The 273,314-nt window shown below is 37.9% G+C and overlaps 5 protein-coding genes and 2 long non-coding RNA genes across 15 annotated transcripts; 4 read left to right on the plus strand and 3 right to left on the minus strand.

The window, feature by feature from the left end:
• Positions 1 to 16,450: 16,450 nt before the first annotated feature.
• Positions 16,451 to 162,732, plus strand: PLCE1 (phospholipase C epsilon 1). Of its 5 annotated transcripts, none has more exons than XM_032694213.1 (35): positions 16,451 to 16,591; positions 38,457 to 40,044; positions 80,307 to 80,598; positions 109,640 to 109,956; positions 120,425 to 120,570; positions 122,388 to 122,646; positions 123,107 to 123,315; positions 125,856 to 125,897; positions 127,483 to 128,149; positions 128,651 to 128,833; positions 129,706 to 129,823; positions 130,197 to 130,356; positions 135,552 to 135,674; positions 135,760 to 135,896; positions 136,781 to 137,019; positions 137,987 to 138,048; positions 138,200 to 138,365; positions 140,146 to 140,253; positions 140,670 to 140,786; positions 140,869 to 141,027; positions 142,005 to 142,128; positions 144,765 to 144,806; positions 145,560 to 145,684; positions 146,398 to 146,515; positions 150,706 to 150,837; positions 151,971 to 152,261; positions 153,054 to 153,217; positions 154,181 to 154,442; positions 155,333 to 155,451; positions 156,573 to 156,701; positions 157,427 to 157,636; positions 159,367 to 159,528; positions 159,688 to 159,906; positions 160,672 to 160,878; positions 161,893 to 162,732. In XM_032694213.1, exons 2-34 carry the CDS (start codon positions 38,857 to 38,859, stop codon positions 160,849 to 160,851), a joined length of 6,969 nt encoding a protein of 2,322 aa, XP_032550104.1. In that variant the 5' UTR covers positions 16,451 to 16,591; positions 38,457 to 38,856; the 3' UTR covers positions 160,852 to 160,878; positions 161,893 to 162,732. The 5 variants fall into 5 exon arrangements, with proteins under 5 accessions (XP_032550104.1, XP_032550106.1, XP_032550107.1 ...); XM_032694214.1 differs by lacking the exon at positions 16,451 to 16,591 and adding an exon at positions 27,182 to 27,202; XM_032694215.1 differs by lacking the exon at positions 144,765 to 144,806 and having other exon boundaries at positions 16,452 to 16,591.
• LOC116789917 lies at positions 162,685 to 166,710 on the minus strand. Its single transcript, XR_004358194.1, has 2 exons — positions 166,512 to 166,710; positions 162,685 to 163,062 (listed from the first exon to the last, which is right to left on the minus strand). It is a non-coding gene; the product is annotated as an uncharacterized LOC116789917 (long non-coding RNA).
• A 419-nt stretch (positions 166,711 to 167,129) lies between these two features.
• On the minus strand, positions 167,130 to 182,438 carry NOC3L (NOC3 like DNA replication regulator). 2 transcript variants are annotated; one of them, XM_032694221.1, is made up of 21 exons: positions 182,378 to 182,438; positions 181,063 to 181,270; positions 180,546 to 180,669; positions 179,100 to 179,257; positions 178,936 to 178,992; positions 177,814 to 177,944; positions 177,047 to 177,208; positions 176,201 to 176,294; positions 175,816 to 175,991; positions 175,466 to 175,594; positions 174,881 to 175,012; positions 174,417 to 174,497; positions 173,743 to 173,843; positions 173,202 to 173,274; positions 173,061 to 173,124; positions 172,902 to 172,973; positions 171,723 to 171,904; positions 171,389 to 171,517; positions 170,695 to 170,792; positions 168,638 to 168,722; positions 167,130 to 167,283 (listed from the first exon to the last, which is right to left on the minus strand). In XM_032694221.1, exons 4-21 carry the CDS (start codon positions 179,185 to 179,187, stop codon positions 167,152 to 167,154), a joined length of 1,986 nt encoding a protein of 661 aa, XP_032550112.1. In that variant the 5' UTR covers positions 179,188 to 179,257; positions 180,546 to 180,669; positions 181,063 to 181,270; positions 182,378 to 182,438; the 3' UTR covers positions 167,130 to 167,151. The 2 variants fall into 2 exon arrangements, with proteins under 2 accessions (XP_032550112.1, XP_032550114.1); XM_032694223.1 differs by lacking the exon at positions 182,378 to 182,438 and adding an exon at positions 182,221 to 182,300.
• Positions 182,439 to 182,492: 54 nt separating this feature from the next.
• LOC116789918 lies at positions 182,493 to 187,047 on the plus strand. The gene is made up of 3 exons (XR_004358195.1): positions 182,493 to 182,616; positions 185,034 to 185,186; positions 186,725 to 187,047. It is a non-coding gene; the product is annotated as an uncharacterized LOC116789918 (long non-coding RNA).
• TBC1D12 (TBC1 domain family member 12) lies at positions 182,684 to 226,751 on the minus strand. Of its 3 annotated transcripts, XM_032694219.1 has the most exons (15): positions 226,122 to 226,720; positions 225,855 to 226,079; positions 209,767 to 209,890; positions 202,887 to 202,943; positions 196,773 to 196,888; positions 194,702 to 194,784; positions 193,012 to 193,129; positions 192,551 to 192,657; positions 191,833 to 191,913; positions 189,533 to 189,627; positions 188,820 to 188,891; positions 186,808 to 186,936; positions 186,373 to 186,482; positions 184,623 to 184,881; positions 182,687 to 184,377 (listed from the first exon to the last, which is right to left on the minus strand). In XM_032694219.1, exons 1-15 carry the CDS (start codon positions 226,679 to 226,681, stop codon positions 184,309 to 184,311), a joined length of 2,205 nt encoding a protein of 734 aa, XP_032550110.1. In that variant the 5' UTR covers positions 226,682 to 226,720; the 3' UTR covers positions 182,687 to 184,308. The 3 variants fall into 3 exon arrangements, with proteins under 3 accessions (XP_032550109.1, XP_032550110.1, XP_032550111.1); XM_032694218.1 differs by having other exon boundaries at positions 182,684 to 184,377; positions 225,855 to 226,751; XM_032694220.1 differs by lacking the exon at positions 202,887 to 202,943 and having other exon boundaries at positions 225,855 to 226,751.
• A 14,090-nt stretch (positions 226,752 to 240,841) lies between these two features.
• On the plus strand, positions 240,842 to 242,680 carry LOC116790247 (D(1)-like dopamine receptor). The gene has a single exon (XM_032695030.1). It carries the CDS (start codon positions 241,007 to 241,009, stop codon positions 242,378 to 242,380), a length of 1,374 nt encoding a protein of 457 aa, XP_032550921.1. The 5' UTR covers positions 240,842 to 241,006; the 3' UTR covers positions 242,381 to 242,680.
• Positions 242,681 to 260,823: 18,143 nt separating this feature from the next.
• Positions 260,824 to 261,976, plus strand: FGFBP3 (fibroblast growth factor binding protein 3). 2 transcript variants are annotated; one of them, XM_032695313.1, is made up of 2 exons: positions 260,824 to 260,867; positions 261,301 to 261,976. In XM_032695313.1, exon 2 carries the CDS (start codon positions 261,386 to 261,388, stop codon positions 261,884 to 261,886), a length of 501 nt encoding a protein of 166 aa, XP_032551204.1. In that variant the 5' UTR covers positions 260,824 to 260,867; positions 261,301 to 261,385; the 3' UTR covers positions 261,887 to 261,976. The 2 variants fall into 2 exon arrangements, with proteins under 2 accessions (XP_032551204.1, XP_032551203.1); XM_032695312.1 differs by having other exon boundaries at positions 260,844 to 260,901.
• Positions 261,977 to 273,314: the final 11,338 nt, after the last annotated feature.

A 273,314-nucleotide genomic window follows, 5' to 3' on the forward strand; every position in this document is an offset into this window, starting at 1 on the left:
GTCTCCCAGGCTTATTTAATACTATTCTGTGCTTGATTACCGGAGGGATTGCAGTAAAAAGTTAGAAAGGAATGAAGAGTTAGTAATCTTTAAGCAACCAACTTTTATAGAACAGATAAAGGTTGCACATTTACAAGCTATTTTTTTTGCACAAAACAGATGTCAAATGAGGATTTGTTTTTAATTTGGATTTTAAAAGAACAAAAGATATTTCATCTTTCCAAGTAATATAAAGAGAAAATTAACTTACAAAAATTATCTATCAGCTTTGCTTTCTTTTAAAAAGAATGTTAAGTGTGTGCATTTGCTTTACAGACACAGTGAAAGAACCTAATCCCTTTTTTTTTTCCCAAATGTGATTTTCTCAATAAACGTGTCTTTAGTTGCTGCACTCTCAATGATGAAAGACAATGTTTAATCGTATACCACTTGTAAATTAGCCATTTCTTGTGGTATGGAATGTTACTTTGTAGCTGCACTTTTCTTTATTCTATGCAAAAGATTATATTTTTTAGGTATTTAATAGAGGTTATTTTTGATGCTGCTTACGACCCTTTTGTTTCGATTCTTCTGTACGAAAGTTCTTTATGAGACCAAGTTTAAGTCTCCTTGGCCTTCATAAAGTTAGGAGCATTTACACTAAAGCTTTTGCCTACTTCCTAAGAATGTACAAGAGTGCAGGTAGTTGCAGTTTCACAGAAAATGCAGGTTGGCCAAGGCCATACAGAGGTTCTACAGAAGAGGTTTGAGGAGAGCTTGGTGGAAGGGTAAAGCTATGCATACACATATCACATTCAAGCATCCACACTACATCAGGCAGTGCTAGTGGGCAACTTCAGCCCCATTTCTCCAGCTGGCGCTTTTAAATCTACCTTTATCACTTTTCTTGCACATCTTCTCACTTTTATAGGCTTTATCTTGATAGCAACACTAAGAAAAATACTTGTGGTACTGATCTTGGTGTCCTTCACGTTTGAGGAGGACTAAATGTTTAGTGTCAGGAAGTGGGATTTTCCCAAATTGAGTCTTATGTACTTTCAGGTCTTGTCTCAGTAGAGTTTAAAGAAAATTTTAAGTTGATCTTTGTTTGGACATTTGTATCATGAGGAAGTTTTCAGTTATTTACTCACTGTAGTGTTTTTCTAAAGGAAAACGCAGTGTTCTATACACTTGATACACATTTGTTTCAAAATCTCTGAAAGTGGTGGGTGTTATTTTGATTTGTAGATGTCTAGTCACATGTCTTTTCCTTTGTCAATAAGCATTACATCCTGTCAGGGCAGATCTAGGGACTTCAGTCCCGAAGGACTGGAATGCATATAGTACTTTGGGATGTATCTGGTGTGAGGAGCCTCTTTGTGCGAGTTTCTGTACGTAAACCAGCACCCTGAATCCGTATGTGTTTATGGGTATGAGCAGATTCTGCTTGAGTGAAAGAGTCAGTTCCTGCTCATAGTTGTGTGTTTTCTGCTTCTCCTGAAGGCTGAAGTTCAGCTACTCCTGAAGGGGTCAAGAGTAGCATGAAACTGCTTTCCTATCTCTTTAAAGCCTCGTAGTAATAAAATTCCAGTTTGGCACCTATTTTGCTTAATACTTGGAACTGTGAACTGGAATTGTTTTTCTGCTGCTCAGCCATCGCTGCCATTAAGCAATAACTTTCAGGGAAGGGAAAGAAAACCGACTGCATTTTTTACTGCTTCACTTCATGTTTAATATGCATATGTTTGAATTGCCACTTATAAAGGTGTGGTTCCCGAGCAGTTCAGATTGATCTAAACTTGGATTGTCAGCTAGCCTTGCTCCCTCCTGTTGGCTCAATGCTTGTGCTTATGTGGTTATGTGATGAGTTAGACCATGTGATGAGCTGATCCAGCTACGTATCTTTTTAGTAAGGTTGTTGGAAAGAGCAAAACCAGGGTAGCCTGAACTCGATGACAGTATAAAAACAGTAGTTTTTATAGTAAAATACTATAATCTAATTATCTAATACTAAAAATAGTATTAGATAATACTTCAAATTACAGCATATGAATGCTGCTTTGTCAGTACAGAATAAAAATAATGTGGAAGCTTACATCAAGAACTCTTTAGCTCTTATGATTTCAGTGAATCTTGTTTACACTTGGTAGAGAAGAACAGGCTACTGAAGAAAGGATTGTTTTCTTGCCCTTAACATATAAATAAATCTAGAAAATAAGCTGATCTGAAATCAGCATCCAAATATAGTGACTGGTAATTTTTATCTCGAGTTTTTGCAGAAACTCTTTTGATATATTTTCATACCTGTGGTGCCAAAAAACCCCAGATGACTATTTTTTTTTTCTTTGTTCAAACCTATAGGGTCTCCTTATGGCTCCATCTGCTTATTTCCTCTTGCTGTTCCCAAACCTTCCTAAATATTTAAGTTGTTAAAATAATTATCTAAACAAGATCCTATGTTGGAGAACACTGTATGTGTTGGAACATTATTTTGATTTTGGTCCGTCTTTTAGAGAATTATTTAACTGGTAGGAGAATGAAGGATTTGACTAGGGCTTCTCTAGTCATAAAGCATAACAAGCTAGTTTCTGTAATTAGCTTTTCTAGATGATATTGGGCATGGAAGACATTTAAGCTTTAAGTTTTTCAACTGCCTCAATTTTATATTTTTAATTCCTCTCAAAGATAGGTTGAAAACCTAAATATTAGTTGTAACCCTTGAAGATAATGAAATTGCAAAAGTATGGGTACTGTGAAATGATAGGTTTTTTTAATGGAAAATATTTCTAAAATTTCTGTTAAGATGGTAAAACTTTTCTTCAAAGCTTAACAGTTTGAGAATCTGAAAGGAAACTGGCTGAGCCTTGATTCTTTCAGATTCTGATCTTTTTTAGCTTTTAAAGTTTTAATACAGCAAGTTTCTCAGGGTCAAAAGTTATTTTTCTGAGCTTTGAGTCAGAAGTATATTAATGTCCTGTTGTGATCTGTACTTTAAAGTTTGATAAACATACTTTTCTAATAGAAACTTCTTCCTTTATAATACAAAGGAATATTGTTGCATTGCAATTGCTGTGTTATAAAGTTAAGTTTCTCTTGAATGTCAATATATTCATTCAATGTACTGATTTCAGTGGATTCTGAGTAGAAAGAGTAATAATTATTGATTGTTTTGCACATAAACATAGGGAGGGTCAAAAGATTTAGTTGTTATTGATGCATCACATGCATGGTTCTTATGTTCTTCACTATGCAAGACACTGTAATTGTCTGTAGTCTTCAGTGGGACTTTATAGCCTTAAAGCCTTATGTACCCAACTCTTCTATAGAAAGCTGATGGCAGAAAAAGCTATATACTGTCACTGTGCAGCAGCCAGTTTCTTTCAGGTTAAGTTGATTGTCAAAAGTATGATCTAAAAACCCTTTAAATACATCCACACCAAGAATTTGACAAGCTCATTGTGTAGACAAGGGCAATCTGCCTAATTAAAATGGATTTCCTGCATTTGTCTAACACTAGGCATGAAGTAGCCTCACCTTATCAGCATTGGTAAAATAACTAGTTCAATGTGTCATTTTTATTCTGAAACCTGAAACTAGGCTCTTTCCCAATTCCAAAATACCAAGATGGAGCCTCCTGTAATTGGCAATGACAAGATGGATACTACTACCCTTGCTCATCATTTAGAATAAACACTCCCATGGTATTTTCTCTTCCTTGAGCTTTTGTTCAAGCTATCTGTTGGAAGAAGGTTTATTTCTATAGAGGTAGCCTCTTTAGAAGTTATTTTCTTGCTAACTAGCAGTAGTTAACCAGGAAGAGTCTGTTTCCTATGTAGCCATGGTAGGCTCATCTGTGGCATCAGTCCCACGAAGGCAGTAGAAACATGATCTCTGTCCCTGCAGGGGTTCAGGGTTGGCAGTGCTGACAGCAGATGTGCAACACTGACTTCAGCAGGACATTGCAGCTACCAGCAGAATGTTTTTGTGGTCCTAACTGCCTGTCCATCCAAAGAAAAGTTTGGCTTTATATTCCTGCAGATGCAGGTGACTTCAGGGTGGAACATACGTAGACTTCTATGGTGATAACACTTCTGTATATCAGAATGAGTAGTTTCCTATGTTATATGAGTTACTGTATGACAAAAGGGGGTAAAAATACCCTCAGCATTAATTAAAGGATTTTTACTGTATCCTATGTATTGTTAAATATATGTTGAGTTATATGTTTTGTAGAAGGTATTGGCTTTGTTATGTAGTAGTATATTTTTATAGACAATTCTTATATATTGAAATGTTAAGAATATTTTCATAAGAGATTTATATTCATCATTGCTAATAAAATGATCCTGAAGAATTAGTCTCTGGTTTTGCATTGATTAATGGAATATAACTGAATGTAGTGATTGTAAAAGCTTTTTGAAAGAACTGTTAATCAAACAGTCTCTGTTAAACACGAGCATATGCCTTAAATTCTGCTAATACTATCATGCTATGTCATTTTTTGTGCCTTGCAACTAGCTAGAAAAAAAAGAAGCTCCATCAGCTTCCATACAGCAGTTTCTTGACTGGAAACACTGTGGCATCGACAGATCAGTAAAGTTAAATTTTCCTGTGTGCAAGTGGTGATTTGTTTCTGTGTATTTTTTTGTTTTGTTTTATTTCTGTACATCATGATTTGAATTCAAGTCTTATCTCTCTTGTCACAAGGTGATACTTAATTCATCCTGGTGCTTCCCATTATTTAGTGTGTCAATAATTAACTTTTCACCAAAGAGGAAAAAGCAGGGAAAAAAATCTCATGTGTAAAACCATCATTATTGATAAATATTACAAAAATACTGGAGTACTTTTTTTTATTATTCTTGTAAGTGCTTCTTCCTACAGTGTTGGCGGACTTCTGAAGCTTACACTTGAGAGCTTTATGCAGGTAACAAATTTTATTTCTGGGTGCGACTTGAAACGTTAGAGAGGGAAAAATGATGAGTTACATAGTGGGAAATAACTAGCAGTGTTAGCCTGTCTATCCAGCACCCCCTTCTTCACTTAGTAGGCTCAAAAATTAACTTATTGTAGGACAACTTGGTGCCATCTGTTTCACAGGTGTCAGTAAAGGAAAAAGCAAGGTACTTTAAGAGAACTTACTGTGCCAGGCATAGGCAAGGGAAGATTAATTGTCAAAGAAACTTTGCCACTTTCTCTTGGCAGTTCTGTGGGTTCTCCAGTCAGCTAAAAATATGTAATAGATAGAAATTTAAGCTTTAAGGGAAGGGGAAAGAGATTTTTGGATAGATAATATTGAAATCTTCCTTATTTACAAATGGTAGGTGACATAGCATGAGAGATGAGAGCTATTATCTATTGCTAGATAATAAATATCCTGAAACAAAATTTTAGAATTATGTCTATTCACTAAAAAAAAAACCCAAAAACCCAAAAAAACCCCCAAAAACCCACAAACCCAAAAAAGAGCACTGTGAGTTATCCCCTTACTGATTCAGTAAAGCGTTTTTACAGTCCTGAGCACAGGAAGCAGTACATGAGATATGATATGCAGATGAATTGTTCAGATAGGTTTCAGTTGATACTTTGTACTCTTCAATTAGCTTCTATTGAACTGAATGAAGTTCGTATGTTATCCTGTCGAGGAGCAGTGAATTCTGGAAAGGATAATGAGAAACTAATTTGTCATCTGAATTTACATACTGAGCAAAGGAAAAAGGAGAGATTTGAGTTTTGGCTCTGCTGAAATGAGGTGATTCTGAGTCTCTGTGAAAGAGATGGAAAGAAGACCCATATTTTCTGGTTGGCGAGTATGAAGTTCTTAAACTTTCACTCTGTACTGTGGCTGTTCTGTCGGCAGGTGGGGCTGTTTTTCTTAATTTATTCCTTAGTGCATAAGCTTAAACCCTCTTAAAAATCCCAGTCTGCAGCTCTGGACAATAAAAGTTTCAATGCAGTGTGATGTACACACTGTAAATATTACATTTAAATAGGAGTCCAAGTACCACTAAAGCATTTAAATGACTATACAGAATGCTGCTCAGCAGATCCTTGAATAATCTCTTTGATGTTTTAAAAGGTATCATCTACCCCCTTTCAGAGCAAAAGATACTAGAGGGTACAGGAGGACTTTGGCAACAGTCTCTGAAGTTCTGGGGAGCAAGGAGAGAGTGGGCCTGGTCCCTTCATGTGAATGTCAATGAATTAGCAGGTAATGAAATTGGACATCTCATTGGTAATGATGTTGCTGGGTATGAAGCAATCTGTATATGTAGCTTATGTCCTAAGCATTCTTTTTATTAAAAGAAAAAGAAAAAAGGGAGGGATAACAAGTACATTCTTGCTATTAAATTCTTTGGGGCAAGAATCAAAGTGATGAGCTAGAATGAATTTAGGTTACTAGTTCTAATTTTGCACAGATATAGGGCATGTGTGTTGTCTGAGCAGTTATCAGCAGGTTGTAATTGTTGCCTGCTGTTTTTCTCCTATTTGGTTGGGGTATTTAAATAATATTTCTGTTCCACTCTAGATTTTTATTTTGGGGCTGGGGTGTGACCCTACATAGTTCTTGAGCAGGTTCTTGGTGCAAGTGCTGAGGCAGGGAGGCCCTATATATTATCTCGTACCTCATCTCCAGGGCCCTGCTGCCCAATATTTCCAATGCCAGAGTTTCCCAGTAACTCTCTTGCTCTGGTCACCACAGCACAGGGCTATGGACAGGAGCAGGTGTGCTGGAAGAGCCTCTTCAGTCAGAACAGTTGATTAAATGGGGAAGTCATGCAAGCTTTTGAGCATAGATGCACTGTGCTGTGCCTAAAGCCTGGTAGAGTTGAGAAGGGTGGTTCCAACTTAATTTAAGGGAGAAGAATGTTAGAAAGGGAGGAGGTGACACAGTTAAGTACTACAGTAAGCTAGAAAAAATACTTGTCAAAATGTTTTCCATTGGAAGGTTGGCTGGAGGATTTTTTGCTGGTGTTAACTGGCAGTGATAGGTGTTGTTCTACTTAATAGGAAGTACTGGACAGTTTTTGGGAAGCTAAGTAATGCTAGAGAAAAACCTTTTTAATATTATTTGGAAAGGCTACGTGGCAGATCTATTTTATTTCATAAAAAACCCTCACAGTGCACTGTGAATCAGATATTAATATTTACTTTCTACTTTCCCATTTGCACTTTATTTCTTAAAACAAATATTCCTTTGTATTACTATAAAAAGTTAAGTTTTGATCAGGAAGCGAAGGAAAAAGCTGTTCACTTCTAAAAAGTAACCCTGATTTTGTTGGGTTTTTTCACTTTACCAGAAATACTTCATGCCAACCAAAGCCTTGTAATAGTTGTGTATTCTATTTCTTCATTAAACATCATTTTTATGTAATATGAACAAGATCCTATGTATCTACCGTTTGTAGTAATATATGTAGGGGGTCCATACAAAAACACTTAGCTGATGTTCTTTATCCTTGCCATATGACAAAACATTTTCTTCATTATTAAAAGTCTGAAATCTCCCATGGGAGCACTGCAAGTAGCCAGATAGCCTTTTCTACCCTGGAAGCCTCGTTTGCTCATGTGATTCATCTCCCTTTCCTGCTTTGTCTGCCAGAACCATGTAGCTTATTTCCTTTGCAGTTCATTAGTTCTTAATTTGCAGTAAAGGTGGCTGATTTCAATTTGTGATATTATCAGTACACTTAGGCTATGTTGTTTTTTCAAGGAAGGGAGGAAGGTGTGAAACATCTATATACCCATATCTATATATACGTATATAGATATAAAGACTGTAAACTTTACAGATTAACCATATTTTCTGCATCAATAGGACTTGTACATTTTAATGTCAATGTCTATCATGAATCATCTTGACCCAGCTTTAGAGAACAGCCCCTTGTATCTGCCATTCTATAGGAGGGAGGGGAGAGAAAACAGAAAGGGAAAGTCTGGGGGATAATCTTTGTTCTCTTACTGGCAAGTACTCTGCAGCAAAGCTGTCCCAATGAACCCTGTTTGTGTGATTGGGTACAGATTTAAGGAAGAGAAGGAACGGTTTGTTCTCTGCTGATTATATAAGAATACCCTTGAGAGCATGTTCCTTGCTTCAGATTACAGCCTGTGTCCCATGATTAGCATGGAAAACTAGAGTTATACCCACATTTCTGTTTCTTTAGTATGCCTTTATTGAAACCTGGAAACCTTGACCTTGAGGTAGTGGATGATACTTTATGTTAGTTAGCTTGTAGCTCTCTTGATGTCAGTTTTGATCAACAAACTTATATGCTGTTTTCCTTGAGAGAAATATACTTGCCAATTTGATCTGCTCTTTTAAATTTTCTGGAGGACTCTGGTCTTTCCAGGTTCTGTGATGCCCTCAGACATTTTTGTAGCATATTTTTCTATTTTGCCTTTTGTATAATTTTCTTGGATATTTAGAACTTCATTTCAGGATTAAAAGCTTTATTTTTGCATTCTTTACTGATAATTTTTTGTGACAAAACAGATTTCCTCAGATATTGGGTGTGCAATGACAGTGCACAGAAAAGGGAATACAGCAGTACAGATCAATCAGGACAATGCAAAACTCCTAATCCTGCATATAGTGAAGATTAATGTGGTTTGAGGTTGTCCATGTTATGCTTTCTGTCCTCTCAAATGCTCACATTGATGGGCTGTTTGCTGGAAAGCCAATGGCATTTACAATACACTGGCAACTGAGAAACTTGAAATTGGGAGATACCAATACTGTACTGCCTTCAGAAATCCTAGGAATTTATGTTTTGGACAAATGGTTTATGAAGATCTTCCCATACCAGCCTCTTTCCCAAACCATTTGGTTCTTAAGGGACAGTTTTTCTGTTATAATCTGGTTGGCAAATTTTCTGCACATGATCTTAGGTCATTTATTTAGAATCTGGTGGTACTTGTGTTTAGTTTTATTATTTACTTTTTCTTTAACTCTCAATTTTATTTTTATAATGTCTGTTATAATTTCATGTGTACTTTTATTGGTATGTTATCACACTTGAAGAATTTTTGACTAGGTTGTTTGGGATTTTCAGTATTCAATTCTTCATGACCACACATATTTATTTTCTTAGCCTTAGCATATATATGACTCCAAGTTGCAATTAGTGACTCAGTGTTAAACTCTACCAACATGTCTATAAAGCACAGCATTAGGATATTTTGATGAAAGGAAATTGGGAGATACTGCTTTTATAAATCTGAAAGCTGCAGAGCAGATGTGGAAGGAATTACTGCAAAGAATCTCAACTGGCATATAAAACAGAAGCTGAAGTTTATTTTGGTTTTATTATAAAAGAAAAAAACATTTTACTAAGGTTCTGTTGTATTTAAAGTTACATAAAATTGAGTTGTTCAGGACTAGCTGTGAAACTATGCACTGATGTGACAATGGAACAAGGCAATTTTTTTTCTCTTTATTTAATACTAGAATTTTACACGATTGTAAAATACGTATTTTTAGAATTTACAGTAAATTTAATAATGTTCCTTTTTGGGGGAGAGGCTGTAATAGATATTGCAAAGTTAATATCCTTTTTATAATTTCTTGAGCAAAAAGCAAAGTAATTATTACCTTTTTTGCAGTCTGATTGTCTGGCTTCTCCCATGGAAAGTCCTGGTCATATATGCTCATTCCTGAATAACTATTAACCACAAGCATTCCCGTGCTCTCACATTTTCAACACCTAATCAGCCAGCCTGACTTTGTAGAAAACACTAGATTATTATTTACTTTATTATTATTATTATTATTATTAATTATTTACCTTTTACAGATTTCAGCAATGCATTGAAGTCCTCACCAGGCTAAAACATGGGTGCTGTTACAGTGCTAAAAGATTTTCCTCACTTTATTTTCCTTTTCAATGAGTCTGTTAGTGTAATACTACATTAGAATTACACTACACTTGGAAAACACTACCAGATTTTGAGTTAAACTTTTTACAAAGAGGGTACTAGGAATCATCCAACATAAAGTATCTTAACATTAAGAAGAGCAAAAATATGAACATATTGGGTACTTACATGTTTTCTAATATCATTGCCCACTGTGTTAGCACCCAAATTTTTCAGCTATTAAAAATAAACAGTTAAAATATCTTATGGCTTTAACCATTCTGGTTGGTTACCTAAACAAATTCTTGTGTTGGTTCTTGGATTTGGTCAAATATATGCTATGGCAGGTTGACAGTAAAGGAACTGAATGGAGTTAATATTAAATTAACCTGTTGAGTCGTTGTTTAGATATGAGCATTAAGACAATACAGATTTTATAATTTATTAAATTAATAACTCATTGTCCTGGCTGCTTGTTTAAAGGGATGATGGAGCACAGGCAAGTCAGCTCATTTGTTGTTTTACAGATGAAGTGAATCCGTGAGTACAATAATAATTAGATATTCAAACTAAAGGCACAATTATGAGGCAATAAAAAACTACCTTTTGGTGAAGCTTCCTTGAAAATGTCACTCAGAAGAAACAAGCCTAGAAATACTGTTCAACAGGATTAATTAAGTGAACTGGAACAGTTAATGGCCTTATACAGGGACAGATACATGTAATAGATTACATAAATCAGACTTTATTGTTTAGGTGCTCAGGACAATACTCCATCCTGGTTGGACCATGTAATTTCATATAAGCAACAATACATATTATTATTATGAATATATTAAAGACTTTACTGTGTACTGAGGAACTGTATATGAGGAAAGTAATAAAGCAGGCTTCTCAATACATTTTCATGACTGTATAATATGATCTGCGATGTGTTTATTACTTGCCACTTTAATGTCACTAATATTTATGTATTATTAATGACACATAAACTCTCATAGTTTAATTAATAGCTATGTACTTTCCATCTTCTGGGGTTTTATTGGTTTTTTCTAGAGAGAATTAACAGAAAATTATGGTATAGTGTTCAGTTTTATTACATTTATTAACTTTATTCAATTACTGGTATTAATAATTTGACTTCCATTGTCCCTGAACTGTAATATGAAGTAAACAAGAGTTATTGCTCCAATGTTTTGAAGACCTGCATTCTAATATAGTCTCTAACTTTTAAAAAACTGTCATATTTTATGATGCCATAAAATAATGGCATACTAAAAATATAGCTAAGTTATACAATGGGAGTACACCTAAACTGTCAGTTTACAGTTAAGGTGTAAAAGGCTTTCTTTAATTTGATCTATATTAGAAGTTACTCCACTGATATATGAAATTTCTCAGAGTAAAACTTGAATAGCCAAAAAAGTGATAATGCAATTATTCCATATGTATAATTAATTATCCTTATCTTAGAGATATTTGAAAATAACGTATGAGTTTTTTCATGTTTACTACAAAACCTTTTGTATCTCTTCCAAAGACTAATTGGAGGATGACTTTACTAATGATTTGAAAGTCAAACAGCTGATGTCAATTCCAAAGGTCATTGTTTCAGTCTTTTTTAAGAGTTATTTGTTTTATCTTGTTAAATTTTTTTATTCCTAATTGAAATGTCAGAAAGTCATTGAGCAAGTTCATTAAACTTTCAGAATTGCCTCCATGACTGGTGATGGTTTTAGTGGTCAGATAGGCAAAACACATTACATCACGTAAAGTAACAATAAGTGTGTAATGTGGTTACAAAGCTGTAACATTCATAGAATAGCAGGCTTCATAAGAAACCTCCAGTCCAGAGTTAATAATTTAAAAACAATTTCTGAAATTCAAGTAGTTAGTATTATTTATTTATTATTTTGAGAATCAGTATAGAACTTGTACTTTGTCATTATTTATTTAGCAATAATAAATAGCCTCAAAATCTAGCTCTTACTAAAATAATGGTTGTCTCAACTGAAACTCTTTCTGTAAAAAAACTCTTTCTGGAATCACCTTATGACTTAAGTAGATTGTGCTTTATAGAGAGAGCTGAGCTGCCCTGCCTCCGTGGGCTGTAATTCTGTAGGAATTAATTGCAAATAAGGCCTGTGTGTTACTTCACAAGAAAAATTCTATCCATTAGTAAATCAATGAAAATTTTGCTGTATTGAAACCAGAGTGCAGTTAAGAAAACATTCTCAATCCTTATTTTCATATGTTTCTAATTTTCTTTTAGAATTTCTGTTTGCATGTGTGCAAGTGTGCGTGCTTTTCTTTAGTCCTAGCTGAAGGGTGAATTTTGGAGCAAAGCCCGAGGAAAAACCTTTTGGCTGTTTTTTTTAAATTAAAAGCATATTTTAAGTGTTTTATGTAATTTGTTAAATAAATTGTTTGAAAATTTTGCTATATAATATCATGATTGAAAACAAAATATTCCTTTATAGATTATACTGCAGGGTTTAGGCAAGTGATGTGCCGTTCAGAGTGAGTGCAGAAAAAAGGCAGGTATTCTTGACTACTGTTGCTACCACTGTAGTTACTTTTTTTTCCATGATGGGAAAATTGCCCAAGTAAACTCACATTGCTTTAGTTTCCCCATCTGTATAATGTTAATAATACTTACCATCTCACAGGAATGTGTGGAATTTAATATTTATGCATCACTTTGAAGTTCATCTCTAAATCAGTTTTGTAACCCAGACTCCAAAATACATGTTCAGTAGAAGACTGTTAGCTGATAAAAGAGCTAAAAGACACATCGAAGTTTTCTGCAAGTCCTGTATTTTTCTCTGCCTTTAAGTACTGTATTTGAGCTGGATGTGTTGTCTTTCTATATTGTCAAGCCTGATGGAGTAGCAGTACAGTGTGATGATTAACAGTGAGTTCTCATGAAAACAGGGTAGACACTGATGGACAGTGAGAGAGAAAACTGAAGCATTCTTAAGGCAGTCTCTGCTTGGCTGAGAATGTTAAAAAGAAACTGTGACCCATGAGTCAAGTTCAGCAAAAAAATATTTTCTTCATCTGTATAGCACTGAGATTGCCAGGCAGCTCAAAATTCACTTCTGTAAAGCTCGGGCATGGGAGTCCCCAGAGAAAGTGGAGGTCTGGGTGCCTGCAGAGTTCTTCCACCTTGGGAACAAAGTAATTTTGAAAAAAGATCAGTGACTTTGGTTGAGGGGAATTATTTCTGTTGTGTGTACAATGAGGGAGAGAGGTCCAAACCCAGTGAATCTTACCATAATGGAGACAAACAGAATACTTGGGTTAACTATCCTAACAGGCAGCTTTCTAACCTGTCACCAAGGAAATGCACTTCTTCCAAAGTAAATCTGCTTGCAGTATCGCAGAGGATCATGTACTTCTGTTGGAATGGAAAGAAGATGCTTTGTCTCAACTGCAAATGTGTAGCTGGGATGCAATTTCATCTTTCTCATCAGCTGCGTGTAATTTTTGACTTGTTTTTAAAGAAGGAAATCACATTAAAAGTAGCAACTTTATTAGATATTTCTAGGCATCGTTATTACTTCATATTCAAATTTTTCTCATCCTCCAATGCTTTACAGGGATGCAATTTTTGAACTGTTAATTGCATAAATACATTTTAGAAAGAGAGCAGTGCTGAAGCTTTGTTATACGGGTAATTTCTTCTTTCCTACAGTATTCACAGAAGCATCCTGGAGGGAATGAGCGTCTAATTATTCTGTACATATCACCTGCCACTGTTGTATCCGACTTGTCTCTTTCACAGTGTTCAAAAATCTTACTGTTAAATAATCTTCCAGTGTCTCAGTGAAACAAGGAAGTCTTCAATTTCCAGGTCAGGAGCTGGATCTTAGGAATGAAATCCTTAATACAACAAAGTGCTCGAGCATGTTATTGATCCCTGGTATGCCAAGTTGGCCCATTGATGTGCGCCTGAAGTTTGACAGATGCCCTAATTTTTTGGCAAGTCAAGGATATGGTGATTTCTCCAAATTTTCCATTCTGTAAAAAGTATCACTTTCTTTTCAGGATGGGATATCTTTTATTGTTGGAGTTTTGCAAATTGAAAAAAATAAAGTGTGAACACATTGCAAAGGAGAAATTATATATATTTTCCCCTGGAATAATGCAGTAGTAACTTTCCTGCACTCTTGAAAAAACATGGAAAAGCAGAGAGAAACTGGAAAAAGCTTCCATGGAAAGGTTCTTGTTGCCTGTGTGTTTAGAGGATAGTTTATTGTCAATATTGTAGAGTTGAAAACCTATTGCAAGATTTGTTATGAAGCAACTAACACTAAGAAATTGTAGAGTACACTAGAGTATTATGTAATGTATTTTGGGCCAGTATTCAGTATCTGAATATATGAAAGTACCGAAAAATATACAGATCACACAGAACATGAATTGGAAAAGATTCACTACTCGAATTTTACTTTTTGCAAAATATTGTATTATGGCATTTTTTGGGTCCTATATGCCGTGAATGAAATCCAGGCCATGCTGGAGGCAAAGGGAATATTAAATTTTCCGTAGGACCTGGATTTTATCCAGTCTATACTGTATTTCAGTGTAGAATGCTCAATATTATGAGTTAATTACCTGAATTAGTTCAGACTGGCCATGTCTCATGTTTCTTAATAAAAGATTTAGATGTTTCACTGCTAAAAATATCAACGTGTTTTACTATAGTGGATGCATTTTTTTCTCCCTATTCTGGAAAGAGTCAGAATAGATAATAAATGTAAAGCCAGGAAAATATATATATATATATATATATATATGCACACACACACGTATATATATACATAGATATATATACACGTGTAAATATATATATATATATAACGCTGCTGCTTCTTTTGAGAACACATGCAGAATCATTCTTGAGGAGAAAAGACAGTGCAGAAAGAACCATGTCTTGCCAATACTGCCTAAGGAGACTTTCCACTGTGCCTTTTGCAGCCGGACTTGTCTATCTCGCATTGGCCTTTTTAGCCTCCAGCGCACTCGTAGCAAGCGTGGATAGAATCCTTCTCAAATCTTTGTTCACGAAGCCTAGCCATGATGATGATATATATAACACACTATATCTGTCCTAATTTGTTTAAAAATCCAAATAACAACATATAAAGTTTTTGAAAATACATAACTCACCACTGGGTAATTTCACTGGCTTTTTTTATGTATCTGTTGAACAGACTATGTGCTAATAGACTTTCTCTGCTATCATCAGTATCTACAGGGCATCAGTAATCATGTATTATGGTCACAAGATTATTGCAATGAGGTGCTGAGTGTTTACTGAGGTAACAGAGTAGAATATGTAGGGATAAATCTGACTTTCAAGTGGTCGTATAGAAAATAGTATGATGAGTTCCTTGCATTGGAAGAGAATGAAGTAAATGAACTGTAAGTTTTATAGCCCCTCACTGGGACACAATCCCCACATACCTTTGTTATGACAATCGTTGCCCTTCACGTAAAAATGTCCTAAATAAACCCGTGTTACCTATGGACAACTCTCGCCAGTTTAAAAAATGAGAATGCTTTCTTTAAACTAGAAGTTTACGGGACTCTTTTCCTTCTTGTACTCCTTATGGACAAGCTCGTAAGCAAAAATGCACTGCTGAGTTCTCCCAAACCGCGTTTTTTCCGCACCGCCGATGGAAACCACGCCGCGTTCCCCTCCCCTTCCCCAGGCTCCGCGCTCTCCCCGGAGATGATGTTCCTCGAGCCCGGCCGCGGTTCCCGCGCTCCGCTCCGCGCCCGGGACGCTGCGGGGGATGAGCAGCGCGGGGGACGGGGGGCGCGGGCCGACATTCCGATGCGGTGACACAGCCCCGGCCCGGCCCGCCCCCGCGCCGGCCCCGCTCGGGGGGCGCGCACGGCGATGGCTCTGGAGCGCGTCCAGGCGCACAGGGTCGCGGGGCTGCGGCGCTCGCTTGCGGGCGGTAGGAGGAAGCTCTTCCGCGGACTCCAGCTGGCGAGTGCCCAGCGGCGGGACGGGACCCGGGGCACTCCCAGGCTTCGAGGATCCCCCTCGGCGGGCGCCGCCTGGTACTTTATGAGCAGTGGCGCGCACTGGGAGCCGGAGGGAGCGGTTCAGTTCCCTGCTGCTGGCGGGGTGACCCGCCGCACTTGCCGGACGTGGAGTGCGGAGCTGCCCCGGACCGCGCACCCCCGAGGCACGGGAGCGGCGGCGCTGCCGCGGGGCCGCAGAGCCGCCCGCCTCGCCGCGGTGCCTGTGGGAGCGCGGGGCTGCACAGGGCAGGACGAGGAGGAGCTGCCGCACCCCGCCTGCCGCGTGTGCGGGGTATGATCCCAGCGACCCGGCCCGGGGGCAGCTGCCCGGCGGGAGAACCCTGCTCCCCACTACCCAGGAGGGGCGGTCCCGGGGCAACCCTCGCGGGCGGCCCCGCGCCCTCTGAGCGCGACTGACTCAGCCGGCGGCGCTGCCCCCGGCCCCTCCCCGGCTCCCCCTGTCCCCGCCGGGCCCGGCGGGGCGGTCCGCGCCCGCAGCCCCCGCCCCTGGCCCGCCGGGGAAGGCGCCTTGCTCCCTCCGCCGCCCCGGGCAGCGGCGGCCGTGGAGCCTCGGCGAGGCGGGGGCGGCTCCGTCCCGCAGACCGCTCCGCCACCGAGGCACTGCCGCCACTGGAGTCACGGCCGACCCGAGGAGGAGGAGGAGGAGAAGAAGAAGAAGAAGAAGGAGGAGAAGATGCCGGGGGGACGCTGAAAGGTGCGTCCCCTGCTCGCCCCCGCCCGCTTTCCCGGGCTCTTTCCCCGACTCCCGAGTGAGGCTGGCTCTCCTCCGGGAGCTCCGCGGGGCAGGGTCCCGGCCCCTCCGGCCCCGCTGGCCCCGGCGGGGGTTTGCGAAGGGCTGCCCGGTGCGGCCGAGCCCGGGGGCGGGCGGGGGCTCCGCTTTCGGCCATGTTCGGCAGCGCCGGCAGGACCCGCTGCCCGCGCCCTCCTGCGCCCTCCTCGCCTGACCTTCGGCTGCAGGGCTCCCCGCTTTCCTCCGGGAGGGTTCAAGAAAATCCCAAACGCAAAAGCGAAATGGGGTGATTGCCCTTATCCCACATGCTCTCTTCCACTGCGATTCTACAAACAATGTTTTACCTTAAAGTCTGGCAAATTGTAATCCAAAAGTGGTGCAGCTCATCGGAGATGTGGTGTTGGAAGGACCCTGTGGCTATAAGTGACAAGGGTGCCCTCAGTGGGTCTCAGCAAGCTCCTCTTGCGGGCTCTAGGCGCTCCTTGCAGGTGCTGCAGGCCCTGGCGCCCAGGCACGAAGGTGCGAATGCATTCCTTCCAGCTCCAGACTTCTCTTTGCCTCACTTGGTGAAGTGTTGTTGAGTTACAATGACTCAAAGTCTACAAACACTTAGAGAAGTAGTTTCATTGAAGTGTTAGTAAAATCAGGACCAAGGTGTCTGAGTGCGATGCTTGTCCATTCCGCTGCACGCTCTTGGGACGCCACCAGCACAGGTGATACAGAGGAGAGCCTAGAGAGGTGACTGCAAACTGGGCTTCTGATAGAGAAAGTTTAAGAGCTAAGAGTGCTAGAGAAATGCCTGAAGGATCGGCTGTACTTCAAGGAATAGTAAAATGTTTTGTTTCATAGTGAGGCATTTGTGTGAGAAGCAGAATTGGCCTTACTGTTGTATTTAGTTTGCTACAAGTTTGACAAAAAGTTTGCTAAATACTTCAATCCTCTATGTATGACAAGTGTTTGCTAAATATTTCATTCCTTTACGTTTGTATATTTGAAAGGAGATCAGAGAACCTGCCAATTATGAAGAAGCCACTTAATAATCATTGCAAAGCGGCGACCATTATGTAGTTTGAGAAGGCATGTGTTTCCATCTACAAACAATCTTTGATCTGTGGTATCTCATCCCCTGAAAAGTCAATAGCAAACAACCGATGTTTGTGATCATTACAAAAACACCTAAACAAATCTGTGGGCAGTCTGACGAGAAACAGACACAACATTTTGTGTATGAGGAAGTGCTTGATGGAGAAATTCCCAAGATTGAAAGAGCATGTCCAATCTACATAAATTAGCAGAGGATTACTAAAAATCTTACTTTTTTAGTAATCTAAATAGATTTCATTCTTGTTCTGCCATACTGAGGTATTAATCTCAGATTCTGTAGTGTGTTCATTCCTGTTTTCATATGTGGTAAGAAATTTTTTATTAAGGCTTCGTGATTGCAGACCAGGCAGTGCAGTCCTGCCCTCTCAGTTAACACAGATTTCATGTGATACATCTTGTACAGTGAAAGTGTGGTGTTCAAACCAGAGTTCCAAGACATTAAGAAGGAAGAAATAATTCCCCATGAAGTAAAACGTTTAGATCAAGAAACATGAAAGCCCAACTGCAGAATAAAAAATTTCTGAAAACTCTGTTTACTGGAGATCATAGAACAAGTTCATGAAAGAGATGATAAGATAATTTGAAAATTGGGAGGTTTTAATAAATAGAGAAAAATAAATTCTCTATATTTAGGTTATCCAAAAAAATGTAATGGAAAAATCTGAGCTCTATTTGTAAGTACCCATAGAAAAGAATATTTCTTCTATCAAAAGGGCTGTTTTGGTTAAGAGAAATATGCAGGTTAAGATCCACCAGTGACTAGAACCTGCACCAAAATCCAAGGCACATGTTAGAAAGTGATGGTTGTGACTGTTCATGAAAGGTTGTAGATTTACAACCACTGGAAACATCTTATTCAACTTACCAGCCCTTTTTTTTTTTTTGGAGAAGAGCAGGTGTAATTTATCAGTAGTTTTTGGATTTGAAATGAGAATTAGTTAAAAAAGTCTTCAGTTATAAAGGAGGCAAAAAGTAATTAATCTATTGTTTCATTAGAAGTCCATGAATTGCATAGGGATTTTTTTCATAAAGTGTTAAAATTAGGGTTTTTTTAGTGATCAGTTTAATTTACATGCACGTTTACAAAAGTATTTCTTGAAGAATGTCTTCCTTTAAAGCACTGAAGACTACGCTCCAGAACAAGGGTTGTCATTTTGTTTAATGTTTTTACAGCACTTACCACGAAATGGATTTTGGGTCATGACTATGACTCTTAAACTTTATAAATTACAATGGTAAGTGTTATTAGTAATAATTTACATCTTTTTTTATTTTGTGTACTTCTTGAAAATATCAGTAACTGAAACACTGGAACAAGTCATACAGCTCCAGCATGGGCAGACTTACTGTCATGCCTGTTCACAATGCAGCCATTGATGATTCCATTTGAGCGGTGACTGTCATTTGATTGTGCGGACAGCAGGTTAATGGCTGTCTGTACCTTTAATATGAAATCTGATTAATTTGTAAATAATACTTTTCATCACATCTTTCTTTTAGAAAGCTATTAGCATGCTAACGTGAAATCCATGTTTTTCCTTAGATTAACTCTGTCCCTTCTTGAGCCTTCTTAATCATTTAGAAGAGAGTTGTTGCACGTGTACTTGAGGACCTACATGACTGAGTACATATTATGTGAGAGCAGTCCAGCTTACTCTGCACATTGCTTTATTTGTCTTGGCAAACCTATACATATATCTGCTTGTGGGTGGGGTTTTCCGTAGTCCTGGTTCTGCCAGATATTGGTCATATTTCACTCTGATTTTTTTGAGCAAAACATTCATCTGCTGAAGTGAAACTTGTGTTTAAGACCTGAGGATAAACTGGTGACATTTTTTTCTATGAATTTCCTGTATTGGGAGGTCTCTAATATTTTCCCTCTCTTTTGAGGCACAGAATTTTGGTTTTATTTGAAACAACAAAGTTAATTTGTAAATATGTTGCTGTGAGATTGAAGTCTGGTCCTCTGGTTTTGTCATGCTGACATCTCTATGCAAGACATAATTAATGTCACTGATTTTAAAGTAGGCCATCCACAATACTCTTTTCTTGATTGCCCAGTCATTCATAAATAATCCAGCATGTTCAAACAAGAGCTATATGTGCCATCACTTACTGAAAACAGTAAACTACAAAAGCTAGAAGGAATGAGCTCAACTGTCCACCAGAATTATCCTTCTGTCAGAGCCCACTACGTTGCTCCAGTTTATCAAGTGTCAATGATGGTGCCGCAGGTAATCCCAGCTCTTTCAGTAAATAATTTAAAGCAGCAGGGACACACACCTTATGGCCTATGTGAGGTGCTCCATGGAGCTGTCTTATGCATTCTTTACATCCAAAACTGGTATGTATTTGGTGTAACTTTTGAGTAGGGAGAGTATTGAGCAGGCTTAGTCTTGTACAAGGAAGTATATTCTATGGGCCAGTATATTTACTGTAATGTTTATTCACAGTAGTCTGAGGCACATCATAGTAGTTTAAATAGGCTATCAACTCTGGCCTACTTTTTATTCTACATTGCTATCAGTAAGTAATGTTTAATAATTTGTTACAACATTTTCAGTGGAGCCTCTTTATTAAATTGAATATATTATTGTATTTGTCAGTTGTAACATTTCATAAGTAATTAAAAAATTAAATGCTCGGGTATTTTCAGTATTCTTTATGTTGCTCACTTCAATGTTTTAAATGAGACACAAAAAGTAGAAACGCTTAGAGCAAATTTGAAGCTACCATTTGAAAACATTTATTTTTGGGGTAATGGTTTTATTCTATCAGTATGCACAAGTGCTGCATAACTTGCATCTAATAATAGTGTGTTTTCTTAAACAGATGACTCTCCAGTTGCATTGACCTTGCCTTGTGTAGTAGGACCTTGCTGTCTGCTGTTTCAGACAATGCTCTGATGTGAGACCTCTCCTCCCACAGTATTTTTCTCTGTCTGTGCTACAGCATACGGCAAGAATGCTGCTGCAGTGATCTTTGGTATTTGAGGTTTTTGTTACACTGCATCTTCTCTCAAACATTTTCATGATGCATTCCTTTACTCCAAATACAAAACTTAGTTGCTTGGATTAGGTTAATTTCTTTCTGTAGTGATACAAATACCTTTCAACAGTGTTTTAGGGAAAACCAACTTGGTTTCCCTTTGGAATTTAGCAAGATAAAAAGGGGTCATAGCAGAGCAGCTACTGTTTTGTGCACTACCAACAGTTCACATCAAAGAACAACCTGTAGATTTCTTCTTGAGGAACTTTCTTGGCATGAATGCCTCCTTTTTAGTTCCTTCAGGGTTGCTACAATTGTTTTGGATTTCAGCTATGTACCAAATTGCAAGGGAAAAAGAAAACTCAATGTTTTAGTAGCCAGGCTGAATTGTGTTTTGAAGATTGTATTCTGCTTCTGTTCTAATTTTAGTTAATTTTCATACTCTGACATTTTTCAGAGATAGATTTTCAACCAATTAGTTACTGTTAAGTTTGGATGAGTATGGTAAAATGCATTTATAATCAGGTGCTTGCATTGGTGGGCAGAGATTTCTAATAATTCGTTAGTATTTTTCTAACTTTTTCTAGAAAAAGCAAACTTTTGGTGACTTTCGAGCGTATCAGATGTTCCCTCTGAGTACCTGCATTGTTTCTGCTGAAAGCTGTGGGAAAATAATCTGCAGTTATTTCTTGTGAAAGCTCTAAGTTTCTGATCAATGTGCACGTGTTTTTGTTCAAGGAGCTTATGAGGAGCAGTAAATGTAGAGGAATATCTATGCAAGGCTGGAACCCCCTAGATTTCTGCTTGCAGGAGAGGCTGACAACAGGCTGCCTCCCCGTTTGGTTCTGTAATTTACGTTTTCTCTTCAGCTACACTGCAGGCTGCTTTCCCATAACATATTGAGTGGCAAAGGTGTCAAACAGTACCAGGCAGATAATGCTTCTTGAAGTCTTTTGTTTTATGGTACTTCTGCATTATTGCAGTACTTCTTGCATTTTTTAGATGAAGAATATTTCTTAATATGGCTCCTTCAGAACTCTTGAAGTTTTTCAGTGTAGCATGAATAGTCTGTTGTTTGCATTTTTTTCCCCCAGAAGAACAAAGTGGACATACAGAAAGGGGTGCATCTTGCACAATTACCTTTGTTTTGTTGTGATTGCACCTTCTTGTTTGTTTTGTTTTTGCTTTTCTTAATAGTCAATTGATGGAATAGACAACAAAAATAGAAACGATAAAATCAGTTGGACACCTGCTTATGTTGACAATATTTTTGTCTTAATAGCCACTCAAAATGTCGCTGTTATAATAAATTTGAATATACATCTGCTCTTATTCTGTGCTTTAATTCAGCAAAATATAAGCAAGAAGTTCCACTTCAGTGGTGGTTTTCACTCAGTAGACATAGAAATGAAATATAGAGAAACGTTATAAAAATGGATGATTTCACATGTGTGTCATTTACTAAACCTCTGTGACAATCCGATTGAGCAGCATTCCTAATATCATTAGTCTGGGTAATTTAAATATTTAAGTACAATTATAGCTTTTTTAACTTTTATTTTTGTAGAAAAATTTAGAAGATAACTATCACTGTTTCAGAACCTCATGAAATTATATTAGCTTAGCCTAAACCCATGTGACATTGGGTACTGTTGTTTTCATTGTGATGCTTATACCTTTTAGCCCCCTAATTAAAACAGATTTCAGAGACTGTAATAGCAAGATTCCACTACATGGTTGCAGCATGAAACAGAATTGTTTATTTTTTTTTTGATTATTTGTTTTTTTTTTTTAATAAGTTGAAGAGGATCATTAAAAATCTAGCTTTAGCAGCCACTTTTGCTGTAGAGAAAGAATATAATGTTATTACTGTCCTTTCTTGTTTATGTTAAGCAGATATTGTCAACTGCCAATTCATGGAAATGTTTTGGAGTTGCTATAAGGAAAGAATATGCTTTTAGAATGGTAGTTTAGGCCAACAAGCAAGAGGGGTTTTATGACTCTCTTGAATTATTCATAGTGGTCAGCAGAAATTTTTTCTCGTTCCAGCAAATTCTGAGCTATGGCAAATGTATTACCTAGATTCCTCTGTCACTCAATTATGAACACTTTTTGGAAGAATGTTTTACTTGCTGTGATTATGTGAAGCAAATTCTGGAACTCCATCTTAAAACTTCTTATTTCTTTATTATAAGAGATATAATTACTTGAGATCAGGGAAAATACGAACGCTTGTTTAAAATTTTGTAGATTCATTTGTATAAAGGAATAGGAATAACTTGGAAATCAGCAACATTTTGGGTTGTAAATGGTCCTTCTACTTTACCAAGATAAGGAAATACTAAAACTTTAGGTTATCTTTCGTAGAATTGGAAAAAAAGAATGGGTAATATGTTGCATTAATAAGTGGATAATATTTACAACTGAAATGTATTTTCACTGGTTTTTTTCTAGTCATTCAGATCCATGGGGCACCCCAACAACCTGATTTTATTATGAAAACTGTGTTGTCAGCACCAACTGTTCAGAGCATCAAGTACCAAATCCTTATTATCCTTCCCCTTCTATGATTGGTATGGCTTAAAATTAATAAATGTGGAACCTTCCTTTTTCTCTTAAAATTCTTAAACCTTAATTGTTCCCATTTTCATCTTGTTTTTGTAACTAGAGGATATGGTTTTAGGGCTGAGATTATGAGTAATTACATAATAGTACGACTAGGGGCTTCTAGAAAAACAGAGCTTAGATTCTGAGTACATGACTGTAAGAATTAGCAATACTGTGAGGGCTCTTTAGAAATTAATTCTCCATACTATTCAAACTGTGATTTTAGATTTGCACGCCAGGTTCAGTAGTGGTTTGTAGAAATAGACAGTTCCCTAGACAGCAGGCTATAAAACAGGTCAGTGTTAAAATATGCAGTAACATCTTTCAAATGTCTGTGTATTAGACTACTATGCCTGCCTCAATTCTCTTTCAGGATTCAGATCATAACATCTATTTGGAGTTTCATTACCTGATATGCACAGTAATGGTAGAGATGCATAGACAGCATAGGGTTTTCTGAAGGTCTTCACTTTCACCCATTCAGAAGTGGCAAGTTTATGTATTCTCTTAAAATTTGCAAATGTCATTCTACATGGCCAGAACTTGCCTCCATGTTTGTGTCATCCCTGATTTTGTTCCATATCCTCTTTATTCTGTTATGCAAGTTGATAACAAAAATGTTTATCGTTAACAATCAGTTGTCCTGTTGGCTGAGTACATAAAGCTGGTTTTGAGGCTAAAATTTCTGAGGACAAAAGATAACATACCACAGATACAATGGTACAGCACAGTATTATCCTGAACAGCAGCTTCAGTGCACCCCTGAACTTTATTTCAGCTGTGGTGCTTTGTAGAAAGCTGCATAGAGTTGACTTATGATTTAGTGGGAGAGCTGTAAAAATATTTGAGGAAGGTGTGTGCACAGATTTAAAGCAGGGAAAATTGTTTGGTATGACAGCATTAGTGCTCTGAGGATGCTGTTTAGAAAAGTGGAAAGTTCGGAACAAAAAAAATTTACACTTAGCAAAACTCTCTCATGCATTTTACGTGCATTTGACTCAAAGAAATCAATGGATAATTAAAAAAAAAAAGATAGCTTTTGTCTCCTGGTTTTTCTGCCTTACCCATCTTGCTTACAAAGCTCTGTTCTGCGAGCAACCATATGCATCCCAATAAAGGTCTTAAAGTTTGAATTGAGACAGAGACTGTCTCAGTTTTTGGCCAGCAAATGCAAAGAAAGTTGGCCATGTTCCCTCTACTTGCCAGAAAAGCATGAAAGCTGGGGCCTCTCCTCTGTCAAAGAAAAAGGGAAGCTCTGATCTTTCTGCATACAGATTTTTGCAAGTATTGAGTCCCTGATACATTCTTGGTAGGACTTGTCTGTCTCTTGCTTGCTAGATGTGGCCCAAAGCCCCTAGGAAAAGATCTCTAATTTACAGTGAATTTACATAGGTCAACCTCAGCTTTTTCCTCTGATTATCAGTTTGATGGTAATTTTTTTTCTCCATTTGCAGTTTTAAATATCAACAAGAAATCCCATCTCTACAGAATTACAGTTTTCATACATGTGGCTTGTCTTTCATTCTACTAAATCTAAAGACCTTATTTTTTTAAAATACTTGATATACAAATGAATGTGCAATTAAAAAAGCATAGAGGCTGTTATCATACCGTTTAGTGTGTGTTTGGGTGTAGGCACTTCCAGTACTTGCTTCTCTGCTATACAGGGCTTTAAAACTTTCAGTGTTCAGATAATCTGACAATCTGTTGAATGGTGTGTGACTAGGTAAAATAAGAATATTATGAAGGAGATTATCTATAAAATTTAGGCTTATTTTTAATATGTTCTGTTATGATCCAAAAATATTTAATTTATTTTTGTCAAATATTTGAACTTAAAGTATTAAAAATCAGAATGTAGAGTTTAGAAGTAGTACAGTAATAATACCTCTTACACATTCTTTCTGCCATAACTGTACCTAAGACTATGTAGAGGTTGCTATGTAATTTTTTCTGGTGAGTGAATCATTAAAACTAAGCAAGAGTTTTGGTTTTTGTGGTTATTACAGGCAATAATTATGCACACCTAGGTTATGCACAACTGTTATGCAGTTGTATCAATAATATGCACTTCACTGTTGGCTTTTTCTCTATACTTATAGCCTATTTTCTGTAGTGGATATTTTCTTTATTTTTCAGAGAGATCCCATGTAAAATCAGAAGTGATGAAATGCATATACTGTAATTTCAAAAATATGTTGAAATGTTGTAGTACTATTAGCATTATTCCTTCTGTAGCTGTTTCTGCTTTTATAAATGCATTAAAATGCTTAAATAAAACCAGCCAGCATTAATGAACAGGTAATAAGCCAGAAAGCTATCTGTGAAGACTTAGTGTGAGGACTGTGCTGTCTGGTTCCAATTTAACCTGTTCTCAGATTACTCTCATGAACTAAGTTTGTGAAACACTTTGAGAGGGTAGATTTTGAAGTTAGAGCTTGTCTTTCCTATTCTGCTGATTTTATTTTTCTTGAAGGTAGGTAAAAAGGGAAGGCAGATAGTTTTGGAAATCAATAAAAAAGTGTCTTGAATATATAGTGGGTCTGAGTGTGACATGGTCCCCTCTAGATTAGCAGGAACAGGTCTAAGGAGACGCTTTGTAGCTTGCAAGATAAGCTCATAATAAAATAAGAGGACTACTGATTAAAAAAAAAATTAAAATAAGGGAAAAAAAATCCCTAGAACTTAAGGGATGCCAATTGATTTGGAAAAGATGGAAAAGAAATAGGTCTGCAGGAGCAGGTAACTGTTTTGAGGTGTGGCAGTAGCATGCCTACAAAGACAGATGAACAATATTTAATTTGAAATCTCAAAGGACAGGTTAGTCTGCATTCATTTACGTATGCTGGTTTTATATATTCTTTTTTCATAGGTCATCTACTGTTATCCATAAACTTCATTCTAGATGTACAGGCACTGTATTTCTTTTCCTCCTTACCACATTCCTCACATGACCTTATTTTTCCTTCTTGACTACCAAAGAGGAAAGTAATACCATCCACATTGTAAACTGTTATTATTTAAACAAAGAACCACATATAGAATGCAAAATATTAACTGTGAAAAGGGAGAGCTTTGGTCTACCCATTGCACCTTGTGAGTGCTGGTGCTCTGAGTTACCTTTTGTGAACACTTTCTCTTCATATCATCAATGAACTTGAGCAGTTGTGGCAAGCCCCTGATACGCTTCACCTTGCAAACTGTCTTGAAACCGTTTTTTGTTTTTACACTGTTTTGAAACATTGCATAGGTTTTTGTTGCATGCAGAGCACTGTTGCCAGCATAGGCCCTTGTTTTGTTTGAAACTGTGTAGACTGCACAGATCATTAGTTTTCATTGCTGCTTTGCCTCCCCTCAGGGATCTTTTCTCCTGCCAGTTATTACTTCATAACACACTCAGCTGCCTGGTAGGGTCATCACTTGTTTGAACAGTCTGTCCTGCAGGTGAGCCTCCTCATGCACTGGTCTGCAGGGTTTTCCCCTCAGTGGGATGAAGTCATTGTTGTCATCTTGCCCAAGAGAAGCCTGATTACAGGGCCTTGGGCTGCTCCTTATCTTTCAGTTTGCTGCCTCAGTACTGGCTTGATAGTGTTTGATTCAGCGTTTCAGAGTAACCTCCCCATCCGTGCTCTTGGCAACATAGAGAAGTTATTCATTGTGCTGTTTGAGAGTTACTTGATCGTTAATTTTCCTCAACTTCTTTTTATCATTTTTGGTGAGCACATGGTTGTGCCTGATGGTGAGGCCAATGACCTCCATTGCTGGGGAGCTGCAGGAGATGTTAGTGGAAGGATGAGCCGCAGGCTGAGGCTCTACTTCAGTCCACCTGTATCAAGACAGGCACCAGCAGGTGAACTGGGTCCTGATGTTGATCTGGTAAGTCTGGTCAAAGGTCAGGAGCAGCAGAGAGCAAGGTCTGAGCCCAGAGATGCCAACAGCAGAGCTCAACCCAGAACTGGGGGACAGTCTTGAGCTGAAATGGCTCCTGGGCCTATTGTGGGGCATCACAGGTGGGGCCGGTTATGGCATTTAAGGACTTGGTGTTCTTGCAACCTTGACAGTCCCTCTGATAGACATCTGCCTTGATCACATCCTCGGTTAACGTCGCACGGTGTTGTGCTGGTTGCAGCACTGGTGTGTTGTTATTGTGCCCAAGTACGTTACAGAAAATAGAGTAATTTCATCTTCTTTAGCTGTTACAGCAGAAATAACCTTGAGTGTTCCAGCATGCGTTCGCTGGTTCGTTATCTTTTACAGTCCTGTCGTGGTTGTGTTCTTTGGCTTGTTTAGCTGCAGCACTGTCCGTTTCCTCTCTGGTGCTTTCCCTTCTCTGCTCAGGCTTAGGGCATACCTCAGGGATATGTACGTGCCTCCTCCCTTCCAGGACCTTCTTGACCTAAATGTTAAGTAATGTGTTAGCAGCAGGGATTCACAGTCAAAGGGTTGCAAACAAATCTTTTTGCTTGACTGAGAAAGTATATATGTAACACTCATTTTTACATAATATGTTATTACTGAGGCGTATGAATATTGGAATGTATGTCTAGGGTTAAAAAACCCAGCAAGATTTCCTAGTAGCATTTTCAGATTTTAATGAAGCAGTTTTGTTTGGATACTATCAGAGTCTCTGGGGACATATTTCAAGTTAAGTCAAGTGAAAAAGGGTGTTCCAGTGAAGGAAGTGTAACTTTCCGAATTATAACTGCAGTTTTTAGACTAGTTTCTTATGGAAACGACTTTGCAAAGTCACACTGTGTGTCTGTATATATTTCCTTCCAACTTTTAACTAGCCTGTAACAGTTGGGCTTATTACAAAGTGCAGATCTCAGAAACGTGGGAGACTTAATGAATTTCATGCAAATGTTACTCAGATGCAAAACAGAAGTTTTGCAGAGCACTCTGGCTGTGAAGAAGTTGCTCTGAGAGTTCACAGATTAGTGGAGGGTTCATATAGGAGAAAGTCTTTAGTTATACCACAGCTGTAAGAAAAGCTTCAGTTGCAAGTGGCATTTCCTTAGACATCGTGATTATTCTGTATTCATTACTTCTAGAAGCAACTAAGGTATATAATGCTTGGTTATTGTGTGTTCTTTTGTTTTAGATTTTACCTTTAGCTACTCTACATGAACATTAAATATCCTCTGAAATACTTGCCCGTTAATTTTACCAACAACTTCACTGTGTTAAAATTCCCTCTATTCATCTGGAAGTACAAGAACTTTTAAGAAATGTAAGAAACTTTGAACAAGTGATTGTTTGCATTAGATAAGTATAGAATTAGCTTTTGCCACACATTCTTATCCCAATTAACTATATTGTGAAGACTGAAGTAGACTAAAAATCTGGCATAAAGTCCCATCTTATCAAGGGAGCAGATTTTCATATTTAGAATTCCAGATTCTTACTATTCTTGAAGCAAGGAGCTCAGGATTGAGCTGTTTTATGATGACTGAACTTAATTTGAATACTTGCTGAAGGTTATCTTTTTATCCCAAAATAACGGGTGAAGTACAAATGCACATTTTTAAACCAGAGGTTGTAAATACAGATCTCACAAGTAGTCAGAAATACTTAGTGGACTATTTTCGTAGACAGTCTGAAAGATAACCAGGAAAAGCAAATAAATCTCTTATTTCTTTAGCAAGGATGTAGACATTCATTGCAATAAAGATCCTCAAATAAAGGATCACCTGAATGTGTCACAATCATATATGAAGACATGCTGTGTTGATCAGGCATGATTCTCCTTCAGATAGGTCAAGCTGTTAAAAAAATGCAAGTGGAGCTTGAGGAACATGGAATTTGCTGTGTATATTCTCTGTGTCTGGTTAATACTGTGACAGTATTTTCTAAAAGAAACCTCCTAACTTTGATCCTGGTTGTCTTCCTGTCCTATTTATTTATTGACTAAGATTGGATAAGTAGTATTTATAATGTGAATTACAATGATGCCTGCAGGAGTTTTAAAATATTAAAACATTTTATTTAGAATGATCACTAATGACCTCTAGGTCATTAGCAACATAATCAGTTTTATGTTAGTATAATAAACATCTTGCAACATCCTGAAAAAATAATTTGCAGTTATGTGCTGACCTGCTGCTTGCACAGTTAATTTTGGCAAGAGCCAATATCTTAGAGATTACTTGGCTTGATTTAGTCAGATGTCAGGGTGGGCTTTCTCCCAGAGAATGATGTGATTGATAAAGCCATCATAGGCAAAAAACAAATCTAGTGTTGACTTGCTGAGCAAATATTGTTTGCTATATTTGAGTAGTTCAAAACTGAAAACCATTGTTCTCAGTAGTTCACTTCAGTACTCAATATCTAGCAATATTAGAACAGTAACAGTAGTATAGAAATTGTTTCATGTATTTTCAGGGATGCTGAATCAATAGTCTCCTGAAAATTACATCTTTCTAAAGCAGGTAATTAATTCCCCTCTAAGCAGACAGTTTGTTTGCTCTTGCCTTGTTTTGCTCTTGCCCTGTTTTTACTCTTATATTCTCTATTAGGCATGATAATAATAGGCAGATGAAATAGCAGATGTTCAAAAGAGAAAGAGTAAGAGACTAAATATTGTGATTCCTGAATAAATGACATGAATAGGTCAGGAATGATATACAAAGAAAATGCATTTTGAGAAAATGGAAGAGTAGTGCAGTAATTTAATAATGTTAGTTTTCAGCATTTGAAATATTTTTCTTTTCTAGAACTATAGTGTAAGTGCATAAGTTGACAAATGACTGAACTTTTTTCCACGTACAGATTAGTGTTTAGTTTTCATTTGAAACATATACTGAGGTTTCAGACTCACTCTTGTTGCAGTTATGACAGCTGAGCAATAACATATAGATTATTATTCAAGTAATGTTTTAAGTAGGGCTACTGTGGCTTAGCATACTGTGAGTAAAAGTGTTAGCTTGGGTTTACAGAAGATAAATTGTAGTGATATATGTGCCTTTAACATACCCTCAGACATTTTAGTACTCAGAAATATTTTTATTACAGGTTTGTTCTGTTCTCACCAGAGTGGCTAGAATTACAGCTAATATGGGACAGTGAGAGAGAGGGAAATGAGAGAAGACTTGAGTGTTCACATGAGAAAAATGCTGTAAGGAAGAATGAACAAGACAAGTTCTTTTTGCTTATTCTGTCCCCAGGATTGGAGTAGTTTTAAAACTTTGACAGGGTGACAGTTTCTTATGGCAAGGTGCAGTTGCTGTTTATTGAAATATATGTCAGTGTGCCATTTTAAGTACCTTAAAGGCATGATTTCACGTTGGGTAAAAATGCTAATGAGCTCAGATAGGAAGACTACTATCAATGGCACTTTGTTGTTAACTAGAACTAGATAAGAAAGAGGATCGCCAGGGTTGAAGATTCCTGTTGGAGGAGCATGGGTTTTTGCTTTGTGATGCAGACCTCTCTGGTACTGCTTTGAGAAAAGGGAAGATGAGAGGTAATGGTGTTAGGATATTTGGTAGATGGTTCTTCACCTCAAGGCTGAATTGTCACTCTGTTACCAGTGTCCAGGCAAATAAACCTACTGCTGTACAAAGTAGTGTGCTGGAGTTGGATCCCAGTGCAGGGAGAGCAGCTTTGCTGGGCGGCACAGGTGGTGCTCCAGGCAGGACATGGAGTTTGGTTGGTATGCTGTGATATCTGAAACCTACTCCATCACTACTCTGAAAGGGTCAGCCCACTGCAGGGCTTGGCTGATGGCTGGCTGACCAAGGCATTAACCTCTCTGAAGGCTTGAAGCAACTGACTTAGACAAACAGTATCCTTTGGTCAAGGTAGCATCTCCCAAAGCATCTTTCCCAGGTGTAGTAGGAAAAGAATGGGATCAGAGCATGAAACACCCAATTCTGTCACTGGTGTGCCATTGTGAATCTGTGGTTGGATGTTTTTTCGCAAGTGAAGGCCTGCAATCAATTTGCTACTTACTCTCCCTTTGCATTCAGGAAGTCATCTGGCTTTCAAATTATGTAATTTTTCCTGCTCACATACTGAGTTCGTATGTGCTAATGACTCTTCAGAGAAAGAGTTTGATAAAAACTAGAATGGAGGAAGTATACCATGTTTACAAGTAACATTAGTATGTAGTCCCAGGTTACTGTTGACTTTTTAGAGCTGTAAATGGTTTGTATTTCCAAGTGGCAGATTTTGAATGTGATAACCAAGTTCTCAGAACAGTAATGCTTGTGTGTAAGCATTCCATTTTGTTTTAAGGCCATAGAAGTGTTTGGCAAATGATAGGAAGTGCATACAATCATTTCCCCCATATTTATTAATTGTATTTTGATGACAACAATTGTTTTCATTCATAATTTAACAGAAACACCATTTGCAATATTTTAAAAGTAATTTGTAATTGAGATTCATTGTACACAAAACACCTCCACTTCTGCTTCTTTGCTTTTGTTTGATGGACTTTACTTAGAGCTCCAATCAGTAGAAGAGCTTCCTTTTATTTTCCAGCATATTTAATACCAGCTGGCCTTAATGAAGGAACTTACTGTGCTTTATCAACTGAGGAGAAATGGCATAATTTGACTAAAGAGAAACCACGTAAAAGAAGGGTGTCTGTAGAAGTTAAAGGATAAAATGAAGATATGAATGTTGGCATTGAATTCAGAGGAACCATAAAGCCTTCAAAGGTGGACAAAGCCTTGAAATGGGATGATGGCTGAATTATTTCCCAGTCTGATGTTACAGGTGTTTTAAGGGATCTGAATGCCTGGTTGCTGGTACTCAAATATACACAGAGCATGTGGGCAGTGCTGTGAATGTGTTACTTGCTGTTCACTGCAGATTATGTGAGTAATTCCAGTGAAGCAGAGGATAACATCTGAATTCTGAACGCTTCAGCTGGTACTAATCTTACTGTTTCTTATTATATTCGAGTAGTGGAACTTGCCTTTGTTTTGTTGTGGTCTATCTAATTTGTTAGTTATAATTGTGTTGCCTGAACCTCTCAGATTTTTGTACTTACATGTCTCTCTTCCTATAGATTGATTTTTAGGATGTATTTTGGTGACTTAATAAAGCTGTCTCAATGTGAGATGCTGCAGATACATTTCCACTCTGGTCTTGGATTCTCCCTGTCTCCACCCTGCTTTATGCTTATGCTGTCTCTGTCAATTGACACGATTGAGTTGTGAGGGACATCAGATAATTCTGCCTGAAGACTCTCTTCCATTCTTCCTGGGTTAATTTTCCTCTGGATTAGTTGATTCTCTTTCCTGCAGGAGTTCCTGTTCAGGAGATGGTGAAAATACCTCACTGAAAGTGACAGGGAATGAGGGATCAGCTGCTTTGGCTAGAGCTTGCCAGTAGGTTGGCTTAAACCTTAAACCTGATTTTTAATCATGTTTATTTTTTTTGCATTGTTTGTATAATTACTTTTTAAATTCCCAGATCTTAAAATAAATCCTGATACACTAGTCCATTTATCTTTTACCTGCTTTTTCTAAAAATTTTTATTTTATTTCTCACTATATTTCATATTTTTCTTCTGCATAATCATTATTTATCCTTGTCTTTCATATATTTTATTAATGTCAGTTCTTTTGTTTTCTATTATAGTTTATCTAATCTTTCTAAGAAATCTACTTACTAGTGACAAGTTTATTGAATTTTTTGTTTTGAAGATTTTTTTTTAAATTCTGCTGCACTCCCGTTTCCTATGAATTTGAGACTCGGTGCTCAAAAATCTTTTTTGTGCATTTAAGACTGTTTTCACAGTTCCTCAAAACATTAACAAATTTATTCCAGAAGCACTTGTTCAAAGAGAGAAGAATAATCCTGCTTTCTATCTTATACATCTCAGATAGAAGGACTTGTTCATCCAAGCGTCGATGATGAAATTACAGCTTTCAGATAAGGTCACTTATGAGGAAATTCAAGTAACCACTGAACAGAAAGTTTATTTAAACAGCTTATTGCAGATCAGATCTAAAAAGAAATACAGAACTGACCCTGACAGTAAAATAAATGCAGTTTTGGGTTCTCTCAGTGCATCTCCTCATGCAGAAAAGGAATTTCTGTAAAGAAATGAAGAGTGAAGCTGTTATCTGGCAGAAGCTTCAGATTCTGCCTGATGCAGTGATGAATGATGAAGCAATTGAGAGGGTTCACCATCTGGCAGACATTTGCATAGTTTGAGACATCTAATACTTGATCATGTTTAGATAAGTATTCTAGAAATTAGAAAAAAGGCTGTAATGACAAGATATATAAATACTGTAGTTCTTTCTTGTTGTTGAAACGCAGACGCTGGTTGTAAATCTGAGGTTCCACATGATGCTGTATGCCAAATAAAATGTTGTTATAACTTGCTTCCAACTGTTCAAATAGGATCTGTGCACATCTTGAGTGATTCTTAAGAGTCTAGCTATTTCCTGCTTGCTGTTTCCCCCTGATTCCCTGGGCAGAAGAGGGGTTTAGAAAAATGGTGATGACACATTGGTGCCCTGTTCTTGTACTGGTATCTCCTGCTCGTTTCCGAGATAAAACACTGTAATGAAATGTTTTGCCTAGACTGTTGTAGACTTTAATTCCAGATGTCTGGGGAATAAGAAATCATTAAATATTATTATTAATTATTATTAATTCTATCTAGAACCAGTTTGTACTTTAAGTTTTAAAGTGTATGCAGTCAGTGTAAATGAAAAAAAAAGAGTAGACAAATTAGTTTTTTGTCAGATGTTTTCAGACTTAATAAATTTTGTGAATGTGTGTGCGCTGAATGGTTGCCAGACAGTTTATTTTAATTGTTCATTTGTCTTTGTTGGCTGACCTCTGCATCCACAATGATTCACTAATGCTGGATCTAGTTGCTTATATTTTTACTTCCCTTTGCTGATAGAAGGAGCATACTACATTTCTGACATAACTTAGGCCTTGTAAAATGAACCAGTGTAGTTATTAATGGATTTTATCAGCTAATCTAGTGGCTTTAGAAAATGCCAGCACATATTGAATACATTGCAGGCTTTGCTGTCTACTTTGTGTGCTTTTATATTCAGATTTAACTGTAATCAGTGTGTTTTGAGTTGAATGTACACCAGGAAGAATATAGTTATGAATAATTTCAGCACTGTTTTTATATGCAAGTGCATGTATGTGTTTGTATGAGGATTTTATATGAAGATCTAGGCTTTGGCCACCCATATGGAGATAGGCAAGTAAGGGAAGGCACAGGGAGTGACAAGTCTGCGATTTTACAGTAAAATACAAAATACAGTTTTATTGATTGAGCTTGTGAGTTTTACACTTGATAGCATTTATAAAACTGTGTTAACACACTTCATAACATGTCTAATGAATTCCATCAGTTTCAGGAATTTACTGGGCACAGTAAATTGAAATCTGTTGATTGCAGTGGAAAGCAGAGACTGAGAAGTGTATAATGTGGGACACATGAAACCCTTGTCATCTGTTCAGCGGAGCTGCAGCTTCAGATATTTTTACAGTTGTCTGTAGATCAGCAGCTCTACCATCATGGTTTTCACTTGCTATTTCATAAGGTTTTACATACTTGTACACTAGACATAATAGACTAAAAGAAAAGTTCAGGGTGCATTTAGACATCCTAGCAAACATGATCTAAACTGAAGCTTCTAATGAGTGGTCCTTACCAGGCATTCCTAATATTTTCTTTTCGTGGAATATAGTGATCATGTGACCACGAGGTGAGTCAGTTTGTTTGGATGAGAAGAATAGTTTTGTGACAAATCAGCCAGCTGAATTAACTCTGTGGACTCATGATCTCTAGATGAGTGAGATGGGGAGAATGGGAACAAAAGGTGAAGAGTGAGGGAAGGAGCAGGTCTGCCAGCTTTGGTGGCAGCTACCTGCTAGATTGACATAGCTGAAATACCAAATTACATTTGCAAATTGCAGAATCTTGTAAATCACCTTAAGCGGCATTTTCCTCCCTTCCCCATGCTGGTCGTTTTCTCCCTTGTGCTGTTGTAGCACATGTTAGTACAACCATACTATGAACTGGATTGGGAAGATGTTCTGGCTGTGAAGTAACTTGAGTAAAAGATTCTTGAGATGGATCAGTTCCCTATCACGTTGCAGTGGTCGCAACAGGATGGGAACAGCTGGACATGCGGTGGGAGCTTCTTAAGCAGATATTATTCTTGATGAGTTGGATTTCAAACAGGCACGGACAGATAGAGAAGACAGAAATGGGCAGGCATATAGCCTCAGGGGTTGAGGAGAGAGGTGACCAATGCTGGGGAAGATTTGAGATAGTTTCTAGAGAAAAGAACAAGGTCTGAGAGAAGCTGTTTGGGGAGGACACGTGTGGAAGAGCTTTGGCATAAGAGAGAGATGAGAAAATTATGTGGAGGGAAGGAGGACTGTGAAAGACCACTTCTAGCCTCTGAAGGAGCTTTGTGGGCACTGTATGATGTAAATGGACTTCTGGTTTTAGCAAAAAAAATTTTTACTAAAAAAATTCAAATTAACATGCATGGTCAGTTTTGTGATCTCATAATCATCGTATGATGTTAAAGTTGCGTAATAATGTTGTCTTTCTGCCTAGTAGTGTGATGTTTTGTAAGAATTTCATTTGGCAAACAGCATAATTAGAGATATAATATTTTCAGTAACAATGCAATCCATTAATTTTTATTCTGGCTTAGCAATATTACAGGGAGTACATTTATGACTATATTTAGGTGGCTTTTATTTTCATTTGTCTGGAAATCTTTGTTCTGAAACAGGAAAAATAAATCAGTAGATTGAGACATTTTGATAGACAGATTGAGACATTTTGATAGATCACAGAATTCCTTAAAAACTCAGTACTGAAGAGCATTACTAACACATATACGTATTTTATACCTTTTACAAAGAATTATTGTTATTGATATAGAAAGAAAGAAACTTCAGAGATCAAGAGAAAAAACAGCAGCTTCTCCTTCCTAGATCTTTCTTCTTTGATCAGCATCATCATATGTAGATTTGGACTGAAAGGCATGGAAGGTTGCCAGAAGAAATAAGATGGGATCATTTCTAGATGGATTGCTTGCAGTTTTCGTCAAGTGTGTAGTGGCAAAAAGTTATGTAAGCTGTTGTCTGGGAATTTGAAGAGGAAGGAGGACAGGGAAGAGGGATAGGAAAATAGGAAATGGTAGAAGAAAATTGCTTAAGTACTTTCCTTTTTCGTGTGCATGTGTGGTGGTGGTGTTGTTGGTTTGTTGGGTTTTTTTAAAATGAAACAGGTAAGATTGAAGAAAGTGGATTAAAATGAATTTAAGGGTACAGTTTAAAGATATAGGGACTACCAGGGAATGTAGATGCAAAGAATTGCTTGAGTGTTGCTTTTCATTGCACATCCTCTACGGTTGTGCTGTTACAGTATTTCGTAGGGTGGTCTGTGAACTGTGTTGGTAACATGACTCTAGTTTTAGAGTCCCATCCCCATCACTCTATCCAACTACTGCTATCTCCCTCTACACAACTTTTCTATGAACTGTAGCTGTTATTTTCCTTTCTGGTGCTAAATCTCTCTCGTACAGGATCTGAGTTTCTCATCCTGACTCTCCTCTGGCTGATCTGGCGTTTTGTAATGGGTGGAGAATGTGAAACTTGTGGCTCTTTGTTCTATCTCCGTCACTTTCCTTTGCAACCCTCCCAGTTGTTAAACCAGTAAAGTTGAAATCTTGATTGAAGTGTTAAATTGCAATTTTTACCCTTGCTAGCTACTCTCTGAAGAAACAGTGTTGTTCTCTGCCTAGTAAACTTTGAAGCCAGAGATTTGTAGCAAAATGTAACTTTTTGTAAATTTGTCTTTCCCTTTTTGTGACCCCTACCCTGCACCAGCAAAGTGATACATTTAGTTACACTTTCACAAGTAATTGTGTGAGAATACAGCATCTCAAATGTCCTGTTAGCTAATTAGTGTGTTTCACCATTTGATTTGTGCCAGACTGCTTTTGGATGAAGGTTAGTAATCGATAAAAATTAAACCCAACAGTCTAAAATGCATTAAAATAAAATACTTAGTTACTCAAGAAGAGTATCAAAATAGATTTTACACTTGAAATTAGTTTTATTGAGCTTTCCTGATTTTTATCCCTTCCATCATTCCTAGGTGTTTTATTAACTATAGATGACTTAATTATTATATTTAGCTGAACCAGTGATTTTATCATTTACCTCAGTTTTGTGCTATTTTTTGCTGCTGAAGTTTCAAAGTTGGGGGTTTTTTTGCTTGTTTATATTGAATTTAGACTGTTCCGGTAAATTTAGGTCTTAATATAACTTTCTGCATTTTCCATATTTTTAATAATACACTTCAGATTTTTCAATGGTAAATATGATAAATTGAAATTTTAAGAGCATATTTTTTTAATTCACTGTGATTTATCTAAGTGTGTTTCTTTTATTCTTCTGATTCCTTAGTTGAGCTATCTGTAACCTCATATATTCTGACTCCAAGTTTTACTTCTACCATGCTGTTTGCAGGAAAGAAGCTGAGAATTAATGGCAGTGTAGAAGGGCAGGTTGATATTTTAGCTTAAAGCATACAAGTAGGGGGAGTCAAAAATATTATTTCTAATATTTCAGTCTTTTACCCTAATCTGTCTTCATGCTTTTTCAGTCGTAAACTTGAGGCAAAAATACTGTGTCTTCATGATTTTGTGGTATCAACAGAAAGTGTAATGAAAGCAAAAACCATGTAACACCAAAACAATTGTAGTTGTAGTTCTGAATAGGAAAATAATAATTTAAGAAGATAGTGTAGGTTTAAAAATTATTTTAACTTATCTCGGCTATGAAAAAATATTGAAAAGACATTTTCTTTTTTCCCTTTATATTTATCTTGTATGTTCAATTTCAGTGTTACAGCTTCAGTAAAATTAGTTCTCTGCAGTCATGTGGCTTTCCACAGTGAAGTGAGAACAGCTATTAAAGTGTGTAAAATGAGACTATAATTTTCCAAAATTGTTAAGTGAGATTTTAAGATGGATTTAAATGTGTATTTTGGAATTCTCTTGGTTTTAGTATAATTAACTTAGTTTGTGTGGTCATCCTTTTTACACAAAAGAAATTTCTTTGTATATATTTCAATATAAAATATGTATATATATTTCTTTCATTACAGAAAACGAACTTTTTGGATGCCCCATGGGGAGATGCGTCTTTGACATGGAGCATATGTTTGGTCATCTTCAATCTGAGGCAACAGTATGTGTGCTACATATAACAGAAGAATTAATTGTGGAAAGAGACCAGCTGAATGGCTACATCACAATAAGAAATGGGTCTAAAAATGTTAGTGTTTCATACCACTAATGTAAGGTTGGGAAAGCCTAGTAACCCAACAGTCAAAAGAACTACTTTTTTGTAAAAGAACAAGCAGTCAATATATATTTTACTATGTGTTCCCTGCTTATTTAGCACTGAGTCTTTTATTACACTGAAATCATGGTGTGAGGATTGGTGGACAGTGTCCCCCGCCTACCATCCCCAGCATACATCTGGCAACTAAAGACCGTGTCAAGATGACCTCTGAGGAGATGAGAGCGTCTGTTCTCCTCTCTGTGGTACGGGGTAAAGTGATACCTGCTCAGTCAGCTGGAGATGAAAATACTGAAAATGCTTTGGACACCAGTGTTATAAAAAGACATACTGCCAGTTCAGGAAGGCAAACCACACATACTCTGTCATACTTACACAGACTGGAAGAAGAAAGTCTTCAGGGCTCAGTGCCCAAAATATTCTCTCTGGCAAAAGAACAACTGACTAATGACAAGAGTAATGAAAACTTCTGGGACAGGAGCAGCTCCATCCCCGATCCAGTGGAATTTCTTAACATCAACTGTAACATTGTACAGAAAAACTACAAGAGCAATATCCCCTGCAGCCAGTTGTATCAATCTTGTGATCCTTTAGCAGGGGGAGAGGCATGCCTGGAAACTGGAATTCCTGTTTCACTGGAAAGAGCCATGCTTGCTGAAATTCAGTTGAAAATGAATGGACCTTCATTAAGAAGCCAGACAGCAGTAAATAAGAATGACAGCGGTGATCCTGACAAAGTGGCCTTTTTTCACTTACATTGTGCTGGTGAAAGGAATATATCAAAGGCTTTGTGCAGTTTACACAACAGCTTCATTTTGGATGACTGCTTGCAGCCCGTGAGCGTTGGTGATGGTAACACCTCCGGTTCCTCAGGCTGCACTTGCAGCATAATGGAGTTGACAAATAATTCTGAGAATGCAAATGGGCAGCAGTTGTATGAAGATGCTTTAAGGGATAAGTATTTATGTCTGGAAAGAGCACCACGAAAGGTTAAAGTGGCGTGCTCAGGTCACAACTTCTATGGAAATAACTTTACTGGAAGAATGCCCTCAAAGCCCTTTCTGAGCCATTTTGAAGACTGCAATGATAACTGTGAAGATGAGTTGGAAGAGGATTTTTTTCGAAACAAAAAGGAACGTTCTACTCTATTAATAAGACGTTTCTGTAAAAATGATAAGGAGGTTAAAAAATCAGTTTATACTGGAACGAGAGCAATTGTTAGGACTTCACCTTCAGGGCACATAGGAACTGTTGCTTGGAATTATGTTGAGCAAAGGAGAAACAATGGTGGCTTGAAGCTTTCTAGGATTACAACAGAACAGCTAACTATAATTCAGTCCTTAATAAAATGGAAGTTTAATTCCTGCCTTGAAAAGTCTTTATGGTATAAGGTAAGCTTTTCATAGTGTTTTTTTGTTTGTTTTGTTTGGGGTTTTTGTTTGGTTTTGCTTCTTTGGTTTTTTTAAGTTTTCATAACCTGATGACCTGTCCATTAAAAAAGCACCTTCAACTAGTAAATACTTAGTAACACTGAACAGGATATTCCACTTAACCACATTGAGCAATCTTATGCTGAACACTGTTTTTTAGAAAAATGTATTGTCATCTTTCAAAATTCTTTAGGTTTAAAACGATATGGGATAAAAAGAATGATTTTATATGTGTATAAACTGTATATGTATATATGTACATACATATATAGCTATATAAAATGTGTATAGGTACATATTTATACGTAGATGTATGTATAAATTTAAATCTTGCTAAATATTACTTGTATATAAGAATATAACACACCTATATACAGATTAGAATGTATACGCATTTTTATATTTATATTTTAAATTGAAAAAGTATATGATATATATTTATATTTTTGCATATCTATAAAATAGATGTATTAATATGTATTATAGATCTACACCACCTACGTGTTAAAATGAACAAGCTCTAGGGAGGGGGAAAGAATCAAGATAAAGGAGAGTGTGGTCAGATAAGCTGTTCTTATGAACTGGTCCTGAATAAATGTAAATCCCTTCTGTTGGAAGAAATTTCTAGCAGTTAGTGCTCAAACTCTTCAACAACTTTCACTAGAACTGAAATGGAGGAAAACTTACTTGTATAGATTCATAGAATCATTTAGATTGGAAAAGTTCTAAGATCACTGAATCCTACTGTAAAACTAATCAAATGGATTATATGAAATTTTGTCAGTGGTAAGGGAGGAGGGGACTTGGTTGTTCAGGAACTCCGTGACAGTTGTTCCCTCCTCTAATATCCTCATGTCCTTCTAGAAACTAGTATTTTTTCACTTAAACAGTTGATTGGAGAGTTCTAAAAGCATGTTTATGACATGTTTTTGTACCAGGCTGCAAGACTTTGTGGTACTGTTCATTCCTGTGAAGTTTGCTATACTAGTCAGTGGAGATCCAGACTTGCTGGTGGAGCAGATGTACTGCACGGTGCCTGGTCATGCTCCCACGAAGGGATGAATGTGATTCTGTGTGCCTTACATAACATGGTGTATGCTTGGGACATTTGTATCATTATAAGTTTTTGAGGGGGACAGAAGGGAAAATGTTTTGTAGCTGAGGTTGCTGAGGGATGTGTTTAGGTTTCTTCATTGGACATTTCCAATTTGACATGAGTTTTTTAGCTTCTATCATGTGTGCTTGTTTCCCCACTTTCCAGTGCTACTGTATAATGCTGAACATAACAGCATTTTAGGGTGTGAGGGCTTTAATTTGAACATTTTTTTATAGTGCATATATACGTAAACTCAGAAATAAATGTGATAAGTACTCACTGAATAATTATTTAAATAGGAAAAGGTCTGTCTGCAAATGAGCAAAGATAAACAGACACTGTAAAGCACTCTGCATAATTATAATGCTCAGAATATTTTCACGTTGTCAGAAAAAGCTTAAAACTACTTTTCTTTCTTCTTCCAGATGGACACCAAAACTATCTTTTTCGTTATCAATCTCTGTATTTAATCTCTTTATGTATAACATACATCAAGTACTCTCTCAACAGTTTTTCTGTTATTTTAGTGCCAAATATTGCTTCTGTAATAATATTTCTATGTGTTTATGGCTTATATTATGAGCATTATAGATGGATTTACACAAACATAGAAATTAACTTAGAGGATGTGACAAATATATGGACCTGTTGAACATATGCACTGGGTTAAAATAATTTAATGAATTATGAACATTGGTAGGAAGCTTTCATGCTAATAATCAAAGGAAGAAGGAAAAAGTAGTAAATGAATGTGGTAATTTGTTCTTCCTTTCCCCTTATCTCACCCTTTGAGCATGCATTCTGTTTGGAACAGCTAAGTGAACAGTAGTTCTGTTCTTCAAGAGGAAAAAAAAAGTTGGAGAAATTAAGTTTTCATAGCAGTACTGGTGTAACATGGAACAATAGAGACCTTTATGTTTTAAGTAGGAAAATGTGGGTCTCATTTGTGCATATCCCTTACATAAAAATTCTAACACTAATAAAGGAAAGGCACTGAACTGTTGTCTTGCTGAATGATTTTTTCTTTTTTCTTCCCCCACATAGGGAGATGGGAGTGAGGTTTTGCACTATATAGAAAATACATGAAGTTATAACTTTTTCCATGTAGCATATTATTAGTGTGTAGATATTCTGTATGAGATTTAGACTGCTCTACTCTGCTCTGAATGTGTTGCATGAAGAGAGAAGATTTTTGTGTTGAAGTTTTTTTCCTATTTTGCACATAGTTTTTGTAGCTATATACAGTGCAGCACTTATCAGATGGGTATGTGTAATATGGCTGCTCATGAGACATTTGTTTGCCTGTGTTGGAACAGTGCAAGCTCCTCACATTAATACATATTAAAGAAGGGGCAGGTGCAATGAATCTGCCATACAAACAGTTAAGGAGAGGGTGAGCTTTGGTGTTGGCTTTGCTTGGGCCATGACTTGGGTTCAGCTCAGCTGCATCATGTCAGCAATCTGACTAATTGCCAAAGTCAGAGTTTCAGGAATCTGTGAGACCTTAGGTTCACAGTGTTGAAGTACACCTTTTCCTGATGTGTGGGTGTTTCTGCCATAGAGGTAATGTAATATGACAAAAGGAACCAGGTCCGCTGTTGACTAAGAGATTAAATTTGAGCAGCTCACTAGACTATCGCAGGGTGATTCTCTCAAGCCAGGTAAGTGACTTTGAGATGTCCAGATGGCAGCTGCAACAACATAGTTGCAGTGCATAATAGCTGAATTCTTTAGTTAAGCTTATTTTGTAGGCGTCAGTACTATCTTCGCTGTGTCATTACATTCCTGGTGCCAATAGTTTGAGCTTTAGGAAGCAAGAACTCTGCTGGCTTGCTTCGTTCTGCTCAGATAGAAGTTAGCACTTGAATACATCTGCCACTCTTCATAGTTGCTAAGGCACTACTGAAATGCCAAATTTCAAATGCCACAATGCTAATAAGGCAACAATTAAAAAAGCATTAAATGCCCCACATCTGTTTCCAGACTAATGATTGTATTATAGAGTTTTCTTGTAGGAGTGTTTCATAGTTAATGTAGTGATTTGGTGTAGTACTTCAACATTTGTTAGCATCAGGTTGTTTGCTTTTTTTCCATGTGATGTCCATGGTGTTTTTATGATTCCTGTGTAAAATCAATGTAATGCAAGGATTTTTGGTTATGCATGGCTAATGTAAGGAGTCCTGTATTAGGAGTTCTTTATTTCCCTAATGTTGAGGTATAGTAAGTTGGTGGTATCTATTAACAAGAAGTTAAGGGGAGAAAAAAGATTTGCAGGTAAACAGTTTTTACTATTCCATTTTATTAGTGTGATATCTAAAATAGTCATCTTGGATAATATTTTTAAATAAATAGAGCCAAGCACAAGTTGTTTTCTGTTTAATAGATAGTATTTGAGTATTCTTTTCTGTTTAAAATTGATTATTAATTCTGAATAAATTCAGAATTAAAATAGATATTTTTAATTAATAAAAGCACTAATTTTAATTCTGAACCTACAGAGAGCTCAGTTTCCTCCCCCTGCCATCCCCCTCCCTGCTAGAGTTGTATGAGCAACTCAAGTCAGTGTATCTTTGCTGCATGTTTTTCTGGCATTTCTGAAAGTATAGATAGATTGGCTATTTTACTGTCAATCATGGAAATAATGTCTGCTTAGACTGCTTCAAGGAACACGTTACGTCAAATGCTAACATGTTTTTGAACAAAGGAAGGGTTAGTAAAGCTGTATGTCCAGAAGAACATTTTTTGGTTGTTTTTCTTAGGTGTTAATTGTAACCTTAATTTTCAATATTTTGTTAGAATGAATAGTATAACCATCTTTTTTATCTAGTAATATCTTGGAAGATGCGCTTTTCCAGTGTATTCAAAGCATAATTTATATAATGAAGAGGCCTATGTTGATTCTTAGGAAATGAAACAAAAGCTTGAAAGCATCCAACTCTCTTTGCTAGTAATAATAAGTAGCATAAGAGTCCTTGTTTATATGCTGTGTTTCACTCAGATGACTGATCTGATTTAGTAGACACAAATCTTGTGGAGTGTCCACATGAAATCACCTGGCCATAGGAGTCTTATTAGTGAAGTTATTCTGCCAAACTGTGAGATTCACAACCCACAAGCCGCCTAAAAAATTAAATTGTTACTGGCTTTCACTTCTTGGTTCTTTTTAATTGTTTCTGTAGGAATTTCAGATCTGGGTGTGTTGTCATACCATCTTTTTGTTAGGATTATGTGCTTTTCTCACAGTTTTTCCTTCTCACTACATATTTTAAAAGATGGAATCCTTTAAATGGAGTTTTCCTCTCTTCCCTTAGAGTTTTGCGTGTTTACCTAAAATGTAACACTGCTCTTTATGCTAAAGTTTATGCTGTACTTGTACTTTTATTTAACAAAAAAAAGGCTAGTTTGTGATTCTATATTGTAGATTACAGGCAGATTTGGGGTTTGAGATTTTTTGGTTTTCCATTCTGAAATAAAATTTCTAGTCCAACATGCTGAAAGGAAAAAAATGACATAAAGCAAATAATTTGCAAGTGGTTGGCATGTTCCTTCACTCTAACAGGTTTTTTTATCTGACTGTGCATGAGTATTTTGCCAATTACTAGTGTTACTGTGTTTTTTAGACATAAAGGTTTATGTTCTTATGTTAAAGTAGTTGGTAGGTATGGACAAGCTGGTTTTTATTCTACCTGGACCCTGTGTTTGTTGTTTCTTTGTTTAAAGTAAATAGTTCATGAACAAAATTGACTATTTGGAAAAAAAATCAGGGAAGCAAGAGAGAAGCCAAATAGGCATGAAATTATGTTTCCCCTTCAGTAAGTGCTGTAAAAATAAATTGAACTTTTTTAAAATGAAGCTCTATACTTATATTTGCTTTGGGTTGAGTTACTCCAGTTTTTAATGCTAGCTTTAAAAATAGAAAATTTACTTTTTGTCTGTAGAAGAAATCAGTTTTACTACCATATTGTGTGAGAGACTTTGAGTAAATTTCCTAATACTTTGTATTATTTTGTACTTGCCTTATACCTTTAACAATATTGGGCCAAATTATGAACAATAAGTTTTAGCTGTGAGCACACTTAGGTATTTAGAGCCAATAGTGTGGGAGTCTTGGCAAGAGCAATATATTATGCCTTCAGTTTTTCCACATTTTCTGACTTTCCTTCTAGTGACTGTTCATTAACTGTAAAGAAGCATGAAGGTCTGGTTTAGAAAATCTCCCTGCAGCACATTAAAGAGTTCATTTTAGAGTGTTAGAGTTGGACACTTTTCTAAATTCTTTCTCAGTTGAAACTAAGTTATCTCCATTACCTATATGACCTGTTGAAAAGTTGGGTTGTTTACTCTGGTATAAGTGAGTAAAAACTGTGCCATATAAAGATCACCTTGTAGGTGAGTGAATAACTCAAATGTGAATTTGTGAGATTTCATGTACATTTTAATTTATCTTGCTTTTCTATGATCTTTCAGGATCTTTTAAAAAGAAAGTTTTCTAAAATGGAATAAGCTTGGCTGGACAGTAATTGGTAGGCAGATATCTTACCGGTATGAAATTTCAAGGACCTAGAGGAAAAATCTCTACTGTAAAATTATACTTGCCACAATATCTAAGGCATCCTCCCTGAGATATGAGGCTATTTGGTTTCTCTATTTGTGAAAAGTCGTTTGATACAGTATGGTTATGAGTCCTCTGGTCATGAAATTTTCTTGAAAATACAGACTGGTGGCAGCTTAAAAAAAGGAATAACAATTGAACATAACACAGCCGTTAGGTACTGTCCAAGTACATCTGAGCTGGAGTATCAAGTGACAGGGGAGCTCTTAGGTACTCCCACACCAACCAAAGCTAATTACATCAGTGCAGCAGTTGGAACCAGCGTGACTCAGGGCAGTGTGACAGCATACAGCTTTCATCAGGAATGTCGGAAGTGGAGCAGTGCTGGAAACATAAACATTTAACTCTGGCATTTCTAACTATTTTCTTTCTCTTTTTTTTCATTTTTATTTTTCTAATAATTTTACTAGAAAATTATATATTTCGTTTAAAGTAAACAGTTCATGAGCAAAATTAACAATTTGGAAAAAAAAATCAGGGAAGCAAGAGAGAAGCCAAATAGGCATGAAATTATGTTTTCTCTTCAGTAAGTGCTGTAAAAATAAATTGAATGTTTTTAAATGAAGCTTTGTAACCAGATACAAAAATTTTTGAACTGAGATTGAAGACTCACTTTTGAGCTGCATTCATCAATCCCCCACATGAGTATGAGGGAGAAAAAAATGTTGGATTGACTTGTGGTCATTCTTACTTACAGATAATATTCTTGTCTTCCCATTTGTTTGAAGTTCGAAAGAGTCTTTTCATCTCTGAAATTATAACACTTATAATACATAAAAACTTAAAATTTCCTTAATATAGCAAATACTCAAAGGTGGAGACCTACAAAGAAGTGTGCTGTCATAGCATGGAAACAAGCAACGGTAATAAAAAATTTAATTTTATCTTACAATCAGTACATGCAGTTGTTGCAGGACTCTGAATACTTTAATTGACTCTTGTGAAAGTAGGTTGGGGTTTTTTCCCTTAGCTTTTCCAGTAACTGTAATGCCTGTTGAGTGTTGCTACCATTTGGACTTTGAATCCACAGCAAAATAATGGGAACTTCTTTTAAGGTGATTAGAAGTGGTTCTTATGTACTGGTTATTTTTTATGCTCTTCTCCTAACACTGTAAAAATTGCTTTCAAACAATCACAACAGATACAGACCTTCATTAGTAAATTGTGGGCAAAACAAAGGATGTATTATTGGCTGCTCTGGTTTCATGTTACATCATGTTACATTAGTTCTTAAAGTGTTTAGGAATTCCCTTCAAGTATTAGAGAATGGGTGAAATCCTGGTCATAGTGTAATCTGTTTAAAATCTCCTATTGGGATAATGTTACTTGGAGGGAGAAAAAGAAGCATGTGCAGAATGGAGCTATTGGCTTTATGGGAACCATAATTTTACGTCAGACATTTTAAGAGACAGACATATGCCGAATTTGTATTAAGCAGTTTTAAAACTATAGTTTTAAACTAAAAATATTTATACTAAATATGCATAATGCATTGTAATATAACTTGGGTGGGATCATTAATAAATAAAACTTCCCTCAGTACCTTTCAGCTGCATGTGCTGTTATTTACTGTTTGTGTTACCACACTGCTTGGAAGCCCTGCTTCTGAATCCTAGCTGTATTCTAGCTGTTTTACACACAAGGGATGATCTCATCTGTTCTCTAGACATAGAGGCAGTTAGTTGTTAGTGAGATCACTCAGAGTTTGGAGAAGATAAACTTCTCCCAAACACTCTCCATATGCTGTGGCTAGATTTTCTTTTATCTCAGCACACTTAGTAGTTGTGTGCTGCACTGTAGTCTGCAGAAGAGACATATCCTAAGTTTCCAGTGGGGAAAAAAAAAACAAACAGCAAACTTACCAACAGTTATAAATGTTATTATTAGGGAATTTTAGAGTTATGTGCATAAGAGCAAAGAAAACCCAAGTGTTTAAGAAAATGTATATCAGCCAATCAACACTGAAATACTTCTAGCCTGAATACAAGGCTTGAATGATAATTCTGAACAGTTCATCTTTCAGCAAAAACATAAGAATGTGTCTAAACCATGGAGAGTTGTTCTAAATGTGATTGTGAATCTGATCAAGAAAAGACTCCTGAGAGAAAATTGTCCTCAGTATTCTCCATTTTAAATTAGGAATTTATCTTGAGTAACTTTGCAAACTTAGAGCATCCTGCAGCATGCTCGAGGCCATTATAGTTCTGACCCTGTGCATAAGATTTTTTGCTTTATAAAAGCACATTACCCTGCCATGGGAACCGTAACATTGGACTTCTTATCTGTTGTTTACAATCTTGGGACTGCACACAGTGGCTTGTGTATGTAAATGTATATATTTTAAAGGGAAAAAATATTATTTCATGAGCATTCAGAATATTTTTCTTTTAGGAAATTAACTTGTATTCTGGCTTACCTGTGTGTCCTTTTGACACTTGCCTTACTTAAAATACAGTCAGGGAGAACTACAAGAGTGCAAAACCTTTTGCTATGTGAACATTTCATTGAGATGTAGTGATTTGCCACCAGGATAAAGAGGCTTTGGTCTATTTGCACCAAGTCACTCAACAGGGTGGAGGCTGTTGAAGAGATAGGTAGAGGTTATCAACGAGCGTGAAGTATAACATAGTTCATATTTAAAAGAGCAGTGTATTAGTTTTCTTATTCTCTGGTAGTCCAGAAATAGAGGGGGGTTTGTTTCTTTATTTTTTGTTTTCTTCTAACCAACAGATTGTGGATGGGCTTTTATAATAATTTGAATACTTCTTTTGAGCAATAAAGTTCTTTCATCTTTAGCAGGCATTTGTGAATCATCGCATATGTAATTTAGCTTGCACAGTGTTTCTTTGCCCTTAGTTTGTAAAAACTGCAAATTCAGCCGTTGTAAATGATGATCAGTTTTGAGTCATATTTTTTTTAGTTTTGAATACGTTTGTCATCACACTTTAGCTTTGACCAGCTGTTTCCTGTTTTCCCACCCAGTGGTTCAGCTGCTGAGGAGATAAATGCATCAATGGTTTGTTTCAGAATTAAAATTACCTTTATAAAATGATGAAAGAATAAACCAGATAAGTTAGACACCATTACAAGTAAAGTTATGCTGGAATTCAAAAGATGAAGTATTGTTTGCTGTACCTAGATGTGTCATATATTATGAAGCTTTTGCTACACAGGGAGCTCACTTAATATAGAAAAATTAATCCAGCATCGGAAACATCAGGGTGAAGCTTTGTGTGGGGAATTTGGGTGTGTGTGATGGAATTTTTCAAGCAGTTCCAAGTTTTTGTGTTCATGTGAGAATATTTTGATTTATTTGATACAGGATCTGTAAAAAGACTTGACCATGACATCATATTTGTCCTGCTCTGTTCCCCCCAGTTTTTGGACTGCTGTGGTTAGAGGATATGTTCATTTTTGTAATCATACAAACTATTTTGAAATTTTAGAACTGAGTTTGTATATGTATTCTTTCAGAATAAAGCAGGACAGGTGTGTCAGGCAAGACAGGGAAGAGTTGGTATATTACCTGTCTATTAGGACTGGCTTGTGCAGTACACTTCGTTTCTTTTTTATTCATGGTGAACTTCATATCCACACAGACAGCAGCTGTGTTTTGTCCTGGTTTCAGATATCTTTCTTCAAAACCTTTAAATGAGTTAGTTACTAACCCAAAGGGTGTTTATATAGATAGTAAGTAAAGTAATGCCCCCTATCTTCAGATTTGAGGTCATTACTGTGTAGGATTGTGGAAGGATCTCCTGTTACCCCTTCTTATTTTTGTTGCAAGCTGTTCTGTGGCATCCAGCCTCACCTGTCCATTGCTCTGCTTTAGTCCTCTCTGTGACTTAAGTGGTCAGATTTTATTTAGTCTGCACCCTATGGCATGACAGAAAAGCACACAAAGATAGTTGATAGCATGCCAGCTCCTGTGGCCAGTGATTCCCCCTGGATTGAGGGCTTTAAATATTCCTTACCTGTTAGATCACTGAGTTTCTTACCAGTGAGTGGCAGAGGAAGAGCTGAGACTTTGTCTACAGTGAAGGTCCTAGCTCCAGAACCTCAGAGCATGCATTTGCTCCCGTGGACAAAGTACTGTATCCCTCACCATTTTTATTTTTTTTTTTTAATAGGCCTTATCCCATACCATTTTTAAGGGAGGGCTCTGCAATCTTCTACAAATGCCAGCCTTAACAGCATTTACCTCAGGATATGATCCAGCTGTTGCCATTTGAAAAGACTCACTCCTGCCTCTTGCACTCACTTCATTTCCCTATGGCTTTTCTAGGCTCCTTCTCCCCAGGTCCCTTTTTATGGATGACTCCAAGATCTGCTCTCTATTTCTAGTCTTCCTGACCTTGGAAGTCTCCACGGGGATTCTCATTAAAATTAGTGATGGGAAGGGGAAAGCATTCTCCTCTCTCCCTTGAAAAGGCTAATTATTTGTAACTCCTCCTAACTGGTTTTGCTCTTTTTACTTTAGGCCTACCAAGTAGCTGTTTGTTCTTGTCCCCTAATGCCATTCTTGAACGTACCCTGAGCTTGCTTGCTATTGCCTAGGCTAGTGGTCTTTATGGAGTCTCCTTTATCCTTCAATCTTTTATATAGAGAAAAAACTTCTGAATATATTTCCTATTAGCCCTCTACTACTAGATACTATTTTTTCACAGTATTCATAATCTACTCTTCAGCTGAGTCTAATAGTTAAGGCTGAAATTCCAATTGTGTGGTCTTAATCAGCATTCCTGCTTCTATGACTTTAAGTCCAGCACCGTTGAGCTCATATAAATTCATGTGTGGCATCTATACCATTTATAGCTATTATATTTCAGTTTTAATTTTTTTTTGTCCTCTTTCTTTCCACATTCTTTTTGTGGATCCTTTTTTTCCTGTGAAGATTAGTAAACAGCCTTCAAACTTTACATTGGGTAATTGATATGCAAATGGTTGTACTATTACACTTTTAGGCTGCGGTTGGCTTTCCAAAAGAGCTGGTATTTTTGGCTGAACTTTAATGTCCATTTCATCAAAGTATCATGGAGGGTAGTACATTTGTAAGTTTTTTTCCTACTGCACTCATCAGGATAAAAAAAGAAGTATTTGCTAATTAGTATTTATATTAGGCATTAATGACCAGATTCCTCTGATCCTTGCTGAATTTAAATTTCTCCAGTCTGCAGTAAACCACAAGGAAAACAACAGCCAAGATGAAAGTAGATTCACAGGACGTACCCATGTGGTTGTGACTCAGTGGATCTGAGAGAACAAAAACTGAAAAAACCCTTTTTCGTTAAGTAAAAGACGTGGAAATTGATTTAACAGTAGTGGGCAGAATTTGCTAATGAGATATGAAAGGTAGTTAACTGAAAGAACTAATGAAAAGGAGCCAGTGTTCTATGAAAAACTTGGAAGGAAAATAAAAGAGATAGTTGACAAAGAGTCCTTTGAGTTTTGGGACTTGAAAAATATAGAGAGGAAAAACCAACAAAATCTGATTTCCAAACCTAACCAGAACCTAACAGTTTTGCTGTTTTTCTGTGGAACCAAGACATATGTAAACCAGTGTTAGTGCTGTCATGATGGTTATATACAAAGGTTGCACTTTCAAGTAGAAATATAAACAAAATTAATAGAATTTGGAGAGAGATTATGAGTCATCATTTGATTTCTAAATCGTTGTGAACTGAGACTCTCTGGCAAGGCTTGGTGTGACAAGGTCAAGCATGTGTGACATGGCTGAGTAGTTGGGCAGCTTTACTAGCTTCTTCGGGTTTTATTTAGATGATATTTTATAGTTGTTTTTTTCCTCAACAATGTTTTCTGCTATGGAAAGTATCTGATGAAAATAACATGCTGCCTTTTTTTTTTTTTAATGGTTGTTAGTTAAAAAAATTCAGACTTGCAAGCAGAGTTACTGAATCTCAAGTTTGATTAAAAATCCATTTCAAATTCTTACCTGGTCAACAAATGAGATTAAATAATGAAATAAAATGAAACTTAATTTTGGAAAGCTTAGAATAATGAAGTTCCTTACAAGACTAAGATGAGGCATATCAGAAAATTCAGCATTGCTGCTGATACCTTGAGTCTCTGTGCTTTCCAGAGACTTAGACTTTCACCTTTTTCCTCAGAGGAGGAGCAGAGGTCCCAGATTTTTCTTGTTCATTACCATTATCATGGTAGCAGCAGTATTTAACATGCACATACAAGAAAAGTTTTTGGTTGCTTAGGTGACATTTGTGTATCAGTAATAATATATGCACCACAGCTTGGAAATCCATGACTGGATCCACCACTTGGCTGGATCAAATTTTGTAGTTTTTGACTGAGATGAGATTATTTGTTTTGTGTTCTGCTGACAAATAATGTGTTGGCCCCCATGAAGACAACCTAGACCATAAATTGTTTTCATTTTTGGAGAATAAAAATGAACAGTAATTTTTAAAAGAAATTAAAATGAAAAACCCCATAAGCATTGCATCATCATTCTGTAGCCTAACTTATGCCTCTGCTCCAGCCATGTCCGTATCACCCTTTTTCATTGCCTCCCTCTCCTCTGCCCAATGATGTGCAGCACAGGTTCCTTTTGGTTTCAGGTTTGTAACTGCTGCTGCCTTCACTCTGGTCCTTTTGTCAGGCATTGTGACTTCCCACACTGTGAGTGGCCTGAGGCCATTGAAGCCCGGGGGTCCAATGTCACTAAAGCTATGGTTTGCTGAAACCTTGCTGACCTGGGCAGAGTTATTGCAGAGTTTTCCTTGCACACCCTCCCTATCCACCATTTAATTTAAAGGGTGGAAAGACACTGTTCTTCCTATTACCATACCTTATCTCCTAGGCTTGTCCTGAATTACATGATAGAGCTCTTCTTTGTGCCTGTGTCAGCTTCAGCTGCTTAGGAGGGAATCCCACAGCTGTACCAGGGACCTGGAGCACCTGCAGCTGCTAGGTGAGCAGGGGCTGGATGGCGTAGCATGCCTGCAGGATAGTAAAGCAAGTTCAAGGTTTCCAGCTATTTATTTTTTAAAAAATCCCTTGCCATGTTTTTAGGCTAAATGTTATTAAGGTCTTCAAGACCCCTTAGGACTGGGAAAAAGCTTACTGACTTGTCAAGGTTACTGTTGTGGGATAATAAATAGTTTGGGGTATATCTGTCTAGATTCATCATTATTGTGTAAGATGGAAAACCATATTGCTTTTTCTTCTAGATACTTGCCTCATTGTAATTTTTTTTTCTCAAGAAGAAAGGTCCGTAAAATTGATTGAACACTGACAAGATATTAACTGGAAATTTGAAACCACATTGTTTTTGAAAGAAGGCAGTGTTGTTGCCACGGAACATTCTGCAGTTTAAATTTTTGTACTTTTTTAATTTTTAACTTATATAAGCAAGCAAGCGCTACAAGCAAGTCACTAATACCTGTTTTTCTCTAGGAAAAAAAGTACCTTATTGAACTACCTTACCTGATTGTCTCTTTCATCTGGTCTTCTGTAGTTAGAGGATCTCCTTATTAATATGTCTGTCTACGCATGTGGTCCAGCTGTTGATCCTCTGTATTTATTAACACAAGATTTCGGTAAGAATGAAGGGCATACAATAAGTTATATTTTGTATGTTCTGCCCAAGTCAAATTTGATGATAGGATTTGCTTGTATCAGCTGGCTCTAGGACCATGAGGCTTTGCACATCCCTGGTTCAGAGGCTGGCTCTTTGCTAATTGATGCAAGTTGCTACTGTCCAGGCAGCTGTTGTCATACGGTCCAGTATGGTGCCTTTGACTTAGTGGAATACCATGGACAGATACAATTGATCTGACTGACATCTGTCAAAGCATGAAGAATTGAATTACTCTTTGTCAGAGTTGATCCCCCAAAACAGGAGGGAGATGATCTGAGAAAGCTTTGTTTATATGGTAATTCTCATTATACTTTTCTGAAGGTAGAATTCATGCTTTAGTACTATTCAAAAAAGTTGCAGCCAAAATTTTTAAATGCAGGTATTTAAATTAGACACCAAAACCTCATAATTTGGATAAGACTATCATGATTTCCAAGATGCTGAATGCCTTGTGTTTCTCATAATCAGACCAGCAACATTTAGAAGTCTTAGGGATTTACAGGTTTGATTTTGGGGGTCCAATTTGAAAATTTGGGCTAAGGGTCCACTGAAACACTCTCTGGAAGGGTTTGACAGGGCTTCTGTGTAACTGTCATGACTGATTTCCACTTAGACCTGTTTTGTATACACACATACGTGCACAAACAAACTTCAAAATCCTAAGTAACTGTGGTACGATACCCATAATGATAAAATCGTTGTCTTGCTAGAGTTCTTTTGACAATAAAACTTAATTAAAGAAAATCACCCTGCTATGTTTATGCTGACTCAGATATTTGCAAGGACAGTTTTACAGGTATAACTCTCCTGGTAGCATCTCCTTGCTAGGAGAGCAAAGGCTAAGGTTTCAAAACAGCTCATAGGTGGCTATATGTATTTTAAGTGTGGAAATAAACTAATTTTTCCATACCATGGTTGCAGCACATATATTTTCATATGCTGGAACTGTATACATTCTAAACTATTACTGAAATTTGTACATTAGAAGAAAAACAAACAGGAAAGTCTGATATTCATGCCTGTCACTGAAATTTGAATAGATTTGAAGTAAAATGTGAGGCACATGCCATCTGGTGGATAACACTGTTCATACAGTTTTGTTGGTAATCTTGATATATTTAACAAGAGGCTTCTATTAACGTTTGACATCCTCTTCTATTCTTTGCTGCATTGTCACTTTTAATTGGCATTGGCAGATATTTCTTTAGTCAGAAGCAAAGGGAAAAGAATCCAAAAACTGAATTCAAGGCAAAACTTAGCTTTGGTGTTTGGTTAGACAACTGAATGCTTGGTTAAACAACCCCAAAACCCAAATGGAAAAGTAACCATTTTTCCTCACTTCATATATTAATTCTGGAGATTTAAAATTGTGTACCAGTTAGTCAGAGATCTTATCTTGGATAGAGATCTCTCAAGCCTCAGCCTCGTTGCAAATTATGATCTGTTTGACATGTTGGATATCACTCTACGACAGGTTGGGTAGGTTGGATATTGCTCTATGTCTGCACCGGCGTGGCGGGTGAGGCTGGAGCAGCCTCTCAGAGCCCAAGGGCTGGTGCCATATGGCAGCGCTCAGGTGTCTTTGTCTTGCATTTTGCCGGCCATTTGGAGCACAGTTTCATGAAGTACCATTTTGTACAGAAACCTGTGCTTTTAAAAATGTTAGACTGCTAGTAGATGCAAGTGGAGATGTGACTTACAAACTAGATTAGGCAGATACAGTAAGGAGTGTGGCCAGTGTTACATATCTTCCTTTTCACACAGTGCTGCATGGGTGCATGGCTTCATGATATACATTTCAGGACAGTTTACGAAGTAGACAGAGCATGGGATAACAAGTGGAGCAGATTCTGATAGAGAATTTTTGTTATATTGGTGAATAGTTTTTATTCTTTGCTCTGTTGTGGACATGAAGGAATTGAAGATCCTGTTATATACTGGAAGACTGATGGTACAACTGCCTTGTTTTTAATTTGAACTGATCAACCCAAATATACAGAACTATTTTTTTCTAAGCTTATTCTTAGCATGTTAGAAAATAATTGAAAAAGTACTTCATAATGTCTTTCATACTGTGATTTACTACAGATTGGATCAAATAAAAGACAGTTTGTGCTTATATTCTCAAAAGGAAGAAATTATTCAAATGCATTGTAGTCCGTGCATGTGTGAAATGGAATTGTCATCACCACATTATGTCATTGTTTCTTCCATTAACTAAAGAAAAGGCAAGGAAAGAGCTGAAATACAACAAAATGGAAAAAAACAGGTAATACTATTGCTTCCACATGCTCCTGATTTCACAGAGCTAGTTCAGGTCTCTGCACTGTGCTGCACCACATTCCCAGTTCTGAAGGTTTATTAGTTCTGTCATGGTGCACAAACAAGAGGGATATTTAATTGCACATGGAAGCATTCATGGTTTGTTTTATTACTGGAAGCAACTGACTACTTTAGAAATATTTTAAAAGATTCTTCTTGACAGTAAATTTCCTTACAGTAGACTCAACAGACTTATTATATGTGACTGCATACTTCATGGCTCTGTTATTCTTCTTGTAACTAATTTATTTCTCAGCAGTCAAAGATAGATAATGTTTAAAAATGCAGAAGAACAAGCATTCACATTATTTGCAAAAATTAGAGTTGAAATGTTTTTGCAGCATGGTATAACAGAGCTTTTTCTGAACTAAGCTGCTTTGGCACTTTTTTGTGTCAAATATTATATGAAGGAAGAGAGTTTCATCCTCCTTTTAACTTTTTCACTGGCCAGGAAATGTATGTTCAGTAGAACATTGCCAGAATGTCCACAGGTTTGTGCTTCTTCACATGGTCCTGCATTCTTGCAGAAACGTATTTATGCTACATTGGGAGTAAATTCTCAGGTTTGTGCTATGTATCTTATTGTTTGATATGATTAAAATAAATGATAAAATGTTTGATATGATTATTTACCCTTAGAAAGCCCACAGCACTTCAAAAGGTTCAACAAACAGTGGTGTTTAAAGTTGCTTTAAAAAGATCCTTTCTCATAAATTTTTTAAGCATTTTCCACATGCCGCTGTTTTCTTCCTGTGAGATGCTGAATGACTCTTATCGTATTATATTAGGAAAAAAAAATATTTTTCCCAAAACTGATTGAATTATGGTCAGCCAAAGGAGAAACATAAGTGAATTCTGGCCCAAAACAGGCCATTCAATTAAGAGATTAAAAAAAAAAAAAAAGAAGGGCGCGTTCGTAGATATGTTTTCCTAATGTTTGCTGGGGAGAGTGTTTTCATGGTATTTAAAAGGCATTCAAAGATTACTTCAGGCAATTTGTGGTGAAGTCCTCCTCCACTTTAACTGTAGAACTGGACAGAAATTTTCTTAAGAGCACAGTTAGGGAGGCAGATCTTTTTTCACCCTATGGGACCAAGCAGAAGAGTTAGGTCTTTTCACAGACTTTGTGATGTCATATCGGTCAATTGGCCTAGAACCCACATTTTATTTAGGAGAATAAGGTCTGTGATGTATATGACATGCCTTAGTTTTCTAGGATCCAACCCCTCACCAGCTTGGGAATCCTTCCAAACTGCTTTAAAGTTTGGTTTTGGTGTTTTACTGACTTTCTTCTGCAAGCCAGACAAAATAATCTTTTCCTGAGGTGAATTTGCCCAACATGGAGCCAACCTCCCTTGCTTTTTGTTCTAATATGGCTTGAACAGAGATGATATTTTCTCTTGGATCTTCTTGTTTAATGACAGTTATGTTTATATGAATATAAACAAAAAGAAGTTTTGTTCTGAGCAAATTATCTGAATATAAAAGATTTATTCAATTTGCTTTGTGTTGTGATTAAAATGTCCTCTGTGTTCACATATATGTTTGAAAAACAGTTAAAAATCTCTGCTCATTAAAATGTTCCTCTATGCAAAATGATGAAAAGAAACATTTTTTCATGTAAAGAACAGTGCAAACACTAAATAGATTGTATTAAAGAACAATATAAAATGAAATTCACTTTTTTTCCAGTCTTCACTGCTATGCATTTCAAGCAAGTTTAGACTTTAAAGTTAGTCAAGCCTCAATACAGACTGTGAATTTAAAAGGAAATTGGAATATCTTTCCTTAAAGTCTACACTAGTGCATTTTTTAATCAGATTACTTGTTGTAAAAGCCTAATTGCCCATTTTACTTTCCACTGGTTGAATAAGATTGTGGGCAGAGCTTTTTTGCTTGTTTATACCATTGTCATGGCTATAGAAAAGAATTTTCTTACCAGTAGGTGGAATCAGATGAAAATCTTAACTATTAAACACAGCATGTAGCTGTATTTTCTGATCCAACCGAAGGAAATCGTCTGAGTGGCTCCAGTTTTGAAGTTCACAAATAATAGCAGCTTTCTAAAAACCATTTAGCTCATAAAAATACAAATTAGATCAACAGAAAGTCAGTGTGTAAGAGTAGTATGACTCTGACACTGGTTCTTTATATGAACTTCTGAAGAGTATTCCTGGGTAGGTTAGAAGTGTTCTGTTCTTGCATGATGTTTACCTCTCTCAAACTAAATCTTTCTCCTGGATGTCTTCTTACAGTCATATTGTGTTTTTTGCATTGCCTGAGTGGAGGAAAATTCTGTTATTTGTTAATACCCATAGCTGTTCATAGGTAGTTTCTTCTGCATTACTTTTTCATAGAAATTTAGAATTAGAATCTTCAAACTACAAATACTGATCTATCTGGTACAAAAAAATTTATGGTGTCAAAAACTTAGGGACAACTGGGCTTTGTAAACATTATTTTAGAAAATTATTTTAGAAAATAATTCTCATACTATTTCTAAATTTTTAGTATTAGATTTTTTCTCAGATCTCTTATGGAGAAAGTTGGCACTACAATTTCTTTTACATGTCTTGGAAGGATTCATAATTAAAAAGAGAATAACGTGTGTTACGTGTATGAAGTTTTGTCAGTGCTAACTCTTTGTTAATTTTTTGTATAATTAAGGTAGCAGGATTGTCACAGATTTGTGTCTCCTCTGAAAAATCTCAGTCTAAGAGTGGCTGTTTCATACGCCAGTTCATCTTAACTCACTGAAAAAGGTAGGTAATCCCTTGGAATGGTCAGGCAGCAGACAAAAGTTCAGTCCAGCCTTGTAATTGTGAAGGAAGTTGGAGGAGAATTGTTCAGCGAAGAGCAAGACACTGAAGTTAGAAGTTACAGATTTTCCTTCAGACTCTTCCTCTGAATAGTTTTCATTTTGGAGATGTTATTTACATGCCTATTTTCTCCATGTCTGCTGTATTGGTAAAACTGTAGTGGTATTATGCACTGATTTTGGGGTATAGTTTGTTCTCCTCCTGGGCATTTTGGAAAATAAGAGAAAAAAATTACCCATCTAGTACTTGTAAAACTTTTCAATAAGCTTTAGAAATTAGGAAATATACAGGAAAGAAAACGTTAAGGTCTTTACTGATGGACAGTACAGATTTTCCGGTTGGTCTTTGTCGTCTTCAAAAAGTGTAAGCTAGACTTCAGTTTGTTTTTCTGAATTCTGCTAAAATGGCCTCCTGAATTTTTGTCTTCCTTCCTTCTTTACTGGTGTAATTTTAGGAGCTGGAGAGTTCCCATTTGTGTTCTTAGAGGAAATAATTTTTCATGGGAATGTTTTTCTCCTTTCACCAAGGAGAAGCTTTCCAGGGATGGTTTGGATCAAATCATACAGAATATTTGTGAGGAAAAGCATAACTTACTGGAGCTCAAAATGCAGCTCACACTTTCTCAGTGAAAGCACTGGAGCATTTAATGTATTGCAAATGCATGTCTTGGTACAGGCACAAGTTCCAAAATGTCTGAGAAACTAGAGCCCTTTGAGACAAACCTACACAGACAAATTTCATGAAAGGTATGTGGGAGAACTTGTAACACCAGAGTTCTGCATCTGGGTTTTTCTACTTTGAGACAGACTTGGCAAGTTGACCAAAGGGGATATGTTGGATGTTGTCTTCATTTTTTTTTTTTTTTTTTTTTAACCCAGGCTGTATTCTGTAATACAATTCCTTGCAGATATGTGCTCTCTCCAGTTCTGTTCAGACGGAGGAATAGAAAGCTAATGAGATCTGTATTTAAGGATTAGTAAGAAATACGGAGTTTGCTTCTGTACCGTAGCACAAAGTTTCTGCTCTTTGCAGTGTCAAAGAAGGTCACTGTGAAATTAAAGCTATTTTAGAATTGACAGACTCTTAATTAAAAGGTCATATAGTCAGTCTTCTGCAGAGATGGTTTGTTCTTTTTGGAAGCAAAACAAAGCTGAATCATAGTACACTGTCACCTTTTTGTCAAGAAAATTCTGCAGCTGGGGACAATGTCACCTTCTACAAGAGCGGGTTGCACCATTTATGCCTTGTGCTGGCACAATAAACTCTAAACTCTCATCCCTTAGGCATTTTGCAGTGGTTTGTTTACCTAAAATTCCTTGACATTATTGGGAAAACAGCTTTTCTTCCTTGGACTGGAAGAACAACAAACAACAAAAAAGCTGTTGATGTGGGTTGGAGAGAACAGTGTTGTTCATCTGCTGGATTCCACAGATAAATGGAATCTCTTGCAAATCTTCTCATGCTATTAAGTCCATGTGTTATTGCACTGAAAAATACATGAAAAATGTATTTGATAGGAAAAGCATTTGGTTTTCTTGATGACCCTGTGCTAAGATGAAGGGAGCAAGGATGCCTGACTCCTGACTGATTTAAGCATGTCAATACTTACTTCATATCCTGCATGTGATACCAGAATTTCTGATGAGATCTTAGAAATGACTCAGGCCTGACAACTTAAATGAACATAGATTTGTCAGCTGCCTCCTCTTAGTCTTTCCTTTTTTTTTTTTTTTGTGTGTACGTGTTTGTAGGGAGGCACTTTAAGGGTGCTGTCAATTAGTTAGTTTGACAAGCCTGTTTGTGTAGAAAAGAATATATTCAGGACCATGGGGACATGATGATCTTAAATACAACTGATAGAGAGCATTACCAAACTATACATAGAATTTAGATAGTGTTTTGTTCTTCTACACAAACCCTAAGTCCCCAAAGAGGAAAGAGAATTTCATTGTTTATCTGCCAGAAGTGCACTTAAATTGTATTTGAATAAATCTGTTAGATTGTTGTTTTGTTGGGACTGCCAAGAACAGATTGGCTGTCTTGAAGTATTTCTTTGCATAGTGGATCATGCTGCACATGAAAGAAGCTTAAAAGAGTAAAGCAGTTTCTGTGCTAGATGGTATCAGGGTTCACACTATTTGGATAATGATGTGGTCATAGGCACTTAGAGTGAAGATTTTATTATGGATGCCAGGAGTTAGGAATTTTCAGTTCAAGTTATATCTTTCGTTCAGGTGCTTTGTTCTAGATTCTCAAAGAAAGCTTTTGCAACATTTTTAGAGTAGTAGCTATGAAAGAATGTAAACCTTAGCAGCATGCAGGATATAGGTAAAGCTACAGATCTTAGGGCTGCTTAGCTAAAATGTTTTTAAACCTTTTTTTTTAACTTGTGTTTCTTATCAGTTGCCTTCATTCAAAACCATTTTGCTGAGAAACCATTAATGTGACCTTTAAAATGTCCACAGAATTGAAAATGTTAATACTTTATTAACTAAATGCCCATAGATGCTTGCCGGTAAACTTCAAGTTTATCTTGGAATAATATCAAGGCAATACCAGAAAATCAGTGATTAGCCAAATTATTTTTTCTGAAGAAAAGTTCTTCACGTGTAGTTGTTGTATGGTGTTTCATTATTTTTAGTGAAAGGAAGGATTCTGGAGAAAAATAGATACAACGTATTCCAGAAGATCTTATTCAACAAAAGCGTGCATATGAAATTGTCCTTACTTCAGTTTTGGAACAGTGAGAAATCTGTACTGTAATGCCAGAGCCTACAGTACTTAAAATGGCTCTAATGTTCTTTAGGGTGTTTAATGACAAGGTGTTGTGAAGTTTTGTAAAATGTTTTTATAGACCTCAACTGTTTCCTGCTATTTTTGCATTACTTGCCTAGATGGCATGTTATATTTAATATTGATAGTCCTGATAAGTACAATAATATTAAAACACTTGTTATAGTTTTTTTCAGAAATCATTGTGTCTGTTTTCTGTGAGCATGAGCAATACTCTCAGCCATGTACCCTTTTTCTGTACTTGTTGCTGTCTGTTAATTATTGTAAGAGAACACAGAGGAGGCTATCAGGTTTTACTGATAGCTGGATGTTTTGCATGTTGCTTACTTTCCCAGCATTCTAGCATGCGACTATAGCATATCTCTTCAGAGTTTTTCTTCTGTGTTAGCATTTCCATAACTGTAAAGGAAGGTGTCTTAAAGTCAGTAAGTGGTGTGTCATGTTGTTTAAAATGTTTTCAGAAGATATACAACTGTCACTTCAAAGCTTCTGCTAGTCAGTGGCTTTCCTACTTTTACCTTTGCTATCCATCACCATTATCACACGTTTCTTTTTTTTTTCCCTTGCATGACTTGTTATTCTCATCTGTTGTCACTTTTCAATCAGTGTCCACAGATGAAGTTACTGAAAAGCATTATTTGAGGGTAAACTAAATAGTAACAAGGCCTGCTTCTGAGATAAAGTTACCCAGGTTACCAGATATGGATTTATTCATGTTTATTTGAAGTGTGACCCACTTTAAGGACCCTTTTGAGAAGTATAAGACCGTGAAGCCACAAAATACCCAGTACACTGCAGTACTTTCATATTGGCTTCCTCATATATACTTTCATCACCAAGAAAACAGATTTGTAAAACTGCTTATTTCAGTTCCTGCGGTAGGAAAAATTATCTTTCATCTACTTGGTGTTCTTCTGTGACCCTCTTAATGTAGCATACAGTTGCCCTTGGAATTTTACTTTTGCAGAAATAACTTGGGAAGCAGGCCTTTCCTTTCTAAATTGTGCCCCCTTGTGAAGAAATATGGTGGGTCGATAGGAAAGGACATTGCAGCATTACTGCAGAGCAGTGTGGCAGCCTCAGCAGTGAGCTTGGGAACTGATTCAAGAGAACTGTAATTAGAAATAATCCTCTTGTGTTTATATAATTTGTCTCAAAGTTTTTTTCCTATTAATCTGTATATTTTCTGCAGTAATATAATTGTATTAGTAGCTTAGAGATGAGAAGTCTAATGTGGGAAGAATTTTTGTGCTTTTACTTACGGTGAGTTTACATTATGCCAGTGACATTATTTTCTGTATTTATAAATACATTTTAGGAATTGCTTAATTGCTGGCACTGTAAAGTAGTTTTTTGCTATAAATTCATACAATAATAAGAGACTAAGATGGTGCTTTCAGATAAATTTAGCATTGCATCATTTCATTTGCAGTAATGTAAACACAAGCTCCAGTAGGTCAGCAAAATTAAATATTAAATGTTTCAGATTTTATTATCTGCGTGTCTGTGATTAAACTGAAACGCTTATGGAGTTTTTACAAGGAACAGATTTCCACTGACTTTTGGGAAAGTACACTTGTAGGAGCTGCAGAGGTGAGGCAGCACCATGTGAAATGCAGCAACGGGATTAAGATTTGGCAACGCACTTCTTTTCTCTCCAGGCTCTTAGGCAGTCTCTGTAGACAAGAACAGACTGTCATCTTGTATTGCTGGAAGCTAACTTGCAGTTTCTACTTGTCTGCTTGTTTCAATTTCTGTACAATTCTGTCATTTTTCCTACAAGTTGATATCATGTGGACATGGTGAAGCACAAGGGGAAAAGGTATGGTTCATGTAATATAAAGTATAAAATAGTTTTTCTTACTAGAGGAATAACAGGAGAACTTTCCTTCATCAGAAAGAAGAATGTAGTGCTGGAGAAAAATATATTCTTGATTTAATAAGCAAGATATTTCTTTCTGGAACATTTCTCTTTCAGTCAATACTTACCCTGCAGGTGTAACCAATTAGTAATTATGAAAAGTCTGGTTTTTTCTTTTTTATTTAAAATAGGCATACTGCATGTGAATGTTTACTACCTTATTGTGTTTAATTGATTGTAAAGCCACTTACAGAATTTTAGTACTTGAAGTTATAAAAGTCTACTTGGTTGCTTAGTATTGGATTCTAACTCTATAAATTAAGTAATATAATTATAGGCTTTTCTTTTTCTTATCTTGTTGTTTTGGTAAAATACTTAGATACAGTTAAAGAAGTTGGCATTAAACACCCCCAGTGAATACCTGATTCTTACTGGGACTTGATGAAGAAATATTGCATGCACAGCAAGGATTTATAGAAAACATTTGCTATTTTTTAGTAAAGTACATTGAAATCATAAAGGGAATATATATAAGATTTGGTTTTTTGAATATTCAGTAGAATATAAATGAAAGCAAATTCTATACCTAGTGTAATCAATTGAAAAATGTTCATTAGAAATGCGATCAGGAGGACATTTGATTAGTATGTATGTTTTTATAAATGCTAAAAGTACTGTTGTGTCTTATTTTCCCATCATGTGCATGTGAAGCTAAAATTATAGGCAACTCACTACACAATAGTGATGATAGTGACATAATTGTTTCCTTTACTTAAACATATGTTGTACTTTTAAATAGTCTAAAAAACTTGGAAATTGTCTAATGTTTAAATGTACTGGATTAATCTTCCAGTAAAGTACTATGTTTCAGGAATTTAAACTATGAACAGTGCTTTTGACTTAGTGCAAGCACTTTATTCTGTAGGTTGGTTAATGAAGTGCCAACTACTAACTTAAGAAGTACCTACTTCTAAAATTAACACAATAATGTTTGGGGTTTTTTGTGCATAAGCTCTGATAATTAGTAAGAGTAAGTTGTGATGGTTACACTTAATGAACACAAACTCTGTATCTCAATGACAACTTGTCTTATTTTCACTTAAGTAGCAAGAGGAGTTTTTTCTCTCTGGTACCTTTGTAGTTTAGTGTTGTAGCTTTATTATGTTAAAAGCTAATAACCTGGGAACATTATGACAAAGCTTTGAGGTCTTGAGTAAAGAGTCAAAATATCTATTGTTTCTTTGTGCTGCTACGCAGTGATAAAACAAAGGGGAACTGAAGGTTGATACATTATAAATAATGCTAAAAATCACATATACTGTGATAATGTCTGACAGCATTAAGCTGTGGGACTTATCTTCCAAGGAGCATAATAAATGCATAGGAAGATAAAGTTACCGTTTTAAAGTGTGTAAACAGTGATAAAAAAGGTGAACTGTGGGATATACAGATACGACAGTTTATTAAATGACCATATTGATAAGTAGCAGGTATGTGAATATGGGCTTTAGCTGATGTCTTAGTAAGTCCAGAGGAGTAACGCCCTGTGAATAAAGTAAATTAATAAAGTAAATACGTAGTTAGCCAGTCAGAAGATTAAAAGAAAAAAAAGTGACTAGACTAAAATGTTGAATTACAGTCACACATTTGTCAAGGACATATTCAGTTATCAAAACCATCCTAACTTAGTTTATGGAATTGTATTTGTTGCCATCTTTACTTGTTCTTACTGCTCTATTAATTTAGAGAGAGGTCATGGCTCTCAGCAAGTGTGTTTTTTGTATCAGTTATTTTACTAAAACTAAACTAATGCCCAAGCTTTACATTTTAAATTTTCATAAGCAGCTAAGCCTCCATCATTGCTTCATTTTCTGTTTTCATGTGGTCTTTGATAGATAAATCTTCAAAGGCAGATTTCATTGTAGAAGAATGTATTAGTACAATTGGTAAAATAATTTTTGGAATATAAAGATTCAGTTTTAAATAGGTTTTAGAATTATGTGTCTCAGATGGAAATTACTTTTTTTCACCACGGGATTGCCCTTTTCTATGCTAGTATTATAATAGGTTTACATATTTAATGTAGATTTGGGGTTTGATGAGACCTCTGTTATAAAAAATGTATGTAAACTTTACCCTCAATGGAATAGTTGTTCTGGATGTGACTGAGAAAATAAGGGTTCAGAAATTATCTCTGCTTATTTCTTCTCTACTACAGTAAATATAACCTTTATAACAGTATTTTTTCTGGGGTTTTTTTATCCCCTCCAGTTCTTATAGTAGCATTATTTGAACAAAAATTCTTCCTGCTTATTCTCAGAACGATGATACTGTGACAAAAATGCTCTCTAAAGACCTTTAGAGTGTACTTGTCAAGTTGTAGGTATTTGGGACTTCAGTAAAATGTTATGCTACTACTAGGCTTTCATGGAAACATACAATACTTCCAACATTTTTCCTTTCTTCTATGATAATTATTTAAAATGAGAGCAAACAACGGTTTTTGCTTACTTAATAAAGTACATGAATACTTTATTATGTACGTGAAAACTTGCTGCAGTTTAATTCAAAACAAATCTGTACTCAGTTCTTCCAAAGCTGTTATTTCTCACTAAGGTGAAAAACTTTTGTAAAAGTTTAAAGAATCCCAAATTGGGCATGTGTACTTACAGATAAATGAGACAAAGTTTTCTCAAAACTGGTGTGATAGTATGAAAGAGAAGCTTATAATAGGAATTTAAGTTTTATCCTTCATTTTGAGAGGTTGAGCGTACACACAGGTCACTTACGCATGTAATTCAGTGTAATATAATTGCAATTTATAAAAATGATTACAGTGAGCAGAGTGGCTATGAATTTTCGTAAGGAAGCTCTTGTATATACAAAGTTTAGTTGAAGCTAATGCTAAAGCAAAATAAATCTCATGGATGACTAAACTGTAGTCCCTGGGTCTGTAACAATCCCCAGAGAATAAGGAAAGTTAATTTAAAATATTTTTGTTCTTCTGGTCTTAAGCCAGATGCCTTAAATTCTGAAAATGAAGCCTCCAGTGGCATTCCATTCCAGTGGGAAAAGAAAGGAGAGCATATACTCTGATCCTGCAGAAACTTACTTCATCAACAATTAAAAGTGTAATTCTGTATTTAAATACGGAAGGAATGCGCTCTCATTCCCTCTCCCTTGTTCCATCACTTGCTCTTTCTCTCTCATACTCGTTCTCTTCTCTTAGAACAAGCATATTTACTTTAAAAAGCATGTTTAAATGTGATGAAGGAATTAGAACTTTTGAAAATTGCAGAACATTAGATTATTTATTTTGTGATTTTCAGGCAACTAGAACTGAACTGGAAATACAAATCAATGTCCTGTGTATAGATCTTGGAATTGGCTTCCAAAACTCTATTTGCAGACACCATCAATTTTAACTTAGTCATAGTGTTACCATCCTTTCATCTTTTTAGCAGAGTCTGATGATACTCAGAAACATTTATTTTGGTAGGTACAGTTTTATTCTATACTTAATTAATGTAAGTATGGCTATTGGTGTATATTAGGTATGTATTATCAAAATTGTATCATAAAATAAAAATATGATATGAAAATTGAATGTACTGCATTCTGCAGAACAGTTATTAAGTTTAAGGCAGTGGTTGAACACACCATCTGGAAACAAGGAAAACAGGAAGTTATTTCTTTAGCTTACTGCACTGTGTATTAGTTGTTCACACTGTCTTAATATTTTCAGCTTTCTTAAACTTTAGAAACTTTCTGTAGATACAGCACAGTCTTCCTTAGCAGCTAATGACTAAGCAAGATGAATAGTGTTGAAGGTACTATGTTCCTGATTCAGGGTACCAACGTACTTCATTGTACTGTGATGTATTATTGTGATTGCTTAGTTTTAACAAAAATTTTATTCAAAGCATTTACAAGGTAGCCCTTTTTTATTTTTTGGGGGGTTGTCATTAGGTGTCATTCATTGTGAGCAGTGATGAATGAAGGCTCACTTTATATCAGTGAAGTAAAATTAGACATGTTATTTAAAAATTAAGTTCAAAGTATCAATATTATGTTGTTACTTTAGGCAAGCAATGATGCCTTTTCTATTTCTGGGTAATTTAAAAAAACCTTAAAGTGGAAAATGCCTCTTTATAGAACAAAGTTATTTTGTTTCATGAAATCATGTTCTGTAGCCTGACCTAAAAGTCTATTAAACAATTCAGTCATGAAAACTCTGAGAATTTCCTGGCCCCTAACTACTATCCAAAATAATCTTATAATTATTCATGTGACCCTATGAACCCAGCAGCTGAAGTACAAGCAAACAAATAGGCATGGATTCAGTGTCTGCAAAATTAGAAAATGAGAACCAAGTTTCCTGTGCTAAGGAAAAGTTGCTCTTTTATTAGCTATATGCCATGGATAGGATGCATAAATTTTACAACTGTAGTAATTCACCTACCAATCTTTTACAACAATATCATTTACAATTGGTTATAAATGAAAATATTTAGAGATACAGTAAGGTTCTGTTGCACTTCACGTTTATGGAATACTTAGATTTCTGACTATAGAACTGTGGACTGTTTCTGATAGATTTGAAAACATCCACCTTTCAATGTAAATCCAAAATGTATAGTACAATAAAATCCCAATATGAGCCTTTTTTGGTAGAAATAATAACTACAAAGATGGTTTTATTACATGTACTTTGTGTTGGAGCTTTGGCACGTTTACTCTGAGCTGGAGACCTTCATAAGCAATTCTAAGCAGTTGCTTTAGTCACCGGGGTGCAACATTGCACTGTGTAAAAACTGAATTAGCAGTGCTGTGAACTTTACCCCTTACCATTGATTATCTTACGAATTTTAATATGAGAGATACAGGAATGGAACAGACTATATGCTTTCTGAATCAGTTATTTAGGTATACGTATTAAAGTATTTTTAAAGAACAGGTAAAGCCAGAGTTTTGCAGAAGTAGCTATAGTGAACTTTGACAAATAGATGAGATTCTAGAAAGAGGATGAGAAACCAAACATGTAAGGGATGGTGAGATATGGTCTTCAACAGCTAGAATTTTTAGGTTGTCTTTTTGGTTCTTTGTTTTTAAGATGGTCACATTGACAGGAGATCTCTTAAGTGGTTTTTTTTTTTTTCTGTCCTGTGTGTTACCCCTCATGCTTATTGTCAGTTTGTGATTCAGGAAGCTCATCTTTCGAAGTTGTTTAAATAATCACTTCACATGAGTGGGAATGCAGCTATTTTTAAATGTGTGAGTTCTGTGGAAGCCTTTCCTCTAATGGGAAGTTGTTACTAAGGTACAAAACCATACAGATTTCTGCCTGTACCTGATGTGTGCAGGGCTTTTTTGTCCATTTCTTAGAGAAAATCTAGACTTGTTATCACTCCACATATAAAATAATAGTTAAAAAAAAATAAGGTGGCTGTTGGGTTCCTCTACTTTGATTGCTCAGTGTTCACCTGTCTTGAATGCACCTATCACACCGTCAGTATTTTAGAAATGAAAAATATGAACATGGTGCCTGTTTGAAATGTTTAATGACCTAATTGAAATAATTTTTTTCTACCTTTGAAGAAGTAAGCCTTCAAGGGTGTATTAAATAGAGTTTTTCGTGGCTTCTGTTAGAATTTCATAGTATTTTTTGCTGGCATTTAGAAAGCTCAGTGACCCACTGTCATAGTAGCATCCCATTACAGTTTGAAGTACCAAAGATGTATGGAATTTACAATGGAAATTTGCATCTCTCTTAAGTTGAAATTATTGAATCATGACACATTTAATATACTAATGTCTGTGTGGTTGGACTATGAATTATTTTTTTATCAGTAAGACATCTCAAAAGTTATTATTAAAATATATTTTTAAAAAGTAGTAATGTGTCGGGCATATACTTTTATGGTAAACACACAATAGGCAATTTTGAAAGCTGAAACTCAAGAAATTCCAATCCATGTGATCAGATGTTCAAAGATGTGACCCACATCAGACTAGTAAAACTATCAGCTTTTCATTAAAAATCCCATTGTGTGCATTAGTTATGTGGAAATAACATAGATTCAAACATAGGTTTGAATAGATTAATTTCAATTATTTAGTTACTAAGACAGCGTATTGTTTGTAAGTGAATTTGTTGACAGAAGTTTGGAGGAAGTAAATAAACACTCAGGAAATAAAAGAGAATACTGGCTGTATGAAGAATTGATAAGGATAGAACAGTAAACAGATGTTTAACTCAATATGTTGAGAAGTGCTACAAAATATAAATATTATGATTTAAAATGAAAAAGTTAGCAAGTGAACTTAGTAATAAAATAATTAATAACTATTAAAAGATATATTTTTTCACATACACTTTTGTACCAACAGAAGTATAAATAGCTGACCTGTCTGACCAGAAAGTGATATTTTTGTCCTTTTCTGGGTAAGATTACAGAGGTCTCTCTCACTGTTTCACATTGCTGGAAAGTGATGTGAAGAGCTCTTATGTTGTGTTTGGTCTCATCCTTTCATTTGCTTCTTAATCAAATTGAAATTTCAAGTATTGATGGAAAATCTTTCAACTGACAGTTAATGCCTGTCTCAGCCTCTGTTTTATATCTTAAGTTGATTCTTCTTAGTAGTTATTTGGATCCAAAGTAAAGAATCTGCCATGATTCTTTAAAAGCAGGACTCTCTGGGCTTGGTGATGCTGTGTTAAATATGTGTTCCAATTAGACCAAACTGCTTTTTTTCTCTTTCAAATCCGTGAAGTCCATCTTTCCTTTGGTAAGGTTTATTAAAATTAGTAACATTACCTTACAGAAATAGAAAATTAATAAGTAATAGCAACCAAGTTTTATCAAAAGTGAAGATGATGATTTGCTGGAAGTTTGGACCTGCCGTTTTAGTTTCTGGTCATAAATAAATCCAGCTCTCAAATGCATTTTTAAAAACTGCATCATCATTTTCATATGATAACAAATGAAAAAAATTCCCTACTGAAGACAGTGGTCGTGTACCAGAGCTGAGTAGGGGTGGCTATTCTGAAGAATGATGAGCTGTGCTTAAGGATTGCCTGTGCAAGACGGTTTCATCCAAATTAAATTCAGTTTCTGCTCCTTGAAATTATCTCATCCTTAACAGGATGCAATTCATACAAAATATTGGCTGGTGATGTAATGCATGTTCTGTAATTGCAATTGAAGCTGTACAAAGTTCAAATAACATCAGTAAATTAATATTAGTATTTGGACTCTTTTGGCAGCCTTCCAACTGCCATCGACACGACTCTCCATGCTACCAGGGTCAACTCATCTGTTTTCCTGTGTGTCCTCTGCTGCTCTGGGCCATTTTGCCCAGTTACAACTTACTGTCTAGAATTTAATACACAGCAAAAATTGCTGATGAGTATTATTGCTCTGTAGCACAGTACTGTTGTCTTGCACTCGGTCCTGACATTGTAAAGATCTTTGTCTCCCTCACCCTTGAAGAGAGCACAAAAGTTTGAAAAGCCTTTGAGAACAGACAGTGCAACAAGGATATTGACAAGACAGCTGCTGGAAGGGTATTCAGGGAGGACAGAAAAGCAAAGGAATATATCTGGGTCTCATGCAGTGAAAGTCCTTCTGTAACACTGGACATTACTGGAAAAGCCATGAGTGAATTAGAGTTTGTTATGAGTGTGCTGGGACAAGCATCGACCCCTATGATGAAGAGGTGCCTGAAGACCATTATTCCTTTTCTGTAATGTGTTCTTTCCTTCAGATGTGTAAGGGGACTGGACAGACTCTAATACATGAACCTCCTCTGCCAGTTGTACACACCCTGCCCCAAAGAGAGCAACTTCTTTGGACCTGATAGGTTTATTCCTATTGTAAGCAGAAAGTGATAGTATATGCTAGACTGTGTCTTGGCATCATGTCCACTCCTATTCCCCTCACCAGTTCCTGAGAAGTGAGGGCATAAAATACAGAGTTTGCTTTTATTCAGTGCCCACAACTGCAAATTATGCAAAGACAGATCTTTTTGTAAAATCACAGTCTTGAAAAAAAAGAACATAATGCAAAAAAAGAAAAGTCCCCAAACCCAACAAAAAACTAAAGGAAAACCCCAGTGTAGTTAATTTAACTGTATTTCCTTTCTTTCCTCTTTTACTGACTCCTGTTGACTGCATTCAAAGCATCAAATTGTAGAATATCCTGAGTTGGAAGGGACCCACAAGGATCATCAAAGTCCAACTCCTGGCCCTCCACAGGACCATCCCTAAGAATCACACCAAGTGACTTAGAGCGTTGTCTAGACAGTTCTGGAGCTCTGTCAGGCTTGGTGCTGTGACCACTTCCCCTGGGAGCCTGTTCCAATGCCCAACCACCCTCTGGGTGAAGAACCTTTTCCTAATATCAAACCTAAACTTCCCCTGGCAGCTTCCTGCCATTCCCTCAGGTCCTGTCACTGGTCACCAGAGAGAAGAGGTAGTGTTTACCCCTCCTCTTCCCCTCACAAGGAAGTTGTAGACTGTGATGAAATCTCCCCTCAATCTCCTCTTCTCCTTGGCTGAGCGAGCCAGGTGACCTCAGCTGCTCCTCGTATGGCTTTTTCTCTAGGTCCTTCACTATCTTCAGCATCCTTAATGCAGCAATGCTTAAGTTACAGCTATCTACTCAGAAATCTCTTCCTTTGTCTTTCCTGATGCTTCCATGCTAGTGTGCTGCTGCAGTGAACAAATCTTTCCATTTCTTGCATTCTCAAAGCAGTTCCTGCTTTTCTTCCTTATAGTGTCCCAGGCAAAAGATGAACAACACTTGTGAACCACACCACCCCGAACATGCCTGAACCACCTTATAGTAAATACTGCATTTGTCAAGTACTGGGCAAAATTGTAGTGGTATTGATTACTGTGTGTCTATATTTCGAGGAAGGCTTTCTCCTTGCCTCTGCCCCCATCCCCCAAGACAACACAGTATTTCTAGTATCTGAGGTACACTTCAGATTGTACCATGGCACTGTATTCTCTTGTTTTCTAGGCAGTTTTTTCAAATACAGAACAACATTTCAGCAGACTGGGGATATTTTAAGGAATTTTTCCATTACAAAAAGTGGCATCTCAGCAGTCGAGAAATTCTGTTTAAGCACCATGTGAAAATACATAGATCAAGAAATGAGCAAGTTAAGATGAAGAGAACACTGTTAACCCCTGATATTCTGAACAGTGTTTACTGAATTGCATGTATTTCGCTGTAAATGTGTGTTTATAGCTCCATCTTTCTTGCTGATCAGTTGTCAAAACAGCCTTTTACTTCTGTTTCTCGAACACAAATGCAAACCTGCACCAAATGACTGTGTTTTGGCAAGAGTTGCTTCAGGTGACAGTTCTTTTTCTCCTGTTGGTAAAGCTGCAGGCAGGCTAGATGGCAAGTGCCATTGCTGAAACTGCTGTCAGTTCTGCTTTGTGGGGCAGTTGTTGGCTTGCAAAGCCACTTGAAGGGTGACATTCAGATACATCTCCAAATACCGTTGAGTATGAAGAACATGTGTATGTACAAGTATATATAATATTTTATTTTATTTTATGGTTGTTCATACTTTAAGAATGTTGCCCGTTAGCCAAAAAAGTTGGATCACGAGATGCTGGGAGAGAAACCATGGGAATTTTTGAGTTTGACGCCAACTTGCAAAACTGCAGTTGTTTCCAGATAACTGTTTCAGTATTTACTGCAGTGCACCTAGAGATACATGCTGCATTAGAGTGTCATGACAAACAAGAAATCAGAGAAGCTCGAGATAGGTAGTGAATCTCTTGCAAATTTCAGTGATGGTACAATTTAGTAAAGCTTGTGGATGACTTTGTCATCATCTACTTCATCTTGAATAGTAAGTTAGGAATGGAATTTGATTGACCACAGATTTTATCTGTAACCCTACTTGTTCTTATAAAATACCAGAACTCAGTGAGACACATAGCCAAAAATTTGATCAGATCTCTTGGCTTGTGCTTATTTGGTCACAGACGACTAAATACCGTGAAGAAGATAATGTTCTAAGAGTCTGAATGTCTAGCTTTTGTACTCCAAACACTGAAAAATACTTACCAAAATGTTCAGTTTCTTGAAAGGACTTCTGAAGGCCTCACCTATTGGATTGCTAAAGTGAACAAGGCTTTTCAGTGAACAGAGCTAAGAAACAGTGCTGACAGAGCAGACCTTTCTGCTGTAACATCGGCTTTGTCAAACACAGTAATATCCCTTGGCTTTGAAGAACTTGCACAACCATTTTAGATATGGGGCTCTGGCATGTCTTGGTGATAATAGAAACATAATAGAAAGAAAAACAAGTGTATACATTATTCTAGGCATAACAGGAAATGCATTCAGTGTTTATATTTCAGTTCTTGTAATTGATACATAATCAGAAATTGTCACAAGAGATTCATATATTAGAAAGCCCAGGAATTAAAGATTTCTTTCTTCCTGAAAATCAGAGAAGTATACACACTAAAATTGCGATACCTCTTTCTTTGTCTTCCATGAAAGTCATGTAGGAATCGTCAATCTTTGATCTTTTTGAGTGCAGAACATTTGTAGTGAGACACAATTGAACCCTATACTTGGTCACATCCAGTCTCTCCTGCTGTTACTTTCTTTATTTGTTTTAAATGTAATTTTGTGGCTGGAAGCTTTTGAACCCGTGCTTAATGTGTGATAACATTCAACTTCTGTCCTGGAACAGGTTAACTGTCCTGAAACCAACAAATGTTGTAAAATTGCCAAAAAAAAAAAAGGTACATTTACCAATTTTTTTTTATTTTATTTTTTTTTTTTTTTTTTTAGAAAAGGTGTTTTTATATATTTGTAATTTTGCCAAAGGGTTGACTTTTTGCAGGGAAAGTCTGAGTTGGATTGACATTACTTAGAGATGTTTGTTAACTTACTGTTTAATATAAAATATTTTTCCTTTTAGGCAGTCTTTCACCTATATTTTGTTGCAATTAAAGTAAAATATTTTTCAAAGTTTTAGTTGGTGGCTTTAGCAGTAGCAATAGAAGATAGGATACAACCATTTTTGCTGTAGATCTTAAAGTGTTCTTTTATTAAGAGATCTTTTTTTTCCCTTAACATTGCAAATACCCTTCTGTACTGAATCTGGTCTCTTTCTGTCTTCTGAACTAAATTTTATTGTGAATTTCTCTGCAGAGATCTCTGAGCTTTGTGAGTGCAGAAGGGAAGCTGATGAAGGAAGCACTGTAACTGGCTTCAGTAGTGCTGTAAGCAATAAGCAAGTAAACCTTCTCAGTAATGGGATCTCTGGCTTAGGCAGTGCTGTGAAATGGGAAATTTGTTTGGAGCTAGTTTAAGTTGGAAAGCTGCAGTGCTTTTCCAGGATGTCCAAGTGTCTTTGCACCTGGAATGATTACTCAGACTAGATAACTGTAAATGAAAAGTGGAGTATTGGCTGTACTAAATAGTGTGATTCACTTCTATTTTTGCACAGGAAGACTTATTTTTGAAACTATTGAACTAGATTAGAAACAAGGTCAGTAATTATTCTGTTTTGGCCTAGAAATCTGTATGGGTTCTCAAGACTTGCCTTTAAATCCCAGATCAGTGGCAGACCTTTTTTCCTAGATTTCATCATTTCTGCAGATCCCAATAGACGTTTGTTGCAGCATCTTTGAAAGTCAAGCGGTTAACAACATTATTCAGGGAGTATTTAAATGAGTGGTTCTTTCATGATGAATTAGGTCAAAGATAAATGTTGAAAATATTCATGTCCAAAGTGGCTTTTGTATTTGTAACTAAAAGAAATGTTCCTTGGACTACTGGCCTCTCTCTTGTTTAAGCAGAATAATGTTGGGTGGTGCTTTTAGATTACTTAGATGAACAATTTTTCAGGTAAGAATGTTGGGGAAAGTAATTTATTAATAGAAAAGTCATTACAAAATTTGTTTATTTCTACTTCTAATACCATTTTTTCCAAAAGGTGATAATAGTAGGGAGTAATAGGGGACTATTGTTTCATTTTTTTAAAAAAAACCTCAGTCCCACAATATCCGAATATCCTTAGAAGGAACTGGCCACTGACAAGTGCTGGCTCTAGGTAGGCAACATCATTACAAAAAAGCATTTCGTAGTCTATGAGTTTGTACTTCAGCAGTGATCTTGAAATGTCATGTGCTAATCATTGTGGCTGTTGTCATAACCTGAAGGAGATAAAGCTGAGAAAACCCAAAACTTTGGAAATTTGACTGTCGCTATCACCTCTTTTTTAAATTTTATGAGTAAATGCTCCAAGGTGTGATGCTGAAGTGCCATTTTTTAAGACATAAAACTGAAGTATTGATCAGCTGTGCATTAATGCCTCATTCTTCTGTTCTGAGCAAATTCTTATTCTGGTATGTGTGTTTCTCCTTTCAGCCCTCTCCCCTCCATGCAAGTTCACCTGACATATTAGTTTCTTTCTGCCAAAGGTGCTTTCTTCATAACAGACTATATGCTGTTATGGACCATTCCATGCTATAGTTGTTTGAATTACATAGTAGAATAAATACATGTAAAAGCAATTGGAATGGTCCTTGGTCACGTCTTCCAAGGGATCATTGTTAGCTTCATTTGGTCAATATTAGTAAGAGTTTTCTTCTAAAAAAATGTGCAGAGCCTAAATGAAAAATCACCATCAGAATTTCCTCATTTTAATGTAATTTTTCTTGGAACAGAACAAATTTGGAAAGAGCAGCATTTCCTGTGATGCTAATTGTGTTTAGACTTGTATGTTCTGTAAAACCTTTGTGTTTTCAAAGGAGATACTTAAGTGATCTTTAAGGCATACTGTCCTGAGTGTTACTACTTGTTAATATACCATTCTGGTTTACAGGCATTTAAAATTCCTTTAAAAACATGCAACAAATGAAGGCTTTGTGTCGCAGGAAGGCTGGGCATGGGCTGTCAGCAGCCCTCCATCACAAAAGCACTCTGTGGGTGAACAGCCAGGAAATCAGACTGAAATGCATAGTACCACCTGAGCATACACACACACACCTCCTGCATTTCAGCATTTCATTTTGGTCATTCAGGATATATTGATTGATGTTTTTAGAGAGAGTTTGGACAGATGCAGTAAAATATTAAAGCCCCATTACACCCTGTTTTCTCTTATTTTTATAGCGTATCAATAAGCATCGTTTTCAACGACTGTTCTTTGTGATGAACTTCTTGGGTACACATATTCTTTATTATTATAATAAAGTTAGAGAAATTAAGCTTGCCCTCTTATAATGGGAATTTTTGGTGGGGATAATTCCAGTTTTGGGGTTTCATATGCACTAAGCATCTGCTTGATGTTTGGCAACATGATAATATGCCTCCAAGTTTTAAGCTAAATACCTGAGGCAGAAAAAATACGAAAAGAGAAAGAAAAGATCACAATAAAAGATGCACGTATGTTTAAGTAAGAAATCAGAACAATTATTTTTTATGAACTGCCATATCCAATATTTGCAGTACAGCAGCACCCTTGAACTCCAGCTAAATTTTGGGGAAATATCTGTTGTAAACTGTAGGGCAATAAGGAGCTACGGTGTTTAGGTTTCTGCCATTTCTGCGTAGTAAGCTTAATGTGTATGGAGAAAAGGACATATTGCAATTTGCAGTTGCAGTGATGGTTAAACAGGAAAAAAGTAAGAGAAAAGTAAGGAATAGTTTCAAGACCACCATGAGTTACTTGTTCTTATAGTTATTTTTAAAGATATTTTTAATATCTTGACAAAATATGTCTGTTGTCACTGTAAGAAAGTTTTATTGCCTGAAGGTTATCAATAAGTTAACTTGCAGATACCATTTTAAGTTACTACAAGCAAAACTAAGGTTTTTTTTAAAGTAAAGTTTTGATGATTTGTTGCATACATTATTAAGAGCTGAAAAATCTGTTTTTCCATTTATTTTCCAAATATGGACTTGGTTGTAGGATGGAATTCTGCCTGAATTTAATCTTTATTTTAATGCTAATTTTCATTTTGAATTCGAGGATGGAGATTTTTTTGTAGTAGTCTGAAAAATTTTATGTTGAAAATAATTTTCATTTTCCTTTTACTTACCGTTAAAATCTGCCTAAAAAAATAGAAAAAAAGTAAAAATCTATTGAAGCCATAGTATACTTTCATTGGAATGTTGGTGTATGTGGAGTTTCCTGTTTCAGCTTATTTCTTATTTTAAAAGTATTTTGGGAAAAAAAGATAAAAGAAAAAGTGTTAGAATGCACACTTTTGTTGTCCAAAGTAAATCTTGAAGTACTATAGTTGCGTATAAACGTTACCATTTACATGTGTGCTCACTGCAGTACATTTAATATCACAACACTTTTAGATTCAGATACTGTCCCAAGTTTCTTGTGAGTTACTGCTTGATATGTAGTAGGTGAGACATGGCAGCATCAGACTGCAGATGGCTTTGAAATCTTTAATTTGGTATGTAAGGCAAAAGTGAATCAAGAGTGATATGCCCTTGTGAATCGTTGCTTTTTGACAGGTAGCTGTCAGTTTAGTGCCGTATTTTACTCTTGTTTGTTCACATTCTTGTTTGATTATGTTAGTAATTCTTTGGTAGTGATACGGATCAATATAACTCCATCTGCGAGGATGAACTGTAAGCCCTGGCTTGGAATAAACTTCTCTGTCTCCCAGGCAAGGTTAAGGTTCCCCCAGTTCCCCGGTGCAAACTTTCTGAAAGGTGATTTCCCCTATCAGTTACCTGAGAGATATGTTGCTATTCTGATTGTTTCAGTTCTTTTCAGTGGCTGACAAGTATACGCATTGTATTTTTTCTGTATTTTTTTGTAACCTCATCAGTGTGCAGCAGGGGTAACACATGCAGAACTTTAATACATGAAAACAAACAGAATTTGAAAATGTTACATGAAGTGCAGAGTCTTTGGAGACAACTAGTGCCCTGAAGTCTACTTTATACAGAAGAGATTAACACCATTATTCTATGTATAATCTCTCCAGCAAAACACTGTCGCCGACTTCTGTCAACAAATGGTTTCTTTGCTTTGGCAGCTGAAAGAAATTTTAGTTGTGTAGGCAACAGAACATGCCTTTATAAGTTGCAGAACCCAATTTTAAAAATATTTTGGATGGTAACTGCAGTTTTGAGAAGTTAAATTATATTCATTAACTAAATATTTTTTTAAACAAGCTAAAAAGACTAATTATGTCTGCTGTGTGTGACACACTCATAATCCAGGCATAAGGCAGGTTTACTATTTCACAGTACACCTTTTGAAAAGGTACTGTTTCTTGCAGACACTTATTTGATTAAAAGATCTGCACATATCCCATCCACTTTGAGTGCGCTTGCTTTCTGAATAATGGTAGAGATGTGTTCTTACTGACAGTCTGAGTCCATAAAATTCATATACCAAAAAAAAGAAGACAAAGATGCTCAAGCAGAGGTGTAATGTTTCTAGAAGCCTCAGACCAAACAAATTCTGGAATATTTGCAGGGAGAGGAGAAAAAAGATATATACCACGGCATTTCACTGTGTAAGGTTACAGAAGCCATATTTTAATGGAATTGAGTTATATAGCCATAGTCAACATGTGAAAGTTTTGATTTTTGTTTTATGTTAATAAATACATCAGTGTTCTCTTTCAAATAATTGAATTACATTACTAATTAATAATTATATTTTCAATATAAAATTTTACTGTTTTCCCCAAGAAACGGTTAATACAAAAATTAAAGCTAAGATAACAAATATGTGCTTTAATATACTGGATGGTATTTGATTTTCTGCAGTTTATTTACCTGGATGAAAAGTAAATGTCATCATTCACAGCTTCTGTTACTGGAGGGTCAGATCCCTTGTGGGAGCAGGGCATTCGAACCCTCCTCAGTTACAGGGTAGATCCCAGTCTTAGGGCAGAAGTGGATGGGTGTGCAGATCCCTGAACCAGGAGCCACTTCACTCCTTGGATACATGGCTGGGCACGTGTATGTCCTGTGGTGAGGGTGCCAGTGCCTCTGACATGTGGCGTGCACGGACTGTGCAAACAGTTTCTTATCATCTGACTGAGCACATGTGTGCTTGCTTTGTAGGAGTGGATGCTGTTTTGCTGTTTCTGCCATGTTGATGGATAGCTGTAATTTGTTTATGTGTGGGGAAGGATGGCAATGAGAAACAAGGCATTAATTACAAAAAACTATCATGAAGTCATCAGCTTATTTCTTCTTTGCATGTAAGAACTGATGGGGAACAACCTCATGAAAATTGTCATAGCACCTGTCCTAGTGACAGTTAGTGACCTTTCCCTGTATTAATTTTTAGTTTGGTAGTTTGCACTTTGTAATTACCAAGCACAGATCATTGAAACAAATTCTTAATGTTAATCAGTAAGTCAGCATACAAGAATGAAAAGAATCAAGGCTCTCCTTGTATACTAAATGAAAAGATTTCTTCCAGATTCTTGCTTTGATCATTAGACTCTTTTAAATAAGCAAACATTACTTAGTTGCTAAGCCACAGGCTGAAGTTCATTAGTGTGTTATCACAAATATTGGAAAAAGAGTACTAAACCAATATTAGATGGAGGACCTGTGCGTAGGCTGGAAGTAACGCAATGAACGTGACACCAGAACATTTTGAAAGAGGGCTCAGAGTGCTTAAAACCATTTCTGTTTGCAAAACCCCACCCCACTCAGCAAGAAAAAGTGCCAACCCTGAGTTGATCTGTTTTTTCTGCTACTGATATCTTTTAAGAGTTTTCTGGAAGGACAGTAGATTTAATAGTCTTATAAGCAATTTTGTGCATATTCTTTGTTTTAAATGTCAACCAGGTATATTGATGTGGCCTTTTTTTAGTCTAATGGTTATCCTTAAAACTGGTTTTCATTAGAATGCTTGTAACCATAGATTGAAAGCCAGAATGACATCTTATTTAAATACCCTTTTTGGGACCTCAGCTCAAAATCCTAACAAATCAGTTGTGGATACATAGATCTTGCAGGTTGTTCAACTTTACAGGATGGTCATGGTCATTTGGAATTGTTTGGTGTTCTTTGTATTATCTTAAGCAAATGAACTAACAGTCTATGCTTTTGCATTCTTCACAGATCTTCAGTACAGTGAGAGAAGAAGAGGAGGGAGCAGAAGATATTTTTGAATATATTCCTCATCTTCGGAGAAAGCTCCCAACATTTATTACAGTCTGTATTTGCAAAGATGATGGGTTTTGTGTAAAACCATGTGTAGCAGATGCTTACTGTCAATATCGTGCCACTTTACAGAGGACTGCACTCTCTAACTATATAACTGGTGCTTTACTAGAAGCAACTACATCATTAGGAGCAAGAAGTGGTCTTTTAAATATCTTTGGAGGATCAACTGGAAGAACAATGCTTAAAGGTAATGAAGATTTATTTTTTTGACCCCTATCCTCTTTAAATATAGGGTGAATTGCAAAATTATTAATACTATATAATATTCTGTAGTTTATGTACTCATATATGAAGTTAACAGTTAAAAAAGGTTTTCATGTTTTCAGATGTTTTCCTTCATAATCATTATGTGTCATAATAACTAGATGTGTTAGTTTAGTAAACTAAAATGCATGCTAAACTGAATAGATTCTTATTACAAAACAAACACCTTTTCAGGCTTTTTTTTCTTGTTGGAATCTGTTCTGCCTGCATCCAAATTTAATGCCTAAGCAATTGTTTTTAGAGTGTTCCTCATTTGCCAAGTGCTCTTGCTCACGGGCTGACTTAGTTCAGGACCTGAGAAATGAATATGTACTCTATGTGGTTGTTATTGTTGTCATTATACAGCTAGCTGTCAGCATAGCACTGTGTGGTTAAGTATGTACAATTCACTACTGATTTATTGTTGATCTTTTCTTGGATCCATCATCTTTCTAGTATTGGATCATTTCAAATAATGCAGGTATTGTGTATTTGGAAAATGCCTGTTGGAGGATGGATGTTGCATATTAAATTTCCATGCTGATCATCTTCCTGTGTAGTAAGAATACCCATATTTGATTTAGTTTGATCAATTTTGGAAGTTAAACAGACAAAAGAATTCTTGGTACAAATGCATTGCATTAAAAGATGGTTTTGCACAGAATGTACATTATCGATTAATTTTTAATTAATGCCTAGAATATTTCATAAGTTACTCAAGCATTTGGAGATTTATCGTCACCTGATATACCCTAACAAAAGAATGTTGTATGTCAGTCATACAGTGGTAGAAGTGATGCTTGTGGATATTATGATTTGCCCAACTTTAACAGGAATATGACAAAATCAGTGCGTAATTCTCAGTGGTCGCTTAACTAATGCAGATACTGACCTCATTTTTTCCAATAATGGTATAGTTTATGCTTGGATATGGTTGTCTTATTTTTATCCCCAAGAGTGTCCCTTCCTAGTTTTAATTACTCTCTCTTTAGATGAATCAAATGGGAGAGACACTAAAATACTGTAAGAAGGACAGGTACAGATGGCAAACTGTAGCATCTGAATGAATTTCAGTAGTATGTTGAGCAACGTTACTAAGCTTCACATACACTCATTGTCTGTGGGAGACAGAGATATGTACAGTACAGTGTCCTATTTTGGCAGGGTTTTTCTTTTTATTTTGTTTGGGTTTTATTTGTTCTGGGTAGAGAGTGCTTTAGAAGAATAAGTATATACATTCCTCTGACAGCTCGGAAAGCAAGGTTAAAAGAACTGAGTCATGTGCTTTAGAACTGAGCTTTGAAATTGGAAGCAGCAGCAGACGCCCTGATCTGCTGATATGGCTGCATCTTTTTGTGGAGGCTGGGCTAGTGACTGCACGTGAGTGCTCTGTGTACGAGCACACTTTGCACTGCACACTTTGGGGATCTCTGTGGTGGCAGTGTTATGTGGTGTACATTTTTGTTGTTGGATTCTGAACCAAAGGGTGTGAGACATTAGAGAAAAAGCCGAGGTCTGGAACTTGAATTGCAATTCCACTGACAACCTGTGTAGATAGCAGAGATTGTATTTACTGTAGTGGTCTAGGCATGATTTACTGTACTGGTCTCTGTTTAAGGAAGAAATATGCTGCAGCTTTAGGATATTTTCTGATGTGGAAGGTTCATGTTCAGTTATACTGTGATCCTTTCTGAAAGCATTTACATAGTGTTACTTAATGATGTTACTATCTGAGCCATTAGCATTAGCAAGGAACCCAGCCGTATTCTGAATTCAGAGTTGCAGTTATCATTCATGGGTGTGTACACTTTAAGAAAGAAATTGTCCTGTCCATATAGATTGATAAAAAGGTTATTTGTATCTGTTCATCATCTTTTCCTGTGGCTGGATTTAACCTCAGGCATAAGCTAATGGTTGTTTGGAGGCATTGAAAAGGGAATATATTGATTCTGGTTGTTGTGGTTTAACCCTAGTAGGTAGCACCATGCTGCCACTTGCTCCCCCACAGTGGGATGGAGGAGAGAATCAGAAGAGTAACAGTGCAAAAATGCATAGATTGAGCTGCAGACAGTTTAGTAGATGAAGGAAAAGTCGTGTGCACAAGCAAACCAAAATAAAGAATTAATTCACTACTTCCAATCAGCAGGTAGGTGTTTAACCCTTTCTGTGAAAGCAGGGCTCCATCATGTGTAACAACTTCTTGGGAAGACAGAGACTTTAACTACAAATGCCCTTCCTACAATTTCTCCCAGCTTTTATTGCTGAGCATGATGTATGGTATAGAATATACATGTATATGCATATGGTGTAGAATATCCCTTTGGTCAGTTGGTGTCAGCTGTCTTGTCTGAGAAACAGAAAAGGCTGAAGATGTGTAAGCACTGTCCAGCAGTAGCTGAAACATCCCTGTGTTATCAACAATGTTTTGGTCACAAATCTAAAAACTCTTCTATTACCAGTAAGAAAAAGAAAATCTGGTTTGTGCAACTGTGTTGATCTCTAGTACACCACTATGTGGGAGAATGAAGTTTTTGTGGTAAGAAAGTCACAAACCATGTAGTAAATTAGAGCTCTGACCAGTAACTTACGTTCTGATGCACAGGGTACAGAGAGTGGTTGGACTCCTGAATTCCAGTGAATTGCTCTAACGGGCAGCCCATGTACACAGTGTGTGGCAACATATCCAGTCTTATTCCGGGGGCATGCAATATGACAGCACATACGAACCATTTCACTACTTTTCCTTCAATATGTTTACAATTTCTGGAGATAAAGTTCAGCACTCTCTTGCACAGTCTGTTTAAAGAGGAGCCCATAACTCTAATGAGAAGCACCTTCATGATTTAAAAGGAAGACTTCTCAAAAACTTTATACTCTCTATACTATATATATAGTTAGGACTTTTATGTAACATCTGCCCTGGAAATAGGGACCCTACAAACAGCAAGTCCCTAATGTTGGGATAGCCTCCTGGGTTTATGCCTCCCTAGCACCAAGCACATTGTGAGTTCTTTGTGTTCAGTCCTTCAGGAGTTACTTAGTGACCTATGCAATGAACCTTACAGTCACAAGCAGTCCAGCTCCAGGGAATACTGTTGTAAGGTTTTGCTCGGTAGCTAAGGGCCTTAAATACTCTGAGTCCCCAGAGCTAGGATGGTTTTGTGGGCAGATCAGCCAGTGTTAGTTCCACAGAAGGCTTCCAAACATACCAGACCTCCTAAGCCAGAATTCCCAGTCACATGGATCTGAGACTGAGAGTCTTTAAAAACTCATGTTGTAGGGCCTGCTGTGTAGGAGACTCATCTCTTGGGCCTGGAGCAGTGAGCCTGCAAGCCCTGCTCTCAGATGGCTCACAGAGCTGCCAGGCTCCCCCGGATGAGGAGCTGCAACTCTGGTCCTGGTAGCACAGGGACAGTCTGAGAGTGGACTCCCGGGAACTACAGATGCCTGGAGTTCCCACAGCTGGTCAGTGACATTCACATCCTTGTCAGCATCTTTGTTGCTACAGAGAACATAATTTTCACATATGAATACTGAAGATATTTAGGCTACACTGTTTTAGTACGTCTGTGTGTAACTCAGAATTTTTGGTTAGCAAAAAGTTTTGAGAGTGTCTTTCAGTGGGATTTGGATTGAAACCAGATTTTTTTCCTGTAGGAAGGAAATCCTGTTTCTCAGCCTGTTCTGTTTCTTAAAAATTGATTGTTACAGAAGTTTACTCATAGTTGTGAATGGGCCAGAACTTTCACTGGAATCATATTTGAGGGGCCAGTCATTATCACAGTTTATGTGGTGTTGACATTTTTATATAGAAAGTGAAAAAAAAGGTTTGTGTCTTTCTTAAAGAAGGAACTAGAATATGTGAAAATGTTTGTACTTTACGTTTGATACCTAAATCTAGAGTCATAGTTGGAAAGAAACTTGTAATCTTCCCTCCCCTGCACCCCAATAACTTGTGTTTGTAATCTAAGAAAAAGGAAAGGGAAATAGAAAGAGGTGTCTGAGGATGGAGCAGACTGCAATCATTTCATGTCAATATTCTTTTCACTTTAGCATCTTTCAAAGCTGTTCAAGTCTGATGCCAGTTTCTTTGATATAAATCAGACTAAGTGTTTGATCATTGTTGTTCATCTTCCAGACAAAACTCAACAGGACTTGTTAAATATACAACAGCAGTTTTTGACCAAGAATGGAAGGAAACTAATTTGTCATGAACATGGAGGCAGACTGCATTGATCTTAAGAAAACCTACTTAATTCATCCCACAGAATTTAGAGATGACCCTTTTTCTGTAATCAGACTTTGCCATCTGCAAACAGGCAGCAAACAGGTGCCCAAGTCTCTGGGGCTTTTCCCACTGCTGTTTTTTGTACCCTTTGCATGAGGTGTATTGTTACAGTATTGGGGAAATTCCAGGGTCCCAGAAGTTGGGGCAGTTGTCTGATAGCTGTATGTCAGTCATGGTGATAACAAGCTTGACGTACACAGATATAGAAAGGCCAGCATGATTTAGCTGGTCTGTGTATGTTTGGGCACAAAGGTTAAGACCCTCTAGAGTGAGGGATAAATCCAAATGAGCTGAAATTAAGACCTGAAAAGACAAAATGTGTCTTAGGCTCAGAGTCTATGGTAAGAATATGAGTCATGCAATACACTGTAGGAGAGGAAATCAAATACAGAAGATAGATCACACGGTATGTAGATAATGTGACCTGAGGCAAGAGTGTGAGTCAGATGACAAGGATTTTATGCCTGCTGTGTTGCCTCCAAGAGGTATATCAAGGAGAGCAGGAACACGTACAGATCACCTGGTTAGGAAGAGAATGAAGAGGGACATCGCAGGAAGTACAGATCAAGGCTGAGATGGCAGGATGGAGGAGAAAGATTTTGGAGGACAGCTGTAAATCTAGGGACATCTGGGACTGTCTGGAGCTGGCTATGATGATTGTCTCTGTAAATTGGCAGAAGGGAAAGATCACTGCCATCAGTCTCTTGAACCTGTCACTGTCTGGCCAGGCCTGGTTGCAGCCAGATTGGTCAGAGGGATAGTAGAGAAAGACTTAAGGAGGATCCTTGCCAATATTAATTTAACAAAAACTTCCTTGAATCTATCGTGTTTAATACATTATAGGGACAAAGATTTAAGTTCTGCCAGTATAGCTTGTCTTGCCCTTATAGTCTTCTTTCTGGGTTCAATAGGGTGTATTACTGCAAGATAGGCACATAATTGAACCAGGCAGTAGATTGAAGTTAACCAGTATAAATAATCTAAGTAAAAGAATTAAAAATATTTTCATCTGTAAAATTGCTCCTTTGGGCATAACAGGTATCATACTCAAGATACAGGAAGGTACATGTCTGTATGGATCTGGATATCCTAACCTGTGTATAGGGCTAAGCTGTTAAGAAGCAGAACTGAGTTTCAGGTGATCTTATATAGATTTCAGTTCCAATAGTACAATTTTGTACAGTTTTGGTACATTGATGATCCTTTAACTTGTATATCTGGGTCTCAGCTTACAGCAATATTTTTGCCAGTAGTCTATAGCTGTTATTTCTACCACAAGAAAGTAACGAGTTTAAATACATCACACGAGTCTGTGTTATTAGAGGCTTGTTTTGAGGAAGGGAATGAAGAACATGCTAAGGTCTGTGGATGAAAACTGAGAGAGCAGAAGTTTGTGCAGTGATGTTTGTTTTAAAATCAGATTTTTTTTTTAAATGAGAACTAATTAGTCTTTAGAAAAAATGAAATGGGATTCTAAGTGCAGATAGTTAATCCCTGAACTGCTTATTATTGTTTATTATTTTAAAGATCTGAACATTTGTTTGAATGGGCCTTGTAAAAGTAGTGTCCATGGGAACTTCTAAAGTGCAGAATGGAACTTTTTTTGGTATGTTTATGTTAGCATGTCAATCATGAGCATAAAACCCCAAGGACACAAGCATTAATATGACTCTAGTCATCTGAAAGATTCCCTTGAAGTCTTGTTTCTAGGAAACGAATTAGGAGAAAAATCCACTTTAGTAGGATAATGCTGTTTTATTTCTCTCCAGACACATTTGGGTTTTTTTGTTAAATTCTGTGATATACTGTACAGTTTTCTTTGCAGAATTGAAAACATTCTGATTTTTTTCTTTAGGTTTTCAGATATTTGCTTTTATAACTAGTGAAAAATTTTTTAGTATTGAACCTATAATGGCAAGAAATGTTTAATTTGATGGTTTATTTTGTATTTTTGTAGTCAAATAGCATTAATGAAATTGATATTTATAAATAAAATTAATTTTAAAGTTCGATATTGTATCCCCATGGGCATCCATATATTATCATATTTAACAGACGTTTTTCGGAAATCTAAGTGTACTGGTTTTCAGCTGGAAGTTGGAAACAACACTAAATGGTCATTCTTCCAATTAAGAAAGAATATGCTTGTATTGTCAATGAAAAAATAATGGTGTGTTGGCCACGTTCCATGATCATTCCTCCAGTAGAGAGTTTTCAGACAAGACGTATATTCCGCCGTATAAACAAAGTGTCTCTGAGTGTACTGCTCACATTCCAGTTCTGCACGGATCGTTCTCTCGCACTTCCTGGGGAAATGGAGAAAGGTTCCTTGTGGCAGTGTATTGTTTTTCAGTCTTGTGTACTCTAGCAAATTTCATAACAAACTTTTCACTGATGTAGTCCTGCTGCTCGTGAAAGTGATGTAAACTGTGTGTAGACAAGGCTAAGGTTAGAAGGAAGAAAAGAAGGCTTAAAAATGCTTGGTAATGACGGTGGGATCAAGGCAGAGTTTTGGTGTCTGCTTATTTCATGAACACAGATGCAGTCTGAAGGCTATGCTGTCTTTTTAATTCCCCCTGTTTGTAATTTCTGTACTGTTAATCACACTTCTGGAAGCCTCAGGGAGTTTTCCTCCTTCTTTGCCTCTCAAAGAAAGTGTTTTGGACGGTTGCCTAAGTCATAACCCATTGTCCCATTAAAGCTAATGCTATTGCCTTTTATTAGAGTCACTAGTGCAGAGAGCATAATAGCTGTAAAGGTAGGGCATTTGCTAATAAAGTAACCAGTGTCATGGTTTTTGTAATGCTTCAGCTGAAGTTTCCTAAAACAAAAGTAATTCTGTTTATTACTTTTGGCCTGTTTAAACAACACTGATATAAATATAACTTGTACAAAAGCTTGGGTATAGGCTAACTTATTTCTTAATATATTTAAAGACAAAAATCCAGCAGAATTAAAATCATTCTTGTTTATAACTCTGCTGTCAAAATCCAGTGCTTTTAGTCTTAGCAGGATGTATGCTCATCCTTAATTTCTAAACTTCCTTCCATTCGAATCCTAGTGTTTCAGCTTTTATCTGGGGAGGTGGGTAACCTGACCTTTCGGTGAGCCAGCCAAATGCATGTCTTCTTCATGGCTTACACAAGGCATGTCAGTTATGCATTTTGCCACAGTTTGTAGCTTTAAACTGAGCAGCTGTTGCCTGACTGTTAGTTTGGACAAGTGCAGCGTGCAGACTTTTTGTGGTACTGGAAGTACCTGCTCTTCTGGCATTTTAGGAGGAATCTAAGATTCAATGGAAGGCACGTTTGCTGGTAAGATTTGCCTTTCTGTGGCCTGTAGCACACGGTTCTGATTACATGTAGGTAGTTAAATGAAAGTGATAATTTTATTTCCAGAGTTAGAAGTAAATTAGGTGGCGGTTTTCTAATCTAATGTTAGATCTGTAATGGCCGTGTTCAATAACGGTGTTTTAAGGACACAAAACTGTTTCTAGGTGGAAAAAGAAGTAAGAATTTAATACAAATTATGTGAAATAATGTCTTAAATGTGTATTTTGTATTTCAACTTGCTTGAAATGGAATGCAATATAAATATTTTAAGTAATTTAGGTAAAGTGCTTTGCATTTATTCGATTCACACTGCAACTATTTCAATATTAAATTATGTTGTGATACATTCCTCTGTTTCTTATTTCACAAAAAACAAGTGACTATTACTAAAAATGCTGGACAAAATATAAATGTCAGTACTTTTAAAAGTACTGGAACCAGGTAATTATTTTTTTTCCTGAAGTTTATAAATGACTCAAATATTATAAGTAAGTACTGTGTTTTTTAATATAAATCCACTGCTGCTTTTTCCTTGCATGGGCTTTTCTTCCTAGATCTTCCATATACAAGTTTATAACTTGCAACCAATTTGTCTTTTGTGGTTGCTTAAGACAGTTCATTTTTTTTGCCTTTCTGAATGACATGAGTGCATAGCAGCATGCAAAAGCGATGCTTTGCTACTAATTGGTCATAAAGAAATTTGCATATTTTTTTTTTAGACCTGCATATGTAACTTGAATGAATGTTCATATTATTTTACTCTGTGAAAGGAATGTCTTTTATGTGGTAACACTCCCATTTCCCTAATCTGGCTGTTAACTAAAGGCTATGACAAACATTCGCCATTCAAAGTGATATCATCCCATTCTGATGGAAAGGTTGTCTTGGTTGTCAACACCGTTATTTTCATCTCAGTGATTTAGACAGCACAGAAAAAAAAAAAGTGCCCTGATATCTGTATTAATTGCAAAATAATGGTGTTTTTAATCTGTTTATTCAGACAGTGATAACAAATCTAAGATACCTTGTAATATTACCAGAAAGGGAGGGAAAATTATTTTAATTAATTTCAAGTCAGAGCCTGCCTTTGATAGGCTGTTTTGTAGTGGTTTTAGCTTTGGTTAGAGATAGAATGGTGTAAGAATTTTTCTAAAAAATAAGATGATATGAGGATTTTTCTTAGGGCATAATTGGTTTAGTATTTATTTAAGGGGCTTCATATTGACATAGTTTTCTGATGTTTAAGTATTTCCTTTGGAAATAATGGTTATGTATAAAAGAAGCATTGCTACAGATTTTAATAATTCTGAAATAAATGATTTGCCAGTGAGATTTATCAAGCACTAACTGAAAATATTTCAAAGCAACAGTAAAAGAACTAGAAATAAAATTTGATACTATCTTTAATTTCTTCTTGTACTTAATTTTAAGGGCTCTGCACAGTTGTACAACAATTATATGTTTGTATCCTGCATTTCCTGTGGACTCGGTACAACAGATTTCATGCACATTTTCAACTTTCTTTATGAAGTGTTGAGGTCTTCTAGGGATAGATCTGATGCTGTTGCATTAACTCTCCTCTCTTTGCCACGATCCATGGGCAGGAGTGGTGTCCTTTGAGAGCGTTTTTCTTTGAGGTGAAAAAAGAATTCTCAGTCTGGAAAACCTATTGCTTCATATGCCTTGATTACCTTACTGTTAGCTTCGGAAAAGATTTGATCTGAAATTGTTCCCCTGCTCAGACTTATGAATCTCTTCAGAGAAATGGAGCAAAAATTTCTTTAACGTGGACATTTCCTTTTAAAAGTGGAGTAGTTATTGAAGTACCATAAATATGGTACTTATTTTAAAAATTCCTATAAGATTTTTTTCAAATAAATTGCTCTTGTTCTGAGTTTCTAGAAGTTTCAAATGGGAATTCAGAAGAATTCAGATTTGAAACACTGTTAGTCTTTGGGACTTGGTCCCAAAAATAGCCATACCTAAAGCCATTAAACTACATGGGTTTTTTTTCTACTGAACTTTGTGTTCAGGAAAATCATTACCATTTCCTTCTACCTCCAGCTGTGGAACTGCAGCCACTGGAACTGTATTGAGACTTTTGCAGGTCTCAGTAGGGCAAAACGTGCCAAATGTCTAAGTTTATTTTCAGGTGCCCAACAATCCTGAGCTGCACAAGGTCATGGTAGAATTTGTAGGTTAAAAAACTTCATATATCTTTTCAGAGATGTTTAAAATGTTGTTTTTATTGGTGGATAAATTAAACAAAATATACTGTTAGCAGAACTGCAATAAACCGTTATGGCATTAATAATTCAAGCAAAGAAACCAGTGCAGTAACTAATTTAAACTTAAAAATATTTTTTAAATGATTCGTGTGGTCAGAAAAGAATGCTTTTGCCATATTTGCTGAGAAAAGTTAGTTCTGGGTTTGTGTTAATGTAGGCACTTGACTGAGAAAATATAATTAACATTTTAGAAACTTACTTGTGGTGTCTGCTTTAAAGCACCGTGAAATAGCTTTGTTATTATTTAAGTTTAACAGTGTCTTCAATTTGACAGAGAAAATGAACCTTAAAAGTAGAATTTTTTTCTAGGTTGTAGGTCTTCATAATATGCTGTTCTGTAACTGCCATGAAGTAGAAGGGATCAAATTAGATCATGCAGTTCATGTTTACCTTATGGGTACAGAATTTGTGAATGTAAACCTCCTAACAGCTAACAACAAACCATTCAAATATGTGCATTGAACACAAAAAAGGAAAGGTGCTGGCTTCAGGTACTGGTTGTTTTGAAGATGGTGGTAGGATTTGCATACAAGCTTAGTGTATTCAGGTATTTTCCATAACCATATATAGAGTGAATTGCTCTAAAAAAGAGAATAGGGAGAAATGAAAATATATTTAGAATTCTTATTTGCAGAGATAGAGCTAGAATAGAATTAGAATAACTAGTGTGTCAATAACTAGGATTTCTGTGTGCTCCCAACCCCCTAAAATATGAGACTTTTTTTTGTGCAAAAGAAACAGCCAGATCCTTCAAAAAACAAAATTTCTTTTGAACATCGAAAAAAAAAGTCTTGTTTTGCTTGTGTGGAAATATATGATTTGAAAAGAACAGATGTAGATCAGCTTTGGTATGAAAAGTTGATACTTTTTAGTTTGAAAATATAATTTATGCAAAAGCTATTAACTGATGAGCCAAAACATGTGGATAAACTCAATATAAATTCATAAGCATTTTAGTCACACAAATATGAAATAACTTTATCCAAAATTTTATGCAGAAAATTGGTGTTCGACATGCTCACTTTTGCAAAAATATGTTATTTTTAAAAAATACTACTTATGTTTGAAATGTTATATCTTTTAAAAAAACATACTTCTTTCTTTGTGCTTTCCATGAGCTATGTAGAAAGTGTGACAATGGTAGTTTAACTTTTCTGTTTTATTTGACTTGCAGCAGACTCTTGCAAACTGTGTTCCTACATATTTGATCTCTCTCTCTTATACTGAAAGTTAAAACACTGCAAGTGTGTTGGGTGTCACAAACAAAACAAAACAATATTTGCATAGTTTGGAAAAACACTACATTTTTTATAAAGGAAAACAAAATTACTCTTGTTGCATTACTTTTGCCTGCCACAGTGAATGGAAGTTACGGGTGCTTTTTTGATGGTAGAATAAGCTTAGTATTATAATATTTTATTTCTCAATAATAGGTATAATATCAAAATTTATAGAGTCATGAAGGTAACAGTTTTCTGATTGTATGGGGCAAAAAATGTTATCACTTTTTATGTCAGTGTGGGAGGACTGGTGAGAAACAGCCTGAAAAAGCACTTGTTGGTTGCAGGGCATTGCAAGCTGCCTGCTGGTAAGTGTGCCAGGTTGTGATGATATATTTGCTCATTTACTGGGAGGCAAAATTAAGTATCTCGTATGTTAAAGCCGTGCAGTATAGTCCTCTGAGCCTTGTTATTGTAGACTGCCCAGCTTTGAGCAGTTTCTATAGAGAAATGTTCAGGAGTTACATGCTAACCTTCAGATAGATAATAATTACCGTAAAGAGAAAATAATCAGTTTTCCTTTATGTCTTCTGGGAGTGGGACAAAAAATGGATCTGAACAGAAAGCACCTCACCATAGGTATTGTAAGGGAAGGGGGATTTGACAGAGGAGGGGTCCAGTCAAACTGAAAGACTTCTTTTAGATGTCACTTGAAGAAAATGGACACAGGTGGTGTTGGCTGCCATAACTAGTAGGACAGAAGCAGCAGAGGTGGTGAGAAAAGATGTGCATTTGACTGAACACAGGCAGTATAATTTCCAAAAATATTTCAGAAATCTTGAGAGGAAAAAAAGTTTAGTGATTGCGTGGATGATGGCATATCAAATTTTAAAATAGGAGGGCGATAAGAGCACGTCATTTGGGAAAGTAAAACAGCTCATAGAATTGCAAAGTCAATGGAGACCTTTAGCTGGGCTGACATTCTTTTAGGATGTCATTTACTTAAACTCATTTGTCTCTATTCTAAATTCAGTCGTTGAAGGGCTGCAGTGCTACCCTACAACCTTCAGAGGCTGCCTTAGAACTATCATCCACATGCACGGCTTTTTCCAGTGATCAGTGACACTCAAAGTCAAAGAAGGGTGACATTTCTAGTTTGGGTTTGTCTGTCATCAAGGACCAACTGTTTGTTCTTGTTATGCATTTTTCTGCTGGATTAAAGTATTTAAAATCTGATGTATTTCCCCTGTTGTAGATGCTTATATATTCTACTACAGTAAAGTCTCCTCTCAATTTTACTTTATTGAACTAAAGTTATGCATTTCTGATCTAAATCTTTCCCTGGGTCTCACTGTTAAAGCCTGGAATAATTTTATAGCTCTCTTTGCATGCTCTGTGGTTTGTTTGTTTGTGTCTTTAAAAATATGGAAAAGATGATTGTACGTTATTGGTGTCATCACTGATTTATGTGGGAGGACCTGTTTTTGCCACCTCCTTTCTTTCCACCACCGCCTCCTAAAAGCTCATAGAAAACACTTAGTTTGAGTGTTCCATCTTATTTTTTCAGAGCCATTGCCTTTAGGAAAGCAAAACTCCATTCCATACACAGGATTTGCAATTCTTGTGTCTGGAATACACTAACTTGACTACTTCTTATTTCACTGCTTAACTGAGATTTGTAATGTAGAATGCTGAACTGCCATGTAAAAATTCTGGAATCATTTGTGTTGGAAGGGGCTCTGCTGATCATCTAGTCCAACTCTACACAAAGCAAGACTGATTTATTTTCCTAGTTGTTCTATTTTCTTACTATATTGGACAATATCATTGACAAGGTTGGCCCTAACTCCATTTTAAACCTGAGCTGCAGTACAGGTAGCAGTGTAGGAAGGAACAGAAAGAGAATTGTTAGGTTTTTTCTATGTACTTTTAGAGAAGGAATGAATTGCATTTGAAGTCTTCAGATGAAGGGAGATTTCTTGAAAATCTGAGGAAGGTGCTAGTTTTGAGTTTGTTTTTGGATAGCAAAATCACTAACTTTGAAAGTTTTCATGTTAGGAAAGGACTGCAAATATCCTTTCTAGTATAATCTGCTAAAGCTAATGACAAAGACACAATTCATTAGAAAGTCTTATGACTGCTTGGAACAGCTTTTATGTAGCAAGTGTATTAATCCTGTGAAAACCAAATGGTTTCATTTCTTACAAGAAACCTCGTTACAGCAGTATAGCTATCCTCTGTTTACTTGAACACAATCTTGTATAACCTTATCTTTGTTAATTTAGCTTACACTGATTCCCAAATGACATGAACTAAACAAAAACAATTATAGAAAGTAGTTGCTTATAGCAGGGTTTAGTCTAAGCAGAACTAGAGCAATTCACTAGTGAGGCTGTAAAAAACCTGCATGGATGAATAAGTACTTGAAGAATTTATATTTGAGGTAGGAAGAAGGGACTTATAGGCAAGTTGTAGATGTTGAAATCTCTTAGGAAGTTAAGGTTGATTTAATACTTTATGTAGTCTATTTTTTTACTTCTTTTGACTTTACAGACATGTGCCTGACCTGTTCTCTGCTGTCTGCTGTATTCCACTAATCCCTATATGGCTTAAACTCCTGTGTCGTAGAACAGACTTCAATTCTAAGGCTAAATCACACAGGCTTCTCCACTCTGGCATGTAAATACATCTGAAAGAAAGAAACAAAATCTTCTCAGTTTTGACTTCTCGGCAGTTCTTGTTATTGTGCTGAGTGCTTTTCATTAAGCTACATGATATTTTTGCTCTCTCAGGACTATAAATTCTTTCTTGAACTTCAGTTTTAGTAAGCATACCAGCATTTCTCTTGAGACAGGTGCATGCTTTAGAACAGCTCTTGAGGGTATCAATGAATTTCAACAGGCAACATAGCTTGTGTGGTTTGTGTCTGTTAGTTAGCCTGGTTAAATCATGACTATTGGAATCGACTGAATAGAGAGAGCTGATAGAAACCGAATGGAAATAAGCCAAACAGTCTATTAAGAAGTGCTAAAAAATTGGTGATATATATAACTGCTAGGTCATATTAATACAATGTTATTAATACTATTTTTGAAATTGAGAAATTACAAATTGAGATATTAAGATGTTAGCTGTGGTTTGTGAGGAAACATTCTTTGTGATTAGCCCCATGAAATTTGCTGTAAGACTGTACAGTTCAACAAATAATTCAGCTTGAAATATGTTTTTGCTGGTTTTGCAGATCGTTTTTTACATACTGATGTATAGCTCTAGAAATAATTTAACCAAAGAAATTAAATTTACTGGATCTGAGTTTTAAGTAATCTAAGAAGTAGTGTCCAGAAGAATGACTTGGTGGTTTATGTTCTGCTTTCCATTATGAATTCTTTATATAAGTGGATACTTAAGGTCATTTGGAGGAGCTGAGAATCTTATGCATATTTTGTTGATTGCTATAATCTACAGGAATTCTTAAATGGAAATTTTATAAATTGTATGTTTATTCTGTCAATAAGTTCTTTGTTTTTTGGTAATTTTTAAATGTTCTATTTTGTTCATACAGCTGTGTTTTCTCACTTAGTGAGGTTTACCTTTTGGTATAGAAGTAGCAAAAGTTTCAAGGATTTCTAGTAAGCTTAAATTTAGGTTCCCCACTGTATTTCATGGAAGTTAAAAAATACTCTAGCATTTGCTGACTTATTTATAGAGGTGAATTTTCCTTTTGACTGCAGTAATTTCTTATGTGAATTGAGGATTGACCTTCACATGAACAGTACACATTTGCTGACTTTTTTTCTCCGGATATAGTAGAGAAAGCTGTCTTGATAGCTTACCAAGAAGGTGTATGGAAGGATCCAAAGAGTGAAAGATGTATTATATATGACATGTGGATGCTCAAACCACATGGTACTATGAAGAAAAATATTAGAATTTTGTAGAAACTAATTTTTTACTGGGCAAAAAATGTCTAGTTTTGGTGTTTGTTTGTTTGGTTTTTTAGTTACTTGTTTGGAATACTAATTATTTCTCCTGGAAGTATTTTAAATGTATGCTAAGAGCTTTAATTTTCTACAGAATACAGGTTATAATCCTTTTGACCAGTTATAATCACAAAGAATAACACATTTTCTTAATATTTGCTATGTTTCCATTTCTAGACTTCTTGGTTGTACTGTCAAGAAAAGCATTTAGTTTGATGGATGTCCTTTCTATTATAGTTGGACATGTTGAACTTGAAAATCTGTTACTAAAACATATATGCAGACTTTCCCTTTGACTCCACAAGTAACTACGCCAATGAGTTATATGTTATCCCAGCTAAACTGCTTCTTGTATGTAATCTTACAATTTAACCTGAATTCTGGGTTACTCTCAGTAAATTCCATGGATGCCTGGTAGCTCACCTGGCCATGTCCGTGCTACACGGCAGTCGTGGCTCTTTCTGGAATGGTGAGGTAGCCCAAGATGTGTAGGTCATTCAGTCATTAGTATAGCCACTGAAAGTATGTCACTGTGCATTTGATGTGTTCTGTGTGTCAGTGCAAGGACTTTGATCACATTGACCTAGGTTTTGCTGGTTATTTCTCTTTTTCCTTTTAAAATGCCTCTAAGCATCCTTCGAGTTATGCTTCTGGCACAGTCTTTGTGATTCCAGAAACCTTGCTAAGAATAGCTGCCTGGTAGCAGTACTTTCTTAAAAGAAAAACTGGCAAGATATAATACTTATATAACATCACAAACATGACTTACTATGATGGGAAGTTGTAAATTTATAATCCCTTATAAAAATAGTATATAAATTTCCTTTAGCTTCTCATCAGCTTCCTCATGAGAAAAATGAGCTTGTTAAGGATGCCTGCTGTTATAACCCTTTTGAAAATTTTCTGGTAATTGGTGTAATTAGATGTTTGCATTGACAGATACCTTTCAAAATTACCTTTTAAAATTTGGAAATTACATTCTAAAATGAGGAATAGCTTCTTTAATTTAATTTCGTAAACTCATTACACAATTCTTTTCTTTACTCAGTAAATTTAGCTATGGTGATTGGACTTTCCCAAAGAGGTATTGAACTCCACTGGAAACTTGCATTCAAATTGCAATTTAGGAAACAATTTGAGACTAGGGGTAACTAAGAGGGTTGCTGCTATTCTGGGCAGAGAGATTGGGGTTACTTTTTCCAATCCAGAAGAGAAAGTACTTTACAGAAGAAAAAGCTGAATTACTTCCCTTCTGAAAAAAACATCAGTATGGCAATGATTTTATTTTATTCCTCTATAGTTACGGGCTTTCCTTTTCTCAGGCTGGCTTTCTGGATTGTAGTTTAAGCCTACATGAAAAATGCTAATTTGACATTTTGTGTATTTACAGTATACATTCATCAATGAACTTGGAGAAAAGACTGGTCTGTGGGAAGAGAAAAAGAACATACACTAATACCCCCAAAACAAACAATAAACATGCATTAGGAAAGCTGTCTGTGTTTTCCCTGTGCAGATCCCTTTGCATGTTGTGTATTGTAGTTTTATACATGAAATGCTCTCCAGGTGACCTTGGCTACCTGCATTGGCAGACACTTTTAGAGGTTCTCACAGCTTTCATCTGATATGCATCTCCAGCTGCTTGTTTCTTTGATATTGCAGGATCTACGTGGAAGAAACATCTTACATTACTGTGATATTTTTATATTTTCTTTTAAAGTCTTTGTTAAGTAACATACTTTTTGTCCTGAAAGCACTTGGCCTGTGATACTTAGCCCATGATACTGTATTTCTCAGAGAAAGAGGAAACTCCATCTCTAGTTTTTTGTCTTCACCTTATATCCATTGTGTTGTATTCATTATAGCCTCTCCATCACAACCAATAAATGTTGAAGACATTTATAAGTTGTTAAACTATTTTTTAAGCCAAAGTACCTTTTATACTGCTTGACACTATGCCTATATAGTTTAACATTGCTTTTATGATAGTTCATAAATGTGACTGTATTAATAATAGCTTTGAAGGCAGTCCACATTTAATTCCAACTACAAGAAAAAATGTAAATGATACGTAGAAATAGAGTAGTTCAAAATAGTTCAGTTGGAAGGGACCTACAAGATCATCTAGTCCAACTGCAATAGCTATCCTTAATTCTTTTAATTTAAATTTAAGCAGCTGTACCTGTTTTTATCTAGGAATACACATAAGGATTACAGGAAGGGCATTGGCTATGATTTTACCTCTGTGTTTTTGTGCAGTCTGAACAGGACCAAATGATATTTTGAATGCAGAAACCTAAGTGGGAGTAGCACAGCTCTGGATGTGTGGGGGTAGAGTAGAGGTAGCTGACCACCAGGGCAGTGCACTGTAGGACATGTGAGAAGAGCCATGGATTTACTGCACAGCATTCCCAGTGGATATTGTGGCTGCAGCCAGGTTACTGATTGGGTCATCATCAGTTAATCATGTATTCATTTTCACATCTTAAACATTCCCTCCTCTTTTTGAGTTCCAGTGAATACTCTCTTACTATGTCTTAAAATACTTTTAAGCCATCTCTTTAATAATGGAATGCAAGTGCTAAATAGTTGTGAATTATGAGTATTAGCTTTGCCCTTTACTCTCTTGGGAAATCCATCAATGTATTTCCAGTTCATAATTTTTCTTCATTTTTGGCATCTTTTTAAATTAGTGTCCTTGGTTTATCCTTCGTTTATTCTTGTATGAGAGAATCTACATTGTGAATTTTGAGCTTGGAGGTAGAATTACTGCAGCATTTCTTTGTAGCAGTACTAAGCTTATTGACTCTTTGTTAAGTATCTTTATAAATTCTGGTGCTATCTACACCAGTGCTTTGAAAGGCCATATTGTTGGTTGGTTCTTCTTGCTGTACACTGCTGACAAAAGGAATATAAAAATATTATCACAATAGTTTTGTAATGTTCCAATACAGGTTTTTGACTGATGCCTTAGCTGTTTTCTCTGATGTGTCTCAGGACACTTCAATGCATATGTTTTTGTTTAAATACAGATATATTTCCTGGATTTTGTTTTTGTTTGAACTCTAAAAACCTTGGATATCAAATTATATTATAGCTGATACAATAATTCTCCTATTCACAAAATGTTTTCATCATCAGGAAATATTCAGAGCATGCAGTAGAGTGAGTAATAGAATCCTCACCAAAGCTAAGTGGCAAAGATCTAGATTGTGTAGGTGCTTACAGGTATGTGGAAGTTGAATTTGTATTATTCAAAGTGTAATATAAAATAAGTGAAAAAGGTTCCTTAGCAGATCATACAACAATCCACAGTATCTGCTCTTAGTGGTTCTAATCTCTATCCCTTTTCTTTGAAATAATTATGTAGAGAACAGGTCTCAAACAAACTAGTGTTATGATCAGATTCTGTTTAGATAACTGCTGAAAGCAGGCCAGAATGATGAAACCTCTGAACTGATCAAACATTTTTCATGCATCTTACGTTCCTTTAAAATTCTTCTACTGCTAAGCTTCTGGGTTTAAATCAGGAACATCTAATCAAGTGTTGTTGTTTTTATTGGATGTGACTTGGATTAATTTTGTTCCACTAATCAGTAATAATAATAAGCAAAATACCTTATGCAGCAGATTTGCCTGCCCTTTGGTTTATGTGGAAAGTCTGGTAGCATCTTTCATGCACGAATTGTCTTTTATGTGAAGGCAAGAATAACGAATCATAATAATTTTACACTTATCAGATCTTACTTAATTCTCACGTTATTCCTTGACATAATTATACTTAAAATTAATTTCTCAGATTAGCATCTAGTCTTCATCTTGTACAACTAACACCAATGGCAGTTTTCGTATTTGCTTCACTTGGTGTGACACCGAAGCCATGGTAAACATTCTCATTGTTTGTACCTTGAAGGACTACATTTACTGATTAGTTTCCAAATGAATCTATCTTCATTTAAATAGTTATTTGAATAGGCATTCCTGTGCAGTATTTGTGTAACTGGACCAGATGAGAACAGACATTCCTCTTTCTCACCTGTCTGTGAAGGGTCTCTGTCACATGTACTCTGGTCTTCAGGATAAGACCAAATTAATGAAGATGATGCTTTTTACAAAATGTGTTTCTGAGAATCTTAAAGCAAAAAATGCAGTTTGAGTTTGTGTTTGTGGTAGTTGTTGAAAGTTGTACAGCCAAGATGGAAATTGAACAGATGATCAGATGATTAAATGCAGATATTGCTGATGTTGAAGACCAGTGCACTCAGGCTAGAAAGGAATGTTTCAAGGCTGAGGCTCTGAAACACTGAAAATGTCTGTTGTTGCAGTTTTGCAGTTATTTACATTATGAATGTATATTTTAGTGCAGCTACAGTTTGTATAGTCTTTCAAATTTAAAAAGTTCCTAAAACAAAAAAAAAGAAAATATAAAAAATCAGTATCATGAGCCTCTGCTTTAATGAGTACCTAACTTTATATACATGTTATTTTTAACACCCTTGTTTTCTATAGGTGATATATGTGTTTCAAATTACATTTTTGTTTACATTTTCTCTCAGTCTCACTGATGTATAACAGAGTTCTTTTATTCTTAAAATTGAAAAATTGCTTAATTTCTGCTTTATGTAAATGGAAAACAAATCAAATTTTGACTTACTTGAGCAAAATACTCAAATATTGGAACCTGATCTGAGATTCTTGTACTCTGTTTAACCCCTGGATATCTCTGCATTGCAGAGTTAACTCAAAGTTGTATGTATTTTAATTTAATTTTGTTCTGTCATTGAACAACAACTCCTACTTTGATTTTGAGCATGCTTTTTATCAGTTTTGGGGGGTGAGGTTAAAGCTTGAGTTCTGCTTTAGTTCAAGCAGTAACTAGTTCTTTTTGCACTGAGAATCGTGCAGTTCTTTTTCTAGAATACTCTTTCCTTCCAAAGTAAACTCATAAATCCTCCCTTTTGACCCTTTCGTTCTTATGGGCTGGAATTTATCTGTTAATTTATATGTACATTTATTTAGCATCTGAACTTAACGTTCCATATGCTTTGCTGTATTTATATCCAGTATTTTAAAAGATCTTGAATGCAGATGCTGCATAGAGAATCCTCCTGCTGCTGTGTTGCTCAAGTCAAAATCCTGTAGAACTACCACTGTGACAACCTTTAGGAGAAAGATGTATGTGGAAGTGGAATATTTCTGAAAACATTTTTAGGAGTTTTGCAGAGGAGGGAATTCATTAGATGGGATTTCGTTGCAGGAAAATAATGAAAAACCCGAAAACAGTTCAAGAGCAAGTGTGGTGGTGTTGTATGAGTCTCTTTACGGCCTTGTCACGGATCTCTTACACTGTGATATAAAGGTGTAGATTTAGAAGTCAGTCCTTATTGCCCATAATCCCTTCTCCCAGCCTTCATGATGACAGTTGTCTCTGAAGCAATGAAATCCTATATCTGGTCTTGCACAGCACGTGCTGCAGCATGCCCCCAGCAAGGCAGATGGCATGTTGATATCGAACAGCTTTTGAGATCTAGTTTTCAACCAGCCAGCCAGACACTCACAATCTATCTACCAAATGTATAACTAAACCTTCCTGTGGCAGGTATTCTGAAATCAGGATATAGTTTAATGAATTATGGCAGTAGGTGAAGGTCCCCTAAAATAGCAGGTCCCAGGTGGCCCATTGCCATACATATTGACTGGAAGCAATAAAGCTGCTTTCTGACGAAACACGTAGATGGTGGATGTCTTCAGACTTCTGGCAGTACACGCTGCTGATTTGTTTCTCCATGATATCTGGAAGCATGTCTGTGTTCAGCCAAACCTTGCGTAACACAGGGTGCCCTTTGGAGCTGAGCGATCGGTTTGCTGCCCTGTTAGCCTCAGGGGCATTTGTAAGGGCACTGCCTTCAAAGCCTATTACTTCAGGTGCAGAAGAAGTGTTTGCTGGCTGGAATTAATCCACAATATCACATTGATTCTTATGTAGATATTCTGGAGGCATGGCCAGTCATCCTCCTCTGCATGAGGATGCAGTCTCAGCTCTTTGCTAGTTGCCCTGAAATGGAGAGGAATTGGAAAATCAGCATCAAATGGGATAAATTTTGTCCTGAGGTCTGCTGCTGATTTTGCAAAGTCAAAATTACTGTTACACTGCTACTGGCTCCATCTTTTTTCTTGTGACTTTACAACCAGAAGAAAACCCAGTGGATCCATTTACTATGGTCAAGCCTGTGATTGTTTCCATCAGCTGTAGCCAGTACCAGCCAACCTGCATACAGAGAGGAAATGGTTGGTTAAATGTGTTGACAGTGTAGTGTGATTCAGAGACAAGCAGCCAAGTTCCCTTGTACGCTGCAAAATATTTCCATGGATGACTCAGGCTAGTGGAGTGGTAAAAGCCCTGGGATACACTTCCAGAAATCTGAGCAGCAGTGTGGATGTAATTACACAGGGTGGTGTGTAGCTGTACACTGGGGATGATGGGAGGCAGGCATGGCAGTTCAGGTGTGGTGAAATCATGGTGATACTTTGAATTCCTTTCATATATTATGTCAGTGCTCATACATATAGCTTACAACCAGAATCTTCTAATCCAGTCACAAGCAGAGTTTAAACAGATTTTCAAGTTCATACTTTTGAGTAGGAACTTCTGAAAAATGTAAGGATTGCTATGTAATTGTTAATTTAATGTTAGTGTATGAATAAATACCCTGTTTTAACCTGTGAGGATGTTTATCTACAGCTAAAAAAAATTAAATTCTTTCCCATGCAGGTACATCTCAACTGTCCTGATAATTATGTCATTTGTTTAGACAACTTAATTTTGTTTTAAGTTAGAAGTTATATATGCAGGTTGTATCTCTGTCTATACAATACTTTCCATTTTTTTCTGGGACTTAATTTTGCTGATGCTATAATTGCAAAAATAAAAAGGTGTGTTCAGAGTCTGGTTTTCAGAACTGAACCCCTTACCGGTTCCTAAAGCAAGAAGTGATTTTAGGAGTAAGTGGCTGTTGTTAAAATACTGCGTATCTTTCTTTTTGCTGAATTCTCTTGTGCTAGTCAGTTCATGAATCAGGATTTTGTGGTATATAATTTTAATTTAATTCCGTTATACTTCAACATGCTAGTTACCTTTTTTTAAAATTCTCTGCAGAGGTTTCACAACTCTATTCAACAATAAAATATCAGCCTTGGTAGAAACATCTGTGTATAGTTTCACAGTGAAACTATTTTTAGCAGAAGTCTACAGGTGATTTCTACCTTTTTACTTTTCCCTTTCTACTGTAAAAACTGTTGGGTTTTTTCACCTGGCCTATTATGGTGACTTGCTGCTACTCCCCAAGACAAGATCACCTTCTCCAAAATCTTGCTGTTACCATGATTGAATTAAACTCAAAGCAGGTTTTCTTGAACTAGCTGTGAAGTTTGCTGTTTCTATTCCATACCTGAGAAAGATCCTATGCCCTCAGAGTGTGTCAATAGTATTACTTGGTCTAATGAAAAATTATTTTCCATACAGACCCTAGCTAATCTTCTTTTCTTCAAGTCATCTCAGAGTAATGTCTTCTGCTTACGGATACTCAGGTCATACTGAACTCCAGTTTTATTTAGTGCAAGTACCCTGTAGATCCAGAGCTCCCCTACTAATAGTTTACAGTGCATACTGATAGGCAGTTTTAAGAGGTAGCCCATATTGCTACATTTAGGTATATGGAGAGAGAGCCTGTGCATCTTCTGATTCTTTGATAAGCAAATTTGAAGAAGAAATGGATCTGTTAATTTCATTTGTTTCTACAGTGAAATTAAACTTGAACTTGATCCTATTCTGTGCCCTTTGATACTGGAGTGAGTTGTTTGCAGTCAAAACTGATAACAGTGAATTCATGTCCGTTAAAAGAGAGAGAGGTATGTTTTTAATTAGATAGAAGAGGAACAGGAAATTAACAAAAGCTTGTTGGTTTGGTTGTTATGGTACTGATATATGTTGCATCCAAGGGACAGCAAAACATTGCTATCCCAGTTATGCTGATCTGTATCAGAAACTGGTGTTCAATTAAACTGCCATATATTGCATAGGTGTCTTCTGTTTGGGGGAGTTTTTTATTGTATTTTTCCTCTTTTTTGAACAGAACACTTCTGCATTTTATATGCTGACAGCTGTTCACCTGCAGCTGTTGGTTGGTTTGGTTTTTTTATGATCTGTTTTTATTTTCTCACTGTAAACATAATACATATGTTCTCTTAAAGATTATGAACAGTTTAGATGATATCTGTAGCATGGCTTGTTAAAAAAGCATTTATTATAATCCATTTATTGCACTACATTTTAAAACCAGCTGAGAAAAATAATCCTCTGAGATTATTTTGGTAATTTCAGTATAACGTCATGGAAGCAAAGTCTGTTATCAAAAAAGCAGCTAAGTTATAAGATGCTATAATAGATTAATTACTTTTATTCTTACAGCTATTGAAATCTGTATTTTACTTTAGAACACACAGTTTGTTATAATCACAGGATCTTCCCCAGTAGCCTTCTAGAGAGTGAACACATTGTCAGTGGTAGTAATTTTCACTTTACTGCTTTCAAACTGCTGTTTTTTGGAATGTATAGAGAGAATACATTTTTTTAAAAAACTTAAGAGTGGAAAGAAAAGGACCTAGAGATAAAACTAAGACAGAAATCCAGTTATTCAGTTTTTCAGTTCATCAAACTTTGTTGAAAGTAAATTTTCATATTCTAGGCACGTTTATTCTATTGAGATTGTGCTCATCTAAAAGATGCAGTGACTTTTCCCTGGATGAGCTCCCATATGCATTGCACATTCAACAGTGTAAGAGTTGTTGTGTTTGAGCTGAGATAAAAGTAATTCTGTGCCACTGTCCTTACTTGCTCATGTGTTTACGTGGAACACAGTTCATGTGGAAAGGGATGTGATTTTATCAAAGTACAAATTGCATGGTTGGCGACTAATTTTACATAGGATTAGCAGTTTTGACATTGCTGTGATTACTGTCGGGGTTGTATTTATTGCCCTTCTGTCTTTGTATAGGTTCCACTAACTGTGCTCAGACCAAATCCTGAATTTCTGCTTAGAGAAAATTGATGGCAGCAGTCCAACTTCTATATCATATTGTGTATTAATAAGTTAATAAGTTATCTGTGTGCATGATGAAATAAAATTTTATAAATAAACACCTTTTAAATTTAGCTTTACAAGAGATGTGGTAAACATACAGATAATTTTGCTTTTTTGTTAGGATATATCACTTGTCACATAACTATTGTGTTTAGTAGAACATACAAATGTAGAAAAATTTTATGGTTACAGATAATTAACACTAGCCTTTCTAGCAGTATTTTTCATTGTTTTATTTATAAGAGTCTCCTTGCCTTTTTCTTTAAAGTGAACCTTCCTGCTTTTCAAGTTAAAAAGATACTGAATCAAGCAATACTCTTGCTAATATAACAAACAAATATAATATAGTTCAAAGGAAAAAGCACCAGAAAAAAAAAAAAAAAAAAAAACAAACAAAAGAACAGTTTCTCAAGACTGGCTTGAAACTTTTCTGTATACATGCACAAAAACGTACACACAGTTCTAAAGGCTGAGTCAATTTTAAGTTACTCTGTTGATGGAAGAGCTCCTTTAAACCTTGTAGAAAGTCTTTAAAAATAATAAAAACACATTGTTCTTCAGACAGGGTGTTTTACAGTTTATGATGAGCGTAGGCTGAGTAATAACCTGAAGCAGGTATTCTGTATTTTTCTCCAATTCCTATATAGATTGTTCTTTTGTTAGAGAAGATGAAACCTTTTTGTTCCTCTGTGCATCAGCAATGCTCAAGTCAACTCATGAGTCCTTTTTTAAAGCTAGGCAGAGGTTATCTTGTTTTGATTCATAAAAGCAATGCTTGCTATTTAAAAGATTATCTGCTTCAGCTGTTTATCAACAGGATAAGCAAAGCTATCAATTTCAGCTTTAGACAAGTTGCAGATTAATAGTCAGGGCACTCATTTTCTTGTAGTAGTTTTAGCATTAACTTGATGTGGTAGAGCACAAAGAACAATATCATTTACTGCAGCAGCAGCTAATTTTAGTGAGGATTGTGTCCTTCCCTAGCTGTAAAAAAACCTACTGTGATTTTAGCCTGAAAGCAGTTCCATTCTGCAAGTTAATCTTTCTTTGAAGTGCAGAAAGATACTATCTGTTTCCTGAAGGACATAAACTGACAACACAAAGCTGGAGGACTTGTGTATGAGACTGGATAGAGAGATTTATAGCAGAAACAGAGAAGTGCAGATCGGTTCCTGGAGTGAAAAATGGCAAAAGTCTTAGGCATATAAAAAAAAAAGACAAAAAGATAGTCCAGGAAAAAGGATAGCTTAGTAGAGGCAAAGAGACAGAAAAGGAGTAGACTTTTGTGCAGAGCATAAATCATGGAGGGCGGTGAAACTGAGAATCAGGATCCTGGATTTTCTGTGATAAAACACAGAAGACTGGAATGAGAAAAGATAAAAAATCTGAATCTGGAGAGGTAAATTATGCCAACAACCAAGACTTGCAAAGATGTGAATTATGGAAGAAATAAATAATTATAGGTGTAGAAACAGAATTAAGTTATATTTCTACTCGTTCAGTATTTATAGCCATACTTTAGCCATGAGCTCTGAGGCTTCAGATTTCTGTTTGTTCTGTGTGCCTGTCGTTGGATATCAGCTGCAGCAGCCTGTTGCATGGACTCTTACATTACAGAGAGAATTTACATAAAGTTCTTCCAGTTTAATGAAGAATTGAAAAATGCTAGTTTGAAATTCAGTGCTTTGAATCAGAAAGTGTTTTATCTATTTTCTGTCTTGTTCCAAATCCAGCAACACAAGTGGCTGATTTTGAATCCTCCTAGCTTAGCTTCTATGGAAAGATTTTCTTTTTGACAGCTTCATTTTTCCAGAAGAGTGAAGCTGGTTTGTGAAGCCTTCATTACGGAAGATGATGGGTTCATCAAAGGTAGTTTCATTAAAGGCTTTCAAAATCATGCATTAGCTTTCTGCTGGACTTGATCAATGGGCAGTCAGTCTAGTGAAATCAAATTCTAATGAGATATTCCTAGTAATTTCTGGCAGTATGGAGACATGCTTTGGAGCCAGCCTCCTAACTCTGGTCACTTCAGTGTGTTGAGCCTTGCTCTTAGATGAGAGTGGACCCCAAAGGGTAATTATACTTGCAATGTACAAAGGATCATGATCAGCCTATTGCAAATTCAGTGTCAACCTTTCCCAGATTTAGAGGTCTTTGAGCAAAGCTCTGAGACTGTGGAAAGTGGGAATGTGGATGGGGTTTGTAGTTGGTGTTGTAATGGAGAAGCTGAATTATTAAGAATGCACCTCTAAGTCTCGTCAGCAAGCAGTGCATCAGGGAACAGCACATCTTCACTCACATGTTACCTCTGTTCCACCAGTCACTCCTTGAATAGGCAATCCTTATAGAGTTATGCCTTCCTTTCCTGTAATATTGATAGATATAAAGTGTTTTTAACTGTAGTTACCAAATAAGGTTGAATTTGCAAAGCACTGGTATTAATCTGGCATTGCATTGTTCATGGTACTTGCTGGCTGTCTCCTGTGATACATGTTCAGCTGCAGCCAAGCCATGATCTGAGCTGTCTGGTCCAACTGTCCATTCCTGATCTCAATGCCTGCTCCAGAGATCGGATGCCACTGACAGCTACAGCTTTTTACCAACTGGGACATGTCTGGAAGTGCATCTTCTAGTGCAGTTTCATCTGAAAAGAGTCCACTGCATTTGCTCTGAGACTAAACTAAAGCACAGTAAGGGAGGATGTTTGGGAGATCACTTCAGAAGTGCATTTGTGATCTAAAATAAATTCACAATATAAACACAACCAATATACCCTCTGTTTCAGCAGTGAGACACAGGAGAGGCTGGTACAGGCTGTACTTTCTCTGCCTTGAGTGAGGTGTCATGCATGGGGAGTCAGTGAGGCACTCTCAGTGACTTCTGGGAACAAATGGGTGGTAGTGAATGTTTGTGTCATGCCTTCCTTATCCTCCTCTTTCCGAGATAATGCAGGTTGTGACAGTGACAGTTCAGTCCATATATGTAAAGCACTGTGTAAATACATAATCCTTCTAATATAAAAGGAACAGTATATTTTGTATTGGTTTTATTTTGACGTAAGCTTATGTTCTGTTGTCAAGAATAGTGCACATGAGCATTAAGAGCTTTTTATTACGAAACATTTCAGAATTGTTCTGTGCGGATTGAAGCAGGAAACAAAATTGGAGTCTCATGTAGAATTGAAGCAAACAAGACTAAAAGGAAGCCTGGAAGCTCACTGCACTTCACCTGCTGCCCAAACCAGCAGTGACATGACAATGTGGTGTTCTTAACTGTCTTTTTTCTCCCTGATCTTTCTTGCAGGCATTTCAATGACAGAGATTTCTCGATATTCACAGATATTGTACAGCACTTCTTAGCACATGTTCCCCACTATATAACCAAGACAGTGCTTGTTGCAAATTAAGTCCACTAGTTTTTTTGCTTGCTAGTCTAGACACAGAAAAAATTTGTCTTCACTTTTTCAGAAGCCTCTTCTTTATTTGAACATTTCTCAATAGCTTCTATAAGCCCAAAGACTTTATTTAGGGCTACTATAATTTATCTTTTGACTTTTAATAGAATATATTAAGAAAAGGCAATTTTCTATTTCTGTAACTTCCCACTGATTAATAATGCTTTGTGTAAAATGAATGTAATGGGGGAACATCATATAGCATATTTTGTGTTTATTTATAAGGGATTGAATTGTAATCAGACATTATGAATTTGGGTTTTTTAGAGAAAAGAAAGGATATTTGCTCCCTCCATGAAATGAGAGTTTATGTATATATATTTTTAAAAAATTAGGTAAACGATAGATCTAGAGTGTACCTCTATTATGTGTGAAAACAATTTCTGAAGATATTTTGTGAAGCAGTGCAAAAAAATAAACTCCTTTTTCTGAGGACGAGGAATAGTACATACTTTACTGTACTATTTAATTTAGAGTACTATGACAATTTCTTGAAAAATTGTTCAAAGAACCCATTCTAAACTTATCTAGTAAGAAGACTCATACTCACGGTTTTGGAATCATTGTGTTGATGTTTCATACTTCCCACATAATCTTACAAAGTTTGGCTTCTTCCTTCTTAGGAAAAGTTTTATTTTTCAAGAGATATCACTGCAAGGACATTATAAAACTACCATGAATGTTTTGTATTGATGGATAAAACATGCATGCTCCCAGATAGATGCCTTTTCCGAGAGGAATGAAAAATGTTTTGTAACTTTGGCATTTGGTTTTACAGTTTTTTATCTTATAGCAAGAGGGATGTGAAGAAAAATACTGAACCACATGGGTTTTAAGTGATCATTATACATTATTTTTTGTGGCAGTGGAGTCTCAGTGCCCCAGTCAAGGCCTCAAGCTGCTTTACACTGTCACTCTAATATGGAGGCAAAACAGAGGCACACTCTGCCCAAGTGACCCTTTTATCTGAGGTTTTGACAAGGCCACAGGTGCCTGAAGCAGGTGTTTGGATATGTGGGGAAGTATGTTTTGGCAGGTGGTTTAACAATCTCACAAGCCAGCTATCTAGCTAATACCAGATATAGAGATAGGCAGAAAAACCCCAAATAAAAGAACATATTAGGTTTTTTAAATATAAAGAAAGTAGTTAGGATATAGTGTATTGCTGAGTAAATGAATGAGCAGTTTAACAAAACCAAAATAACAACTTGTCTTGTGTTTGCACAGCACAGTCCAAGAGTTAAAGGCAAAACCTAATAAATTTTTTATTTATTTTGTTTTAGAACGTCAAGCATGTACATCTATGGCTGGCTCCAGCATCCTTCTCTCCAACGTGGCTGGGATCAGCAAAGAGCTGATCGAACTCCAGCACCTCATCCAGTTCCCAGAGGAGGTTGCCAGCATTCTGACCGAGCAGGAGCAGGAGCTCTACCGGAAAGTCTTACCCATTGACTACCTCTGCTTTTTAACCAGGGACTTGGGTAATGCTGAGTGTCAAAGCAAGCTGCCATCTATTAAGGCTTCCATATCTGCTACTATTCTTTCTTCTCCCAATGGTGAACATAATGCTGTAGAAGATCTTGTGACAAGGTTTAATGAGGTAAGGGTTATTACCTGTTATGTGGTTAGTTATTTCCTTTATCTCTCAGAGCTGAATTTAGCTGTAGTGACATATTTTTAAAACGTAAGTTAAGATGACCAGGGATTTAGCTAAATAACTTCCACTGAATTTAATAGGAGTTATGTGACCAGTTTACTCAGTGAGTTTGGAAAACAGCAGCCCAACCTTTTCTTGCACATTGTAAAATAAACATGAAGAAAAAAATTACAGACTTCTACTTCTTTGTATTTATACTGACAGTATGGGGTACAGTTTCAGTCAGTTTATTATTTTGTTTAGGAGCTGGAGTTCTATTTATTTGTTTTGGATTTTTGTAGACTAAGCATGACTTAGGAGTCAGCACAGAAGTATTATAAACTAGAATTTTCTGTGTTCTCTGTAATATAAGTACACTAATCTGCACTATTTATTTATTTAATCACTGTGTGTGTCTTCATGAATGTTGTTATACAAAGAAGTGTGACTTTGTGGGACACATTTTCACAAGCCAAATCTTGAGTTCTTTATTAAGATTTTAATTTATTTTTAGTAAAGTGATCTTCTGATAAGAAATAGAAATAATAGAAAATTGATTGAGGATTCAGAAAACTATAAAAAAAATCCACCCAAACCAGAAAAAAAACCAACTAAATTTCAGATTTTAGCTGCAGAAACGTGGAACAATTTTTTTTCTTTTTTCTTTTTTTTTTTTTTGTGTTAACCATGTGCAATGTTAGCAGTTTCTAGATTCATAGAAGTGCAAGAAAATGAAGATAAAGTTGACTTAAAGCTCTGTTAGTTTGCTATTCACTGCATTCTTATGGTTTAATAGGGGATGAAATTCTGCAGGTAGCAAAAAAAAAACCCAACATAAAATTTGGAAGATGGAGAAGAATGTGTATTAATCCCCAGTGAACTTCCTGATTCCTGGGCAAAGAAGAATCAGTGAGTGACTATTTAGCATGTTTTGAAGTGTTCCTGACTCTTACACATTATTAAGATTTAGCAACCAAAATAGTGTAAATGCATTGTCTTCTCTCACCTCATTCTGTGATGGGAGCATACATAAAAGTTGCAACTGCAATATCCAGTCTTTAAACAGAGCCTAAAAAGAGTTTAAATCAGCTCTAGTTATAGTATTTAAGAAAACACTGTGGCTGGTGCATCGCTGGAGAGGAGTCTAGCTGCTGACCCAGTTAGGACACTCCTTCCTGCGGTGCTTCTCTTACGGTGATCACCAGAGTGAGGCCAGTGGAAAAAAGGTGCAGTGTCAAGCTCTAGTATGACCTGGTGAGGCACAATGCCAGAGCAGTTTCTACAGGACATGCTGCAGTTGCTGTACCAATTAGAATGACCACTGTTGTGTTCTGACATTGAGGAATCACAGGATTGAAGAGCACGTAGATGGTGAAGTCTTGTCAGAAATGTCTAGTCTGTTCCATACCAATGAGAATTTTAGTGTTAAAGATGCCTTTTGATAAAACAGTCAACATTATCTTTTAGCCTTAGAGGTTTGCGACTTTGCGGTTTTTGTACTCTGTCATTACGTGTTTGATAATGCTACAGGATAGTTTTTTATGTCATTTGAATTAATTCCTAAATATTCAGTGCATAAATTCTATGGTATTTAGTGAAATAGATTGTTTTAAGTATAATCTGGAATAACTTTTTAAAAACATAGATGTTATATGTTTAAACGGAGTTATTGTACAATGCTTACTGCTTGTAATAAATCAATGCTTTGCTATATGCTTTATCTTGTGGTGGAGTATATCAGTTGCCATAGCCAATCACCAGTGTGAACTTTCAAAATGTCTTTGTTTATAAATGGCAAGAAAATTCTTGTGCAAAGAGTCATGATTTTGTTGGCAAAAGTCAGTGAGCACTTGCTGATTTTTTTGGCATTGCCTATAGAATTACTGAAGTGTATTTATAGTGTGGGAGCCAAAATCACTTTTAGGATGACAGGCTTCTGATACATAATGGGGGAAAAAACAATTCCATACCATTGTTCTGTTAAATAACAATTATATTACTTAGAGGATTTTTCATAAAACAATATGCTTTTTAGTATTTTTTCTGACAGTACATATTAATGAGGAACACTTTATAACAGTTGTTTAAAATGTCAGTCGATATATCATGAAGATTTTGGGCTACATGCATTCAGTATCACCAACTGTAAATAAAGTCTGTAGTCTTTAAAGTTTGATTAAAACTGTAGTTGCATGACAGTGGAGACTTGGGCGCAGCACATATTTTTTGGTGAGACACAGCTGATGCTTCATTTGCTGCTAATAATATCAAATTGATCATAGAGTCTTTTTAGAGCAAGGCAGTAGACCAAGCTAAAGACAGATATTCTTTTAATAAATCTAATTAAAAGCTGATTCTGAATTAGTGACCAGTGTGGGAGAATTAGAGTGAAATATAGTGACATCTACCTTTACATAACTATTGGCTTTGGGATTCTCTAAGACTGTGCACTTAATAATAGTAATAATATATTTTTCTGCTCTGATAGAACCCTGACTACCAGAAGTTTAGTTTCCATGGATGTAAAACTGTGGGAAGAAAGTGTTAAGGAGATTCTGCAGTTAGCAGAGCCTTGGTAGCTGGGAACACATTAGGAAAACTGTATCTAAGTGTGTTTCAGGACCCTGAGAACTGTGACTTGCTTTTTTCCATCTCTCCTTGTGGCCTACTGTGACTTCCTCTTCTTCATTTAGCTCTTTTCTCTGATTCCTGTATGACATGAGTTCACCCTACTGCTTTGCCTTCAGCAATGTGGTCCTTACTCAGTATCATATGCCACAGTCTTTCTGGAATTGTTTCTTTTTCTGTATCTTTACCCTCCCAGGCTCTTGCACCTTTATAGCTTTTACTTGCACTGGCTCTTCTGCCTCTCACCAGCAAAACAACCACAGAAACACAAGTCCAATGTACATGTTGTAAATATTTGTGTAAACATTTTAAATAATTTCAATCATTGCTTTATATAAACATGAAAAAAGTCTCTTGTAAGTTGATCTTTCTGGCTACATCTTCAAGTAAAAGAGAAGGAATTAAACTTAAAACAAATGAAACATTTCATTTTCCATGCTGAGATATGCATACAAATCGAATGTGATGTCACAGATTGAAAGCTGCTCCAGACTGAAAGATCATTCAAACAGCTGACTGAAGGTAGTCCCACTACTGAACTAAAAATGCAAAATAAGAAGTTGAATACACAAGGTGATTTTTTTAAAGATATGGTTGCTAAAAAATAAGCTAAGAAGGTAAAACAGTTGGAACCACTCCAGTATAGCAGTGCTACGGGGCTGGGTTCATCATTCACTAAGTGATTCTCATATTCAGTAAAGTTAATTAAAAATATGACTATTTAGGACACTTAGAAATGATAGTTTTATTTTTAATGGTTTCATTTTGTAAGTTTTTTTTCATTGTTCATTCAAAACACAAAATTAAACCTCACTAGCAAAACAGAGACATATCATTTTACTGAAATAATGGAATGTAAATAAATATTGTACTCTGTCTCTTAGTTCAGCATTTTTTTGCAATGCCTAAATGGGTTTGCATAATGCTTTTAAAAAGACTACTATGTTTGTACAAATATCAAACTGTTTCCAGTCCTTGTTTGGAATTGTGTTTAATCAGATTTAAAATGGTAAATGTTCTCTGTAAGGTTATATAATTTCACTCAAGCATGTAAAGTAAACCATCTGTGCATAAGATACGCAATTTAAAACACTGAGATTTTAAAAATGCACCTGGAAATTATGCTGCATATTATACAAAAAGCCCAAAAAATTTTAATGATTAAACTTCAATGAAACCCATGTAAAAAAACTCCAGTTCTGTGCTATACGCTGTGATCCTTATATTCATCAGTAAGCACTGATAGGTTTGTGCACAGTTAGCAATGCAAGGGAACTTATTACAGCCAGCTATTAGTGCTAATGCTGCATGCTGCTAGTGGGTTTTAATTATTTTTTAAAGGGAGAAATTGGACTATACTGGTACACTAAGAATTGTGTTTTCAAGCAAGATAATGGATACTTTTCCCTCTGCCATAAATACCACATGATATCTGATAAGTTATTTTTTTACATGGATTTTTTCATGTTCTTCAGATTTTACTTAAATTTCTTTTTTTTTTTGACAAAATTATTAAAACCAGAATGATTTGATTAAATGGGTTAGATTGCTATGCTTATCCTTTGGATACCTGAAGAATCATCATCTTGTTTTGTATTCAGAGACTTTTCACACACAGACTTCAGTTCATCATTATTAAAATTTCTTGCTCCAATGTAGTCAGTACTTAAATCAGCTAGAGTTTGTTATAGAAAGCTATCATGGCTAATTTTTATGTTAGGTGTTGAGAAGGTATGTACTATTATCTTGGTAAACCAAATGATTTTATTTGCTAGCAATGGTGTTAAACGTCAGACACAGATCTGTGTTAGCGAATTTCATCTCTGAAAGCTGCATCTCTCAAATATTTTGAAGTTCCTAAAAAAGTTATATAAAAATAGAAGACATTGTTTCTTCTATGTAGCATCACTCACTGAAGTATGTAACTTGGAAACTGCTGTAAAAGCCTTAAAAACTTAAGCACTTGGGAACTGAGTGTAAAACACTACAAATGACAAAATACTGCACTTTGTAGGTGGAGATTGTTAATAGTTTTCTCCCTCAATACCTATCACCACCGCATTTACATTCTGATAAAATATAAACAATAAATTCATTCCTGTTTTAAAAAAAATCATGTAATACATTCTCTAGCAGCTGTATAGAGGATAGTAAAGAATTATATATATGTATATATATATATATGTATATATATGAATTTGTATAATCTTGAATATTAGAAGAATAAAATAAGAGAATGAGTAAATAAAATCCATGGCAAATTTAGGGATACAATTAATTCAACTAAACACTGTTCCTTCCTGTGTACTACATGGAGCAGGGCTCCCGTAGAGTCCTGTAGGTTACACTTGAAAAGACTTTAAGGTTATGTGCCATAACTTGAGGATCAAATTCCATCATGGGAGTCTCTTTTGTATCCTTCAGATTTTATTAGTAAAAGCATCAGTAATAAGCTCTGTCCTGCCCCTGACAAATTGGGAGACTTTTGCCTGCATAGAGACTTGAAATCAGTGATTAGGTAATCAAAAACATAGGTTCATGATTTTTTTAATCACTGGTGTAGATTTTCCATGTTTAGAAGTAAAAAAAAAAAAATTAATGCTGAGTTATAATACGCCTTTCCAAATGCATTAGCAATATCTAACTTGAATTTATTTGAAATTTTTGATCAAAGTAAGAAAAGCCTAAAAACCTTAAAAAAAAATCATTGAAAAGAATAATTTTTGGTGCAGTTAGAATAGTAAGGGATGATATAAAAAGATAATTTCAGAAAACATGAAACTGTACAGATCTTTTTGTCCTACTGTACTTGCAAACACTGCTCAGTACAGCTCGCGTTACCCGAACATCTGATGCAGGTCCTCTGTGTTCAGATTTAGATTTGAGGGAGACTTCTGTAATTCTGAAAATTTGCAAATGAGGCTACTCTACTATATGTCTGAAATTAATTTGGCACAATGTTCTCAGTGCTCCCCGTGTTAGGGTACCAGAAAATATTTAAATCTTAACTAAGTATGTATTTGATTGGATTTTGCTTGTTTAGTGCGTAATATTACTATGCAGTAATCCTGAGGGACGCTCATTTTTATCCATCTGAATGAAAAGACTGATGTTGTTATCAACTTGTTTAAGTGAATCGTGTTTTAATTTATTACTTTTCTTGTGTCTTGTAATCATGTGGATTATAGTAACGAAGCCAGGATACATTTTCTCATGCTTTTCAGACTCATCATCAGTGCAGCGGAAATCTAATTATAGGTTTGCTGTGGTGACTTCTGTTCTGAAGGGAATTTAAAATGAGTTACGTAAACAGAACTATGTAAGTCAAGTGTGAAAAAAAGTAAACTAAGGAAATAATGATTACTGTGTTGATATATACATTGTGATCCGACCTTAAAGTGCTATCTAACACAAAAACGTGGTCCAAAAAGCTTTACTGCTCAGTCTGAGAAATATTTGCAATGTGTTTTGATCTCCTTGGCAAGGCTAATACTGTACACTCTTTTGGCTGGGCTGTGCTGTCTGTGATCCCAGCGCTACTTCAGACGTTGCCTGAGTTGTGTAGCAGCAGTGTAGTGTAGTGGCAGCTTGATAACTAGGCAGCTGGCTACCTGGTGCTGCTTCATCCTCAGGTGAGCTGTCCCTCAGGGGTGATGCAGCTGGGGAGGTAGCTCTGCAAGCCAACCAAGAGTGAGCTGTTCTGTATCCAGCTGGCTGAAGTGTCCAGAAGTCAGAGCCTGCCAGGGTGGAGCTTTCCTTTACTTCCTTCCCCCTGCTAGAAAAGCCCTGATTTTAGTGACAGAGAAATTGTACCACTTCAAAATACTGTCTGTGCTATTTGCTTGTCAAAGTGGAAGAAACAGGATTCTGAATTCAACTTTCAGGTGAATTCCATAGCCACTAAGAAATAAGTACATATGCAGAGTTGCTCTCTGCTTTTCTTCTGTGTGAGGTGCATCTAGCTCAGGTGTACAGAGACAGCATCTGAGTCCCACTTCTAAACTTCCATTTGAATGAAGATCTTGACAAATTTGTTAGTTCTTGAATACTGTCTATGCAGAGGAAACTTATGCATCCCAGGCAGCAAAAATTTAGTATATGCATTGTCAGGTATTTTGGGGATCCAGTGGCAGATACACAGACTTTTGAGAATGTCAGTGATTATGGAGGCATACCTTTGAGGATATACTATGCACTCCTCACATAGTTATCAGTAAATCACAAAATTAAAGGTATGTTTACTGAATGTTGTTTAATAAGTGTATGTTTTAATTAATACGCTTACGTTTCCTCTGAGCTGTCATTCATGGTTTTTCCTGAAGATTGCAGTCCTTTCAACTCACCTGCATTTCAGTGTTGTTTGTACATCAGTTATTTTAGCTGTGGTCATTATGAGTAAACACCTCAAATTAATGTCAAGCTATTCCAGTATGCATTTATTGAAGAGCTTTTGAATATTGTTCTTCATTATAAAGTTCTTGGGGCCATCAGTTCAGTCTGCCAGGACAGAATAAAATCTTCAGGGAGTTCAGAGCTGGGAAGTGACCTTAGCCAGCTGAGATTCAGCTTCAGTTTTCTGTGCCTTTAAAGCCCATTGATTCAACCAGATCTCCCACCTTCAAAACTTCTATAAGAAAAATCCTCCAGGCATTTTAAGTGGAAAACTGATAGTTCTGCTTATTAATTTGGTGTTTGTTTCCTAGCTGGGCTTCAGGACCACCTTTAACTTTTGGGAAAGGCCTGCACTGTGCTGTTATCTGACTGAACTCTTTTCCCTTTCCATCTGTCTTCACTAAAAAAACTAGGAGTAGAAAACTGTTGCAGATGTTAGGCACAGCACTCAGCAAAAACCTCACTGAATGAAAAGGGATGACCTTTGTGCACAGCTCCTTTCCTCTGCTCCCTTCTTTCTGACAGTACTGTTGCATTTTAATCATCTCAGTTCTAATCTCACTGATGAATTCTCCCAAGAAATCAGTTTTGGGGTACAAGGCTAATACATGTTTTGAGAAGCCCATAATTCCCTTTTCTGGGGTCTGTATGATACATTCAGATTAATCAATCAACAGTCTCTAGATATTTAATAGAAAAACTTTATAGGCACTTGATGCTCTTCTGAACCACCAGTAAGGTCAGTTTATACTCCTGGCTACTGCTAGATATTCTATAAAAGTCAAAACAGTCTGTAGCATATGTAGAGGAACCATTCTGTTCCATTCCTAAACTCAACATATAAAACAACATGAATGAAATTTTCCATTATCTGCATCTGACTGAAGTATCCCAGTCTGCTCCTCACACTTTCCCTGATCTCCAAGAAAAATGAAAATTCGGAAGTTTCTAAAGCAGGCATGTTCACTGTTTATCAGGAGTGGATTGTATTTTTAGGTGCTCAGTTCTCTCCCCTGATTCTGCCCAAACTGTTATATCTGCCTTTGCCCATTCTTCTTTAAAATTTAGAGATTCAGACACTTTATTTTTCTTTCTTGTTTAGTGGAAGATTCTTTAAATATTTTCTATTCTTCCAGTAAGTCTATTGTTGTCCTGCAAGAGGAGTGAGCATAAACTTCATGGTGCCTTTTGTACCCTTTTTTTGCTTGTACATGTGCATACAGTATCTGGAGGCTGCAAAGGCTTGTTCATGTTGCCATTTGTCATTTTTTGTTTGCTTTTACAGATTGTTTGTAAGAGTTCATCATAACTGTTTATAGCAGTCCTAAACTCTCTATTAAATAAAATTTCAACAAGTGGTTGCCCTAGTTTCAAGGTTTCCTCTTAGTGGGGAGTCTGAAGTCAATTGCCTTTTTAGACATTCTTTCTCAGTTTTGATACTGTTTTCTCCTGATCATTACATCTTTACTATCTTAGATTAAAACATATATGTTTAAAATTATATTATTCTTTAAAATGTTTAAAATCATATTAATCCAACTGTCATTACCACACTTGGTATTTCATACCAAACAAATATTGGGGATTTTTTGTGTGATTGCATGTTTAGCATTTGCATTCCCTAAGAGAGCCATTTCTGGAAAATGGGAATAATATCCAAAAACAACATGTAATTTTATTCCAGCATACACAAAGAAATCTATGCCAACCCTGAATTACAGACCTGACTGTTTTGTTTCACAATTTCTGATTTCTAATGGATTTATTTTATTACCTTTTTATTCTGGTTTTGCCCTTACTTGACCCCTTTGTCATGCAGTGCTCTGGTTGTTTTTTTTTTTTATTTTTCCATACCTTCATGCTCTTCAGGTATGCACTTCTTTGTCGATTCAGGTTTTATATTTTAGGAATAACCAATTGAACACTTCAAATAAGATTTCATCTGAATTCAGATTCTCATTCTGAGCTGCTGCAGTGGTTAGTCTGTTGTCCCCTGATCCACACCTCCTCTTAAAGCATCCCCATAGTCATGGTACTCATTCCTGAGTATGTCCTCCGTGAATTAATTTTTTCAAGAATTCAGTCCTAAAAATGTGATTTTTTTATGTTTGGGGGTTTTTTTGTACAAACGTATATATTGCATATATTGTAACTATGGCTTGTCTCTCATCTGGACATTTCTCATGTATTGCTCTTGATTGATTTGGGCATCAGGAAGGTTAAATAGTAACTTAGATTATTCATATTCTTTGACAATTCTCCCTCAGGAGTGGGAGGGTTAGAACACTGAGTCTGTATGGGCTTGCCTAAAGGGAAACCCTATATATTTTCAGTGAGGTTTTTTTCCCTGCTAGTACTAATGCATTTACATTTCATTTCACACGCTTGGTTTTTAAAACAAAAGTCTATGCCTCCTGAGGGGTGAACTAGCATTTTCTAATTTTTATAAGCATCTCCTCACACTGGTATTGTCTGTAAACACTTGCATCCTTCAGGACCGAAGAATGGAACTCAGTGTCAGTAAACAAATCACGTTTATTGCCCCCTAAGTGTTTACACAATGACAAAAATCAAGCCTCCAGAGACTCATATTGTAAAAAGAAACAGTTGGTTTAAATTAGGTTTCCATGTGAAATATAGCTACTTTTTATGGATGTTGTGGGAACATAAACTGGAAAGACAATCTGCACACTGATAAAATGAAGATTTGATTTTTATTTGTTTAAATGCAAACAGAGTCACGTATTAAGTTGATTTCTGATTCTGGCATTAATTAATCATCAAACAGAAGTTGGTCATATGGTCACACTTAGGAAGGTGAGGGGTTTCTTTGTTTACTTCATTTGTGATCATGCAAACAGATAATGTGAACTACCTTAAATGTTCAATGCATGTAGGAATTTGCAAATTTGAGCATTGAAAAATCTACCAGTTTTGTGAAATTAACCAAAACAAAAAGATTCCAGTTTATCAACTTTTACTGTCCATGTTGAAAGAATAAGAGTTATTCAGTGTGAGGCTGAGAGTTGTAAGCCATGTAAATTAGAATTTACACTGCAGATCTCTCTGGCAGCTTTAGAAACCAGCAGTAGCTAAAGTTGTCTATTTTTTTCTGTGGCCTCAATGCATATTCAGAATATCTTATATTAAGATGCAGTAGTTTTTTGTTTAATAGAAGTTTTTCTGGAGTAGTTAATAAATTAACTGCTGTAATGGGAATATGTCTCTGTGTAAGTTGTGTTTGCAATGCATATGTGATTTGACCATGAGCGTATAGGTGGAATTTTGACTAATAACCTCCTAATGGAAAAAAAAAACCAAAACAAAAAACCCCACATTATCTGTCAAGTATACATGAATGCTCCAAGTGACATTGCTTTGATTGACTGTACTGTCTGGTTTATTTTACAAGGTGAGCTCGTGGGTTACCTGGCTGATCCTGACTGCAGGTTCTATGGAGGAGAAACGAGAAGTCTTCTCATATTTAGTACATGTGGCAAAATGCTGCTGGAATATGGGCAACTACAATGCTGTAATGGAATTTCTGGCAGGGCTAAGGTACTGGCAACTCTTTTTTCTAAATGGCTTTATTACACTTCAGCCTCTGTTAAGCAGATGTCTCTGGAGAACAATGAATTAAACAGAAATCTGTGGCTAAATCACATCATCTCAGTGACTTTCTAGTAATCCCTTCTGGAAAAATGAAGCATGCTAAACGCTTTTTTTTCTCCAAGCTGCGTTGGAGACTCTTATCAGTTTTCATGGTATATGCTGAATATGTTGCATTGGAAAACATCTTTTTTTTTTTTTTAATAGAAATTTTTTAAATATGAAAAGAAAATGGGAAAGCAATTGTCGTTTATCTAGTGAGCTACAACTAATGTAAGTAGGAGTCTCCAGAACACAAGTGAAACATAATTGTGGTGACATTCTAAAAGGATCGGTCTTAAATGTAAAAAAAAAAAAAAAATCAATCCCAAAAGAACTAAAAAAACCCAACAAAACCAAACAACCAAATCTGGTTTTTAACCCCTCCATTAACTGATACAGAGGGATGCTGGGATCTCATGTTGTTGTGGTCTTATATAGAAGGACCTGCAGTATCTCCAGGAGAAAGAGAGAGTAGGGGGTTAAAGACAGTTCACTGCTTGCTTCCCTATGGAATCACAGGTTCACCGTGCAGGGTTGGGTGAGCCAGAAAGCAGTGCCTTGGGACTGGCAGTTCACAGGGCAGCAAATGGGACCGAATGAGGAAGAGTTAAGATCAGATTTCCCTTCTCTTAGCTTTAACCCTCCTTGTATGTAGTGTTTGTGTAACAAAGCTCTGAAGTGTTTACATTGCTGTTTTTTGTGGTTTGGTAAGGACTCTGATCGAGCTATGTTTATATTTTTGGTATATAAAACATATTTGAAACACTCATAGGCATGGGGAATACATTTTGGCAGAATACATCCACAATCTCCAAGCTGTGTAAGTTATGAGGGAAAATGCAAAGCCAATTAAGGGATTAATTCTATCTCTAAAGCATCTGCACAACACAAGGGAAAGAGAGGAGAGAAAGGCCAGTGCTGATTAGCAGCGTTTCTGGGACAGGGACAGAAAGTGGGGTTAAGGGCATTCTATTGTAAGCATTTCTATAGACCTTTTGGTATGTCTGAATCCAGAGGTGGGCAGAAAGGCCGTATAATTGCACAGACATACATCTCAGATGGTGAGAGAACTGCCAGAGGTACTTGCAGTTCTTGGAGCTATTTCTGTTTGAAATTGGAGTTTCTTGTCAGCTGCAGCTCTGCACTGAGACCTGAAACATGGTCCTGAGTTCCTTATTTCCATGAAAATAAATAATTTGTGAGCAAAACAGAAAAAACCCCCCTATTTAATTTTGTAAAAATACATTTAATTAAAGAACACCAGCTTTTGGTAACTTTATGGATGGTTCATAATATAATTACAGGAATTTGTAAGAAACAGTCTAGTTTATCTTTATGTCATTTCCTTAATCTTTTCTTATTTCTTTCTAAGTCCTTAGAAATTTCAGGCAATGACACAATGAAAGTGTTAGAAGGCCTACTGGTATATCTTATACAGCTAGTCTTTTGTTAAAATGTGACATGTCACTCCAGTAGATCAGACTGCTTGTGTCTCCTTTTTAGCTTTGTTCATTAATAGTTCTGAGGGCAGAAATATCTTAAAAATAATTACCTTGATTTCATTAATTCATTCATTTCTTCATTCATTCATTCGTTCATTCACTCGTTCATTTCTGAGCAATGGTAGTTTCCTCTATTACATACGTATATGCTGTGGGTGTTGGACTTGAAGGTAAATTGTTTTAAATTATTTTAATAAATATTGTGATCTCTTTTTGCAATAGGTCAAGAAAAGTTTTAAAAATGTGGCAATTTATGGACCAGTCTGATATTGAAACCATGCGAAGTCTGAAAGACGCTATGGCACAACATGAGTCATCGTCTGAATACAGGAAAGTGGTCAACCGAGCACTCAATATTCCAGGCTGTAAAGTTGTTCCTTTCTGTGGTGTGTTTTTAAAGGAGCTTTGTGAAGTTTTGGACGGAGCATCAAGCCTCATCAGACTCTGTCCACGATATAACTCCCAAGAAGAAACATTAGAGGTAAATGAAATAAGGATTTGTAGCCATCTAGTGCTTTATTTTATGTAATTTTATACAAAGGCATCATCTGATTAAAATTTTCTAAACCAGATTGTTACCAGGCTGTTCAGTTACATGGACCTTGATTTAATTCCCATAGATACTTAGCAATTTAGATTTGGTTGTTTATACGTAGTTCAGTATCAGAGTACTGAGAAATTATATTAGTAGCAAAGGATCACATTAGATGAAAAAATTAAGAACTGAGGCTTTTTTAAAGTTTTCAGGAATTACTGTAATTTACATTACTTGATTTATGAAGTCATTTGGCCTAGTTTGGGTTGCAGGTAGGCACAGAATCCCGTTGGAAGCTAATAGGAAATATGCGCTGAAATATTCTTAGTTGTAAAAATTTCTACAGTGAGAAGTAGATGACACAAGATTCTATTTATAACTATACTAATCTTTTAGATATCTCTAGTTTGTTTCAGATTACAGTGGACAAGATAATTTCTTGCAACGAGTAGGTCAAGATGGTTTGAATAATCCAGAAAAAGAATCAACAACAAACAGTATCTTTCAAACTATCCGGAGCTGCAATCGCAGTTTGGAATCTGAGGAGGGTGAAGATAATGTTAGTGAAGGGAGCGATTCAAGAAAAAACTCCTTGAAGGACAAAAACCGGTACCAGTAGGTTTCATTTTATTTACTATCATCACATGTATATTTCATGGTTTTAATTTTTAATTTCCTTTTACCAAGGCTTGCTTTTAGAAATAAGGGCAACTTTAACACTTTCCCTTGTATTTATCTTCTTCAAACTCAGAGCTTTTCTCCACTGCAGTTACTCTAAGTATCTGATACTCAACTGCTTGGAAACTCTCTGTATAGTTATATTTTCCCTCATGATGTAATTGCTTCCTTTCATGATAAGAGTAAATCCTTTTCGTCTTACACATACAGCTTTAAAAATCCACAGTTACAATTACAGTCTTGATCTCTAGTGACAGGAATAGCACCAGGACATATTTGTTATCAGAGCTCAGAACATAATATTCTACATGCTCAGGCAGTGTTCTACCCCCTTCAAAATAAAGGTTATTTATTATCCTTCAAAAGACCAGTTCTTCTAAGGACATATTAGTTTGAGGCTTTTAAATTTTGTTAAGAAAACATTTGTGAGTACACATTTTGAATTCTCAAGTTGCTGTAGTCCTGCTATTTTGCAAAGAATTTTACTTCATTATGCTCTATGTCAAAAGTAGTCTCTGATTTTGCTTTGAAGACCTGATATATTCTGTACTATTCACCGGCAGGATATATGGTAAATGCAAAGTTTAAGACATCCCATGATCTTCTAGAATGTTGCTTTGCAGTGAAGTCTGATTGCAAAGCCCATGTAGACATAAGTGGGTCAGCTTTAAACTGAGTAACCGTTAGACAAACATCAAATTAAGTAACAGAACTGTACTGTTCTGAGATGAAACACTATAAAATTACATGAGGGTTTGCATAGAAACAACCTGCTTAAGTCACTGCTGGAGTTATTTTATTGACAATGTCTGTCAGAAATCCATATGTTCAGAACCATCCAACGTATTTCAGCTACTTAAACATGAAATCTAATAAATGGCCACCTGAGAAGCAACTACCATCTTCCTGCTTAAAATGCATTTATTTCATTAACATGTAATTCTAAATTTCATTTCAAATAAATAATCATTATTTCCTGAAAGAATGGTTTCTAATAGAATTAGTCACATCTGGCTTTAGTTGCTTCTGGGAAGTGGAGCAGTAGATTAAGGCAAGAAAGACAGACCCACTTCTCTGTCCATTTATGTTATCTCTTAACTTACTTCAGTCCAAATACTTTCTTCCAGGCATTATTTTTTGTTCATTAATGTGTTTCAAAATCAACTTGCAGATTGCAGTTCAAATGAAGAATAAGCTAGGCAAATCAACATTTCACTAGGATGAACAAAATAGAAATTAAATGTAAAAGAACAGTATGGAGAAAATTGAGGGGTTTTTTTATGTGTTTATGAAATAATTTCTTGGTAAATTATTTATTTGTGCTTTATATTTAATCTAGTAAATTCCACTCTAAGTAGGAATTAAATAAAAAAAAGCCAATATGAGTCTGAAATAAAAGTTAAAAATTCAAATGAACAAAACTGCAGACAGATATTTGAAGTTATGTTTCCTGATTCAGAGCTACTAACTACTCAGTTAGTAGTATCTGAACTTATGATGCAGTAAGTTCTGATTTTAGCAGTAAAATGACTTGTAGGAGAATACTTGTGAAAGTACTGATTTAGCTCAAGTACCTCATAGACTGGAAATTCCTTATGCACTTGCCATCTCTTTCCTGGACATGCAGAGAACTGGGTAAAGCACAGGAGCAAATTGGTGCAGAGGCAGAAGGTCCACGTTCTGTTGTCCTTCTTGTATGGAGGCTGTGATTTTTTATTTATGTTTAATTCTATAAACTGATAAAGAGTTCTAAGGAAGAAATTTAGTTCTCTTTCTTGTGAGACCTGTCGTATTTGCATACAATGTTATAAAATCCAACTTATATCATAAATATGTATTACCTGATGATTGTAACGATGTGGTCATAAAGGCAGAAAAATACACTGCATAACGTGTTCCTCATTACTTGAAAATCGCAAGAAAGATTTTCAATTAGTTTTTCTTTTGATGATTTGGATTAGCATTGTGGAACATGAACACACCAAAGCTGGTAGGTTAATTTGATTTGAAGAAAATGAAAGGCATCTAATAGAATCAGTGGGCAATGGGTATAATTACTTTCCTGGTTGAGTAAACAAATAAGCTCTATCGTTCTGTAACCAGTGACCCGTCTAACCACCCTGAATTTCTGTACATGTCAGATAAATATAAAATATTAATCTTTATTAGAACTCTATTTTGACAGTTCTCAAATAAATAAAGATAGGTAGGAAAATACAAAAAACCTCCAGGTTTAAAATACAGTTTGTATGGAATTTTTAATCAGTTGATCTATTAAGATACTCTAAACTTTGACGCATTGCTTTATTAGCTTGATCTCATCTTCATGTTTAAGCTTTTCTAATTACAGTAAATAACTTATAAAATAATAGGGGAAAACCTAATTTTTTTTCTTTCTGCCTACCCTGCAATTTTCTCCTCTAAAACTGCAACCTGTCTTACTGTTTTCTTTATCTTTTCCTTTCCTTGCGTCTCAGTGCAGCACATAGAAAGAAAGCCTCTGGTTCAAACCGAGTTCTGTAAGTGTTCTCAGTAATCCATGGCAGTGTCGCTTTTGGCAGCTCCTGTCAGAGTTCTGTTTCTGTACCTGGTTACTTGTGTGTGCTTGGCTCACCTGCTGCTTTACAGTTTAATCTGTGGCCTGCAACATGCTATCAAATGTGAAATAAGGCAGAAACAAAGTTCTGCGATTTCTGTCTCCGCTGTACTAGGCTCTTTCAGCCATCCGCACCTTGTCTCAGAATACGTTTTCTAGCATTTTTACAGAGACTTGTTTGGTTGTTTTGAGGACATAGAGGAGAGGAAGAGCTGCTTCAGTTGTTTGTTTAATTTTAAAATGTTAATCTTGTGTAATACAGGTAAATATTTCAATTTGCATGTGTTTGTAAGACTCTAGGAAGACAATTTATATCAGCTCAGTTACAATGCGTGGCCTTTATTTTTAGAAATATTCCTTAAAGAAAATAGTTATTCTGTCAGTCCCCTCACCACAAGCAATAAATCCTCAGACTATTTTTATAAATTCGGTGAAGAGTTGGAGACCTCACCAATTCATAAATTAATTTGTGGCCCAGGTAAAGAAGAGTTTTAGGGAAAACTAATGGTCATCTGTACAGTTTAGCACTGGGAGATAGAGTATGTGACTCGTTCTGAGTCACATCATGAATCATGTTTTGCTCAGTTGGTAGGACAGGGGCAGGAACTGAGAGTACTGTAGCAACATGAAGGGGAAGCACAGAGGGTATTAGGACAAGATGTCTTGAAGGATACGTAGAGGAAGATGGTTTGTATTTTATTGGCTGGATATCCTTAGGAAAATGTGCTTCATTAGTTCTGTTGTGCACAGAACAGTTTTTTCTTTTTTTATGTTCACTGAAGAAGTATCAAAATACTGAACATTTATGCACTCATACATGTTAGAAGCTTCTTCAGGGAAGGCATTTTATTTAAACTGCCTCTTCTGTTAGTTCAGTATTGTTGCTCTGTATCTGCTGTTTCTAATTATGGCAAAATATTTCAAACATTTCAGTTGCTGCATACAAGTTTTATGTTAATATTTTCATTAAGTAAAATTAAATTTTCTGGTGGAAAATATGTGACAAAATTCTTCCTGCATTCTTATAAGGAAGGTATGTATTTTAACCACTGTTTTACTAGTGTTAATCAGAGCATTATATAATGTGAAAGGTCTGCACCTTAAATCAGTAATAGAACAGAGATTAGAAGTCTTATCTTCAATCCACTAGATCCTGCTAACAGTTTTCACATATGGTACCTGATATTTCAACTGAAGCAATCTTATGCTGTGAATTTAAAAACTGTGATCACTTGGCTTTAAGAACCAATCAGACATCTCTATTGTTAATGCAAAGTTTGGAAAGTTCTAAGAAAATGTAATTATATTGTTACAGCAACTATTAAGTCAAAATTTCAATAACATAAATTATAGTATTATAAAAGCTACAGAAGTTCCTGTAAGTTGCTATTATAGTGATGATAATGTTCTATTTATTTAAACAACAGCAGAAAAAGTATTCATCAATCATAGCATAAATCAGCACATGTATCATTAAATATAAATCTCTCATCTTTGCTCACATGCAGATTTATAATTGGAGACCTTTCAGATTCTGAAAGTGACATATTTGAGCAGTTGAAGGAATGGGACACAAATTCAACAGAAGAGCAACAAAAGGCTTTCTGCCATGGGATAGAACTCATTCCCTGGTACGTGTTATCTATCAGGGCTGATGTCCATCAGTTCATGCAACAAGGGGCGACCGTCATTCATTATGACCAGGAGACACATCTCTCAGCACGGTGCTTTCTTCAACTTCAGCCTGACAATAGTACTTTGACTTGGACAAAACCCACAACAGTTTGCCCTGCAAATGCTAAGGCAAAACTGAGCGTGCTGGGTAATACTGCTGAGCTTGGTAAATACCAGTTTCTTGGTAATACTGGACTGGTGGAAGGTTTTTTGGACTTGTTTTCAGCCAAGGCTGTATATATGGGACACTCGGGCATTGATATGCACACTGTGTGTGTTCAAAATAAACTCTGTAATATGTCCCTTGAAGAAAATGGTATAACACTACTTTATGGACTTCAGACTACTGACAATAAGTTGCTGCACTTTGTTGCTCCAAAATATACTGCCAGAATGCTGTATGATGGATTGCTGGAATTGACTAAAGCTGTAAGAAAAATGAGGAAATTCCCTGATCAAAGACTACAGTGGCTACGGAAACAGTATGTCAGCCTTTACCAGGTAAAAGATGCTGTAATTCTGTATAAGAAAATTTCAAAGATATCAACAACTTAATGTAATCCAGTTAGTTTCTGTTGTAAGTAAGGTTCAATTAAAGATGAGCACCAGATCTCCAACTTTGTAACACTCTTTAAGTCAATAAGATCTGATTCTCCAAACAATGTTATGTCAAACCTTACAAGTTTTGAATACATTGAGGTTAATTTTTTTTCTTATAAAGCTCTTCATATGTTTGGAGTTTTGGAATAAGTATTTTATTAAAGAAAAAGCAATGACAGTACTTGAAAAGAAAGCTGAAATACTGAGCAATTAGAGTTAGGGCCAAAAAAACCCCACAAAGCAGCAAACAAAATAGCCCTTTGGTATTCATGCAGTAATTAAAAATTGCCTCCTCTTGATGTTTTGTCTTTCACTGGTTCTTCAGAGATGTCTGTATTATTGCTTTAAAAAGTGTGTCTGTTCTTATTCTCCTTGTTTTGTTAACACTGAGAATTTTTGTAGGAGGATGGAAGGTTTGAAGGCCCAACTTTGGCTCAGGCTGTTGAACTGTTCGGAGGCAGACGATGGAGTGCAAGAAACACAAGCACAGGATCTCTCACCAAAAGCACTGAGAAACCTAATGTACAGAGAAACAACACCCTGGGAATAAGCACAGCTAAGAAAAAGAAGAAAGTACTCATAAGGGTAGAATATTTTGTTATTTGTGTATTTTGTTGCTTATCTGGCTGATTTGTTTCCTTCTTGTAGTTACTGTGTAGCGAACTGTGTTCTGAACCAGAGGAAAAAAGTTAGATGATAATTTTAAAACTGTTTATTGCAGTTTCAGATTTCTTGGTTATTGTTTTCCAGTAGTTTTGGTTTCTTTTCTCATGCTTGAAGCATTCTTGGGATGTGTAGGTGCTGGGGCTAGCAGAAGGGGACAGAATCTTCTTGCAACCTTTAGATACTGCCTCAGTATAAAGGTAAAATATTGGTAATAATAAAAATATTAGCATGCAAAGTGACGTCTGGAGGCTGATGTCACTTTTTAAAATAGTTTTTATTTTCATTTTTTCAGAAATATTACCACAGTTATTCCACCTCATGTTAGCATGCAGTTTTGTCTTGTGGGTGACAGAAACATGACCTAGTCTGGTAGTCTTCTCTTTTTTCCTGGACTCAACTGCTTTCAGCAATAGGCAGGAGAGAGGATAATGCAGGAGCTAGCAGCTCTACACTACCCACATGTTCTTCTAGTAGGCAGGTAGGGAAGATCCTTAAATGGGAAGAACCATCCTCTTTAGGGCTCCTGTGCACCAGTGAAATAGTGTAAAACCAGCTGAAACATTTTAGAGAGATTCAATCAGTCATCTTCTGTGTGATGGCAAACTGAGGTAACAGCCAGTGGTCCCACACTTCACTATCTATCCTATTTAAGTTGTCTCTTTTCTACTGGTATTGGTCTTACAGGAGTCTGTTTCATAAGGAATAGCTGATTTACCTCATGGTTTTGTAGCAGGTTGAACTGGAAATAGTAGTGAGTTTGGGATGTTTATTATGGTGCTCATTATTTCCAGGGTGAAAGTGGAGAGGCGACTGATGATGAAATGGCAACACGGAAGGCAAAAAGCTGTAAGGAATATCGTAATAGAAGTGGCTCAGATCCTCAAGATATTGATGAACAAGAAGAACCAGGTAGATATATTGCTTCAGTACTTAAAAGTCCATCGGGTTTTTGCTCAAAGTCTTTTTATGCAGACATTTTTTTGGCATGTTAAAAATAAATTTATTATATAAACCTACTTTTTGCAGTTGAAACTCCAAATCCTGTAAGCTTTTAAATTAATTTCTGTAGTCGTTAACAATTGTTCTTTCATTTAGTTTCAGTAGCACTCTCTTTCCATTAAGATGAAATGTGTCTGTAAGTGTTGTTCAGTTTGGACTTTTTTGGCTGTTTTGGGGCAAATCTAGAATGCTGTTACTGTCTTACTCTATGTTAATGAATTGGACAAAATCATTTTTATTAGGCCAGATGTAATTGTGATGAAAACTTCTGTTTTCTCCATAGATCAAAATATTATTATTAATGCTTCTCCATCAAACAACCTGCCATCAAGAAGAGCTCACTCTCTGACAGCATCCGGGTCTCCAAACTTAGGAGCTACATCACCTTCACCAGCAAGACCAGTCTCCTCTCCTGTAATATCTTCAAGCAAGAGTCAGTCTAGGTAAGGATTTAAATCAATGCTTTGATTTAAAAAGAAAAGAAGCTACTGCTACTTATCAGCAAATGTGGGGTTTGTGCCAAACTAGCAAAATCTGACAAAAACAATGCCAGAAATGCCATTAGCCTTTTTGTAGACATCTAAAACACACTGTAGGACAACACAGGACATTTAAGCTGAAATACCATGAATCTGAGGATGCCTTTGTAGCAAGTCCCCGAGCAGCATGCTGGAGTTTATGTCTGTTACAGAAGCAGATTGGAATGCTGTTCCAAAACTACACAAATGTGGAGTTTAACTCTTTCTCCATATCTTCTCCAAAACATAGTTATAGACATCTTCATAATGCAAATCAACAGCAATGTTATAGATGTGTGAACTGAAGCTCTGAGGTTTCTCAGCACAATTCATTTCTACCTGGGGGAATAATAACTTTTGCTGACATTTCTGGTGGTGATTGCAGTATCGTCTTGGGAATCAGAGGAACAGATTTGAAATCTTTCTCTTATAAACTTCTCTTCCTTGAACATTCATCCTTTTTATGTCACTTAGGCAGTGTAAAAGTTCATTATGTTATGTGCAGTGGTATAGGGCACTATTGTATTAATTGTATAAATAGTAATGGTGGTGATGGTAGTGATTACAGTAATAATATAACAACCATAATATGTCAGGGATGTGGGTGGTACTTTATAACATACAAGAAGACACTCTCAACAGAGGCTTTTCAGTACCTTTTAAGAGAATGAATACTGAAATATGGTTATGAGTATGAATCTTGAGGGTTCCACAAGAGCAATAGTAAAAAATGAAAGAGATTACTAATGTTGGTATAACATTACTTTTGAAGAGATGTGTCTTGTGGAATGGTTCCTGTTGTGTATTTCTTGGCGATTTTATTTATACTTAAATAGTTGGATTTAGCAACAGGCGTGAGTAGTAGAGCCACGTGTGGACAGATGTGGTTGGCTTAACACTGCTTAACACTGCTTTCTGAGATTCTTACCATGTTTTTTACTTTTTGTTCCTTGCTACCATTCACAAACTTGGATTTGTCTCTCTAAGCTTTTTTATTTTTTTTTTTTTATCTTTTTTTTTTTTTTTTTTTTTGAGTATTAGAACAGATTTCTTTTACATTAAACTGAAGAAATACTGCTTTACCACCTCTGGAAAATGCTTCTGTGTTTTGCAAATCTGCTTTTTACTTTTATGCCAAAATGCTTGTTGTTCTCTAAAAGAGATTAAAAGGCTCAACGGGGAACTCGCATTCCCCGGGGAAGGACAGCTAATGTTCTTTTAAATCCTCTCTCAGTCCTGGGTTTCTGTACAGATCCCTGCATAGCTTAGCACTGTGGGCCTCCCCAAGTTATCACAGGTTTTCCCTGGCAAAGTTTCCCCAGCAACTCCATACATCCCTTGGTAGAGCACTCCTAAATTTGCTATGACACTTCTTGCTTAAACTTGCTATGACCCTTCTTGCTAAAATTGCTGGGGATGCAGCTATATGGCTGTTTCATCGGTCCTGAGGAAATCTTCTCAGATCAGACTTACATGTTTTACCCATTACCTTGACCTAATTTTTGTGAGCCATTAAGAGATTTGGAGCACTGGAGAGAGTTTTATTCTTGTTATTTAATTTGTGGACCCTTGCTAGGTCTGAACTGTGCTTGCCAGTTTTCATGTGTGTGGACACTTCACATGTGCCTCAACTGTGATCAGTGAGTCCAAGTTATCAAATAATTGGCTCTCTGCTTTCCTGCAAAGTCTTGTAATCTTCCACCTTGTATGTGTATTACTTCACTCCTGGGATATCTTTTATGGTAAACCAGCTGGTTGCCTCCAATATAGAATTTAGGTGCTCTTCTGGGAATAGGTGCTCCAGAGACTTCTGTAAATAGATGTCTGGATGAAGAGCTTACTCAGACTCAAACCATCAAACTGTCTTGGAGGACACAGTAAGGTTTGTACCTTCAGGCAATCCACCCACAGTCATGGCATGTCCTATTGCTTTATGTTGCATTAAATATATGGCAATCTGTCAGGCAATAACATGCCATAGCTTATCTCAGCCGTTTCAGATATAAAACACACCAAACATGAAACAGTGGCAGGATGGCTGCCTATGGCAGCACAGGTAGAAGTGAGGGAGGAGCAGACTGGGGCAGTGGTTCACAAGCTGTGGTACGTAAAGGCTGTGAGCAGCACAATGTTTTTACTTGAAGCTGCTGCCCTTAACCCTGGTGATATGCAAGCAAAGTAAGTTTGGGAACCCACACAGGCTGAACACAGCCGTTTTTTGTTTCTCTTTTGCTCTATTTTTGTTGTTATTCTGCAGTCAAGTTATATACTTAGTTATACCCTACAGGTTTTGCCAGTATCATTATAAATTAAGATAAAATGAAGTATCTGTTTTCCAAAGTAACAGGAAGTTTGAATGACCTAGATAATGAAATAACCTAGGAAAAACCAGATCCACTGGAAGTGCTTATACACATTTGTATAAGCACTGCGCAGATGAGAGCTGATGAGGAGATGAGCAGAGTTTAGTAATTCAGATTAGCATCTGGATTTAGGCTCAAACACTGATAAGGCTTTGTAGTTGGAGGCAGTGTTGGACATGAGCTGGTTGTGCACATGAGGCGTGTGCACAATCCCTCACAGAACCTGGAGCTTAGGAGAGCAGTGGGCAGAGGGTCCCACCAGCAGCACAGAAAGCTGAGCTGGTGACAAGTGATTGCTAGGTCCTGCAGTGTAGCAGGAGGGCAGCAAGAGAAATTTCTAGTTCTTTTTCTCTTGCCATATAGTACGTGCATCATTTTACCTGAGCAGTAAACTAGAACATCTCCACTAAATGAGAAGTGCTAAATAACATTTTTTAAAGTGGAAAAATATTTCTAAATATAATGATAAAAGTTGAAAAAGAGGAGGACCTGGCTATCTTTATTGTACATTTTAAATAATAGTAATTCTTATGGGTACAGAGTGAAAAATGGTATTTTTCCATATATAACTCATAACCTTCATAATCCTCATGTCCTTACAAATAATTTACATTCAAATAAATCCTTGTACAATCCAAATGTCCAGATGATTTCTGAACACAGGTAGCCTGCAGCTGGTTTTGTCATTCTTTCAAAGCAGATGTGCATATGACAAATTCCCAAGGTCTTTGGAAACCTAATGCCACCTGTAAGGTGGAGGAATCAGGAGAGAGGGTGATAAGGCCGCTGGAAAATGGACCACAGGATATGGAAAGCTAGAGAAGTGGGCTTTTTTTGTAAACAGAGAATAAACTGCCTCTCTCATTAACTGTATACAGGTGTAATCCAGACGGCCACTAATTGCAGTTTTGGTTGTTGGTGATGGTGAGGTTTTCTTGGGGTTTTTGGCTTTTTTTTTTAACAACCTGTATTACCCATGGAACGACTCTGGAAGACAGTCTTTAATGATCAGATCTAGTAAAATGTTGAACATTTTCTTCTGCTGTTGGTCTTCCATTTGGTACTCTACAGATCCAGTCTGTTTTCTGGAGTCTAGAGACTTTCCTCATCGTGGTTTATTTTTCTTGTCTGATAAAAATGTTAGGAATTATTTAGTCCAAAAAAAGTTATATGCAGTATGTCAGTACATGCCATAATGATGTCAAACAAATTGAATGTTATCAACTAAAGTAGATGGTATTTTTTTCTACTTCTAAGTCACATTCTGTTTTCAATTATATGCATTCATCACAGCCCAGGAGTAAATTGAGGATTCTGATCTAGCATATTTGGGTAAAAAGTCACCTGCTTGCAGGCATGTCTTCAGGAACACTGGACAACAAGCTGGTCCTGTTTTTCCATTGCAGCTGTTGGAACTATTTGTACTGAACCTGATGGCAGAATTCATAGATTAATGGCTTTGTGTATAACATTACGGAGCAATTAAGTCTGACACACAGTTGCCTAGTCTGATATTTTGAAACAAATACTGCAACTTCTGCAGTTATGTTTTAAAGCAGACAGTTGTTTGCTTAGATCCCTCCCTTTTCAGGATGGTGGTGCTGGCAGATTCCATTCCTGCAGGGTGTGTTCATTGCTGTTTAGGCCCAGGAGGGGGCTCAAGAGCTCAGCCCCTCATTGCAAATTACTACATGTAGTTCACTGAAGACTTGTTCATGCTTCCCAAGTGAGGGCATAACTACACTTACAAGTGTAAATCTGTAGTAGGCTGAAGATTTCGGGAAGTCACTTTTGGAAATGTACTGGTTCTATGTCAAAAACTTTATTCATCTGCAGAACTTAGAGTAATGATTGCAGTTACAGAGCAGTTATTACTCTTGATATTGGTATTATGCAAATCAATTAAAATAAATAGCACCAAACAGCTAGTTGTTTCCATGATCATTTTCTGCCTTTTCTGTCAAGAAATTCCAGTTTGCTTTCCTTCCTTCAGTCCACAAAGCTGAAAGGAGGAAATCATTAGAACCTCATTTGGTTCTAATGGACAGTAGCCCTCCAGGGGCTACTGTCCCATCTTAACAGAAGAAGAAGAGGACTGTAGTTTGACCTGTCTTTGAGGTATCTGATGACAACCCCAACCGTTCTTTGAAAGCATCTGAGAAAACCCGTGGGCTGGGAAACAATGAGAGTTGAATGCCAGGAAAGGGGAAGGGTTATGCTTCTTAAAATCTGCACCTTCAATGCTCTCAGATATAAGAAACCCCAGGTGCATAAGGAAAATACTTGGTTTTCCTCTGTATCCAGTCAGAATATTAGCATTTTATTTTGACAGCAGAGCTTTAAGGAATTCCGCTTCCATTTTATTTTTTCCATGGCAAGTCTTTAATGAACTTCATAAAGAGCCTGCATTACAAGAATAATGGCATTGTTTTCTTCAAAGGCAAAACAAGACTGCTTTCATTTGTGCCATATGCATCAGGCCCTTTTGCACATGAAAGCTTTAAATACCATGCATATACATTATTTATTCTGGCAAAGTTTGCGGTTGTCTTGAGGGAAAAGAATAGCTGCTGTAAAACAAGAAGGTACAAACTGTCATTATGCATCTTATAAGATACTGCTTTATTTGCTTCTTCCAGATATTGGTAATAAATGCATTAAGGAGAGCACAAATAAACTATTACTACAGTAATGCAAAATGTTTCAATAAAAAGAAGTTTAGTGTACCCAAACTACAGCAATCTTTTTCTGATTTAGCACATGGAGCAGCAGTAGCTGGCATGGCCGCGTTAAAGGAGGAATGAAGGGGTTTCAGAACTTCATGGTGTCTGATAGTAACATGACTTTTGTGGAATTTGTAGAGCTCTTCAAATCTTTCAGGTAAAATATATCTTTATTTTGTACTGATTTCATTCATCCAAGATTATAAAAGAGCAAAAATTGAACTTTCCTACTCTTTTTGCAGCGTCCGTAGCCGCAAGGATCTGAAAGACCTTTTCGATATCTATGCTGTGCCTTGCAACCGATCCGGCTTAGACCCTGCTCCACTTTATACTAATTTGAAAATTGATGAAAATAGCAGTGGATTCCAGCCTGATTTAGGTTTGTTAAAGAGGAAAATTGAACTGTTAGACTGCTGAGCAACTTCGGTTATTGGCCTTAATAAAAAGTGTCTCAGCCTCAAAAAGAACCATCAGTTATAAGTTTAAGTAGAGGACTGCTGCCATGCCTTTGCTAAGCAGGATGGAAGACAGAAATGAAGGGAAGGAAAAGTGTTCTGGCTTTCCATTAGCCAAATATATTTGTAACTGATAATAGCAGAGGCATAAAACTTGTTGCTGAGTGGCTGAGCTCAAGGATCTGTAGAGATTGCAGGAGCTCTGGAAGGGCTAAAACACTAAGGAAAATTAGGGAGTAGAAATGAGGAAGCTGTGACCTGTATCTCATTTGGCTATTTTTTCCTTATCTGGTTTCCTAGTGGATCTGCTTTATGTGGGATAAGGGGAAGGAAGCCTCTGTCCCTCTTTACATTCCCCAGTTACCATAATCTCAGTCTGAACTTTGGCCACATTTAAAGAAAACAGTCTTTCTGCCAAGGATCTTGTGGGGAGGGTGCAGAGCAATTGGCATAGGGGACTGGAAGAAGATAAACAGTGATTGAACAGGAAGGGTATGGGGTTGCACACAGGGAAGGAAAGGCTTTGAGGCTGTTTGTGGTGGTGAGGGGAAGCAGGAGAACCCTGGGTGACAGTGTGTGAGAGGCTGTGGATCCATGTTCAAGGTTCCACTTATAGTCTGCTCCCATGGACTCTTGTTCTATTATTAATGAATAAAAACAAGATGAGTTTGTTCTAATTTACTATGTCAGTGCTAAAATATTTAGTCAGATACTCATGCACATTGTATATTGCATTATATTCTATACGATATATATAATACACATAATTATTTGGCTTATAATTATATTCTCTTATTTTTCTTTCAAGATTTGTTGACTAGAAATGTTTCAGACCTTGGTTTGTTCATTAAGAGCAGGCAGCAACTATCAGACAACCAGAGGCAAATATCTGATGCTATTGCTGCTGCCAGCATTGTTACCAATGGTACTGGAGTTGAAAGCACATCGTTGGGAATATTTGGAGTGGGAATCCAGCAGCTAAATGACTTTCTAGTGAATTGCCAAGGAGAACACTGTACCTATGATGAAATTCTCAGTATTATACAGGTCTGTAATACAAATATCTTGTAATTTCTTTTTACTTGAACTCCTGTTACTTCCGTTTTCCCCACTACCATTGTCTGCCAGTCAGATTAGCATCTGTGTGGATATCTCCTTTCACGCTGATATTGTCACTACTGTTTACTTGAGTCTGAAGTTTAATACTATCTTTATTTTGGGCTAGAAAATTTTATGGATGTCCATAAATAAATTCATTTTAAAATCATGCAGATAAAGTGTTCTATTGGCTACGTGTGCTTTAGCAGGGAAGGGATGTCATCACTTGAGAAAAGTATTTGTGACAGTTCATTGTTTTCTCCTTGTCTGTGACCACATTTGATTGAGCTTAACCCTAATTTGTAACTTTAAAAAGCCCCATTTCCACATGTTTTTATTTTTTAATAAAAAAATTCCAGAGCAAACATGGACATTTTATTCCCTTTTGTACAACTGCTGAAGATTTTAGAAAGTGTATAGAAAATTTTTTATTCCTCTAGACGTGCATAATTAATATGATTCGAGATTAACCCCCCACTTGGCAGTTAACAAAGGTTGAAAACTGTAGCTTTCAACTATCAACATGTAATATAAAACTGCAAAGTTTAGAAGCCAGAAATTCTAAAGAAACATCAAGTTAGACTACTACAAGTCTCTTTAATTTGAGATGGTGGTATGTTGTGTTTAAGCATAGTAGATGAGAGTGGGATCCTGATCACAGACCCTTCTTAATTTCAGTTTAAGTGCTGATTCTGCTTTCAACAGGAGGTTGGATTAGATGACCTCCTAACATCCTTTCCAACCTGAATGATTCTATGATTTACAATTACGAGTTCAGTATATTTGTTTAGTGATTTGTAAAACACAGTTTGCAGGCACATAATTATCCACAAAAAGACTGGTGAGTGCTATGAGCAGACTACACCATGAAAATGAATTGTTATGATGTGTCTCTTAAATTTCTTCCTCCTCATAGAAATTTGAACCCAGTGTGAATATGTGCCAGCAAGGGCTGCTATCTTTTGAAGGATTTGCAAGGTAATTACGTATGTGTTAATTTATATATCTCTATCTCTATCTATATATATATATCTTTCAAGATGATACTAGGGTATTGTATTGATGTTTGTATGACAGTCACAAAATGCTAAGCACAGCATAAAATTTCCTCACATCTTCTCATTTCTAGATTTTTGATGGATAAAGACAACTTTGCCTCCAAAAATGATGAATCACAGGAGAATGCTGAGGACTTGAACTTTCCTCTCTCCTATTACTACATAGAATCTTCACACAACACTTACCTTACTGGCCATCAGCTTAAAGGGGAGTCCTCAGTAGAGCTCTACAGCCAGGTATGCAGGATTGGATCACTGTGCAGCTTTCAACATGAACTTGTTTGTTTTACTGGCAAGTTGCAGAAACATGACCTTTTTGCTTTGAAAATCTAGATGTCCCAAACCTCTGCTTGCAAAATGTTGGAAAACATGATGTGTGGGAAAGCTGCCTGTAAGCACAGTTGTGCTCAAATGCCTTTTCTAAGGCAAAAAAAATGGGTTTAGTTTGAGATTCATAGCATTTAGACACCAGTCGGTCTGACCCAACCTACTAAAATTAGACTTTCCCACAGGAAAGACTGATCTAATATTTTAGTTCATTCAGATGTCAAAAACACTACTGAAATACTGTACATTGCACTGCTAAGACAAATTTCAAATGGAACTGTAACTTCTAAAAACATTACTTCTAGGAATATTCTACAGGTTTTTAGACTTTATGCCTTATTGGTAGTGAGGAGGAACAAAACGATTTCTCCCTAGGACTTTTGGTTCTGTGTTTGTTTGTATATATATATTTTCATGTCTGTATTTACAAAATGCTAGAGAAAGCATCGAACTTCCTGTCAGTAGTGTTTTCATTACTTTAAATGTTAATGACTCATCATTGAGAAGGGCTTATCTGGTGTCCCATGTGCTCCTTCACCTGGGGTTGTAAGACAGAGGGATGAGGCTGTGTTAGGAAATCCTGAATAACACGATCACATTGAATAATGCAATTGCAGAGGTTCCTGTAGTAGCACTACATGGTGATGTGAGTATTGTGTTGGTAATAGATGGGAAGTGAGATAGGGCTCAGCTGCCTTCAAAATTTGCATGATTCAGAAAACCTTCTCCCTGTCCCTCAAGCTGAAGGGACACTTTGTTCTGGCTCGGTGTGGGTGGCTCTCACAGAAGTGATGGTGTGCCAGCTATGGACACAACTGTCTGAAATCAAATTATTCAGGTTTTGAGTAGGAGGAATAAGTTGTTCTTTGTTCCTGAATGTTTTTGCTGGAAATGGGTTTGATTGCTGAGATCTTTCTATTCAGTAAAATATTTAATTGTGGCACAGATGACAGGCATGCTAAATACTGATAGCAATAATAAGCTGGGCTGTCACCAGATGGGCTAGCTTATCTTTCCCTTTATCCTTCCTCTTTGCTTCCTTCAGTGGTTTTCTAGCAAGTGGGGCTTTCTAAAATAAATAAGTGAATAAATGAAAAATGGATGTAAATTAGCTTAATATAATTGATTAAGATGGTCTGGCACATTTCCATTCTAACTATACTCATAGAAGTTGTTTCTTTGGACATCATTTTCAGACAATCTTCTGTTTATAAAACTAACAATAACAAAAAAAACCAGCAAACAAACTGGAGCTATCCCTGTAAGCTGTCATGGTAGCAATCTGAAATAAGTTGCCACATTGCCTTGTAGCTGCTTTTTCAGGGAGAAATATAGAAATGTTTCTCTCCCTCAGAAAATTAAGCTATACATTAGGAACCACCTTCTGCAAACAGATTCCCTGTGTTCTGTAAGATACCATGAATTTCAAAGCTTTAAAATGGTGACTCTCCTAAGAACATACATGCTTTCTTAATTTTCCCTTTCTTTTTCAATGGGAAATGAAGATTTCAGTTAGGGAATGCGGGTAGCTTCTGTGGGCTGTTTACTTCCTGGAGATTGCTCTTTCCAGCACTCTTACTGAATCACTGGGCTTTCACTCAGCTCTGCAATGTCTGTCTTTTGCTTTGATGGCATGAGAGTGTGACTTAGATGTGTCACACTAGACTTACACTGTTCAATTGTGTTGTAGGTTCTTTTACAAGGCTGCAGAAGTGTAGAATTAGACTGCTGGGATGGTGATGACGGGATGCCTGTCATTTATCATGGTCACACTCTTACTACTAAGATCTCTTTTAAGGTATGCTAATAACTGCACATAGTAACAGAAAAATGAGAAGAAAATCAGTATTTTTTTCTGCAATGAAGGAAAAAATTTGCCAACTAGAAAAATATAAATCCTAATGGGCTAAATCCTAATAGAGTTTGAACTATGGACTGTCAGACATGAACTCCTCAATGCTAAAGATTATGCTTTTTAAATCAGTTTTTGTAGCATATATACTGTAATTTTCTGTCTTTTTATTGTCAACGTAAGTAACATAAGTATGTATTACCAGTCCTGTTGTAACAAGATGCTATCTTGTTTTGAAAACAAATTTTGGACCCTTTCTCCTTAGAGAGGAAAACAGATATCTTCCCCTTTCAACTAACAGTAAGCTAGCTGAACGCTGCAAAATAACCCCGTGTTCTCTCAATGGCCTTTCTTTCCCCCAGGAGGTAGTTGAAGCTATTGATCGCAATGCATTCATCACTTCTGACATGCCAGTTATCATATCCATAGAAAACCACTGCTCATTGCCTCAGCAACGCAAGATGGCTGAAATCTTCAAGGTGGGCCATAAACTGCAGTAAATTACTCTAAGCACATGCCTTGGGATTTTCCATAATATATCACGTGTTCTTGATATTTCAGAATGTATTTGGAGATAAGTTGGTGACAAAGTTTTTATTTGAGAGTGACTTTTCTGATGATCCCATGCTTCCTTCCCCTGGCCAACTGAAAAGAAAAATCCTGCTTAAAAACAAGAAACTGAAAGCCCATCAAACACCAGTGGATATATTGAAACAAAAGGTAAAGGTCTTTCCCTAATAGCAAGTAGTGAGACCCAACTTTGGTTAGAAATAATCCATTTGTGTTTGAAGTTTGTGCTATTCCCGTATGAACAGCAGAATAATCTAATGTGTATTCATGCTTGGAAGACTCACAGTGGATTGCAACACTTTCAAATAACTAGACAAGACATATAGTACAGTATAGATACAGCACAACTGAATTTTAGTGTGTATTAGTTTTATATAGCCCTGAATAAATGATAAACATAAATGAATTTTTTTCTCTGAGTCTATAACATTTACTGTTCATGTTTATTGAGAAATAGTGATATGCGTTAAGTATGTGTATATATTTACAATATGTAGTAATTTTTGGTAGAGTTCTACTTTGTTTCTTTTTTCATAGTCAAGCCAGGCAAATACTGTCTTTCCTAATCCCTTTTCATGGGGGACTCTGCTATTCAAATAGTGCTTATACCTATATGAGAATTTTTTTGATTTCTAAAGATTAGGGCTGCATCTATAGTAGAATTAATATAATAATGTCTATGGTTAGTCAGCAATTAGATTGAATCCTTGAGAATGTAAATGCGGTTGCATTAGACTTAAATTCTTGTATCAGAATGAGTAAATCACTCTGATTCGTACCAGTATATGGACATGCTCCATCTTTTGAAAAGGTTTTAAACTATTTCTTGAACAGCCTACCTCAGACTGGAAAAACGCAGCATTGCTCTGAGTGATGTGCAAAGTGGAAATTTTCCTGTAATTAATTAGTTTTCATATCTTATTAAGTGTTTTTCTTCCAATACAGGTTTTCTTTACATTCACACCCTTAAAACGGTATTTTAGTTTGATCTTAACAGTCTTAAAAATCTCACTTATTTCTCATTCAGTGCTTTCATATAAATAAAATAAGATGCAAACAGTGATGAAAACCCTTTTGCTTTTTCAAAGTACTTACCAATAATGTACTAAGTGATTCTATTGTTGTAGGCTCACCAGCTGGCACATATGCAAGCACAGGCTAGCAATGGTGCTAGCAACCCCACACCTACCAATGAAGAGGAAGAAGATGAAGAGGATGAATATGACTATGACTATGAATCTCTCTCTGATGGTAACAATATTTATTCATTTATTTATTTATTTATTACAGTGCTGTTGCTAGAACTGTAGCAATAAGAATGTAAATACTCTAGTTCAGAAATGAGGTAGGTAAGTTGGTCTTATCTTGTGAGAGGAAGATGTACTAAATGTCCTTGGTGGCCCTTTGGTGCAGTAGTCTCTAATACTGTGAAATTAATTTGACTGTATAGAGGACTTGGATGTGACTTTGAGTCCAACCATTATATATTTTAACTGTGCATTGTATGCTAAATTCTAGTCTTTGTAAATTACGTTACTCATATAGACAACTGAAAGCTCAAGTTTGCAACAGGCATAGCCCTGGCATCTGTATGATCTCTGAAATACCCACTAGTTACACCTTAGGCATCAGCTGTTCATAGTAAAGGTAGAGGAGCTGCTGAGTCCTTGGTTTATTCAGTGAAGATGATTTTATTGAAGCATCAGGTGCTCAGTGAGAAAATGGCAAGACATGCCTTAGTGACTTGCCTTGTAAGTTCATGGGCTGTCTACGTTTCAGCTGTCCTACCCTTCAGGAACTGGCAGTTTAGCATAAATCCACCTTTAGGAGCAGTTTATAGATTGGATTAATGACTGGCATGGCAGAAGTGATAACAAATATTGCAGTTAGTAACTTCCACTACTTCCTTGATTCTACTATAGATGAGGCAGCTGAGCTGAAGTCATGCTTTCTTTTTTTGCTTCTTTTGCTGCGGGACTGCTTGATTCAGGTAGAGAAAACAGCTGGAGTCAGAAAATGTAAAAATATATTTAATCCTCTCAAGTTTTGTCAAAGGATATTTGTCAGAACTTCCATGTATGGATTGAACAAGCTTGAATGCATCTAAATGGGTTACTTGCTTTTTTTAAGTAGTAATTTTCAGAGAATATATCAAAGTAGATCAGCGTGTGTTTACCCAGCGAGACAGCAGTGATGATATAAGTGAAACCGAGCTCTTTGGGTAGTTAAACCCTGCATCGTTGTTAAATTCTGTAAATGAGTCACAAAAATGACCAAAGGGACAAAAAGTTGCAGATGTGCTTCAGTGTAAGTAAATGTAAGGTTATTTGAGGGAAAACCTTTAAACCTTGTTTATATGATTCTAAGATTAACGATGGCAGTATCAGTTTCAGAAATCATGGAACTATTGAGTTCTCTGAAGTGCTCATCTTCGTGTTCAGTGACAGCTAAAAGATGGAGATGATCAGAGACAGTGATAAAAACAAAACATCTTTTGGTTTCTATATAAAACCTTAATGTGTGACAACTTGAGTTCTGTGTCCAGTTCTTGTCTCCAGATTTCAAGAAGGATATGATGGGGTTAAGAGAGGTTAGAGAGACGGACAGCCAAAAAAGTAAAGCGAGTGCAGTGGTGGCCTTGCATGAGTCTGAGAAGGCTGGAATTCTCCAGCTGGTAGAGAAGGGGACTGAGAGGTGAATTGGAAGCAGATTTGCTAAATCATGAAGTGGTAGATAAGGGGAGTACAGAACTGTTACTCTTTAGATCTAGGAGGTACTCAGTAAAACAAGTGGAAGTTCAGTCTAAAACAGGTAAAGTATTTATTTGTGCAGCTAGTAGTAAACTTCTGGAATTTACTGCCATGGGAAATTGCAGGGCCAAGTGGCATCAGCATGTTAAAAAAAATGATTGGACAAATTCATGGACAGATTTATAAGCCAGTGTCATAGGTAGGAATATTTTAGTCCAACATCTCTAATATTCAGCAGTTGTGGTTGTTGGGATGTTACTCAGGAAGTGGGGCCAGTTGCTCTCTTTAAATGGTATCTTCTGTTGCCACTGTCAGAGAATGCTCAGGGGGATGGACAGTTGGTCTGGCACAATTGGGGGTGTTCTCCTGAGTAAACAGTGATGAACTGAACCTTTAAGTCTAGTGGGGAGCTGTTTAAGTTCTAGGTGCCATATTCAGGGAAAATGTAAGGCTTGAGCACGTCCTGCAGCACAGGACTTCTTTTCAGTTTGTCTCTTATTTACGTTACTTGCTTCTGTCTTCAATGATTTAAAAAATAGTTACAAAATTAGTGAATGCAGTTCAGAACCTGACACTGCTTATGGAATAGCAGTATTATTTAATGCTAATATGAAAATTTATAGGTTTGATGTCAGTGCTGCCTTCAGTTGTGTTTTGCTAGAAAGCTGACCTAAGTGGCTACTTGAGAATACTCTTTTTGTGGGACAGGGTGGAGATAGTGAAGATGTAAATTGCTGTGAAAACTTAGATCTTTGCTCACAGACTTGTGAAGAAAATATTGCAAAATAACTGCAGTAAGTGACTTTTGAGCAATGTTCTAGTTAAGAGAAGGTTTGAGAAATCTGAAGCTAGCAAGAAACATTCACACTTTCCAATATATGAAGAAATCTGCAACATGATTTACTGCTTTATTACAATAATAATTCTTTGGGGTCTTTAATTATGTTAATATTTTGGAAAAACTAATCAGAGTAATGGTCTGTAAACTTTCTAAAAGAGATTCAGTTTTATTTTTCTTTCTGATATATTTTTTGAGTAGGGCTAATAGTTTTACGACTGACACTAAATTTTCATTTTTCTGGCTGTAAATCTTAATTTCCTTTACTCTTATTCCCTCTCTGACTCGTTTCCCTGTAGCTGATGTCCTTAATGCTTCTCCTGCTCCTAACAGCCAGGAAGGTAAAAGCCATTTGGTTGAGCATTTTAACTGCATGAAATCAGCATTGCATCTTCAGCCTGTTCAATGTGACAATGTGAATGTATGGTTTTTACTTCATATTGTAAATGCAATCAGATGTTTTTAGATGGCATTGTTAACTGGTCAGAAGCTGTTAGAAGGCTGCATGTGCGACACTGGTTGTGCATAAAAAGATTATGGTCAAAGCATCAGGAATATCAGGAATAAAATAAAACCATTCCTTTTGTGACAGTTGCAATATTTTGGTCCAGAAAGACTATATTAGTAGGTTTATTATTCTTTGATAAATATGTAGCTTTGAAGAGGTATTTCTATAGATGGAAAAAATATTCGTGCATGGTGAAAGTAAGGAGAGGAAAGCCAAAACTTGCTGTACAAAGCATGTATACTTTTGATGTAGTTAATTGTGTTTGGACATTTTTTTGTCATTCAGGACTTCCAGTTGTTTTCAGATGGCAAACTTAATTCATTAGATGGTTTGGTTTTAAGGATCTTTTGAACACTAAAGGATCGGCTTTAAAGGAAGTGCAATGTATTAACCAAAGCCAAGCATTAAATTTTTGAAGGAGAAGGTTACTACCAGAAGATGATGCTTTGACCAGCTAATGCATTATTTTAGCATCTGGTTATTCATATAAGATTCACAGCGCTGTCCACAAATATTGTTAATTCAAATGAAATTTCCGGTTGAAATTGTTTGGCTTTATGTTTATTAATATCCCATTAATTTTTAGATAACATTCTTGAAGACCGACCTGAGAATAAATTATCAGGTGATAAACTGCAGTTTGAATACAATGAAGAGACTGCCAAACGACTAAAGAAGGCTGATTGTGCCACTTACAATAATAAAGGAAAGGTAGTTCTGCTTTTACCCCCCCTTCTTCCCAGCCACACTTTGATACATAACCAGCTTCAAAAGGATTGGACAGTTTAGGTAACTGAGACATCAGATGGCAAATGTGTTTTAATGAAGACAAATAATAGGAAGTATGGAAAGACACCAGAAAAAACAGATTAAATAGAACAAATGCTGTTCTAGGAAAGTCCTCAGAGGTTATTGTATACAGAGGCTGTTTGGCTGAAAATTTAACTGTTGTTGGTCTCAAGGAAAGCGTCGTTGAAATGAGATCCAGGAGCTTATTTAGATATTTAATTTCCATTAATATCGATGGAACTGAAGATTTCATCTGAATCTTCAGCATCTTTGTGTATCAAAATAACTTTAAAATACCACAGTATGATATCAGATAACCACAGTGCCTCTGTGCACTGTGGAAACAGTGCATTTCTGTTTAATAAATTGTAGTTTCTCCTGAACATGGATATGTTTTGTCTAAATGTTTGTAGAACTGACTATGATTAAGGCCTTTGCACACTATTGCAGAATCAGTAACACGTGTTGCTGCATAGGTGTGCACACAAGAGGGAGATGTGTTAGGTGAAGACACAAACCATATAGGAAGAAAGAGATAAAATATTTTAAAGACATAAGTAAGATATGCTAGAGTTCTTCCACATTCAGTAATATTATTATTAATTTTACTACATGTTCTTGGAATTGTCACTCAGGTTTACGACATGGAGCTGGGAGAAGAATTCTATCTTCTGCAAAATAAGAAGGAAAGCAGACAAATAGCCCCAGAGCTATCAGATCTTGTCATTTACTGTCAAGCTGTGAAGTTCCCTGGTAAGTACACTGCCCTGTTTTATTGCTCTAAGCTTTCTAATTCTTGGAGACATTATGTTTATGTTTTGATTTAGTTTGAAGTAGTCGAGGAGGTTCGTTCTCGATGATTTGGTAGGCTTCGTAATAACAGCTCCTGGCTGAGAAGCAGTATTCATAAATTATGTGACTACATACTGTTTGTCATATTAAAATGTTTACAAAAGTGAAATTTGCCAGTCTTCACAACTTAGACAACTGTTTCAGGGCCAAATGCCAGATGACAGAAAGCTTCATCTTAAGAGCTCCGAGTTTCCATGTAAGGACCTACTGAATTAGGAAGGAAAATATCCTTAAGACCTTGAAGGAACAGCGTGTCACATTTCTTTAGATGACCTCAGTTTAGAGTGTTTCACCTTTGCCTACACTGCATCATCTGTTCTTCCCTAAGGGGACAGGAGAGGAGTGGGTGAGAACAACTGATTGCACACTCACACACAGTCTTCATGGAAGGAGTTAAGGAAATAGGAGTGTCTTCTTTTGTACAGTAGGAAGAATAATGTTTGCAGAGAAAAGGAGAGGGAGTAACTGAAAAGATCACCGATAGTTACTTGTTCAGTATTGAAATGTGAGATTGGGTATATTTTGGCTCATACTGTGAACATAAATACTTTTATATTGAGAATTTATTGTTTATTGATGTGTTTAATGTTTTGAATGAAAAATCTGCTTTTTAGTGGCATGGTTCTCTGCGGAAAAGTTAGCAATTCTGCCAAGTCATGATCTTATACAAATAGAACTATAATCAGATTAGAGAAGCTAACCAAACATAAAATAGTGTCAAATGGGTAAGATAAACATGCTGAAAAATGGGCAGACATTCTTTGATAATCCTCCATAACTTTAAGAATTGTAGGTGTCACTTGTAAAAATAATGACTTCTAAAAATTCAAATCTGATACTCTTTTTGATGAAATCTGCAATGAGATATCTTTCAAATAAAATATTTTCTTTTAAAGAAAGATATTCAAGATTAAACAGAGATAGTTGGAGTTGTTCCAAGCATTTTGACACACAAAAAAGTTCTGATGTTCTAAGAAAACTTTGAAATACTTAATTTTTAATGTAATTTTGGTTATAAACAAAATACCTGCTTTCCCTATCAGATTTCTTCCTCGTGCTTTAAAAGGGTCATGAATAGAACAATTCAGAAAATGAGCTCTTTTACAGATGAAAACATGAAGCTGTAGAAGTTACTTTTCCAACAAACTTTGTCTCCTTTGAGGCAAAACCTGCCTGCTCTGTAACGTAGACTTCCATGACCACCATGCCAGTGATTGGATTCCTCTGCTCAGCCAGAGGGCACAGACACAGTGCAGTGCCATGCCCCAATATTGTCCATTAGTGATGGAAACAGGGCTGGTACATCCATAACTATGGAACTCTGTTGACTGCATTCCTAACCAACTCAGAAAATGCAGGACTTTTGGAAATAGTGAGTGCAGAATTCATGTCAGTGTCTAATCAGTGTTGTAAATATTTTATTTCTCCTGTCTTCATATATTTTTACTCTCTGTTTATGCTTGCCTATGTCCATGAATGTTAATCACTGTTTTGTGACTATAAAAAAGGACGAGGACCATTATGTTCACTTATCCTAGCCTACTGAGTAACACAGACTTCCCTAAGCATTCCCTGGTCAAAACAGAATTTATCATGTGGAGAAAATAACATTTCTTGTTTATAAAATCTGTGTTAACAAGGAACCCACCACAGCTCTTGTTGCTTCCGTGCTTTCTGACCCTTACAGTCTGTTGGATATCATCATACCAGTATGTGAGAGGGTGAAGGTCTGTTCTCTGGGGTCTCCCAAGATAGGGCAGTGAAGCACACCTGAACACAGTACTGCTGTAACCCACTGGCACACGGCTCGTTGCCTTGGTGCTGAGGATCCTTACACAATGAGTACAGAGATTGAGTATATAAAAGCAGAATTTGCACAATCAAGGGGAGAGAGCAGGGAGTCACCTGAGCTAACTGGCATGAAGTTCAGGCACCGTCTCCATTGTATCAGACATTGTATCTGCCTCTATGGTATCACTTTCCAAGAAATTAAAGTGAATATGAAAAGAGACGCCCTACATACATACAAAAATGCTGTAAATTCTTTTTCAAGATCTGCAAACCTGGAGACTGTCTGTTGGTCTGAAACGTGGTGAAAAGGTGGGAATTACAGTTTAACCTGTTATGTCAGTATGATTAGAATAAGAAGGACAGGGAAGTTTGCAGTTGTCTGGATTAAAAAATCTAAAAGCAGTAAGCAGTGTGCTTATATCTAACACAAGAGACAGGCACTAATCTCTGTAAGTCAAAGAACCTAGCAGAGGGGTTGTAGAGAAATACAAAACATTCAGTCTGTTATTATGGTAGTATAGTAGGATCTGTGTACAGTATGGTGGGATCAAAGCTGGTCCTACTTTGACCAGAGAGGTGGACCAGATGACTTTCATATCGTTGTCAACCTCCATTATTTTGCAAATTTATGATTCTGTGAAGAGGTGAAGCTGTATTTTGGAGTCAAGTTTAAACTGGACTGCAAAATGGAGCTTGCTTCTGGGAAGAGATGTGTCACATGCAAAGCATGGCCATGGGAAAGACTGAAAGAAAACTCCCTGCTGCAGCTTACCCTGTGGCCATCACATTGGGGTCTGTCAGCCCAGGTTTTGCATTGCATTCTGGTGATTTATGAGGTTAGCTTGTTTCCTCGGTGTCTGTCTCCACAACAGGATTTTGAAGCCTGGATCTTCCTTGCCAAATCCATTTGATCTATTGAAAACTGGGATTAAATAGTGCTGGAAGCACACAGTTCATAACTTTTCATTCTCTAGTCAGTTCATATTCCTTCATCTCAGTTTCTACCATCTTCTGTTGTTTCTGTGTATGCTTTGGCCCAAAGAGACAATACATCTCCAGTGCTGCAAACATTTATATATATCCCAAATTTTACTAATCCAACCAGTTCCATTGAAACTATCTGAATATTTTTACTAAGTTCATGTACACATGCCATAAAGATTGAGAGCTGAAAATTTACAGCTGTGGACAGACTTCAGTAGAAAAGAAGCCAATGTATCCTCTTTGTGATTTACTATTTGAAATAGTATTAAATCCAGAACTGTCTTTAGACAGGTGTGAATTGATGTGAATTAATGAGGAATGTTTGAGGAGTCACAGTTAGGCAAATAACAGTGTTTGCTCTGTTATATTCTATATCACAAATACATATTGGGTCTCTGAGACCATCCCACACCTCACTGCTGTGGGCAGAATAACTACTGTGCATTTTGACTTTGACTTTCTTTACTTTCATCTGTCCTGTGCTCTCTTCAAGTCAACAGAAAGAAACTGACCTTAAGTGGGATTGAGTCTCTTTACTTCACAGGGATTTAGGTCGTGATTTTAATGATTATGTTTCTAGAAGGTACAAGTTTGAATAATAGCTATACAAGAGCTTTCCAGCTCCGTTTCTAGTGCATATTGGCCATTAAATGTGTAATGGATTTTGCACACCTAACTGTATTTCCCAACATTGAAATACTGATAAACAGAAGAAGATAACTCTGCAAACATCTTGAAGTTAAACTGTTCTATCAACAGCATTTGGACTTTTATATCTTTAAATCATAGTCTTGCATTTATTTAATTATGTAGGTATCCTATCCCAGATGAATTCCATGGTAATCACTACTGTTTAGATTTATTGCTTCTATAGAAAATATTTTTATTTTTTAAAAATTATTCTAAGGATGAATACATTGGGACTGTTACTGCAGATTTTTTTTAGTATCAGTTAGGGCCATTTGGTAATTTGAGAGAAAGCCAATACCTTCCTCAAGCCAAAAAGTAAAATAGAGAAAAGTTACATCACAGAGAGAGAACTGTATATAATTGCTTCGTATGAGTTTTTATATACATTATATATACACGTACATATATACATTATATATAAAAACCTACATAACATATACATATATAAAGGCATCTATCTATGTAAGGATGTTAAAATTAAATTACGGAGAAAAATACACTGCTTGTCCTGTGTACTATATAACAGGAGTATTCATGCCTTCAAAAATAATGTAAAATATGATGGAAAATGTCGTGCCCTCTTGGTCATGTTTTTTGGCTCATTTATTTAACATTTATGGGAACAGGCTTGTCAACTCTAAACCCATCTGGCTCTAGCAGAGGAAAAGAAAGAAAAAGCAGGAAGTCCATTTTTGGCAACAATCCTGGCAGGCTGAGCCCTGGGGAGTCAGCTGCTCTTGCCAAAGCATCTGGAAAAGGTAAAGTTAGCATCTTCTTTCACCAGTCATGTGGAATGACTCTGTAATCCAACACATGTACCAGACCAAGTTGTTAAAGATCAAATACTTTGCAATGTGTAAGATGTTGAACTTTGGAATAGTTTTCTGTTAGTGCAGCAGCTATTAGAGTAACACTATTATAACTGAAGTGTTGAGTGTGGAATGTTAAAATAGGATTTCTTGGTCAGAGATATGATGACCTTAGTTCATAAACAGTTCAAAACTAACATACATTTTAAGTGATGTATCTTAAAGTTTATACTTTAAAAAGTGTAAATGAATATTTTCAAAGTACAAATGGCAGGCAGAACTGTTGGGCTGGATCCAGAAAAGAATTTTTAGTGTCTGAAGCAGGACTTAGTTGCCTAAAATTCAGCCAAGTCCTAATGTGTAATTGTGCAAATCAAACTTTGCAGGTGATTCAGTTTGTAAACCAGGAAATTGTGCTTCTGCCTGTGAACAGATGTAAAGAAATACAAAGAAAGTACAGAAAAGGTTCTGGAGACCCAGATCCCCTGCCTTTCAAGTGATTGCCATAAACAGAAAGTTAGAATTGTACTTTTTCTTGAACTTATTTTCTGGCTCGGGGAGTGTTGCATTTCTTGCAGCCCAAGGGCACAGTTGCAGCAGACAGGTTAGATTTCCTGTTAGAGGCCAGTATCCTAAAAATGAAGAAGTCAGGTGCCTAATTCTAAAGTGTGTAACTATTTTGCTGCCTTTGTCTCCTAAGTCTTACAGTCTCTGTAAATTGACTGTTTGGAGACTTAACAGATGGCTTTCAGTCTTGCCTCCCTTCCTCATTAAAAATGTATAAATTGGAAGAAGGGAATTGTATTCCTTTATTATATTCGGGCAAACACCAACTAGATATTTATTTATTTATTTATTTAGCACATCTAATCATGGTATTACTTCAATACTTAAACATTATGTTTCCTCTCATGGATTGCTCTTCCTCTATAAGAAGGAACGTGACATTCAACTTGAGTACTGTAATTTTCCAGAATCACCTTTTTTTGCCATAACTAAAGCACATACTCCTATAGAAAACATTGAATTTTTGGAGTCTCTGGCCCTGCAGCTGTAACTTGAGGGTACTGTTTATCCTCCAGGTCCTCTGGATGTGATGCGGCAAACCTGGGAAGATCCTTGCCCTCCTTACAACTCCCCAGCCTCTCTCAGTGCCATCATCAGGACGCCCAAGTGCTACCACATCTCCTCCCTGAACGAGAACGCTGCCAAGCGGCTGTGCAGGCGCTACTCCCAGAAGCTGATCCAGCACACCACCTGCCAGCTCCTGAGGACCTACCCTGCTGCCACTCGCATCGACTCCTCAAATCCCCATCCACTGATCTTCTGGCTCCATGGGGTACAGCTCGTGGCTCTGAACTACCAAACAGATGGTATGGGTGCATGAACACCTTTTAATACGTTTAAATGTGATATAAGTCCTTAAACTGTGCATTTGTATTTGGCGCTTGCTTTTCCCTGCTCTCACGAGGGGATCTGCTTGTCTGTGCACCCCGCTATAAGCAGGTTCATACCACAACAATCTGGTCCTTGGAAGGAGTGATCCCAGAGTTCAGGAGTTTTATGCCAATGCAGCAGATCCTGTGATAACACAGAAGTGCCTAGACCTTCCATTTTTATTTTATTGCTGAAGGTTATTTTTTTTTCCCCCAGTTCAAGAAACTGTTACTCCTTTCTGATAACTTCAAATATAAAAGGATACAAAGGGTACTGAACTATTTTTAACTTGAAAGTGCTGCCATGGATGCTGGTTTAATGTTGACCAAAACATTTTTGGACTGTTTGCTATCCTGTCTTGTGTTGCTTCACCTTTTCCATGGGGGATCCATTAGGTCATCTACAAAGCTACATGGTCAGAGCTTTTTCATTCTGCAGTTCAGGGCACATACCTAGAAACTTCTCAGAGAAATGGTGTAGGCAAGCCCTACAGTTCAAAAAAGACAATGGAAAGGGGTAGATAAGAAGGAACTGCTTTTATAGTTTTGTATACTTATTGGATAAGTTCGATACATAAATGACAGCTATCTCTGAAAATCAAGAATGAAATTATAGTACACAACTAAAATAATTTAAAAAAGATACCTAAAACATGAATTTGTCTTCACTGTTACAGTTTTTCCATTGTACCATTGCTCTCTGTCAGTTTTGGCTGCCTTATTTCACAGATCTTCCTCTGCAACTTAATGCAGCAATGTTTGAGGCTAATGGTGGCTGCGGATATGTTTTGAAACCTCCAGTTCTGTGGGATAAAAATTGTTCAATGTACCAGAAGTTTTGTCCATTGGAAAGAGATTTTGATAATAAGGAGCCAGCTATATATTCTTTAACAGTAAGTACATTAAAAGGGAATTTCATGCAGCCAAACAGATAGAAGTAGACAAGATGTAACTACAGTCTTTTGGTCATGCTTCTAAATGGAAAGATTGAACCTTTAATTGTTGCTTGTACTTCTGAAGGTCAGCATAACTAACAGAAATTGGAGGGGGAAGGAGAAAAGATTTGTCTTTATTTTATTTTATTTCATTTATTTTATTTATTTATTTATTTTATTTTATTTTATTGGCTGGTTTGTATCCATAGTTACTTTCACTGTTTCCTTCACAATATTCATTGAAACCCAGTCCTGAAAGAATTTTCCTTGGGACTACACAACTGTGTAAAATTACACATGTGCCCTGATGTTTGACACATTTGTGAACGCTTGAGAAGCTACACAAAAAAGCCATTATGAAAAGCTGTACTGAATCTTTAAAAAAATATTTTACAAGTTATATAATAAGATATATAATTCGTGGATTTGTGGCCAAAAAAAGTATTCTCAGAAGCTAGTCCATTCCAGGAAATGTGTCAGAAAAGTGAGATTCATAAGAATCAGAATTCTCCCAGATGTGGCAATTACACACCTAATTCTTGTGTTGCATATGCCAAAGCAAGCCAGACGTCAGTGCCATCACTCCAGAGTAGTGGAGAAGAAATTGTGGTCCTTTTTGACTACATTACTGGTACATTCTTTCTGGGTTAGCTTTCAGATGCCGTGAATGGTTACACTCATGATATATGGTGTGTTTTTTTCAGAGGAAAGATACCATAGCAGTGGTGTTGGGCGTGGGGTTAAGGCAGCTCTGCTTCTGAAGTGACTGCCCAGGCAATTACAAAAGTAGGGGAGTGTCGCAATTAAATCAGCACGTTAACAAACTGTGCTTAGGAACGTGCTAAAACAATATTTAGCAGAATCACGACGACAAAAGAATTACTCCACTAATTGGTTTCTCTGTGTACTCCTCGGCTTCAGATCGTGTCTGGACAGAACGTGTGCCCCAGCAATAGCACGGGCAGTCCATGCATTGAAATCGATGTGCTGGGGATGCCTCTGGACAGCTGCCACTTCCGGACAAAGCCCATTCATCGCAATACTCTCAACCCCATGTGGAATGAACAGTTCCTTTTCCGGATTCACTTTGAGGATTTGGTCTTTCTCCGGTTCGCAGTTGTTGAAAATAACAGCTCAGCTGTGACAGCTCAGAGAATCATTCCCCTCAAAGCGCTAAAGAGAGGTACAGCCTAGTTTGTAGTGACACCCTATGCCAAAATGGTTCAGCAGATTCCTGGACTGAATCTGTCCAGAGGGATATTTTTAATCAGCTAGTTGCATTTTTCTAGAGGAGGAAGGGAGCAAATATGAGACTACATACCATGGCCTGGCAGTACAATGCTGATGTAATAGACTCCTTAGGAGCCAGCAGCTGCCCCACTGAGTTGTAAAAAGCCCAATCCTGTGGTGTTGTGGAGACAGGGGCATCTTACACCTGCTCTGATCCTGAGCTGTGCTTGTGAGGTCACGTTCACCTGGAGACTGGCTGCTCCCTTAAGAAGCATGGAGTGGTTTCATTCCCTGCCTTGTCCTTTGCCCAAGAAACTGCTGTAATGGGTGATCACTGGTCAGAGGGGAATTGTGCTTCTGGCAGCTGTGGCTGGAGGAGAGTTGAAGGAAGAGTGAAAGAAAGTGAGAAGATGAGAAAACATTGCTAATTCTGTGACACCTGGGAAAGGGAGTTTCCATGTTGCCAGCAGCTCTTTCACATGTGCTTTGTGTCACTGTAATACCACACAACTGTCTGTGTTGGCATATGGGGAGATCTGGCCAGACATGCGTTTTCCCAGTGATAATTTGACCTTGTTTCATTCATATTCTAATATTTAGATATTTTATGTATGAATATATTGTGTATTATGGCAAAACAAAGGTAGGATGCTGTATGAGCCACTCAGCAGTTCATAGCACTTGGGTTACACTGTTGTACATCGTTAATGCAGTGCTATCACAGTGCCTTAAATCCTATTTCTGTGGCAAATTGTAGCTATAAACACAGCAAATTTGAGTTTTCCGTTTATGAGACTTGTGTTCTAGAATGTGGTGAAGTATTTACAGATTTTTCCTCTTTAGGCTACAGACATGTCCAGCTCCATAACCTACACAATGAAACATTAGAGATTTCCAGTTTGTTTATAAACAGTCGGAGAATGGAAGAAAGTCCCTCTGGAAACACTCTGCCTGCATCTATGGTAATTCAATTTTTGTGTGTGTGTGTGTGTGTGTGTGTGTGTGTGTGTGAATTACCTGTATTCTTGTCATAATAATGGCCAGACTGTTCAAAGGTGTTAGCCCTTAAACCTGCACATTGTTCAGAAGTACCCTGATGCCTACTTCTTTTTGGCTGTGATGGAAGTAAGATTATCCACCTGGCTAAAAGTGTGGAGAGGTAAATCTTTTCAAAGTCTGGCTTCTCTGGTGTATTTAGGTATAGCACAAGAACCCCCGGGCTGGAGGAGTGTGGTTGAGCAGTAAGGTCCAGTGCTGCCTCATGCATTCCTTTATGCATGAATTCTAAGCAAAGCATTTGAGACCAAAATAAAAAGAAAGATGCAAATTACCAACAACTTTGGAATAATGAGAATAAAATTGAATTTTATTACAAGAAAATAAAGACTCTGTATTTCCATAAATACACATATTTATATATGTATGTGCACATATTTTATATGTACAAATATGTATACATACACATACATATATCTAAAAATATATATGTTTGTATTTATGCATGCATAGATGGATGTGATTTTTTTCTATTAATAGCCCTTAATATTAGGTTATCTGGGTTACTCGTGTTTTGGCAACTTATTAAACATCTATATTATCATTATTCTGACTACTCAAGTGTTAGATAAAACCTGCTGAGCTCCTGTGTATGCAGATGTGTTGCTAATATTATCCTCCTGTGAATGCATGCCAAACATGTATCTTGGTGAATTACTAGGCAGAAAGGAAGAACATAAATGGTTTGGAGGTTAAAAGAAAGCTATAGGTTTTCACCCAGTAATCTGTATGCTGAAATGTAAATAGTCTGAGCTCAGCTAGAATGGGTAATGAGTGATGGAGTCTGCCCTTCACTGGATAACTTCCTTTTTCTTCTTTCTCTTCAGCTTCAGGGTAGGGTGGACTCTTTTGGAGGGTTTGTTAGTGTTTTTTTAAATGCCTCAATCTGTAGCATAAGAGCCATGTCCTACCTTGATAGCTTTGCTCTCTCAAGGTCCTTACAACTTGTATGTGCAGTTTCTTTTAAGCAACCTTTTACATGCCTATGTAAAAACATTCAGTAACCTGTTGAATGTTGTCTGAACAGTTGTTTAGCCTGGGAGAAAGGAAAGCTGCTGTGACTTACAAAGTGACAGTTCATGGAATTCCAGGCCCGGAGCCTTTCACTGTTTTTAATGTAAGTGCGGGGACTACGGCTGCACAGCTGCTCCATCAGGTAAGCTTCCTGCTGAATTGCAGATCCAACTGCAGGAATCCACATTAACATCATTCTGGACATTTGTCTCCCTGCATTTCTCTCATGCAGGGTCGTTGTAGTTCATCACAGCTAGGAGGTGCTCTTAGAAATGTATTGCTGTGGAATTAATTACATTGCAAACACAGAAAATAATCAGTGAAATGATTTATCATTTTAGAATATATTCCCTATCAGTATTTTAATATTTGGGCATATGCAGATGAGAAAAACAATCTTTCTGGCCAATGGAGGCAGTGGGCTGTCCTTACAACAAGGGCAAACATTTCTGCAGAATTCTTTGAACTTGAGCACCATAGGAATACAGAGTAAAAGTTAGAAGGCCAAGTTCATGAGTAGCAAAACCAGTTAACTCAACAGGGATTGTTATTCTAGCAGTGGGAAAAGACTGTACTGTCCTGGGATTATGAATAAATTGTCTGGCCAGCCAAACAGGACAGAAATAAGCTTAAATAGTACTGCCTTGTCTGGGATAGTTGAGCTGCTTGGCTACGCTAAAGAGAACAGGACATTACCCTGGAGTAAAATATCTGAATAATAAATAGCACATCAGAAAGCCTGCCTGCACTGTCAGAACAGTTATTGATTCTTAAAGCTTCCGTATTCACTCTCATTTATAACTACTAATTATGCAGTGTTTATATTTAGCATTCTAATTGCTGTGTGTTTATTATGGTCTGTCTTAGCTCTTGGCTACCATAAAAGGCACCGAGTCATGTGCTGCAGACTATTTTCTGATGGAAGAGAAAAGTTTCATATCTAAAGAAAAGAGTGAATGCAGAAAACCACCATTCCAGAGAGTGATTGGTCCTGAAGAAGGGCTAGTGCAGCTTTTGAACAGTTGGTTCCCAGAAGAAGGATATGTTGGAAGGATTATCTTTAAAACCCGAGAGGAAGTAAGTCTGTTTTAGATAAATTGTTATTTACAAAGATAGCTAAAAATAGCTCTTAGGACCAGGAAATGAAAGGGTGCAGTATTTGTTTCACTACTTGGTGAGTAATGTCAATGCTGTGTACATTGTTAAAAAACAAACGTAACTCTTGAGTGAGCAAGGACAACTAGACTTCATGCACCTGTGTGACATTAATTGGACCTCACTCAGCTTTACTGTCAGTTGTGTGATGTTTAAGCATTATCACTCACTCACCAGTTCAGTGTTGTGTTCTAATTTAATGCCATACATTATGCCAGGATAGGAAATTAATATAAAGAAAGATAATAGTTAATACCATAGGATCATAGATAACAGAACTCCAGACAACCATTAGCAATCAGTTTGGATGTCAGCAACTTCTTATCTGTCTAGAAAAATTAGAAATAATTTTAATATTAAAGAATAAGTCTAAAAGGATAGAATAAGTCTAAAAGGATCACAAAGGATAATTAAATTATTAATGATAACCTAAAATAATGAAATAGGCGATTTCTTTTCATTTAAAGGAGGAAAATGGACTGATTACTTCAGTTTAAACTGTGAGCAAAGCATCTACAGCTTGAAAATATGCTAGTGCCCAGGCTTGTGAGAGACAAAAAAAGCAGGAGAAAGACACCTAATGATCTCATTTCTGGACACACTTTCTTTGGTCAGTTCGGCCTACAGAAATGCTTATTAGTACACAGATTTTACATACACAAATGATAGAGATCCTCTGAGATACTTTAAAGTGAATAAATGTATTTTTGATTAGTTTGATAGAACTTGTGTAATTTAATGGTAATTTGTCAAATTGAAGCTTTATCAAAAGTCCACATTTTGTTTTCCTTTATTTCTAACATTTGGCAAAAAAATTTACAAAAAGTTACAAGGTAGAAATTTGTTAGTGGAAATAGTAACCTACCAAATTCTGTTGACTGCAGCACTGACTTTGTCAGTGTGCACCACCACGTGTCACTGCCAAGCCCCATTCTGTTAGAAAATGGGAGTTAAAATCTGTCTTGGCTCATGTGAAAATTATGCTGTAGTTTTGTCCTGTGATGCAAGTACCCCAAAGCATTATCTGTAATTTTGAGCCTTTCTGCAGATAGCAGCACCTCAGAGCTTGGAACTAGAAATTAAGCTGCAAATCTGATTAAAAAACAAGGAGTGGGTCCACTGGAGGGTGTGAAACACAGCTCATGTTTACAGCTTATGAATCCAAGCTGTGTTCCAAGGTGTTGGACAGAAATGCATTCTCTGAGAGAAGGTGCAGGGAGGAATTCTGCCTGAAAATCTGCAGTAGTCATAGAGCCTGAAAAGGGACAAACATCCTTCCTCTTGCTCTACACCACAGGAAAATGTTTGCTCAGACTTCTTGCTTTCTAAGTACTTTTGGCTTTAGTGCAGGGATAGGAGAGAAAAGAACCCTTTCCACCATCTCCCATCTTACTGCCACTATTGGATGACAAAACATAATTTTGTGTACATAAGGAAAGAAAGGATTTAAGTGACTATGCATATGTCTCCAGACACTGATTGTAGAAACACAGGTAGTAGCTTGTCAAAAGTCTCCTGTATTGCATTTAACAAAATGGAGCTGGGGCTACAGCAGTCTCCAATTTCCATGTGATAAAAACCTTTTGTGACCACCAGCTATTAGTTACCTTTCTGAAGTAAATTAATCTGGCTCTCATTTATTTTCTCTGTAGAATTTAAACGAGAGAAATGTCTTCCAAGAAGCAAAGGAAGAAGCAGCCATCAGCTCCGAGGATGACAGTTTCTTTGTTCAGGTACACGATGTCTCCCCAGAGCAACCACGCACCGTCATCAAGGCTCCCCGCTTCAGCACGGCTCAGGATGTCATACAGCAGGTGAGCTGCACCTTTCCATGTTAATCTGTGGGGTGGAGGCTGGTTTCACACAAGATAAGGTGGGGTTTGTTCTCAGCATTAGCTGAGGAATCAGCTTAGTAACCTGAGTCTGAGGGAATGCCTTCTTTTTTGTCTTATTTTTTCTCTGCTTTTAAACAGACTCTTTGCAAAGCAAAATACTCCTACAGCATTTTGAGCAATCCAAATCCAAGTGATTATGTGCTCCTGGAAGAGGTGACAAAAGAGCCAACAAACAAAAAGTCTTCAACATCTAAACCATCTCAGAGGATTCTCTCTGATCAAGAGTGTGTGTTTCAGGCCCAAAGCAAATGGAAGGGAGCAGGAAAATTTATCCTGAAGCTCAAAGAACAGGTTCAGGTAAAAGATTCGATACTTTGCAGCAGCAAGTGTTGTAGATAGTGTGTGATCAGCTTAATGGGAACCTGCTTTCAATGGGAGAGACACACAACTGGTATGAGGGCAAGTGGGGAAGACAGACTAAGCAAAAAGCAGATTCCTCTTTTCTCCGAACCTCCCTTACTTTTTTCCTTTGCAAAACTGCAAAGTTACATCCAGCAACACGACTCCCTCACAGCCTGCAAATCCAGGACAACCTTTATCTGCTACCAGCCTTCTGTTTTTCAAAATCTTCTGGCTGTGCATGCCACGCTTTCCATCATAATAAAGGACCATTCAAATGGGCAGAGCTTAAAAGCTACTGGAATAAAGTCTCCTTTATTCCTGCCCAGTGAAAAAGTTGTTCTGTTGCTTTATCTCAGGCTTCAGAAAATGGCAGGAATGAAGTACATGCCTACTGGGAGAAGGAGCTGTGTTCTCCCTGCCTGCAGACACCACCAATCCACAGCAGCTGTTGCTTTAAAGTAACTGTATTATAAGCACAGATCTTTTTATAAAAGTTTATACCAAATTTACTAAACATATCTTTGACAAGGCATAATTTTAAATTAATTTATTCAGAACAATGAGTAGGATGTGCTTGCCTGTGAAAGCACAGACATACTGCATTTCAAAAGGAAGGCCTGCTTAGAAATATGTTAGGTGTTTTCATATTAATTCTGTATTTCACAGCTAACAAGCAGCTGTTAAACCACTTCTATGATTTTTTTTTTTTTTTTTTTACAGGCAGCACGAGATGACAAAAGAAAAGGCATCTCTTTTACCAGTGAACTGAAGAAGTTAACCAAGTCCAGTAAGCAGTATCGGGGGTTCATGTCACCCCCACTGCAGGTGTTGTCGGACAGTCCCCAGAGCAAGGACGAAAGGGCCGCGTGCGGCTTGACCTTCAGTGACATTGTAGAGTAGTCACCCCACTGCCCATGGTCTGTTCAGGTACGAGACACCGATCCCAACGCTGAGCAACCATTTATGTGATTTACAGAGGATTATTTTTTTCAAAGTTGTAGCTGGTCAAACCAGGGTGAGGTACAAGGGACTGACAGAAAGATCCATAAAAGCCTTACCCATTGGTGTGCACAGCCACAGTGACAGCAGTAAGGTCTCCAGTCCTTAATTATGGCATTTGCTCCAGTGAATCAGACTGGAGTTTCACCCACAAAACCAAACCAAAATGTTGCATCCTGGTTGATTTTATGGTATTCATTTTAATGAGTAATGGTGCTTAATTAATGATGTACTGTTACTCTTTTGCTCTGGGCCAAAGTAAATGGAAGTGGCCAGTAGAGCTTTTATTATTTTTTGTTACATGCAGATAATAAAATCATCAGGACTGGCCATCTCCTTTTTAGCTAAAACAAGTTGATGGTGTTAATTTCTCTCAGTGGGAATTTTGTCAGAAATGTTTAAACATTTATACTATCATTTCTGTATCTCTTCAATTTCTTCCATCTTGCTTGACTTCAAACAACTGAAATACACAACATAAGACTGTCTCGTTTATATGGAGATACTAAGTGCAACTTGTCCAGCAATGTACACTAACCAGACATTTGCACAGTGCTACTACAGCACTGACACAGCAACTGGGAAGTTACAGCTCCTTGCAAATGAAGAAATCTTTTTCAGTGTTGATAATCCCATCTCACTTATGGCCAATTTAATATTACCTTTTTCTTTCTGCATACATCTAATTATTAAAGCATTATTTGGCATGTACTGTCATACTACTGCTAAGTCATTAAATTAACAGAATTCAAGTAATGTTTTCATTTGCAAGGTATTTAAAATACAAAGGGATAAATTTGATATCTTATTTCTTGGCTACTATATCTGAATTCAAGGAAAGCAAAGTAAATTATGGAAAGAGCCCAGTCAGGTTCCCTATTCCGCATTTGTTCTTTCTTGCTCTTTTAAAACTGGAATTTACATTACTGAATCCTTCTGCAGTGCCTTTGAAGGATCCTGCTGTGGACTGAACTGGTCAACAATTGTGTGCCCTGTGCTACAGATGCCTGATCCAGGCAATTCTGCTGGATTAACATCCAGAATCTGGGAATCCTAAATGGGATACTGTAGATTGGAAAGATGCCTGTCAGCTATCGGAAGATTCTGCTCTTCCCGTATCTTCACATCTGCAGATCCTCCATAGGCGGATGGAGAAGTTTTCTTGGACTGTATGTTGTAAACAAACATGTGTCATCACCCTCTCCTTTTTAAACAAAAGATAATTTTAGCTTGTTGCCTCTAAGGAAACTGAAGGCAGAGAACCAGAGCGTTCTCTTATGTGTATTATTTTAAAATAACGCACTTTTACCTGAAGATTTCTGTTAAACACTGTGTTAACTGATTGTAAAGAGATTTAAATATACTGAAACTTCCTTTGCATATCTGTTTAACTTTGGTGAATATACACAAAACACTCAAAATTATTTATGGTTTATCTACTTTAACAAAATAATGTACAATAGCTAAATACACCTAACTGGTAGTGAGACTTTTTCTTATAAATTCTTGTTTTCTTGGCTTGTGTTTAAAGAAAGAATATTTATTATCATGTTCCAAAGTACATGCCATTGTATAATATATTTATCATATACTACTTCTTAGAAAATGCAGATTTTTACCTCTCTCTGGATTTAGAGGAAAATATGTTTGAACTTTTATGGTTGTTTCTTTTCAGCACAAGATGTTTAATACTCCAAACTGACCAAATTCAAAACAATGCATTGATAAATGTAATTAACATTTCAAAATTTTGAATTGAAATACATTTTTTCCATACAGTCAGAAATGTCTTTTTACTTGTCTGTTACAGAGAGTATAAAGAACTTTTACCCTATAACTCTTGACATTTTTGTTTACATAGAAACACTGTTGTGAAGTTTTACGTTTGCTGAATTCATCTTTTGATATGTAAGTAAATTAGTTGTGCTAGTCTTTTTTTTTATTTCCATGGGAGTTACTAATGTGTTTAGTTACTTAAAACAATCCATACCGAGTTACAGGGGCACAAATTAAACAACTGCTGGAATCAGCAATCCCTTTGATCTCCCACAAGAAATGTGTCTGTGGTGAACAAATTGCTCTGCACACGTTTTTGTCTCACTAGAGCAATCCCTAAACAAGAGAAAGAAGTAACAGGCAGTAGTGTCATGACAACTGATGCCCCCCTATTAATTAGAAAATGAAACAGAAGAAAGAAGAGTCATTAACTGTCATATAAACAAGCAGACAGAACCTGCATTCTGTCACCAGAAACGATGAAGTCTTTCACTATACACTACAGAAAATGCCTGTAAAATAGCTATTACCAAAGCAAAAAAGTGCCCTCTTGAGGTCATTTCCAGCTTTCAGGAAAAATAATTACAACTGTACAAAAAAAGTCAGATTTCCTGGTGGCATATCCTCACAGAGGCACAGATGCACTTCCCACTGCTTGTCTTTTACAAAAGTAAACTTTTGAACTGATATAGCACCCCCAACCACCTCCAAGCTCAGCCTCTTCACTCATTAGTACCAACTTGAACCCTGCACATGTGTAAGACAAGACTGATCCCGAGTAAAATGTTAGAAGTGTCAACTTACACTTCTAACTTCTTACACTTCTTACACTGCATATAGTTTTATATGCAGTTTGTTTTGGAATTCTTTGGAATTACTAGGAAATACTTATATCAACCTGCTGTGCAATTCAACTAATGCAACTGGTTTTTAAATGTTAGCTTCATTCTCTCTGTTATTTTAACACAGTAGCAGATTCACATCACTAAGAATTTTTTCTCTCTGATGTTGATTGTGGCATTTAAGAAACAATACTTAAGGTTCCTGTAGTTTGCCCTTACCTGTCTGGCTTTTTTTTTTTTTTTTGGTAGTGGTTTGTTGGGGTTTTTTTTAATCTTTAGCAGCACTGAAAATTCTTACCATCACCTAAGTATCACACACTGGCTAATTAATTAGATTCAACATACAAACCTTGGGGAATCAAGGGACAACAGCAGCCATGTCACATTAACACAAGTCTAACACTAGCCTGAAATCTGGTGGCAATTTATAATCAGCAGATTTTTACTATTTCTACTAATACAATAATTTTTCTAGTTGTGGGAACAGCTTATTAATATGAATATCTTCCTCATTAGTCTCACCAAAAGCTGCTTTTGCTGCTGTTTATTATAGTGAAAGAGGAGAGCAAAGTATTTGGCTTTTTATTTCAAAACCCATATTTGTAGGCATGTAGACGTCTGGAATGTGTAAGGCTAATTACCCTGTTCTAGTATTTTCATTAAGGTTCATATATCACTTAATTTCAAGTTTAGGTATTGGTAAATAGCCAAGTAAACTTTTGTTAGTGAAACATGGTACACTTTGGGGTGAATTTGGAAAAGAATTACAATACCCTTCCCTTTGTTGGGTCCAAGTTTCCTAATAGTGAAAATACACCACCACCTGAAGCATTAAACAGGGGGGATGGTTAACTTTTTTGAAAGCTCAGTTAAGGAGCTTCCATGTGCTGAGTTATTATGCTAATAGGAAATTTATTCTGCTTAGCCACAGATTTTATTTCTGCAGGAATATTTGTCCACACCCTCCTGTGACAAGACTGACAAAATAACTTTGTCCTTTTCTGTGTTTCTGGCTGGGCGTGGACATCAATTAGGAAAATACATTCATTTTTACATTACAAACTATTTACAGGAAGCAGCTTCCAGGATAAAGTTTGAAAGAAAGGAATGTAAATAATCAACAAACACCTTCCAGAAACATGCTGTCTCTGAGCAGTAGCAGGCCTTACACTGAACAGTTTACAGGTGGAAATCTCATGCTCCATTGCCTAATGGCAAAAATACAGAAGCATTTTATTCTGTACTATTTAAAAAACTGCTACTTTTCTACCAAGTTCTTAACTTCTCCCTGTGCAGCACGTGGTGCTTGCAGTGGTGTTATGGTATGGGACAAAAGACAGGCAGGCACAGCTCCTGCCTGCATCAGCACTGCTCCATCTGTAGGAACTGGGGCACACCAGGAGCTACTTCCTCTACCGCCTGAAGGGTTTCTTGCTTCTATCTTACTGATCCCAAACTATAGCAGAAGACTAAAAAGTACTATCTCAGTTTTATTTTTTTTTAAACCTAGTCACATTATTTTTCTTGCTACAAATATTAGGTGAATGCTAGGTGAAGTGTCTCACCTTTTAGAAAGCTGTCTGCTTCTAGAAATCACATGCTTTGGAGACTTAAAGACTTCAACATGGAAATATCTAAATATTTCAGGAACACTTTCTCTTACATTCACAGTTTGTTTTCAAAAAAGAAGACCTTGCTAGTAACTTTACATTTCAGTGAAAGGCTGAGTCTGCAGCTTCTGAAACTGAACTGTCTGCTCTGCTCTGCTCTAGCTCTTTGAATGCTTCAATTAGCATTTGGTTTTTAATCACTGTCAGTTATTATTTCACTATAAAACTCAGTTTACTCTTAGGGTAGCCCACTAAATGTACCAATGGTGGCATTTTTTCCTGTCTGTGATGTTTTGCAACTTAAATAGTAATAGACATTTGGCAGAGTTAGCAAATTAAACACAAAAATAAATAGCAGTAAATAAGATTTTTGCTCCAATAGATGTATAGGCTCTTTCAGAATGACTTAGTTGTACAGTTGTCTTTCTCTGCCTCTTAAAGCATGTCAGAGTATTCTGACAATGCAACATCACTGTGTGCCAGTCTCTATATGTTTGGAAACTATGAAAAATGAACAATTTCAAAATTTTCCACCTGGACTATTTTCTCTCTGCTGACTTGAATAATAAACCTGTATTTGTATATGTTGTAAAAAAAAAAATAAATGGTTTAAGATGTTCACTCTTTGCTTTTGCCTTCCTGAACTGACCAAAGTATTGGCAAATGGCCCCCTTGGAATTTTTCAGAAATTAAATCACATCCATATTTGTGAACACTTCACACTAAAAGAAACTATTCAAAAGCTATGAGAATCACAACCTAAACAAAGAGAAACACATGTATAAATATCAGTGTTATGTATGCAGTTTTGTAATCTACATAGTAAAACAGGAATTTTCTAATCCATTAATACATAGATGTCTATTCTAAAAATGTCTGTGAATTTATGTTTAACTATTTGAAAGTTGGTGAATCAGTGTGATTAATACTAAACACATGTATTAAAAGAAAAAAGGAAATTTACTTTTAAAACTATCTAAGAACTATAAATCAGGAAAAAGAACTAAATACCCTAGAGAAAAAGCTATTTTCTGACTTGAATGAAAGCTTTGAAAAACTTACTTAGACATATATCATTATACATCATAGACTAAACACTACAAAAATACATTACCTGAGCTGTCAGCCAGGGACAGCCCAGCACGCTCCCCTGTAGAACGGAATTCACATAAAGACAATATCATCTTTTAATTAATTAATATATTTCACTTACTGTTTGCAAAGCCAACATGCAGCTGAAAATGGATTCTAAAACAACCAGGCAATAACTTATATTTGGGGAACCAGGAGAAAATTACTTCCAAGATAAAAAGAAAAATATTTACATTCTTACCTTGTATTTGTCCATCATTCTTGACAGCAATGGTTTATTGAAGACACTGCAGTAGAGCATTCAGTCATGATGCCAATTTAGAACTGAAATGCAATATTCTCAATTTGCCAATACCAAGATTCACCAGAGGGAAAACCTCCACCAAATGCAAAATCATTTCAAGATGAGATAAATGGTTAGAAGACATCAGAAGAAAAAAAGAAAAAATGCAACAGAAAAAATACATATTCCAAATCTCTAAGTAGTTTAGACAAAGAAGTAAATATTGTTAACAGTTTCAAAATATTTATTAATTTATCAACAGAACCAGTGAGTTCTTGCAAATACATATGTCTATATTCTGTTATAAAAATTAGAAAATATATAAAGAAAAATACAATCATGCATGGTTGCAAACAATTTTTAAATAGCCTTGTTTTGTATCTTTTTAAATTACTGATGTGACTGTTCACTGTGGTTCCCCAGCCCTGCAAACATGGACTCCACAGTTAAGTGGACAGGTTTGTAACTCTCTGTGGAAAACTGCTGTTACAGTTTTGTGTAAAGCCTACTTGTATTCCTTTAATGATGAGGGGAAATTAGTTTCAGCCAATCTTTCTCCATAATTAAGAAGCCAACTGAAGTTGAGTAATAGGTACATTTATGACAAAGATGTTTCCTTCAAGTGTTTAGCAAAATCCAAGGATTTGTGAACAACAGTCCCACTGATGTGTTGTTGAAGCTGCTTGTTTAGCTCTTCGTCTACAAATGAATCCATTTGTGAGAATGTATCCTGAAAATTACAAAATATTAGTTGCATTATTAAACAAGGCCAGTATGTGTTTTCCATGCATAGCTTAAATTAGCAGTCCTGTTACTCTCCCATGTTCCCAGTCATCCAGACTAGACCTACAGAATTGGCAGCTCAGATGAGGAATTATGATCACACATATGATTTAAGCTCCCCCGTTAAAGTCTAAGCACTCACACAGTCAAGTACATTGTGCACTCAAGGACAAATGAGATCCTCTCTTTAGTAGTGCATGGGGCTCCAATTGGAGCTTCTATCAACACCAGGGAGGTGCTGACAAAGGCAGCGTGGCACACAGAGAATATGCAGGACAGAGAGGATAAAACTTAGATACTGCCAAAGTTTGTTAAATGAGCCCAACAACCAGAGAGCAGGCAAAGCCCCAGGGTAATTTGCCCAGTTATGTCCATTATAACCACCTATGGACAGTTTGTTCTCTCTTATTTTCCTCTTCCTTTGTTTCTGCTACCTTAAAAAGCTTGTGCTTTTCCTTATCCAAGCACTACAACTCAAATCTCTCGCCTACCTGCTGCTCCCAGCCTTGCTCTGTCAGAGGTGCTAATATAACTCCCTAGCAGGACAGACACGTCAAGAAGTCATTGTAAAACGATGGAATAAGTAAGTACAAACACATTTTCAAGAGTTGCTTCTCTAAAATGGAAAAAAAATTGTGCTCTCAAGGCTTCAACTGACATTACTGAGTTACAAAGTGGAGCACTGACAATGTTAAAGGTTTTCATAGGAAGAAATAAAATTATCACTTTTTAAAGGACACCCCTCACTGGACATCTGGACATTTAAAGGAGGCTGGAACAGTGCTGAGGACATAAAAACTGTTTCCTGTTTCTCATCGTTATACATTAACTCTTTTTTCCCCTCAAATTTACACTTTAAAGCTACAGTGAGGCTAATAGGGATCAGTATCCCTCTACATACTGAATCAAAGGCTCTGGAGATCCAGCTGTCCTGCCAACTACCCACACTGGGGAAAGAGCTGGGGTTTTTTTACTGCTTTTTGAACAAACATTAGTTCATCATTACAGAAAAGGGCCAAGAAATCTGCACTGAACCACTACAAAGTGCAAAATAACAGCTACCATATTCATCTTGCTACATGAACTGAAGCTGTGGGAGGTGGAACTATTTATACAGCTACTTTTCCTTTATAGTCAGTCCTATCTTACAGCAGTTAAAAGAAATACTCGACATGCAAAGTATAGAAACCAGAAAGCCAAACTGAGCATGCCAATGCCTGGGCACTGCACAGTGAGCCAGCAGATACAGGTTATTTTGGTACATCATGTGGGTAAAAAAGGACACAGAGACAAGATGGTACCTTTCTTCTGGGTGTTACTGATGCAACAGGAGGATTAAAGGTCATTCCTTTCATGCAGTATGCCTCAAAAAGTTCTGTGGCAGACCTACAGCAAAATCCACAGTGAAAGAAAAATGGCATTAGATACATCTTCAACTGATATATCAACAATTTAAGGGCAGCTTCTCACACACACCACTCTCATCCTCCATCACACTTTAAGAGAACTCAGAGTAATGAGCATCACCTGGAAAAGATCAGTAGCCAACAGCTGGCAAACAATGCAAGTCAAGTAAGTAAAATGTGTCTAAAATACTCAATTGTGGGAGACAAGAAAACTGTTCTGTTGGCTTGCCAGAGCTCCAAGCACTCACTGCTTAATCTGTACATATTTAATAAAGGAAAGTAAAAGATTATCTAGCTGACACAATCTGCTAGAATTTCCAAGAGTTCCTTACCGAAAGAGTTTTACAAAAACTAAGCATCCATGGAAGAACAGGGAAGACCATCATATGAGAAAAGAACTGGTTACAAGACCGGAAACTGAGGACAGTTTGTGGCCAGTGTTTGCAATGGCAGGAAGAAACTATGGATTTCCACAAGGTCTGTTCCAGGATCTGTGCTTTCCAACATGCTCAAAGATGAGCTGGAGATTACCAAGTTATTTGTGGTAGTAAAAATGAGCTCCATGTGAAGAATTTCGGATAGTTCGTATGAGGTATCAGTAAAATGTCAAATGAAATTCGTGTTGGAAAAAGAAATCAATCTCAGCTTTACATAAACACAATAAGCTCTGAGCTGACCACTATCACTTAAAGGAAAAAAATCTTGTTGTTATGACAGATACTTTTATAGGGTTGTGACCTTAATGCTGTTTGGAGTTGAAAAGAAACAGAGAACACAACAGAAATTAGTTACATCAGTGTTTAAACCCACAGATCATCCACATCTCAAATATTGCAACTGAGTCTCCAATTTCCCTCATCTTGAAACGCTTAAGTTGGTAAAAGTACAGGAATATGCAAAAAAGATGAGGAAAAGTATGGAACAGCTCCTGTCTGAGCTAGATCCCTTGAGCCAGAAGGGACAGTAGATAGAGGGATGATATGATACAGGGCCTACCAAGTTCTGGGAGGCATGGAAAGAGTGTAGAGCAGATTATTCATTTCATCTCCCAGAGCAAGAACCAAGGGCTGTTAAATGAAGCATACTGGCACCAGGTTCAAAACAAAAGACAGCAGGTCTTAACCTAAGGAGCTGTGGACTCATGGAACCCTTACCAAACAATGCTGCATTCACAAAATGTGTGCTTTGGTTCAAGGGACACTGAACAGCTTTAAACAGAATGCTATGAAGAGAGAAGTACTAACAGAAAATGATACTAAGTTCAGGAAATCCACCAGGCTGAGACCAGTCAGAAGCCAAGACACTGCTCAGAGCATGTCACAGAATCACAGACTATTCTGAGCTGGAAGGGACCACAAGGATCATCGAGTCCAACTCTTAAGTGAATGGCCCATAGAGGGATTGAACCCACAACCCTGGTGTTATTAGCACCATGCTCTAACCAACTGAGCTAACCTCAGAGCATGCCTTACATATTTATGCCCTGTTTTTACTTTTCACGAGACACCTGCTTCCAGCCACTGCCAAAGACAGGATGCTAAATTAGCCCCTCAGTCTGAACCAGCATGGCTGCTCTCGTGTTTTAACATACTATGGACCTTACGCTGCAACTTGGTTTCCAGTTTATGCTGGACAACCACAATTCAGTGATCCTGATCCATATTCAGATCAGGGCTGCTGCTGAGGAAATGCAGAAATTTTGCTCCCGTGGGAAGAAAACACACTGCACTTTGAGATTTTTACCCTTGTCACAGCCTGGCAACAAGTATCAAAAGAAAAAAACAAAAAAGGGCAGCCAACATTCTGTACTGGCAGAAGAACGAAGAGAGTTTGAAGATCAGAATCTTCTAATTTTATGGATAGTTATTTTTAGGAATTCCTTTAATAAAGCATAAGCAACAGTTTCCTTTCAAAGCACTATTTTAAAAAACCCAATCTCTTTGATAACTCACCTTTGGCTGAAATCAAGTGAAAGAGCTCCTGAGCCTTCAGTTGGAGCTCCAGCAATAAGGTGTGCTGCAAACTTCTGCACTGTTGGATGATAATGTCTCTGAAAGAAAAGAAGGCAGTTGACTGAAGGATGAGGGATAATTTATTTATCTACAGATTCTCACATTTATTTCCATTTCTATGAGATGGAACATTCTGTTGTTGTTTTAAATAGAAAAAGCACCTCAAAATCACTCAGTTTGTAGGGTTAAGTGAATGAGAACACCCAGTCATACATTTATTCACTGTATGTCAAGCTGTGAACATGACCCTCCACAGTTATTCTAACTCCTACTCCCAGAAAACAGGAAGAAAGGGCCAAGGAAGCCCTCCCCAAGCCCCAAACTCTGACTGGAACGACAGATCAAGGTCTTTGTTCCTCTCTGGACAAGGGCTGGATTTAAAGGGAACTTGACAAACTGAAAAAGCCTCCAAAGGAATCTTATTAAACAACCTGCAGTAAGATCCACTGTTATCATGAGCCCATTCCTTCCATATCACTGTGTTGCTCTTCCTCTTTGTATGGAATGTAGGTTCATGTGGGCCAGATTTGACTGATAAGTCTGGAGACCTCTGTTCTCTATTTGTATAAAGCACATAAACATTTAGCAGCTATTTACTGCTGACTTTTACTTCCCAACTCACTCAGTTACTAACCTGAAGTAAATGCAGCTCCCACAGGGCTGTGTTCTGAGCATTGCAATGCTCTGGTTCATCTAGTTCTGGAAGATAAACTCCACTGCCTTGAGACTCGTTATCTAGTAAGAGGTCCATCTTTGGGAACATCTACAACACACAAAAAAACAACTGAGTTGCTTCGATTACACATCCAATTATAACATGGCTAAGTCAGTTTCAGCAGCATTTAAGGATACCCTGTTTTCATCATTCCTGCTTAAGATGCTTTAAAGTATTTTGCATAAAATCAATTTGTCAAAAAATTCAATAACCTTTAGTCATCGAGTTAAAAATTTCAACAAGTAAAACTTACTTGCATGAATACCCTGTTTGTTGCCAATATCCCAACACTGGAATTTGGAAGTACATGAAGAGCAAGTGTGGAAAGTCGCTTTAGGAAAGCAAGAGCTCGTTGCTGGGAAACTTGTTTTCTCCGCTTGGCAAACATGACATCCAGGCACTGGAGCACAATCCCTATATCCTCATTGGTACCACCTCAAATGCAGAATTTCAGAAAAAGAGTAAATAACCATTTTGTGGAACATACAGCTGAACACTCTGCTATGGACTGGACACTGGAAACAGCCAAGAGGTTCAAACACAGCTCTCATGGGATATAGACATAAGCATCCACCCTTTTTTGGTAAAAGTACTCCAGCTCTGAACAGAAAAAATGTATCATTGTTTCTGCACTCCTTTCTAAGAAAATACTTGTTCTGTCAAAAATGTCTAAACATTAGACACAGCTACTGTTTTAATTCTAAGTGTATCCATGTCATGTCAAACCATGACAATCCACTGTATCATCTCCTGTAAATTATTAAACAGTGCAAAGATTTGGTCTTTTACCCATCCAGAATTGCAGAATATTTTTTCTTAATATTTCTCCGTTAGTGAATACACATTAAGGAAGTTAATTAAAATTATGTTAGTTTCAAATTTTAAAAAGACATTTTCTTAAACTATTCAACTTCTCAGAATTATTGGGAAATTTAGACTTGAAAAATAAAATGCCAGAAATATAAAAATCAGAAATATACACCAGGAAATTTTAGAAGACAGAATTAATTTTTAAAATAATTTAAATTTAATATTGGAAAAAGTAAAAATTCCTTCCCTGTTAGAGAAAGAATTAGAGAAAAAAAACAGAATTTCTAAATTGCCACTGTAAGAAACAATTATAAGGAAGTAAAAATATTTAAACTGAGGACAGGATAAAGGCTTATCCAAGACCACATACTCAGCACTCCCTAAGGAAATTACATGATTAGAACCTGTTACCATGTATTGCAATAATACTTCAAGTACTTGTATTGCAGTAATTCAATGTGCAATTTAAGAAAAAAAGTAGGTTAAACCAGACAGTAATTTTTTCAGAACTCAGACATCTTAAAACAACTGTAGCTTATTAACGCTACATTAAGGCTGTGACACCACAGAGGCAGAATAAACATTATCTAGGTAAACACTGAAAACAAGAATCTGGCATTACCTGCATGTAGGCTGAACAATGTCTTGTAAAGGTGTGTGTAAAATTTCATCGGATCAATGTTAAGAACATCACCTATTAACATAATCCCAAACAAACACATTTACTCCATTGATTTATCAGACAACATTAAACAAAAGTTTGTTTTTAAAAATCTCTTACCTTGACCAGAGAGTATATGAAAAGCACTGAGAATGCAATGAAGACTCTCACGATAGCTTAAATCCTAAGAATACAAAACTGATTAAGTACCCAAAAGAAAGTAATTTTAAGAAAACTGTAATAAAAGTAAACTCAACTTACCCCAGATGCAATAAGAGAATGAAGGACAATCAACAGGTCATCAAAAAATTCCACATTTATGAGATGAGCAAACCTTGAATCAAAGAGATTTTTATTTTTAGCTAAAGATATTATCTGTGAACTCAGTTCAAAGTATTTAAAATTGCCAAAATCCACACCTTAAAAGCAGCTAAATCAAATGCTGAACATTTACTGTCTTCACGTGAAGGAATGATTCAGCCCCCAGCTGCTAATCATGGCTTCCCAATAGCTCTAGAGACATGCTCATGTCCTTCAGGAAGTAATCAGGCAAAATAATGGAATCACATCACACCCTGCTGGGTTTGAACCACATTGATTCTATCATGGGAAATTTCACATCACATTGAAATGGTTTTGGAAATAGCTGAGAACTTCAGCAGAGAAATAAAATAATTACAATTAATTTGTCAGGGATCCATCTTCTCTCACTGCTTTTATAAATTCCTTTCAAAGTCAAAAATTCTTTTAGTGCTTTATGTCTTTTCCAACACACACAAAAGAAGGCAGAGTCAGTTCTTACTTTGCAAGACCTTCTAGCACAGCTGGCAAAAGTGGAGACTTCTGAGCTTTCTTCAAGATTCTAAAGTAAGTTACGAATACAATATTCAAGGTTTCTGTGTGCTGAAGGAAAGAAAACAAAACTAAATACTTAATCATGGAAAACAGACATTTCTACTTCACTTAAACTCAATTGAAAATGCTTCTCTCTGTCCAAGCCTGCACTGAAGCCTTTCAAACCAGTCCTGGCTCTGCCATTTCCACTCTTCTTATGCAGAAAAGGTCAAGTCCTCCTCTCCTGCTTCGACTTTATCCCCTCACGCTCTCCTGGCTAAAGAGCCCACACCAGCCAAACTCCTCCTTTCCCTGAAGACCGCTCTGAGAGGCTGATAACACCCATTACATGGTGTCCTACGGAATAGGGCACCTGCAAGACATATGTCAATGGATTCAACACCTTTTTGGGCAGAGTGCAGAAGGGAATAGGAATGACTAAGCTGGCCTTCCTGGGCAAACTGAGAGACATTGGTTTACTAAAACCTAGACCTCTGGTACAGGCAAAATGTTTGTTATCTGACAACATTCTCTAGAGATATGGAAGGCTGACAGGTTGGAATGGAGGGAAGACACTTGATTACAAAATGGTTAGGAGCAGCCGCTTGGCAAAAATAGGGAAATAATCTCTAAATTACTTACCAACTTCAATTTTTTTTCTTTACTTTCTGATGCTTCTGCTTCCAGGAGTTCTCGTTCTAGTTTCTCTTCCGCTTTCTTCCACTGAAAATACACAGTTGATTTTAAAACAACAGATTAAATGTTTCCAACCAGTCTGGATATCTAGGTTGCAAAGATACCCAGAGAACAAATCTTCCATGCTTGGTGAGTTACATAAGTCACCCTGTGAAAGCTACTGGGTAACCAGCTTAGATACTGCTATCAGAAACAACAATCAAAAGCATTATCAACACAGGAAAGAGGGAAAAAAAAAGATAGGAAGATAATTAAATTCCATGTAGAAGCTCATAAATGTTCAAGTACAATGCAAACACTAATCACTGATGCTGAGAGTTAACAATGGCAAGGACAGATGTGCAATCATTGCTGGAACAAACTGCTACATAAAGTTGCACAAGCAGAGCACGAGAAAGCACGTGTCATACCTTTCTTTGCATTCTGGAAAGATTCTTTCTTTTCTCTTTGTAAGTCATGAACTTTTTCTTTGGTGCAATGTCTTCAGAATCTTTTTGTAACTCTATTTCCTTAATTCTTAAGTGAAGAAATACTTTTAATACCTATGGTAAAAACAAATTAAATACAATGAAAGGTGATCCGCTACAGGAACAGAGGGTAAAAAATCCTGAATTCTATTCCATCTAGTGGGCTTTGCTAGTCAAAGGTTCTTCTGTTTACTCTCCTCCTTTTCCTTCATACCTGTATCTCTAATCTCTGCTCCCAGTTCCTTTCCCAGCACTGTCCACTTCTATCCATTCCTCCACTTGCCTCTCACTTCAAGTCTCCCTGTCTGACTTAACCCACGTCTCTGTCAGGATCTGAACTCCTAGTCTCCTTCCCTTGCCCCATACCTCTCTTTCTAACCCTCTGGCTTAGCCTAATCCTAAACTGTCTGTGGCAGAGTGGGGACGTTCTGCTTGTCTGTAGCCAGCAGCCACGCTGACTTGGACGTTCAGATTTTTTTTCAACCTTTGCCAGAAGAATATTGTGAGGTACAACAGAAAGTCTCTTACCTCAGGTCTGACATCGTAATTTCTGCCTCTCACAAGGCCAGAAATGACCTTAACCACACCAAGTGAAGCATAGCCCAACTTGTCTTGTTTAAAGAGCTTCTTAACTGCCTCAAAGCACAGTTCAGAAATCTGAAAAAGCAAATCACACAGATTGTTCTGCAAAGCCAAGTCCACAACAACAGCTAGCAGCAGATGATACTCATGGTATTCACTAATTAGAAAGTGGATATAGCCTTTAAAATAGTGAAAAGAAATGGCCACAAGATCTGGATGTTGTGGAATAAAGCTCAGAAATAGATTATTTTTCAAGTAAAACAAGAACTCTTTCTCTAATCAGAAAAATCACTTACCATTCTCGATGGATCATTCATGAGTGGAACAATGAGAACAATAATGTTGTTGTGGAAGTTGAAGTGGGGTAGGGCCACAAGCAGCTCGCACAGACACTTCACTGCCACCTCTGCCAGACCTTTATATGCCTTTAATGAGATGACATTGCTTTTCTTCAACTTCCTTTGCTTCCAATCTGCACAAAACATTATTCATTTTCTTAGTGAGTACTGTTCAGAATGATGGGAAGCTTATAAATATTTAAATTTTTAGTGATTGCAGGCATTCTCCTACATACTTCATGCAAGTGCTATCTCAAAGCAGCGGGTAGCATTCAATCAGAGGGAAACTGATGCTGCAAACAATTTTGCCTTTACTACAAAAATTGGGAAGCGTTGACTATACCTTTAATTGTTTGTTCCAGATTTTCTAAGTAAAATTTATACTGGCTCACAAGGCCTTCCTCAAATTCTCTCAGTTTCTGAGTTTCTTTTTTAACCTGTAAACATAAGAGAAATGAAATTTTATTTGGAAAGCTAAATATTGAAATTAGCCAATGGTGAAAAAAAGGGTTTAAAACAAATATCAGATATCTAAGCAGTTTTTTCTTCTAGACAGAACTTCCTAGAAATGTATTAAAACTAAAATATTACTGTATTTTTCTACAGTTGTGCTCAGAGGGCCTTTTCCAACTAGGCCCATTTCATTATAGAGATTGAAGTAAAATTATCAACTAGATGTTATTTTAATGCCATGACTCTAAACTGCACTAAACCTACACTCAAGAAACCTTCCAAAGAATTGATTAAAAACGAGCTGCACAAAACAGGTTACTCTGCATTTGTTCAGTAAATTGTTGAACACATTTCAAAGAAATCTATGCCAGTTAGGTGACAATGTTGCATAATTTGTTTTCTTTCTAATTCTCTTTATTGTGGGACCTTACTCAAAGGGTTATGAGAAAAGTCACCCAGGTTTGGTATACTACTTTCATATACTAGTTTTCCTCTCCATTACCACCAGCATATCATCTACTTCCTGAAAGGAAGTATGTAAGAATTAAAGGTTCAAAACAAAGACCTCTGCTCCTGAAAGTGTCACAGCTTCAGACCTTCCACAAGTATTTGTATATTTGTCACCCTTTGCTCAGAACTAAAAATTTATATTAAAAAAGAACAGTGTTCATATTTGGCACCACTGAAAAAATTCTGAACTACTCATAATACCCTATAAATAAATTTGATATTTTACCTTGGTAGCCTTTTCTGCTTCGGTCAGAGGCCGAATTTTGTAAGAAGGTACAATATCTTTGAATATCTCCATCAAAGAAACCATGACCAGCTTCCGAACAATCACAGCCACATTAGGATCCTGTTCCATCAGCATGGCACGCAGCTCCTTCAACTTTTTAATCTGGTTAAAGAAAACAGGCAGACAAAATCAGCTGAAGATCAACTACAAACCAAGGGACAAGCACAATGTACATTAACTCAGCAGTTACTCAGACTCTACTTAGCATTGCATAAAGAGCCAAGAAATGCCACATGTCCCAAAAAAATTTTAATCTCAGGAATAATCAAACTGTCCTGCTATTATAAACTTGCACAGAATTATAAAAAATCATGCGTATATCCTGAAGCACTGAGAACTATCAGATACAACCCTGAAATCAGAGCTTACATAAGGGTCACACTTAAGGAACAAGGTAGTTTGGACAGAAAATACCCCAGACAGTATTATTCCTAAAACCACAAGTACTCAGAGGGACAAATTACTCCTGAACAGAGCAAACATAGTCACCTGGACCTTCACCTGATTCAAATCCTTTACACCAACCACCAACCTATGCAGTTTCACAGTTTGACAGCCCCTGAGAAGCGATACAACACTGACCTTTTCCTTGTTCTACCCATGTATTCTTGTGCCTTTGCTACTGTTTGGTCACTTCAGACCTTTATTTCTTGATTTACTGCACAACAGAGGTACACGTACATGCCTGTTAAGTCAATGCTACGTACATTGTTGTCTGGCTCAGAGAGAATGGCAGATGCTAAGGCAGCTATGTGCATCTTCCTCTCCTGCAGCTTTTGTCGCCTTTGAGCAGCCATTTCCTCAGGAGTGAGAACAGGAAGGGGCTCCTCAACAAAGTCTGGCACAAGGTGTGAGAGTTAGAAAAGAGAGTCAGTGGGGAAGTCTTAACAAATACCATGTTGCAAACTACAGTTCTAGGTACTGCATTTCAGTGGGTGTGGTGTTAACCCCACACGAGTAACAAATGAAGTTCCACAGTCAAAGAAGCTTTAAGAATGACTTTGCTATTAACCCAGAGATTAATTTTTGCTCCACTTCAAAATCTTTTGCTTGCAAAAGAAGTGGACTAAATGTTTTGAATCTGTCCACAGTGTTCCCGAAGTACAGTGGGAACATGGAAACTCAACATATTACCCCAACTGTGCCAAGAAACCACAGCGCTCTGGCAATTTGCAGCAAATTATTCACATTCACTTTTTCTGAGTTTCTGAGTATACTTTGTTATGTCCTTTCTAAACTTCAGATTATATTTAGACAATAATGACCCCGTAGTGGCAAAGTTACGACTGCAACTGTTATTTGAAAATGACTCCTAACTGGGTAACCAACAGCAAATCAAAATCCCCAATTTCCTGGAATTCCGATGTTCTAAGCAAAAATTTCAAAGACAAAGGCAGACACTCAAAAGCCTACACAAGTCTATGTCCTGAACTGCATTTCAAATGATCTGAGTATCAACAGAACCACAGCATATACTCTTTATGTAAGACTAATATGATCCTTCTTACTAGCAAAGATAGCATAATTGTAAAAAGAACTTCATGAACACATCAGTTTCCAGATAAAAATAAAATAATTTAAAAGAAAGAGATTCTGAAGCCAGCTATTCCTCAGGTCCCGAGAATCTAACAGGTAAGAAAGCAAGCTTTGAATAACTGTTATGCTTTCATGGCAACATGGTAATGAACATATCCAAAAAATCTGAACGAAATACATTTAAACTACAAACTTCCTTAGGGAACAGCAAAGTACTCTTCAGATAATTCAGTGATTTAGAAAAAAAGAAACATAAAAAAACCCAACATAAAGCAAACATAATGTTTTATTACCCTCTCCTTCCTCCATTTCTTCTGTACCCTCTTCTTCATCATGTGCAACATTGAGAACTGCAAAAATAAAATATCTAGTGTCAAGCATGTAATACCACAAAATTTTAGAAGAATAAATTATATACTTTTTGGTTACTATACCAGTTCTGCAATCTGTGTCTTACCTGGCTTTTCCACAGCTTGAGGAATAATGCCACTCTTGTCTTTGATGGGGAGCAGATGGATGAGTTCCTTTTCTGGCTCTGTCTGCATTCGTCTTGGCACCTTCTCATATTTCTCAATCACACTTTCATGTTTTCGTTTTTTGACATGAACAGGTTCACTGAAAAAGACAAGGCAAACTCTCCAGGGACAACAGCAACAGCATACCTTTTGCAGGTATGTTCCTAAACTACACTTTAGCATATAGGAACATAAGTATCTAGTAAGTGCTAATAGGAACATGTAATTTACAAGTGATGTAATATTTGACAAGTTTTTAAGAACTATTACAGTCGACCAGAGTAAAGAAAATTGAAAAGTTCTCCAGTTTAAGGGAACACTATGAAAGGAGGTAAAATCTAGTAAAACAGGTAAAAAGCAACTACTTCCACTGTTTTCCACCATTCTAAAAATGTTTTGGCATAATGAATGTAAAACACATAGACCTACATCTTGAAAAAAGCCGTTAAATAAAAACACACAATAAATTTTGAGTTTTGCAAGACTTTAAACTTATGTCACATCCAGTTAGCTTGGGGAGAGGGCAAGGTTTAAAATAAAATTCTTTTAAATCAAGAACTTGCTATGTGGCTACAAGAAACCCTGCAGTGGAGTACAGCACAACTGCAACTTTGGAAATGAAAAACTATTTACTACTTTCCTTCAAAACTATACTAAATTATTAATTAGTAACTGATTACTGATGTTAATCAGTACTGCTACAGATGATTAGTAACTGATACTGATATTAATCAGCATTAACAAATTAAAACCACCCTAAGCAGTTAGGTATACACTTGTTTTCACATTCATCAAAAAGGCAAGTTAAGATTTTCAAAGAGTCATGTAATCAGAGACTTCATAGAAGGGTATTGTAAAGACTTACAATTTTAATACTAGGAGCATTGTCCTTCTCCATACTTCACTGTGAACTCTACCCAACACCTTGCTCCAGAAACCTAGTGACAAATCTTTGTATGAATGTTTTGGTGTTGCATGTGTTTACAGACATGGATTTCCAGAACCCCTTTTTTCCCCAGCAATTTGCAATGCAATATATATAAAGGCCAAAGTCCAGGGAACGTCCTGAATACTCTATACAGAAAAAAAGACTGTTTACAGATTAAAGCATTTCTTTCAGTTTGAGAAACGCTTCTCATCTCACAGCCAGGGACCTCACGGGCAGGAGCACCACAGAAACAGTATCCTGAAGGTCAGGCAGAGCAGTGTGAATGTACTGATAGATGCCAATACATTAATACTGAAGGTACTGACAGACTAAGGAAACACTAAACCGGAACTGCAAAGAAACACTAGGCTAAAAGGGACCTCCCGACAGATGTATTGCATTACATATTAATTGCACAAGGCTGAATTAGTACAAAAGTAGACATCACAACAACACTCACTTAGAAGAAAGATCTCTGGTTTAAAAGGATGCTTCTGGGCCAAATCTTCCATTAATTTTAAGGTCATCTTCATCCATCATGTCCAGTGGAAGAGCATCTTCTTCCTCTTCTTTGTATTTTCCAGCTATTTTAGAAGATGATGTTTACAGATTAAGATCCTGGTACGTATATTCAAACTTTAAAATCTAACCTGCCTAGGCTTGTGAAAACATTTTACACCTTACTTCAACCTAGATCTCACTGACCTTTATGCATGTCTTTGTGTTATCCAGAAAACTGCCCCTCTGACACCCAATAAGGATCAGCGCAAACACATTTCTACCATCTCCAACTGTCAGATCTTAATGCCCTAATAGCTACAGTTTGATATGTTTTACAACTCTCCTTTCTTTCACAAGAACAGCAATTACTTGTACACAGAGAATGTTGTTTCTTGAATTCACCACATAAAGCAGCAGAATATTTAGTAACACTTATACCTTCTTGCTTACTAAAATAACTCTGAGCAAACACTTACCAACTTGCTTTTTCTTGCATTCTTCCAACGGAAAAGGCTTTCTAGAAATAGCATCTCTGGACAGCCTCCCTTAGCTTCTTTTGTTCTTTTCGATACTTCTTAGCAGCACTCTTCTGCTTATACTGTTTATTCTTTAATTTGTTGTCAAGTTTTATTTGACTAGTTCTCAGTAACTTGCGAAAGCTTGGAACTCGCTTTTTGTTTCTCTCTAGGAAATAACAGAAAATGACAAGTCATTGACACATTCACAGCCTTTGTGAAATTTATTTCACTGTTTAAGATCTCATTAAGTTACTCTCTCTGTTAGGGCTGAATAACATGTTTCTTCCAAACAGTATCATCAGTTCAAATTTACACAATTTGTGTTACGTTTTTGAGAAGAGAGACCCGTGATGAATGTTCTACAGAAACATTGTTTAACAACCTTTTTTATTAAACCCTATTGTCTATTACTTTAGACACGTGGACACTCAAAGTATGGTAAACAGGTTGTTAGGGTGCTTTGTGTGCTCCCAACACACGGTAAGTATTTTGGAGTACTTTAAAGTACAAGGCCACAGCCTCGGGTAAATGTTCTGCAGCACACTTCCCCCTGCTGAGCTCTGGCTTTCTCCGGCCTGAAACTCTCCCTGACCAGCAGCTGCGCGGACCTGGCAAGGCTGCCTTGCTGTCTGCAAGGCTCAGAGCAGCAGGATGCAGATGTACGAGTTGCGGGTGCCAAAGCTCAGGGAGCCACGGTGGGCGTGGGAAACAGGGCTCAGGGAGAACCAGGAGGCACAGGACAACATAGGCGTCCTATGCCAAAACACCGAAACAATCCCAAGGGTGCTCGGGGTGGAAATGGACGCAGCAGGGATTACCTACTGACGGCACGGGAAGGCAAGGGCTGTGGAGAGAAGCCGGGCATCGAAGCCTTCACTGGGGTGCCCTGGCACTGTCCCTGTGCCGGGCACAGGCGCTGTCGCGGCCCGGGGCGGCTCGGACCCCGCTCGGCTCCTGCCGGTGCCTCCCGCAGCCCAGGGACACGCCCGCGGGCTGTCCCGCCCCCCCCCCCCGTCCCGAACAGCCGTTCCGACCTCCTTCCATCCCTCGGTTCCGTCAAAATCACCTCCGAGGGACGCGGGACGAGGCTGCGCTTTGCCGAGACCCCGCCGATACCTGCCCTAGGCACCCCCGCACTGCTCTGCCGGGGCCGCGGCGGCACCGGCTGCTCCTGGGCACGGCTCCCTATCCCGCCCAGCCCCACGTGAAGCCCGCGGGAACTCCAGTCTCCGCTTCCCGTCCCGCCCGGCGCCGGTGCCCCCTCAGTCCCTACCGGCTTTCATGGCGGCGGCCCGCGTGTGCTGCCAGGCGGCGGAAACGCTCCCGGCCGGCCCGGCCGCCGCCACAGCGGCCCCTGGCGGCGGAGGCCGGCGGAGCGCTGAGGGCCGGGGACCGCACCCGCCCCCATTAATGAACATTTTAATTAACGCCGCAGACGCTGCTGCGCACCGAAACAGGCCCTGTCGGGCCGGAGGGGCTCGAACTGGGCCCCAGCTTACCCTCGGCTCCTCGGTGAGGCACCAACACCGCGGCCACCAGCTCCTGGAGCACATTCAGGGGAATGGAAAAGAGGCACAGCGCGCATCTGCTATAGTTTTATTTACACAGGAGTGGTACTAGTGGTCTTAAAGGAAGGCTTGATCCTTCTATTTACAGTTATATACAGATTATAGTTGAAAAGTAAGAAACTGTACAAGAGAACACAAAAATATAAGACAAATTGGATCCAATTTAAAGTAGTGAATACATAAGGTTAAGAAAAAAATCTGACATTTACATTTCAAAGTGTAATGTTAGGAGTAGCATATACGTAGATTTTAACCAGAAAGCATGTAAGTTACACACACTAAATCTTTACCCGATTATGCAGACGCTGCTTTTATAAACACCAGACAACTGGAAGCCTCCTGCACTTAAAATACATAATGGTAATTTTGACTTGATTTCCAGAGGGACCAGTTAAAAAAACCCACATGTAAGGAATTATTTACATTAAATATTAGCAAAATGGATGAAGAGAGTGCAAGTGTTCTTTACCTGCAGTGCTATCCATATTAAATTTCTGTCCCCTACAACCACAGGTTGTTGTACAGCATCTTTGAGAACAGGAAATGTTTGAAAGTAACTGCCATGACACATACAATATGACCTTACATCCCACAGTTAAAAGATGTTACAGAATTAAAGAATTTAGTATCACTAAACCTCCTGGACTTCAATATTGCACACTAATAAAATACAGTTTCAGAAACAAATCTGTGTCTGCATTATTCCCAAGTGTTAAAAGCGGGTGCTTCTTTGATAACACAAAGTCCGCAGATAGCTTTGTCATTATCTAGTGTTCACCATTACATACAAGTATTTGTTAGTTGGAAATGGCTCAACAAAATAAAACTTCTGGTGGCAAAACCCTTTCACAGAATACCCACTCCATTTACTCCACAACCAATACACCAAAACAAATGCTTAACACCACTCACTTTGAAAGCTGTACAGTGAAAATAGCAGCCCTGTTCTTACCACTGTTTAAAATTCATATTATTTTTACTCTAGGTTTGGGCACAATACTTCTACAGTTCCTGAGTTAAGTACATTTGCCCAGACTGAAGAATGAAGCTGCAACCTAAAAAAAACCCAAAGAAAACAAAACACAACCACAATAAGACAATACCCTTTCCCAAATTTTAACCATCTTGCACATAAACATACCAAACCACCTTATTTGGTCCTTAATACTTTCAACTTGATAATTTTGGAGGTAATGTTTGTACCAAAACATTTGGTTTGGATAGCAGTTTTGGGGCTTTAAGATTTAGCATTTCCCTCATCCCCCCAAAAAAGTGCCTTTGCGGTATTTGTAAAAAAAGTTATGCCTCAAAATTTTTTTTAAGTACCAACAGAAGTTATTACAAATGTTTATTGCATTGAACTGATTCTTTTAAAGTATTAAATATGAACTCCTCAATTCTCAGTTTTATAGGTTTCAGTATTCTGTGTGAAAACAAATCTTCCCACGACAAAAACTAATACTGGCAAAAGGGTGAAGATTTCATCAGTTCATTACTCCGCTGAGAGCTATGTCATTTTTCAATCTCATTTTCACATTTTCTATAGTGTTTTTTCCACATAGAAGTGATGTGAAAGCTTTTAGTCTTCAAGTGGTTTTCCACATTTTCAATTGACTTCAAGGTTTAGTTACAAGGATTAGTTTTTCGGTGCTGGGCTGTGGTTCTTGTCTCCTTCTTTGTTGTCCTTCATCAGTGAGGCAAACACCTGGCAAAGTAAATTATTAAATGAATATAAAAAAAGCAGTCTTATAAGAAGTAGCTATATTAACCCCCACAATATTAGCATGGAGCTTAATTTCTAGAATGAGACACTAGAAAGGAAGTGCCCATTGCTCAGAAGTCAGACAAGCAGCATAAAACAGTCATCAAAAGAAGTGCCCCATATATTCATGTGCTGACATCTCTGATTTCATAGAGAGAGAGATAGATAGATATATACAAGAAACTCACCTGTGCCCATTTCTTGTTACTATTCTGCATCTGAATAGCTGCGATACAACTAAAAAGCTTTTCTGATGTAATATCTTCTGGAAGTTTTGTTAGAAACTGTGCTATATGAATAAAGTCCATCTGTAGGAGAATATCTTCATATAACCGAAGGATTCCTAATCCCGTCCTAAACAAAAATTCTTCTCCATCTCTGCAGAAAACATCCCAGACACGACAGGCCAGATCAAGTGGTAATGACTTGCTGTAAAGTGTAAAAATCCTACAATTAAGTAAAAAAAAAAAAAGAAACAGTTAAACTGTAACTTACTTTAGAAAAATGAAAATACAGCTTCCTGTAAATCTCAGTTACATTAACTCAGAATAGGCAGATGACAACTTATTTCATACATTCTTATTTTTCCCATATTTCAGCAATCCACAAGTCTCCAGTTTTTGAAGTCAGAACTTGTACTCTGAAACCCATCTCTTCTTATGCCACAGGAAATCCTCCATTGGAATACCCTCTCCCTTAGGAAGCTCTGGCTAAAGTTACAAACCTCTTCATACTCAGAGTACAATATACAGGTAAGAACTTAAGCAAAGATGATAAATGTATAACTTAACTTTTACCATTTAAGCCATACAGTTTAACAGCTCTGTTCATCATTTGTTTCCTAAACTAAATCTAAAGCCACAAATCATCTCAATGGAGAGCTACATCCCACTAATCTACTAATGAAAATTGAATAACTATATTTCTATGATACATTTTTGAATTTCTATTCACATTAAAAGTCCGGAAAATCTAAAGACAGCTGCTGTTCCATTTTTACTGAGAAGAGTCCAACTGCATTTATTTTGCAAAGCTTATTTTTAAAAGGCATTCATTACACATGGGCAGAGAGCTCAGTCTGTTGTATGTAACATATTGTAGAACTCCTCCCACAAATTTGTAGTGGTTTCTTTGATACAAAGCACAGTGTTCTCTGTTTTCTCATTATTGCTATTGGGAAGTGGTTCATGCTGAGACTTACTGCTTACTGATAAGCTGCATCTCGTAGGCAGGCAAAGTTCAGATGACAATATTTTTATATTATTTAATTCCACCCAACTCAATTCACTCTATTAGAATTATTATATGGGTTAGAAGTGTCTGTATGAAGCTTATCCTTACGCACATACATGAACAGACATTCTGTATTTGGCAGCTCTACCACACTTCAAGGACGCATGCATTACTGCCTTCCATTGCAGGCACATAACGTAGTTTGGTACTCTCTGGTTTAGAACATTTGTTATTTCAAATTGTTCACTGTATTTTCAGTTTATCCCTTCCCAAACCAGGTCCTAAATTTCCTCCTCCCTCTGCTGGTAATGTCTCTATTCCTATAGTCATATTTTCTTCAGTAGCTGATTATGCTCATTCCATCCACTCACAATCAGTCATAAGACTACTATGGTGTAGTAGCCTCCTCTCCCCTACTTATGTTACACATAACTGCAGCAACAAGAAAATGAACACACAGGACCCCATCTGTTTCATTTTTTAACTGAGTACATCCTGGTTAATAAAGTTTGAATCGTGCCAGAGGAACTGTGGTTGCACAAAACAGTTCATCACAATTTCACAAGACCTAGAAAGCTGAGGTACATAAACACCTACCAAATGACATTTTTTTATGCTTGATTTCTAGAGTTGAAAAACCTATAGCAAAAATAGAAAGTGTTCCAACAGTTCTAAGGTTAGGTTCACTATGTTCTATGAACTCACCAGTCTATCAAATATATGTCTGGAGTAAGACTGTATGATTTGAAATGAAGAAACAATTTGGGAAGATTTTCTTCAAAAAATACTTCAAAGGCTGCAAAGTATTTCAGCATCTGTAGAGATAGTAAAGCATCTTATAAGCAGTCATCAAAATAATGTTTAGTTGTAAACTAACACAAACCCCACCAAGAACTGAGGATGTCACATAGCACAGTGTGACTTCTTCGGATAAGTAAAATTATTAAATGTTTCTAGAGGAAAAAAAATCAAAACAATAGAATGAGTTTTATGGATTAGTATCTGATATTCTCAATTTTGCAGAGAATCAAGGTTAAAGTTCTCCATTTCTCAATAGGACAAAAGGAAGTTATCAATAAATCAACTATCCTTCAAGACAAAAAAATGTTACGGTTCAAAACCAGAAAACTCTGTGCATACCATGCTGTGATCCACACGGAAAAAGGCCAGCTGGCATGGCTTGTTTAGAAGGTTAGCAAAGGCAATGAAAGCATCTGCCTCTTCCAGATTGAGAATGAGCACAGCAGCAATGAAGGACATCCCTTGTACCTTCAAGTGGGAAAAGCATCAGGCAAACATAGGTGAGTAGGTTCAGTACATCTTATATCTTTGGAAATGGAAACATTTACAGTCTGCAATACAAACACCATTGCATAACATTTCCAGATGAATAAAAACAACACAGATAAATTTTTATGCACGTGAATCAATTTGATTTCAGCAAGAAATAAAATATTTCTTCAGATCCTGGTTTTACGTGCTCAGTGGAAGTTCTGGGAGGTCTCATGATCACAAGTCCTCAGGACTTGAAATGCAAGAAAGTTAAAACCACACAGGCTGAATGCAGAGCTCATAAGAGACAAAGCTTGGCCTCAACTTGGTTGTTAAGATACGGGAAAAGCAATCATGGAGAAAAACTTCACATATGGGACAGTTTAGACCCAGACATATGTTGAAATTGAGTCAAAATTCTGTTTCAGAACAGCCAATACACATCTCTCCACTTGCCAAACAGTATTTGTTCACATATGTAAAATTACTTCTAAGTGGTTAGCTACAATGCAAGTTTATATTTTTCCATGATTACCCTCTCACAAACACTTTAGCCTGCAATAAAAACTGAAGAGCACGATTCTTGTAATTGTTAAGTGATGATCTGAATACTCATTATACTAAAAATAATTTTACCAATTTCAATTGCAATGATCATTATTCCACCATCTCTAAGCATTCATGCTGCTGCTGCTTCTCAAAAAATAAAAAATGCACTCAGCATTTTAACCAACTATGGAAAAGAGTACTGATATGCATCAGAAACAATCCAGCAGTTTTCCATTTTTGTGGGATAAATAGGTGTGGGAATAAGATTACATTAAATTTACTGCCGTATAAACATAAAAAAAAAGGTGTGATGAGAAATATCCAGGCTAGTTGTATTCCTAATGAAAAAGAGAAAGTTTATCCATGGAATATTACTTATTTGCCTTTTAAAACTCCACCCTGGGAACAAGCAGTCTCAGAAAGTGCAGAGTTTATAATCTCACTTAAAGAATATGGGAGAGTCTCCAAAAATGAGGTCACAGATGACAGAATTCAGGCCTAAAAACATTTGAACATGAAAAACCAACTAGTTATTTATGCAGAGTCCCAAGCATATCTGATTTAGAGAGGAAGACACACCCTGTGCTAAATAATGCTTTGTTGCATGGATGAGATTTAAAAGTTTTCAAGTGTTTTTGAGCCCAGAAGCATTAGAGCTTGTAAAAGATTTTCCTAGATACCCCCAGAAACAAAGACAAAAAAACCCCCTGCTGTTCATTATTTAAAAGCTTCTGTAAGCTGACACCATTGAGAGAGAGATGTTAGGTTTAGTTGGTTTGTTCAGGGGAGTTTGACAGTTTTTTATATTTTACTTGTTTTAAACATGTAATGTTTGCTGAAAATGGTCTTATCTTCATTGAACTCAGATGGAGTGATTATTCTTTGTCAGTAAGACACCAATAAGAAGTTTCTGGATTTTAGGACATGCAGAAGTGAAGCAGAGAGTATCACTTTAGAAATGGTAACAGTGGAAGGAACAGTAGGACAGAAGAGGTGAAGTGCTAACTGGAAGTCCACTAGCATGTTTTGGTTTTTTTCTGTAGATACTTTAGGTCTGTCAGAATGATAATGCCTTGTGAACACATCCATTTAAAAGTTTTTCATGCAAATCAGACAATATATACATCCTTGACATGCACTACATTTTCAGCTATTTAATTATCTCTAAGAACTACCATCACTGTAACCGCCAGGAAATAAAAGCCAAAGTTTAATTATTTTTAAAGTGCCAGTAGCATAAAGTTTAGAGAACCTATCTATTTAATACACTCTAACATGTGACATCCTAACCTTATTTGCCATGTTATAAACATGTTACAAAAAATACTTACATATCCCACATCTGGTCTGTAACATGTATATGCTCCTAAGACACTGTGCAGGAGATCATGATAAGGACCACCCTAATAAAAGGAGAGGGGGCAGGGAGAAAAGAAAACAAAATTTTATTTTTTTTTTCAAATCACTTCATACATACAGGAAAGTAACAAGCCAGTATTTTAAGATGAAAGCAAGCCAGTGAATTGTTGCCATATCCACATCTAGAATAATACAAGTTTTTACTCTGAGCATTACCATATATGCTTTTGAGATGTTAAAAGTAACAGACCAATAATCCTACGTACTGATTACTACTGAATGATTTCATAATGGAAAATGAAGATGTCTGGTACATATCCTGGGTCAGTCTTTCCTTTTCAGAGACAGTGGATATTTTAATTCTTAGTAGCACAAGTTACTGTATTTCAATATTGCATGCCATTTTATATATCTATATAAAAATCATAAACCTGAAAAAGTGTACTAAAATGCATCAAGATTTCTGTAGCATTAGGAATAATAGGAACGTCATGCAATATATCCAGGAGCAAAAAAAAACCCCTTACAGTCCATCATTGTGTCCCTACTTTATTCTCTTTTAAAAAACAAAAAAAAACCTCAACAACTTCTAAAAACTATACCACATTTGGCCAGTTAGGTTTCTTTTCTTGTTTAACTATTCAGAATTTTAAAGTTGTCATAGCTAAAGTTACAGAAATCTCACCTTCTGGAAAATATACAGGGATGGAAATGTGCGTGATATATCCAACTTAATTAGCTCCAGACTGGCCTCACGATCAGCAACAGATGCTCCTGCATCTGCAAGCAAAACCAACACTTATTAAAACTGACAAATTCTACAAACTTCAAACTAAAGCTGCCATAGACACATAAGGATATAAGGAAAAAAAGTTACTTGGCTTTCATTTTTGGGGTGTAACTTCTACAGTGCTATAATTCAAAAGCTAACACTGTCCACTGATACCTGGCATATGCCAACAACTCCAAAAAGTGAGGTAAACTATCAGTAATGACTACCTGTCTACTCATTCTTTTTCAAGTCTATTCAGGCCCAGACTAACTCTATATTAACTAGAATTTTAACTTTGCCCAACCCAGTCCTCAAAATCCTGTTTTCTTTCTTATATTCTGCTGAGACTTCAGTTACTGAGTCTGTTTAAGAGCAGAGTGAGAGCACTACTCTTGATCTAAACATGATCCAGCGGAATCTGACTTTTCGAATTTTCCATTCCTAATCAGCTCACATGGTGTGTCATTTAAAACAACAGCATTAAAATATACTATGTACACTAGAGGGGAGAAAAAAAGATTAATCATATAATCACAAGAAGCCAACATATCTTCACCTGCAAAGTCAAGCATATTACTTTAAGTCACGCATTTCTCAGGTCCCACTGTTACTGAAGGTAACTAAAACATAGAGAAACTTCACTGACATCTCCAGAACTGACCACACAGCTGCAATCTGCAGAAGTTACATTACTTCTGAGCTCTCATTAACTCTCATTTGACTCAGATTTTTCTGCATCTTTAGGACTGGCATTCATCAAATGGCAGGAAAGAATGCAGCATTCACTCAAGAACCTCCAGAAATTCAGCTGGCCCTTGAGTTATCTCTGTCTAATCCTCCACATAGGGACATGATACAAATACTAGTGATAATGTGGTAAAAAAGACAGAAGGCACTTGGGGAAAAGGATCTTTCAGAGGGCTTAAATCAGACAAGAGCCATCTGGAAAGCAGATGATCAGAGAATTTGATGAATAGGCTGAAAAGAATCTGCTCTGCTGAAGCCTGAAAAACAGCATTTCATTCCTGTCCTCCTAAAACTATGATAGTTGGTCTTTCAGACTTTGCTACCAAAGATTAATAATAAGCACAGTCAGCTTGCTTGCTTTTCAACCATGGATGAAAATCTTATTGCTCTTAAGTCTTCCCTTATTAATACGTTCCCAGAATATCTGACACAATCAAGATGGACCCTTCTCCCTTTCATTCCCATCCAGAACCTTTCCAAAATAAACAAATTACCTAAGCTTTCCCCCATGGACAGCCCACACCCCCACAACAAAAGAACAAACAAACCACCACCCTACAAACCAAGGGGCATTGCAAACCTGTTTTCTAAGGATAAGCATATTTACAGTCATGTACACACAGAATTTTTTGTAAATTGTTTGTCTCAAGACAAGCTTCAGATGAGTCACAGAGGCAGCCTATGTGAGACTCAAATAATTTACAGTCAAAGTTGGCAGTTATTGAGGACTGGCTACAGCAAGTGCAAACAAAACCAGTAATGGAAGAGACTATCGCATGGCAGCATTTTAAAAAGTATCTACTAACAGCACAAGGAGTTAATGTTTATAACAAGGATATATCCAACCTTAAAAACATAATTGATACTACTTTTAATAGAAAGAACGCCCACAGGAGACAGCAATATGCCAGTGAAAAAACTCCATTATACACAGAACAGCACTAACATCCTCTAACAGAGCTATCTTAATAGATTTGGGAGGAAAGGCCATCTGGGCAGCCAAAGAAACCCAAGTGGGATCTGAAATGTGTCATGTTATGCGTTCTTCACCTCTCAGTTCCACAATCAAAAATAGAAAATATTTTTTTCTTTCCCAAAATCATGGAAGGGATACCAACATAAGAACCATCTAAGCAGAGCTAAGCAAGAGCACATCCTGTAATTTAGTTTCCCATTTCTTCTTTTAGCATTTTATCTAATATTTTCATGAGAGTTTAGTCCTAATATTTCAGAGGAGAACATTCATTTGAAAGTAAACTAGCACATGCAATATTTTAATGCATCTTTTACTGATACAGTAAATACTGCCAAGCTCCTCACTCACTGACTTGTTATAAGAAAGCAAACATTTAAGTAGGGAATGACTCGAGCACTTTTATTAAGTATTCTTAATGCTGCAATTCCATTGTAGACTTCCTGGTTTTCAAAATTGAATAGGAGGTTGTTGAGCACTCAGGAGAGCTCACCTTCTGTGTCATTCTCAGAAGTTGTCTCACTGAAGCTTTTCCATCGTTCCTTAGCTCTCGACAAGAAGATTTCATAAAGTTCTGTGAGACAGCAAAACAAAATCAGTTACAGAAAAGGAAGTAGTATGAAAAGCATCCATCCAAGACAAAAGCACACTAATAAGTATTCTTGGTTTTGGATGCTTGGTTTCATTTTAAGTCACTGGAGGCAGGGGGAGAATCTGTTAGATGGTTACTGCTAACCACTGGAGTACCACTTTTATAGTACCAGTTTTATAGTCTGCACTGTATTGTGTTTTCTGCCACGGTGAACATGTAAATTATGAAAGGAAAAGGATGCCTTGAATAATTCAGATTTTTATTTTTGTGAATAATCATCAAAATCATTCATTATGAAATAAAGCAATTCCTCTTTTCACCCCCTTAAGAAACCAAAGCTAACATTTCTTAATTTTAAACATAAAAATTATTTTTTGGAGGGGAAGCCCCACCTTAATTCTTACAACACTAAAATGTTCTTGTAAGCAGGTTTTGAACTTTGCTTCCATAATTTATAAGGTTATGATGTCTACTTGTAAAACACAGCTGTTCCTAACCTTGCAAAATACAATTCTGCACAAAGAAATACACTGATTTTTTTTTTTTAATGAAAGTTGACATTTTTCTTTGAAAACAATGGATCACATTTTAATGCAAAATAAAGTTGGTTAAGACATACCAGGAGTGATATTTAATTCGTTTCCCACAGCTAGACTCCAAACCTTCCCACGTACACTTGGGGGTAATCCCTGCCACCACAGCTCTCGAACTCTTCGAGTAGCACGCCTAAGATAGGGAAGCAGGGAGAAGAAAAATAAAAAAAAAGAAAAAAGGTACATATTGTACATCTTCTTTTCTAAAATCATTGGGCAATTTACAAGCAAAATAACATACCATTTACCAAATCAATATTCAAGGATCTCTGCTTATGCTAAAGCTCCACTAAAAAACCCCAAAACATTAAGCTCCCAGAAAGCACATTTCATGTTGCTCTGTAATGACCTCACACTATATCACAGCAACAAAAACCGACTTCTTGACAACACAGAAAGGAAAAGGAAAATAAGGTATGTGGGTCCTCAGTTTCCAGAGGAGAAACAAGCCACCCTTGCCTCATTTACAGAGTAGAACTTTACTTACATGCCTTCCCAGTTAGGTAGTATTTCATTGACCCAAATCACCATAGCACTAGCGATATTCTCTTCTTGCTTGAAACGCTCTCTCATTATTTTTTTCCTTTTATGTGCTTCTTTAATTTCTGTTAGGCATAACATGTTAATAATTCTGTATTAGTGTATATGAATTATTCGGTAAATAATTCAGCTATTATCCAATTATTTAGATGTCTGAAAGATGAAGGGTAAGTTACAGTTGTGTGTACTATTTCTGTGGACTGTAGGTGTATTTCTCAGGACATTTTTTTAATTTAAGCTAAGTTGTTCAAATACAGTGATTTAGACAAGCAAAAATCTGACTAGAACTCTCTTCTGCAGTACACAGAATGACTAAAAAGCAAGCACATCATCAGCGCTGTTCTTTCTGTCATGATTTCCATACCACATTCTATCTGAGCCTTACTTATTACTTAGACTAATCAGCAGTATTTATAGATAAAATTATTATTTAAAGGTGCAATTCTACATTCATTTGAAAATTATTCAAATTTTACTGAAGCATCTACCTAAAAGGATTATGTATTTTCTTTTCTGGAAACAGGACCTAAAGACCTGAGACAGTCACAATGGTGAACAAGAGAACAATGTTCTGCCATCTGTTAAAAAAGGATCATTTGTAGATCCCTCGTATTAAAAAAGCTAAGGGAAGGACAGAGCAATGCTGTCTTGACATCACTAAGAACCACTGTGACTAGACATTTTCTATTTACGCATGCATTAGACACAACAGCGTAAACATGCCATCCCTGGTAAACCAATACAGCTGACCAGCTTCATTAAGTTTTTACTGAAGCTTTGTGTGTGGCAACAGTTAATGTAATAAACCAGGGCACACATATGAGAACACTACACATGGCTGCACCTCCAAAGATGCAGTTATTAAAGAACATGGACCACAGATCACAACTTACAAGATGCACACCACAAGAGCAGAGTGAAATGAATTGTCAAATGCCTTGGGTTTCTTATTTCATCTTTCAAAGCTAAAGCTGCCGCAGATCCATAGAGGATCAATCAGTTCAGAAGCTTGTATTTCTGACAACAGCCCAAGTAAAGCACGCAGCACAGATTCTTAAAATAGTATATTCCCTGAATACTAGGCACAAGACTGCAGAAGTCCTTTCAACAACTATTCATAGATTGACACAGTACCAGATGCTACAGATCTGTTTTTTAAATTAAACATAGCTAGTGGGAGTAGGAAGGTTCACACAGGTACAGCTGTCTGGAAAAAAATCCGGTTTTCATCTGTCTTCGCACTGAAATTGATCTCAAATTCCTGAGAAACTAGATCTTTAAGCAGTCAGTTTTATTATACTTTGGCTCTTAGTGGCAACTGCAGCAACACAGCTTGATAAAAGAGCCCAAATATCCAGAAAGTTTCTAGCTGATCATACTACACAAGTAGTTTTTCCTTAAAAAGTAAACAAAAGGTTAAGCTGCATTCTGAACCTAGTTACATTCATTGTAGTCGAATAAGAAAACAATTTGATAATTGAGTTCTGTTTTAAACTGCATGCCCCTATGTACCAGAGAATAACCCAGACATTAAACATGAAGTTCTTTAATGTATGTACTCACCTACAACCCAAAATTTCCTTTATTTTTGCTGCACAGTTAAAAAGACTTACAGTGATTATTTGCAGTTAACATACCTCGTTTTTTTGCCTCTGCTACCATCTCATCATATTCTTGTCGGTGACGTAAAGCCTCCTCCACCGATTTGGCAGGAAGATTTCTGAAAACAAGTTGTTCCTGAATTCAATACACACAAGTGACATTCTGGACCATTTCAGAACAGGTTTAAATTTGGCTTTTCTCTAAGGTGAGCTCTCAGGTTGTCACACTACCAGTGTTTCAGTAACAGTTGTATAGAACTGTCAGATGTTTACTGCTCCTGTTTTTTAATTTCTCCTAGAGCTTCCCCCAAAGTATGGTTATTAAATTTGTTTAACATCTGGAACAATGCTCAAATTAAGTAATAAAAGGGAAATACTGACAAACCATACAGTTATTTATTCCAATGCATTTCTGCACGTGTGTATTTTAATCACTAAATACACCTCCATATGGAGACTCAGTTGTTCACATGAAATCTATCATGGCGTATTTTCAATAAAAGATAAAGGTTTTTATTCATTATAGCTAGCCCTTTAAAATTCCCACAAAAGAAGATTGGTGATCTATTCTTTCTTCCTTTGGGAAACCTTTTATGTCAGAGCTAAAGCTAAGGAAGCTTGCTGCAGTGCTACAAGTTCACCAGCTCAAAATGTGTTTTTTGGCTGCATAGTGATCCTCTAATTGCCAAACACACGCTTCCTTGTGACCAAGAAGACTCATTTCAAAACAAATCAGAGCACAATGTTTGCTCTCAGCCTTTTACCCAATTTGGTCTACTTTGGTTCAAAATAAATAGAAAGCAGTTTTGTCATTTTAATATTAAAAGGTTTCCATCTCCTCTTATACAAGCAGAAAAGATCACTTAATATTTCCAGTAAAAGTGAGAGCAGAATATATTTTCAAGGATTGGACAGTGGCAGCACATTAGACACTTGGGATGGCACTCCAATTTGAAACAAGTGTCGTTTGGAAAAACATACTTATAGTAGTTTGTAAGTTGTAGTAGTATGAAAGTAAAGAAAAGCATCAGCAATCCAGTAACTGTCTATCTTACTCTCTGCCATACTGTAAAAGAAATAATACATTAACAAAAAAAATACTGCTAGCAACCCATAATTTCACTCAGGATATTTCTGTTTTAGCACTGAATGAGCTTATATACCCCTAGAGAGAATATTGAAAGAAACACTGTTTCTGAAATATGTTCTGTTTTCCATTTCCTAATTGGAAGTGAACAGAGCAAACATTTAACAGTGCCATCACAAGCCTTTTCATGGTGCAATTTGAAAGCATTGTTCCATTTGCTTTTCTCAAGCACGTGTTCCTGGTCAGCAGGTCCTTCTCTTTCCTTCAAATTGCTAGACTGTATAGCTGAAAATACTGACCCAATTACCAATTTTTCACTACCGTTCTTATTTGTACTGATATGGGTTTTGTTACATTTTCATCTACCGTTTCCTTGCCTTCAGCTGTAATTTTAAGCAGTCATGAAAACTTAATCGGAACAGGTGAAAGGAAGAGTTTCGGTGACCGCTCCAATCTTGGTACCAAAAACACACTGAACTGTAGCTGCCAGATACAAAATGAGCACTCAGCATTTATGACAGGAAAGGATTGCCTGTGTTTCCAAGGCAATCCTTCCCACTCCTGCTATTACCTACCTAACAATTTTTTTTCTCCTTTCTAAAAACTCGCATGGTAAGACAAGTCCAGGTTTGATGAAATGACAACTGTCACTATTAAGTCTTCACAACTGGTCTAGGAAATTAAGTTTCCAGATTGGGGAACGGAGGAGCAGGGAGAGGGGAGTGCATGCTGAGGAGGCAATGAAGAAATCAACCAGGAGAATTCCTGAAGACTTTAGGGATGCTCACAACACTGTCACAGACAGCTGTGATATACAGTAGGTAATAGATTAGTGGCTCTATTACAGCGAGAAAGAACTCCTCACGTAGACTATAATATATTTAAAAGGTTCTTCTGGAGGTACTTGTTAGGCTATTATCTCAGACAGAATAATCCAATGATACTTTCACATAAGACTTGCGAAGTTTAGCTCATCATAAGTATATCTAAAATTCAGTTGCACAGCAGAATCATACTTACGCTGGTCGATCCTCCAGAATCAAAGCAGTAGTTGAAAGTGGTTCAAATTCAATATTTTTACGTCTTGCTGATGGGGGTGGAGGTTTATACATTCTTCCTGTCCGTGCTTCATATTCCTAAACAACATTATTGATAGAAATTAAATTTCAACTTTCAACCTCACCCATAAATAGTAAGCATGATAATACTTAATACTTAAATAATTTAATATTATATATTTTAACATTATTTTATAGGACAGCAAGCAAGATACTACAAGTTGAAATTGCTGATAGCAACAGTGCACCTTTCCAGGACTGCTAAGTGAAGATGAATCAGAATACAATTTCTGGTGTCAACTTAATCTTTGATCTATTCTAGTTCAATATTACAACTGAGCACCCAAGGATCAGTTAGTTAGGAAATCTGCATAATCTTCCCAACCTAGTTAGTGTACAAGTATATTTAAGTAACATGTAGAGTTGACAATAAAAAACACCCAACACTAACAATAAAAACCACTAATCAAGAACATGTGTCTCTTCCCATTTCTTCCTCTCAGTTCTAGCCACCCTTAAGATCCAGTACACCTCACACTGCTGAGGCCTTTAGCAAGACCTTCAAACTCATAATAACCATAACCACCGACACTATACTCAGTGACAATATAACAATATTTGTCATTACAAGTTTGTTTCACATAGTTTCTTTCTCAGAGGTTAAAACATGCAATCTACTTAGAAATATTTAACAACCTTTAATACACGCAAGATTCTGAGAAAGAAAGAATCCCACTCTTCTACCACAAGAGCAACACAACAAAACAGAAATATGATACAATCTTTAGAAAAAAGGCTAAACAGACCCAACTGAAAACCTCAAATCTCACATACTCTCTTTTTTAGCCTCTAAATAAACATTTACTGCCAAGTTAACCTTTTAAGATGTGCTGACTGGGTATCTGTGACAAGACTTTTTAACCTATTCCCAACCCAAGTTAACTTGTGGGTTCACACTCTCCTTAGGTATGAAGGCTAAATACTAGTTTCTCTGTAAGTCTTCCACATGCTGGAATTCAAACATACAATACTAAGAGCTGAAAAATCATCTTTTTAAGAGAACAAATTCAAGATATTTTAGTAATGTATTTTCACAGATCACACAGCTCTATTCTTAATCATAGCCAAGTGAGTTTTAACATATAAGCTTTTTTTAAGCTATAGACAGTTTGTTTTTGTATACATCTGTTGCTTTAATAACTCTGTAAGTAAATTTAAAAAAAAAAAAATCACACATATTCCCAATCATATAGGAATCTTCTCTTCAAACTGCTCCCAAATGAATCTCACACCTAATACACAGCTTCATGTACACCTTAGTTCTCTCAGAGAGAAACAAAGTTTTACATAGTCAGTGTTCATTGACAGCATTGTAGAAACAGAGCTGACAACTTTAAAACTATTATATAGGTTAAAAGTTCAGTACACAGTTCATAAAGTTAAATGTAAAAAGACCATTGCACATGCACAATGCAACTTCAGATTTCCAGAGAAGGCACCAAGTCTGAGATTAAGGTCTCTTAGAGCTTTCTGCTCAACAGCCTCCTCACTCTGTCCATTTCTAACAATCTCTAACAAAATTTCTGTTCTCCCACATTGGGTATGATACATTAAATGATCCGAAAAGTATAACCTCAATGATGTCACATTAATCTCATCTCAAGACTAAAATTAAAAGACAGGCAAAAATCTATAGTAGCCAGCCTACTCTTTCAACTAGAGAACATCTGTTGCTTTACCATCTTCAAAAAAGTCCAAATACCTTGATAGCAACTGTTTGCTACCATCATTTAAACATATATTCACACTAAAATCCCAATTCTTTTTAAACACAATGATTTAAAAGTTACCAGCCAAGTCTTCTTAAATACAACTTACTTCTCAATAATTCTAAGGGTTTGGCCAAGAGCTGTGGTTATACAAATTTCCTAGAACACACTTCCTCTCCTAAAGGGTAATTCCCAAGACAGTTTTTGCTTTAAAATAATGTGCATCCAACACTATTCATCACATTCAAACAAGTACCTTGAACAACTGGGCACATAGAATTAGTAGAGTTCTGTTGTAATTCACACAAGCACAAGAAAAATCAGAAAATTGACATTCACTGTATGAATGAATACACATATTCTGAAGGTAATATTATTTCATTCCACCCGAAAACAGAAACATCAGCACTCTTGCCATGCTGTATACCTCAGGATACTCCAGTACATTTGTAAGTTAGGAATGCATCCTGTGACAGCAACCAGAGATCAGCATCCAGGTTGCAGTACAGTAACAATGCCATCCCTCCTATTCTTGGTAGAAGTTCTAATTCACTTTCACATCCTTCTTTGTAACAGAGGCCACAAAATCAAGTTCATTTAGTAGTCTAGAATCTTTTCAACATTCCTACATGTTGAATTTATATGTAAGTTCAAAAAAAAAAAAATAAATCAGCACTGCAAGTTGTATGTTACAAATGAAGCCACTCTTACCTTTTTTAACACAAGCAATATATTTGAATAATGCTAGTGCTTCTGGCTACTGTATGTGCTAAGAACGGATATACTATTTCCAAAGCAGTAGAGAAAGAAAAAAAAACAAACTAAAAAGTCTTCAGAGGTTTTCACAAAAGGCAGAACTCATCATCCAACTGTGTTTGTGAAAATAAGTACATGTTATGAACAGTTGGGTTTTGTAAGAAAAGATCACATGAACAGAGAAGGAAAACTAAGTGTCACTAGAAAAAGTCAAAGCAGAGATCAAAATAGCTTCAGGCTCAAACTGCCATGGTGGCTTATTCCCCAAATCGAAATACATTCAAAAAGCATCAGAACTTCCCACTGGAAGATGCTTCTTCCTCAAGAAGTCCGTGCACTAGGAAATTTATTTGAAGATTAGATCCCAGAACCATCAAACACATAGAGAACTTACACAACTAAAATATCCATTTTTTCTAGATACTTTGCATGACTAGATGTAAAGAATCCAATATTCTTAACTCTGCATTTGAATCAGAATCTAAAATTCTTGGTGTGGAACAAAAAGCTTGAACTGACACAAAATTTCACTTCAAAAGATGTGAGCTAATACTTTTCCGTAACAAGGTAAAAATACAATTTAAAGTCAAATGTCTTGTCAAATGCTTAACATGCAGGACATGTGGTAGAAGACAGCTGACAGCTAAGATTCAAGACTACGTAAGACCTGTATATGTAAAAAAAGTTTTTTTGGAAGTGTCACGTGTAGGGTTTCACAAGTTTAGAGAAGGTTGTTAAAAAATATTACAAGATATCAGGCGTTTATTGAAAGTTCCAGAATGTTTCACAACCCCAAAGGAGAGACAAATTTCAGCTTTAATAGAAAGTAAAAATAGTTATCTCCTTATTAAGGTTGGAACTGCACCTTCTCATCCTCTAAGCCAATAATTAATCTGTTAACAGGCTAAAGGCATGTTTTTCCTGAAAAACACCATGACAAGATATTTAAGAGCGCTTCGATATGTGGAGGGACTTGCATTTCTGGTATTTATTCCCACAGAAATACAGATAAGCCTATTAACCTACAGGCAGGTAGCAGGTAACTGGGGCTGGGAAAAAAATGTATTTTGCTTATAAACTGCCTTTGTGCCTAAGAAGATAAAGATAGCCCAAATACTATTTTAAAAAAAAAAAAAAAAAAAAAAAAGAAAAAAAAAAGAAAAAAAGAAAAACCACACACAAACAAAAAAACAACCAACAAATCAAACAAAAACCCACCAAAGAAACAACAACAAAACAAACACACATCCCCAACATCACCACAAAGAATACCAAAACACCTTCCTGGTGTTCTAAATAAACAAAAACATACAAAACAGAAGTTTCTTTTATCCTTTCTCTGAAGAACCATCTGGTACAGACAGACCACTGAGAGTTATTTTAGATATCTCTAAACACTACTGGATTGCTCCGTGTAATGTGTGTAATTGCCCATAGCTCCTTCTTCCAATACTTAACAACCTTACAGAAAGGAAAACCAGCTGCATTGCAGCATTCCAGAAGCATTAGTTGACCTTAAGTAGGGTATGCTTCTGGGGATAAAGTATTTAACTAAGTGTGAACATAGTGATTCAGTCTTAGAAGACAAACTTGCATCTACTGTGCCCAAACTATACAGCTGTAAAGGAGTAAATACCAGCCATAAAATTTAACATGAATCTTGCTTGTGTAAGTTTTGATCTATCTATGATCCAACAACAAAAGCTGAACTCCTGGAAATGAGTGATAAAAGCCTTCCTGTGAGGAAGTCCTCACAGTACCAATCATGCAGCTAAAATACCACAGATCCAATTACGTTTTAGGCAAGCTGGAGGAGAAAGTGATCTGATAGGCAAGACTGAATTAATTTACCACATCTTAAGGATTGCCTCTATTTAAAGTAGATGTCAAAGCACATTAATACTCCAATTAAACAAAGCATGCACCCTGCATATGACAGTTTCTTCTAACACGCTTTCTCCTCCAAAATTCTAAGGCTGATACTAAAAGAGGTTTTATTCAATCAACCATGACTTCTGTTGAGGAAACAGAATGGGGATTGCCATATATTGTGCTAATGGTCTCTCCTCTACATACACATGACTCTGGAGCAGACGTGTCTATAAACTATCTATAGGATTATTTTCATGATGTTATACAGCTGCTTAGATATATCATCAGAAAGATTTCATCCCTTCTTTTCAATCTACTATTTGAATGTACTCTCAGGCCCATGGTATGACTTGAGGATGGTCCTTTGCAGGCCTAAGAGATGGAGTCAATGATCCTTGCGGGTTCCTTCCAACTCAGCATATTCTGTGATTCTCTGAGTCAGGGTTGATCATTCAAGAATGGAAGCATTAACAGAATCACTTAGGAGGGCATCCATGTAAGAAGAATTTCTGCTAATGCATAATCCTACATCATCATGTGCTGCCTCTGGGTTAAATGTTAAAATCTAAAGCTGGCACTGGCTACAAGGTGATCATAAACAAAGAAGTGTTTATAGCAAGAGTAGATGTCACTGAAAAATTCTGAGTGAAACTAGACATTCTTCTGGAACTAAGAATTCCAGATGCTATCAGAACAGGCAGAACAGTACATTCTTGCCTAATTTGCAGGTGAAATAGGAAGAATATATAAATAAGGAGGAAAACATACTAATTTTCACATAGCACAAGAGACTAACCAAACTGACACTTAAGAGTTTCTAGGTCAACCTTCCAAAGTAATGCCATACACCTTCAGTTCTTTGTTTACTTTATTTTTTCCTCAATTGGATATTTAACAAGGTGCATCACATTTCATCTTCTTTTGTTCACAAGAAGCCACCGGCTTTGGGCCCAACAAAGAAGAGCTGAGAGAGGCCGGACCATGTAGCCATTTGCATCAGAATCAACTGGTAGTTACATCACTGCTCTGTTTCACAAAGCCACAGCAACCGTTTCAGAAAACTAAAGAGCCAACCCGTACTATTCCTGTTTAACAGACTGCGGGATTCAATAAAAAGTTTAGAAAGGAAGCAATTGGAGCAATTTCAGAAGGATACAGTCACAGCAGATAGATGACACAACAGAATGAAAGTTTCAATAGCTACACTTTTCTAGGTTCCCAATTTCATATTGGAAATAAGTGATTAAAAGCATCTGGAGTTCTGAAGTGCCACTGCTAATGACTTGTGTGATTTAGTGACAGAAAAAAGATTCAAATCTAATAAGGTGTTCAAAAATATTAAAAATTAAGCCTTTTAACAACTTTTACCATTAAGCAACAAGGCACAAACATAGAAAGCAAATTACTATCAAGCTCTATCATTACCTATTTCCTGCTATTCAGGAACATGCAATATAAACGATAAACAATAATACTCTATCACTTTAAGCTGTTAGTGAGATTCATGTGTGAAGTTTGTTTGTTTATTTTACTAATGGTATTTAATGAGTTGATGGTTAGTGCCATAAAATATTCATGCTACTGTGAAAATGTGATGTTTTTTCTATTTTAATGAGTGCTACACAGTCCCATGCATGGCATTGAATACAACTAAAAAAAGTATATATTAAATTTCATACCCCTGTGTTTAACAGACTGAGAGCAGATATTGACGCAAGACTGCCAGAACTGTCATCCTAATGAGAAAAACAGAAGCAAAGCCTTAGTGAATAAATGAAGGAAAAGACCATTACAGTATAGCAACATGCAAGCCAAAATTTAAATTCACATGTAGAGTATTTATCTTCTATGTTTGAAGACACATAGATATGTCTGTTCCTCCTTCTCCAGCCCTCAAAATATACAGATATACATACAAAAGCTGCCCATTTGTGCAAGTTGTCTACAGACATTGGTTGCATTATCTTTCTGGTTTAATTGATGTTTTATATTCTCAGTAATCAGCACTTTTGCCCAAAGCGAGATCTTTCGCTGTGGCGCTTCTCAGGCACATGACAAAAGGTATTCCCTAAGATATCACTGCCTCTCCCTAGTACACATCACTCATAAAAGTTAGACTTAGTTAAACAATAGCCTTGGAAGGCACCCTGTTAAAAAGCAGAAACAAAACACTGTCCCCCGCTTCCTCCTGCCATGTAATAATCAGTATTTCTAAACTGAAAGTCCAAAAGTGGACTGCACCTCAACATTACTGGTGAGCCAATAAGAACTGAGATGCATTTGTAAGGCTTTGAGAAATAATCACTTAAATTAAACGTAAGATTCTAAGCACCAATCGAACCCCTCACAGCACATTGCAGCAAGGCAATCAGCTAAAAGCATGCCTAGAGGAGACTCCATTCAACCACAGCTCTGCACACTTCCATTCAAAAGTCAAAGCTGGTTTTCTAATGGAATGAAAAGCCAAGCTTAAAAATGGGGTGCAGGGGAGGTGACAAACCCAGCCATTGGTTTTAAGCACCAAATTGCAGCACCAAGATGAAGGAAAATAAGCTTTGCATCATGACTTCAATAGAACATATCTGCAGTTTTCTGTACCATGCACACCCCAGAATAATAGAAAAGTATTTTAAAGGCTTTCTTATCTCTTGACATACTATTTTTATCTTTTCAGTACTGAAGTACCATACCAGCCTCAGAAGGATAAGGCTTACATTAAAAAAAAACAAATCCCCCCAACCTAAAGAAAAAATATCCATGTAAGACAGCAGATCTACCACCTAAATATTTTTGCTAAATTCTTTATCCTTTTGGAATTTGATACAGCCTGGCTAGGTGATGATTTTGCTATGTCAGCACCTCAAGCTCAGCACCATGTCTGCTTAATCTGCAAAAGCTCACCTCTTTAAGAGAAGGAAAAAAAAAAAACCAACACATCATGCTTTACTAAAGAAGTCCAAAGGTCCAATAGAGGGGGAAGAATACCATCAAAGAGAGAATCCAGACTACAAAAAGACCCAAAACATCATGTCCCACCAGATGAAAGTAAAAGAACTTTTATCATTTTTATTACATCAATTTATATTCTTTGTTTACTCCAAACTTCTAAGAACAGAAATGAAAATATATACAATGCTTATGTTTTCTTTTTCAAGCATTAGGAAAAAGAAGTTTGCTTCAAGACCCTTAGTAGTTGTCCCCAAAGACTTTGGTTTTGAATAACAGCAATCAGAAGAATTCATGTCAGCAGAGTCAACACCTCTGTGTTATTTTCCAAGCACTGCTCCCATCCCCACTGTAAGTTACTCCCCTGAAGATGCATTTGTGCCACCAGCATAGCACTGACAGCATAAAAACTTCTTAAGTTTTCCTTGTCAAAGCAGCTGGGTAAGCTCTGGCAGTAGGAGTTGAATTGTATTTTATGTCCTTTATGCAAAAGAAAAGAAAGCATTTGTCACTCTGAGGGGTTCTACTACTTTCTCTACCACTTTACTGACAAGATAATCATTGCAGAAATCTAGAACACTGGAGAATGTCTTTAGTTTACCTCTAGAATAAATATTTTACTGACTACACATGATTCTGGAACTACGTGGCACATTCCTGGAGAATCTGAACTGCTACAGCATCTACAAAGAAAACCATCACAGCCTTGTCACTGCTGCTAGTAGAGCAAATTGTTATTCAGGCATTACATGTTCCTTGCTGGACCCAATACCCCATAAATAAAAAAACAAGTAAATAAATTTTATTGTCTGTCCTCGTTTCAAGGCAATTTGTTACCAATGTATTTCAACCCTATATCTGGTAAACATGCAAAAGTCTTGCCTTTCTCTTTTCTCCAGTAGTGCAAGGTGAGCCAACATGACCTCTATATAACAATCTGCTTAAGAACCACTCCTATGAAAAAGCACCTAGCATTGTACAACTTCTCACAGATAATTAGTCCTTAGGTTTGTTTACAAACACACTATACACATTTTTATAAGCATTAAGAGCTTCACACACTTAAACTGCAACAACCAAAACTGGAGGAAAGAGTTAATATTGCAAATTAGAAGGTTTGAGTCATGTGAAAACCCATTCAAAACGCATCTGTTCCTCTGAAGAGAAGCCTCTGAAAACCCTTGTCCCTGGGAGACCAAGGGAATTCTGCCCAATCAGTGACTGCAATTTCTCCATTAGATTTCAGACCGGAGATAACAACATTGGAAAAATATGCAAGTGAAGACACTGAGTTTTTTACCCCTTGAGTAGTTCTTTTTTTTTTTTTTTAAGATTTCAGAGTCACCCCAACACATTTTCAGAGGTTAGTTGTACAACAGTGACCGAGTCAAAAGTTAGTATTTAATGGACTGTCTAAAATTAAAACCTTCCAGTTTGTACACAAGGTGACAGATTTTGGAAAAGATGGCTTCACTTCTGAATAAGCAATCATTTCTAAATCACTGCAAGCTTTTCATGGTGTGTCAGATTTAAATAGAAAAGAAGTCTCTTTTTCCACCTCATTTAAGGCTGCCACTAAGAGCAGCATAGTTAAAACTGCTGATAAGTAAAATGTACACCAAATTCTTTTTTTTTATTATTTTGCAATGTGTATTTACAGATTATGAGTTTAATTCAGGCATATTAGAAAAAACCAACCATACTATTTTAAACAAATTAATAAAAAGTATGCAAGATGCTTTAGTGAAAAAAAGAGCTAAATTTAATGACTTCATATTCAGAATAGTTTTGATTATAGATTAAAATCTCTTTTCTTTAAGCATAAGCACAAAAACTGAAATTGAGCTTGCATTTTTAAAGAGAACTTGGACTCTAGTCAATACATTCCAAAATGCTATATATCAGCCCACAAGTCTGTTTCTACTTTAAATGCTTCTGCATTAAAATATTTTAGCCATTTAATTTAAAGCAGATTTCTATACAGACTGAAAAGAATTTACCAAACTGATCATTAATGACCACATATTTCTAATAGCCAGTTTTATCAGCCGGAATTCATGAAAAAAGGCACACTTCCTAAAACCATCAAATGCATTTGACATTTGCAGTCCTGGGGAGTTGCTGTTTTCCCTTTTTAAAAAACAGTGAAGGAAGGAAGCCCAGAGGAGAGAGATGTCCAGCAAAAGAGTTGGCCCCGATCACATCCTGCTTGGGCAGCTCTAAATCCAAGGAGAGCTGAGCGTGCCAGCAGCTGCGAGAGGGGAGATGCAGCTGCCAAGAACTTTCAACCTCTGACCCAGTTCGAGCGAGCGCACCTCGCCCGGAGCAGGCTGATGGCAGCACAGCTGTGAGGGACTCTGCTGCTCTCCAGGCAGGCAAGCCCCCCAGGTTGCTGCACCACAAAAATATTTATCTTCTTCTACGTGTACTAAGAAGATTGCAAAGAAATTATTTACAGTAATATTCATTGGACAGTCTCTGAAGGCGGAGCTGGCTAGCGTCGCCGTCTGAAAAATGTCTGAAACAGTATCCCAAATTAAGTTTCCAGATTTTCTCGGAGGTTATTCAAGATATTGGAATCACTGCCTGACTTCTCTGGAGAGGCATATATAGCAGTGTCTAGTTGATAGACAGTGACTGGGAGCCACAAGCGTTCATTTAAATGTAATTATCAATTTACTACATCACCCTTACCATAACAAAGATAACAAAGGAGGCTTCCATCAGCCAGAATGGAAAGGGGACACCTGAGTTCCACCAACCTTTTGGCTATAAATGTACAATGATGCAATTTTTCTCTCTTTTACTAATAGGAAAGTCCTTTAAGCTTCATTATATTGTCATAAAGCTTTGATGGAAGTATTATTCTTATCCAAAAGACTTCCTCCTCCTATTAATTACAAAGTTTTTCCTGTTGTGAGTTAATTTTTCTCGCAACAGGGTTTCCTAAGATCTCATCCTTTATCTGAAGGATGCTGACTCATTACTGAGTTTCCTTAATCAAGGGTTTATTTGTACCCTCTCAAGGCTGGCCACTGGCATCTGTAAAGTGAGAAAACTGTGTTCAACCATGGAGAATAATGTTCAGGAACAGCAAGATTTGTTGCTAACAATAAACTACCATAAACTCCCTTACAGGCAGCTTTCCTACAGCTTAAGCCCATTCTACTTGCAGTCTTACACCTAAAAGCTCATTTTACAAAAGCTGGCTAACAGTAAGTAGTTATGGTTCTGACCACAGATTGCAAAAAAAAAAAAAAAAAACCACAAACCTGGAGAAAAATGCAGGGTTTGTGTTTCAGATCACATTTGATCCCTCCAATTTAGAAAGTCAAAGTACAAGTTTGCACAGACACTCCATGTAGGTTATGAAGCAATCTGCCAGGTTCACAGAATTACTTATGAATAAAACATATTAAGCTTCAATCATATTTATATCAACTTCTTGAAGGCCTATATTTTTTTCACTTGCCTATATTCATTCTTGCCTATATTTTTTTCATGCACATCTCCTGCATAGTGAGGAACTAGTCTAGGGGCTTCAGTCAGACATTTGAAAGTGAAGATGTTATTTCCCAGTGATCTTCAGTAACCAAGTGTACCTATGTCCATTCTAAACCATCACCAGCTTAGCAAATTTGAACACTTTTTTGAGAAAAGAAACCATTGGCTTTTCTTCAAAGGCATGTGCACAGGGAGCTATACTGTAAATCTTAAGCACACATACAAGACATTTGACATATGCTAAATCTGGAGACATTAGGGTCATTTCTCAATTAAAGATCAAATTGTCTTGGGTATTGTACATCTAACTGTGTAGAGAGCGTACGGTCAATCTGGATCCCCCTTTGATAACTGTATATCTTAGGTCATGAGGCTTTATCTAAAACCCAGGCATGTTTTAGCCAAATAGAAAGCTAAAAATGTTAGCTATTACCTTACTCAAGATTATGAAAATCCAACAGTGATTTTAATCTGGCAAACATGACACAAACCACGTGACCATGGCTAGGACCAACTCAATCATATTTAAAGATAATATATTGTTGTAATACATTTGCTTTTCTACCACTTTGGAGAAGTTAAAAAAAAAAACGGGAACACTGCCCTTTAAAACAAAACACAATCACTGAGGGACAACAGAATAATAGGACTATTTTTTCAGATTATTGTCTTCGACAGGTTGCCCAGGCAAGCTGTGGATGCCCCATTCCTGGGAGTGCTCAAGGTCAGGTTGGATGGGGCTTTGAGCAACCTGCTCATGGCAGGGAGGGTGGAACTAGATGACCTTTAAGGTCCCTTCCAACCCAAACCATTCTATGATTATAACACAGCCTCCAGAACAAATGTCTTCATTACTAGAGAAAAGTAAGCAGATGATTGGTAGCACTGTGCAGATTCTCCAGATTTTTACCACAGCATTTTCATAGCACAACACCAACAACATTAATCTGCAAGTAAACAAACAACACATGCCCTCTTTCCCACCCAAAAAGGAAAACCATCTATATAAGAAAATTGTATTTGAAAATGTTAAAAAAGTAGTCAGTTTACCTCACAGTAAATCACAGGACAGTTTGGTTTGGAAGGGACCTTTAAAGGTCATCTAGTTTCAACCCCTAAGATTGCACTTGCTGTAATCATTTTCCTACAACGTTTTATTGTGTGACAAACCCCATTACATCGAAGTCCTTCAAAAAGAATCTCTCATTTTTTACTTTAGTTACTCCCAAAAGGCCCTTTTTGCCACAAAGCTCTTTCTAGAAGATGACTGAACACTGCTTCATTCACAGCCATTTGCACCTGCCAAACACATCAGCTTATATGGAATTTAAGAAAAGAGAAGGAGAAAGCAGCTCTCAAGAGACTGGAGTTACCGTTTCAACAAGCACATGGGACATTCACATTTCATATGTCAACAAATCTTTCCATTTCAGGTTGATAATATTAAGTTATATTAATGCTAATATTAAGTAAATTATACATTACCAATTGCTCACCTTCAAAGACTATGACGTTTTAATATTATTTTATCACATAAACTCCACAGGAACAATTACATGGAAATGCAACTTTGTGTCAGAGGAAGAAAATCAGAGGTACCTTTCTGGAGTACACCAGTAACTCCAAACCAAGTTCAACTTACAGCATTATTTTGGAACAAAATACCTTGAGGGAAATTAAAACTTTCATTTAAAAAAGATGATATGTTTCAGAATTCTAAGCAATTTGTCACAAGTTATCCACACAGGAAAGCCTTCCAGGCAACAACAACTACGGAAAAATTAGTTAGATTGTGGCATATTAAATAAGTGTGCTGGTTAAATAAGACAATAAGTCAAAATGTTACAGGAATTTAATACAAGTTCTGATGTCTTGACAAAAACAGCTTAAATGCTTTCTGAACATGTATCACCTTTTTATAAGCACTGAGATGTACTGAGGAATGTACCTGATAAAACTCAAACTCCTTAGTAACTACTATTCTTTAAACAAAGCCCCAAAAGTGCACTCTATGGTTGTATAACAATATGGAGATAACAGCAGAGAAACACAATATCTATGTGTTATTTTTACAGGTTTCATACCTAGAGTTGTATGATGTTTACTCACCTGCTGAATAATTTTGGAATCTTTCGGAAGGTTTTCCCTGGGTGGGACTTTTCCAAACAACTTCCAACCAGGAGCGCTTTGGACAGCAGGTTTGAGTTCCTTTGTCCTTTTAGTGAAAAAGTTTCTGTAAAGAGAGGAGGGTTTTCTTTTTGTTTATTATAAGCATATAAACAAAATATATTGTGCCCATTCACACTTCTTTAAATGCAGTTCGCCACTGGGGTGAACTGTAGATATTTACTGCTCCACAAACACAGAGTGTAACTACCTTAGCTTTCTCTTTGACTTGAAATTAATTAACTTGAAATGAAGCATCTTTCATTACAGATGCTTTGATGTTCATATTTGGTTTAAACATTCAGCTTTACCTCTGAATTCTAAGCTACTTTATGCAATATCAGAGCTTTATTTAGTAATACCAGGCACTTTATTAAATGTAAGATAGCAGCATAAGACAGCTCTCAGACTTTTGTTTGGGATTTGCTTTAATGTCTTACTAACCTATTTTGGTACTGAAATGACAACAACTGAAAAACACTGTGTAACTCAGAGATTTAAAAAAGAAATTGTGAAATATTACTTCTACTAACATTCTCTGCAATCTTCACACCTTCAACTTTCGTAACATGGACTAGAAAACCAGAGAACAATCACACAGCTTTAGTTTAGCAGATAACCTTTACCAGTGCCTAAGGCAATTACACTGAAAAAAGCAGATGACTGCACTGCTCTTACTTCTTAGAAAGCCAACCATCACAAGACCATATTAGCAACCATTTGTGTAGATACTCAGCTGTACTATTTGTCTCCAATCACAAGCTCCCACAGAGCATGCTATGTATGAGTGCTTAGAAAATTAAAGAAGCGCATTTATTCCACATATTGGAAAGTTACTTTCCAGAAACTTGCAACACAAAGGGATTAAAAGCTCAGTAGTCCATAAGGTTATTTCTCAGGAAGCTTACAAGCTGACCTCTGAGTGAACAGAATATGGAGCACTTTTATTGAAAGATGTTTTAGTGCGGTGCTAACTAGCTAACTTCACAATCTTCCTCTGGAAAGAGATCCCCAGATTTATTCTGCACTTGAAGTTTCCTATATTTTAAAATACAATTCCTTCTCAAATTGGATGCAGTCACATTTGTGCACAGTAAACAGTCTTTTGGCTTGCCCAGATAAAAGAAGCATGCTTCAAACACCTCAATCAATCTGAAAAGTGCTCAGTGCTCTTAAATTCCAGTGCTGTCAGGATTTCTGGGCAGGCAGCATAGTTTTACAACTAGGAACTGTTAGTGTTTCTAAGATATTGTATAGCCTTTAAATACAAACTATCTTTTCAGTTTCCAGAATTCTTTCTGTTATTTGGGAAACAGGCAAATGCCTGTCGCAAAAATCCCTTCCATGCAAATTTGTATGAATGGACTATACAGTCTGTAAACTTATGTGTAGTTGAGGATGTAGCCACCAGCAAACAGCAAGCTGGAGAGATGGAGTAGTAGAGGTTGATAGAGCATGGAAGCCTCCCAAAAACTGGTAAGCTCAAGACTGGTGGTCCTCTGGAATTCAGGAAGATTAAGAAACCTCGAACCCCAAGACTCCCTGTCTGAGGTCACCAGCACACACTACAATCCTCAACAGCTTGCTAAAAAAAAAAAAAAAAAAAAAAAAAAGGACTGCATTCAAGGAATCAAACTGTTGCTATTAATAATAGCATAATTAATACAAGGTGTTCTGGTAAGCATTAGTTGTGATCCACACATCCCACAGCTCTGTCTCCATCAAGGAAACTTGTAATATCCTAATCCATCCCATCCCTGTAGAAGTAATGTAAGCACTCAAATACCAAGATAGTGGTTTCCAACACATAATCTGGAAAAAAGAGCTGATGAAAAAGCCAAGCACCAATGGCTTTAAAAGACACTGTCCTCAGTCAATCCCAGGACTGCACACCATTAGTGAAATGAACAGGTCTACCCATCAAGGCAAAAGAAAAAAAAAGTGCACTTGCACATTTACACAAATAACAAAGGCTCACTTTACAAGTACAGGACACCTTCCACAATGCTTTAGGTTGTCTTCAGGAGGGAAGGAAGAGTGTTCAAAGAATCATTAACAAAACAAGAGTACTGCAGCAGCTGTATTTGAACTTAACTGAAAAAGACTTTTTCACCCGAAAGCACAAATGCAGGAAGATACATTCTGCAGTACTGTTCTTGACTTCATGGACAGCAATTACCATCCAGTCTCTGCACATACTATGGAACACCACCAGAATAACTTAGCAGTTGAGCTCCGCTGCTTCTAGCACTTGCAGAAGCTGAAAGGTGTATGCCTTTAACATTGATGGCAATCTGTCACTGTATCAAAGCTGGTTTATGATTAACTAGGAAGCTGGTAGATTTAAAAAAGGAAAAATGTGTAAACAAACAGAAGGTTTTAATTAATATTTCTGTACAAAAGATTAAAGTATGTTCACAGCTTTTACAACATCTCATTTTTCAATTTTTTTTTAACAAATATAATATTCAAACAAACCTTCCAGAAAGCAGTCTGGAAGCGAATAAAAATTTCACTTTTATTCAGTAGATGTTCATTGAAGTCTGTTTCTTGTGAAGGTAAAAAGCTGGTCAAACTTTCTATGATGTCAGAATAAACCTCACATAGGAATTCTAATCCAAGAGAAATTAATGAGATGTTTACAAATAAAGTTTGCTGAAGATGGAAGGACACAATATATTGTTTTGGCAGCTAGCAGTATCACATCTGATGTGTTGTTGACAGCAGTAAAGCCTTACAAAAGCCTTGTTAAGGAACAGCATCTGTGAATGCTTACAAGTTGCATTCACTGAATGGCAGAAGTGTACTAGATTTGATATATTTGTTGCTGCTTAGAATATTCATGAGCTTCACTGATCCCAGGAAGAGTCATCTATTGAGATGGCTGAAAAGTCAATAGCATTTTGGTACAGAATCTCAAAATCTGTTTGAAAACATCAAAATTCCTTAAAAAGAAGCCTACACTTTAGAATTGAATAATGCTTTCTGTTGCAAGGACCCTTGGGATAAAAGTATTAAATTAGTTCATAGATTTAAGCTCTAGTTTACAAAAACCCATGGGAAAAGTTCCAGGTTTTTTTCCCCTGCTACTTTTATAGAACACATATTAACACCCTCAAATGACACTCCAAAATGTTTCAGCAGGTGCCTTGAAGAGCTTGAAAACTAAATGAAGTACCACAGAAGGAGAAGCTGTTAGTGGAACACATCAAGACATCTATTGCTAACAAGGTTTGGATTACACTACACAAAAACCTATGGGGCTCTGATCACCCAACTACAACAGCTGTAGTGACAGTTATGACTAGTGGTTTTCCTCCTTATTTTTAACAATGTTGCTTCAACTATTACTGCCTGTGCCCACAGCATTCTGTGCAAGTTTCACCATACTGATAGTACAGTAATTCAGAAATGTTAACGTTAATGCCACCTGTAGAAATGGTTATGTTCTACTACTGCAATTGCTTGTTTCCACTCTGTTTTTGCTTTTAAATTCCTTTTTTCATTGTCATTTAAGATAAATTAGTGAAGTCTAAATACCATTAGAATTAAATCTCAGAAGGGGATAGGTGGAACTTGATATTTTAATGGATTTTTTTTTGTTTACTTTGAGGGTTTGGCTTCCCTCCTGAAAAAAAATCTGAACACAACTTTCTTCCAATTTCCAAGCTAGTTATATGTCAATTCAAGAGGATGACAGATTTCCAAGTTTTAGAGGAAGTTACTGAACAATACCAGACAGTTACTTCAAACTTGATCTTAAATTATATCAAAAAACAGACTAGAAACTGCACAACAGCCACTCAAAGAAAGCTGAAGTGCTTTGAATAGCAGCAACCATGAACCATAGTAGCAGGAAGGAAAAGTGCCAGGCTAGATACAACTACAGCACTCTGCCTCTAGGCATGAGTGATTCACCTCTCCACAAGACCAAGTAGTCTTTTGTTCAACCAAAAATGTCAAACTGTAATCTAGTTTCAAGTTAGATATCATTTTGCTACAGTTCTTTCAAAGATCACACCCATGGACCTTCCCTTTTTACTGCTTCACTGTGTGCCACAAACAACAGACTACCTGCATTCCACTGCTTTGTGCATCCCAGTAACACCTGAATTTGCTTTCCTTCCCACTCCAAATGCACATCCTTAGGTTTCCAATAACAGATTCAAAGGAGCCTGCTAAAAGGTTTATCTCTGATGATTCAGAGTTCTGATGTTGTTAAGATATAGTAGGGCATTACTGGAAGCAATCAACTTTATTTACTTCCATTTTCCCTGAAAGTCCCATTTGAGTTCAGCATTCTTAACAATAGCTCTTGGAAACTGCATTCACAAGTCTATATCTGCCCTTAATTCTCTAGCTTTAAAGCACGATACAGACACTGACTCACCTCTCCACTCCCTCTATAAAACTGTAGCCCTTAAACCCATACATTCAGCAACACTTGTAAGTGCAGCCCCAGCTTAGAAAGCCATAGCAACTGTTTAGCCAGGGAGTCTAGAAACCCAGTTTTATCAGATTCTTTAAAGGCATTGCAAACTCAAAGACAGTCAAACAAAGCAGTCAGGAGTCATAACAGGGATTTGCCTCTTCTCCGTTAAGGAATGTCTGTAGCCTCAATCTACTTCTTATTTGGTGTTAGAGAATCCAATCATTAGAAGAACTCCACATTCAGGCTCAAGCTTCACCTATCCTGATGCTTTTGGCAATCTACAGACAGATTTCAGGTAGGTTGGATCTTACACCTCAGCCATTTAAAATGAATATCAGTATAAAGCATATCAAAAATCAGCCTGCATTTCTCCAATTTGTTAATCTTGCACTAAAAAGAAATGGTAAAATTCTAGTGGTATCAACTACTGACACAAGGATACAGTCTCGGAAGAGAGCACAAACCACATGATCATCATTACTGTTATACATGAACAATGAAGCATGCGCCCTTACAGTTCACTTTAATATACAAATAAATTTAATTCAAAATGCTGCACCGTGTTAGACAAAAAAAAAAAAACCCAAACAAACAAACTGTGGGCATCCCTGGAAAGCAATCCTTACAGAACTTGCAGCATGGCACCAAAGAAACAATTTTTTCCAAATAAATATTCAGAATTCAGGGTTATTTTAGGAATAGATGAAATACTGTGGTTAAATCTTGATGCTGAAAGCTTGGCTACTAGTCTTTGACTTCCTTCCCTTGCAAGGTAACTTCGACCTTGCTCAAAATGTTTACTCACTAATCTATAAATAAAATAGTTCCAAAAAGAGACCTTCTGTTAGCATACTAAAAATTATCTTTTTTTTTTTAGAGAAAAAAAAGTTACAACATTTTTTTTTTTTTACTTTACACACATACCAATCTGGTCTACTGTCATTTTCCGTCATCAATCATTTCTTCTGATTGCATCCAGCTTTCAAGAGCTTTGATAAGAGGGAAGTACTGAGAAAACAAGATTTGAAAGCTAAGAGAACTGACAAAGGAAGTGAGGGCTGATTAGACTGTCCTTTTGATTAAGCATCTAGTACCTATTAGTCAACACTGCATAATACAACTGTCTGATTTTAAAACAGGAAAGCAGTACACAAACAGGAAGGAATCAGGATCCCGTCAAGAACATCCTCACTACGATATAAAACTTTTCTTCACAGAATCAGAAAGGCTTCTGTGCCTTCCAGCACAGAATTAATACTACAAATGAGCACAAATGCACAGAAATGCAGTTAAAAGCCCTGGAAGTTGCATTTCTCTGCAATAATTGAAGCACATTAAAAGTCTACTGATTTCAATAAAACCTCAAAATTTGTAAAAGGAATATGATGTAACAAAATTCAGAATTCTCCTTGTGTAATCTTGCTCCATCCCTATCATAATTTTTAAAATAGGTTCCCTAGGCATAAAAGATAGGTCTACATTTGAAATTTGTTGACATCAGCTGAAAGACAAACTGATAAGGAAACTACTTATTTACCCAATAATCTTTATCCAGAGTGCTATATCAGTAAGGAGTTAGAGGAGGTATGTCCCAAGAATTGCTATATATGCATTTTTACTGGTATAGCATTAAAACGAGTAGTTGTTACTTAAAACCATAGTTTCAGAACAGTCTGCACAAATTCTGAAGATCCCTGCAAGCCTCTGATGCCATATCCCTTCATTACTACAGCTGAGTACATAACATGTCTTTACCATGTGTAAAGCACCAAAGCTGCTTAAAAACACAACAGAATTTTTCTTCATACTCCAGTCATGTCCATTCTGTTAAAGTCTTATGTGCAATAATTGGAAATAACAGCAGAAAAAACCTATTGCTTTATAAAGCAGCATCAGCCCTTCTGCTTTAAACAAGACTTTTCAATAATTTACATACAGAAACAAACGTAACTCAACTCTAAGCATAAATAATGAAACATTAAAAGGAAATAGAACCTTTTTGGTTAGCCACTTACAAAGCCTGCAGAGCAACAGAAGTAGGATTCTATTTCTACATCTCAGACTGTTTATATACAGTACACAATTTGTAGGTATTGATAAAAAAGTGTGTCCAAAAAGTTAACAATATATGTTCAGAGTGCACACAGTAATCACTTCTAAGACCAAAGTCTAGGGTGTCACAGCTTCCCTGTTATTTTAGATTTGAATTACATGACACTGTCCAGGAGCTATTTACTCAGTTTCACCTACTCATAATTATTTCCTCACATTAGTTATGGCTGAAAAAGTGACATGAACATAAACATATTAAAAGCAAATAGCCCCTACTTTACAAATATACTTTTAAATTCATCTTTTACTCTCACATTTCAACCTTAATTTCTAAGTTAATATGCAAGTATTTTTAGGTTTAGCTTAAAACTCTTAACATGGAGATTTAGAACAAAACAATAAGATTTAGAATGTATTCAACATTCTACATTTTTAATTTCGATAGCTTCAAACAATGTCAATCCGTTTTGATTTGACACATTTATATGGCTGCTCTCAGCATAAGTTTCTAAGCTCTGCCCTACACTGGAGGAGACATGACCCAACCAATTTTATAGTTCATGTCTTCCATCACCTTGCTACAAGAAGCAGCTAGACACAAACTTCACTTTAAATTTTATTACCCCAAACACAATTTGTTACAGGTTTCTAGTTTAACACCCCTTAGCAGTACAAAGATATCTTCTTTCTCTCCACACCAAGACAAGCCAAAGAATATCCCAAACCATCCTCTCCAAAGGAATTTCCATGTTTGCATCTGTATTACTCTACACTTACAGTCTTTAGCGGACGTAAGCAACCTTTGACTTTCCTCCTCCTCACAAATAAAAATTAAAATAAAGAAACAAAAATCCTAACCAGAAGAACATGCATCTTCAGCAAGACCAAGCCTGTAATATTTTTTTTAATTAAATATGATGTTTCCATTGATATTAGTGGTAAACTAAAGACTCAGCTACAATTAGGTATGTCTGAAATTCAATGAACTGTCAAGACTATCTGCTAAGGACTGAGAGGTAGGGAAGGAGGTGGCTTCTGGCCTCTTAGAGAGGACAGAAAGATTAATAGAACTATTATGGAACTGCATTGAAGAGATTAAATTACATTAACCTTATTGCCCAAACTCTCATTTGACAGCAGTCCCAAAGTGGCTTTACCAACTCTGCTGGCAAAACAGTTTTACTACAGGCACACCAACACTTTGGGAGTTTTAGGAGTTGAAAGTGTTTAGCTGTATTACAGAAGATTCTGTACAGAACACTTACTGATAAACAGGTTTTTACCACTCTACATTATACTCTTAACAAAAAGCTGTTGCACAGGTCAGCTTTACAAACAGCTCAAGCATTCAAAAACTTACATAAACAAGCAGACACATATGCAAGAGGGTTAAAATTCAGAGTGCTTAAATACAAAATGAGTAATTGCAGATCATCAGTCCAGACTCACCTTTACTTTTCACAGTGAAGTAGCAAAAGAGAGCTTTATGCCAGACTATTCCATCACCTTCATATTTGGTTAGGCAGTTCACTATATCAAACATGGTCAATCTTCTACAATAATAATAAAAATATTTGCTCAGAGTATCTAAAATGAAATCCTAGATCACAGCTGCAAGAAATGGAAAATTTTTACCCAGTGCCTACAGATATTCTGCTATTTCTTGCATGGTCAGGAATATCTACTCCAGCGAAGTCAAAGCTTGTTAACCAGCAACATAGTCCAAGCAAAACAGTGCTAGAGGAACAAGACCCCCTTCCTCCCACAGAGTGGCCACTAAAGAGAAGTTCATAACTTGTGCAAAGAGGAGTAATGTTCTAAACCCCCTTCTGTTGCATTGATTCCAAGACTTTCCATACCTTGCAAGTCAATTCAACTCACTAATCCCACAGAAAACCATGAACATTTTTTCACTCCCTAGCTTAATGAGCTACAACAGCTCACAGAGGATCAAATAAATACCAGAAGCAGGGAAGAAACATTTCCTTTGTTTCCTGACAATAGCAAATTCTTCAATCAGCTCTCCAAGATATCTCACAAAGTACAACCAAATTAAACAAATGACCTGAAATTGTTCTAGTAATGTCTCACTTCCAGTTAAGGCAAAACTCACCAGATTTATCAGGGCAGTCACTATCCCTATAGTTCAAATGTTTGCATACAATATACACTTGCATGACCAAGGTGAGAAAGACTTCCAGCCTTTGACACAGCTTAAAAGTCTGTGAACCATAAGTTCAAATACAGGGCAGAGTTTTATTTTGAAGACTATCCGAAGAGTTGGAGATGATTGCTACTCTGCCTAAAAACTGGTTAAGCCTCAGTTAATATTTTTCTCTTCTGGTCCCAGACAGGGTGCCTGTCAACTACTTGATTGTGCAATGTTGTACTACAAAGTACTACTGCAGTACTTTTGTAGCCACTCTGAGTATCAGGTTTCTGTTGTGGTCAGCAATTCACAATATATTTTATATCACAGCTTCAGTGATCAATTGCAGAAATACTACAAAACACAAGAATTCATTTTTCATCTATTACCTGATATTAAAATGCAAAAGCCTCGCTCCTTTCAGTTTTGCCTGATGACTTTTTACAAAACGAGGAAGAAATTTCCCCATCTAGCACTCAGCTACCTACAGAATTTCAGGAACAGTAAGCAACTTGCAAAACACGTACTGGTTACAGCAACAAAAAGCTAGAATCATAGAAAGAGTTAGGTTGGAAAAGACCTCCAAGATCACAGAGTCCAACCATTAACCCAGCACTGCCGGGTCCACCTCTAAACCACGTCCCTAAGTGCCACACATACACATCTTTTAAATACCTCCAGAGATACTGGCTCAACTACTTCCCTGGCAGCCTGTTCCAGTGCTTGATTACCCTTTTAGTGAGGATGTTTTTCCTAATATCCAATCTAAGCCTTCCTTGCCATAGCTCGAGACTGTTTCCTTTCATCCTATCACTTGATATCTGGAAAAAGAGACTGACACCTGCCTAACCACAACCTTCTCTCTGGTATTTGTAGAGTGACAACTCCCTTCAGCCTCCTTGTCTCCAGACTAAATCACCTCAGTTCCTCAGCAGCCTAAAGTAGATTCTTTGTGCTCTGGAATCTCCACTGCTTCCTATTTCACAGCTACCAACTACTGAAATACCTTTGGTAGTACATGGATTGTTTGGGGTTTTTTTAAAGCATTCTGGCATCCAGCATACAAACAGCTTCATTATTGCCCAGCAGCAAGATAGACAAGATCCCACACTAATGGATGCATTGGGCAACTGAAGCAACACAGATAGGACTAAGCTGTGCAAGGTCTGAGACCTGACTAGGGCCAAGCTTCCCCTGCTACAGAAAGCAGAGGAGCTGGGATCAACAATTCATCTGTTCTTGGAGCCCAGGTAAGACATTTGAAGTGCACCCTTTTCCCACAGTGTCTTCCTCAGCAGAGGCAGAATGGCTATAGATGTTTCATTGCTATCTATATCTCTCTTATCTTTTCTCCTTTACTTCTAGACAATTACTTAGTTCGCCTGCTCCTATAGCTGGCCTTCCGGAAGTTTAGATCAACAGAATGCCCTAGGCAAGGGGAGCCAACAAGGAAGCTTTTATTATACTACATGATCAAAAGAGACTCATTCACCTACACAAGAGCATATTAAATAAAACTTCCTAATATAACAATGGAAACTGAACATAGTTTCTTCTTAATAAAGGAGTACCTTGGAGAAGAAGAGAGCAAAAATTACAAGCAAGTACTCCTACAGGCTACAGGTATTCTTTTCAGTCAGGAGGTAAGAAATCAGAAAAGGAATTTAAAAGAAAACTAATCTGAGTGTTTGGCTCTCAGAAGTTCTGAAAGAATAAACTCATCTATGACCATGAAAACTAGTTTTCTACTAATTGAAGGCACAGGTTCACCCAACAACATCCATGCACCTCTCATACTGTTACCCCAGTGCTGAGCCAGAAGCAATATGTTCTGCAGGTGGCTTGCACAACTGACTGGTTTCTGAAAATACAGAGCCAAATTAGCAAAATCTCTCTTTTGCAGGCTCTCCTTATGTTCAGGCATCATTCAAAAATCTGTAGGATTTTTATGTTGGAGCCCTCTCAAGTCTCAGAGGTTTGACAGAGCCTGGGTAACAGGCTGCAGTAATACTAGAGAGCAGAGGCAGTAACTAAGCTTCACTTCCTTAGAAAGCAATAAAATAAAAAAGACATGTATATGCTGAGGCTGAGAAGTTTAAAGCAATGCCTACTACCCAGTCCAACAAACCCAGTCCTTCCCAGCTGAACAACAAACAAGACCGGTGAGGGATAAAAAATGACAGACTTTATATCATAAACATCTCAGTAGTTCGAAGAAATTGAAGATAGGAATAAAAATTTTTGCATCCATGTGAATGAAACGCGACCAAAACCCCTTAAACTCCTTTTTTAATCTTAAGCAATCAGGACAAAATAGCCTAATGAATAATTGAACAGCCATGAGGGCAAAACCATAAAACTATCGTTTTCTTAGAGGCCAGCTGTGATTAAAGTGACCTCCTTTGGTTGTTATTTCCCATGTAAAACACTGTCCTTTTAGTCATAGCCTATTCAGAAGAGAGGTCCCATTCACTTTGTCACGCTACTCTCAATATATTGAGTCTGTAAGAAATCCTGTGACACAAAATAAGCAGAAGAGACCAAGTAATGAAAAGGCCTTCTGCAAAATGAAGTGAGGGGAAGAGATGGGGGGAGGGGGAGAAGAGATGCTTTCAGGTTAAGTTAAAATGCCTCTGTAAAATACTCCTTAGCAAAACAAGCTTTGACTCCCAACAGTTTGCTACACACTAAACAGCAATTTCAGCTGTTTGGCTTGAAAAAAACACACACAACCCCCCCAAAAAAACTACAGCATTAGTTTAAGGAGAACTTACTTCACAAAAACTCTTAATAGAGTTACAAAATTCTTAGGGCAAATATAAGTACCAATGTGGAATATTACACTGTCCACCAAGGGGAGCAGAGAAATTGCTAATAATACTTTAGGTATTATGAAATGATGAAGATTATACACATGGCTCTAAGGTTTTAGAGTGACATCTATTTAGTCAGCTTTTTTGGGGTGGGGGGGAGGGAAGACTGGCTGGAGACAGAATTTGGAGCAATATGGCAACCTGAAACCTATCGAGAGGTAAATCAACATAACACTCTTCTGCTTGCACACCTGAAATTTAACTTTGGTTTGCTAGACAAACATCCTAAGCAAAATGGTTCTGTGGGTGCACAGCATCTTACCTATTGTGAAGCACCTATTGCTAATATTTTCCAGTAACACAAAACTCTTTGTAACCTATGCATCATGAGACTTGAGAGTGAAGCTTTCTCAAACAGAGAAACTCATAGATCTTGAGGACTTGCTTATTTTTGTGAACTGCTTGGAACTGGTTCACTAATAAAAACAAGGGTGCTGTCCTTTAGATTTAACTTCCTACAGTGGGATCTGCACTTGTGAGAGAAACTTTAGGTGCCCAGAGATATTTCCTTAACTTCTTATGAATAAAAGCTTTATATAATTTGGGTAAAATTTTATATGTACACAGTTATTAAAAAAATTGAGTCAAAAAAAATAATGCTGAGCACTCATCTTCAATGTCTGCTAGAGTCTGCTTTATTTTGGAGATTACATTTACTTAAGTTGTCGTTATATTTATTATTCATGTGACTGAAAGCCAGAAACATGTCAATGCAACTTCATAAAATAAATCATTCTTAGCAAACAGTGAAGGAATCATCTACACAGGAGCTTCTCAATTCAATAATATGAATGCTATTTCTTGTTTATATCAAGTTAATCATGTTTCTAACACAGGAAAAAAAGAATACTGTTCGAAGTTGCTCACACATTTGGGTCCAGGTGCTCTTGCCTACTTTCTCCAGTCAGCTTTAATTCAAATCAATTATATGTATCCACTTGTTCACTTAAGTTACAAGGCTACTTAGAGAAAGGAAAAACAACTGGGTTCAACCAACACAGAAGGGTGAAGGGTGCCCTAATGATTTCCGTGGGGAAGATTTGTTGTATTCCCTTAGATCTTCTCTCCAATCATTTTTCCAATAAATTGACAGTATATTTGGACTTTATTTGTTTGGGTTTATTTGTTTTATCTGGACAATATAAAAACAACCCCAAAATCAAAAATAGAACACACAAGCTTTTTCAGGATGTCAGTAAGATCTGACCAAGATATAGGCACAGGCAATAGCAAAATATAAATTAAGCATTGTGAAGTGATCCCATCAATCTGTTCTCTTATCTTTACATGAACAGAAGGTTTAAAAGATCCACCACAATTAGGACAACCCATTCTCACTTGACTCTTGTTTTTGACCAAAAGCCTGATAAACATATTTTTTCTCCATAGATGCATGGTACACCCCCTGAAGTTTCATGTTGCCTTATGTATGCAGAACTTTTCTCTAAGAAAAACATTGATTCTGGTACTAAACATTCATAGGATACATCTGCAGACTAGGTAGACGCCTATGTAGCACAGAAAGATGCAAGTGCTACTTAGTAATAAACTGAACTAAACTACAGAGCTAGAGACGCTACTATGTACACATGTAACAACACTCTGGGAAGTGAACCTCTCTTCAACCCTCCAGTCTGTACCAAGGACATTTGTAGAGGCAAAAAGATTAGCAGCTTTTGAAGAACTACCTACTTATGGAACCACAGGACTGTGTTTACAATGAGGCAGAAAAAGATGGGAGTTTCAGTGATTTCTTAATTCTTTGTTCCTACAAATACTGACTCCCTTCAACTTTCCATCACCTCCTCAAATGAATATTTTTCAAAACTTCTGGACAATAAACACAACCATTCTGGGTGAGGAGGGTAGAATGAGACTAAAGACAGTTTCTATAAGCATGTGTGTGCCAACAAGCCATACATGCTTACAACCCCTTACACCTGTTTCTCATAGTACATCACAAAGACCTACAAGAAGTAGCAGTTAGGAATTAAATTCTTTGTGAATCTTGTTAGATGAATACTGGAAAACACGTATTTGGGAAAATGGTGCTCTACTATAACAAGCAAGTATCACTGCTGTTGTCAACAGTAAGCTTTGAATCCAGGAATAAAAAGCTTCGCCAACTACCAGATATCTAAATTTGTCTAGTAAATATATAATTCAGAAAGGAACAATATCTATACAAGCTGAAAAGACGTCTGGTACATACTTGTAGAACTATGAAGTAGAACTCATCTTTAAAAGAGGTGCAGAATCACTGTGTCTTTATCTCAGCACTGGAATACTCACTCCTGCTTGACCTTTTTCATTAACTGTTCTGTTGTGTATGGGCTGCTTTGGGGGATAGAGCATAGGCAAGGTATCATTCCAGTCATCACAGCTTTAATTCAACTGCCCACACAACATTCCTGCTCACTGAACCATTCTGTATCAAATAGCAATCCACTGGGGCTACCCAAAAGCGATCCAATAACCCAAGAACAAAGCATTGCCCTTGTAAGATGCTATGTAAGACCACAAACCATAAGAACAATGCTTATATATGGTTGTACTAAGAATCATACACAGGAGTACAAGGCAGTGACAGGTGACTTTCAAGAAGCCACTTAATGCTCTGAACGTAACAGTAGCACAGTGGAGACAAGTGACCATAGTCATACAGTTTTCCTTGCCACAGCACTCTGCCCAACATACCCCTGATCTACTCATGGCATCCCACTTCACATGTTGAGAGAAAGAAGAAGTAGAGCAAAACTGATTATTTTTCAGTTAAAAGTTAGCATTGATTTGACAGGCTTAATGATTTTGCACAAATACAACTAAGATCCCAGGGCCAAATATTACACCTAATACTTACCTGAAAGAAAGGTTTTAATCACTGATGCAAACTTTCCCAGGATCTTAGAATAATTATTAATTACTATCTCAAGGGCACAGTCATTCTTCCTGTCACAGACTTTGGGTGAGAAGCTTCTGTTGATAGCTGCTTACTTTTTCCCCCACCTCACCTCATTGGTTTCTCCTCCAGTTCAGTGAAACGAAGACAGACAATTAACATGGATTATTTCAAAGAACTATGAAGCAGGCCAGTCTGATAACTGAAGAGCTGGGAATAAGCAGCTGGAAACAGCAGCCTCCTAACCCAGATCTGTCTGATCAGTCAAACTGTTCAGTCATGGCAATCACAACAGTGAAGCTTTCATACTGAAGGCAGTAGGACTTCCCCCTTGCTTTCTCTCATTTTCTTTAAATAACTGCAAGAAGTGTCCACTTTTTAGAACAATTTCCATATAATTATGGCTATTAGAAAAACCAGTGGCGGCATAATGCCTAGTTGCCAGCTGGGGTTAAACTGCAGTACCTAAGAGGAAAATTCTCCAGAATTTCAATCAGCTACTGCTCTGGGGCAAAAAGAAAAAGGTACGAATGTTATTGGTCAAAATGTTCGAGAAATGAGGCAAAAGGAAGGTAATATACTGCAGCTCACATAACATGGAAGGGAAGAACACTAATAGGAAATAGCAGGAATAGAGGGACATCTCTCAATCTATCCTTGACACAAAGCAGATGCACCAAACTTACACTGCAACTACCACTATTTCTGTCCTCAGACAGGAATCCATCTCCCTGTTTCCGAGGGGTCAGCAGAAGTAGCCTATTTCTCAATTTGGGATCCCACCTTGAGATCAAACCTCTCCTAATTTCTTCAGCTAATAGATTTAATCTTATTTTGTTTTCTTAAGACACTTAGAGACCTACTGGGCTTTCAGAGTGACTGTTGCACAATAACTATAACCCTGGGGTTTGGGAGAATAAATACTGTTGGAAATTAAACTGCCCACTTCAAACCTAATAAAAGTAATACAAGGTATGTTATAAACTATTATAGTCAAGCCGCATCTCCTGCGTAATATGCTAAAGAATGAGCAATGCTACAGAGCTCCCAGGTAGCTGGATGTCCTGTAGTTTTTGATTTTGTGCTAGAAACTTAAGAGAAGTTAATCTGAGCCTTGTCTTTGAAGCTTTCCACAACACACTTTAAAATAAATAAGTAAACTGTATCTACACCATCACCAAGCAGCAAAGCTTTTGCAACTTCCACGATGATTTGAAAGTAGTTTCCAATACCAACAACTTTAACCTTATTCCCCAAGCAGTTTAATCAGTACCACTGCGACGATCCAGACAGTAAAATGCTCTGGTACAGGAAGCAAATTCCAGTTTGAAGTCCACGTAGTTCGCAGCAGTAAAAGCGCCTCTATCATATTACTGTCACGTCCAACGCAAAGCCTTGCCTTACTCTAAAAGTGCCTGCTTGCTGGCAAAAGAGTCCGTTAAGGCTGAAATACCTCTTCCTGCGACCCGCAGTAAGACACTCTCCACTCAAGACACGCTCCTTCAGTCAGCCCCGCCGGTCCGGCACAGACCTGAACCCACTCGCCCGCGCCCCGCGGGGCATCCCCCGACCCCTGCCCCGGTCTCTGTCGGGGGCACCGACCGGCCCCGCCGCCGGCTCCTTTACCTGGTGAAGAACTCGGCAAAGCTGCTGCCGGCGCCGGCGATGCCCAGCCGGTGCCGGGCCCTCTCCGGCGGCTCCTGCGGCGGCGGTGCCGGGGCTGCAGGCGCCGTCCCTCCTCCGTGGGACAGGTGCTCCGGGGCGCTGCGGCGGCGGCTCACCTCGTACGTGTTGCGGGAGTTCAGGTTCACGTCCGTGAAGCCGAGGGGCGCCGGGGGCAGCGCCGCGGGCTCCGGCCGGTCCCGGCAGGTCCGCACGCCGGGGGCGGCCAGCGAGCGGCTGCCGGCGTCGCCCCCGGGGCTGCGGGGCGGCGAGGGGCTGCCCGCCGCCTCTCCGCGCCGCTCCGCCTCGCCCCGCAGCCGGCAGCTCCGCAGCGGCTCCTCCAAGGCGGTTCCCGCGGGGCCGCCGCCCGCCGGGCCGGGCGGGCAGGGGAGGAAGCCCCCGTTCTGCAGTTTCGCTTCCTCCTCCTCCGGCCCCGGCTCATCCCGTCCTGCCCGGGGGGGCGGCGACGGCTCCTGCGGCGGCAGCAGGAAACCGACGTCCCCGTTGGTCATCCTCCCGCAGGGGCCCACGGCGCAGGCGGCCCCGTTCGCGGGCTTCTCCGGGCAGCGCTTCCCACCCGCGGCCGCGGCGGGACCGAGCGCCGCCAGGTACCGCTGCAGCAGCCGCTCCTGCCCCGGCCCTCCGCCCCGCCGGCTCGAGCCCCGGCTCCCATCCCGCTCCCCGTCCTCCTCCTCCTCCTCCGCCGCCTCCTCCGCCGCCGCCGCCTCCTGCCGGCCCGCGGGAAGCACGGCTGCGCCGCCCGGAGCTCCGGCATCGTCCGGCCCCACCATTTGCCGCCGCGGGGCGCCGGGGGCGCGGCGGAGGCCGGGGCGCGCGCCTTCCTCCGCACCGGCGGCGCCGCGAGCGCTGGCAGCCGGCGCCGCTCCGCGCGTCGGGCACGGCCTCGGCGGGGGGCGGGCGGGTCCGGCACACGCAGGCGCGCGGCGCCGGCCCTTCCCCCCGGAAAGTCACCATAGAGAGACGGGCAGGAAGCGCCCGCCTGCCCGGCCGCCCGGCGCGGCCGCACCCGGAACCATAGAGATGCCACCCAGGCCGGCTCTTTCCCCGCCAGAGGCGCGGTGAAGGCCGCGCCCCCGCCGCTACCGTATTGCACCTAAAGGCTGGCGGCGCAGAGTAGCTACCGTATCCCATCGGTGTGCCGCGGGAAAGTGCAACCCGGCGGCCTCAGCCCTCCCTCCCTCGCTGCCCCAGCGCCGCTCCTGCTGGGATGAAATGGGACCCCCCGGCTGCCCCAGAGCCCCGCGGGTCGGTAGCCGGCTACACGCACTGCAGAGACGCGCCCCGCCCCGGGCCCCCCCGGCCCGCCCAGCGTCCTGCTCGGTGGGGCCGCACTGGGACCGGGACGGGACCTGCAGGGCGTTCAACAGTGTCACATCTGTCATTATTTCCTTAAAATAAAACAAAACAAAAACCCATAAACAAAATCAAACCAAAACAAATAAAAAACCAACCAAACCAAAAACGCCCCTCTAAACCACAGTAATAAAGAGCCTTGTAAGAGCAGCGAAGGTGTTGCGAGGTCCCGCTGTACCTGCGGGACGGGGGAGGCGGTGTCGGTGTACGGGGTGTCCGGGAAGGGCAGTCCCGGATCCGGGAACGGGGCGGGCTCCGAGGAGGGTGACAGAGGGTCCAGGGTACACCCGGCACCAGTTTCCCCGCCGGTCACTCGCGGCGGAGCCGGGGGTCAGGCTGGGTGTCATCTCCCAGCCGAGAGCCGGTGGCAGCGGAGGACTGGGCGGGGGGGGGGGGGGGGGGGGGGGGGGGGGGGGCCAGCATCTCTTTTTGGAGGAGATAGGACCAAACTGAGCTTTGGGGAGAAGGGGACAGAGAGAAAAGAGAAATAGGATGGGCACTTCGAAATCATGGGGTGAATCCTCTCCTGAGCAGTGACAGGATGCTGTAACTCCTCAGGTTATCGCTGGGGAAGGGGATGGAGGACACATAGAGAGGCAGGTCCCATGACCTGTGTTTCCCGCAACATCTCTCAGAGGAAAACCAAGGTATTACAGTCCCCTCTGCCTACGAAGGGAGCAAGGCCACAAGTCACACACAAAAGAAAAGGCAAAGGGGCTTCACGTCCCCAAAGAAGCAGTAACAGCACAGGTCCCAAACTTGGTCTAGTAGGTTACAGCTCATCCTAGGCAAGCACCAAAAGTAACATCTCAACCCAACAGATTACTTCTGTATTCTAACAGTAAATACTCACAACTGGTAGCAAGGGAAGTGCCATTCTCCTGGAAATCCTTGGCCAAAGAAGTCATCCATTTCAAAACCCCACATCCAAGCATCCTCCAGCACGGTGGTGGGCCTTGCTTTTGTAGGCAGGCAAGTGGAGCATGCCCAGATAGAGGCCTCACCCACCATGGGGAAGGAACAGCCATCCTCTTAATATTTTGGGTTTTCTTAAGAACTGTGAACATTTTGGAAAGGTTTAAACTGGCAATCTTCACCTAAATAAAAAATTGATGCATTTCATTGTGTTATGAAGTTGGCACTTTGCAATATAAAGTCTTTTGGGCTTTGCTTAAGTAAAGAAATAAAATGTGATTTCTTTTTTTCTTGTCATCTTGTAAGTGTACTTTGAAGGTCAGATGTGCAACACTAGTGTTGTACATGCAACAAGCAAATCTGATCTCACCCTTTTGACTTGACTAACTGGCGAGTACTCGGGATCTCAGATGTTGGAGAAGAAACAAATCTGATTTTGTTTTGCTTTGCCTTGCCTATCTTGTAGCAGCCTCATCCAGCTACAGCTGTGTCAGATAAAGGACCATTAGCCTCAGCTGCTTGCAAAAATGCCCAGTAAATATTCCCAGGATTACCTATCCTTTGGATATGACAGCTGAACTGCTTGTGGGAGCACTTTGTAGGCTACTGTGAACAAAAGAAACCATTGAGAAAGATGAACTAATTAAGCTTTTTGGTTAGCTGAAGCTTTTTAATTAAGATTTTTGCTGTAACTAAGATGGTAGGCTTTTTGTTCTCCACTGTGATCCGGAGGCACGTGGAGGCTGATCATTGTACCCGCTGAGTGAACATCCTTCTTGAGTGCTAGAGAGGGTCTCTACCTTTACTAGTGAGGATTTTAGGTTTATAGAAACACTCAAATCCATAGTGTTTGCGCTCAGTTTCAACAAACTGTTTGTTATTTACCTGGGATGCTGTATGGCAGTGTCACTCTTTAATAGACTTCTATTATTTAATTAATGCAGAACCTGCAAAACAGTACCAGATGTTAAACAAGCTAAGCAAAATGAAGGCTGGCACTGAGATTATAACACAGGATTGGCTTATGGTGAGCTGATTTCAGTCAGTGCAGCTGGGATAGTAGGAAATTATGCCAGGGACTCCAGAGGGATTGTGCATGTTGTCTTGCACAAAATAAGACCACTTGGTTCGTTGCATTTGCATTGATTTCCACCTATAGGAATGCTGTGTTTTAACCCCAGCCAGAAGCTAAGGCCCACACAGCCGCTTACTCACTCTTCCAGTGGGATGGGAGAGTGTAAAAGTGAGAAAACTCATGTGTTGAGATAAAGGCAGTTCAACAGGTAAAGCAAAAGCCATGCACACAAGCAAAACAAAACAAGGAATTCATTCACTGCTTCCCATCAACAGGCAGATGTTCAGGCAGTTCAATTCAGTCTGATTTGAATGACCAAGGATGAGCAAGTAGTCTGCAGAACATTGTCAGCAATCCACAAGGAAGAAGTGGGACTAAATATCAGATAGGTAGCTATAAAATCCCAGAGTTTTAAGAACAGGGTTGCTGAAAGGGCTAGGATAGGGGATCACATTTTGAGCCTTGTGAGAGAGCAGTCCCATGTTACTAGTATTACAGCTTATCTGGGAAGTCATCTGATTCAGAAAATCAAAATCTCACATAATTTCACTGATTCCTTTTTGGGCAAGCCCCCTCAAGTAATCAAATCATCACAAAAAGAGTTAAACTGCGTCTGGTTGGAGACTGGAAATGACTGGTCAGAGTGGGAAGCTCTTCTCTTTATCTTGACATTGAATAAATTAAAGCACATGATTCTACCCTAACCACAACATATAGTAACTGTGCTGTTGCCTGATGCTGGTAAAAATTACATATTTGTACTACGGTTCTGATCTGGCAGTGAGATCCTTAGTATCCAATATTTTAGGCATATTCACATGAGAAATAGCATAATTTATTAGTGAAAATAGTTAATAAACCAGTAAATTTTAACATCACAGTGGCTACTGAAAGTACTAAGCCTAAAATCCTTAAAATTAACTGTCTTTATATTATTCTCAGGTTTGGTGGTGAGAAGCAAAGTGAATGTTCTTATTGACTCCAAAATTATGACAATTGTTTTGCCCAGGGCTATCTATCACAAAAGATATAGTAGCCTAAGCTTCAGCCAGTCTTTCTCTCACCTGTATTTATATTTCTTCAAGGATAAGAATAGCAAACGATTTGAGGAGAGAGGTGATCTGCTTCTGTATCATTAATTTCCTACAGTGCTTAGGTATACTTACTTTTGCTTACAGCTGCTGTGCAGAGACTGCAGGACACCCCAGTACTGAGGCCAAGAGAAGGAGCATTCAAGGCCCACACTCATCCTCCCTATTTATAAGCATTTCCATAGGTCCCCTCTGTGGGCAATAGAGAGAGAACTTCTCTAAAAGGCAAGTCAGCTTGCTTAAAATCAATCTCACAATCCACCTGTGCTGCCTACAGAAAGAGAACACAGGCAACACATAAGCAAGGGACATTCTCCTAGGAAAGAATGAAAGGGAAAGTTTTGGAAGCTAGGTGCTGTAGATGCAAAACATTTACAGAAAGAAAACCAAGCAAGTTCTTGGCTGGCAGATCCAGCAAGGTACTATCAGTCAGAGCTGCCGACTGATGGTCAGAAAGGTTTCAGGGGCTCTCATCCATTGTTTCATAGTTTAGGCAACTTCTGTGGAGCTGCTTGTGCTCCTAGTGAGACTCAGACCTTTTCCTAGCAGTGGGAAGTGAACCAACCCTCTGGTTTAGAGGCAGGTTGCTGCGATAAACAGACCTTTAGTCTGCCGGGAATGACTTTTCTTATGTTCTTGTGTAAGTTCTCACCTCCATTATGAACAAGGAAACTGTAATTTATAATTTGTTTCCCAAGACTAAGAAACAACACTACTCTGTAAAAAAATCCAAACAACAAACTGTACAAATAATAAACCATTCTCATTTCCAATGGAACAATAAGCCAATTCCCATCATTATGTTCTCATTTCCAAAAGTACAACATAGTATGGACACAGTCTTGTGCCAATCAATGCTGATAGCTGAAATACACATTTAATAGGTTCACTCTTAACCAGTATGTAGCTGGTGGTTTCCCAGAGCTGTTTCATTACTTCTCTAATTAAAATATGGAATGGCTTCCTCAAATCAATATATAGGAAGAGCTGTACCTTAGGGTTCCCAAAAACCTCAGATGTTATTCCATTCGCAACACAGTTGTGATCTCTGTTAGTTCACTCCAGAGGCTCTCACTTCTTTCGAAATGCACCCCACTGATAGCAGTTTACACTTTTAATACAAAGCCTTCTGGGCAAGATCTCATCTCAGAGTATGACTAACAATTAATTAAGATGTTTGGTAGACTCTTGCACACTGAAAGCTTCTACTTGGCACACTCCCAGTCCTGCTGCTATTTTAAAATTAAATTACACTGCTTGTGGATCAAACATGCTGCATATCTGTATTAAGACAGTTCAGCCTGTGTTACTTTGCTTGTGTATGGTTAGGCTTGTGGTGGCTCAAACAGGGCCAAACCCACCCTGAGCACTGCTATGGGATAAGCTGTACTTGCCATTGCTCTACCAGGGGCTGGAAAGCAGTAACCCTGTGTTGTTAGTGGAGGCATATTTTTGGAATGAAATGAAAAGTACTTCATTCATACACTGTAATGAAGAGGAGATCTGAGCCCATTTTTAGGCCCAAGAGCAATTCTTCCTTAATTATTTCATCCACTAATTAGATGCATTTTGAATCACATATATTCAGTCTCAACTCTTCCTGGTTTTTAGGCAGGATATCAGCAAGCTCTTAACCTACAGCAGTAAATATTTTTGTGGGAGCTCATTCAGCTGCAGGGATTCTACTTTGCACTTTTCCTACCAACATTTCTTGTAACATGCAATGAGAGTGTTTACTTTTCTAAAGTTAGTATGTTGTTGATAAAGATTTGTTAATCCTCCTCCATGGTGACTAGAGCAAATTCCTGTCTCAGTCTTGTGCTCTGTTTGCTTGCTGTGTCACTAATACTAATGAAATCACTCCTATGGCTGATAAAGCAAAAGCAGAAAAAAAAAAATTCTTGGGAATTTTCCTTCTTTTAAAAAAATATTGTAATACACATTGAGGGCCATGAGAACAGCAGCCTGTCTTTGCATTCTCCAAATATGTCCTCTTTGCTTCATAAGCTAAGGTCATATTAAATATTTAGGAGTAATCTAGTTGATCTGATTTAAATCTGACTTGAACCAACAGGTGCTATGTATAAACACACAGCATGGCTCTAAAACGTTGCCAAGGCTGAGCATCAGGTTCTAGGTGCTCTGGAATTCTTTCTGTTAAATTCAGTGACAAGAGAAGTCCATTAAGAAAAAGAGATGAAACTTGAAAGAGTGTTTCCTCCTGAATTCAGTGAGAAGTCAGTTTGGCTGAGGACTATTTGCAGATGAAAACTTTTAATTGGATTTTATTATATTTTCTTGAGATATGACTAACATAGAAGCTTTCAAACCTTTCACTGAAAGTTGAAGAAATCGTCACAGGGTGAGCAAAGAGCAAACAAGTGAACAGTTTTCAGTGACAATGTTGGTGTGAACTGACCTTACCCATGGATCAAAAATAGCCTAACTTTTTTTACATTACTGTCCTAGCAGTTCTGTTGGTTTCATGGCACATGAAGTTGGGTGATGCAGATACAGGAATAAATAGCTGGAAACAAGAATTGTCTACCTCAGCTTACTAAGCATTACTTGTGAATGCTGAACCAAGTCCTAAATAATAGCAAACAAGAGTTTATCCTTAGAAAAACAGGTCTCCCTTGTCTTGGGCAAATGGAATAATAACAGGGAGTGGTCGGAAAGGGTAAGGTTCACTTTACTGCTGTGTGTTTAAGCTGCACTAAACTGGCAGACAGTCCCTTGGGAAATGCTGCAGTCAGGCACAGCCGGTAGGACTGGGACTAAATCACAGGCAGTGCAAAAGGGGAGAAACTTTTAAAGCGTATTGTTTATAAAGGCCATTTTTTAACTATATTTGCTAAGAAATGTTTGTCTGTTTGTAAAAACCAACACACAATATTCATCAATATTTGCATGGATAGATGGGAATGAGGAAGATGAGAGGGAAAAAAACAAAGAAGAGGCGTATATTTACTATTCAGAAATATCGCCTTCTAATTATGTAGCATTGCATCCTACACATATCCTGAGCTATTTTCCAGACAGCACTGAAAGCTTGTGCTGATGAGTTATTCTATACAATTTTTTATGCTCTGCTAATCACTGCGGTGTCCCAATCCAACACTGCATCACCTAATGGCTGTAAATGCAGCCATTAGACAATGGCTGTGTCTGAACTGTGGGACAGTGGAACACTTCTTATTTTTCATTTCCAGTGGTATAACTTATTCTGATTCAGTTTTAGAGCCAATCATACATCATGCCTCCACTTCTCCATGCAATTATTTCCATAGATGGAAAGTCAAGGAAAGATGGAAAGGGACCAAAATCTAAATAGTAGTGTCTCATGGAAAGTACTTGTCATGCAATGAAGATATAGCCAGTGCAACTAATATTTCTCATGTTCTACCACAGGGAAAGAAGCACATACTGCAGACAAGGACTTTCTTTAGTTGTTTCGTATTCAAACACAAATTTGCTCAGCTTTTGCTAGAGAAGGAACATGGAGCACTGGGTAGCAAGGTGTGTGAGGCGTTGGATCTTCCAGGGCAAAGATTGCAATCAAACAACTCCTGCAGGATGGATTTTTTTCTGACCAGGGATAATTTCCAAATAGTTATTAACCGTGATCTTAACTGTGAATATTTTGTGTGGCTTTTATCAGCATGAAGTCTGGGGAAACCTTGAAGATTAAGAACAAGAACTTGAATCTAAATCAATTTTCAAAGTAGTCAATGTAGACAGTTGTGCCTACATGTCTGTAAGTGTCCTGAACATCAGTGCCCCATTAGTTTAGATGCTCTAGGCCAGCTGTGAGCTTGCACTAAGTGTGTAAATTAGGCTTGCCACTGCTTGCCAGTATAGGTTAATAACCTATCTTAGGTAATAGAAAGTTTGTGCTGTCAAATGAGTGTTTGAGAAGAATCCAAAGATTGTTCTAAAATAGATTTTGGATAGACTGTAGGGATGTGGGAACTTCAAAGAAAGAAGAGTGGATATGGGGCTGTGAAGCCTTCAGAAGGCTTTTATCTGCCTCCTGGCATCACTTCTGCCTGGCTCATATTTTTGATACTGAACCATTTGTAGTCCTCAAACACATGTTTTTGAAGCAGTGGCTAGGTGGCTAGGTCTTCCCTTCAGGACAAAAACAATTGTGCACCGTGCCTGTGCTGTCTGACCATGCAGTACAGCCAGCTGCGATAGTGGCAGCATAGAGACTTGTAACAAGATGAGACTGAAATGGTCCTTGTGAAACCCTGAAATTCAGTGGCTATCAAGTATCACATCTTTCCAGCTTACTGACAGGCCCTGTTTCACTAAATCTCTGAAATAAGAGAGCACAAAACAAAACAAAAAGCAATGCTGTGGCTGTCTGAAATTCTTGAAAGTCCAATAATTTTGATTAGAGAGTAAATTGACTTCTTAATTCTGAGAGCTGAGCACTGTCACATATAGACAGAAAATCCATTTGCAGTCTGCCCCACAAAAATACCACACATCATCTCAAAAAACTGTTTGCACCTTGTCGGTGCATGGGCAAAAAAAGTAAGGAAAACTCTTATTGATTTTCTGAATAATTAAAATTTGAATACTCTGCAGCAAACCAAAGAAATAATTTATCTGCTATGTTGGAAATGTATTGTCATAAGTGGAGACAAATTAATATATCATTTCTGCAGGAATCTGAATTTGATCTGACAATAGTTCTGCCACATCAGTTAGTAAGAGCAAATTTCAAAAATCTTTCATTCTGCAAAGTGCTGTGTGTGCCCTCTATTGGAAACATGTGGTGGATTGCATTTTTTAATCTTAATTTTCAAGCTAGTTTCATAAATGCAAAAAAAGTCAACAAGCCATTTGTATCCTGAAGTGTACAGAGGTAGCATTTTAAAATGGTCCACATTTTATTATAGACTGCTTTTCACAGTATTAGTATTATTATCTTTATTACTTTAATCTAGATTAAACACTAGTCAACATAGTTACTTTGCATTTCTGTTTAAATAGTAAAATCAGAAAGCTCTTTACCATGCCCTGCCACCCTGGAAAGTGGTAGCCACTGCCATAAAATACCCAAGCAGCTGGACACGTTGCTTTGTTCAGTAAAGTGCAACTCGAAAGTACAGCTCATACAGAAGAGAACAAAGACTGTACTAAGACCATCTTTCGGCTGGGCTGTGTCAGGAACTAACTCAACCCCACCATTACTACAGCCAGATGTGTGCTGCTTTGCCTTGCAGAGGTGCTCCATGTCTGCAAGAGGATGGTGCTCAGGATCAGAAGAGCCAAGAGCACTGTCACAGGGCTGCCTGGCCACTAAAGCTTCTGGTTTTACCTTCTGGGTTTTGGGCTGTACCTAAGTGTCACAATGGGCATTTCACGCCTTCTCCTAGGAAGGTCCAAACCAACTTTGCTGGAAATTGTGAGCTAGGACTGAGCCAAGGGAGCTGATAAGAGAACACCAGAAGGGGAACACCAAGAGGCTCACTTATGCTAGTTCTGGAGAATAGTAGAAGGAATAACAACATGACAAAAGAAAGCAATTTGCCAAAAACCCCCAAGATGGCTAAATGATTGATGTCCACTCAAGGCTGAGCCAAAGTGCAGTCTGTTTGAATTCTGAGATCCAGCTCCAAAACCAAACACTGAAAACAGCCTCAGGAATAGTAGACTACAGCAGACAGTGAATAAAAAAACAACTAGAAGAGATAGTATGGCTCTAAATGGATCTGTGCATTTCCTCTATCACTAGAGGTTATAAGGAATAATCAAAGAAGATTCCGTCAGTCCTTCGATGGGGAATGTTATCTTCTCTACTTCAATTCTAAACTGGAGGACATGACGGCTACACTTGATCTGATATTTTCAGTAATGAAAATAGAACATCCTTTCAAACTGAAGAGTATCTATAAGATAAATCAGAGCAACCATATAATTTCAAAAGCGTAAGAGTCATCATGTACAGGTGGCATACCCAAGAACTCTGAAAGCACTTATAACTGAAGTGGTTAGGCTGCTAGCAAAAACACGCAGCTCTTGTGTGAGACCTGAAGGGTCAAAACAGAGCATCTTCCCTTTCTCTCTCAAGGAAATCAGTTTAGCTGCTTAGTGGTCCAGACACAAAAAAGGTGGCATCTTCACTGCTAAGTACCCATTGTGTTGTGATACCACCAAGTGTCAGTGACATGCCATTTACCTGTAGTGATTGTTCTCCTAAGGTACTTACACAGGAAATCCCAACTGCAAATAGGGTCTCTCCAAATTAGATCATATGAAAGTGTCACAGCATCCCTACAGACTGGTATTCATACATCATCATAGAGTGATGCTTGGAGGGCATTTCCTAAGAGTGAATTTGATATCTTTGGCCTTTCTATCTGGGGAAGATGCCAGGCACTTTTCCCAGAAAAATAATTTACTTAGATACTACATATTTTTTATTCTTCCTTACTTAACTTTAAAGATGTTTCAAACTCAAGAGCTGATTTGTTAAACAACTTATAGAGAAATCTCTGAAAGAACCATATTAACTTCAAAATATGTGAAGAGCTATGGTGGACTCTGTATTGGATGATACAAATTCAAATTATTTCTTTTAAGTCTAAGCAGACTAAACATCTTCTTGATACTTAGCTGTTGATTTAGTTATTCTTTCTTCAACTTTTCTACACAGTTTCTGAAACAATTATTCATAAACTTTCAGTTCACTTGTACAGCTAATTTGTATTTCTGTAATCAAAACTCATTTATTTTCAAGAGTAAATGCTGGATTCACTATAGAAATAGTTTAGCAGTCTCAGTATATGATCAAGTTCACAAAACTCATATGGCCTTGAAAGCATGAATATAATATATAAAGCCAAGACTATAAGTGTACACACACTCCTATACATACAAAATCAGGCAGACTCTTTACCTACATAGAGATGAATAGATGGATAGACAGATAATCATATTGATTTCAGACGTAACATTATTGCCTTCAATGACATTTTCTTCCAAGACTTTAAAACCAGTCCCTAAAGGGACTGTAAAGTCCCTGTAAAGCTAATCACAAAACCCAGTTTAGTATAATTCACATACTATCAATGTTTTTTAGACTGCAAGGAAGACAACTAATCCAGAACCTCATTTTACCAGTGCCTCAATACATCTTTGCACAGTGTGATCACATTCGAAAAACTGACACCACTTCATGAAGTTGATTATAGTAATCCTCCCCAAATTGGACGAGATCTCAAAATTACATTAACTATTTAAGTAACCACTGTTTGTTTTCCATTCATTTGACAAAGTAGCAGTGACTGACACTGGACAAATGTGGCTGCAATCTTCAGTCTTTATGAGATCACGTAACATCAGCGAGCCCTGGCCTTGACCTGCACGCAGCCCACAGGTGCAGAGCGGACCCTGTTCTTGACCCGCTGGAGGCTCATTCACAGGACCTGAGAACTGCAGTGCTCTTCCAGGAGGCTCCTTCATGCTTGGGTTGAAATATCTCATCCTACTGAGCACTCCGTTTGAAACTGCTTCAATTGTCCAGCTAGTACACCAGAGACCTAGATGAAGGCATGAGCTCAAAATGTAATCATAGTAAACCACTAAAGGCCTAATTTTAATTTCTGAATAAGATCTCCTCTTGATCATAATATGTGCTAGAGACATGTGAACACTTAGTCAAGGATGAGATAATTTTATAAAGGAGAAGTAAGACAAGGAGAAGGAAAGGGGAGGGAGAAGTAAACTGATTTTGGTTTCTTATATAAATCTCTTTTTTCTCTTCTTGGAGAGAGAGAGATTTTAAATACAAGTGACTGCATTTCAAAAAAACCATACAGTATCAAGATACTACATATATTGCAATATGTTTTATGTATATTTTCTGGATAAGTTTATTTTTTCACAGACGGAACAAGCTTGCAAATCTTCTGGAGTCAAAAGTGACTGTTTTATCCATTCCATCAGTATTTTCTTCCATTGTTTTGCTCAGAATCTTCCTGTTCTATCCTGGGTAAGATAAATTTAAGAAATAGCTACAGGCCTTAAAATCAAGGTTTACAGCATTTTCAACTTACTGCATACACTAATTTTCACACAGTGTTGTGTTTTCTCCCGTGTCTGTTTTTTTCTCCCTCTCCTATAAGTTTACACTTCACTCCATCATGCCCAATATAGGAATAAAAGCAGGGCAATGCTTCTATTCCTGTCTTTGCCACTGACTCACTCTATAGTTTCCTCAGAATTTGCATTTTCCACTTGGATCCTCTGGTATCTAAGAAGAATGTGTCTGTTGATGTTTTCTTTGTGGTAAGAGCCTTCATAATGTCTCCCTCTGTGCAGATTCTCTTGTGCTTAGTAAGGGTTGAGTCTACACTGCAGCCTTCCTATCAATGAGGTTATTAGTAGAGGTTCTGGCTTCTACCTGGATGCCAACTTTAATTACAACTACAGGAAATTAATTTCTTAAGATATCTACCTCTCAGAGAGATTTTACTTCAGCCAACAGACACAAAATTTTGAGGTAGAGCACTCTCAGACAGGCACAAAATAGCATCAATACATACACTTTCCCTTAAAATGCACACTAAAGAGGAGTCAGAGAGATTAGTAGAGCATAATGAAATCCTAGGAACTGGAAATACACAGAGACACTGCAAACAGTTGCTTTAACATGGATAATGCTAGCTACCTTCCACTACAGAGCCCTGCAGCACTACTATCTGCTGAATATGCAAAAGCATAGCTCTTTCCAGTGCTGTAATGCCTTAGGTCCATTTACTGTCCCATTTAAAATCCTTCACAAATATATTCTGTTCTTCAGGGTCATTACATTGATTGTTAAATAAAAGTAAATGTTTTAAATCAAATTAGCAAGTGTGTAGATAATTCTTACAAACTAAGATTTAGTCCTTAGTATTGGAATGAACATCAGAGACCTATTGTGGTTTGCAGATATTGGCAAAATCCATGTACGTAGAATTACGGTTGGTTCCAAATAAGACAAGATGTGGAGTTGGCTCTTATCTTAGAGCTTATGTTATTTTTACAGGACTGCTGTTTAAACAAAGTACATATTTCATTAGAGAAGATTCTAGATCAATTGTTTGAATTTTGAGTTCATCTTAGAAACACATTAACTAGCAATGTATTCCAATTTTCAGTGTTATAGCAGGAATAAAACAATGGGCTACATTATGGAGGCTGTGGTCTCAAAGGCACAAAGAAATTAGAATCTTAAAAACATGGCCAAATGTTAACACTGTTATGACTGGTACAATCCAGCTAGTTTAGCTTAAATGTGCTGATTTTTTCAGGCAAAGCTGCCAGCTTTGCTGTTCAAAATTTGTTTAAAAAATTTCCACTCTCTGTTCTAATTACCAAGAATAACAGAACAGTAAATGGAAATCAGACACTTATTGGCTTCAAAATTATTTGTATTGGCATTAGTGACTGGAGTAGTTTTAATTAAGAGACAAAGAGAAAATAAAAAATACCTCATTTAAAAATAAATACCTATTTCCCATATTAATTAATTATATTTATTGATAATTTCTATTCACATCCCAATCTCTTTTTTTTCTTTTTCTCATGACAGGATTACCATATAAATTCTTTTAAAATAAAGGATCATACTCTATTTGCATTAGGGTACTTTACTGAAAGCAGGATGTAAATATATGAAAGATATTTCTAAGACAACGTGCATATTATTATAACAGCAAATGAAAGATCTGTTAAAATACATCAGAAAACACCTTTGGCTGAAAAAATAGAGGCAGCTTTTGGATATTGTGTCTGAGGAAATGCACGAACAACTTTCTGACAAAATGCAGATTCAAACTGATCTTAGGTTTCTGTGCTTTTGGTTTCTTTACATAATATTTCAAAACAAAAAATAAATAGCGCAGTGCTGTTTTGCTGAAAACACAGGTTCTGATACCTAGATGGCATTCTCAATGTACATAACCCGGCGCAAAGTGCTATCCTGCTCTTTAACAAACCTGAAATGTCATCGTGGTCTCCAGAAGGAGACACTTAAAAAGCGCCAGGTCCTCCCTCGCCCCTGACACTTTGGTAAGTACCCACTGAGAACTGGAAAAGGGCTCTTCCCAGGACAATTCTGTGGAGAAACCTCCCTCCGTGCGGTTCGGAAGGGCACTCGATCCCAGGACCTTCCCCGTCATTCCCGGTCGGCTCCCCGCTCCCTCCGGCGGCGCGGGGGCCGCATCTCGCCCGCAGGCGGCATCCGGAGCTGCCGCTACCCCATCCCGGCGCTGCGGTCCCCGGTCCCCCTGGCTCCGCTCCGTCGTCGAGGGGCCGCCGCCACCCGGTCCCGCTGCGGGACAGCCCCTCCATCCCTTCCTCCCTCCCTCCGTGCCTCGGGAGCAGCGGCGGCCAGGAGGCGACACACGGGGACCCCGGCAGCCAGAGCGGTGGGTACCCCCGGGACAGCCCGACCCGCCGCGGGGGACAGCAAGGCGGGCGGGGGCGGCGGGCGGAGATGCCCCCGCGGGAGGGCCGCTCCCACAGCCGGTCCCTAGGGCGGCGTCCCGCTGTCAAGAGTGGCCGAGGGTCCCAGGGCAGCGAGGCCGGCCCTTCCTCCGGGGTAGCAGTGCTGGCGCTACCCCGCAGGCAGAGAGGGGGCGGCCGGGGGAGAGCCCCTGATGGGGGGCTCGGCAGCGGGGGACGGCCCGCGGGTGCTGCGGGCCCTCACCGGGTGCCTGCTGGGCACCCTGGTGCTGAGCACGCTGGTGGGCAATGCTCTGGTGTGCCTGGCTGTCCTGCGCTTCCGTCACCTGCGTGCCAAGGTCACCAACTGGTTCGTGCTGTCACTGGCCATCTCGGACCTCTGCGTAGCCCTCCTGGTGATGCCCTGGAAGGCGATCACTGAGGTGACTGGAGGTTCCTGGCTCTTCGGCAATCGCTTTTGTGATACCTGGGTGGCTTTCGACATCATGTGCTCCACCGCCTCCATCCTCCACCTCTGCATCATCAGCCTAGACCGCTACTGGGCCATCGCCAGCCCCTTTCGCTATGAGCGCAAGATGACGCAGCGCCTTGCCTGTGCCATGATAGCCATGGCCTGGACCCTCTCCATCCTCATCTCCTTCATCCCAGTGCAGCTGCACTGGCATAAAGCCAAGGACAGGGGATATCCAGGTTACCAGCTACCTGGGACACTCCGATGTGATGTCAGATTGAATCGCACTTATGCCGTTACCTCCTCCCTTATTAGCTTCTACATCCCCGTGGCCATAATGATCATCACCTATACCAGGATCTACCGAATTGCCCAGGCCCAGATCCACCGTATCTCCACCCTTGAGAGAGCAGGGGGGCAGTGGCCAGCTCACAGCAAGGAGCCCACCTCCTCTTTGCGGAATTCCTTGCACAAGGAGACCAAGGTGCTGCAGACTCTCTCTATCATAATGGGGGTCTTTGTTTGCTGCTGGCTGCCCTTCTTCCTGCTCAACTGTCTGCTGCCTTTCTGTCAGCCCACTCTCAAGAAAGACCATGAAGGACAGTCATCCTGTGTTAGCCAAACCACCTTCAACATCTTCATGTGGTTTGGCTGGGCCAACTCTTCATTGAATCCAGTGATCTATGCTTTCAACGCAGATTTCAGGAGGGCTTTCAGCAACCTCTTGGGCTGCTGGTGCTTCTGCTGTGGCACACCCAAATCCACTGTGGAGAGGGTCAACTTCAGCAATGAGCTGGTTTCCTATCATCATGACACCACCTGCCAGAAGGAAGGAGCTGCCTCATTGTCAGTACCTCCTGCTGCTGTCACCACCTGGGTGCAGCCCATTCCCCATGCTGTAAGCCTTCAGGGAGAAGACAGCAGTGAGATGCCTTTGGAGAACAGACTTGCGACTTCTCCGACACATGCTGCCCCTGGGATCAGCCCCAAGAATTGCCAGGTGCCAGCTATTTTGCAATTGGATTGCAAGACAGAGCTATCCCTGGAAACTGTTGCCCCCTGTACAGGACTTGGTCAGTGCGAGGACCCCATTGCCTTGTTTCAGAGGGATAAGTAATTGCATGCTTCTCACACACACAGCCACCCCACAGAGAGAGTCCACTCTGCCTCCATGTAAGCTACACCTTTACCCCAGCAAAAAATCCCATTCCAGAGGGATGGGAAAAACCACAGAGGGGTGATGGGCATTTGAAATCCATTCCAAAGGCATGTAGCGGACATATATTAACTTTTTCCCACGGCCACCATCACCCTTTACTGTCACAGTCAGTAGACATCTCCCACGCATTTGTTCATCCCCAGTCTCCAATCAAACTTGAGATATTTATTAAGAATAGTGAGATAATTAGATCAAAGTGAAAATAGTTTGAGACTTTATAATACAATCTTACATAGACAAGTTAATCTCAGATTTATCTTCATTGCTAAAACATGCTCATAAACCTGCTCTTAAATGTTTGTGGTTTTATTTCTGTGATTATTTCAAAGCCATGTGTCTGGATTTACACATCTGAATCTGTGTTTAGGTTCTTAAATAAAAATTGATCTGTTAAAACATTGCTATCTGTTGTTGAGTCAAAAGACTGTACAAAATCCTGGAAAATTGAGATGTTTTTATGTAGGACACCCCAAACAGTTTCGGGTGCTAACTTTGCAATCCAGTCTTAATGAAATTGAGCTAGGGTCTTCCTCATCCTCAAATGTTAGAAATATATTATTGTATTAGGCTGAAGCTACGTAAGGATGGTGTTTGAGAACGCTACAACTCCAGAGAGATTTAAGCTGCTATCAGCTGATGCAGCTGCGATCCTTCCTTTGTCCTACTAATTTAGGCAGCTAATCCTTCCCGAAAGCAAGCTGGCCCACAAAATTAAAAGTGACCAGGTCATCTCTCTGAACCCATTTAACTACTTATAGATATGAAGAGCAATAAAAAGCAGAGCAAATGGGTGTTGGATGGCTCACAGGAGAGAAAATACTGAGGGAACTTTATGGTCATTTTTGTCTGTGTAAAAGGGTTCAGCAGACATTAAGAGAATACAGTGGCACCTCACTATCCTCTGCTTCTCTGTCCACTACTTAAGAGTTCTGCTGCTGATCATTTAACACTGTGCTCCGCTAACCACCATCATTGCCCCATTTCTTCTGCCCCTCACCTGCGATTGACTGACCTTGCTTTATCTAAGGAAGATGATGAAGATGGAACTGTCCAGAAAGAGACATCAAGACATCTTACACTGCAAGAGTTTTCTTAGACATTCAGTCTCATAGATGGCATAGCTGATATCTTTCAGAAGAGTGATCCATGCATTTCCCCCGTCATTCATTCTTATGGGAAAATGTGCTTTTGTTATCCTGCTCTTTTCCAGAATATGTCCTTAAGGAATAGCTGGGTGTGACTGCAATCTGTTCTTCATGGCCAACTCTGTCAGGACAAGAGGTAAAGGGCTTAACTGTAAGAAAGACCAAGGCAAGACTTTAGAAAAACTTCCTAAGAATAAGGATAATTAAGCACTGGAGTAGATTGACTTGGAAGGTCATGGCATCTCTGTCAGTAAAAGTCTTTAAGATGACATTGTAATCATCTGTCAGATATGACAGTAACATTGTTAATCCTGTCTTGGAGCAGAGGTGTAGTGTAATGGTCTCTTTAGATCGTTTTTAGTCCTGCTTCACTACAGCAGTGTATCTCCTTCAGAAGCATCGAGCTTAAGATGTTTAATTTTTTTTTGCATGCAACAATTCTTAGATATTTTCTCGAAGGCAAAAAAGCGTACAGATGAGAACTTTGAGATGCCACTGGTATATTTCCTTTCCCTTAGCAATTACCCATTTTCCTTAACATTTACCAACTATCATTCAGCATGCCAAGTGTCTCATTTGGAGAGAAATAAACCTAGTATTTCCTTAAAAAAGATATATCTCTTGTTTTGATTCCCTTTGATTACATTCTAGGTGATCATATGTACATGGATTCAGATGTTAAAGATTCAATGAATTTGCCAGAGGATTTTCCTTGGTACCTTTAATACCTTGATACCTTTCTTTCTTCTTATACAAACCAGAAACACAAATTTTAAGAATGTCAGAATCTTTTATCTCCTTCAAAATAAACCCCAAAAATATATCTTCGAGGTCTAAGAGACATCTCATCTAACCCTCTCCACACTAAAATCCATCTTGGGGATATACTGACACACCTGGCAAGATACTACCCTGAAGTGTGACTCCCCCATTGCCTGTTACACTTCTGGTTCTATTGCAAGAGCTTCAGTGGGCTCCATCCCTTAGAGAGTTCTGTCCCTACCCCACACATCTTCCATCTCATGGGCAGGCAATCTTCTGGCAGTCGAGGCCACACAGGAAATTATTATTCACAGGAGATTTTAAAATTTTTTTTTAGTATGTGTACAGTCTCATTATTAGTGATAAAAGATGTTAAAAAGTAATTAAAGGGAAAGATTTACCTTCTCACAAGGTTTGCAATGCCTATGGGGGCTGTCTTGCCCAGGAATTAGGCTGGACTACTATGTATGATGAAAACATGATGATGAAAACATTGTAGGGCAGAGTGGGCAGCAGAAATTAAGCAATGGATATATTTGAATATATATTTTCTCTTAAGAACAATTAGAAATGCATGGTAGCTTTGATTTATGAAACTATATTTGTATTAAGAATGGAAAAAGCTATTTGTATCAGTGCTTGTGGCTATAGTTTAAATAAGGTTCATTAATAGGTCAGATTGTGCCTGAAGGAAAACTGCTGGTCTTTACTGAAGCTTTTTTAAAGTCACAATTTATAATTGCTCTTTTTAAGTGATGCTAGAAATAATTGTTTGTAGCTAATTGATAATGGTCATCACTGATGTGCAGATGATACACATTATGATAGTTTATGGCTGTAAAGTCTATTGTAGTAAGTGCAGTGTAATGTTCAAGGCTGCAATTAATTGCAGAAATTGTGCATTATAAACTTTTTATTTGCATTTTAAATGGCGTATTAGTGAAGGTCCTTCATATGAAAGCTACACCACATAGCCATTCAGACTACATCTGCTGTTGCTGATTCAATAACATATAAATATTGATACTGTGTGTATTTTTATTTTCCTAGACTGTTGAATGTTAAGCATACTACAGACCACCCACTTCTGTGAATAGTAAATGAGAAAAATTTATTTTCCCCAATAATTTTTTTAATGGTTAACTGTGATTTCTAATTGACTTTTTTCTCATGACAGGGCAAGCTGCTGTGTTAGATTACACAAGATTCAATTAGCATTGTTAAGTTCAAGTGTGCTGAAAGATATTAAAGTTATTTAAAAAGCCAAGGTTTACTTCAGCAGAAATTAAGAGGTGAAATTATTTCATATTTACACCACTGCAGCCGCTCAAAATAAATATGTTTCGAAGCAAAACTTGGCAGCACTTTGTTACCTATGAATCACAAATGGCAAAGGTATTATTTTAGGGGCATCTATGGCTATTCCTCAAACACACTTTTTATAACTCAGGTCATCAAATCTACATGTCTCTTTATGGATTCACCACAGTATATGTAAGGTATTTCACTGACTAAAAGCAGTTTACTTTGATGCCTAACAGCACCACCTTTACAATACCATTAACATCAAAGTGATCTAAAAAATAGCTTCTAAATAGCCCTGGTATCAAAACAGTGCAACCTCACAAACATTTTATCAAAATCCTCTTATTAGCCAGTGCCTAAACCTCTGAATCTAAATACAGTTAAGTTCAGCAAAGTACAGGTGGTAGGCCTTTACACTGTACACCAAATGCCTTCTCTGTTCAAATAATTCCCAACCCCTTTCCTTCTGTCAGTCTATGAAGTTCTCAACCAGCTACAGGTTATTTTTATTACACAATTGAATACAAAATTCTTGTGATCAGTTACAAGCTTAAGTAGCTGAGCTGCCAAAGCAGCCCTTCTCACTATTACATCACACATGAAAAATAGGGATAATGTCTCTGTAGCCTTCTTAAGTAGCTGTAGAGATCCTTGTCCAGCTGAGAGCTTTTCCCTGCTGTCAAGTTGCGCAGAAATTTTTGATTGGGTTTCAAGGTTAAGCATAAATGGAGACAGGCACATGTGCTCATCTTTTAGACAACTGGGCTAGAATATAAACAGCATTCTTCAAGGCAGAGAAAACAAACCTCAAGGCAAGGCTGTGTGGAGCTAGAAATACATCAGGGAAAGGACAGGAACTCCTTCCTGTTGAAAGACCGAGGCTGATCACACACCCCTGTATGGCAGAGGTGCCAGCACCTCTGTAGTAGGAGGCAGTAGCAGGACAGCAGAGATGTACTCAAATACACATTGATGCAAAGCTTCACCTTGTTTCCTAAGTGATATTTTAAAAATATTAACTGCAACACACATGCATTCTTGACATTATGCTTAGGTTTTTGTGTTCTGCTGTTTATTGCCTGTCATGTTATTTATGTAGGGCTTTATTTTGCCTTACAGACATGATTTCAGAGATCACCATTGACTTGAAAAGGAAGCTTGTTACAACTACAGCACTGCTTCTACACATATCAGTTCCAGGAATGAGAAGGGACTAAAAAAGCATGTATGACTTGTCATAAGAAAATATAAAACCTTTGGACAATTCTGCAATTCAAACCACAGCAACAGAAAAATACATTCTTAAAGAAACTCCCTATTAGCAAAATCCTAATAAGCAAAACCTAGCAAGACTAGATTTTCTCCCAGTGTTCCCCTCCTCTTATACTGAAAATCTACCCATGTATTCTACCCGCAGAGAACATTTTTCACCTTCCCTGTCTTCTTTCTCCTTCACAAATGCACACAGACATGCAGATATTGCAGAGGGATATTAGTGCTTTTATATTGCAAAGTGTATTTCCAAGGCATCAGAAGAAATAATCTTTTTACGAAGTTAGTCTTCCCTCCTCCCTTTATATCTTGCTAAATTGCTGCAATTTGTTTGGCTGAGTTGAATATAAACTAAATAACACTGTGTCCTTATAAACTACATCTAAATACATGTACAAATGGAAAACTAATTAAGTAGTTCTGATCTACTGTTACATATAGTTTTTATGATAAATTAAAAAAACCCCAAAACAATCAAACAAAAAGAAACCCAAAAAACCCCAAACAACCCAACCAAAAAACCACCCTCATCCACATGATTATAGATATGTGCAACTTTAGCAAATTCTGAATGCAGTGGAAATATCAATGTAATGTAAAACAAGATCATACCTCAACTGTATGTTTGCATGTATTTATCATACCTCAATTTTTTGCTTATTCCTCTGATACTTAGCTGGTTACCTTAACACTTCAGTGAAGCTTTCACTGAAAAACAGGTGACCTAGGTAGCAAAAAGAGAAACCTGCTACACAGCTTGGTTGTCAGAAGCATCTGTTGGTTTGCTTTTGCCAAAATCATACTTCTTGTGTTGGATTTCAGATGACTCACCCACAAACACCATATTAAGCATATTTCAATCAGTTGAATATCAGTAAAAATTCTTTTGTGAAAAATTCTCTATTCTTCATAAACTGTTTTTTCCCCTTAGCTTCGGATGTTAAAGTGGCTTTCTGGATGTTAAGCACTGTCAGTCCAGTCCTGCTGAACTCTGATGTACTAAAGTGGTTACATCACCATGGTTACGGACTCCCACCACTTAACTATATCTTCTTATAATAATTTAATTCACTTTCCTAAAACCTCTTGCCCTTCCTCTTGTAAAGAGACATGCAGTAGGATCCACTTCCTGGGCATGAACTATTCCTCAGATTTCTAATTTTCCTAAGAACAAATGTGCACTTACACCAAAGACAGGCACAAAGATGTTAAAGTAATGATTTTATTTTCTAGCATATTTGGCTTGAAAAAACTTTTGGTAGTCCTGATCTGGGCTTGTTACATTCCTCCCCAGTGCCTGCCTGTATCTAATCATTCAAGACATTTTAGAAAACCCAGGGCTTACGAATGCATTTCACATTTGACTAAGTTAACAAGCTACACGAAACTGCCTATCAGTGGAACTACTGACAATAAACAATAACCAATAAACAACGTGTGGACATGTACCCAGGGTTTTTTACATGTGCATAGCATAAAATGAATGCAAATGCTAGGGAAAATGTAGGTTTATCTTCATCAACCAGAGAAGTAGAATTTCACCTTGAGATAGTTTTAGTTTAGTTTCGGTAGTGAGAAGTCATTTCCATCTGTAAAATTTGCAGAAACCGTTGCTAGGTTCCCCTTTTTCCTTAAAGACCATTTTCATACAGCTTTCTGCAGTTCAACATTTTAATATATTTTTAACTAATTAAATTCATCTTTGCACCCACCCTCTGACAACACATGATTTCATTTTACTCTTTTCATTTTTAAATCTGAACTGGCTGAATGGAGTTTATACACACTATTCCATGAGTTCAAATCCCATGATGCCTTTGCATGAAACATGCGAGCAAGTTGTCTGAGCTTCTATTACAATCAGGGGAAAATCTAGGCCAAACAGTCAAACATGTCTAGAGAGATTTACTGGATCAAGTGAAGATATCCACTCTAGGATGAGAGGCAAAGCTCACTAGACTGACTAGCTGTCAGGGGAAAAAAAGCCAGTAATGCAGGACAGCAACAGACAGGGTATAAATGAACCAGTGTGCAAACTAGTTCCAATTTTTTGCTGTTGGTAACAAAGCTATAACAATCAGTTGGTAACAATTAGAGATTGTACCAAAAGCCTGACAAGAGCTATGTATGCAGACCTGCATCTGCCCTTTTGTTGGATGGTCAGTCTGAAAAGTTTCTCCAGCCTTACCATTTAGATTTCAGGAAATAAAAAAAATATAATCAAAGTAATAAGAACTATTGATTTTTCACAGTAATTTAAATAAATGAATGCATAAAATAACGCAGAACATGGAGTATTTACTAACACCTAAGCCAATAATATAGTCAGAGACAACGTCACGACAAATTTAACAGAAGAAGAGAAATACATAAAGCAGCTGAGTTTCAAGAGATCAGACTGGTAATTAGATATTGCCTCTTATGTTTTGGACCATAGCAGTATATTAGTGCTGCCAAAATACATTGTGACAATAAATTAATTGATAGAGGTAATTAATGCTGTAGTACCAATGCATCAAAGCCGTGAATTACAGTAGCACCAGATCGATACCTCCTTGGTGTGCTGCCAGACTTAGTTTAAAGCTCCTCGAGAGCTTAAAAAACCTCAAACATCTGTTACCATCACAAGTAACATAGAGCAGCTATTATTGGGAACAATAGGGCTTTGGGGACAGTGCAGTTCACTGCAGACTTCTTTCAAAAAGAGAGTAGATTTTCACTGTGCTGCTAACAGCTTATGCTACTGAAGAAGTACAAAGTAACTTTAAAGATGTTTGTAGAGGAAGCCATTTCCTTGAAGTGTGGTAAAATGTTGCTATGATGATCCTGAGAGGCACCACCTTATCACAGCTGGGTCTAGTCCAAGGACAAGGGAACAGACAAAAAACACAATGCCTTTTGTGTTGTGCTGATATCTGAGAATTCAAACTGATTTTGTTTGCAGCACAGGTCACTGCACTTACTATTACCATCACTTTTGGTTACAAATAATGCACAATAGTTACTTATCTGAATATGCACTCTGTTGTGGTTTTTTTTTTTGTTGGGTTTTTTTTTTTTTTTTTTGGTTTGTGGTATTTTTTTTGGGGGGGGGTTTGTTTGGTTTTTTTTTTTTTTTTTTTTTTTTTTTTTTTAGAAACAACATTTTATTTCCCTTCTGAACAATTCCCTTTGTGAATTTAAGCCTAACTTTCAGGGACAGGCAAGCTAGACAGGCACAAAATTTGAATTGTAAATGCTTCAACTGTTGTTTAGTATGTCTTACTCTATAAAGCTGAAATGTGTAATTTTGGGGTGGCTCAAGTTGAGCTCAAACAATGCCTCAAGTCATATGCTTCCAAAAATATATTTTCTCCCTACGTGTTGCTACAACATGCCTGCTCCCCTGCAGTGCAGTCACAAGAGTCATTCCAAAACCAAACCTAACCAAACCAACCAAACAAAACCCCCATCAAACAATCAAACAAAATCCAAACCAAACAAAATCCCCAATGAAACAAAAGAAATAACCCTTGGGGTAGAACAATATGCTGTACAGGGGAAAATTTTCATGTCATTTAATACCACTGAGTATTGACACTATTGTTTCTGTATTACTTAGAAAAGTCATGATTTCCTTTCAAGAGATGCTCATTGCTGTCTCTGAGCCTCAACTATAGTGTGTTTTCAATGAAACAGGCAGTTTTCCTCATTAGCATGATATTCTGATTTATGCTGTAGGATTTTAGAAGCAGAAGACCCATCACTCTTGGCAAGGGTATCACGTATGGAAAGAAAGGAGAAAAACCCTTCATGACATATTGCTCCAGGAACAAAGACTCTCTAAGTTCAGTCTACTGATACAGTTTATCATGGAAAATACAAAGAATTTCAGCACCCCCAAGGGGTTAACAGGGAAGAACTGGAAGTTTCGAGCAGATGGAGTCACTGTGATTTTGATAGCCTTTAGGCTGAGCAGCTAGCATCATGCAATCTAGGATCCACAAAATAGATTTTCTGTAGATTTCAGTCTACCTGCATACAATCCCACTGCTCTATATTGCCCTGTACCATGCTAGCATGCATCCTCCAAACACTACAAGCAGCTCCTTTCCTACCTGATACTGTGGCATTTTCTATGATTCTTTTACTGCCTGACTGGATAATTCTAAAGGTGTCATCACTGTGCTCCTCTAAACAGGGTGTGGAAAAACTGTTTTCCATTTCTAATGGAGCTTTTTAGGCCCAGAGAGACAAGGATGCAGAAAGAGAAAAGCTACAAGACAATCTGCTAACAAGACAAGACACAAACCTGACCATGTTGGACATGGAGCAATTGTACAAAAGTGCACTCAGGAGGATAGAACTAATGCTCTGCACACCTCATCTCTTGTCTTCAACAAGAAGCTTTCTTCTGGATGCATTCAGTCCATGACGGTAAGACTTTTTTTGGATACACCTAGTCTTTTGAAAGATCAAAATATACATTCCAAACAATGATTCTTTCTGGGGTTAACAAGTCCCAGGTCTTACTTGGAGGCTTGTTGGTCACCAAGCGTTGTAGCCATCACACAGCAGAGGGAATGATGGGCTGCAGCACAGGGACAGCAGTGAAGTGTCAGGGCAGAACTTCACCTACATGATTTTCTCCCTTTGAACCTCACCAAAATACAGCCAGAGCCAGCCCACATCTCCAGTGGAACAGGATCTGCCTCTCAGGTTTCCCAGGTTTTTGACATTTCTGACTTAGGGATGGGATCATGTTCCACCTACATTTTAGTTTTGATGTATGTACCACATAAACAACATCTATTTCCTTTCTTGCAGAGCAAAGGGGATGAATTAACTGGTTTCTCCACAGCTCTGAAGCTCTGGCACTAAAACTGGTTTCTATGTTTTGTGATTAATTTTTCTTTCCAAATTGAGGGAAAAAAATCCTTTTTGGTCTTAAGGAATAAGAGAAGGAATTTTGATTTTTTATTTGTCCATTTATGTCCTACTTTTCTAATCCCTTTGTACATATTGAGAGCAGCAAGGCCACAGGGAAAGTAATTAAATTCTTTGGAGAGAGTAGCAGCTATGTTGTGAGAAGGAAAAATTATGTTTTGGGTATAAATTCTCTTATCACTTCCAAACTTTCCACAATTGTCTACATGAAGTTCTCCACATACCAGAAGCCTTTCATAGATGTGTGCACCTGGGCTTTGAGGGTCCTGGCATAGAGCTGGCAATTGCAAACTACAACAAGAAAACAGATGGGTAAAAAATGTGCAAGTGCAGTTTTTACACTTGTACAGCCAGATTATTCCATACCTTCCACCAGAAGAATAAAATACCATGTTTTCTAACACAAAAAACAAAATGCCAGAACTGTTCAAAAAACTGCTTGCAGCAAATGTTTGGTAACAGGATCCACATTTGTATCAAACCAGAAAACATCCTTTTTGGGAACTTGGTGGCCTGTTTAGTGACAATGCAAAATACACGAGCAAGAATATGAGACTCAGTTGCTTTAAGAAATATTAGGTTCTTAGTTCTTCTTTTATTCAGGTGTTTTTCCTTCACATTTCATTGTTATGATGTGGTGGGGTTTTTTAATTTATTTGATATTTATGTATAGTATAGTTCTACTTTAAAACCACAATATCAAACTCACTTTAATTTTGTAATACAAGAGCCATGAATCATGTGTTGGCAGAGTATACAAGGGCTTGGATAGCCTGTGTATTTCTACCCCCTAAAAATCACTCTAATTTATAGGACAAGGCCAACTTCATTGTTTGGTTGTGTGCAATACACCTGCTTTCTTCCCACTACATCAAATCTTTAGATAAAACCACCATGTAAAAATAAACATAACCCATAAGACAATTCCTTAGAAAAACATCCACCTTTCACATACAGGACATCTTTCACAATTATCTCTTTTGACATTTACTTTTCCTTGTAATAGTCTACATATCAGCTCACACCATGGGGAACCAATCTCCAGCCTTCAGTCTGTGAGCAGGTGGTAAAAGAATTCAGCCTGAATAAACTGAATGTCTGAGCAACTTAAATGTCTAAACTTGCTCCAGTTTCAAGTGAGGTATTTTACTGTGGTGATATACAGCAGGCATTATCAATGTTACATTTTTCTCAATTAAAAATGGACTATTTCTTTTATTTTTTATGAAATATAATTAAACATACCTGGACAGTTTATTGTATATTTTATAGATTTGCCATTTAGGTTTTCTAGGATTTTAACTGGCATCTGGTAGATCAGATCTTTGGTTCTAGAAATTTATTTCTTTCTTAAATTTGTATTCCACCATATAGCCTTGAAGTTTTTTACTCAATCCGCAAGACATATTTTAAAGAACTCAGTCTTCTGTTTACAATTTGTTTGTTAAATAATCACAATTTGTTTCCTCTTCGAAACACTCTGCAACTACATTTTGTTAATGAAACCCTCACAACTTACATTTTCAGAATGTGAAGTTCTGAAGGAGAAAAATGAGAAGCAATCCCACCCCTCTGAGTTTTCTTAGTGATCTGTAAAACATGTTTTGTCCCATACGTGGTGAATGGGGGAGCTCATGCTACAGTACCAGGGTTTACATTACCAGCCGTCTGCTCTCCTCATGTTCCTGCTGCCTCTTCAATAAAGGTGCTCTCTCACACCATCTGATGTGAGCACGCTCTGGTAACATTTGAATAGCTGATCTCCCTCATCCTTTTAGCCCCCCACACCCTTCTGCTCTTCAGCTACTCTTATCACTTGAATTATGAAATAAACCTTTCCTGGCATGTTGGTCATCTCCACCACACTGCAGCCAAGAAATAGTGTCAAGATGCATTTGTTGAGCTAATTTTAAGACTTCGTGTTTCAAGCAGTGTTTAGATTAAATGGGTCCCCCTCACCCCTTCTGTCTTTGTCTAAAATAACGGGCCAAGAGCAATCTAAAAGGGAGCTCATCTTCATTCTACAACACTTGCAAGGGTTTTTAATTCTATGTAGGTCTGTATGCACGTTGCTACAACAACAAGGAATGTATTTTCAGCTTCTTTAAATTGACTGTAGGATGACCAACCATAAGTTCTATGAAAGGAAAAGGTCTTTTTGGCATCCTAATGAAGTCCTCTGTTTAGTACACGCTGAAAAAAATTCTTTCTCTGATTTCCTTCGATGTTATTTTGAACGAGATTAAAGAATGGAAAAGACAAAGCTGAAGTTCAGCCTTTCACGAGACTTGCAATTTTGATCAGCTGATAGAAAAGCCTGGAGTGATAGGGGTGTTCTAGCAGCTCCCATACCCAGCTCAGCAAGAGGCGTTGTCTGAGGTCAGCCCATTAATTACACAGGGAAGAACGAAGGTAGGAAAGAGTGGTCAGTCATGTGGGTTCTCTGTGAACAGAAACTACAAGGACTCTTTGAGAAACATTTGAGAAACAAAAATTAAAAACTTCCTAAGTTTTTTTGGTAAGGTAAAAAAGTTTGTTTGATGAATGTAAAGAGTAAGCATGGTAGCCTTTACATGACTGATAAAGCAATATCCTCACAGTGGAAGGCAGATTACAGAAGAAAACACTTAAGAGGTGGCATTTTAAATATGAAAAATTACACACTTAGAAAAATTAGTGTGCAAATATGCATCTCTAATCAGAAATCTGAGTCGAGAATATATAAGTCAATTAAAGAAAGGAATATATACATGGTGCAAAGAACAAAATAGTTCCTAGGGAGCAAAAGAACTAGTACTAAAAACTTAATTCACTATATCCTGAACTCCAGTGGGAAAACACAGCCTGGGAGAGTACAAGGCAAATGACTCAGACCAGCTTGTCAAAAAGTCTGCAGGGAATGTGAGACGGTAAAGATGGTGGAAACATATGTGGAACATTTTTTGTTAAAGCAAATGTATTGAGGAGAAACTGTATTCTGGGATGATTCTGAAGCACCCTGCTATGTACTGCTTCCAAGAGCACATTCAGTCAATGATCTGTTGACTGAAGGATGGGCTCATGGATAATTTCAAACTGATTCTGCAGCATAAGAAATTGATTTATAAATCCCCTGATCAATCCTATGCAGTTTCTTTAAGTTTTCTATTATTTTTCAAAAAGCTATCTTTCAAATGAAAGGTTGGGTTGAACTTCAGTAGCAGTTTATTGGCAAGGAAAGAAAGAATCAACACAAAAACATGTCAAAAACTGGACAAAAGCATCGGTCTGACCATAGAAGAGTGCTTAAACCATATCTAGGAGAGACTTCAGAATGGGAAAATTTGAGCAAGAAAATTCTTTTTTCACTTTGTTCCTTCTGTACAGTTTGGGACAGGACCCTAGAATTTCAGCTATCTGCAAGTCGAAGGTGTAATAGTAAATGAACCTGTACTTACAAAACTCTTCAGTAGTCATGCTTATTTGCCAGCTTGTGATGGAAAGAGAATAAAAAATGCTTCACAACTTTGCCTTGTAGTGCTGTAGCTCAGAGCAAGGGACCTCACAGCTGTCTGCACATAGAGGATGCTTCAACATAACTAGACAGGAAGCACTGGACACTCTACCAGTAAAAACATGATACCCATAGGGATTGAATTTCTGGGGTGGCCAGCAGAGATGAATGAGACTGTCAGGCACCTTCCCAGTGTAAGATAATATTTCATTTTGCTTCATGACCAAATTGAGATAAATGTCTCTGCATGGCTCTTCAGCCACCAGTTTTTGTCTTTTATACCATGCAGAGCTTGACTTACTCTGAACAAAACCAGGTAATTGAGAAGGTCAATCTGTAGACACGTTAAATATGATGTTATTCTCCTGAGCCAGTAACAAGAAATTGGAAGACTGATAACTCAAACAAGTAGGTTAAACACAGCCATGGTCTTGTATATTTTAAACAATTTAAGTTTATGAGCCATCAACATTGTTTACCCTACACACTTCTCCAAAAAGCAGTTTATAATGACAGGGCTGGAGACTGACTACTTTCCACTTGTAAAGCAACACTGTTCTTGCAATCATTCACAGTTGTTGCTGCAATCCTAGAGACTGAAGTAAGAGGAATAAATATTATTTTTCATAATGACTGGAGTTTTTATAAAGTGCAAACAGTTAATTCAACTGAACTTTTAAAGATCAAAACCCTGAAGTCAAAGCCCCAACACCATTTCCTGGGCAATATCTTCAATGTGAGTGAAGTGGCCTACAAACAGAAGTTTTTCAGTTCAGAGTTAAAAATTAACAGGATAATTTATTCATTGACTAATGAAAAGTGTGATTAAGGGTATGATCTGAACTTCTAAAATTAAAAGATGCATGAATAGATTTAATTAAATAATAGATTCAGTTTTTACTATTGCCATATTTGCCTACTTAGTTCTTTTCTTTGTTAGGTTAACAAGCCCATTGTTTAAATCACTTCATTATAAATCAAGTTTTCTAGGTCTGTGATACTCTCAGTGTTCTTTTACAGACTCCATTCAGTGGATCTCTATCTTTTTTTGAAGAGTAATGCTTAAACTGGATACAATGCCCCACTCAAAGCCTGGTTTTAGCCAATGCCTTACTTCCTGTGTCTTATAGGCGACATCCTTATTTATGTGTTTGCTTTTTTTTGCAGTTGCAGCTCAACCGTTGTCTCACATTCAGCTACAGTGGATCACATACAGTGCATGCTTTTCTGTGACACATTACTTAGTCAGCATCCATCATGTATTTGTGCAGGTGTTTTAGACCTGTATTTTGCACTTCTCTCTATTGAACTGAATCCCATGTTTTAGACTGCTCCTATGAGTGTTTACTTTAACTTGGAATTTGTTTTAGAATCTTTAGAGTCCAATTTGCATCCAACATGGTGTATCTGTAATTCCTTCCAGTTTAGTCTTCTTGTAGGATTCACATAGCAACCACACTCTTAATGTCATCTGCTTAGATGGACAGGCCCATTAACTCCTCAGGGATTTGTTTCAGGCTCTCTGCAGAGACAAGGCAACTATGTCTACCACAGTGCACACTGATCACATTTTCAAAAATAACTTCCTAACCAGCTGACTTTTAGAGCTATAAAGGTTATTCTAAGGTGAGGGGAACAGTAGGGAAAGAGCAGCCAAAATCCAGCTACAGCAGCAACACAGACTAACTAGATTTAAACTGCAAACACAGAACAAAAGGATAGAGTGATTTGAGTAATGTAAGAATGATCCTTCCCTCCCTCCTGCCCCATCCCCATCAAATCCAGGAGATAAAATTGTAGTTTTTGCAAGAAAATTAATATGGAAGCAATGAGTATCAAAGACTAACATCTGTTTTACTGCAAAAGATGAGTCACAATCATGGAGGAAAATATGTGTGTAAATATAGGTACTAGGAGAATATAGCAAAGAAGATTAAGGAAGATTAATCACTGTATGAGGAGGTTAGACAAATTTCAGTCTGTTTCATTTTCTTTCCTTAGTTCCTGAAGAGTAATAACTTGTATGAGATTTAATGTAATCTGTCTAAAAAGTATAACAGCAACATGTTCATTAAAACACACAGTAATATTTTCCTCCAAGGTAATATCCTTAGAATAAACTGCTGTAAAAGTGATCTCAAACGTATTAGACAACTCCATTTCTCACTGCATAAATGATAGCAGTGGAATGTGGAAAATGGACAAAGATCTCAGTGTAATAATGTATAGCAATTACAGGTGGTCAGAACTTAATTTGAAAGCAACTCCAATGTTTGGCAGACTCATAAGCTAAGGTACATGACATGCCACGTGCTCACTGGAGCCATAGAGGGTTTTAAAGTCACAATGCAGTTCTTTATGCCTCATGGTACCCACAGCCCTCAGTTAGATGCCAAGATTCCTCCTACAGCCCATGGGGGGTCCTCAGCACCCATGAAAACAATACACACAATCCAGCATGCTGAGGAAGCACCCCCACACAGCTAACAGTCAGCTAAGCCTTGTCCTTCAGAGATGGTTCTTTATGTAATTGCAGGCCAAAAGGAGATATCAGCTTCCACTCGAAATTCTTGGTTGCAAACCCTCTCCTATGGTTTGTTGCCTAAGCCATTTTATTTCCTTCTCGTGATCCTCTCTCTCTTGCCATTTCCTCCCCACTCCAAACTACCAGCTAGGGAGAGCTCTAAATATGAAATGCAACTAGGAAACAGGAGATCTATCTCAAAATGCTCCTCCCTTCCCTGAACTGGGGAAAGGGACTCTTCTCCAGGAGTCATTCTCTCAGTCTCTGCAGAAGTCTTTCCTTTTTAGGACTTATTGCACAGAAAGATAAATTAACCTCTTTCCTCCATTGAGTCACATCATAGAATGGTTTGGGTTGTGAGGGACATTTAAAGGTCTCCTAGTACCCCCTCCTGCAATAAGCAGGGACATCTTCAGCCAAATCAGGTTGCTCAGGGACTCATCCACCTGGCCTCGAATATTTCCAGGGATGTGGCATCTACAACCTCCTTGAACCTGTTCCACTGCTTCACACCCTCATTGTAAAAGATTCCTTCTTTGTATCTAGTCTAAATCTGCTCTCTTTTAGTTTAAATATTACCCCTTGTCCTATCACAGCAGGCCCTGCTAAAAGTTCGTCCCCATCTTTCTTATAGGCCTCCTTTAAGTAACAAAAATGCTACAATAAGGTTTCCCCAGAGCCTTCTCTTCTCAGGCTGAACAACCCTCACTGTCTCAGCCTTTTCTCACAGGAGAGGTTCCAGCCCTTTGATGATTTTCGTGGCTCTCCTCTGGACCCATTCCAACAGGTCCATGCCTGTCCTGTGCTGAGGATGCCAGAGATGCATGCAGTAGTCCAAGTGGGATCTCACCAGAGTAGAGGGGCAGAATCCTCTCCCTTGACCTGCTGGCCACACTGCTTTTGATGCAGCCCAGGATACAACTGGCTTTCTGGGCTGCAAGTGCACATTGCTGGCTCATGTCCAGCCTCTCATCCACTAGCAGCCCCAGTCCTTCTTGGCAGGGCTGCTCTCAACCTGTCCATCTCCCAGCCTGTATTGACATCAGGGGTTGCCCAAACCAAGGGCAGCACCTTGTACTTGATCTTGTTAAACCACATGAGATTCCCATGGGCTCATTTCTCAAACTTGTCGAGGTCCCTCTGAATGGCATCCTGTCCTTCAGGTGTGTCACCTGGACCACTCAGCTTGGTGTCATCTGCAAATTTGCTGAGGGTGCCCTTAATCCCATTGTCTATGTCATTGATGAAGATATTAAATAACATTTGTCCCTATATGGACCCCTAAAGGACACCACTTGTCACCAGTGTTCATCTGGGCATTAAGCCATTGAGTACTATCCTCTGGATGAGACCAGAGACCAAATCAGGTTGCTCAGGGACTCATCCACCTGGCCAACCCCTACCCCCTACCAACCCCTCATCTGTTAACCAGTTGACCCATCAAATCCATGCCTCTCCCATTTAGAGAGAAGGATGTTGTGGGACATTGTGGGAAATACTATTTGTTCAGCCCCCCAAATACCCATTGTCACTGAGGCATTCTTTGGGGATCTTTTGCCAGATTTTAGCCTACTATAAGCATGGGGGATCTTTGAAGAAGTCACTGTAAAGGAGAGATGACACAAGAAGAAAGCCTAGAGCACATGACACTGTCCAAGTCAGTCTTCATTATAGCAACATTTATCTTGTTGTGTAAAGAAGGCTGCATTTTAGATTTGCTCTATCAACAGCTTGGTCACTGTGCAGGGCCAGGGTGGCAGCTGACACTGGGTGTCCTCTGCACAGCGGGGAGGGTGCTGACACCAGCTGTCAAGAGATGAGCATCAGGGTTCACCATGGTCTGCAGTGAGCCCACCATCCTGCCTACCTTAGGACAGCTGTGGGCCAGCTACTGCATTACACCGACAGAATTATGGGCTGGGTAAGATCTCCACATCAGTGTAAATGTGGGGTATAAATACATGGGGTATATGAGTGTGACTATATATATACATATATATATATACCCACATATATATATGTGCATGTCTATCAATAATAGCTTTTCCAAAAGCTTGTGACAGCTCAGGGACAGCCTACACCTCCCCTTCAAGTGCCCTGGGCGAGGAGTATCTCTGCAGTACAGGGCTGGGCTCAGTGTGCCACATGCTCTTCTGGTGATCCAATACTGAGGAGACAGCAGGAATTTGCTGGTAACTTGAGGGCCTTCATCTTTGAGTAAGAGAGTCAGAACAATAAGGACTTTGGAACAGATGTACAAAGTTCATCACCCGTGAAACTGAAGCATATGTGGATTTTGAGGGCCTTATTCTGACAAGAGATTTCTGAAACGGGGGTCTGATCTCCCATCCCCAAATGTGCAGTAACATAAAACCTATGTCTATGTTCTCATGAAACTTCTGGTATCTTTTAAAAAAAGACACATCCTATAGGGAAGACTGTCACCACATCAACAAAAAGTAACCATCCTAAATAATCCACATTGATATTTTACTTCCAAAATGAGAATCCCTTTTAACTCCATCAATTCCAAAGAAAAATAAATAAATCGGTTCTCATCCATCAGACACACAACCATTCCCCCCTCAGCTCCCGCAGGGAGATTCCCGCACAGCCGAGCTGCCGCTACCCGGCTCGGCCCCCGGATCCCATTTCCTTGCCACCTCCCAAGGGAGCCGCAGTCCCGGGATGGCTTTGAGGTACCGGCGTGCGGTTTCGTCGAACAAAGCGTGCGTATGTTTGTGTGTCGGGGAAAATCCCGCCAGCCGGTGCCGTCGGGGCACAGCGCTGCCGGCGTGTCCCCGCGCTGTCCCCCGCGGGCGGTGGCCGGGGAGGGGCGTTGGCGGGGGCAGTCCCCGACCATTGATAACCCCCGTGCCGGGCCCGCCGCGGGCAGCCCGGGAGCGCGGAGCGGCCGCGCACGCCTGTCCCGCACCACCACCCAGCCCACATCGCACCGTGAGTGCCTCGGGACAGCGCGGAGAACACCGGGGTGCGTGGGGGGAAACCGAGTGCAGGGGAAAAGGACGGGGCTTTAGGGGAGCGGGTTGCCCGTGGGCGGGTCTGGCAGCCGAGCGGCAGCAGTGATGCCGCAGCCGGCGGGTGCGGGCTCCCTGCTGGCGCTGTCCCGTCGAGGCTTCCTGGCTGGGAGGATCCCGGGACCTCGCCGCCATCGGCGGGCCGTCGGCGGAGCAGGAGGGTGGACGGACACAAGCTAAAAGCCCCAGGGCTAAAAGCCCCACCCTGGAGGGACAAGCCCGCTCCGCGCCCCTCTGCTGAGACGAGCCCCGCCCGGCTCGGGCTGGCGCGACCCCGAGGGCTGCGCTCCCGCGGGGCAGGCAGAGGGTGGAAGCCGCGGGGGCACCGCCCGGCACAGTCCTTGTGTCCACAGGGCGCGGAGAATGCGGCGGGACGGCGGGGCCCGCGCCGGGACGCCCCGTCGCTGAGGCACGGAGGAGACTCCCGCGGCGCCGAGGATGAGGATGCCGCTGGCGCTGCTGGCCCTGGCCGTCCTAGGGGCCGCCGGCGGCGGCGGGGCGGGCCGGGAGGAGGCGCGGGAGGGCCGGTTCTCCACACCGGAGCAGCAGCGGTGCCACTGGGAGCTGCGCTCGGCCGCGGGGGCCAGCGAGCTGCGGCTGAGCTGCCGGGCGGCGGGCGGCGGGGCGGCGCGGAGCTGCGCCTACCGCGGGGAGCCGCGGCGCTGCCCGGCCTACGGCGCCCGCAGCCACCAGTACTGGCGGCAGATCCTGTCCCGGCTGCGGCGGCGGCTCCATCCCTGCGCCCCGGGAGCGCCGCTCAGCGCCCGTCTGTGCGGGCCGGGCCGGGCGCCGCCCGAGGCGCAGCTCCGCCTGCTGCCCGACCCCGGCCCGGCCACGCCGGCCCCCGCCCCGGAGCCCACCGAGGGCCCCGCGGACACCTACTGCACCGAGCGGTGGCACTCGCTGTGCAGCTTCTTCGTCGGCTTCTGGGAGGGCTGAGCTGCCCGTCCCCCGCGCCAGGACGCTCCCGGCATCGCCTGCCCTCACTCACCGCTACCACTGCCCCCCGACTCTGTCAGCTTTCCTCTTTTATCCCCAATAAAGCGGTAACTATTTTATGACAAGAAGTTCACGTAATTCTTTGTCTCGTCAAAGCCCTGTAACACCTGCAGCACCGTCACGCTGCTGAACAGTGTGTGTGGCACCCATCAGCTAACCTGGTGAGAGCATCTAGGGACAACTCGTGCACTCAAGTACATTAAAGGTTTTCAAAGGACATAAGCACGAAGAGACAGCTATTCCCTCCCCGAAAATCAATTTCTGTAAGCCTAAAGTTACAATGAAATCCCGCAAGTAGAAAAACAAGCATTTATACCAGTGAGAAACAACTGAGACTTCACTAGACAGTAAGTCCTAGAAAGAACTTCCTTGCTGACAAAGATTTCATAAGCTACACAAGTCAGTCCAGTCCTTTCTCCACAAAGCAGTTGGTCAACTGACTGTCTTCAAACAGGAACATGAACAGAATTTGGTGAAAAAACAGCTGTGAAAAGAAAGGTTGAGAAACTCAGAAGCACCTAGGTACACAAACTGGATTTGGGAGATGAATGATATTTCACCTGGCTAATGGCATAGTGTTGAAGCAGGCAACTTGTTTTACCAAGAGAGAAAAGGGGTTTGAGAAGTTAAATACCTTATCCACACAAAATGTGGTACATTTTGTTAAGGAGAGCTCAAGTTTTCCGTGGTCGTGATTTTTCTTCTTTAGACACATCCCACTCAGATGCTAAAAAAAAGGATTGTGATTTCTACAGTGCATACCTAACTGCACATCAACAACTTCTCTAGCCTGCTGTCCAATACAGCAGTGCAGAAAGCAGGGCAACACTCCAGGTAAATGTGGGAAGGATCCAGCCCCTTCACTCACAAAATAAGCTGCTAGGAGTCACTTTTGCAGAAACTGGAACTATACTTGTCTGCAGAGAGGTGTTTGGTTAAACACTTACTTTAGTTTAATTGTTCCACAGAGATATCTCAAAATTACCTCTGCAGTCACTCAGAGGGCTGCTGCTCATACATTTTTCCTGAACCAGAACACTTGGGCACATCAACAGACCGAGAACAGAGGAGCAGTATCCCAATACAGCAGAGCATCCATCATGGTCCTCTCACACAAGACCAGTGAATAAACATCAAATCCCTGATGGGTGCAGTAAAACAACCACATAAACCATGGATAAAGCAGACAGGTAAATGTCAAAAACAAAACCCAGTCTCCCTCAAACAAGAGCATTTGAAGGAGCAGTCACATCAGAGGTACCAGATATGTTTATTTTTTAACCTGAAGAATTATTTTGGGAAAGCAGCTGGGTTAGAAGGGGAAGCTAGCATTATTTTCCCAAGGCTAGCACTCGCTGCCTAACCAGCTCTCCCACAGGAAAAGACACCTCTGTCAAAGCTCTAACATTACAGATGAGTAAGTGTTTAGTCACGTCATATGTATTCTTATGGCAGCATTATTTACTTTGCTGAATCACAGAATTTCACCTTTTCCTACATTGTGTTGCAAAAGTTTGAACTTCACAGCTGAACTGTTGGTGAGCTTATTAGAGCAAAGTGTTATTCAGCCTCACAATAAGAACTGTAGCCTTCAAACATGATGCAACAGAGCTAAACCAGAATTTTAACAATTTTAAATTGAACCTAACCCAGAGAAGTACCAAACCAAAACTGTTGCTTATGTAGCTTTGTAAGTGTGTGTCTCTTTGCGATCTCTCCTTTAGCCATTCTTTTGTACTGTTAATCCCCATGTTTAATAAAAAAGCAATATTTGGCCTGAACTCCCTGTCCCGGCCCTCATTCATGTATCAAGTGCCATAGACAGACTGAGTAGTCACAGTGCAGGTGAGGGGTGGTAGGAGGGCAGCCACAAGAATGGCCCACTCTGCAAACCAGCTCTCCTCATCTGCCTGTGGTCCTACACAGCCCCAGACACCTGCCCATGACCGGGAACACTTGCAGAGTCTTTCTATAAGGTTTTAAGGATGTCTGTGACAAGGTCACCAAGAAGTAATAAGGATCTGCCCAGTGGATCTCACAAGGCTATGGATTATTGGACACAGCTCCCAATGCCAAAGGATTTTCATTTAAAACAAATAGCTGCATGATCCTCAGCAGCACTGTGCAAAAACTTGATCATCAATGTATGCGACTTACATGATTATTTTTTTAATGACAGCTCACTTTCACTTCATGCGTATGTCACACAAGCAGCCATAGAGCAGGCTGCTGGCCATAGCATTGCACAGTATCTTGCAATAAACAAAGCTTTGTTTTACTTCCACGGCACTGGCACGGCAGCTTTGTGCAGTGCTGTTAGAGCTTGCATTTCTCACCATCAGATGCAAAGGTGGAACACCATGGCAACCAAGCTGATTATCCACATAGTTCTGCATTTAAAAACCCAACTAGGAACTCTGAACAAATTCATTGTTTACCCAAGAGGGAAAAGAAAGAAGAGGGTCTCTAGCTCTGTGTTTAACCACATTATTCCCCTGATTCTCCAAAAGAGCTCAGTCTTCCTTTTAGCACCACCAACTAATGAAATACAACAACCCAAAAGACTGTATTAATTGCATTTACTGTGGTTAATAACACCAGTGCCTAGAGCTGAATAGCAACAAATATTCAGTTTTTCTACTGGAAAACTGAACTGCAAACCCTAAAAACTGGAAAACTATACTGAGATCCTCAGATTTGTTTTTTAAGGCAAAAGACCATCACTTTTTGCTTCCTATCTCAACATTTTTATCCTCCCCCATGGTTAGGTAACAGCTGACACCACCAGCTAAGCCAACCAAAACTAGGAATGCTTTGTAGCCAAGATCTTCACTTCAAACAAAAGCTGTTTCTTTCCAGTCCTATGGCAGCTCCACAACATGTATTTGTCACACTCCACACGCAGCCACTCCCACTCCCCACCATCCTGCTTTCATTCAGGCTCCAAATGTGTCTACACATCCACTCTGCAGCCAACCTTACCTCTGCTCTCCTATTGCAGCTGTGGTGGCCCCTCATCATTTCTCTGGTTCCTCGCTTGGCTGGCTCCTGTCACCTCGTCCATCCCTCCTCAGCTCCTCCTGACCACTCCATGTCCTTAGCAAGAAGAGCCAGTGTAGCCAACCCGCCAGGGCAAACCCTGCCTGCTTGCCCCACAGGCCTGATAAGCTCTTTCCTCCCAGAGGAAGGTGCTCCTGGGCATAATTAATGAGAAGGCACAACACCTACATGCAGCTGCTGCATCACAAGGGTGCTGCCAGTTTGACATATCAGGACCCTAGGTCTGTTTTTCAAGGGTAAATGAACTACCTTAAAACAAAACCAATTGATTGACATTTTAGCTTCTGGATATTGAATTCTGGGAGCTCTAACTCTGGAAATTTTAAGAGGTAAAAAAATATAGAGTCAGCTATGTGCCATATTGCACACGCAGCATTGTTTTCTTTCCTTTGGCTACTGAACTTATTTCAGTGTCTGTAGGTTCCAACAGAAGCTCAAAAGCTGTCAATACCATTGCTTGATTTTTTTTTGGAGAGAAATCAGTGATGATGAATCTGGGTATGCATTTAATGCAGCTGGCTCTAATTACTCTCCTTATACATAGAAAACCCTTGATCTTATTAAATAGCAAACTACTGATCTCTCTTTCATCACTTTCTGATTTTGAAGGAACAATTACAAGATATTACTCATTTGCAAGGTTAGAGTAGGCAATAATATGTCTTGCTGTGTGTAACAATCCCTTATAAAATGACATCAGAAAATTAATAAATGAAATAAATCTTTGTTGATTTTTCATCTCAGTCATGCCTTCACAATTCCTCTGAATTCACGGGTTCAATAAGTGAAATCTGGTCAGGCAGTCATAATTCCACCCTTATCTCTACCAGCTGTACTTGCCTGTGTTTGTATATTTACTGTTTCCACATCTGATCGTAAGAATAAGGCAGACGCACAAAAAAACCCAAGCAACCTTTCAAAAGGGAGCTGTTTGGATAACGGAACCTGAAGTCTTTAGGCATTTCTCTTTCATTGTCTCTGACATATTTCAGGCTCTCCCTTGTGCTGTGAGCCCTGTCTGAGACTCACTGTAAAGCTGAGCAGCACATGAGGTGAGTGAATGGCAAGCTTTGTCAATTTGCCAAACACCAAATCCCTTCCTTTGTCATAATCTGGATTTTTAAGAATTCCAAGCTCAGTTCATGAACGCAGTTACATGAAAGAGGCTTTTAACTGTACAGTATTACAGAGTTTAGATTAACTCTCCCAGCCTTCACACTCCTTCTTATGTGGAAGGGATCTGTTAAGTACAAGCATGTATAAAATATCTACAGCTTTAGAAATAATTCAGCGTTTTAGGGCTTAGCCTCGTTTGGTATGTGCTGTGCTTTCTGAAGTGTGTACAGGCTGTGCTGGGCTCTCAGAAAGCAGATATTTTGTCCAATTTATTTCAAGCCCTGAGATGGTTAATTATGCATATTTCTTCAAGGGGGGAGAGGGTGTGAGAGGGGTAAGAGGCACAGCCCGAGCCCAGCCCACATTGAGAGGGGCAAGAGGCACAGCCCGAGCCCAGCCCACATTCCCGATGGCTGAATAGCAGCATGGCCTGAGCACAGGGCTCTGATTTTAACTGTCCACTCCAGCCTTCCCACGAGCAGCTTCCATCTCCCCCAGGCTCCCACACAGCCCCAACCAACATGGACAAACACTGAGGGCTGGCCCCTGGGGTCTCAGCACACCAGGGAAACACACGGCTGCTTCACTGACAGAAAATAAAAAATTACATATATATAAATATATATAAATTCTATCTATTTCTGTGTATATTTCAGAGCTCTGTCCTTGCTGCTGGCCCGTGTACCCTGGACAGGTACATGCATTTGACAACAGCTCAGCGCTGGCATGTGCCCCGGGCAGAGGGCCCTGCTGCTCGCTGGGGCACTGCCCGAGACACTGCACCATCACCATGCCAGCCCCTGTGCCCTGCAATTCACTCACCCACTTTACATCCACTGTAGACCTGCTGGATCAGCTGGAGAAGTTTTTTGTTAATCTGAAGAGGAAACCTAGGAATAATAGCTCCATGTAAAACAAGACTTCTTAGGATTTAGTTGTAATAAATTTTAGACTCTAACGTGATGTTATTTTCTATTTAGACTGCCATAAAATGAGAAAATTATGAAAGTGTCATGGTAAAACACAGAATTAACTAATTTCTTATTACGTGTTCACAAAGTACTGAAGTTAAAGTATCTATTTAACAAAGGACACCATAGGACAAAATCTGGTCCAATTAAAGAGGTCCAAATCCTGAAATGTAAAATTGTATATAATATCGACTTCAGCACAGATTCTTAATTGAATAAAAAACATCTTAAAGCATTTTATTATGCAAATAATAAAAGCCCCTTTTAATCTGAGTACTGGATTCAGCAGATTTTCTCACATGAATAAATGGAAGCCCTAGATCCCAAAGTGTCTATAAGGTTTGAATTCTTGGTTGAAAAGGAGCATAAATTCCTACAGTAAAAAATCCTTCAGTAATTTCTTTTTTTTTTCAGACTGCACTAGAGAATACATGAGATGTATCATCCTCAGAGTTAGTTTAGTGAAAAGCAGGAGAAGAAAGTCTAGTGGCTAACTTTTTAAAGCTATGTTCATTTTCAATTAAAAAAAGTACTGTGCACCTCTCAAAGTCACCATGCTTAGCAACAGCATGATTTGCCCTAACAGGAATAAATATAGCCTCAACTCCATGTGTTTGCTGCTTCTTTTTTAATTTTAAGAGCAAAACCTTTCAAAATTATGAATAAATTTATCACTAGTAACCAGACAGCCACACAAGGGAGTGTTATTTCATGTTAGTCGAGACAAGATATTGAGGATTTAGAGCTGATCTTTTGTTTCTGCTCAAAGACAAATGGTATAAAATTTATATGCATGCTTCTGTCCTGACAGCAAAGGGCTTCAGCACGACTCTCGCTGAGAGTTAATGGCTCTTGGGGATGCTGCTCTCTAAAGTCCCTTGGCATGAAATGGTCTCTTGCAATTCATCTCCTGTTAATAGCAACTCCAAGACTACAGTCTCTCTCTCTTTTTTTTTTTTAAGTTCTTTTATCCCTGACTGAGCTGCCTGTGTTCCCTTTGGAGCCTAGAGGGTGTAGTGTGAAGGTTTTCTCCCCTCAGCTCTATTCTCTTGCAGCCCTCAGCAGACGTCGGGGGCAAGCTGGAGGCCCTATGGAAAGTGGGGCCTGATGTCATCCCACCCAGCACGGGGCCAATGAACGTCCTCCAGCGCCCGGCCCCGCCACACACGTACACATCACCAGCATCTTAATCGCTTCTGGGGGCTTTTTAAAGCTTTATTAGCCCATGGCAAATAGCAGCTGTAACGTGACCCTTTCTTTCAATGGACGTCTCTGAGCCAGGGACATTATGGTGCCATAGTCATGTAGGAAAACAGCACCAGGAAACAAAAAGTAGTTTGGTTTAAGAAGTTATTATAGATCTAAGGGAGATAAAGCTCCTATTTTCATTTCTGGGAGATGAGATAGCCCTAGGGTGGGGGTCAGCCACGTGCAGGGGGCACCTATGGGGACAACACATGGCTGGGCCACCAAGAGACTCCAGCTGGCCCTTTCTGCCAGCATCAGCATGGTGGAGAGAGCCCAAATCACCTGGCAACGGCTGCCTTCTTCCTTTTAATGTGCCCCTGTGGTAAAAGTGGCTTAGTAAAGAAATAACATCACAAAACTAGGAGTATGCACCTAATGCTAGCACAATACTATGTTGTTTGCTAGAGCAAACAACAGTTTGCTCTACCTTTCACATGGGTCCCCATTTGCCCTGGTTGTGCAGATGTTTCATTGCCTGCTTCGTGCTCTTTGCTGCCCAAGGAGATCAGACTCTGATGCTCATGTGTATTTCTGCCCACAATTTGGAGTGCTGGGACTCTCAGGGATGCTAATTCCTTTCAAGTTATTAAAACTAAGGTGCCACTGTGAAATAGACTTCTTGTTGGAAATTTGGAGCTAACTCCTGAATGAGGTTAATGAAAATATTTCCATCACACATCAGTTGCAGTAAAAGCAATTTGCTCTAGAGAGGAAGCACCCGCGAATTTTAAATCAGAGTGGAAGTGAGCATAAAAATTGGAGTAGGTAACTCAGAAGAGAAGACTGGAGAAGTCATAATTACCTGAAGAAGAATAGCTCATTTATTTTTTTATTACTTCAGCCTAAGTAAGGAGTAAGTATATATAAGTACTCTTTGTAAATTTGAGACAGTGATTTGTTGGATACCCTCTCTTTTCTAGGCACCTTGGAAATCCTGTTCAGTGCATGCTTGTGCAGCTCACTCGGTTATCTCACACCAGTGCTTTCAGTGACAGGATTATAATGGTGCATCTAAGCTGCATTTTACGTCCTCCACTATCACTCCTACCCATGATGGTCACTCTTGGTGGCCCGTGTTCTTGTACAGCATCTTCCAGCACTGGCCATACTCTCACCTCACTAGCTCTGTCACCCCACAGGGGCTCCACCAGCCCCCTCTCCCTCCCCTGCTGTCAGCCTTGCCCTGTGCTGCCCAGGGCTCAGTGACTCCAACCCAGACCCTTCCCTGTCTCCTGGGAAGGGGACAGTATCCTGTGCCACTGCTCAGGCAGACCACTGGGAGCTGTTGAGGGGTGTGTGGCCATGGTCACTCAGCACACACAGCAAACTGAAGCCATTTCCAGTCTAGTGACAAGCACAGGCTATGTTTTAGCAACACTGGATGATCATAATTGGAAAAAAATAATCATATGGTCTAAGTCCTTTGTGGGGAGGGGGTGAAGGGACAGGAACAGGCATTTAATGCTAACAGAGTTTTCATCTAAGTTTCTATTGATTAAATAAAGATTTCCAAGACCTTCAATAGTTGCTTGAGGCTCTAGAAAGGTAGCTTGTGTCAGATCTTGTCTCTTTAACTCCTAGGGACAACTTTTGTGGCCTCTCATAGAAGTGCATTATCATTCAGCTTTGTGTGTGTCTGCATGAACTCACCCCTAGTGAAGAGCAACCTGCCCCAAGTGAAAAGGCTTATTACAACTGCTGCTGCTCTTGATTCACATTAAGATTGTAACAGGAAGAAGTCAGAGCAAGAAATATGATTTCTGCTAGGTCTGTTAAACCAACACAGCTGTGTCACTGCCAAGAGTGACTGGAAATGGTAGGATGTAAAGGGAGAAAGCCCCTGCTGCATCCAAATCTATTAAAATGAGCCACAAACACAGTACTAATGTGGTAAGTCAGGGCAATATGCAAATGGCTGCATGTCCCAGAAACCCTAATCCTATCAAGAATGCAGAAGATGTTAATTTGACCATCTTTCACAGCTCATAAATCTATCTGTAGCAAAGCCAGGCTGCCAGATGTCATCCACTAGCCCTTCTTTGAGGCTGGCAGCCTCAGCATAGACACCCAATCATGCCTCAGTAAAGACCAATAAAGAGCATTGTTTGTGTGGCCCGAGAGCAGCTTCTCACATTTTGCTACAATAGAGGAAAACAGTGGGAAACGCGAATGACTGATTGGCAGAACTGGTGGTCTTGGTTGTCCTGCTTTCCATATACAGAGCTATAGATTTCACATGCATTTTACATCACTAGCATGCAGATTAGTGTACCTTGTTTTTAACAATTAGTGCTGTATTAGTGGTGTCCTCAACTTAGATTTTAAATCCTAAAATATAAATACAAGTTGGACACAGTTCCTTTACTCTCAGGTAGATACTCCTTATTTACTTCAAACTACTTAAAATGACAAATAGCTTTTATATGATGTGATCTTACTCTTACGATTTAACATCAAAAATACATAAAAGATATAAAAAATATATAAAAGACTTCTAGAAATATATACTCATTTTATCGTTCTCAAGTACAAGGTTTAAAATTACCAGTTGCAATATAGGTTGTTTAACATCAGCCAGAATTAATCCAATTTTTACAATGAAGGTGGTAAAACAGTGGCACAGGTTGCCCAGAGAGGTGGTAGATGCCCCATCCCTGGAAACATTCAGGTTGGATAGGCCTTTAGGCAACCTGGTCTAGTTAAAGATGTCTCTGCTCGTTGCAGGGGTTTAGACTAGGTGACCTTTAAAGGTCTCTTCCAACCCAAACCATCTGGGATTTGATGATAATTTGCTTTTACAGGATGAATATTGAAAGCACCACAGCAGATATTTTGGTGTGAAGTTACCTGGGAACAAGGTGAATGAACCTCACTTTTATGTGAACTAAGAGTTGGGCTGAAAAAATAAACTAGGCAAAATTATAGATTGCTGTAGAGAAACAGGGATTTCCAGCAATGAAAATGACACATGACTGTGCTTCTACAGATCAGAGATCCCCATGGGAACTGCTGTTCATTTAGAATGTGTATATTCCTGTCACATGCTACCCTCATCACCCAAAACATTTCAGATCATGAAGCTTCAGCCAGACAGAACAGACTTCTAGTGCTTCTTTGTTTCAGGTAGAGGATCTGTAGAGGGGCAGGCTCTGAACCAAGAAGCTGAGGTCCTTAATGCCAGCGAGTCCCTGCTGTCTGCAATAAGGGAGAAGGTGCTGATGTGAGTCTGAGCCTCCCAGGTGATGCCGACTGCAGTGGTTTGACCCCTCAGCATGGCTCAGGGAACAGAGATCATTTGGATGCCTGAGCTACCCACAAGCCCCTCCTGATGTGAACAAGCAAAAGCTTAGTTCAGGAAGTAAATTTTAGAGACAAAATGTGTTCATAGCCTTGTCCCTAGTATTACCTGCCAAACTCCATTCTGATCTCAGCGTAAGGTAGAAACAGTGATAATGAAGTGAGGCTTTTTTCAGGTAGCCATGGTTAAATAAATAATTCTGATGGGTCAAAAGAGACAAAATGGTACAAAAAAAGAAGAAACTTGAATAAAGTCAGTTTTAAAACTAAAGGACATCACAAATTTGCTTGGGAAATCCTGGGTACATTTGACCTTCAGAATTAGATTGACAGGGGAGAATGAATTGTGTCTTGAGATGTCAACTATTCTGCTTAATAACCTTAAAACACCTGTATTGCAAAATTAGGGTATGTGCAATTATAGTTCTGATTAATTTTTCTGAAATTAACAAAATTATGAGACAAATTTGTGTTTATAGATACAAGATAATTCATTATGCTACAACTAGTAGGTCAGCAAGTCCACACCCACTATTTTAACAGTATTTCAAGTAGGTTGAAGATGCTGAACCACAAACTCCACAAAATCTGTACCATAAAATCAGTCCAGTGAAGAGATATATTAAGCATTATTTTGTAAAGTTTTTTCTTTTCTAAAGGAAAATATGTTATTTATTGATATTGCAATAAAACATCTGTAATACATAACAATGTACCCTATTACACAATTAATAATATTTAAGCTATTCATTGTACAACATCACATCATTACTCTTCCTTCTTTTCAAAAAACTAAACAAACCAAAACTTGATATATGAAATATTTAACTCACACGTTTTGTTAAACTCCTTTACTGAAAAGCGGCATTTCTGGGGTGGGGAGGGAAGTCTCAGAGAGCAGGCACACCTAAATCTGTAACTACTAGTTTATGGACCATGCTGTATGAGTCCTTGGCTTTTAAAAGTTGCCACATGTATTTCATATCCCCTGCAAACAATTGTCCTGCTTTCAGTATTTCTGCTGGACTCCCTACAGCAGCCACATGGAACATACATAAATAAAACTATCCAAAGCTTTTAATCATGTCCCTGAATAAATCTATTTACAGTAAGTATGAAATATTCCTTTTGAATGAAATATTCCATTTAATTGGTCCAGGTCTGAATTACTATTATTTATTTCTGTATTTTATAAACGTCTGTTCTTTTTTTATAAGTGTTTCCAAATTTATAATTAAGTGCACTTTTAATGGCAGGTAATACTTCAGAAGTTCCTTGGAATACGGTCTAATACACAATTACATAAAAAAAGCAGGTTTCCATATTATTTTTGTCCAATCCTATCCATAATGAGCTATTGCCATGAGAATTCCCCCCGGGACTAGCACTACTATTGAGGATTGCTTAAAATGAATGAGCACCAGCTCATCATTCTGCCACTCCACTTCGAGTCTGATTATACAAATGCTAAGAGGTTTTTAAAGATATTTTAAATGCTTACATGGCATATATAAATAGGACATTGGATTGAAGGCTCAGTGTAAAAGTTTTTTACTTCAGAAATTCAGCAATCTGACATAGCTAAGAGCAGCACTTTTCTCTATTTTTGTCTCCTTATCAAGACACTGCCTTTCATTCTAATTTAGTGTAGATTATTTCAGACCTTCTAGTACACC

This window comes from Chiroxiphia lanceolata, chromosome 8 (assembly GCF_009829145.1).
Source record: "Chiroxiphia lanceolata isolate bChiLan1 chromosome 8, bChiLan1.pri, whole genome shotgun sequence".
Taxonomy (NCBI): Eukaryota; Metazoa; Chordata; class Aves; order Passeriformes; family Pipridae; genus Chiroxiphia; species Chiroxiphia lanceolata.

Coding starts and splice junctions, on each gene's coding strand:
- PLCE1 (XM_032694213.1), top strand. CDS start 38,857: ATGACCTCTGAGGAGATGAGAGCGTCTGTTCTCCTCTCTGTGGTACGG. Junction 145,685..146,397: donor CTTACAATAATAAAGGAAAG/GTAGTTCTGCTT, acceptor ATTGTCACTCAG/GTTTACGACATGGAGCTGGG. Junction 159,529..159,687: donor CTCAGGATGTCATACAGCAG/GTGAGCTGCACC, acceptor GCTTTTAAACAG/ACTCTTTGCAAAGCAAAATA.
- NOC3L (XM_032694221.1), bottom strand. CDS start 179,187: ATGCAGACAGAGCCAGAAAAGGAACTCATCCATCTGCTCCCCATCAAA. Junction 173,275..173,742: donor GTGCTAGAAGGTCTTGCAAA/GTAAGAACTGAC, acceptor CTTTGATTCAAG/GTTTGCTCATCTCATAAATG. Junction 168,723..170,694: donor TCACTTGATTTCAGCCAAAG/GTGAGTTATCAA, acceptor ATTTTGCTGTAG/GTCTGCCACAGAACTTTTTG.
- TBC1D12 (XM_032694218.1), bottom strand. CDS start 226,681: ATGGTGGGGCCGGACGATGCCGGAGCTCCGGGCGGCGCAGCCGTGCTT. Junction 209,891..225,854: donor TTTGCCGAGTTCTTCACCAG/GTAAAGGAGCCG, acceptor CTCTCTTTACAG/AAACTTTTTCACTAAAAGGA. Junction 186,483..186,807: donor TCCGTGTGGATCACAGCATG/GTATGCACAGAG, acceptor CTATCTCTACAG/ATGCTGAAATACTTTGCAGC.
- LOC116790247 (XM_032695030.1), top strand. CDS start 241,007: ATGGGGGGCTCGGCAGCGGGGGACGGCCCGCGGGTGCTGCGGGCCCTC.
- FGFBP3 (XM_032695313.1), top strand. CDS start 261,386: ATGAGGATGCCGCTGGCGCTGCTGGCCCTGGCCGTCCTAGGGGCCGCC.